General features: G+C 45.8%; 2 protein-coding genes and 6 non-coding genes across 12 annotated transcripts; 1 reads left to right on the top strand and 7 right to left on the bottom strand.

Moving 5' to 3' along the window:
* Positions 1-24,938: 24,938 nt before the first annotated feature.
* On the bottom strand, positions 24,939-25,011 carry trnar-ccg (transfer RNA arginine (anticodon CCG)). Its single transcript has one exon. It is a non-coding gene; the product is annotated as a tRNA-Arg (tRNA).
* Positions 25,012-26,447: 1,436 nt separating this feature from the next.
* trnaq-cug (transfer RNA glutamine (anticodon CUG)) lies at positions 26,448-26,520 on the bottom strand. Its single transcript has one exon. It is a non-coding gene; the product is annotated as a tRNA-Arg (tRNA).
* A 4,566-nt stretch (positions 26,521-31,086) lies between these two features.
* On the bottom strand, positions 31,087-31,159 carry trnar-ccg (transfer RNA arginine (anticodon CCG)). The gene has a single exon. It is a non-coding gene; the product is annotated as a tRNA-Arg (tRNA).
* Positions 31,160-32,038: 879 nt separating this feature from the next.
* Positions 32,039-32,111, bottom strand: trnar-ccg (transfer RNA arginine (anticodon CCG)). The gene has a single exon. It is a non-coding gene; the product is annotated as a tRNA-Arg (tRNA).
* Positions 32,112-33,320: 1,209 nt separating this feature from the next.
* On the bottom strand, positions 33,321-33,393 carry trnar-ccg (transfer RNA arginine (anticodon CCG)). The gene has a single exon. It is a non-coding gene; the product is annotated as a tRNA-Arg (tRNA).
* A 1,212-nt stretch (positions 33,394-34,605) lies between these two features.
* trnar-ccg (transfer RNA arginine (anticodon CCG)) lies at positions 34,606-34,678 on the bottom strand. The gene has a single exon. It is a non-coding gene; the product is annotated as a tRNA-Arg (tRNA).
* A 61,553-nt stretch (positions 34,679-96,231) lies between these two features.
* Positions 96,232-190,227, top strand: mrps18a (mitochondrial ribosomal protein S18A). Of its 5 annotated transcripts, none has more exons than XR_015754767.1 (7): positions 96,232-96,423; positions 105,002-105,033; positions 111,785-111,892; positions 126,753-126,876; positions 144,181-144,253; positions 181,346-183,073; positions 189,962-190,184. XR_015754767.1 is itself a non-coding variant. In XM_087984086.1 (7 exons), the coding sequence occupies exons 1-6, from the start codon at positions 96,258-96,260 to the stop codon at positions 187,483-187,485; spliced, it is 582 nt and encodes a 193-aa protein (XP_087840212.1). In that variant the 5' UTR covers positions 96,232-96,257; the 3' UTR covers positions 187,486-187,492; positions 189,962-190,184. The 5 variants fall into 5 exon arrangements, 4 of the variants coding, with proteins under 4 accessions (XP_087840212.1, XP_087840218.1, XP_087840231.1 ...); XM_087984086.1 differs by lacking the exon at positions 181,346-183,073 and adding an exon at positions 187,407-187,492; XM_087984092.1 differs by lacking the exon at positions 181,346-183,073 and adding an exon at positions 163,789-163,901.
* rsph9 (radial spoke head component 9) lies at positions 190,187-268,057 on the bottom strand. The gene is made up of 5 exons (XM_043687257.2): positions 267,677-268,057; positions 242,331-242,484; positions 240,823-240,952; positions 236,145-236,291; positions 190,187-190,501 (listed from the first exon to the last, which is right to left on the bottom strand). Exons 1-5 carry the CDS (start codon positions 267,901-267,903, stop codon positions 190,341-190,343), a joined length of 819 nt encoding a protein of 272 aa, XP_043543192.2. The 5' UTR covers positions 267,904-268,057; the 3' UTR covers positions 190,187-190,340.
* Positions 268,058-288,358: the final 20,301 nt, after the last annotated feature.

Below are 288,358 nucleotides of genomic sequence, written 5' to 3'. Positions count from 1 at the left end.
TGAAGAGTAACATGAAGACTCATTCTCCTACCCTATTACTGGACATTTACCCCTGACTAATGCACCTAACCTACACATTCCTGAACACTATGGGCAATTTAGCATTTCCAATTCGCCTAACCTGCACATCTTTGGATTGTGGGACAAAACCAGAGCACTCAGAGGAAACCAACGCAGAGGCAGGGAGAATGTGCAAACTCCACACAGACAGCCGTCTGAGGTTGGTATCGAACCCTGGTCCCTGGCGCTGTGAGGCAGCAGTGTTATCTCCTGACTCAGGGGCTGAGAGAGCTAACCACTGAATGACCAGCAAGGGGCACTAACACTCAGGGTGGCGATATAGATTGTGAAGGTGGGGAGTGGGGATTCAGGAGTTAGAGAATGAAGGGGGAATAGGAATTGTGAGGGTGGAGGAGGCATGGATTGTGAGGGTGGGGGGATGGGGATTGTGAGGGTGGGGGGGATGGGAATTGTGACGGGGAGAGGGGTGGGAATTGTGAGGGTGGAGGAGGCGGGGCTTGTGAGGTTGGAGGGGGCGGGGATTGTGAGGGTGAAGGGGGTGGGGATTGTGAGGGTGGGGGGATGGGGATTGTGAGGGTGGAGGAGGCAGGGATTATGAGGGTGGAGGGGGTGGGGATTGTGAGGGTGGGGGGGTGGGGATTGTGAGGGTGGAGGGGGCAGGGATAGTGAGGGTTGAGGGGGCGGGGATTGTGAGGGTGGGGGCGTTGGGATTGTGAGGGTGGAGGGGGGTGGGGATTATGAGGGTGGGGGGTGGGGATTGTGAGGGTTGAGGGGGCAGGGATTGTGAGGGTGGGGGCGTTGGGATTGTGAGGGTGGAGGGGGTGGGGATTATGAGGGTGGGGGGTGGGGATTGTGAGGGTTGAGGGGGCGGGGATTGTGAGGGTGGGGGGTGGGGTTGTGAGGCTTTAGGGGGTGGGGATTGTGAGGGTGAAGGGTGTGGGGATTGTGGGGGTGGGGGGATGGGGATTGTGAGGGTGGAGGGGGTGGGGATTGTGAGGGTGGAGGGTGTAGGGATTGTGAGGGTGGGGGGGTGGGGATTGTGAGGGTTGAGGGGCGGGGATAATGAGGGTTGAGGGGGCGGGGATTGTGAGGGTGGGGGGGTGGGTATTGTGAGGGTGGTGGGGGTGGGCATTATGAGGGTGGAGGGGGCGGGGATTGTGAGGGTGGCGGAGGCGGGGATTGTGAGGGTGGAGGAGGCGGGGATTTTGAGGGTGGAGGGGGTGGGGATTGTGAGGGTGGTGGAGGAGATGGGGATTATGAGGGTAGAGGCGGCGGGGATTATGAGGGTGGAGGGTGTGGGGATTGTGAGGGTGGAAGGGGTGGGGATTATGAGGGTTGAGGAGGTGGGGATTGTGAGGGTGGTGGAGGAAGTGGGGATTATGAGGGTGGAGGGGGTGGGGACTGTGAGGGTGGAGGGGGGAGATTATGAGGGTGGAGCGGGTGGGGATTATGAGGGTGAGGAGTTAAGTTTCAGGATTTGGGAGAGTGAAGTGTAGCAGGGAAATGGGCTGTCAGGGTGGGTGGGTGGCCAATGATGTGAGGATGGGCAGGAGCTGTCTAAAAATTTTAAAAAGACAAAAGAGGCGATGGAGATAACGCTCAGATGAATGATGCAGAGACACAGTTTGTGATTCAGTGCCGAGTAATCCAAGTGCATGCTGAAATCTATCGGTGCCGAATTTCAGATAAGCAGAATGACCAGCATTGAGGTCACCTCCAGTACAGATCGACATCTGACCAGATGCTACACCCAGGAGCTCTCGTTTGGGATGGGTTTTATTCTGGTCCGTACAGAGGTTGGACATCTTACAGGAGAGAGGTGTGCCCCATCACAAGGTAGACGGGACATGGACATCATGGGAATGAAATGGGCTTTCGCATCTCATGCTTCCTCAAGGCAAAAGCAGCATCTGTTTCAGATTGCCCTTCACAGAGCTTCATTCCTGGGTCTATGTGTGAACCCTTCAGTGCAGTTCTGAGGGGTACTGCACTGTCCGAGCTGCTGTCTCTCCGCACTGTCAGTAAATTGAAGCCAGGTGCCTGTAAGAGTTGGCACAGCGCAATTTCAAACTTGAGCAGGACAGTTTTCCCCAGTGTCATTCCTGGCTTGGTGAAGGGAGACTGGATAGGGTTAGGATTTATATTCACCAAAGTTTAGAACAATGAGGGGGTACACCTCATAGAACCCTCTCAAGATTCGAACAGGACTAGACAGGGTAGGTGCAGGAAGGATGTTCCCGATGACTGGGGGAGTCCAGAACCAGGGGTCACATGCTCAGGATAGTGGGTAAACCATTTAGGATTAAAACGGATGGAAATTTCCTCACCCACAGAACAGTGAGCCTGAAAAATTCGCTAACAAAGTAACCCAAAAGATTGTTGGATTTCAAGAAGGGGTTGGAGCTAGCACTCGGAGCTAAAGGGATCAAAGGATATTGGGTGGGAAAGCAGGAACATGCTTTTCAGTTGGAAGAGCATAATGAATCAAAGTGCCGAATGGCCTACTCCTGCTCCTATTTTCGATCTGCCCTAACCAGGCTAGGCCTTAAATTCGGTGTCTAAACCTTTTGCTGCCTCACTGTCCTTTAAATCATTCATGAAGAACTTCCCCTTTCATCGAGATTTTGGTCACCTGCCTTAATATCTCCTTCCAGGCCTCAATGTCAAACGTTGTTTGATAATTGCACCCTCCAACAAAATCTTGAGGTATTTTGACATGACTCAAGCTTTAACTATGATTCGGAGGTGCCAGTGTCGGACTGGGGCGTACAAAGTTAAAAAATCACACAACACCAGGTTATAGTCCAACAGGTTTATTTGGAAGCACTAGCTTTCGGAGCTCTGCTCCTTCATCAGGTGGTTGTGGAGTATAGCATCGTAGGACACAGAATTTATAGCAAAATTATATTTGAAAAAGACCTGGATTGTTTGTTAAATCTCTCATCCTTTAGAATGACCATGTTGGTTTCAGTTCTTTCGTATGTAAATTCCAGAACTTTCTTAAAGTTACATTCTCAAGTGAACTTTAACAGCCCATGTCAGCCCAGAGAATGCATCAAAGGTGTGAGGTGTCCTGTGTGAGGCTGTCTGTGCCCCAGTGTTTGGACTGATTCTAATCTAAAAAAGGGATTTACAGAATCTTACATGGATTCATGCAGTTTTTGAGCAAAATAGAATGTAATTCTACACGTATTAATTTACCCCACAAACTTATATATGTGTGTGTGTGCATGTGGGGGGGGGTGTGTGCGGGGGGGAAATGAGTGTCTGTGAGAGACTATGTGTGTGAGTGTAAAGGGCTATAAGTCTGTGAGAGGGTGTGTGTGTATGTGTAGGAATGTCTGTGTGTCTATCAATCTGAGTGTGTGTGTGTGTGTCTGTCTGTGTGTGTGTGCCTGTGTGTGTGTTTGTCTGTCTGTCTGTGTTTCTGTGTGTGTGTGTAAGTGTGTTTCTGTGTGTGTGTGTGTCTGTGTGTTTGGCTGTCTGTTTTAATTAGTCAGTGTTGTTGAGGTTCAGATCAACAATGAACTCAGCGAAAGGTGGAACAGGATCGAGGGGCTGAAGGGCCTTCTCCTTGCTGTGTGTCGCTAAGTGAGCATAACATAGAACATAGAACGTTACAGCGCAGTACAGGCCATTTGGCCCTCGATGTTGCGCTGACCTGTGGAACCAATCTGAAGCCTATCCATGCTACACTATTCCATTCTTGTCCATATGTTTATCCAATGACCATTTAAAGGCCTTAAAGTTGGCGAGTCCACTACAGTTGCTGGCAGGGCATTCCACCGCCCCCTAACAGGAAGGGATAGCAGGTCAGTGAAGCTGATAGTCGGATAACGCCTTGCTCCCTGTGGAGGGAAGTCTCACTGATTCACAACAACATATTTTGGCAGTTTATTTGCAAAGACGTCAGTGTTAGGGACAGCTCCGATGGTAAGTGCCCAGCTATGTCAACCACTGAGCAGGGACAGTCCCTGGAGATGCCTGTGTCAATCTCAGAAAGGGTGGTGCTGGGTGCTAGAGACTAAAAGGAAGTTCGGCCTTGCTGTGACAGGAAGTGAACATCTATGGATGTTTCCAGAAAACAGGATAGGACTCAGCTGTGAATCCCGTCCTGTGAGTAGCTCCTAATGCTCATGTGCGGACCACAGATAACATGGTGGTAGTGTCCCTACCCCAGATGAGGACACCAGGTTCAAGGCCCACCTGCTCTGAAGGTGTGTAATAGCATCTCAGAACAGGTTGATTAAAAAAATAGGCTACTTTTTTTTTTAAAATCTGTAAGGAAGGGACCTTCTTGTGGCACAGTGGTAGTGTACATATCCCTGGACTGAGAGGCCCAGGTACAATCCATCTTGCTCCAGGCGTGTGTAATAACTTCTTGGAACAGGCCGTGCAGATAAAATAGGTTAAATTAAAACTCAAAATGTAACACTGTGGCAGTTTATGGGGAAGCGGGAATAACATGGGCGAGGGGGTGACGTGTGAGGGAGAGAAAGTTGTGGGACTGGAATCATAAAATTGTGGATACATCAAACAAATGGAAGCTTTAGTTCTGTGCTAACTACCTTTGGAACGTCATGGTTTGGAGATGTCGGTGTTGGACTGGGGTGTACAAAGTTCAAAATCACACAACACCAGGTTATAGTCCAACAGGTTTAATTGGAAGCACTAGTTTTCGGAGCACCGCTCCTTCATAACCACCTGATGAAGGAGCAATGTTCCAAAAGCTAGTGCTTCCAATGAAACCTGTTGGACTATAACCTGGTGTTATGTGATTTTTACCTTTGGAGCAGTAATCATGCTCAGTCCCACACGTTTACTTTTTTGTCAACAAGTCTGTGAGTTTCTCATCTACAAGTACCTCCCCTTAGACATTATTTAATACAATCAGCTCTCACGGTATGTTCAGGTGGATTATTCCCGGTGAGCAAGAAAGAAGATCTTCTCTTCAGATGCCCTCCAGGTCTTTTACCGAAATTAAAAAAATAGATCTACCCATCAACTCACCAGAGGGAATCGTTTTTCTCCCCTGTGCAATCTTCAAACAATAAATCGAGTTTTTTTTTTGTTCATTCACAGCGTGTGGGCGTTGCTGGCCGGGCCAGCATTTACTGCCCATCTCTTGAGGAATCAATTTGTACCGAATGTGACAGATTCTGTGGCGTGAGTAGAGTTTCCAACTCTGCTCACACGTGGAGCAAAACTCTCGACTGCACCCGTCCTCTAGGTTGCTGAGGGGAAGGCAGTGTTTTGGACCAGTCTTTCACAGCATGTTTTCAGTCCTCCTGGCCTGCGGGCTATTCTCCCCTGGGTCCCACAGACCGGACAATGACAGCTTTTGTCATCAAATCTGCCGCCGTTCTCACCCAGCCTGCAGACACAAATGTGTGTTGACTGAGGGGTTAAATCAATGCTGGAGGTGAGAGAATTAAAGGCTCTGCCATGCAGACAGGACAATAGGATCGGGGTTGGATTACCCCGCAGAAAGGAAGCCCCTGTATCATAACCGCGGCGCTCTGAAGTGCCTGGAGGTAGCGAGAACAGATTTTGGATTTTTTTTGCTTCCATCTGGATGCTGCCCTTTTCTCCCACCACCTCTGACAGGCTCATTAGGATTCCACAGGCTGCCTTCATTTGGCAGCTTGGCCCTGGAAGTCACAGGTTTCATTGCTGTCACTGCTGTGCTCATGTAGACTGGGTTAAAAATCAACTGGGTAAAAACAAGGACTGCAGATGCTGGAAACCAGAGTCTAGATTAGAGCGGTGCTGGAAAAGCACAGCAGGCCAGGCAGCATCCGAGGAGCAGGTTATAGCCCAACAGGTTTATTTGGAATCACCAGCTTTCAGAGCGCTGCTCCTTCATCATCACCTGATGAAAAAGCTAATGCTTCCAAATAAACCTGTTGGACTATAACCTGGTGCTGTGTGATTTTTTTTAACTTTGTCCACTCCAGTCCAACAGTCCAACACTCCAAATCCCGTAGATTGGGTCCCATTCCCCGGCACCAGCAGGCACCGCCCCGTGGCTGAACAGTTCAACTTCTCCTTCCCCCCCAAATGCCGGGACAAACCAAGGAATTGTGAGCGGACACCCATCAGCTGAGAGAAACCTGGAAATGCGTCCACGGGGTGGAGGAGGTCGGGGAGGCTGCGTGCGGTCATCCGACCACCTCTGACAAACAAGTTGTTGTCCCTTATCGGGGTCGAGAGTGTGGTGCCCGAAACACACAGCAGGTCAGGCAGCATCCGAGGAGCAGGAAGATCGATGTTTTGGGCATAAGCCCTTCATCAGGAATGGGGCTTGTGGCCCAAGGAGGCTGAGAGATAAATGGAAGGGGGATGGGGCTGGGGGAATGCGATAAGTCGATGAAGGTGAGGGAAAAGGTGATAGGTTGGAGGGGAGGGTGGAGCAGGTAGGTGGGAAGGAAGATGGACAGATAGGACAGTTCATGAGGGCAGTGCCGAGTTGAAAGGTTGGAACTGGGATAAGGTGGAGGGAGTGGTGATGGAGAAAACTGTTGAAATCGACGTTGATCTGTGTGGTTGGAGGGTGGGGGCGTGGGGATTGGAGGGTGGGGGCGTTTTTCCTCCAGGCGTCGGGTGGTAACGGTTTGGGGGGTGGAGGAGGCCCAGGACCTGAATGTCCTTGACGGAGTGGGAGGGGAAGTTGACGTGTTCAGCCACGGGGCGGTGGGGTTGGTGGGTGCGGGTGTCCCAGAGATGTTCTCTGAAACGATCCGCAAGTTGGCGTCCTGTCTCCCCAGCGTAGAGGAGATCACATCGGGTGCAATGGATACAGTGGTGGAGGCACAGGTACATTTCTGTCAGATGTGGAAAGATCCTTTGGGACCTTGGACGGAGGAGGGGGGGGGAGGTGTGGGTGCAGGTTTTACCCTTCCTGCAGTGGCAGGGGAAGGTGCCGGGGATGGGGCCATATCGATGGTGTAATTTCCTTCCCTACACAGCATTTTGACTGGTCTGTCACTAACTCCTTTGCACACTGACGCACCGGTGTAGAGGCCATGTTCATGGGCAATTAGTTTCCATTTATAATCTTTCTTCTAGTTCACTGTCATTACTGTCTTTGTCACCCTTGTGTTCGACAAGAGGTCTGCCAAAATTCACTTCCACTTCCCACGGTCCTCAGTGACCACCTCCAGCTCAGACACACCCCACATGCATTCCAACTCAAGTTTCATCCTTCATGTTCTGAATCTACCCAGGATGACAGGTATCTCACTGTGATGTGCAACATTCCCCAAAAACCTGTTCCCACCGCATCCTGAGATCATACTTTGCCAGATGTACATCTCTCACGCTGTCTCCATCAACAACGCCTCATGCTGGCTCAGAGCTGCACTGCAACCCCTCCCCCCCCACTTCCATTTCATCCTCCATTGGCCATTCTATCATGAAGCTTTCTCATTTCCTTCTGGATACACAGGTCTGAAGAAGGGTCACTGGGCTCGAAATGTCGACTCTGTTTCTGCTGAGTTTCTCCAGGCATTTCATTGTGTGTTTAATAAGGCCCTTCCTAGTCAAAGTGATTGACCATTTTCCAGCCCAGGATGCTGGAAATGGACTGCTCCCTCACTGATTGGAATTCTGGGATTGAGAGTCTAAAGATGACCGTGCAATTGTTGGAAAAACCCATCTTGTAGACTAATTTGATTCAGGGAAAGACCATTGCCTGGTCTTTCCTACATGTGACTCCAGGCCACAGCTATGTTGCTGACCCTTAACTGCCCTCTGGGCAATTAGGGATAGGCAATAAATGCTGGCCTAGCCAACGAGGCCCACATCTGTGAATATAAAACAGCTCTTGACTAGCAATCAAGAGGACATTTTCTCCATCTTGAATATGTTCATGTGTTCTAAGGACATGTTTGTAACCAGTATAATTTGTTTTTGCACTCACTTTAAGGTTTCTCTCCTGAGACGTTTGCAATTTTTCCTGGCAGAGATTGACCTGTAATTTAGTTTCAGGGCAGTTCTACTAATGGCGATCTTAGTAATGCCAGTTTGAGAAACTGAAATTCATTTCTTAAAAAGAATCTGTGAGCAAAAATGTGAAAAACTTGGAATCATTGCCAACTGTGTCGCGGTTAGTGATGGAGCATGAGAGGGCATAGACATGAGACAGCGATCTGTAGAACATTACATTTTGGAGGGAAGACCCAAGAAACTGATTACAAGCCAAACGTCCAGGAGCAGAGTGAGGTAGACTCTTGATGCTGACTGGATAGGTTTAGGATCACAGCATACCGCGCCCAGCCTCCATAACTAGAGGAGCAGAGTAAATGAAATAAAGTTATAATGGGCCTTTAAAAACATGGGTTAAGCCTTAATAGAGTGTAGTAAGCAATTTGGATACCTTCATTCAGAATGGATGTGAAGGCTGTGGAGAGAGAGTACACAAGCACAGGAATGGTTCCGGGTTTGGGAGGATTCAGCAGTCCCAACAGTGGCAAACATGGATCGCTATCCCCTTAGTATCGCTGGGTCTCCTCCACACTGGGGAAATGAAGTATAGGCTGAGTGACCGCTTTGCAGAACATCTCCATTCTGCCCACAACAGCTTCCAGCTGCCTGCCACTTCAACACACCAGCCTGTTCCCGGGCTAACATCTCTGTCTCAGGCTTGCTGCAGTGTTCCAGTGAAGCTCAGAGCAAGCAGGAAGAGCAGCATCTCATTTTCCACTGCGGCCCTCCGGACTCAATATCGAGTTCAATAACTTTCAGGCTTGAGCTCTCCCGTGTCCTTATTCTAACCCTCACGCACCATGGTCTGCCAATGCACACAACCCATTGTTAGTCACTAACACTCTCCATTAACACTTCCACTTCCAGTTCATTATCCATCCCTTTGTCTGTCCAACTGTTCTTCACTCTTTGGACTCTATCCCCACCTATCATTTACTCCTTACCCCCTCCCCTGACCCTATCTTCTGCATATAAACTGACATTTTCCTACCTACCATCAGTTCAGAGGAAGGGTCACTTGACCCAAAACATTAACTCTGCTTTCTCTCCACAGCTGCTGTCAGACCTGCCGAGCTTCTCCGTCAATTTCGGTTTTGCCACAGACAGGATCTGGCTGTGTCTCGGGGCTGCTCCCTTAACGCTCGCGTACTCGCTGTAATGTGCAGCTCCTTAACACAGATACATCAATAGCAGTCGAGATCTGTATGGGGTGTGGAGGGTCAGCTTGGTGGGGGTCACACTGAGACATCAATCACATGCTAACAGCATGTGTGTGTGCACACAGCCCGTTCATTCAACAACACCACAGTGATGGAAAGCAAGTATGGGCCAGAGCTCAGTCCAGTCAAGTGAGACTGGCCACTGTCAGTCAGGTGTACCTGTATCATCAGTCAGGGGTACAATGTCTCATCAGGGGTCTTTGTTCTAGTTAGTTATTTGTTTGGCATGCTCGCTCTTAGGGGGTCTGTCCCAATACGCTCTGGAATGGAGAGGAGTTAATCCTTACGGCCTTCAGAATCAGTTAGGGGAGCCAGTAAAGACAGGGCTCAGGGCTCCTGTCAAATTTGGTCAGAGGTCTGGGCTGGATACAGTCCTGGGGTCAGACTGTCAACGTTTAAAGAGGGTTTGAATACATTTCAGGAGGAGACGGACAGATCTTTCATCAGTAACGGGTTGCAAGTGTAACGGAGAGTGGGCGGGAAGGTGGCGTTGAGGCCGAGATGAGATCAGCCATAATGGTATTAAATGGCGGCGCTAGGGCTGAATGGCCTATTCCCTGCTCGGAGACATAGTTCTTTTGTCCCGAGATGGTGGGTGGGATGTGGTTTTGTCTTGGTCTGTCGGGGCAGTGGGTGGGATGTGGTTTTGCAGTGGTCTGTCAGGGCAGTGGGTGGGATGTGGTTTTGCAGTGGTCTGTTGGGACAGTGGGTGGGATGTGGTTTTGCAGTGGTCTGTCAGGGCAGTGGGTGGGATGTGGTTTTGCAGTGGTCTGTTGGGGCAGTGGGTGGGATGTGGTTTTGCAGTGGTCTGTCGTGGCAGTGGGTGGGATGTGGTTTTGCAGTGGTCTGTCGGGGCAATGGGTGGGATGTGGTTTTGGAGTGGTCTGTCAGTGCAGTGGGTGGGATGTGGTTTTGTAGTGGTCTGTTGTGGGTGGGGTGTGGTTTTGTAGTGGTCTGTCGGGGCAATGGGTGGGATGTGGTTTTGCAGTGGTCTGTCGGGGCAATGGGTGGGATGTGGTTTTGCAGTGGTCTGTCAGGGCAGTGGGTGGGATGCGGTTTTGCAGTGGTCTGCTGTGGCAGTGGGTGGGATGTGGTTTTGCAGTGGTCTGTCGGGGCAATGGGTGGGATGTGGTTTTGCAGTGGTCTGTCAGGGCAGTGGGTGGGATGTGGTTTTGCAGTGGTCTGTCAGGGCAGTGGGTGGGATGTGGTTTTGCAGTGGTCTGTTGGGGCAGTGGGTGGGATGTGGTTTTGCAGTGGTCTGTCAGGGCAGTGGGTGGGATGTGGTTTTGCAGTGGTCTGTCGGGGCAGTGGGTGGGATGTGGTTTTGGAGTGGTCTGTCAGTGCAGTGGGTGGGATGTGGTTTTGTAGTGGTCTGTCGTGGCTGTGGGTGGGATGTGGTTTTGCAGTGGTCTGTCGGTGCAGTGGGTGGGATGTGGTTTTGTAGTGGTCTGTTGTGGGTGGGGTGTGGTTTTGTAGTGGTCTGTCAGGGCAGTGGGTGGGATGTGGTTTTGCAGTGGTCTGTCGTGGCAGTGGGTGGGATGTGGTTTTGCAGTGGTCTGTCGGGGCAATGGGTGGGATGTGGTTTTGTCTTGGTCTGTCGGGGCAGTGGGTAGGATGTGGTTTGCAGTGGTCTGTCGGGGCTGTGGGTGGGATGTGGTTTTGCAGTGGTCTGTCGGTGCAGTGGGTGGGATGTGGTTTTGTAGTGGTCTGTTGTGGGTGGGGTGTGGTTTTGTAGTGGTCTGTCAGGGCAGTGGGTGGGATGTGGTTTTGTAGTGGTCTGTCGGGGCAGTGGGTGGGATGTGGTTTTGCAGTGGTCTGTCGGTGCAGTGGGTGGGATGTGGTTTTGTAGTGGTCTGTCGGGGCAGTGGGTGGGATGTGGTTTTGTAGTGGTCTGTCAGGGCAGTGGGTGGGATGTGGTTTTGTAGTGGTCTGTCGGGGCAGTGGGTGGGATGTGGTTTTGCAGTGGTCTGTCGTGGCAGTGGGTGGGATGTGGTTTTGCAGTGGTCTGTCGGTGCAGTGGGTGGGATGTGGTTTTGTCGTGGTCTGTCGGGGCAGTGGGTGGGATGTGGTTTTGCAGTGGTCTGTCGGGGCAGTGGGTGGGATGTGGTTTTGCAGTGGTCTGTCGGAGCAGTGAGTGGGATGTGGTTTTGCAGTGGTCTGTCAGGGCAGTGGGTGGGATGTGGTTTTGTAGTGGTCTGTCGTGGCTGTGGGTGGGATGTGGTTTTGCAGTGGTCTGTCGGTGCAGTGGGTGGGATGTGGTTTTGTAGTGGTCTGTTGTGGGTGGGGTGTGGTTTTGTAGTGGTCTGTCAGGGCAGTGGGTGGGATGTGGTTTTGCAGTGGTCTGTCGTGGCAGTGGGTGGGATGTGGTTTTGCAGTGGTCTGTCAGGGCAATGGGTGGGATGTGGTTTTGTCTTGGTCTGTCGGGGCAGTGGGTGGGATGTGGTTTTGCAGTGGTCTGTCAGGGCAATGGGTGGGATGTGGTTTTGTCTTGGTCTGTCGGGGCAGTGGGTAGGATGTGGTTTTGCAGTGGTCTGTCGGGGCTGTGGGTGGGATGTGGTTTTGCAGTGGTCTGTCGGGGCAATGGGTGGGATGTGGTTTTGTAGTGGTCTGTCGGGGCAGTGGGTGGGATGTGGTTTTGCAGTGGTCTGTCGTGGCTGTGGGTGGGATGTGGTTTTGCAGTGGTCTGTCGTGGCTGTGGGTGGGATGTGGTTTTGCAGTGGTCTGTCGGTGCAGTGGGTGGGATGTGGTTTTGTAGTGGTCTGTTGTGGGTGGGGTGTGGTTTTGTAGTGGTCTGTCAGGGCAGTGGGTGGGATGTGGTTTTGTAGTGGTCTGTCGGGGCAGTGGGTGGGATGTGGTTTTGCAGTGGTCTGTCGGTGCAGTGGGTGGGATGTGGTTTTGTAGTGGTCTGTCGGGGCAGTGGGTGGGATGTGGTTTTGTAGTGGTCTGTCAGGGCAGTGGGTGGGATGTGGTTTTGTAGTGGTCTGTCGGGGCAGTGGGTGGGATGTGGTTTTGCAGTGGTCTGTCGTGGCAGTGGGTGGGATGTGGTTTTGCAGTGGTCTGTCGGTGCAGTGGGTGGGATGTGGTTTTGTCGTGGTCTGTCGGGGCAGTGGGTGGGATGTGGTTTTGCAGTGGTCTGTCGGGGCAGTGGGTGGGATGTGGTTTTGCAGTGGTCTGTCGGAGCAGTGAGTGGGATGTGGTTTTGCAGTGGTCTGTCAGGGCAGTGGGTGGGATGTGGTTTTGCAGTGGTCTGTCGTGGCAGTGGGTAGGATATGGTTTTGCAGTGGTCTGTCGGGGCAGTGGGTAGGATGTGGTTTTGCAGTGGTCTGTCGGAGCAGTGGGTGGGATGCGGTTTTGCAGTGGTCTGTCAGGGCAGTGGGTGGGATGTGGTTTTGCAGTGGTCTGTCAGGGCAGTGGGTGGGATGTGGTTTTGCAGTGGTCTGTTGTGGGTGGGGTGTGGTTTTGTAGTGATCTGTTGTGGGTGGGGTGTGGTTTTGTAGTGGTCTGTTGTGGGTGGGGTGTGGTTTTGTAGTGGTCTGTTGTGGGTGGGGTGTGGTTTTGTAGTGGTCTGTCGGGGCAATGGGTGGGATGTGGTTTTGCAGTGGTCTGTCAGAGCAGTGGGTGGGATGTGGTTTTGCAGTGGTCTGTCGTGGCTGTGGGTGGGATGTGGTTTTGCAGTGGTCTGTCGGGGCAGTGGGTGGGATGTGGTTTTGCAGTGGTCTGTCGTGGCTGTGGGTGGGATGTGGTTTTGCAGTGGTCTGTCGGTGCAGTGGGTGGGATGTGGTTTTGCAGTGGTCTGTCGGGGCAGTGAGTGGGATGTGGTTTTGCAGTGGTCTGTTGTGGCAGTGGGTGGGATGTGGTTTTGCAGTGGTCTGTCGGGGCAATGGGTGGGATGTGGTTTTGCAGTGGTCTGTCGGAGCAGTGGGTGGTATGTGGTTTTGCAGTGGTCTGTTGTGGCAGTGGGTGGGATGTGGTTTTGCAGTGGTCTGTCGGGGCAATGGGTGGGATGTGGTTTTGCAGTGGTCTGTCGGGGCAATGGGTGGGATGTGGTTTTGCAGTGGTCTGTCAGAGCAGTGGGTGGGATGTGGTTTTGCAGTGGTCTGTCGGGGCAGTGGGTGGGCTGTGGTTTTGCAGTGGTCTGTTGGGGCAGTGGGTGGGATGTGGTTTTGCAGTGGTCTGTCGGGGCAGTGGGTGGGATGTGGTTTTGCAGTGGTCTGTCGGGGTAGTGGGTGGGATGTGGTTTTGCAGTGGTCTGTCGGGGCAGTGGGTGGGATGTGGTTTTGCAGTGGTCTGTCGGAGCAGTGGGTGGGATGTGGTTTTGCAGTGGTCTGTCGGGGCAATGGGTGGGATGTGGTTTTGCAGTGGTCTGTCAGGGCAGTGGGTGGGATGTGGTTTTGCAGTGGTCTGTCAGGGCAGTGGGTGGGATGTGGTTTTGACGTGGTCTGTCGGGGCAGTGGGTGGGATGTGGTTTTACAGTGGTCTGTCAGGGCAGTGGGTGGGATGTGGTTTTGTCTTGGTCTGTCGGGGCAGTGGGTGGGATGTGGTTTTGCAGTGGTCTGTTGTGGCAGTGGGTGGGATGTGGTTTTGCAGTGGTCTGTTGTGGCAGTGGGTGGGATGTGGTTTTGCAGTGGTCTGTTGTGGCAGTGGGTGGGATGTGGGTTTGCAGTGGTCTGTCAGGGCAGTGGGTGGGATGTGGTTTTGTCTTGGTCTGTCGGGGCAGTGGGTGGGATGTGGTTTTGTCTTGGTCTGTCGGGGCAGTGGGTGGGATGTGGTTTTGACGTGGTCTGTCGGGGCAGTGGGTGGGATGTGGTTTTGCAGTGGTCTGCCGGGGCAGTGGGTGGGATGTGGTTTTGTCTTGGTCTGTCGGGGCAGTGGGTGGGATGTGGTTTTGTCTTGGTCTGTCGGGGCAGTGGGTGGGATGTGGTTTTGACGTGGTCTGTCGGGGTAGTGGGTGGGATGTGGTTTTGACGTGGTCTGTCGGGGCAGTGGGTGGGATGTGGTTTTGCAGTGGTCTGTCGGGGCAGTGGGTGGGATGTGGTTTTGCAGTGGTCTGTCGGGGCAGTGGGTGGGATGTGGTTTTGCAGTGGTCTGTTGGGACAGTGGGTGGGATGTGGTTTTGCAGTGGTCTGTCAGGGCAGTGGGTGGGATGTGGTTTTGCAGTGGTCTGTCGGGGCAGTGGGTGGGATGTGGTTTTGCAGTGGTCTGTCGGGCAGTGGGTAGGATGTGGTTTTGCAGTGGTCTGTTGGGACAGTGGGTGGGATGTGGTTTTGCAGTGGTCTGTCGGAGCAGTGGGAAGACAACTACCAGGAAAGAAAGGGGTTGGAGGAGTCAGGGCCGGGGGGGAAAGCAGAGGTTTGGATGAGGATGTTAAGAGGGTCATATCGAGGTGGTTATATGGAGCAGCATCAGAGGACGTGGTGAGGTGGGGGGGAGGAATGGCTGGTTGTTAGCAGTGACTACAAGCATTGCCTCCACTGAGGGAATAGGACAGGCATCATCAAGATGTAATGTCAGGTCTCAGGGCCAGGAAGAGGAGTTGGAACTGAAATTCAACATGGCAGGACTCTACATGTGGAGTATACATCTTTGGTGTAATCCAGACAGAGTGTGCTGCACTGCTCTGATGTCAACGTTTTTTTATAGAATCCCATTCGGCCCACTAAGTCCACACTAACCCACTGAACAGCATCCCACCCAGATCCATCTCCTACCCTATCCCTGTAACCCTGCATGGCTAACCTACACATCCCTGCACATTGTGAGCAATTTCCCACAGCCAATCCACTCTCACCTGCACGTCCTTGGGTTGTGAGAGGAAACCAGAGCACCCGGCGGGGAATACAGACACGGGGAGAATGGGAAAGCTCCACACAGACCAGTTACCAGGATCGAACCTGGATTCCTGGCGCTGTGAGGCGGCAGAGCTAACGACTAAGTCCCTGTGCCACCCAGTGCCCTGTTGGAGCAGGCAACGAGGTGAGAGCTGCTGAGGAACAGGAGAAATCTTCAGACGAAGAAGAGGTGGGCAAGCACATTCGGGAGCAGAACCTGTCACTGTCCGTGAGTGAGCCCGGCGACAGGACCTCAGTGACACTGGCTGTGACAGGTGGGAGTTGGACACCCTCCGGAATCGTGAACTACCCGTTGGTCAGGATGCCGAAATCTGGTTTGTGTTATCGGGGGGCAAAACCCTAGCCTTTGCTGCTTTATTTGTGCTCACCTTGAAATTAAGGCTCGTACTTTCCCTCTCTAAGGTATACCCCCTCCTGGGTAACGAGAGGCCATTGGGTGCACAGTCACTGTGTACCACAGTTTGCAGGATAGCGAAACGTTTCAGAGAACATCTCTGGGACACACACACCAATCAACCCCACCGCCCCGTGACCGAGCGTTTCAACTCTCCCTCCCACCCCGTCAAGGATATGCAAGTCCTGGGCCTCCTCCACTGCCAAATCCAGGTCACCCAACGACTGGAGGAAGAATACCTCATCTTCTGCCTTGGGACCCTCCAACAACATGTGATTAATGTGTATTTCACCAGTTTCCTCATCTCCCTTCCCACCACCTTATCCCAGATCCAATCTTCCAGCTCGGCACCACCCTCTTGAAGTGTCCTACCTGTCCATCTTCCTTCCCATCTCTCCCCTCCACCCTCCCGTCCGACCTATCACCATCACCCGCCCACCTTCATCCACCAATCGCATTCCCAGCTACCTTCCCCCAGCCCCATCCCCCTACCATTTAACTCTCAGTCCCCTTGGGCTATCCCTTCATTCCTGATGCAGAGCTTATGCTCGAAACGTTCCTGCTCCTCGGATGCTGCCTGACCTGCTGTGCTTTTCCAGCGCCACACGTCTTGACTCTGACTCTCCAGCATCTGCAGTCCCCACTCTCTCTCAGAAAGTGTTCAGGCTGGATGCGTCCTTGGGTGGGTCGACCAGGTGGCGTGGTGGATGATGTGGGGGCATTGGGGATATCTGCCCAGTTGTACTGGAAACAGGATGTGGTGAGATAGGGGTGGAATCAGAGATGCCATGGGGCAGGATAGGTCACTTGTACGGAGACATGATGAGAAAGCTTGCTGAGCCTCCCAGCGAAAGAAAATCCTCCAAAACACTCAGACTGAGCCAAAAACATATTAAGATTTTGCACGGAGTGTCTGGACTTTGGAATGAATACACAGAGTAACACAGCCTAGACAATGAACATGAGTCTAGTGATGGAGAGGGATAAGTGTGCACTACAGGGCAAGAGTTATAGCTGGGGGCAGGGAAATTATGATGCGGTGAGGCATGACTTAGGATGTGTGGCTTGGAAAAGTAAGCTTCAAGGCAAGGGTGTAATTGATATGTGGAGCTTGTTCAAGGAGCAACTATTGAGTGTCCTTGATAAGTATGTGCCCGTCAGGCAGGGAGGAAAGGGTCGTGTGAGGGAGCCGTGGTTTAATAAGGAATTGGAATCCCTTGTAAAATGGAAGAGGGCGGCCTATGTAAAGATGAGGCGTGAAGGTTCAATTGGGGCGATTGAGAGTTATAAGGTAGCCAGGAAGGACCTGAAGAGAGAGCTAGGAGCAGCAAGGAGGGGACATGAAAGGTCCTTAGTTGGTAGGATTAGGGAAAACCCTAAGGCTTTCTATAGGTATGTCAGGAATAAAAGAATGACTAGGGTAGGAATCGGTCCAGTCAAGGATAGTAGTGGGAAGTTGCGTGTGGAGGCTGAAGAGATTGGGGAGACACTGAATGAATACTTTTCGTCAGTATTCAATCAGGAAGAGGACATTGTTGTCAATGTGAATACTGAGTCACAATTAAGTAGAATGGATGGCTTTGAGGTATGTAGAGAAGAGGTGTTGGAAATTCTAGAAAGGGTGAAAATAGATAAGTCCCCTGGGCCTGATGGCATTTATCCTAGGATTCTCTGGGAAGCAAGGGAGGAGATTGCAGAGCCATTGGCCTTGATTTTTATGTCCTCGTTGTCTACAGGAGTAGTGCCAGAAGACTGGAGGATAGCAAATGTGGTTCCCTTGTTCAAGAAGAGGAGTAGGGATAACCCTAGTAACTATAGGCCGGTGAGTCTCACTTCTGTTGTGGGCAAAATCTTAGAGAGAATTGTAAGGGATAGGATTTATGAACATCTGGATAGGAATAATGTGATCATGGATAGTCAGCATGGTTTTCTGAAGGGCAGGTCGTGCCTCACAAACCTTATTGAATTCTTTGAGAAGGTGACTAAGGAGATGGACGAGGGGAAAGCAGTAGATGTGGTATATATGGATTTTAGTAAGGCGTTTGATAAGGTTCCCCATGGTAGACTACTGCAAAAAATACGGAGGTATGGCATTGAGGGTGAGTTGGAGGTTTGGATTAGGAGTTGGCTGGCTGGAAGAAGACAGAGGGTAGTAGTTGATGGCAAAGGTTCATCTTGGAGTGCCGTCACTAGCGGTGTTCCGCAAGGATCTGTTTTGGGACCATTGCTGTTTGTCATTTTTATAAATGACCTGGAGGAGGGGTTAGAAGGTTGGGTGAGCAAGTTTGCGGATGATACGAAAGTCGGAGGAGTTGTAGACAGTGAGGAAGGACGTGGCAGGTTACAGCCGGATATAGATAAGCTGCAGAGCTGGGCAGAAAGGTGGCAAATGGAGTTCAATGTGGGTAAGTGTGAGGTGATCCACTTTGGTAAGAGTAACAAAAAGATGGGGTACTGGGCTAATGGACGGATACTTGGTAGTGTGGATGAGCAGAGGGATCTTGGTGTCCATGTACACAGATCTTTGAAAGTTGCCACCCAGGTAAATAGTGCGGTGAAGAAGGCATATGGCGTACTGGCTTTTATTGGTAGAGGAATTGAGTTCCGGAGTCCTGAGGTCATGATGCAGTTGTATAAGACTCTGGTGCGGCTGCATCTGGAGTATTGTGTGCAGTTTTGGTCGCCATACTATAGGAAGGATGTGGAGGCACGGGAACGGGTGCAGAGGAGGTTTACCAGGATGTTGCCTGGTATGGTAGAAAGATCGTATGAGGAAAGGCTGAGGCACTTGGGGTTGTTTTCATTGGAGAAAAGAAGGTTTAGGGGTGACTTGATAGAGGTGTACAAGATGATTAGGGGTTTAGATAGGGTCGACAGTGAGAATCTTTTTCCACGTATGGAGTCAGCTATTACAAGGGGGCATAGCTTTAAATTAAGGGGGGGTAGGTATAGGACAGATGTTAGGGGTAGGTTCTTTACTCAGCGAGTTGTGAGTTCATGGAATGCCCTGCCAGTAGCAGTGGTGGACTCTCCCTCATTATGGGCATTTAGCGGGCATTGGATAGGCATATGGAGGATAGTGGGCGAGTGTAGGTTAGGTGGGCTTGGATCAGCGCAACATCGAGGGCCGAAGGGCCTCTACTGCGCTGTATTCTTCTATGTTCTATGTTCTATGAGTCAATACCCCTCTCACTGCCCCAGGTTACAGAAAATCACAGTGAATGCTGCATAGTCCTGGTGAACAAAGCCAGTTTTGAGCAGGTTGAAGACAACCCACCATCAGATACCCCCCATTCTAGGCACTGGCTTATAGATAAGACAGGGAGGCTCGGGAACGTGTCTAAAGAGAGAGCTCAAAGAAGACAGCTTTGCATAATATGTGGGGGGTTGGTGCTGGGTTTTTCTACACAGGGTGGACTGGTCAAACATCGCAAACACAAACCGAGGGTATCATCCAGACTGACCACCTGAAACAGACCCAAGCCCATAGGTCACAGGGGTTTGGGACATTGTGACGATATGTATGTAACACATATTACAGAGAGAGTGAAGTGTTCCTCAGTGGTGGAGCAGTACCCGATATTGTGTGCCAATTCATTATCCAGAGCCAAGGCTAGAATTAGTCACATTGGAACAGGGTCATAGGATCCCCAAAGTGTGGGAGTAGGCCATTCAGCCCATCGAGTCTGCACCAACCCTCCAAACAGCATCCTACACAGACCTAACTCCGTATCCAATTCCTACATTTCCCCATGCACCTAACCATGCAGACACGGGGAGAATGTGCAAACCCCACACTGACAGTCGCTCAAGGCTGGAATTGAACCCGGATCCCTGGTGCTTTGAGGAGGCAGTGATAACCACTGAGCCACCGTTTCACCATTATATCTTAGATTGTTAGAGAGAACCATTACAGACATAACCAGCCAAACTGCATTGTAACCTATCCTAGGTTCAATAAACATAATTCAATACAAGGAGATTGTGAATAGGCAGAATTATTTTCAGTTTCTGGATCAGTGGTGCTGGAAGAGCACAGCAATTCAGGCTACTCTCTCCCCACCCCCACCCTCCTCTAGCTTATCTCTCCACGCTTTAGGCTCTCTGCCTTTATTCCTGATGAAGGGCTTTTGCCCGAAACGTCGATTTTGCTGCTTGTCGGATGCTGCCTGAACTGCTGTGCTCTTCCAGCACCACTGATCCAGAATCTGGTTTCCAGCATCTGCAGTCATTGTTTTTACCTCGCAGAATTATTTTCAGTGTCCATATTACAGGAGGAATGTGATAACACTGGAGAAGGTGCAGAGGAGGTTTACCAGCATGTTGTCTGGGCTGGAGAGTTTCAGTTCTGAAGAGAGACCGGACAGACTGGGGTTAGAGCAGAGTAGATTGACAAAGGGTATGATTGAGGTGTACAAAATGATGAAGGGTTAGGATTAGGGTTAGGTTAGGGTTAGATTTAGGGTTAGGGTTAAGCAGGAATTAACTGTTCCCCTTGGTATCGTGATTAATTGAGAGTGTTTTTTTTCATTCCTTCAAGGGACGTGGGTGTCAGTGGCTGGGCCCAGCATTTATTGCCCATCCCTAGTTGCCCTTGAGAAGGTGATGCTGAGCTGCCTTCTTGAGCAGCTGCATAGATTCATGGCAAGGGGCAGGAGGTTTGGAGGGGAATGTGATGTTAACTATTTTCACCCGGGGGATGTGTGAATCTGGCAGAAACCTTCAGAGGTTTGAAGGTGGACTTAGATGTGCAATTGTGATGCCAAGCGTTGGAAAGTGGGAATAGAGTGGTCCTGTTGTTGTCTTTGATTGTCACAGACTCGATTGGCCGAGAGATGTTTCTCTGTGCCCTCGCATTGTGTGACTCTTAAAACCCAATGCAAAGACCACAGTCCTTGCATTTTGGCCAAACTGTGACATCCATCCACACTCGCGATTGTTCCCTGAACTAAACCACTCAGTCATCTCAAAACTGCTATGCCCGAGGCTTAAGAAGAATGCCCACTGCCACCATATTTCAGCACATGGTATGGAGCTGCCAGTGTTGGACTGGAGTGGATAAAATTCAAACTCACACAACACCAGGTTATAGTCCAACAGGTTTATTTGAAAGCACTAACTTTCGGAGCACTGCTCCTTTGTCAGTGGGGCAGGATCATAGGACACTTGTAAAAGATCAAAGTATCACAAAACTGGTTTGTCCAATACATCGCATCAGTGTATGACACTTTAATCTTTTGCTATAAATTCTGTGTCCTATGATCCTGCCCCAGTAGTTACCTGACGAAGGACGGGCGCTCTGAAAGCTGGTGCTTCCAAATAAACCTGTTGGACTATAACCTGGTATTGTGTGAGTTTTAACTTTGTTCACTACATTTCAGGGCAACCAGAGATGGGCATAAAAAAGGGCAAGGTTTATTGAAGAATGGCTCCATCCCCATTCCTACCCCCCTCCGAACCTGCCCCCATCCTGAGGGCAAATCAATTAAAGGGACACAAAGTAATTAACTCTCCCTTTCTCGCCCTGACACGAACGTGGAGACTGGAGAAAAAGAGGTTTAACCTGACACTGTGACATTGAGGAAACTGTTCCTGTTGAAAAGGTCAACTCAGCAAGTTTCCAAATTACAAGGGAAGGAAACAATCAATGAGCCAGTTTGTTCTTATCTCACTTCAAGAACCAGATTCCTTCACTGACCAACAATGTTATCGGAAAGATAAAAAAAAGGATGACACAAAGTCTGGGGAGGAGGATGGACAGGAGCAGATTGAGTAGTGTTCTGACCAGGAGAGGTCATCATGGGAGTGAGAGGGGAGCAACATCTTTAACCTTTGTTCATAGCTTAGATTCCTGATACCTGGGATCATCTTCAGCCTGTATCCTCTCAAGGGGCAGGTTACAGGCCAGTATTGACACTTGGGCACCATTTTGGGAGTAGTTGCCATGGCGCCATATTGTCCAGGTGCCATCTTGGAAGCCATTTGTTTCCAGGCCACTGTGGGGGACATTGCAGCAGGAAAGGGAGAAGACAGGCAGTGTGGCGTTAAAATCTATCACAATGCAACACAATATCAAGCAGCAGATGCAATTTGCAAGCTGTAGTCCTGGGTATAGCCCAAGTGATGTGTAACAGCTGCTTCCAGCTAAAATAAATTTTTTTGAAAAACACAGCTAATTAAACTTTGCCAATTGCTGATCTCCTGTGGGGTCACGAGACATTTATGAGGATGATTATCAATCACGATGTGATTTTATTTTCTCTCCACTCGGACTTCCATCCAATCAGCAGTTCCACACACGTGGAAGCTCGGCAGTGTATTGTGGTGGGCTATTCACCAGCTGCGGCATCACAGATCTCACGTTGATGCCAGCGTGTGTGCTCTTCCTGTGTTAGGAGAAGGTCACGGGGTACTCATTCGGTGCGGAGCTCTGTCATGTTTGACTTCTCTGAACATAATGTTGCTAAAGCAAGGAACCCCATCAGAGTCAAGCATCCCCCCCATTCTCGGGGTCCTCCACCCATCCCTTCCTCTCACGACCGCAAACCCTCTGGTGATTGATGCATGGAAACAGACACTTCGGTCCAACTCGTCCATGCCGACCAAATATCCTAAATTAATCCAGTCCCATTTGCCAGCACTTGGCCCATATCACTCTAAACCCATCCAGATGCCTTTTAAATGCTGTAAATGTACCAGCCTCCACCACATCCTCTGGCAGCTCGTTCCATACACACACCACCCTCTGCGTGAAAAAGTTGCCCCTCAGGTCCCTTTTAAATCTTACCCCACTCACCTTAAACCTACGCCGTCTAGTTTTGGACTCCCCTATTCACCCTATACATGCCTCCTCATAATATTATAAATCTCTATAAGGTCACCCATCAGTCTCCAACGCTCCAGGGAAAAACAGCCCAAGCCTATCAGCCTCTCCCTGTAGCTCAAACCCTCTAAACTCAGCAACATCCTTTTCTGCATCCTTTCACATTTCACTGCATCCTTCCGATAGCAGGGAGACCAGAACTGAAGGAATGATGATATTATTCCAAGTCAGAATGATGCACGACCTCGAGGGTTAATGCTCCTAAGGACATCCAGCCTTTCTCCCTCTTGGTGATAGAAATGGTGGATTTGATAGGTGCTCTTGAAGGACAGTTCTTGTCATACGTCTTTGTACAGCGTATTGTACACACTGTTGATACTTTACAACATTGATAAAGGGAGGGAATTTTTACAGTTTATTTATGGGGATGTGGGTGTCACTGGATGGTAAGCATTTATTGCTTATCCCATGTTGCCCCTTGAGAAAGTGGTGGTGTTCCCAATATCTGCTGCCCTTGATCTTCTAGATGGAAGTGGTCATGGTTTAGAAGGTGCTGTCTAAGGATCTTTGGTGAATTTCTGCAGTGCATCTTTTAGATAGTACATACTGCTGCTACTGAGCATCATTGGTGGAGGGAGATGATGCTTGTGGGTGTGGTGTTAATCAAGCGGGCTGCTTTGTCCTGGATGGTGTTGAGCTTCTTGAGTGTTGTTGGAGCTGCACCATCCAGGGAAAGTGGGGAGTATTCCCTCACACTCCTGCCTTGTGCTTTATAGATAGTGGATAGACTTTGGGGAGTCAAGAGGTGAGTTACTCACCACAGTATTCCTAGCCTCTGATCTGCTCTTGTAGCCATTGTGTTTATACGGTGAGTCCAGCTGAGAGTCTGGTCAATTAGGTGAAAGTGAGGACTGCAGATGCTGGAGATCAGAGTCGAGAGTGTGGTGCTGGAAAACCACAGCAGGTCAGACAGCATCCGAGGAGCAGGAAAATCAGGAAGATGACGGGCTTTTGTCCGAAACGTTGATTTGTCTGGTCAATTATGTCATCGTCCATGGGGCGCTAATTGTTCAGGTTAGACTTGTGTTGCCTTTTATGTCCGGGACATACCTGAGCAACAGTGATGGTGATGTCTGGGTCATTGTCTGGACAGTATGATTCCGTGAGTGACTGTGTCAGGCTGTTGCTTGGTTAGTCAGTGAGACAGTTCTCCCAATGTTGGCACTAATCCCTCCAGATGTTAGTGAGAAGGACTTTGCAGCGTCGACAGGGGCTGGTTCTGACATTGTCTTTTCAGGTGCCGAGGTGATCCCTCTGGTTTCATTTCTTTGTGGAGACTTGGTGGCGATTGAACCAGCTGAGTAACTTGCTGGGCCAATTCAGACAGCGCTGTAGGTCACCCAGGCAGCTGTGGGTCTGGAGCCACATGTAGGCCAGACCAGCTGGGCACAGTAGATTTCCTTCCCTTAGTGGCATTTAGTCAACCATGCAGTTTTCTTGACAATCAACAACGATTTCGCAGTCATCAGTCGATTCTTAATTCCAGATTTTTTTAAAAGCTGAACAAATTCAGCATCTGCCCTGTCGGGATTGGAACCCAGGTCCCACTCACTGAGTTTCTGGATAAGCAGTCAGCAGATTATGCTATGGTCTCTCATCTGAGAAGAAGATAGCAATCCGTAGACACTAGATTCCCAACAGTAACCTACAACACCCCAAGGTGGAACCTGAACCCACAAACTCTTGGGGGGGGGGAAGGAAAGCCAGTGTCTTACCCATTACACCACTGGGTTCACACGTTGAGCTGAATACAGGGAATCATGAAATATGGTTATTTTGTAAAGAAAAGCTTCATTTCAATTAGAGCAGCAATGGGGAGATTGAAGCTTCAGACTTATCACAGCTGTAATACAACCCAAGCAATTCTAAAGTAATAGATTGAATGTAACGGTCACTGGATGAGGGGTGAGGACAATACAATCATAAAACTTTACAGGACAGAGGGAGGCCATTTGAACCATCCTGTCTGTTTGACTCCTGAATGACCTACTCAGCGAGTCGGAATCTCCTCGCCTTATCTCTGCATCCCCAAATATCCATCCCTTTCAAATATATATATCCAGGTCTCTTTGAAACCTCCAATAGAATCTGCCTCTACCAGGCAGCACAGTCCAAAGGGCGGAAGTGAGGACTGCAGGTGCTGGAGATTAGAGTCAAGATTAGAGCGGTGCTGGAAAAGTACAGCAGGTCAGGCAGCATCCGAGGAGCTGGAGAATCGACGTTTCGGGAAAAAGCCCTTCATCAGGTTGATTTGTCTGGTCAATTATGTCATCTTCCATGGGGAGCTAATTGCTCGGGTTAGATTTGTCTTGCCTTGATGTCCAGGACATACAATTCAGATGGCAGCTGTGGGTCAGGAGTCACAAGTAGGCCAGACCAGCTGGGGATGGTAGATTTCCTTCCCTTAATGGCATTTACTGAATCAAGCTGGTCTTTCGACAAACAACGATTTCGCAGTCATCAGTCGATTCTTTTTTAAAAGCTGAAATTGAACTCCACCATCTGCCTGGCAGATTATGCCACTAACGCCTCCTAAAGAGGACAGCGCAGTCAGTAGATGCTCAACAACCAATGTTAACCTACAGTACCCCAGGTGGGACTTGAACCCACAATCCCTGGCTCCGGAGGCCAATGCCTTATCCATTAGGCCACTGGGGCTGTGCTGGAGCATGAGTACAGCGAGACAAGAAATTTGATATTTTGTCCAAAGAAAGCTTCATTTCAATTAAAGCAACAATGGAGAGATTTTTAAATCATTGCATTGCAAACATTTTGAAGTTTCAACCTATCACAGCCGTAATACAACCCAAGCAATTCTAAAGTAATAGATTGAAAGTAATGGTCACTGGATGAGGGGTGAGGACAATACAATCATAGACCTTTACAGGACAGAGGGAGGCCATTTGAACCATCCTATCTGTTCTGACTCCTGAATGACCTACCCAGCGAGTCGGAATCTCCTCGCCTTATCTCTGCATCCCCAAATATCCATCCCTTTCAAATATATATATCCAGGTCTCTTTGAAACCTCCAATAGAATCTGCCTCTACCAGGCAGCACAGTCCAAAGGGCGGAAGTGAGGACTGCAGGTGCTGGAGATTAGAGTCAAGATTAGAGTGGTGCTGGAAAAGCACAGCAGGTCAGGCAGCATCTGAGGAGCAGGAAAATCGACGTTTCGGGCAGAAGCCCTTCATCAGGTTGATTTGTCTGGTCAATTATATCATCTTCCGTGGGGCGCTAATTGTTCGGGTTAGATTTGTCTTGGCTTTTATGTCCAGGACATACCTGAGCAACAGTGATGGTGATGTCTGGGTCACTGTCTGGACAGTAGGATTCCGTGAGTGACTGTGTCAGGCTGTTGCTTGGTTAGTCAGTGAGACAGCTCTCCCAATGTTGGCACTAATCCCTCCAGATGTTAGTGAGGAGGACTTTGCAGGGTCGACAGGGGCTGGTTCTGACATTGTCTTTTCAGGTGCCGAGGTGATCCCTCTGGTTTCATTTCTTTGTGGAGACTTGGTGGCGATTGAACCAGCTGAGTAACTTGCTGGACCAATTCAGACAGCGCTGTAGGTCACCCAGGCAGCTGTGGGTCTGGAGTCACATGTAGGTCAGACCAAATGGGGATGGTAGATTTCCATCCCTTAGTAGCATATAGTGAGCTGAAAATGTGTTGCTGGAAAAGCGCAGCAGGTCAGGCAGCATCCAGGGAACAGGAGAATCGACGTTTCGGGCATAAGCCCTTCTTCAGGATTTCATGCCCGAAACATCGATTCTCCTGTTCCCTGGATGCTGCCTGACCTGCTGCGCTCTTCCAGCAACACATTTTCAGCTCCGATCTCCAGCATCTGCAGACCTCACTTTCTCCTGGCATATAGTGAACCAGGCAGATTTTTCAACAATCAACAACGATTTCACAGTCATCAATCGATTCTTATTTCCAGATTTTTTAAAAACTGAATTCAAATTCCACCATGTGCCCCCCAGGTCCAATTTGTAGAATCACCAGTTAAACAGCCCACAGATCATGCTAGGGCTGCCCCATAGAGCAGGAGACAGCTAGGAACCAGTGCCCAAATCAGAACAGTAACCTACAGCACCCCAGGTGGGACTTGAACCCACAATCCCTGGCTCCGGAGGCCAATGCCTTATCCATTAGGCCACTGGGGCTGTGTTGGGGCATGAGTACAGTGAAACAAGAAATTTGATATTTTGTCCAAAGAAAGCTTCATTTCAATTAAAGCAGCAATGGAGAGACTTTTAAATCATTGCATTGCAAACATTTGAAGTTTCAGACCTATCACAGCTGTAATACAACCCAGGCAATTCTAAAGTAATAGATTGAAAGTAACGGTCACTGGATGAGGGGTGAGGACAATAGAATCATAAAACTTTACAGGACAGAGGGAGGCCATTTGAACCATCCTGTCTGTTCTGACTTCTGAATGACCTACTCAGCGAGTCCGAATCTCCTCGCCTTATCTCTGCTGCCCTCTAAATCCATCCCTTTCAAATATATATATCCAGGTCTCTTTGAAACCTCCAATAGAATCTGCCTCTACCAGGCAGCACAGTCCAAAGGGCGGAAGTGAGGACTGCAGGTGCTGGAGATTAGAGTCAAGATTAGAGTGGTGCTGGAAAAGCACAGCAGGTCAGGCAGCATCCGAGGAGCGTGAAAATTGACGTTTCGGGCAGAAGCCCTTCATCAGGTTGATTTGTCTGGTCAATTATGTCATCTTCCGTGGGCCCTAATTGTTCGGGTTAGATTTGTCTTGGCTTTTATATCCAGGACATACCTGGGCAACAGTGATGGTGATGTCTGGGTCATTGTCTGGACAGTATGATTCCGTGAGTGATTGTGTCAGGCTGTTGCTTGGTTAGTCAGTGAGAAGCTCTCCCAATGTTGGCATTAGCCCCTCCAGATGTTAGTGAGGAGGACTTTGCCGGGGCGACAGGGGCTGGCTCTGCTGTCGTCTTTTCAGGTGCCGAGGTGATCCCTCTGGTTTCATTTCTTTGTGGAGACTTGGTGGCGATTGAACCAGCTGAGTAACTTGCTGGGCCAATTCAAACAGCGCTGTAGGTCACCCAGGCAGCTGTGGGTCTGGAGCCACATGTAGGTCAGATCAACTGGGGATAGTAGATTTCCTTCCCTTGGTGGCATATAGTGAACCAGGCAGATTATTCAACAATCAACAACGATTTCGCAGTCATCAGTTGATCCTTATTTCCAGATTTTTTAAAAACTGAATTCAAATTCCACCATGTTCCCTGTCAGGATTGGAAGCCAGGTCCAATTCGTTGAGTTTCTGGATAAATAGGCAACAGATTATGCTATGGTCTCCCCTTAAAGAGGGAGACAGCCGTGCGCAGGTGCTCAATGCCGAACAGTAACCTACAGCGTTGCAAACATTTCAAAGTTTCAGACCTATCACGGCAATATTACAACCCAAGCGATTCTAAAGTAATAGATTGAAAATACGGGTCACTCGATGAGGGATGCAGACAATAGAATCATAGAACTTTACAGGACAGAACCACCATGGCCACAGAGGCCATTTGAACCGTCCTGTCTGTTTGACTCCTGAATGACCTACCCAGCGAGTCCGAATCTCCTCGCCCTATCTCTGCATCCCCAACTATCCATCCCTTTCAAATATATATCCAGCTCCCTTTTGAGACCTCCAATGGAATCTGTCTCTACTAGGCAGCACAGTCCAAAGGGCGGAAGTGTAGACTGCAGATGCTGGAGAATAGATGGTTTCTGTTCGCCGAGCTAGAAATTTTCGTTGCAAACGTTTCGTCCCCTGTCTAGGTGACATCCTCAGTGTTTGGGAGCCTCCTGTGAAGCGCTTCTGTAGTGTTTCCTTCGGCATTTATAGTGGCCTGTCCCTGCCGCTTCCGGTTTTCAGTTTCAGCTGTCCGCTGTAGTGGCCAGTATATTGGGTCCAGGTCGATGTGTTTGTTGATGGAGCTTGTGGATGAGTGCCATGCTTCTAGGAATTCCCTGGCTGTTCTTTGTTTGGCTTGCCCTATAATGGTAATGTTGTCCCAGTCGAATTCATGTTGCTCATCGTCTGCGTGTGTGGCTACTAAGGATAGCTGGTCGTCTCGTTTCGTGGCTAGATGATGTTCATGGATGCGGATCGTTAGCTGTCTTCCTGTTTGTCCTATATCGTGTTTTGTGCAGTCCTTGCATGGGATTTTGTACACTACATTAGTTTTGCTCATGCTGGGTATCAGGTCCTTCGTTCTGGTGAGTTGTTGTCTGAGCGTGGCTGTTGGTTTGTGTGCTGTTATAAGTCCTAGTGGTCGCAGTAGTCTGGCTGTCAGTTCTGAAATGCTCCTGACGTATGGTAGTGTGGCTAGTCCTTTGGGTTGCGGCATGTCCTCGTTCCATTGTCTTTCTCTTCGGCATCTGTTGATGAAATTGCGCGGGTATCCGTTTTTGGCGAATCCATTGCAGAGGTGTTCCTCTTCCTCTTTTTGCAGTTCTGGTGTGCTGCAGTGTGTTGTGGCCCTTTTGAATAGTGTCTTGATGCAACTTCTTTTGTGTGTGTTGGGGTGGTTGCTTTCATAGTTTAGGACTTGGTCTGTGTGTGTGGCTTTCCTGTATACCTTTGTGGTGAATTCTCCGTTTGGTGTTCTCTGTACCATCACGTCTAGGATTGGGAGTTGGTTGTCCTTTTCTTCCTCTCTCGTGAATCGGATTCCTGTGAGTATGGCGTTGATGATCCGGTGTGTTTTCTCTATTTCTGTGTTTTTAATGATTACAAAGGTGTCATCAACATATCTGACCCAGAGTTTGGGTTGAATTTGTGGTAAGACTGTTTGTTCTAACCTTTGCATTACTGCTTCTGCTATGAGTCCAGAGATCGGTGAGCCCATGGGTGTTCCGTTGATTTGTTCGTATATTTGGTTGTTGGATGTGAAGTGTGTTGTGAGGCACAAGTCCAGTAGTTTAAGTATGCCGTCTTTGTTGATAGGTTCCACGTCCTGTTGTCTGTTCTGTATGTCCAGCAGGTTGGCTATTGTTTCTCTGGCTAGGGTTTTGTCGATAGAGGTGAACAGTGCCGTTACGTCGAATGAGACCATAGTTTCTTCCTTGTCTATGTGTATATTTCTGATGATGTCCAAGAATTCCTGTGTTGATTGTATAGAGTGTCTGGATCCGCTGATCAGGTGTTTCAGTTTCTGCTGTAGTTCTTTAGCCAGTTTGTGTGATGGTGTCCCTGATAGTGATACTATGGGTCTGAGTGGGATGTCTGGTTTGTGCACTTTAGGTAGTCCATAGAATCTGGACTACATCAGGAGCATTTCAGAACTGACAGCCAGAGTACTGCGACCACTAGGACTTATAACAGCACACAAACCAACAGCCACCCTCAGACAACAACTCACCAAAACGAAGGACCTGATACCCAGCATGAGCAAAACTAATGTAGTGTACAAAATCCCATGCAAGGACTGCACAAAACACGATATAGGACAAACAGGAAGACAGCTAACGATCCGCATCTATGAACATCAACTAGCCACGAAACGAGACGACCAGCTATCCTTAGTAGCCACACACGCAGACGATGAGCAACATGAATTCGACTGGGACAACACTACCATTATAGGGCAAGCCAAACAAAGAACAGCCAGGGAATTCCTAGAAGCATGGCACTCATCCACAAGCTCCATCAACAAACACATCGACCTGGACCCAATATACCGGCCACTACAGCGGACAGCTGAAACTGACAACCGGAAGCGGCAGGGACAGGCCACTATAAATGCCGGAGGAAACACCACAGAAGCGCTTCACAGGAGGTTCCCAAGCACTGAGGATGTCACCTAGACAGGGGACGAAACGTTTGCAACAAAAATTTCCAGCTCGGCGAACAGAACCACAACAACGATCACCCGAGCTACAAATCTTTTCCCAAACTTTGAAGCTGGAGATTAGAGTTAAGATTAGAGTGGTGCTAGAAAGCACAGCAGGTCAGGCAGCATCCGAGGAGCAGGAAAATCAATGTTTAGGGAAAAAGCCCTTCATCAGGTCGACTTTTCTGATCAATTATGTCATCTTCCATGGGGTGCTAATTGTTCAGGTTAGATTTGTCTTGCCCTTTATGTCCAGGACATACCTGGGCAACAGTGATGGTGGTGTCTGGGTCATTGTCTGGACAGTATGATTCCGTGAGTGACTGTGTCAGGCTGTTGCTTGGTTAGTCAGTGAGACAGCTCTCCCAATGTTGGCACTAATCCCTCCAGATGTTAGTGAGGAGGACTTTGTAGGGGCGACAGGGGCTGTTTCTGACATTGTTTTTTCAGGTGCCGAGGTGATCCCTCTGGTTTCATTTCTTTGTGGAGACTTGGTGGCGATTGAAACAGCTGAGTAACCAGCTGAACCAATTCAGACAGCGCTGTAGGTCACCCAGGCAGCTGTGGGTCTGGAGTCACATGTAGGCTAGAACAGCTGGGGATAGTAGATTTCCTTCCCTTCATGGCATATAGTGAATCAGGCTAAATCTTTCAACAATTAACAACGATTTCGCAGTCATCAGCTGATTCTTATTTCCGGATTTATTAAAACCTGAATTCAAATTCCACCATGTGCCCTCTCACAATTGGCACCCAGGTCCAATTTGTAGAATCACCAGTTAAACAGTCCACAGATCATGCTAGGGCTGCCCCATAGAGCAGGAGACAACCATGAACCAGTGCCCAAATCAGAGCAGTAACCAACAGCACCCCAGGTGGGACTTGAACCCACAATCCCTGGCTCCGGAGGCCAATGCCTTATCCATTAGGCCACTGGGGCTGTGCTGGGGTATGAGTACACCGAAACAAGAAATTTGATATTTTGTCCAAAGAAAGCTTCATTTCAATTAAAGCAGCAATGGAGAGACTTTTAAATCATTGCATTGCAAACATTTTGAAGTTTCAACCTATCACAGCCGTAATACAACCCAAGCAATTCTAAAGTAATAGATTGAAAGTAACGGTCACTGGATGAGGGGTGAGGACAATACAATCATAAAACTTTACAGGACAGAGGGAGGCCATTTGAACCATCCTGTCTGTTCTGACTCCTGAATGACCTACTCAGCGAGTCGGAATCTCCTCGCCTTATCTCTGCATCCCTCTAAATCCATCCCTTTCAAATATATATATCCAGCTCTCTTTGAAACCTCCAATAGAATCTGCCTCTACCAGGCAGCACAGTCCAAAGGGCGGAAGTGAGGACTGCAGGTGCTGGAGATTAGAGTCAAGATTAGAGTGGTGCTGGAAAAGCACAGCAGGTCAGGCAGCATCCGAGGAGTTGGAGAATCGACGTTTCGGGAAAAAGCCCTTCATCAGGTCGACCTGTCTGGTCAATTATGTCATCTTCCACGGGGAGCTAATTGTTCGGGTTAGGTTTGTCTTGCCTTTATGTCCAGGACATACAATTCAGATGGCAGCTGTGGGTCAGGAGTCACAAGTAGGCCAGACCAGCTGGGGATGGTAGATTTCCTTCCCTTAATGGCATTTACTGAATCAAGCTGGTCTTTCGACAAACAACGATTTCGCAGTCATCAGTCAATTCTTTTTAAAAAGCTGAAATCGAACTCCACCATCTGCCTGGCAGATTATGCCACTAACTCCTCCTAAAGAGGACAGCGCAGTCAGTAGATGCTCAACAACCAATGTTAACCTACAGTACCCCAGGAGGGGCTTGAACCCACAATCCCTGGCTCCGGAGGCCAATGCCTTATCCATTAGGCCACTGGGACTGTGCTGGAGCAAGAGTACAGCGAGACAAGAAATTTGATATTTTGTCCAAAGAAAGCTTCATTTCAATTAAGGCAACAATGGAGAGACTTTTAAATCATTGCATTGCAAACATTTTGAAGTTTCAACCTATCACAGCCGTAATACAACCCAAGCAATTCTAAAGTAATAGATTGAAAGTAATGGTCACTGGATGAGGGGTGAGGACAATACAATCATAGACCTTTACAGGACAGAGGGAGGCCATTTGAACCATCCTGTCTGTTCTGACTCCTGAATGACCTACCCAGCGAGTCGGAATCTCCTCGCCTTATCTCTGCAGCCCTCTAAATCCATCCCTTTCAAATATATATATCCAGCTCTCTTTGAAACCTCCAACAGAATCTGCCTCTACCAGGCAGCACAGTCCAAAGGGCGGAAGTGAGGACTGCAGGTGCTGGAGATTAGAGTCAAGATTAGAGTGATGCTGGAAAAGCACAGCAGGTCAGGCAGCATCCGAGGAGCAGGAAAATCGACGTTTCGGGCAGAAGCCCTTCATCAGGTCGACTTTTCTGATCAATTATGTCATCTTCCATGGGGCGCTAATTGTTCAGGTTAGATTTGTCTTGCCCTTTATGTCCAGGACATACCTGGGCAACAGTGATGGTGATGTCTGGGTCATTGTCTGGACAGTATGATTCCGTGAGTGACTGTGCCAGGCTGTTGCTTGGTTAGTCAGTGAGACAGCTCTCCCAATGTTGGCACTAATCCCTCCAGATGTTAGTGAGGAGGACTTTGCAGGGTCGACAGGGGCTGGCTCTGCTGTTGTGATCCCTCTGGTTTCATTTCTTTGTGGAGACTTGGTGGCGATTGAACCAGCTGAGTAACCAGCTGAACCAATTCAGACAGTGCTGTCACCCAGGCAGCTGTGGGTCTGGAGTCACATGTAGGCTAGAACAGCTGGGGATAGTAGATTTCCTTCCCTTCGTGGCATATAGTGAATCAGGCTAAATCTTTCAACAATTAACAATGATTTCGCAGTCATCAGTTGATTCTTATTTCCGGATTTATTAAAAACTGAATTCAAATTCCACCATGTGCCCTCTCACAAGTGCCACCCAGGTCCAATTTGTAGAATCACCAGTTAAACAGTCCACAGATCATGCTAGGGCTGCCCCATAGAGCAGGAGACAGCCATGAACCAGAGCCCAAATCAGAACAGTAACCAACAGCACCCCAGGTGGGACTTGAACCCACAATCCCTGGCTCCGGAGGCCAATGCCTTATCCATTAGGCCACTGGGGCTGTTTCATATAGAGCATGCAGGGAAACAGGAAAAGTGGTTATTTTGTCCAAGAAAGCTTCATTTCAATTACAGCAGCAATGGAGAGATTTTTAAATCATTGCAAACATTTTGAAGTTTCAGACCTATCACAGCCGTATTACAACCCAAGCAATTCTAAAGTAATAGATTGAAAGTAATGGTCACTGGATGAGGGGTGAGAACAATACAATCATAAAACTTTACAGGACAGAGGGAGGCCATTTGAACCATCCTATCTGTTCTGACTCCTGAAAGACCTACCCAGCGAGTCGGAATCTCCTTGCCTTATCTCTGCATCCCTCTAAATCCATCCCTTTCAAATATATATATCCAGCTCTCTTTGAAACCTCCAATAGAATCTGCCTCTACCAGGCAGCACAGTCCAAAGGGCGGAAGTGAGGACTGCAGGTGTTGGAGATTAGAGTCAAGATTAGAGTGATGCTGGAAAAGCACAGCAGGTCAGGCAGCATCCGAGGAGCAGGAAAATCGACGTTTCGGGAAGGAGACCTTTGTCAGGTCGATTTGTCTGGTCATTTATGTCATCTTCCATGGGACGCTAATTGTTTGGGTTAGATTTGTCTTGGCTTTTATGTCCAGGACATACCTGGGCAACAGTGATGGTAGTGTCTGGGTCATTGTCTGGACAGTATGATTCCGTGAGTGACTGTGTCAGGCTGTTGCTTGGTTAGTCAGTGAGACAGCTCTCCCAATGTTGGCACTAATCCCTCCAGATGTTAGTGAGGAGGACTTTGCAGGGTCGACAGGGGCTGGCTCTGCCGTCGTCTTTTCAGGTGCCGAGGTGATCCCTCTGGTTTCATTTCTTTGTGGAGACTTGGTGGCGATTGAAACAGCTGAGTAACTTGCTGGGCCAATTCAGATAGTGCTGTAGGTCACCCAGGCAGCTGTGGGTCTGGAGCCACATGTAGGTCAGACCAACTGGGGATAGTAGATTTCCTTCCCTTCGTGGCATATAGTGAACCAGGCAGATTTTTCGACAATCAACAACGATTTCACAGTCATCAGTCGATCCTTATTTCCAGATTTTTTTCAAAAATGAACTCAAACCCTCTGCTATGCAGATTCGGTCCCAGATCCCATTCACATAGTTTCTGGCACCAGGTCACAACTATTGCCTCCCCTTAAATAAGGAGACAGCAAGCAGTTGGCACTCAATTCCCAACAGTAACCAACAGCACCCCAGGTGGGACTTGAACCCACAATCCCTGGCTCCGGAGGCCAGTGCCTTATCCATTAGGCCACTGGGGCTGTGCCATGTGCATTGTACAGGGAAACAAGAAAAGTGGCTATTTTGTCCAAGAAAGCTTCATTTCAATTAAAGCAGCAAAGGAGAGATTTTAAAATTACTGCTTTGCAAACATTTGAAGTTTCAGACCTATCACAGCCGTATTACAACCCAAGCAATTCTAAAGTAATAGATTGAAAGTAATGGATGAGGGGTGAGGACAATAGGATCATAGACCTTTACAGGACAGAAGGAGGCCATTTGAACCATCCTGTCTGTTCTGACTCCTGAATGACCTACCCAGTGAGTCCGAATCTCCTCACCCTATCTCTTCAGCCGTCTAAAGCCATATCCAGGTCTCTTTGAAACCTCCAATAGAATCTGCCTCTACCAGGCAGCACAGTCCAAAGGGCGGAAGTGAGGACTGCAGATGCTGGAGATTAGAGTCAAGATTAGAGCGGTTCTGGAAAAGCACAGCAGGTCAGGCAGCATCCGAGGAGCAGGAAAATCGACGTTTCAGCCAGGAGTCTTTCATCAGTACATTCCAGATGCGAACAACTCTCTTAGTAAAAAAGTTTCCCCTCATCTCACTCCTAGCTCTCTTGCTGACTATCCCCATGTTGTGACCCGTAATTACTGTCATACCAACGCATGGAAATAGAATGTACTTATTAACCCAGCCAAAACTTTTCATAAGTTTGAACACCTCAGTTAGATCACCTGCTGTAAGGCGAATAAACCCAATTTCTCTCATCTTTCCCTGAATCTAAAATCCCTCGTTCTTGTTATCATTCTAGTAAATCTCTTTGTGCACTCGCTCCAGGGCTGTTAAATCCTTCCTAAAGTAAGATGCCTTGAACTGAACACAATTCACCAAACATGGCCTGACTAAAGATTTGTAGTTTGGGTGATGAAATTAGACTCAGGTTCACGGCACTGTGGAAATCTGATGTCCTCTTGTTCAGACCTGCATCAGTGTGTACTACTCTTGCCTCTGAGTCTGTAGGCTATGGGTTTGAATCCCTCTTGAGGTTAACCCTGCATTGTATTACTGAGGTGGTGTAAACAGTGGGACCTAGAACTAAAATGGCCTTTTTCACATGGTGCCTTAAAAAGGACATGTTCAGCTAAGGGGTGACCTCATAGAGGTTTATTAAATCATGGGGGAACATGAATCGGGCGCATAGCCGAGGTCTTTCCCCCAGGGTAGGGGAATCCAAATCTAGAGGGCATAGGTTTAAGGTGAGAGGGGCAAGAGTTAAAATGGACTTCAGGGGCAGCGTTTTCATGCAGAGGGTGGTGCGTGTATGGAATGAGCTGCCAGAGGAAATGGTGGAGGCTGGTACAATGTCACCATTTAAAAGGCGTCTGGATGAGCATACGAATAGAAAGGGTTTAGAAGGATATGGGCCAAGTGCTGAAAAATGAGACTAGATTAATTTAGGATATCTGGTCAGCATGGATGAATTGGACCAAAGGATTTGTTTCTGCTCATAAATCCCTGTGAGTCTGTGCTCTCTCGAGTGAATGCAAAAGATTTCAAGACACTAATCTGACAAAGAGTGAAGGGGATGTTTTCCTCAATATTCTGGGGCCACGTATTTCTGCAACAACCAGCATTGCTAAATTAGACAATGGTCGAAATGGACAAGGGTGGTCCTTGTAGGGTCTTGCTGTGCGGAAGTTGCCTCTGCTGCTGTTCCTCTATTGCAGTAGCTAGCAGATTTCAGCAAATCTTGTGTTAAGTGCACTGGGATGGTCTGAGGTCAGGAAGGCTGCTATGGAAATGCACGTCTTTCCATTGAGAGTGCTGAGTGTTGCTAGCACTGATTACTGGCCTCACTGCCAGTATTTGGCAATGACTGAGTTTAATAGTAACAGTGCTTATCCATATAGCCACTGTTTCATATAAAGCCTGACATTTACAGAGTCTTAACTTTAATCAAGTGTCAGACTCCTGCGTGGAGACTAAGATGGACCAATTTAAAGCAGTGCAATGTGGGCTCTGAACGCCTTTTACATACTTGACCAGAACTTGGCTGGAGCAGAGATCCTACTGCACAGAAAGTCAATGGAGAAACTGTTAGTGTTGATTGACGTGATTGTCTCCACTTACTTCAATTGATTGAGTGAGTCAGAGAAAGTTTCCAGTGTTTCCTCATGCCTCGTATTATCCCTGATACTTCTTAATTCTTCTTTCCCAATGGTCTTCAATTGGTGCTCTCTTTTTTTGTTTAATTAATTCACAGGACATGGGCGTCTCTGGCTAATGACCAGCATTTACTGCCTGTCCCTAGTTGCCCCTTGAGAAGGTGGTGGTGAGCTGCTGCAGTCCACCTGCTATAGGGAGGGAGTTCTAGGACTGTGACCCTGTTACACTGAAGGAACATCAACTCGGCCACTCTGACAAACAGCAATGATTTTGAACAGCCCTATTAGACTTCCCGTCCGGTGCAGTGGGTGATGATGCAGTACGTGATTATGGTTAGGATGGGGAATGGGGCGGTCAAAGGGCTGTCCCTTTCTGCTCCTGAAGGACTACTGTGGGGGAGGGGAGGTGCAGGACAAGGGGTGAAGAGAGTCAAGAGAAGATGGTGGGCTGGAGTAGTCTGCAAGATGGATGGTAGGGACAAGAGTCATCAACTTGCCTTTCCGTCCACCTTGTAGCAATGGGGTGACGCACATTAATCTGATCTCATTCCCCAACTGTCTGCCTAGTGCTGAACATGGGTCATAGAGTCATACAGCACAGAAACAGACCCTTCAGACTAACCAGACGATGCCGAACATATTCCCAAACTAAACTTGGCCCCATATCCCACCAAAATATTTCCCATTTATGTAGTTATCCAAACACCTTTTACTCTCTCCCTCCATCCTCAGCCACACTCCATGCATTTATTCATCAGATGAGGGCATCGCTGGCTAGGCCAGTACTTATTGCCTATTCCAGACAGCAATTGAGAGTCAACCACATTCCTTCCCTGGTGGGTTTTTCCAACAATTGACAATGGATTCATGTAATTATTAGACCCTTAATTCCAGATTTTGTTTTGGTTGAATTAAAATTCCACAACTGGCCATAGTGGGATTTGAACCTAGGCCCTGAGAACATGACCTTTGTGCCCTAGACTAACAGGGCAGCAACCACACCACTAGGCTATCACCACCTTTGCAAAGGCAGTCGGCAAGGCTAGGGGAGAGAGAAAAATAAAACAAGTCAACTTGAATTGTAAAAGTTTCATTAAGTGTCAAGTAACCCCAAGTGCCATGTAATGTATCAATGCTAAGATCCCAGCAATCTACATCCCAACACCACATGGATAGAGAGTCGTGAGGCCACTTAAGTAACCCGGTCACATTCAATGTAAAGCATAGCTATTACACAAGCAAGGCTTTGCACTTTCAGTGAGGTCTCGCCTCTCTTTTGATTATTTTCCAATTTTAAACTCTCAATATTTAGGACGCACCGTAACCTCTCAGCTCGTAAAACAATCTGGGATAAAGGTTGTTCTGACAGCACGCTTAAACGCAAATGAGAAACAGCGGCCCTCATGCAGCACAGCTGTGGGCATGCACACTATTACAAAACAGCCAGCGACAGTGACTGCTCTGTGAAGTCTAACTGCCTCATGATACAATCCCCTCACCTCCCCCAACCCCACCGCACCCCCACCAACCACCCCCTCACTCCACCACCGCCTCCCCCCCCCCGCAACCTCCATGGCCCTGACATTTCCTGAACGTAAATGTTGAGTGATTTTCATCTCTGTAAACATTTCTCCCTCAGCCGGTTTGACAATCTGGCTGATAACTGAACAGTTCCAGGCTCCTTCATGGAACAGTCCCTCCATTGCCATGACCTCAGCCCCAGCGCTCACAGCCTTTCAGAGCAGAGGGAGCTCCGGACTTCCACCTTCCTCAGAGAATGTGCTGCTCACTGGTCATACGCCTTGTGTCGTTGGCCAGTCACATATTGGACTGCAAATCTAACACAGATTGATTTAACAGCATAGACTGCACCTTGCAGTTTGAGGTAACTGTGTAGGAAACCTGTCGACGACGCATTTAGAATCCCCACAGTGTGGGAGCAGGCCATTCAGCCCAGCGAGTCCACACCGCCACTTCTAAGTGCATCCCACCCACACTGACCCACCCCTGTAACCCTGCATTTCCCTAATCCTAGCCAGCAAATCTCTGGAGACTACGGACAATTCAGCATGGCCATTCAAACTAACCTGTATAACTTCAGATGAGGATGGCCTAGTGGTATCATCGGTGGCCTGTTAATTCTAAGAACTTGGTAATATGCTGGAGACCCGGGTTCAAATCCTACCATGGCAGATGGTAGAATTTAAATTCAATAAAAATCTGGAATTAAGAGTCTAATTGTCAATCATTGGTAAAACCCATCTGATTCATTTGTGCCATTTAGGGAAAGAAACTGCCATCCTTACGTGGTCTGGCCTACATGTGACTCCAGACCACATAGCAATGTGGTTGACTCTTAACTGCCCTGCAGGGTGGATAATAAATACTGGTGTTGCCAGTGATGTCCTCATCCCATAAATGGATAAAAAAAAAATCTTTGAACCACAGGAGGAAACCCACACTGAGGCAGGGAAAAAGTGTAAACTGCATACAGACAGCCATCCTGAGGCTGGAATTGAATCTGGGTCCCCTGGTGCTGTGAGGAATTGGCCACCCCTAACCTGTGCTGGACTGTAGGTTCTTCATGTGGTTTCATCCTTGGCCTTGCCTCACTGGTGTATCTGGCTCCGAAAGCAATAGCAAAGATATTTTCTTTCTTCACTCCTGTATGCCTTAAGTCTAATCATAAGGTAATTATTCTCCCACTCTTGAAGAAACATCATCCCCTCGACCGAAACCTTCCAGCATTCTGAACATCCCAATCAGGATCACTCCTCAGTCACCTCTATTCAGGGGAATGACACCCAATTTAAGATTGTCCCAGTTATTGAAACCTATAAGTCGTGTTATTCTTCTGATGCATACACCACACCCCCCATAAGGTCAGTCAGTATAACTAGTATCCATAATTAAATCGTCACGTAAGAGAGAGTCAGACCAAAGGTCTGTCCAATCTGAGAAAGTTTTCCACATCCTATTCCAGCTTCCTTGTCAGAAACAATATAATTTATCAGAGGTTTGTGATCAAAACACAAAACCAGAAAGAACTGCGATTTCTGGAAATCAGATACAAAATCAGAAATTGCTGGAAAAGTTCAGCAGGTCTGGCAGCAGCAGCAGAGAGAAGTCAGAGTTATTGTTTCAGGATCAATGACCTATTGTCAGGACAGAGGTTTGTGATTCTTTTTTCGTGCTCCAGTGTTTAAGTGACCCTGGAAATCAAACCCGTTTCATTCTCACCTGGCCCCTTTTCTGAATCTTGACATAGTCTTTCTCTACACCATTTACCCAACATACCTCTAACCCTAACGCTAACCCTAAACCTAATCCTAACCGAACATACCCTAAACCTAACCCTAACCATAACCATAACCGAACCCTACCCAACATACCGCAAACCCTAACCCTAACCATAACAATAACCCTAACCATAACTAATATACCCCAACACTAACCCTAACCCTAACCTGAACCCAACTTAACCCTAACCCTAACCAAGACCCTAAACCTTACCAACATACTACTAACTTTACCCTAACCATAATCCTACCCAATGTACACCTAAACATTACCCTAACCCTAACACAACATACCTTTAACCCAAACCTTAACCCTAAACTTAGCCCTAACCCTAACACTAACCCTAGCTCAACATACCCCTAACCCTAACCCTATCCAATATACCCCAGACCAATCCCTAACCCTAACCGTAACCATAACCTTAACCCTAACCAACATACCCCATACCCTAATCCTAACCCTAAACTTAATGCAACACATTCATAACCCTAAGCCTAGCCCTAACCCTATTACATTTACACAACATACCCCTAACCCTAACCCTAACCTTAAACCTAACCATAACCATAGCCCTAACCCTAACCACCATACCCAAAACCCTAACCAAAACCCTACTCCAAACTGTAAATCCTAACCCTACCCAATATATCCCAGAACCTAACCCTAACCCTAACAGTAGACCCCTAACTCTAACATTAACCCAACATACTCCTAACCCTAACCCTAGCAGTAGACCCCTAACTCTAACATTTACCCAACATACTCCTAACCCTAACCCTAACAGTAGATCCCAACCCTAACCCTAACCATAACCATAACCCTACCCAACATAACCCAACTCGAACCCTAACTCTAGCCCTAACCTACCAAACACACACCTAACACTAAGCCTAAATCTAACACAAACCCTAACCCTAACCCTCACCCAACATACAACTTCTCTAACCCTAACACTAACCCTAGCCCTAGCCAATGTACCCCTAACTCTAACTCTGACCCTAAACCTCATCGTATCCATCATACTCCTAACCCTCACACTAACCCAACATAACCATAACGCTTACCCTAACTCTAACCCTAATACTAACCATAACCCTAACCCAACATAATGCTCACCCTAACCCTAACCCAACATAGCTCTGATCCTATCCCTAACTGTAACCCTAATCCTTGTCCTACTTTTAATCCTAACCCTAATGGAACTCTAATCCTGAACTCTAACCTTAATATTAACCCAAAGTCTAATCCTAACCCTAACACTAACCCAAACTCTAGCCCTAATCCTATCCCTAAACCCTAACCTAACATTAACCCTACACCTAACAGTAACACTAAACCTTAACTCAAATAGTAACTCCAGTCCTAACACATTCTCCCCGTGTCTGCGTGGGTTTGCTCCGGTTTCCTTCCACAGTCACAAAGATGTGCAGGTTAGGTGAATTGGCCATGCTAAATTGCCCGTAGTGTTAGGTGAAGGGGTAAATGTAGGGGAATGGGTCTGGGTGGGTTGCTCTTTGGAGGATTGGTGTGGACTTGTTGGGCCGAAAGACCTGTTTCCACATTGTAAGTAATCTAAATCCTAAGCATAAACCAGAAACTTTAACCCTAATCATAAACCAGAAACACTAACCCTAACTCTAACCCAAATCCTCAGTCCAGTTGAGCTAGTCTTGCCCAGTCATTTCTTGTATCTATGTCATTGGAAGGAAGTGAAGCAAATAATTGGTGAACCCTGAAGGCTGAAGTAACTCACAGTCATTATCATATTGCTAGCACCATCGCTGGTCTTTTAGGTTCCTGTACATGACCACATGCTCTTAGAACAGACTGTGTTCCAACAGATTATGCACCCAACCTTATCGGTTTCACCATCTTTTGGGAATTTGTTCTAAAATGTTTCCACACTATTTAAAAAGCCAAATTTGCTTTTATCATGGCTTCGTGACCAACACTTGTCCCAAAGTTCTCTATAGCCAATCGAAGTCCCAGTTGTAAAGCAAATTTGGTAACAGTCATTTTGAGAAGAGTCAAACTGATGTAGCAAACTCCCATAATCAGCAATGTGATCAACCAATAATCTTTGTGTTTGCTTGAGCTCCCTACACTGGGTTCTACAGAGTTCTGGAGCTGTTTTTGCCTCTGATTAATACATCCAAGACTGAAAGTGGTCATTGCACTGCTGTCCAAGTATTCCAAAAACCGCAGAGTGATTCATTTGTGGCAGAGGGAGTGAATGGTGTAAAGAGTGTGGCAACTTGAGCTCAGGTCTCTTGTGGACAGGAGGTCATAAGGGAACAGCTACTCCTGCTACTTTTCCTGGTCATCTCCCAAGCAGTTTGGGTTTCTGGAGCTCAGCTGAAGACTACCTATTCCAACCCACTTGCAGTGGGCCATGACATTCTGATGTGATAAGAATCTGAAAAAAAAAGGAGCAGTTGGCCATTTGGCCCCTTTGAGCCTGTTCCGCCATTCAATCAGATCATGGCTGATCATTTTGTGGACACACCTCCACTTACCCGCCCGCTCACCATAACCCTTCATTCCTTTACTGTTCAAAAATCTATCTGTCTTTGCCTTAAATGTGGTAGTCTCAAGTGCTTCACTGGGCAGGGAATTCCACAGATTCACAACCCTCTGGGTGAAGAGGTTCCTCCTCAGCTCAGTCCTAAATCTGTTCCCCCTTATTCTGAGGCTACACCCCCTTGGTCTAGTTTCATCAGCCAGTGAAAACAACCGCCCCGCTTCTATCTTCACAATTCCCTTCAGAATTTTATATGTTTCTACAAGATCCCCACTTATCCTTCTAAATTCTAATGACTATAGTCCCAGTCTACTCAACCTGTCTTCCTCACAAGCCAATCCTCTCAATTCCGGGATCAACCTAGTGAACCTTCTCTGCACCCCCTCCTGTGGCAGTACATCCTTTCGCAAGTAAGGAGACCAAAACTGTACACAGTTCTCCAGGTGTGGCCTCACCAGCACCCTATACAGCAGCAGCATAACCTTCTTGCTTTTAAACTCAATCCCTCCAGCAATGAAACACAATGTTCCATTTGCCTTCTTAATTACCTGCTGCATCTGCAAACCAACTTTTTGTGATTCATGCACAAGGACACCAGGTCCCTCTGCACAGCAGCTTCTGCAAGTTTTAAATAATAGTCTATTTTGATGTTATTCTAACCAAAATGGATGGCTTCACACTTACCAACATTGTACACTGTCTGCCAGCCCGCTGCCTGCTCACTTAACCTGTCTCTATCCCTCTGCAGGCTTTCAGTGCCCTCTGCACACTTTGCTCTAACACTTATCTTAGTGTCGTCTGTAAACTTTGACACGGTACACTTAGTCCCCAACTCCAAATCATCGATGTAAATTGTAAACAGCACTGATCCCGGAGGCACACCACTAACCACTGATCACCAACCAGGAAAATATCCATTTATCCCTACACTTCACTTTCTGTTAGCTCACCAATTCTCAATCTGTGCTAATACATTACTGTTATCTTACCCAGCAGCTTTTTGCATGGCACTTTGTTGAATGCGTTCATGGAAATCCAGATGCACCACATCCAACGGTTCCCCATTGTCTACCGTCCTCACAGAATTCTGGTAAACTAGCTCAAACATGGCCTGCCTTTCATAGACCCAGGCTGCATCGTGATGTGATTCTTTCTAACCTCACACCCACAGCCATCCTCACCACCACTTTCCTGACCATACTCTGCCTATTATTAACAACCAAAGGAAGATACTGTTCAGTTAGATCATCTGGATGTTAGGACAAGCAGCCTGAGTAACTGACATCACACAGGCACTTCCGCAGCATTACTCTGTTGTGTGGCTAATTAGATTACTTACAGTGTGGAAACAGGCCCTCCGGCCCAACAAGTCCACACCGACCCTCCGAAGTGAAACCCACCCCCCCCATATTTACCCCTGACGAATCCACTTAACACTATGGTATAATTTAGCATGGCCAATTCACCTGACCTGCACATCTTTGGACTGTGGGAGGTAACCCACACAGACACGGGGAGAAGGTGCAAACGCCACACAGACGGTTGCCCGAGGTGGGAATTGAACCCTGGTCTCTGGCGCTGTGAGACAGCAGTGCTAGCTGGAAATATAATTTCCTCACCAGTACATAGTAGCAGTAAAATGGTTTACTGAACCTACTATTCAAATTATTGACATAATTTGCCTTTCTAGGGTAAGCTGAAGAAGGGCTTATGCCCGAATCGTCAATTCTCCTGTTCCCTGGATGCTGCCTGACCTGCTGCGCTTTTCCAGCAACACATTTTCAGCTCTGATCTCCAGCATCTGCAGACCTTACTTTCTCCTCCTAAGCTGAGGTAGGACAGACACTGTTCAAAACTAGTGGCCTTGGGTACATTTCAGAGTTTGTGTGACTCACTATGAACAATGATCTGATTACTGTCCTGTAGAATAGTAGTGATTTGCTTCAAACTATCAAGGTGAGCAAATGAGTAGGGCCCTATTTACAAAATTACTGATGAGGCTAATTTAATAGTGTACGGAGATTTATGAATGCAATCAGATTTACTCACTGATGGAGATAGACCTTTTGGTGGAGAGAAGGAGAGAACCGATGGATTCCTCAACGAGTGCATTGAGGAATGGGACCAATCTCAAAGTTGAATTTGAATGGGGCTGGAACAGTAAATGTATCTGTGTTATCTGCTTCAACCAGTCTTTGTGGTTCCTCATCTCCTTTCATGAGGTTATGGTATAGGTTTCATACCTGTTCAGAATTGCATTTGAGAAAGTGGTGATAAGCCACATTATTGACCCACTGAATTTCTTGCTTGTCCATTTCAGAGGACAGTTACAAGTCAAACACATTGTTGTGAATGTGGTGCCACTGCAGAGTTTGCCTCCCTAAAGGGCCATGAGTGAACCAAATCAGTTTTTACAACTGATGATCATTTTAAGTTCCTCACCTGCTTTATGGTAAAGATACTTCTTTTGAATTTCCTACTGGATTTTTTTGGTGAACGTCTGACATTGATGGCTCAGGTTATAGAGTCATAGAGGTGCATAGTATGGAAACAAATTCTTCAGTTAAACTCGTCCATGCTGACCAGATATGCGAAATTAATCTAGTCCCATTTGCCAGCAGTTGGCCCATTTTCCTAAATATGACTACAGAAACACAACAAATTAATGGTTCTCTGAAATGGCTTAGCAGGTCACTCAAGAAGGCAGTTCACTGTTAACTTAAGGTCATAGAGTTATAGACATGTGCACCACGGAAACAGACCCTTCAGTCCAACTCGGCCATGCTGACCAGATAGCCTAAATTAATTTAAGGTCAACCCTCAGCCTCCAATACTCCAGGGAAGACAGCCCCAGCCTATTCACCCTCTCCCTATCGCTCAAACCCTCCAACCCTGGCAACATCCTTGTGAATCATTTCTGAAAACCCCATTTCAAGTTTAACAATATCCTTCCTATAGCAGGGAGACCAGAACTGAATGCAATATTCCAAAAGTGGCCTAACCAATATCCTGTACAGCCGCAAGATGACATCCCAGCTCCATAACTCAATGCACTAACTGATATTCACTGCTTCCTTATCCACTCCATCAAAACATTTTAAAGCCCTTAGGTCAATACTTCTGCAATCGTTTCTCAAGAGAAAAGAGACCCAGGCGTAAAAATCATTCCTGAGATGTGTATCCATTCATGGGTGACCTTTGGAAATTGTCTCTGAACCCTCTCCAGTCTCTCTATATCCTTCTCATAATATGGCACTGAGACTGTGTACTAAGTGTGGTGTAAGGTTTGAGACAGATTTAGCATAATCTTTGTTTTCCATTCAATCCCTTGAGACCTAAAGTCTTGTATTTGATTTGATTTTATGACCTTGCCGTGACCTCACATTTATATCGTGTCGCCACATCGTTTTTATACCTAGATTCGCACCTACAGGTGAGTGACCTCCCTATTTCTCCAAACAGAATCTACTACTTCACCTTTGCCAATGGTGACTTACATTTGACAAGATGACGTACTGTGAGTTAATGGCCTCTTGTAATTTGTTGCAGTCACTTTTTCAGTATTGGCCGACCAGAACCATTTGGTTTAATCTGAGAACTCAGATGTTGTGCATTGGCTCCCAAAGTCTTTAATGAGACTTACCAGCAGCAGTATTTCCGAAAGTGATAGTAAAGGCGAGCAGAGAAGCAACACAGTAAGATGGTGAGAGAGTGAGTGTGTTAACGAGGCAGGGGGATGGTGAGAGAGTGAGTGTGTTAACGAGGCAGGGGGATGGTGAGAGAGTGAGTGTGTTAACGAGGCAGGGGAATGGTGAGTGAATGTGTTAATGAGGCAGCGGGGATGGAGAGACAGTGAGTGTGTTAACGAGGCTGGGGGTTGGTGAGAGAGTGAGTGTGTTAACGAGGCAGGGGGATGGAGAGAGAGTGAGTGTGTTAACGAGGCAGGGGAATGGTGAGTGAATGTGTTAATGAGGCAGGGGGATGGTGAGTGAATGTGTTAATGAGGCAGGGGGATGGAGAGACAGTGAGTGTGTTAACGAGGCAGGGGGATGGTGAGAGAGTGAGTGTGTTAACGAGGCAGGGGAATGGTGAGTGAATGTGTTAATGAGGCAGGGGGATGGTGAGTGAATGTGTTAATGAGGCAGGGGGATGGAGAGACAGTGAGTGTGTTAACGAGGCAGGGGGATGGTGAGAGAGTGAGTGTGTTAACGAGGCAGGGGAATGGTGAGTGAATGTGTTAATGAGGCAGGGGGATGGAGAGACAGTGAGTGTGATAATGAGACGGGGGATGGAGAGACAGTGAGTGTGTTAACGATGCAGGGGAATGGTGAGACAGTGAGTGTGTTAACAATGCAGGGGGATGGAGAGACAGTGAGTGTGTTAACGATGCAGGGGAATGGTGAGACAGTGAGTGTGTTAACGATGCAGGGGGATGGTGAGACAGTGAGTGTGTTAATGACGCAGGGGAATGGTGAGACAGTGAGTGTGTTAACGATGCAGGGGGATGGAGAGACAGTGAGTGTGTTAACGAGGCAGGGGATGGAGAGACAGTGAGTGTGTTAACGAGGCAAGGGGATGGTGAGACAGTGAGTGTGTTAACGAGGCAAGGGGATGGTGAGAGAGTGAGTGTGTTAACGAGGCAGGGGGATGGAGAGACAGTGAGTGTGATAACAAGGCAGGGGGATGGTGAGAGAGTGAGTGTGTTAACGATGCAAGGGAATGGTGAAACAGGGAGTGTGTTAACGAGGCACGGGATGGAGAGACAGTGAGTGTGTTAACAAGGCAGGAGGATGGTGAAACAGTGAGTAAGTTAATGAGGCAGTGGGATGGAGAGACATTGAGTGTGTTAACGAGGCAGTGGGATGGAGAGACAGTGAGTGTGTTAACGAGGCAGGGGAATGGTGAAACAGTGAGTAACTTAACGAGGCAGGGGATGGAGAGACAGTGAGTGTGATAATGAGGCAGGGGGATGGTGAGACAGTGAGTGTGTTAATGATGCAGGGGAATGGTGAGACAGTGAGTGTGTTAACGAGGCAGGGGGATGGAGAGATAGTGAGTGTGATAATGAGGCAGTGGGATGGAGAGACAGTGAGTGTGATAACAAGGCAGGGGGATGGTGAGAGAGTGAGTGTGTTAACGAGGCAGGGGGATGGAGAGACAGTGAGTATGTTAACGATGCAGGGGGATGGTGAAACAGTGAGTGTGTTAATGAGGCAGGGGGATGGAGAGACAGTGAGTGTGTTAACGAGGCAAGGGGATGGTGAGAGAGTGAGTGTGTTAACGAGGCAAGGGGATGGTGAGAGAGTGAGTGTGTTAACGAGGCAGGGGGATGGAGAGACAGTGAGTGTGATAACAAGGCAGGGGGATGGTGAGAGAGTGAGTGTGTTAACGATGCAAGGGGATGGAGAGATAGTGAGTGTGTTAATGAGGCAGGGGGATGGAGAGACAGTGAGTGTGTTAACGAGGCAAGGGGATGGTGAGAGAGTGGGTGTGTTAACGATGCAGGGAAATGGTAAGAGAGTGAGTGTGTTAACGAGGCAGGGGGATGGTGAGACAGTGAGTGTGTTAACGAGGCATTGGGATGATGAGAGAGTGAGTGTGTTAACGAGGCAAGAGGATGGTGAGAGAGTGAGTGTGTTAATGATGCAGGGGAATGATGAGAGAGTGAGTGTGTTAACGAGGCAGGGGGATGGTGAGACAGTCAGTGTGTTAATGAGGCAGGGGCATGGTGAAAGAGTGAGTGTGTTAACGAGGCAGGGGAATGGAGAGAGAGTGAGTGTGTTAACGATGCAGGGGAATGATGAGAGAGTGAGTGTGTTAACGAGGCAGGGGAATGGTGAGAGAGTGAGTGTGTTAACGAGGCAGGGGAATGATGAGAGAGTGTGTTAACGAGGCAGGGGGATGGTGAGAGAGTGAGTGTGTTAATGATGCAGGGGAATGGTGAGAGAGTGAGTGTATTAACGAGGCAAGGGGATGGTGAGGCAGTGAGTGTGTTAACGAGGCTGGGCATGGTGAAAGAGTGAGTGCGTTAACGAGGCAGGGGAATGGTGAGGCAGTGAGTGTGTTAACGAGGGAAGAAATGGTGAGAGAGTGAGTGTGTTAATGAGGTAGGGGAATGGTGAGACAGTGAGTGTGTTAATGAGGCAAGGGAATGGTGAGTGAGTGAGTGAGTGTGTTAACGAAGCAGGAGGGTGGTGAGACAATGAGTGTCTTAACAAGGCAGGAGATGGTGAGACTAGGATAGCAACAGACAGTAGTTGAACACAAATGACAAAGCATTGGACAGGGAAATAACGTGACAATGCAAGACACACTGATACACAGTATAGGATCAGTGTGAGAATGCAGACACCAGACAGATGTGAAGCTAATGTCGAAGAACCTGGACTGATACTGAAAAGTGAGGAAGTGTAACTAAAAGGGGACAGTTGGTGCTTCCAATTAAACCTGTTGGACTATAACCTGGTGTTGTGTGATTTTTAACTTTGTACACCCCAGTCCAACACCGACATCTCCAAATCATAAATGGGGAAAAGGTTGAGTTGAGGACAGATAGAATCTATAACAATATATTTCAACCTAATCCTCTGACTCAGAGCCCAATTAGAGCATTATAATTACACGCAAAATGTTATTTAGGTATATTTCTTGCAAAAGCCTTTGCCTGTAATCCAGGTCGTGGGATCGTTTTGCAGACTTATTTTTAAAAATAATCTCTAACTGGTTAATTAACAGCCCATCCCCCACAAAGCTCCATTCTCGCTGGGATGTTAGATGTTTCTGGGTCTGTCGACACACAACACAGGATTTCGCAAAAGATTCACTTGACGACAGCACCACCTACAGACCTGACAGATTTGCACTCTTTCTCACCCTGTCCTGAACCTTGGCCATTTTCCCCACTCCCGGGGCAAAAGGGACTTTGCAGAGCGCTGCTGCTATACTGTGCTCACTCTAAACTAGCAGCCGTGTTGCAAACAGGAACCTCTGGGGATTGAATGAGGTGTGAACCATAGCATCACCTCAGTGCAGAAAGAGGCCATTCAGCTCATCAAGTCTGCACCGACCCTCCGAACAGCATCCCACCCACACATACCCCCGCCGTTTCTCCTGGCCAATCCACCCATCTTTGGAAACCAGAGCACCCAGAGGAAAGCCATGCAGGAGTATGGGGAAACTCCACACAGACAGTCACCCAAGGGTGGAACCGAACCTGGGCCCCTAGAGTTGTGAGGCAGCAGTGCTAACCACTAAGCCACTGTTCCACAGCTGAGCCTGGTCTCCTGCGGATCCACCCCGACTAGAATGAGGGTTTGAGCTCTGTGCCGTTGGCACTAAACTGATCCACACCAATCATCCAGTCACCTGTCCTCCACACCCTGTGACCCACTATCCCTGTCCGCAGGGTCTGAGATGCTGTGACAACTCAGTGCACCACAAGATGTCCATGTTGGTACTTCAACAACACCCAAACGTGAATGTTTGGGTTATTTTATTTCATGGGATCTTCCTGTGTGCGAGCTGGCTGTCGTCCCTCCTATATTTTGACTGTGATGACACTTCAGAAAGCACTGACTGTGTTTCTCTCCACGCATTTGCTGCTACGTTTCTCCAACGCTTTCTGTTTTCATTCCAAAAAGTGCTGTGGAGCACTCCGGGTATATCCCCTGGTGGTGAAAGCCGCTACAGAAATGCAAGGACTTCCTTTGCAAGTGGTTGTTGGATGGTTATAATGAGCAGGAGATTAGAGATGGAAATGTGTTGCTGGAAAAGCGCAGCAGGTCAGGCAGCATCTAGGGAACAGGAGAATCGACGTTTCGGGCATTAGCCCTTCTTCAGGAATCGCCTGAGCAGGAGATTAGCCAACTTTAACTTATCTGATTTGATTTGATTTCATTTCATTCATTGTCATGTGTACCTAAATACAGTGAAAAGCTTTGTTTACAGGCAGTATAGGCAGATCAGAATAAGCAAGGACATACAGACCATAGCTTGGGCAGAGTAAGGCATACTGCCCAGGATGTGAGCAAGGCAAGATCAGCACTAGCAAGCTCAGCATTATTTGAAGTTCAACAGATCTGTCCATCAGTCTAATAACGGCAGGGACGAAGCTGTCCCTGAACCTGTTAGTGCCTGTATTCAGGCTTCTGTATCTTCTGCCTGATGGAAGAGGTTGTAGGAGAGCATCACCGGGTTGGGAGGGGTCTTTGATGATGTTGGCAGCCTTTCCGCAGCAATGAGCCATGCAAATGGATTCCATGGATGGAAGGTTGCGTCCCATGATGGTCTGGGCTGTTCACACCACCTTCTGTGGTTTCCAATGGTCCTGGGCAGACCAGTTGCCGTACTAGGCCGTTATGTATCAGAACTTAACCTGGACCTGGAGTGTTCAGAGACATTGAGGCACTGCACTTACCCTGCCCACGGTCCCAAATAATTGCCCACATTATGCCCCCACCCCCTCCCCTAACAGCACCATTGCCTGGCTCAGATTACAGATGGGTTCTAGGCTTTCCCTAGTGTGGCTATGTTCTGTGGAATTGGGTCGGCAGTTGAAGAGAAAGGGTTAAATAATAAGGTGCATGTTCCTTCTGAAACACCTCAGTGTGTTCCGTAATGATTTCAAAACGCCTCCTGGTTGCCAGATGTGACATTATTTATTGCTGCAATAAATTAATTTCTATCTTATTAGGAACCACCTCCTAGCTAATGACAAGCTTGTCAGGTATACAGGAAAGCTGTTGAAACAGCGTAGAGGTGGGAACCACACACTGGGCAGCACGCTGTTGGGGGTCTGCCGCGGTTCCCGGCAAGATTTTGATTCTATTCTCCCCTCCAGTTTCCTCGACTGATTTGTGTCTCCGGCGCTAGCGCACATGCCTCTGAGTCAGAAGGTCAAACGTTCAAGACAGACCAGTACTGGTTCAAGACATACTAGTGCAGTACTGAGGGAGAGCCACACTGTCACAGACATCATCCTTCCAATGAGAATTTAAATCCAAGTTCCCATTCGTGCCATTGGATAAAAGATGATGCAGCACTATCTTGAACAGCAAGGGAGTTCTCCTCAGTGAGCTGACCAATATTTACCTCACAATTAATACACACAAAATAAATTGGCACATTATCATGCAGTTTTTGGTGGGGGTTTAAATAACTCCACAGAGGCCGGTATGTCACCAAGTCTCTCTTTATTTACACGTGAACGGTCCTTGACCTTAGTACTGCCTCATTCAGAGTCAGTCACACTGACACTCATCCTTTTTATACCTCAGTCGAAAAGGGTAGTGCTGGAAAAGCACAGCAGGTCAGGCAGCATCCGAGGAGCAGGAGAGTCGACGCTTTGGGCACAAGCGCTTCATCAGGCCAGCACTCCCTGATTGCACTGTAAGAAACTATAGAGTCATAGAGGTGTACAGCAGGGAAACAGACCATTCGGTCCATCCCGTCCATGCCGACCAGATATCCCAACCCAATCTAGTCCCACCTGCCAGCACCCGGCCCATATCCCTCCAAACCCTTCCTATTCATAGACACATCCAAATGCCTCTTAAATGTTGCAATTGTACCAGCCTCCACCACTTCCTCTGGCAGCTCATTCCATACACTTACCATCCTCTGTGTGAAAAAGTTGCCCCTTAGGTCTCTTTTATATCTTTCCCCTCTCACCCTAAACCTATGCCCTCTAGTTCTAGACACCCCGACGCCAGGGAAAAGACTTTGTCTATTTACCCCATCCATGCCCCTCATAATTTTATAGACCTCTATAAGGTCACCCCTCAGCCTCCGACGCTCCAGGGAAGACACCACCGGCCTGTTCAGCCTCTCCCTATAGCTCAGAGAATTGTGAACACAGCCCAGACCATCACAGAAGCTAACTTTCCACCCATTGACTCCACTTACAATTCCCACAGCCTCGGGAAAGGTAACTAACATCATCAAAAGCCCCTCCCAACCTGGTTACCATCTCTTCCAGTCTCCTCTGCCAGGCAGAAGGTACAAAAGCTGAGACACACGTACCAACACGTTCAAGAACAGCTTCTTACCCGTTGTTGTTAGACTTCAGTCTGGGCCTCTCTAATTTTATATTTAATATTGAACTTGCTTTCTGTGCGCCTTCTTTGCACCCGTGACTTTGTATTCCTCGTTTTGTTCATGCACCCAATGATCTTTGTTATGATCTACCTGTACAAAATGTTTGACTGTACCTAGGTACATGTGACAATAATAAATCAAACCAAATCAACAGATCAACAGGGAACTCATCTTCTATGAGATCCAGCCGGCTGACCCCTCGTTCCAATCGTTACAGGGGTTTGATGTGCAGAAGTTAATTGCTGCATTTATCTGACGCACTAATGTATAGTTAATTACGTTCCTAGTACAGTGGTTCAGTGGTTAGCACTGCTGCCTCACAGCACCAAGGACCCTCGTTCGATTCCAACCTTGGGTGACTGTCTGTGTGGAGTTTGCACGTTCTCCCCGTGTCTGCGTGGGTTTCCTCCGGGTGCTCCGGTTTCCTCCCACAGTCCAAAGATGTGCAGGTCAGGTGAATTGGCCATGCTAAATTGCCCATAGTGTTAGGTGCGTTAGTCAGAGCGAAGTGGGTCTGGGTGGGTTACTGTTCGGAGGGTCGGTGTGGACTTGTTGGGCTGAAGGGCCTGTTTCCACACTGTGGGGAATCTAATCTAATCTACTTCTTCAATTGTAAACCAGCTTGGGGCATCCTGGGGTTGTGAACGGCGCTATGTAAATGCAAGTTGTGTATTTTTTTTTCCCTTTCCCCCTCACCTTTGTGATTTCTCCATTCAGGTCCAGTCTCCATGTTGTTTGGGATTCTGTGTACCCAGCATGAGCCAGGAAAAGAAGGTATTGAGGGGAGCAAAGGAAGACTGGCACTATCTCAGGACCCAATCCAACCAGAGAAAAGAATTCAGACTTGAGCAAAAATTGTTTCTAAGGGCTGAAACAGGTTCAGAGTTAATACGGTTGGCAAGTGCGAGTGAAAACTTTTTTTTGATATAACAAGTGTTTTGGATTTGTCATGCACTGTCCAACATGTGTTCTATTTTTATTCAGTCAGTGAGTATCTTATTCATCTCACAGTTAGGCCGAGGTCTGTTTCCTTCTAAATCCAAACAGTTTACTTACAGAATGTGAACACATTACAGAAGTTTTAACATGCCTGCTCACAGAGCCCACAGCCTTTCTGGAACTTTCTGTGTGGAGTCACCCTCTTAACTCTCCCCAGCTACACCCACAGGCCTAAGCAACCAAGCAGTCATATGAGAATCAGTGAACAGGCCTAACTAATCAAGCACAGAATAATTAAATGATTGAATGCTCCAGGAGGGCAGTGAGTAACTTTCGAAAAGGAATTGCATTAATACTTGAAAGGGAAAAGGACATTTCAGTGATACCTGTGAAGAGGAAATGATGCGAACTTTGTAGTCATGAGATCCCACTTGCTCACTCACATTGAAGGGTTCTTATTTGAAAGTTCTCAGGTCTGACATTTCTTGTCTCTCTCTCTCTCCCTCTCTTTCTCTCACTAGGACATGAGTAGGAAGGGTTCAGAGGGATATGGGCCAAATGCTGGCAAATGGGACTAAATTAATTTAGCATATCTGGTCGGCATGGACAAGTTGGATTGACGGATCTGTTTCCGTGCTGTACATCTCCATAAGTTATTCCAGATTGCAACAGAATTTATAGTCCTGGCTATTTTTGCCTGTATATCAGCCCTCTTTTTTGGAAAATAAATGACTCATTTCGGAATTAAAATGTGTTCTGACAAATGGCCATGATAACAGGACTGAGCGACCCTTGGCCAACAGGGCGAATCTAAGCTCTGTTGTCTCACTACGTCAGGAATGGTGATAGACAATCAAGTGACTAACAGGAGGAGGAGGCTTCACAACCCGGGGGGAGGGAGACCAGCACATCAGTGAAAAACACAAAATGAAAGCATTTCCAACTATCTTGATGAGCAGGCGATCCATCTCAATCTCCTCCGGTTGTTCCCCGCGTCACAGGTGCCCATCTTCAGTCAATTCGATTCACTCCGCATGACACCAAGAAACAGCCCAGTTGACTGGCAGTAACGCCCACTATCACTAACACTCCCTCCCCGGGAACATTGGTAGTGTGCTGCCATCTTGAACCGCTGCACTCTGTTTGGCGTGGAGCCACTTAGAGTGCTATTGGGCATGGGTTTGAGGATCTTGGCCCAACGAGCGTTAAGGAACGGCGGTGTAATGCCGAGTCAGGAAAGTGGGAAACTTGGTAGGAAACGTGCCAGTGGTGGCGTTTCTAAATCTGTCACCCTTGTCCTTCCAGCTGGGAGAGTGCACCGGTTCGGAAGCCATTGTCAAAGGAGCCTTGTAGAGTCGGTGTTGTGCACATTGTAAGCAATCTTGATTTCTCAACAAGGACGAGGATAGTGCAGGAAAGGATGTGCGACGGTCAATGCTCTGTCTGCTTCTCCGTAACAAAGCATCCCTTGAGCGTAACGCAATGAATCACCAGGACTCAGGGCGTTAAAATTATTGCTGGGTGCTTTCAAACGTCCTTTCACTAGGAAAATATGGGGAAGAGAAAGGCTGGGAGCCAGGCAGAGCAACAGGAGGATTCAGGAGACTGAATGAGCACCTTGTTCTGTAGCCTGGCTACCATCGGCTCAGTTAGCACAAACCTGACAGGGGGGTTGTTAGAATCTCTTGTTCGAGCTGCAGAGTGGTTGTTTCTCAGTGGGGGCCTTGTCTCTGTCCACCCTCCATAAATTGCGGCTAATCTGTCTAAGGGGGCCGCCGCGTAAACAGTCATTGCCCTCGACAGAGTACAATTTGACGGGGGGCCGCTGTGAATAACTAGGTGCGGACAGCGCTGACAGTGAGTAAGTAAACATGTTCGGATATCATTGCCACCCCACACTGTGTTTCTGTCACCAGAGCTAGCAGGCAGGCTGTGAGACAGAGCAGGCCCCTGGGGTTATGTTGAAAGGGAGAGGAGGAGGTGGGCATCAGCAGGGAGGCAATGTTGGGGGGGGGTGGGGGGTGGGAACAGCTCAGGGGCTGCGCAGTGTTAAACATAACACCAAGCGAGATCCCCTCGCTCCTACGGTCCCAGAGGGGCGCTTTCTGTCTTTTCCCCATTCCCAGTATTTTCATCACCAATAACTGAAAGCATTCAGGGAAAACAAAAGAAAATCACTCTTTTTATAAAGACTTCGGTGATTTCTCTCCTGTGGTCGTTGCTTGCAGCATGAGGTTAATTTTCAATTCCTGGAGACTCCTTGCAGATCCTTGAAGAAAGTGAGGACTGCCGATGCTGGAGATCAGAGTCAAGAGTGTGGTGCTGGAAAAGCTCAGCAGGTCAGGCAGCTTCTGAGGAGCAGGAAAGTCAACGTTTCAGGCATAAGCCCTTCATCAGGAATGAGGGGATGGCCCAAGGGGGCTGAGAGATAAATGGGAGGGGGATGGGGCTGGGGGGGGGGGGGAAGATAGCTGAGAATGCAATTGGTGGATGAAGGTGGGGGTGATGGTGATAGGTCGAAGAGGAGGGTGGAGCAGATAGGTGGGAAGGAAGATGGACAGGGAGGACAGGCCAAGAGGGCGGTGCTGAGATGGAGGATTGGATCTGGGATAAGGTGGTGGGAGGGGAGATGAGAAAACTGTTGAAATCAACATTGATCCTGTGTAGTGCCAAATTCTAGCCACCTGATGCTTGGAGGAAGAACACCTCATCTTCCACCTTGGGACCCTCCAACCACACAGGATCAATGTTGATTTCACCAGTTTCCTCATTTCCCCTCCCTCCACCGTATCCCAGATCCAACCCTCCAACTCGGCACCGCCCTCATGAACTGTCCGACTTGTCATCTTCCTTCCCTCCGACCTATCACCATCGCCCCCCCGCCCCACCTTCATTTACCTATCGCAATTCCCAAATCCTTGAATCCGCCTGATGAGGGGGCATCAGTTATTCCTGGTGTTGGTGCCAATGTGGTCACTGGTTGCTGATGAGGCCTAGTTAGGGAGATTGGGGTAAGCTGCCTGGGCCTTGTTTTCAGTTCAGAACCACGGATTTCTGACCCACCCCATTGTAAGATGTTTGGGGAGGGTGTTCATGGTGGCAGGTAGGGTTGCTTCTAGCTTCTGTTAGCCCTGCTTCAGGAAGATACTAATTCCTCTAGTGCCTGAAACAACAAGAGCTCATGATCTTATAGACAGACAGGTTGAGAGACACGTTTTTTTCACATGAGGTGCAACAGAAATAGGGAACACGTTTCCCAAAGGCTGATCAATTGGAACCTCCCAGACTGAGATCAGATGGTTTTTGATGGGTGAAGGATGTAAAACCATGATGAAAACTCATAAACCTGAGTAGGGCATGAAGTCCCTATTAACCTTCCAGATCATAACTGATCAGCAAAGCCATTTTCCTGCACAATCCACAATAGATATTATCATCTATTGATCTCGGCCTTAAGCATATGTAACCTCTCAGCTTTTTGAGGGGAGAGAATTCAAAAGATTAAGCAGCCTCTAAGTGAAGAAATTCCTTATTATCTCTGTCCTGAATAGCCTGTCCCTTATTCTCTGGTTCTCAAACACCCAGCTGAGGTAACATCCGTCCTGCGGTTGCTCAACCTATCACTTTAAGAATTTTGTGCATTTAAATGAGATTAACGTTCATTCTCCAAAACTCCACAGAACCTCAACCTTCCATGTTTGGTCTCTCCTCTTAGTCAAATCCTGCAATCCCTCGGAGCAGTCTGGTGAGCCTCAATTGTACTCCCTCAAAGGCAAGTGTTTTTAAAATGCGTTCATTCAAGATGGCGGTGATTGGCCAAGCTAGCATTTATTGCTTATCTCCAACTCACTTGGAAAAGATGATGCTGAGCCGCATTCCTAATGCACTGCTGTCTTTGGAGTGTAGCCGTTAAAAAAGGAGGTGGATTAGTAGTACAGGGAGAGTGTGTTGAAGGTGGTAGGTGTGATGCCAATCAAGCGGGCTGCTTTGTCCTGGATGGTGTCAAGCTTCTTGAGTGTTGTTGGAGCTGCACCGTCCAGGGCAAGTGGGGAGTTTCCCATCACACTCCTGACTTGTGCCTTTTATATGGTGGACAGGCTTTGGGAGTCAGCAGGTGAGTTGATCCCTGTGGTATTCCTGATTTTTTGAGCTACCCTTGTAGCCGCAATATTTATATGATAAGCCCAATCTAGTTTTTGTTTAATGGTAACATCCATGAATGTGTTTGTGAGAGATTCAACAATGGTAATACCAATGAATATAACATGGTGATGGTTCGAGCACAAGCCTGGATGTTGTCCAACGTTTTCTGCATTCCCACCCCCCTCTGGAATTCAGCTCTTTTGTCCAGGCTTAAACCAAAACGGGAATGAGATTGCACAACACCAGGTTATAGTCCTACAGTTTTAATTGGAAGCACTAGCTTTCGGAGCGCCGCTTCTTTGCAACCACCTGATGAAGGAGCGACGCTCCGAAAGTTAGTGCCTCCAATTAAACCTGTTGGACTATAACCTGGTGTTGTGTGATTTTTAACTTTGTACACCCTAGTCCAACACCGGCATCTCCAAATCATGGAATGAGATCAGGAACCCAGAGCATCACTGAGCAGGTTATAGCTGAGGAGGTGTAGCTTGATAGCACTTTTGATGGCATCTTCCATCACTTCACTGGTGATCGAGAGTAGATTGATGGTGCAGGAATTGTCTGGGTTGGATTTGTCCCGCTTTTTGTGTACAGGACATACCTGGGCAATTTTCCACCTTGTCAGGTAAATGCCAGTGTACTGGAACAGCTTGGTTAGGGGAGTGGCAAGTTCTGGTGCACTAAGTCTTCAGTACTATTACTGGATAGTTGTCAGGGCTCATAGCCTTTGCAGCACCCAGTGTCTCCAACTGTTTCTTGATGTTATGTGGAGTGAATCAAATTCAGTTCCACACTGGTTTCTGTGATGCTGAGGAAGCTGAGATGGATCATCCACTTGGTATTTCTAGTCAATAATTGTTTCAAATGCTTTAATTTTGCAAAGCTGAGCTCCCCTATATTGTGGATAGGGATTTTACTTTTAGAATAGATCCCCTACAGTGTGGAAACAGGCCCTTTGGCCCAACAAGTCCACACTGGCCCTCCAAAGAGCAACCCACCCAGAGCCATTCCCCTATATTTACCCCTTCACCTAACACTATGGGCAATTTAGCATGGCCAATTCATGTAACCCGCACATTTTTGGACTGTGGGAGGAAACCGGAGCACCCGGAGGAAACCCACGCAGACACGGGGAGAATGTGCAAACTCCACACAGACAGTTGCCTAAGGCGGGAATTGAACCTGGGTCTCTGGCGCTGTGAGGCAGCAGTGTTAACCACTGTGCCACCGTGTCGCCCACCTCCAGTGAGCTGTTTAATTATCCATGGATAATGGATTTGGCAGGACTGCAGAGCTTAGACCTGATCCATTGTTCATGAAATTGCTTAGCTCTGTCTTGTCTCTCACTTGCTGCTTGTGCTGTTTGGTATGTAAGTAGTCCTGTTTGGTGGCTTCACCAGTTTGACACCTCACCTTCAGGTATGCCTATGCTGCTCCTCCTGCATGGCCTCCTGCACTTTTCAAACAACTCGGATCGATCCCCGTCTTTAACGTTAACAATAGGCTAGGGATTTTTCATTCATCTGCAGGTCGAGAGCATCTTTGGCTAAACCAGCATTTATTGCCCGTCCCTAGTTGCCCTTGAGAAGGTGGTGATATGCTGCCTTCTTGAACCGCTGTAGTCCAGGTGCTATAAGTAGAGCCATTAGGGAGGGAATTCTAGGATTTTGACCCAGTGACAGTGAAGAAATGGTAATAGATTTCCAAGTCAGGGTGAGTGCCTCGGAGGGGAACTTGAAGATGGTGGTGGTACCATCTATCTATTGTCCTTGCCCTACCAGGTGGCCATGGGTTTGAAAGGTGCTGTCTGAGGATCTTTGGTGAATTTCTGCAGTACATCTTGTATATAGTACCCACTGCTGCTACTGAGTGTTGGTGGTGGAGGGAGTGGATGCTTGTGGATGTGGTGCCAATCAAGCGGGCTGCTTTGTCCTGGATGGTATCAAGCTTCTTGAGTGTTGTTGGGGCTGCCCCCATCCAGGGCAAGTGAGGAGTATTCCATCACACGCCCTGGCTTGTGCCTTGTAGATGATGGACAGGCTTTGGGGAGTCAGATTCCTGACCTCTGACCTGTTCTTATAGTCACAGCGTGTGTGGCTAGTGCAGTTCAGCTTCTGTTGATAGTCTCCCCCAGGATGTTGATAGTGGGGGGATTTATGCAGAGATACTGGATTAGTTAGAACCATATTCTCTGTAGTTTAGACGAATGATGGGGAATCTCATGGAAATGTATAAAATTCTAAATGGACCAACTACGGTAAACACAGGAAGATGTTCCTGATGACCAGGGAGTGCAGAAGCAGGAGTCACTGTTTAAGGACATGGAGTAGACCATTTCGGACTGAGATAAGGGGAAATCTCTTCACTCAGAGAATGGTGATTCTGTGGAATTCTCCGTTACAGAAAGTGGTTGAGGCCAAAGTGGAAGGGCCGAATGGCCTACTCCTGCTCCTAGTTTTGACATTTCTGTGACAGTAATGTAATTGAATTTCAAGGGGCAATTTATTCCTACTTCTTGTCCATTAATTAATTCTCAATTCAGGACTGTATGTTATCCCTTGTCCCATGTGCTGTAGTTTTGTTTACCTTCTAAAACGTCACACCACTGTATTCCCCATATCTATTCTGTTGGAAATATCGTCAGGAACCTCGAATAGGCTGCTCAAACACGATAGCCCCTTCAGAAATCCATGTGAACTGTCCAGTCAGATATCATTTCTCAAGTGTTTAGTAATCACATCAGGAAAGTTGATTCTGGCACCTTCACTGTTGCCAATGTCAAGTCCATCATTACCAATTTTCACCCTGCCTCCTGTCTTAAATAGTGTGATTAAATTTGCAACTTTCCAGGCTAAAGGCAGCATTCTAGAATCAATGGAATTTTGAAAGATGACCACCATTAGCTCTGACGCCATTTCTTCGACTCTGGGAAGTAGATTCTTGGGCCTGAGGATTTCTCAACTTTAAGCCCATTCATTTCTCCAATACTACTTCTGTATGACAACTAATTTCTTTCACATCTTCCTTCTCACCTGAGATCTATACAATTTCTGGGAGATTTCGTCAATTTGCCTTTGCGAAGACGGACACAAGTAATCACTTTGTTTTGTTACCATTTCCTCATTCTCCATGATAAATCCCCTCCCTTGTGTCGATAATGGACACAGATCTGCACTCCAAGATGGTGGCAGAGTAGGATGCTTCAGCAGGAGCTCATCTGCTCCGTCCGTTTCTTTTTCTTTTCTTTCTATCTGCGTTGTTCTTTTTTCCCTCTCTCTTTTCAGCGACGTCCTGAACTCCTGACTTCAGCACTTCCTGACCTGGTTGAGACATCCTCTCAGCTTGGAGTGGTGAGCTCCAGGTGTGGTGGTCCCTTGGCCCAGCCTGGGTGGCCTCTTGGCCTGACCTGGCATCCTCTCGGCCTGGCATGGTGGTCTCTTGGTGGCTCGGTGTGACCTCAGCATGGGACTTTCAGTCTCAAGGTCATAGTAGAGCAGTTTCCCGGCCTATGAAGCCTTGAGGTGAAGCCCAATGCAGCCTGGAGTCAAGGCTAGGAGGGGACTGGAGATTAGGTACCAGCTTGGACTGGGTTAGAAGAACAATTGTCGTCAACTTTTTATTTCAGATTAGATTCCCCTACAATATGGAAACAGGCCCTTCAGGCCAACAAGTCCACACTGACCCTCCAAAGAGTAACCCACCCAGACCCATTCCCCATATTTACCCCTGACTAATGCACATAACACTATGGGCAATTTACCATGGCCAATTCAACTAACCTGCATATCTTTGGATTGTGGAGCACCCAGAGGAAACCCATGCAGACACGGGGAGAATGTGCAAACTCCACACAGACAGTCACCTGAGGCAGGAATTGAACCTGCGTCCCCGGTGCTGTGAGGCAGCAGTGCTAACCACTGAGCCACATGCCACCCCCAAATTTTCTAATTTACTCCTACCATCTGTAATGTTGGACTTTTTATTTCTTTATGTTGTTAATTTTTTTTCCTCAGAACTTGCGCTAATGAATCTGTACCTAGGTACCTTTGTACTGAAGATGGGGCCATAAGTAGCAACTTGTAAACACTTCACTGCATTCATGTGAGTACATGTGACAATAGAGCTAATTCAATTCAATTCAATCTGCCTTTAATGATCTTTTCCTTTTGACCTCCCTGGATCAGATCAGTCATGCTCTGATTGAAAGGCAGAACAGGCCTCAAAGGGCTGAATGGCCTCTTCTCATTCTGTTCTTTGCAATTGCTGCCTACTTTCATTTTAATTAATATTAAAATATTTGAATGGTTATAACTCTGAATAAGGAACTGATTCATGTTTTTTTTAAACCAATGACAACTGTTGGACCAATTGAGATATTTTAAGCCTCAAGTGAGTAAGATTAAAGTGTGTGAGAATTTGCTTCGGATAAACTCAATAAACCTTCCGGAAAGTACAGCTGCAAGTTGCTCCTGGATGTGATTGGAGCACAAAGCACAATATAACAGCGGTGGGTTCCGCAGTTAATCTTCTCCGTTGTCAAGAATTTAGGGAGATTCCCACCTGAAACAGCTCCCCATTAACTTGGCAAATTGAGTCTGTTTCCCTTTAGACATTCCTGGCATGCTCTCTCTTTCTCTTCTTCACTGCCTCCCACCTTACATTCATCAGATAAAACGCTGAAAATAGCCACCTGTGCCCAATGCAAATCCTTTAACATATCACTGAGCCAAATGCCGGGCTGCATTATTGCTGAACCTTAGAGTGCAGAAAGAAACCATTTGGCCACCAGTCCTGTCCCAGCTCTTTAATCATGGTGTCTGTTCATTCTCACTCTGTTTACTCTTTCCCATTGCAAATTTTAATGTCTCTTCCTTTCTTGAAGAATCTGTGCTTCTGTCGTCTGAAGATTATACAGCTTCCATCTCTGATTCTAAAAGACCACACAACCTAAGTGCAGAAGCAGGACATTCGGCCCATCGAGTCAGTTCCGTCACTCAATGGGATCATCTTTTGATCCTCAACTCTGCTTCCCGACTTTAATAACTCAGGAAGCCTGACTGGAAAGGAACATAATTTATCATTGAACACCAAAATAGAGCCATTACTCATGGCATACAGTCGGCTACGTCCCAGCTCAGGGCAGACCCATTCCGCAGACCCATCCCTGAGTCTGCTTTCTAAGGGGCTCAGGTGCTGAGTTCAGGCTGACTAGGCCAAGGGAACCACACTCAACAGAGAGATTAACTAGTGATTCCCCATGGACCTTGCAGGGGTTATCACACGACCTTTTCCCCATAACCCTCGAGTCCTTTACTGTTTAAAAGTCTGCCTATCACAGCCTGAAATATATTTAATGGAACAGCCTTAAAGGCCCTCCGCAGTAAAGAATTCTCCAGGTTCACACCCTTCTGTGAGAAGACATTCCTCCTCATCTGTGTCTTAAATAAATGACCACTTAAATTTGCTGGTCTAGACAGAATGGGTACTGCAGATGCTGGGGATTAGAGTCAAGATTAGAGCAGTGCTGGAAAAACACGCAGGTCAGGCAGCATCCAAGGAGCAGAAAAATCGACGTTTTGGGCAAAAGCACTTCGTCAGGAATGAAAATGAGGCTGGGAGCCTCGGGGGTGGAGAGATAAATGGGAGTGGGAGGGGGGGTAGGGCTGGGGAGAAGGTAGCTGAGAGTCCGATAGGTGGATGGAGGTGGGAGTAAAGGTGATAGGTCAGAGGAAAGGGGGTGCAGATAGGTGGGAAGGAAGATTGACAGGTGGGACAGGTCATGAGGGCAGTGCTGAGCTAGAAGGTTGGAACTGGGGTAAGGTGGAGGTGGAGGGGAAATGAGGAAACTGGTGATGCCCTGGGAGTGAAGGGTCCCAAGGTGGTAGATGAAACGTTCTTCCTCCAGGCGTCAGGTGGTGGAGGAAGTGGCAATGGAGGAGGCCCAGGACCTGCATGTCCTCGGCAGAGTGGGAGGGGGAGTTGAAATTTGGGCCACGGGACAGTAGGGCTGGTTGGTGCAATTGTCCCGCCAAAAGGGGAAGCAGCCTTTCCACAATTACCCTGTCAAATTGGCAAAGAAGTTTGACAGGGTGTCGGGAGTTCCTGGAAGGATTGATGAGCTGTCAGTGAAAGCCAGTGGGTGAATAAGAAGGGTTGATGATGGGGTGTATTCATTGTGGAGTTGGAAATTCCTCTAAACAAGACTGGTACGGTCAGCTTGCCAACTTTATAGCTCAGTTTTGGGACTTGGTAGTGTTCTGCCATAGTGGCTGGAGGTGACAGCACTGGGTCATACAGATGGTTTGTTCCAGTTTTATCAGAAGCAGGACTGGTGAGGCTAACATCTTCGATTTAGGGAGGGAATTCCAGGAATTTGACCCAGCAATACCGAAAGAATGACAAAATATTTCCCAGACAGGATAGTGAGTGATTTGGAGGGGAATTTGCCGGTGATGATGTTCTGATGTATCTGCTGCCCTGGTCCTTCTAGTTGCGTGTTTGGAAGTTGCTGTCTAAGGTTCTTTGGCAATTTTCTGCACCTTGCGGATAGTGCATGACGCCACTTTCTGCCAAAGACTCCCTTCCCTCCACACGACTGCTTGAGCTCCCCTGCTCAGTGCCCTCCCTCACCGCTGCCACCTGCTGCTGGAAGTCCTGTTACACCAGATTAGACTCGATTGCAGAGATATCTGACTCAGAGGTAGGAATGCCCCCCCCCCCACCAACTGAGCTACACTCGAGTAAAGAATGTCTCTTTTTCTGCCCACGTGTCAAAATGAGAATAGTTTCTGATCCTGTGAAGCATCTGGGAGTAATTGTCTGACATTTAAAAGCATGGTATAACTCCAAGCTGCTGTTGTCGGTACTCATCAGAAGAGAATTATGATCGGAAATATCATATAAAGCCATAAAAAAAGGTTTGTTGCTTGTTTTTATCCTCAAGTAGATCGAGGCACTCTTGACAAAACAGCTGAAATAGTCAAGTGGTCCAAAAGCACACCCATGACCACACAAAAGGCTCTTGACAATAACCATGCACCATCTCCACCTCTTTATGGTCAAGCCACCAACATCTTTGCAGCAGACGCCTACATACAGACTTATTTGTCATTAAGTTAAACAAGAATCGCAGATGTACAATAAAAATCAGTCACTAAAATAAGTGTTTCCCTGTTAACTATCAGATAGTCAGGTTCCAAAATTGGGCTGGAAAATAAGGTTCTTTATTCTGACTAAATGCATTCCACTCAGCTGCCTTGGACTTAACCCCTCATACGTTAACTGAGGAGTTGCTGTTTCAGGCCTTAGTAAGCTTGAATGAAAGTGGGATAACTACTTAGCTGCCCCTAGCCCCGCCCCTCACCAAATGCTCCAAGGGGTGGGCTGGGTTTTTAACCAAAGTCTGGGTCAAATGGCTACTTCAAATGTAAGCTGGAAATATGTGTGGTTTCACATCGGGGTGATGGCTAGTTTGTTGGTGCAGCAATGATAGAATTCCTTACTTTTGGATTAACTGATTCCAGACTTTGTTTCACCACCTTACATGAGTTCCAAGGAGACACATGTTCCACTGCCCATATGCTATCCCAAGCTAAGTCTTATTTTATAGAACATAGAACATAGACCAATACAGCACAGAACAGGCCCTTCGGCCCATGATGTTGTGCCGAACATTTGTCCTAGCTTAAGCACCCATCCATGTACCTATCCAATTGCCGCTTAAAGGTCACCAAAGATTCTGACTCTACCACTCCCACAGGCAGAGCATTCCATGCCCCCACCACTCTCTGGGTAAAGAACCCACCCCTGACATCTCCCCTATACCTTCCACCCTTCACCTTAAATTTATGTCCCCTTGTAACACTCTGTTGCACCCGGGGAAAAAGTTTCTGACTGTCTACTCTATCTATTCCTCTGATCATCTTATAAACCTTTATCAAGTCACCCCTCATCCTTCGCCGTTCCAACGAGAAAAGGTCTAGCACTCTCAACCTATCCTCGTACGACCTATTCTCCATTCCAGGCAACATCCTGGTAAATCTTCTCTGCACCCTCTCCAAAGCTTCCACATCTTTCCTAAAGTGAGGCGACCAGAACTGCACACAGTACTCCAAATGTGGCCTAACCAAAGTCCTGTACAGTTGCAACATCACTTCACGACTCTTGAATTCAATCCCTCTGCTAATGAACGCTAATACACCATAGGCCTTCTTACAAGCTCTATCCACCTGAGTGGCAACTTTCAAAGTGCTATGAACATAGACCCAAGATCCCTCTGTTCCTCCACCTCACTAAGAACTCTACCGTTAACCCTGTATTCCGCATTCTTATTTGTCTTTCCAAAATGGACAACCTCACACTTGGCAGGGTTGAACTCCATCTGCCACTCCTCAGCCCAGCTCTGCATCATATCTAAGTCTCTTTGCAGCTGACAACAGCCCTCCTCACTATCCACAACTCCACCAATCTTCGTATCATCTGCAAATTTACTGACCCACCCTTCGACTCCCTCATCCAAATCATTAATAAAAATTACAAACAGCAGAGGACCCAGAACTGATCCCTGTGGAACTCCACTTGTAACTGGGCTCCAGGCTGAATATTTGCCATCGACCACCACTCTCTGACTTCGACCGGTTAGCCAGTTTTCTGTCCAATTGGCCAAATTTCCCTCTATCCCATGCCTCCTGACTTTCCGCATAAGCCTACCATGGGGAACCTTATCAAATGCCTTACTAAAATCCATGTATACTACATCCACTGCTCTACCCTCATCCACATGCTTGGTTACCTCCTCAAAGAATTCAATAAGATTTCTAATGCAAGACCTACCCTTCACAAATCCGTGCTGGCTGCTCGTAATCAAACAGTGTCTTTCCAGATACTCATAAATCCTATCCCTCAGTACCCTTTCCATTACCTTGCCTACCACCAAAGTAAGACTAACTGGCCTGTAATTCCCGGGGTTATCCCTATTCCCTTTTTTGAAAAGGGGCACAACATTCGCCACTCTCCAGTCCCCTGGTACCACCCCTGTTGACAGTGAAGACGAAAAGATCATTGCCAACGGTACTGCAATTTCCTCTCTTGCTTCCCACATTATCCTAGGATATATCCCGTCAGGCCCGGGGGACTTGTCTATCCTCAAGTTGTTCAAAATGCCCAACACATCTTCCTTCCTAACAAGTATCTCCTCTAGCTTACCAGTCCGTTTCACACTCTCCTCTTCAACAATACGGTCCCTCTCGTTTGTAAATACTGAAGAAAAGTACTCATTCAAGACCTCTCCTATCTCTTCCGACTCAATACACAGGCTCCCACTACTGTCCTTGATCGGACCTACCCTCGTTCTCGTCATTCTCATGTTTCTCACATACGCATAAAATGCCTTGGGGTTATCCTTGATCCTATCCGCCAAAGATTTTTCATGCCCTCTCTTAGCTCTCCTAATCCCTTTCTTCAGGTCCCTACTGGCTATCCTGTATCCCTCCACTGCTCTGTCTGAACCCTGTTTCCTCAACCTGATGTAAGCCTCCTTCTTCCTCTTTACAAGACATTCAACCTCCCTCGTCAACCAAGGTTCCCTCACACGACCATTTCTTTCCTGTCTGACAGGTACATACATATCAAGGACACGTCATATCTGTTCCTTGACAAAGTTCCACATTTCCACGACATCCTTCCCTGACAGCCTATGCTCCCAACTTATGCTCCTCAGATCCTGTCTTACAGCATCGTAATTACCCTTCCTCCAATTGTAAAACCTACCCTGTTGCACGCACCTATCTCTCTCCATAACCAAGGTGAAAGTCACAGAATTGTGGTCACCATCACCAAAATGTTCACCCACTAACAAGCCCATCACTTGTCCCGGTTTATTACCGAGTACCAAATCCAATATGGCCTCCCCTCTAGTCGGACAATCTACATACTGAGTACCTACATATTCCTGGAGGTACCATCACATCACGCTCCCATCTCCAACAGTCCACTCTCAATACCCCTGCCATCGGTTACTGGCGATACCCATTAATATCACATTACTCCATCCCCCACCAAATGGGCAGCGAACAATACAATTTGTTCCTGGGTTCGATCCTTCTTAATTGTCAATCAAACAAGATAGCTTTTTCTCCCACCTCTGATCAAAGCCAATGACACAGAGACACATTCTTGTAAAATGTGTCTACGTATTTTTTGCAGAGTCACTTGGAGCCTAGAAATGTAGAAAATAGGAGCAGGTATAGGCCATTCAGCCCTTCGAGCCTGCTCCACCATTCAATTGGATCATGGCTGATCATCAGCTCCATACCCTGTTCCCACTTTCTCCCCAAACAGTTTGATCTCTTTAACCTTAAGAGCACTATCAGACTCCTTCTTAAAAACATTCAATGTTTCAGCCTCAATCATTTTCTATGGTGGCGAACTCCACCAGCTTCCCACTCTCTGGGTGAAGACATTTCTTCTCCTCTCAATCCTAAGTGGCCGACCTCCAATCTTTAAACTATGACCCTTAGTTCTGGACTCCCCCGATCATCAGGAACGTCCTTCCTGCATTTACCCTGTCTAGTCCTGTTAGAATGTTATAGGTTTCTAGGAGATCACCCCTCATTCTTCTAAGCTCCATTGAATATAGTTCTGATGCAAGTTTGCAAAATGGATTCCGGCAGTTTTGCAACTCCCAATGAAATTAATTGAGCCCTCATTGTTCCCATTCAAAGGTCACGTTACATTCCACTTCCACAAATCCCTGTAAGCCATGCTCCAGGCCACAATCCTTTGCTCTCTATCTCCATCCTTCTGCACCATTTGCACTCTGCCAAACTGGAAGAGAGCTAGCCCTTGGAAGAAGTGCGATCCCAGCGAGGCTATGCACTGAAGAAGGATTGCAATGGATGTTTTATTTCTTTTTTTTTGCTTTAATGCTAAAAAAAAAGACTGTAACATTTAACTTTTAACTTTGTTCCTCGTTTCTTTCTACCTTGTTCTTACGTTTTTGTACCTGGGTACTTGTACCTAAGATGGCGTCGTGTGTGGCAACACTGAAAACTGTTTCGCGGTACTTCTGTACCTTTTGTACTTAAGTCCTCATGACAATAAAGTCTAAATCTAAATCAGCTGCCACCCTCTGCTCCAAAATAGCAAACTAACCAGCTATCCTCGGCTTGGTCTCTCCGAAACCCTGTGTTTTGAGGTTTCTCTCTCCATGGCTTCATCAGCCTCCACCTCGCCTATTAACACATCTGGTCCTCCCAGGTGTTGTGTCTCTGACCATTTGTGGATGTCCTGGTAAAAATGCATCTCTCCATCACCGACAATGAAAGTTTGCACAGTAGCAGTGGGGAGTATTTTCTACTATTCGTTCGTGGGATGAGGGCGCTGCTGGCTAGGTCAGTGTTTACTTCCCATCCCAGGGGACTGTGAAGAGTCAGCCACATAGCTGTGGATCTGGAGTCACGTGTAGGCCCACCAGGATGTCAGATTTCCTTCCCTGAAGGACGTTAGTGAACCAGATGGGTTCTTTTTTGCCTCTGACAATGGGTTCATGGTCGTCATTAGACTCTTAATTCCAGATTTTTATTGAATTCAAATTTATTCAGGGTGGCACAGTGGCTCAGTGGTTAGCACTGCTGCCTCACAGCGCCAGGGACCAGGTTCGATTCCAGCCTCAGGCGACTGTCTGTGTGGAGTTTGCACATTCTCCCCGTGTCTGCGTGGGTTTCCTCTGGGTGCTTCGGTTTCCTCACACAGTCCAAAGATGTGCAGTTTAGGTGAATTAGCCATGCTAAATTGCCTGTAGTGTTAGGTGGAAATATAGGAGAGGGGATTGGGTCTGGGTGGGTTACTCTTTGGAGGGTCGGTGTGGACTTGTTGGGCCGAAGGGCCTGTTTCCATACTGTCAGGAATCTAATCTAAATTCCACCATCTGCCGTGGCGGGATTCGAACCCGGAATATTAACTTGAGTCACAGTTCAGAGATAATACCATGAGGCCATTGCCTCCCCCACTGTGGAGCTCTGTCCTAAAATTTTGCTTCCTTCAGGCAATTTGTATGTTTCATCTGAGTACAGAAAGCAAAAGCAGCATCCACAATAGGGTGGATTGTTTGGAAATGTCGGAAAATAAACGCCACAAGAGTCCATTCAGTTCCTCAAGCCCCTTCCAACATTCCGTTCATTATTCTACCAGACAAGCGAGTTTCATTCCTGCATCGAGAGTGTGGTGCTGGAAAAGCACAGCAGGTCAGGCAGCATCCGAGGAGCAGGAGAGTCAACATTTCAGGCAGGGGAACGGCTTATGTCCGAAACGTCGATTCTCCTGCTCCTCGGATGCTGCCTGACCGGATGTGTTTTTCCAGCACCACACTCTCAACTCTGATGAGAAAGTGAGGTCTGCAGATGCTGGAGATTAGAGCTGGAAATGTGTTGCTGGAAAAGCGCAGCAGGTCAGGCAGCATCCAGGGAACAGGAGAATCGACGTTTCGGGCATAAGCCCTTCTTCAGATCTCAAGCATCTGCAGTCCTCATTCTCTCTGAGTTTCACTCCAACCCAAAGACCGTCCCAATTTGGAATTACATCACCATCCCTGTGTCTCTGGGTTAAAAACATCACATTCTTTAGGGACGGGCAATAAATGCGGAACCCCCAGCAATGCCCACATAGAGTCATAGAGATGTACAGCACGGAAACAGACCCTTCAGTCCAACCCGCCCATGCCAACCAGATATCCCAACCCAATCTAGTCCCACCTGCCAGCACCCAGCCCATATCCCTCCAAACCCTTCCTATTCATATACCCATCCAGATGCCTTTTAAATGTTGCAATTGTACCAGCCTCCATCACTTCCTTTTCATTTCTGGGCCCCCTTATCCAGAAGGATCTGACCAATCTCAGTTTTGAACGTTCTAATTGACCCACTTTCATGGTTCATTCCGAGATTTCCAATGCACTGTGGATGAAGAAATCAGGAGGAGCAGACTCAACCGGCTCAGTATTTGTATTCCCGATAAACAAAACCTTGTTTAGTTTTATTCACACAGATTGGGATTATTAGTATCTTTTCACCAGTTGGCAAATGGTGTCCAATGCTTAGATTAGATTAGATTACTTACAGTGTGGAAACAGGCCCTTTGGCCCAACAAGTCCACACCGACCTGCCGAAGCGCAACCCACCCAGACCCATTCCCCTACATTTATCCCTGCACCTAACACTACGGGCAATTTAGCATGGCCAATTCACCTGACCTGCACATTTTTGGACTGTGGGAAGAAACCGGAGGACCCGGAGGAAACCCACGCAGACACAAGGAGAATGTGCAAACTCCACACAGTCAGTTGCCTGAGGCGGGAATTGAACCCGGGTCTCTGGCGCTGTGAGGCAGCAGTGCTAACCAGTGTGCCACCGTGCCGCCCACAAAGCGCAACCCACCCATACCCCTACGTTTACCCCTTACCTAACACTACGGGCAATTTAGCATGGCCAATTCACCTGACCTGCACATCTTTGGACTGTGGGAGGAAACCGACCTTTTCTTATTTTAAAGGTAAATGTAAGATGTTGCATTCCAGATGCAATTCAGTTGGTTCAACTACCAGATTTAAGGCAAAACACACTTTATTCAACCACTATAGTCAAAATGCAACAAAAGAAAGAAGGAGTTTGAATAACTTAACTCTATCGGAAAACTTAACAGAATAATAGATACAGTAACTTTTACTCATTAACTGTTCCAATATAGTAACATCCCAGAAACACACAAAAGGCAAATTCAGGATATAAATTGTTTCACATTTAACTCTTGGAGCTGTCAGAGAATTCCCAGGCTTTGGCTGTAACGGAGAGAGAGAAAGAGTTGCTCCCACTTCTTCAAGACCCCAAGAGCAACTGCTGAAAGCTAAAACTAGAAATCCCTTGTACTGTGGGAGCTCGACCCCACCCATTCAGGCTGCTTCTATTGTTTCAACTTTTCTTTTAAAAAACCCAAAGCCTCACAAGCTTTCCATGTAGACAGCTCACTACCTCCCCCTGACCTCCCCCTCACTGAGCCCTCAGCAAAGGCCTCACCTTTATCCCCCTCGATCCACACATCAATGAATTTAATACACGCCGTGACGTCGAACACTTCTTTCGCCACCTCCGCCTCCGAGCTTACTTTTACAATCAAGACTTCTGCCCACCTTCCGAGGACCCCTTTGCCCGCCTCCAGCACACTGCATCCACCTGGACAACCCGTGCTGGCCTATTACCCGCCCTCGACCTCTTCATTTCCAACTGCCGCTGGGACATTAACCGCCTCAACTTGTTCACCCCCCACCCCCACTCCAAGCTCTCACCCTCACAACGTGCACCTCTTCACTCCCTCTGCTCCAATCCCAACCTCACCATCAAACCAGCGGACTGAAGCCAGGCACCAACTCAAAGACACGTCCTTCCACTGCCCCCTCGACCGTGACCGCACCCCCATCACCAAACCATCATCTCCCAGACCATACAGAACCTCATCACCTCAGGAGATTTCCCACCCACACCTTCCAACCTCATAGTCCGGGAATCCCGCACCATCCGATTCTACCTCCTTCCCAAGATCCACAAGCCTGACCACTCTGGCCGACCCATTGTCTCAGCATGCTCCTGCCCCCCTGAACTCATCTCTACCTACCTCGACACTGTCCTATCTCCCCTAGTCCAGGAACTCCCCACATATGGTTGAGACACCACCCATGCCCTCCACCTCCTCCAAGACTTCCGTTTCCCCGGCCCCCAATGCCTCTTCTTCACCATGGATATCCAAACCCTTTACACCTCCATCTGCCATGACCAGGGCCTCCAAGCCCTCCATTTCTTCATCTCCCAACGTCCCCAACAGTACCCTTCCACCGACACTCTTATTCATTTGGCTGAACTGGTCCTCACCCTTAACAATTTCTCCTTCGAATCCTCCCACTTCCTCCAGACCAAAGGGGTAGCCATGGGCACCTGTATGGGCCCCAGCTATGCCTGTGTCTTTGTTGGCTATGTAGAACAGTCCATCTTCCGTAGTTACACCAGCACCACTCCCCACCTCTTCCTCCGCTACATTGATGACTGCATTGGCGCCACCTCGTGCTCCCATGAGGAAATTGAGCAATTCGTCAACTTCACCAACACATTCCACCCCAACCTTAAATTTACCTGGACCATCTCTGACACCTCCCTCCCCTTCCTGGACCTCTCCATCTCCATTAATGACGATTGACTTGACACTGACATTTTTTTACAAACCCACCGACTCCCACAGCTACCCTGGATTACACCTCTTCCCACCCTACCTCCTGCAAAAATGCCATCCCGTATTCCCAATTCCTCCGCCTCCGCCGTATCTGCTCCCAGGAGGACCAGTTCTACCACAGAACACACCAGATGGCCTCCGTCTTTAGAGACCGCAATTTCCCTCCCCACGTGGTTAAAGATGCCCTCCAATGCATCTCGTCCACATCCCGCACCTCCGCCCTCTGACCCCACCCCTCCAACCGTAACAAGGACAGAACGCCCCTGGTGCTCACCTTCCACCCTACCAACCTTCGCATAAACCAAATCATCCACCGACATTTCCGCCACCTCCAAACAGACCCCACCACCAGGGATATATTTCCCTCCCCACCCCTCCGTGACTACCTGGTCAGGTCCACGCCCCCCTACAACCCACCCTCACTTCCTGGCACCTTCCCCTGCCACTGCAGGAATTGCAAAACCTGCGCCCACACGTCCTCCCTCACCTCCATCCAAGGCCCCAAAGGAGCCTTCCACATCCATCAAAGTTTTACCTGCACATCCACCAATATCATTTATTGTATCCGTTGCTCCCGATGCGGTCTCCTCTACATTGGGGAGACTGGACGCCTCCTAGCAGAGCGCTTTAGGGAACATCTCTGGGACATCCGCACCAATCTACCACACCGTCCTGTGGCCCAACATTTCAACTGCCCCTCCCACTTTGCCAAGGACATGCAGGTCCTGGGCCTCCTTCACCGCCGCTCCCTCACCAGCCGACACCTGGAGGAAGAACGCCTCATCTTCCGCCTCGGAACACTTCAACTCCAGGGCATCAATGTGGACTTCAACAGTTTCTTCATTTCTCCTTCACCTCACCCCAGCTCCAGCCTTCCAGCTCAGCACTGCCCTCATGACCTGTCTTACCTGCCTAGCTTCCTTTCCACCTGTCCACTCTGACCTATCACCTTCATCTCCACCCCCATTCACCCATTGTACTCTTTGCTACCTTCCCCCACCCTCCTCTCTGACCTATCACCTCCATCCCCACCCCCACTCACCTATTGTACTCTATGCTACTTTCTCCCCAACCCACCCCCCTCTCATTTATCTTTCCACCCTGCAGGCTGTCTGCCTCTATTCCTGATGAAGGGCTTTTGCCCGAAACATCGATTTTCCTGCTCCTCGGATGCTGCCTGACCTGCTGTGCTTTTCCAGCACCGCTCTAATCTAGACTCTGGTTTCCAGCATCTGCAGTCCTTGTTTTTACCTAGTTCACTACCTCTGTCTTAAAGCCTCTCTTTAAAAAAAAGGATAAAATAACCTCTTAAAGCCACAGCATCGTCACACTATCGAAATGCAAATTGTTGTTGTACATTGTGTATGGTATTAATACATTATTCCAAAGTTAACCATACATGCCCACCCACTCCTCTTGCTGCAGCTCTGAAGACATGGATTCCTGTTGGGGTATGTTCCCCCAGCCACAATATTGTCACAACAGCTTACCCATTTAAGCCACTAGTCGTACACAAAGTTGCATGCCACTCAGCTGATCCGCTGTGTGAGGCATCGCTGATAGGCATGACCTTATGTAATAGATCGGCACGAAGACACACCACCCTTTTCATGTCAGTAAGCGGATGACGGTCAGTGGCCAGCAATCAGGTTTTACCAACCACATCCCCCCAAAATCTTGGGTGCTTTTCCAAGATATTATTCGTCCATGGAATGTGGATGTGACTGGTTAAGCCAACATTTCATTCCCATTCCTGGAGAAAGTCAACTACCTTCCTGAACCCCTTGGGGGAGGTAATTGATTCCTCAGTGCTGTTTCTTTCAGGGTAGCAGAGGATGTTGACATCAGTTGCCTGAACATAGGGGACTGAACTTGGGATCTTCTCTGAGTTTTTATGCACCGTGTCATTCAGTAACTACAATCCAACCTTCTACGCTGAGTGAGCCCAGAGACTGAGGACTATTTTTAGTGCCAGTGTTTAGCAATAACAAATTGCAATCTGCTGACTCTATTGCCAACCAGAAAGTTTCTGCTTATCAGACACATGTTGTCCAACACATCAATGTTGGCTAACAAGTAAACTGACCGCAGGGCTGAGCAGTATAGGGTCATTATTTCTTTAGCTTCTTCTTTTCAATTATGTTTGTGACTTTGGTATGAGTCTCGGGGTTACCAGACACATGGTTTTTTTGTGCTTACACTGTACATGAAAGGTACATTATAATAAGATAGAACCTTGGTTACAGTATACTATGATTACTGTGAATGGCCTTTTTACAACAGAAGGGTGTAGAGGCACTGGAGAAAGTGCAAAGGAAGAAAGATTTATAAGGATGATAACAGAGCCGGAGGTTATAACTGTTGAAGAATTCAGAACTGGCTGTGACGTTTTTATTTCGGAAAGAGGAGGCTGATGTTGCGCCAAGAGGAGTCTTTGACTTTATGAAAGGGTTTGACAGGTTTGACATAGAGGAGATGTTTCCACTTGTGGAGAGTTCAAAATAGGGGCCATAACTCATAAATCCAATGCAAAATTCAGGAGAATGGTTAGAATGTGAAATCTAGTACCGCAGGGAGAGCTTGAGGCAAAGAGCACTGAAGTATTTAAGGGCTAAGTGCGAGATGGAGGAAGGAATTGAAGGTTATGCTGATGGAGTTTAAATATAAAGGGGGAGACTCATGTACAACATAAATTCTGCATTGGATGTAGTGTGGTAAATGTTTCTGTGCTGCAAACTCTGCACAATTTTACATGAAAGATCACATTTATTTTTAATCTGTTGATTTAAGTTGGTTACACCTATATTTACTTCCCATAACGAGACAAGAATTGTGTTGAAGAGTAGAGTCTGACAGGAATGCATTCCTGCCTATCTATCAGACTATGGGGACATGTCATAGGATGGCTGAAGTTAAACTAAAAAGGGTACAGAAACAAATTTACAAGGTTGTTTCTGGGACTGGAGGGTTTGAGATAAAAGGAGAGTCTGGGACATTTTTGCCTGTAGCATCGGAGGCTGAGGGGTGACCTTACAGAGGTTTATAAAATCGTGAGGGACATAGATAAGGCGAGTAGCCATGGTCTTTTTCCCAAGGATAGGCGACTTCAAATCTAGAGGCCATAGGTTTAATGTGAGAAGGGAAAGACTTAAAAGGGACCTGAGGGGCAACCTTTTCACACAGAGGGTGGTGTGTGTAAGGGATGAGCTGCCAGAGGAAATGACAGATGCAAGTACAATTACAACATTTAAAAGTTATTTGGATGGGTACATGGACAGGAAAGGTTTAGAGAGATACAGGCCAAACACAGGCAAATGGGGCTAGTCCTGTTGAGGGATACCTGTCGGCATTGACATGTTGGGCTGAAGGGTCTGTTTCCATGCTGTATGACTCTATGTTAGCCATCCTGTGCTGTTCCTGGTATGATTGACAGCGACAAAGGGCTCACACACATTTTGAGTCCGTCCCTTCCGCATTCAAACTTCTTGTTGTCTGCGGGGTACGCTATGTAACATTCAATTCATACAGCCCGGACGTCAGCGTCCGAACGTCAGGCAGGCGAGTCTGAGATGTGAAGTTTACGGCCGCACAACTGCAGAGTGGTGAGGTTACTCTCTAAGCCTGGCCTTGAGTTCTGACGGTGAGTGGGTCTGATTATAGAAGCTGACTCTCGCCTTGAACATGAAGGGAGCGTGTGAACCGTCACACCTTCCATAGGTCAGCACGTTGGCTGGCTGCCTATCTTTAAACTTAGAGACGCTGGAAGCTGAAGAACATTCAGACACTGAAAGCAAATGAGGAGACCATTTGGCCCACTGTGTCTGTGCTGTTTCTCTCAATAAGTTATCCAATTTGTTCCACTTTTCAGGAATTTGTTTGCCTACGTTTATATCGAATTTGCCTTCAAGAGCTGTTGGATATGTTTTTGCACCTTACTATCTGGCAGTGCTATCCATCACTGAACAATTCAATGCATACAGAAAAAAAAAATATTCCCCACCCTCCTCTTTATTATCTACAGCCGAAAGAGGCTCTCCCAATTCACTCAATCAAAGGTCCTTACTTTTTTTGAAAGGAGCCTTTGAATTACCTCCTGCAGCTTTTCTCTTCAAAGGCTAACAACCCTGCTGGTCCAGTCTCTCCACAAAACTGAAGTCCCTTATCCCTAGTCGACATACCTGTGTATAAGTAAGCGGTGCCTCATCCAGAATGTGGCCTAGGTTGGAGCATCTTTTGCCTTGAAGAGAGACTGGATAAGCTCGGGTTTTTTTCTTCAGAGCACGGGAGGCTAATGTGGGGAAGGGGGGACCTGATTGCGTTGTATAAGATTATGAGGGGCTTGGACAGGGTGAATAGAAAGCAATTCTTCCCCTTCGTTACTGGGTCAATAACAAGGTGGGCATAATTTTAAGGTGACAGGCAGAAGGTTGGGAGGGGATTTGAGGAAAATGCTTTTACCCAGAGAGTGGTGGGAATCTGGAATGTGCTGCCTGGGTGGGTAGAAGACACAAGGCACCTCACAAATTTTGAAAGGTACATGGATGAGCACTTGAAATGTCATAACATTCAACGTCCTGGGCCAAGTGCTGGAGAGTGGGATTGGTGTGGGTATGTCTGTGCAGACTCAATAGGCCAAAGGACCTTTCCTAGGCCCTGTGATTCTGTGCTGTACAGGGATGTGTAGGTCGGGTGCATTAGTCAGGGGAAATGTGGAGTAATAGGGTACGGGAATGGGTCGTGTGGACCTGTTGGGCCAAGTGGCCTGTTTCTAGAGGTTCTATGATTCTATGAGTTGTTGTCCGTGTCAAAATGGAGAAAGGAAAATCCAGCAATGGCTTCTCATCAGGACTAGTGACTCTGTCTAAAAAATACAACTATAAATATAGGGTGATTAAAATGGAGAAAGAATGTGCATTTCTCTGGTCCCTTTCACAAGCCTGGGCATGTCCTGCAACCAGGTCCCGCTCACAATACTGAAATGTGACAGCGGCCATATTGATTTTTCAGACGTTAGGCTGAGGGAGAAACATTGGCTGGGAACCAGGAAAGAATCCCCTTGCCCTTCATTCACAATGGGATCCTTAGCGGGCACCTGACTGAGCCGAGGTGGGCCTTGGCATGGAAATTCATCCATGGAACCTCCCGCTCTGCTGCACTCTCCCAGTGCTGCACCTGGGCATCGCGGTGGGGGTCTGTGCTCAAATCCCCGCACCCACCCAAAACCAAGACACAACTTGCCCCAGTGGCTGGTAAAACGAAACTCTCCCCGATGCAGAGAATCTCTCGAGGATGTAGAACGGTGACTTGATTGAGATTCCAGGGGGCAGCAGCCACCCTTTGCCCTCCAACTGGTGTCTGTTCTATTGCCACTATCGCTTATATATGACTCAAAGGGAAAAGTAATGGGACATTTCTAGTGGAGAAGCAGGCACCGGGAGATGTGTGGGACAGACCCGGAGAAGCATCTGGTCCTTTCCTTGCTGACAGTTTTGTTTGCTGGGGAAGTAATCTGAGCAGGAATGAACGCTGGTGGAGAAGGAAAACAAGAGGGAGAAAAGAAAACAAGATGGCAGAAATTAAATCAGCAATCTGTAAACACGGCACAGTTTTAAACAAAAAAAAGCCTTAAAATTTTAATTGGAGCAGTGATTGGTGAATCTCAATTAACCTTATGGCCCATCGGCAGAAACGTGATACTTTATCACATTGACCTCCCTCTTTGGAGGAAGGACCTCTCCGACTGTTCTCCTCAAGATTTTGCGCATTGCATTTGGCTGGAGGGGCTTCGTGGGGGGAGTGCAAGGAGGTCAGAGAAGAATGAAGGCTCCATGGAGTGATAAGGAGTTGGAAGGTAATGTTTGAACTCATGTGTTAATGTGTTAAAATGGTGGACAACATAATGGCATGTAAACACAGAACCCAGATTATTGCTGTTTCTGACTCTATAACTGTTGCACAAACAAACCATTGCTCTCTCTAATAAAGAGGTCAGGTGCCACTCGGTGTGCTGCAAATTCAATTTAAAAACATAACGCAAGAGCAAAAACAAAGGGAATGACGGAACTTATTATTCCTGTAAGCACACATGTCCTGCCACCTTGATATATTCCTCACCCCACCACCTCCCCCATCACAGCCACTCTGCAATTTGTTAAGTTGTCCAAGGGGGGTCTGGTTCTTACCAAGAGAAGTGATATGAAGTACTTTCACAGGAATAAATGCTTCGAGCCTGTGTCTTAAGCCAACTTTGATTGCTGGATAATCCTACACTTTTTGTTTCGATCCGTCATTCTGAAAAAGAAGGAAGCCATTGTAGCTTAGGATGATCTTAAACATTGGGTTTAATCCAGCTAAACACTGCAGTGTCACGGGAGCCAGGGCTTTCTGTAATAAAGAACAAAGCTGGTGGCCTAAGTAGCCTTTTGCAGTTAAAATCACTTTCAGTGTCAAGAGAACCAGTGATAGGTAGCTTTATTTTTGACTGCAAACTTTTATTTTTGTTAATGCAACATCTGTTAATGCTATCATTCATTTCCTCAGGGTCTCTAATCTGAATGGCTGTTTATCAGGCATGAACCGGACGATGTGCGTCGATGTGTGATATGGTCGTGACGGGGGTTACCTTTCTCATTCCCCAACCCAACGTTCACGTCCACCTTTCTCCTGGAGAAACAGGAACCCTCAGTCAGTCCCCCTCCTCAAAGCCGCTGAGGGTAGTTTGAATTTGCTGTCACCATTTCTCTCCGTGATTATTCCAATGGAAACAGAGGAGGTGTCTTTCTCAAATTAACAACCGCATCGTTTGTTAACCCACTGCAATGGATGGTGTTGAAATGTGCGTGAAGGAATGCTCTCAGAAATAAACTCTGTCTGTCACTGAGGGTCAGCCTGCTTTCATGGGCCAAGATTGAAGGTTTCGAATTAGCTCCCTGAATCTCCACCTCCCCACCAACCCCCACAGGCACACACACACACACACATGAAGATATTCTATTACGTAGCACCTTTCAGAGCCACAGCACAGATAAAACACTTTAGAGTTTGAAGTGTGATCCTCTGTTGTAATGTGGGAAGCATTACAGGCAATTTGTGCACTGGGACAGTCATGAGACAGTGAACTGCTACGGTTACAATCCTGTTAATGTTGAGGTTGCATTAGCTCCAACAAATCCGACACCGTCAGTCTTTAGGTGGAGAAACAGCTTGGCATGAGGTCCCAATGGAGACAGACATGACATACCTGAAAGTTATACAACACAATACAATATAGTGCAGCACAGGAACAGGCCCTTCAGCCCAGAGAGCCTGCGCCAATTCTAAATCTAATTTAGACCTGCTACATATTGCCCAAGCGTGGTGTCGATCTGTCTGTTCGCTTCCCGTTCATGTGTCAAAAAGATATGCCTTAAACGTTGCTAACGCGCCTGCTTCCACCACCTCCACTGGCAGTGTATTCCAGGCCCCTCCCCCCACCCCGGCCTCTGGGTGAAATATTTTCCTCTCACGTCTCCCTAAATGTTCCTCCTCTCACCCTGAACCTGTGCCCTCTTGTAATTGACCTTTCGACCCTGGGAAAAAGCCTCTGACTGTCCACCCTATCTGTGCCTCTCATAATTTTGTAGACCTCTATCAATCGCCCCTTCACCTCCACCTTTCCAATGAAAACAATCTGCATTTATCCAACTCTCCTCATGACTTAAAACCCTCCAGACCAGGCAACATCCTGGTAAACCTTCTCTGCACCCTCTCCAAAGAATCCACGTCCTTCTGGTAGTGTGGCGACCAGAACTGCACGCAATATCCTAAATGTTCAATTGTCCTAATTTTCCAAATTCCAAAATATTCACTTAAGTTTTATACAGCTGTGACATAACTTGCCAACTTTTATATTCGATGCCCACACCAATGAAGGCAAGTGTGCCTTCTTGACCACCTTATCCACCTGTGTTGACACTTTCTGAGATCTCTGAACCTATATGCCCAGTTGTAACAATGCCCAGCCAGTTAATGTTAGTTGTACATGTTATGCTGTTAAACAATATCTTATTATGTCTAGCAAGTGTATCATTTTGTTCAGACTTTCTAGTGGCTAATTCTCTCCCACTCATAATTAAACAGCGTCTTAGAGTCAACAAAGGAAGGAGGGTTAGTGGCAGTGATCAAAGTAGTTCGCACCTAGAATTCAATGTTACGAGACGATCAGTGATAGGTACCACTGTTAAAAAAGATAAAGGTAACGCTGGAGTGAATCCATTCAATCCAAGGAAAACAAAAGAAAAGTGAGTTTGCACCTGAAGAACCCTACAGCTTTAGAAAGATACAAACCATCTGTCAGTAACCTAAACATGAAAACTACAAACAGCAGGTACTGAGATCGGGCAAAAGCAGCACTTCAGAGGAAACCTTCCCCTCGACAGCCGGCAAGAGAGGGAGGGAAAATAATGGGCTAGTGTTATGGACTAAGCCAGACCACTCAAAACGTTCTGAAGCAGGCAGCCCCAGACCAAAACATCGCAATTTATTTTGTTAAGTGTACAGTGAAAATTACCCGGATTAAGTTGGCTAGGTTGACGATTAGATTTTAAAACAGACAAAAGTTTATTCACAAAATTACACAATGAAACACAAAGGACAGAATAAGGAACCCCTACAGAACTCAACCTGTCCAACCGAGACTTAATTACGCTGTTCCGAATCTCCACAACAGTCCCAATAGGCAAACACCCTTTAAAAACAGGTTGGAGTTGAAGGGCAGAGAAGAGAGAGGGTTTCCACACAGCTCCCTGCTGAACTTCCCAGTTCAAGACTGAACTAAAACTTCTCAGCCCAGCAAAAGAACTGACCACTCCCCTTTCATTATACAGGTCATTTCGAAAACATGACCACTTTGGCCTGAAGTCTCATCTGTTTGAGAAGAGCAAAAATGCCTCTCAAAATCCTTTTCATCTCTGTTCCAAACCAGACTGATCAGAGCCCGGCCTGGTTTATTAACCCTCTGAAAAAAGTCAAGGACAGAGTCTCCTTGAGCCAAGGAACAGCTTTTGGAAAAGAAAGGGACTAGCTTTGTGACACTAAGAAAAGAGTAAAAGCTAGGCGGAAGCAGAGGAGAATGTTCCCTGGGATCAGTGTGGAAGAAAGGTCAAGATTCTTATGGGAAAATGTTACAATAAGGTGCAAAGAAACAGGCTGGGCATGAAAGAAGTGAAATAAAGTGCACAAAACTTCAAAGAAACCATCATTGGTATCATGAGTAACTGCAAGAGGGATGGCTACTGTAGACATCATGAGAAACTTACATCTAGGCAGGAAACCATTATTTTAATTGTTAGAAGGACCAGGATAATCCCAGTAATCAGCACAGAGATACAATATTGGCATTTAATGACATTTAAATCTTGACAGAAGCAATATAATACAGTTTTGCAAATTAACTTTGTTTAAAAGCTTGAAGACAAAGTAAATACTGCAACGTTGCGAGAATAGCCTTTATTGTCAAGTGCACTGGAGCGAATGCAGTGAAAAGTTTGTAATGTCGCCTCTCGATGCCATCTTAAGTACAGGGTACCTAGGTACAGGTACTATAAGGGTTATTACAGAATTGAAATAAAAAACAAGGCTGGCATGGGAATGCCGAGCTTAAGTAGCCCAGGATGAGACTAAATAGTGTCTGTAAAGTACTCAAGTTATAGTCCTTTTCACTGAGTCTGTGCCCACTGGGTGTCAGAACACGAGGCCTCGCTGCGTCCACGCGCTGGCCTCTGTCCCAAACTCGTCCCCCCATCTTGGCCCCCGCTCGCTCTGCTCCCTGCTTCAGTCTCTGGCCTGCAACTCAGCTCTCAGCTTAGCCCCCGCTCACTCTGCTCCCACTCCAGACTCCAGCCTGCAACTCAGCTCCCAACTCAACCCCCGCTGACTCTGTTCCCAGTCCGGTCTCCGGCCCAGACCTCAGCTCCCAGCTCTGATCCCATGCATTCTGCTCCCGGTGCCAGGCTCCGGCCCACAGTTCAGCTCCCAGCTCAGCCCCCACTCACTCTCCTCCCACTCCTGGCTCCGGTCCACAACTCAGCTCCCAGCTCAGACCATGCTCACTCTGCTCTCCACCCCAGGCTCTGGCCTGCGGCTCAGCTCCCAGCTCAGCCCCCGCTCTGGGCTCTGGCCTGCAGCTCAGCTCCCAGCTCAGCCCCCGCTCCGGGCTCTGGCCTGCAACTCAGCTCATAGCACAGCCCCTGCTTGCTCTGCTCGCACTCCGGGCTCCCGTCCATGACTCAGCTCCCAGCTTGGCCTGCACTCGCTCTGCTTTCCCTCCGGGCTCTGGCTGTGACTTGCTTCCAGGACCCAGTCCATGATCACACTGCCTCCATTCTGGCTTGTGACTCATCTCCCGAGCCCAGCTGATCTCGGACTCTGATCTTCATTCCCTCCAGGTAAGGTACTTTAAGAATTTAAAAGTTGCTGTGATAGAGTTTAATAGTTTTTAAGAAATTTTAAGGTAACAGAATTGATTTAATGTAAGAATACAAGCTTAAACATAGCATTGAGATGATGCAGATATAAAATAGCTTAACAGGAAGAAGAACAATGAATACATTGAGAAAAAAATGGATCCAGAAATTGTCCATAATTAAAGGCATATTGTCTGTGATGGGCCAAACAAAATGCAGGACATCTTGCAGAAGACACTTCTTAAGATACAGAATTGCTTCAAAACTAAACACTAAATTGTTTAATTGACTGGGAAAGCTATAGCTTGAGTTCGTTAGATGGGTCGGTGTTTGTCCAATGTGTGCAGGAGGGTTTCCTGACACAATATGTAGACAGGCCAACAAGAGGTGAGGCCATACTGGATTTGGTTCTGGGTAACGAACCAGGCCAGGTGTTAGAATTGGAGGTAGGTGAGAAATTTGGGGACAGTGACCACAATTCGGTGACTTTTACTCTAGTGATGGAGACGGATAGGTGTGCACTGCAGCGCAAGAGTTATAGCTGGGGGCAGGGAAATTATGATGCGGTGAGGCACGACTTAGGATGCGTGGCTTGGAAAAGTAGGCTTCAAGGGAAGGGCGCAATTGATATGTGGAGCTTGTTCAAAGAGCAACTATTGAGTGTCCTTGATAAGTACGTACCTGTCAGGCAGGGAGGAAAGGGTCGTATGAGGGAGCCGTGGTTTAATAATGAATTGGAATGCCTTGTTAAAGGGAAGCGGGCGGCCTATGTAAAGATGAGGCGTGAAGGTTCAATTGGGGCGATTGAGAGTTATAAGGTAGCCAGGAAGGATCTGAAGAGAGAGCTAAGAGCAGCAAGGAGGGGACATGAAAAGTCCTTAGTTGGTAGGATTAGGGAAAACCCTAAGGCTTTCTATAGGTATGTCAGGAATAAAAGAATGACTAGGGTAGGAATAGGTCCAGTCAAGGATAGTAGCAGGAAGTTGCGTGTGGAGGCTGAAGAGATTGGGGAGACACTGAATGAATACTTTTCGTCAGTATTCACTCAGGAACAGGACATTGTTGCCGATGTGAATACTGAGTCACAATTAAGTAGAATGGATGGCTTTGAGGTATGTAGGGAAGAGGTGTTGGAAATTCTGGAAAGGGTGAAAATAGATAAGTCCCCTGGGCTTGATGGCATTTATCGTAGGATTCTCTGGGAAGCAAGGGAGGAGATTGCAGAGCCATTGGCCTTGATTTTTATGTCCTCATTGTCTACAGGAATAGTGCCAGAAGACTGGAGGATAGCAAATGTGGTTCCCTTGTTCAAGAAGGGGAGTAGGGATAACCCTAGTAACTATAGGCCGGTGAGTCTCACTTCTGTTGTGGGCAAAGTCTTAGAGAGAATTGTAAGGGATAGGATTTATGAACATCTGGATAGGAATAATGTGATCAAGGATAGTCAGCATGATTTTGTGAAGGGCAGGTCGTGCCTCACAAACCTTATTGAATTCTTTGAGAAGGTGACTAAGGAGGTAGACGAGGGTAAAGCGGTAGATGTGGTGTATATGGATTTTCGTAAGGAGTTTGATAAGGTTCCCCATGGTAGGCTACTTCAAAAAATACGGAGGTATGGCATTGAGGGTGAGTTGGAGGTTTGGATTAGGAATTGGCTGGCTGGAAGAAGACAGAGGGTAGTAGTTGATGGTAAAGGTTCATCTTGGAGTGCAGTTACTAGCGGTGTTCCGCAAGGATCTGTTTTAGGACCATTGCTGTTTATCATTTTTATAAATGACCTGGAGGAGGGGCTAGAAGGTTGGGTGAGCAAGTTGGCGGATGATACGAAAGTTGGTGGAGTTGTTGACAGTGAGGAAGGATGTGTCAGGTTACAGTGGGATATAGATAAGCTGCAGAGCTGGGCAGAAAGGTGGCAATTGGAGTTCAATGTAGGTAAGTGTGAGGTGATTCATTTTGGTAAGAGTAACAAGAAGATGTGGTACTGGGCTAATGGTCGGATACTTGGTAGTGTGGATGAGCAGAGGGATCTTGGTGTCCATGTACACAGATCTCTGAAAGTAGCCACCCAGGTAAATAGTGCGGTAATGAAGGCATATGGCGTACTGGCTTTTATTGGTAGAGGATTTGAGTTCCGGAGTCCTGAGGTCATGTTGCAGTTGTATAAGACTCTGGTGCGGCCGCATCTGGAGTATTGTGTGCAGTTTTGGTCGCCATACTAGGAAGGATGTGGAGGCACTGGAACGGGTGCAGAGGAGGTTTACCAGGATGTTGCCTGGTATGGTAGGAAGATCGTATGAGGAAAGGCTGAGGCACTTGGGGCTGTTTTCATTGGAGAAAAGAAGGTTTAGGGGTGACTTGATAGAGGTGTACAAGATGATTAGGGGTTTAGATAGGGTTGACCATGAGAACCTTTTTCCACGTATGGAGTCAGCTATTACGAGGGGGCATAGCTTTAAATGAAGGGGTGGTAGGTATAGGACAGATGTTAGGGGTAGATTCTTTACTCAGTGAGTCGTGAGTTCATGGAATGCCCTGCCAGTAGCAGTGGTGGACTCTCCCTCTTTATGGGCATTTAAACGGGCATTGGATAGGCATATGGAGGATAATGGGTTAGTATAGGTTAGGTGGGCTTGGATCGGTGCAACATCGAGGGCCAAAGGGCCTGTACTGCGCTGTATTCTTCTATGTTCTATGTTCTATGTTCTATGTTCTATGTTCTATGTTCTATGTTCTATGTTCTATGTTCTATGTTCTAAGTATGAAACTGAACAAGCTAATACATTATTGTACTCAGGAAATTCTACAGCAGGATGATTGAATAAATCACCAAAAAAGGCAAAGAAGACCCAGATATTATTGACACCATTTTAAAAGATCTTGGGAATAACTATAAACTGAAGACAAACAATATGCTTAAACAAACAAAATTTAATTGATGTGTTCAGCTTCTCGGTGAATCGCTAGATCCTGTCAACAAACCCTAAAGATTTGGAGAAAACAGTAGCAATGACATTTGAAATCACAACTTACAAACGATAAAATTACTGTTGGAATTTTTGATGAGTCTTTGTCATGTCTTACTGTTCTTACTGTTTCTTAGATACTGAGAAGAGATTGATAGCCTTACCTCATGAGAGCAATAGAACTTCAGGCGACTCACTGTGTGGAGTTTGCACATTCTCCCCGTGTCTGTGTGGGTTTCCTCCGGGTGCTCCGGTTTCCTCCCACAGTCCAAAGATGTGCAGGTCAGGTGAATTGGCCATGCTAAATTGCCCGTAGTGTTAGGTAAGGGGTAAATGTAGGGGTATGGGTGGGTTACGCATCGGTGTGGACTTGTTGGGCCGAAGGGCCTGTTTCCACACTGTAATCTAATCTAATCTAATCTAATCTAAACCTATTAACTTAATATCAGACAGACACTGTAAAGAAGCATGGGACAAGTCAATACAGAGAATAAGCCAAACAACATATACCTGGAAAACTCAGCAGGTTTGGCAGCTTCTGTAAGGAGAAATGAGAGTTAACATTTCAGGTTGAGGGACCCTTCACAGCAGACCGGACCCAAAATGTTAACTCTGATTTCTCTTCACAGATGCCACCAGACCTGCTGAACCCGGGTTCAATTCCCGACTCAGGCGACTGACTGTGTGGAGTTTGCACATTCTCCCCGTGTCTGCGTGGTTTTCCTCCGGGTGCTCCGGTTTCCTCCCACAGTCCAAAGATGTGCAGGTCAGGTGAATTGGCCATGCTAAATTGTCCGTAGTGTTAGGTAAAAAGGGGTACATGTAGGGGTATGGGTGGGTTGCGCTTCGGTGGGTCGGTTTGGACTTGTTGGGCCGAAGGGCCTGTTTCCACACTGTAAGTAATCTAATCTAAGCTTTTCCAGCAATTTCTGTGTTTGTTACTGATTTCCAGCATCCGCAGTTCTTCTGGGTTTCAACAGACACCAGGAATCAGTGCCAGTGCTGTAGAACAGCAAAACAGCAGACAAGGCACAGCCATGGCAGAGGAATGCTACATTTATAAATCAGTATAGATCACCACCAGAAGATCTGTAGAAGTAGCGCACATTTTCAGAACAACAATAAGTCAAATGCTTCATCAAACAAAGAGTACAACCTCTTTCATTAGAAAAGATACTTGAAACATTCCGGGGGATACCAATGATTCAGATTTGACCGAACCTCTTTATGCCAATGGACAACCTGTTCATTTTAAGCTTGATACAGGAATGGGTGTCAATATCCTGTAGACTACGGTTGAAAAAAACTGAAGCTACAGCCGACAAAGATGAAAGTACATTGTTCACCTGAGAACATAGAACATTACAGCACAGTACAGGCCCTTTGGCCCTCAATGTTGTGCTAACCTGTGAAACCAATCTAAAGCCCATCTAACTTACAATTTTCCATTTTCATCCATATGCCTATCCAATGACCATTTCAATGCCCTTAAACTTGGCGAGTCTTCCAGTTTTGCTAGCAGGGCGTTCCATGCCCCTACTACTCTCTGAGTAAAGAACCTACCTCTGATAGCTGTCCTATACCTATCACCCCCCAATTTAAAGCTATGTTCCCTTGTGCTAGCCATCACCATCTGAGGAAAAGGGCTCTCCTTGTCCACCCATCTAGCCTTCTGATCATCTTATATGTCTCAATTAAGTCACCTCTCAACCTCCTTCTCTCTAACAAAAACAGCCTCAGCCTTTCCTCATAAGACCTTTCCTCCCTACCAGGCAACATCCTCGTAAAACTCCTCTGAATCCTTTCCAAAGTATCCACATCCTTCCTATAATGCGATGACCAGAACTACACAATACTCCAAGTGCGGCCGCACCAGAGTTTTGTACAGCTGCAGCATGACCTTGTGGCTCCGAAACTCAATCCCTCTATCGATAAAAGCTAACACACCGTATGCCTTCTTAACAACTCTTATCAACCTGGGTGGCAACTTTCAAGGATCTGTGTACCTGGACACCGAGATCTCTCTGCTCATCTGTACTACCAAGAATCTTACCATTTGCCCAGTACTCTTCGTCCCTGTTGCTCCTTCAACACCCTTCGACAACATCTCAAGATTAAAAAGATGTCACAAGCAATGCAAAAGGCATATAAGAGTTGAAAAGGCATCTCTGGTTTGAAGTCAATGCACCTCACCTTTGAACCTGCACATTTGTTTTAACTTCAACATCCTTGTTGATGCAGAATTCCAACGAATTTCCCCACGAACAAGTGGTTCAGAAACAAACTGATGTCAACCAAGGAAAAGCCAGCAGTAAATTCGATTAGACTCAAAGTGGAACCCAAAGAGATGAATAAATTGATTGAGATTACTTGTGTAGGCAAAAGAAGGATGTTACAGGTTTTACGGGACAGATGGAAATGTTTACCATTGCTGTCACCATCAAAGGACATTTTAATCCATTGTCTCTCAAAGTGAATTATCAATGCCAGTGAGAGTACAGTGACATACCTGAGACTTTGAAAGCATCTATTTCACCAGCAAGCTTCCCACAGAGGGCGAATAATGACATTCAGCCCCTTATCAACTCGTTGAAGTAATGGGCTTGCTTCCTTCAACTCAGATGTAACAACGGATTTAGAGTAAAGATTTGCCTGAGTAAAATGGAGATGAGCTCCATACACATCCATGGAAGCCAGCCCCATACCCACAGAGTCGGAACATGGTCAAAGACATTGCCAAGCCTGAATGCCCAGGGTTCTGCACAGATGCAAGTGTTTGTTGGTAACAATGGAGCCAATCTTCCGTGATGGACATTCACGAGATTAAAGATCCACCATATGATCTTATCGGGCAGCTACCTGAGTTAGTCGGGAAGAGTGCTCTTGTGAAAGAAGTTAAGGAGGTTAAGGGTCCTCCAGATAAAGTATTGGACTTACCCATCAGGACTCACCTCAACTGTGAACTGGAGCATTCAATTAGATTCTCTCCTTATGTCCCTGAGCAACAAGTTAATGGCTTTGCTAGTATCTTGAATTGCCCTTGAACTGAACTGAGCAGCTTGTTTTCCTTCCCTCAAGAGCAATAGTGAATGAGATGGTTTTTTAACAACAATTGTTGATATTTTCACAATCACCATTACACAAACCAGCTTTCAATTTAAATTCTACAAGCTGACATACATTAGGAATGGAATAAACGTCCATCGAGTATTAACCTAGGCCCTGAAAATACCTTTACACTCATATCTACCCTTGCCAGGGGCATGTATGGTATTGAGCTGCCCATCTATCTAAAGGTCAATAAATATCTACATCATCATCGGATTTAGCTCACGCAGGTAGAGGACAATGCCTGTTTGGCATGATCCCCTGGCAATGGGTGTGGACTTCCTCTTTAATGGACCCTGCAACAATTATAATATGACCTGCCCCTGATTCCCCTGTTTCTCAAAACCCACCCTCTGTACTGGGTCTGTCAGCCTGGCGCCTGGAAAGATCTCAAACCACTCGCAAAGTTGTGAACTAGTCCAACTCCTGAAGGCCCGAGAGGAAGTGAGTGTACCAGGATAGCAACTTTCTGAAGTGGTACATCCTGCCCTCGAGGGGCAAAGGTCTTATCCCTAGTCTATTAAGAAATGGCAGTGGAATAACTGTTTTGCTTTCTCGAAGATTGAGACACCCATGAGTGTATGAGCGGGGGATGAAATGTGGCCCTTAAAATCCATATTGAAATCCCTCTATTGCCTAGCTTAGTCATCTCCTCAAATCCCTCATTCCTCCAAGGTATCTATGCTCCTCTAATTCTGACCCTGCGTTCTCCCAATTACTGGCTGCTGTCTCATGTCACTTGAGATTCTCAGAGTTCCAGTTTAAAAACTCCTCCCTACACCTCCACATCTCTCTTTTTCGCTTTCCTCTTCAAGACATTCCACAAATACTAGCTCTTTGACCAAACTTTTCATCATCTAACCTATTGTGGCTCGGTGTTGTATGTCAATTTACAATGCTCCTATAAAGCATCTTGAGATCTTTCATTATGTTAAAGGCATTATCTAAATTGTTGCTGTTCCCTCATGATCATAATACCTCAATTCTGGTACCATTTTAGTATCTTTCTTTTGTACCTTCTGCAATGACTATATTTTCTTTTCTTTCCAGAACTATTCAGTGTTCAAAATATGCTTTGAAAGTATTCCTTACAAGTTTTACATAACTTTTCTACATTTTAAAAACATTTCTTGTCATGATTTTAAGCGCCGGTTTGCCTAATTGGTCTTATGGTCTTATTAGTCTGCACCGCTACTTTTCGTAAGTTGCCCCTCAACTAAAATTCAACAAACAGATTATCTGCATATTATCACAATACTGTTTGTGAGATCTTGCTATGTGGCAATTGGCGACTACCTTTCCAAAGGTAACAACAATTCGCAACGACTTTGTTGGCTGAAGGACACTTTGGGACACTGAGAATATGAGAAAGATACAAGTTTTCTTCATGGGACTCCAGTGCTTTCCTTAGCCTTTGACTCATAGCGATCTTTGAAGTGATGTTGCAAGCTCATTCACCTGACAAAGGACAGGCAACATCATATCATTGTCAGGCCCATCCAATTCTTGAGAATTAGGCTCACACTGTCAGTAACTCGCGATGAAGACCGTTGCCTGTTATTCTTTGAAAACAATGTCATATTTATTATTAACTGTGAAGGCAAGGTCAGTACATATACCTCCTAGTTAATGTTCATTGTTGAAATTGAACACACTGCTCAGAACAGTGTGGCATGTCCACAAGGACTCTTACTCTTTATAGGTGCACCATAGAAAGCATCCTACCTGGATGCATCACAACATAGAATGGCAACTATTTTTCCCAAGACCCCAAGAAACTACAAAGAGTTGTGAACACAGCCCAGTCCATCACGTAAATCAACCTTCCTTCCATTAACTCCATCTATACTTCCTGCTGCTTCAGGAAAGCAACCAACATCATCAAAGATCCCTCCCACTCCGATTATACTCTCTTCCACTTTCTTCCATTGGGCAGAAGATAAAGAATTTTCTATACATGTACAAACAGATTCAAGTACAGCTTTTTCCCTGCTGTTACTGCTGAATGGGCCTGACAAATTTTAAATGTAATGTTGATCTCACTGTCTGTGCACTTCTCGTCAGCCATAACATTACATTCCTTGCTCTGGCATGGATTGAGGATTGGCTGTCTGACAGAAGGCAGAGAGTTGGGATAAAAGGTTCTTTTTCAGAATGGCAGCTGGTGACAAGCGGTGTCCCGCAGGGTTCAGTGTTGGGGCCGCAGCTGTTCACTTTATATGTTAGTGATCTGGATGAAGAAACTGGGAGCATTCTGGCGAAGTCCGCCGATGATACGAAGTTAGCTGGACAGGCAGGTAGTTCTGAGAAGCTGGTGAGGCTACAGAAAGTTTGGCACAACATCGTGGGCCGAAGGGCCTGTTCTGTGCTGTATTGTTCTTTGTTCTAAAGATTTAGGAGAATGGTCCAGGAAATGGCTGATGAAATTCAATGTGAGCAAATGTGAGGTCTTGCACTTTGGAAAAAAGAACACAGGCATGGACTATTTTATAAATGGTGAGAAATAGCCAAAGTACAAAGGGATCTGGGAGTGCTAGTGCAGGATTCTCTAAAGGTTAACTTGCAGGTTGAGTCCGTGGTTACGAAAACAAATGTAATGCTGTCATTTATCTCAAGAGGGTTGGAATGTAAAAGCAGTGATGTGCTACTGAGACTTTATAAGGCTCTGGTTAGGCCCCATTTAGAATACTGTGTCCAGTTTTGGGCCCCACACCTCAGGAAGGACATACTGGCATTGGAGCGTGTCCAGCAGAGATTCACACGGATGACCCCTGGAACAGTCGGACAAACATACGATGAACAGCTGAGGATCCTGGGATTGTACTCATTAGAGTTTAGAAGGTTGAGGGGAGATCTAATAGAAACTTACAAGATAATACAAGATGGCTTAGAAAGGGTGGATGCTGGGAAGTTGTTTCCATTAAGCAGGGAGACTAGGACCCGTGGGTACATCCTTAGAATTAGAGGGGGTCAATTTAGAACGGAACTGAGGAGAGATTTCTTCAGCCAGAGAGTGGTGGGCCTGTGGAATTCAATGCACGGAACGCAGTGGAGGCCGGGACATTAAATGTCTTCAAGGCAGAGATTGATAAATTCTTGATCCCGCAAGGACTTAAGGGCTACGGGGAGAGTGCGGGTAAGTGGAGCTGAAATGAGCCAAATGACCTGACTTCTACTCCTTTTTCTATGGTCTTCTTATGGTTTTATGCTCTATTACCCTAATGCCCATTCTATGGTATGACCTGCCTGTACTGTACACAAAACAAAATGTTTCGCTGTATCTAGGTGCATGTGACAATAATAAATCAAATCAAATCAAATCAAATCAGATCAAATCAATAGTGAGGTTGACAATAAAGTATCTGCACTCCCCAAACTTTGGCCTTTTTGGTATCCTCAGTTTTGGATTCTTCATATTTAGCGTGAAGAGCGTGCTGAATGAACCATAACCCAAATCACACAAGTTTACAGAACAGAAGGAGGCCATTCGGTCTATTCTGTTTCAGCTCTTCAAAAGAACATTGTTGCCTTGTATTATCCATCATTGCCCTGTCTGGTCGCCCAGTTATAGGAAGGATATTATGAAGATGGAAAGGGTTCAGATGAAATTTACCAGGATGTTGCCGGGTATGGAAGGTTTGAGTTATAAAGAAAGGCTGGATGGACTGGGACTTTCACTGGAGTGTAGGAGGTTATAGAAGTTTATAAAATAATGAGGGCATGGATACAGTTAATAATAGTCATCTTTTCCCTAGGAAGGGGTATTTCAAGACTAGGGGCACATTTTTAAGAGTTTTCAAAATAGGGCAACTTTTTTACATAGCGGGTGGTTCGTGAACCTCATGAAGAAGTGGTGGATGCGGGTATAATTACAATGTTTCAAAGACATTTGGATAAGTCCATGAATAGGAAAGCTTTGGAGGGATATGGGCCAGGAGCAGGCAGGTGGGACTAGTTTAGTTTGGCATGGACTCGTTGGACCGAAGGGTCAGTTTCCATGCCGTATAACTCTTTCATTCTACCAAAATCTTGCTGTTTCCTCATACCCTTGTACACTATTTCTATCTAAATCGATTGGCATTTAGAAGAATGTGAGGTGATCTAATTGAAGCCTATAAGACCCTGAGGTGACTTGATAGAGTAAACGCTCAGAGGATGTTTCCTTTTATAGATGTTACTAGAAGTGGTTGACGCAGTTTAAGATCTCTCTTTTAATACAGATTTGAGAGGAATTTTAATTCTCTAACACCATTGTTGCAGGTGGAATTCTCTTCCCCAGTCAGCAGTGGAGGTTGGGTCATTGAATTTATTTATGCTGAGTTCTGCAGACTTTTGCTAGACTAGGGAGTCAAGGATGCAGACAGGAAAATGCAATGGGACCAGAATCATTTTGGTTGAGATTTCTTTTTGGTGGAGCAGTTTTGAAGGACCAAATGATCTACTCCTGCTCCTAAGCTCTTAGCTCTGAAATTCCCTCCCTAAAGCTCCCCTTCTATCTTGCCTCCTTAAAACCAATCTCTTTGATCAAACTTTCAGCCATCTGTTCAAATACTTACTAAAGTACGACACATTACCTTTTAATTGATAACACTCCTGTGGAGCATCTTGAAATGTTTTATTGTAGTAAAGATGGTGAATAAATAAAAGTTGATCTTACATATAAGCAACATCCAGGTATGCATTTGGTGTAAATTATTGTGCTGATAGGTTTATAGCCTGTATAAATTGTTGCATAAAATGTTTTCTGATTTTAGCAGAACTTGAAATATTTGCATTGCAAACCTACACAATTGATACAATTGGAATTCCTCAGCATCTTCACATAATCCAGTTTTTTAAAGACCGTACACAAAATGCTAATTCCTTTATTTCTTTTCAGGGGACTCCTGTCCTTTATTTCTTTTCAGGGGACTCCTGCTTTGACGCACTTCCCAACTGAATTGAATTTATTGTCACGTGTACCGAGGCACAGGGATAAGCTTTGTCTTGCGAGCAGTACAGGCAGATCACAGAGTTAAGTAGCATAGATAAGTAAATAATAGGTAAACAGCGGCAAAACAAAAACACAGGTACAGGCGAATGCTATGCGTTTGTGAGTCCATTCAGTATTCTAACAACAATAGGGTAGAAACTGTTTTGAAACCGGCTGGTGCATGTGTTCAGGCTTCTGTACCTTCTTCCTGATGTTAGAGGTTGTAGATAAACATTGCCAGGGTGGGATGGATCTTTGAGAATGCTGGCGGCCTTTCTTTGACAGCGGGTCTGGTAGATGAATTCTGTAGATGGGAGGTTGGCCTTTGTGATTGTCAGGGCCGAGTTCACCACTCTCTGTAACTGTCTCCGATCTTGAATGGTACAGTTACCATACCAGGTAGTGATACGTCCAAACAGAATGCCCTCGATGGTGCACATATAAAAGTTGGTAAGGGTATTCACAGTCATGCCAAATTTCCTCACCTGCCTGAGGAAGAGACGTTGTTGGGCCTTTGTTACCAGTGTGTCCACATGAACAGTCCACGAAAGCTTGTTGTGGATGGCCACTTGACACTCTCCACTCGCGGTTAATGTGTAGGGGGGCATGAATAACATTCCACTGAAAGTCAATAATGAGTTCCTTGGTATTGCCTGCATTGAGAGCTAGGTTGTTCTCAGTGCACCAATTTTATAGGACTTCCACCTCTCGTCTGTAGTCTGTTTTGTCGCCATCTGAGATTCGACCGACTATGGTGGTGTCATCAGCGAACTTATAAATGGCATTAGTCTGGTATTTGGTGACACAGTCATGGGTATACAGTGAGTACAGAAGGGGGCTGAGTACACACCCAGGGGGGCTCCGATGTTGAGTGTTAGTGAGGATGAAATATTGTTCCCAATCTTCACCGATTGTGGCCTGATGGTCAGAAAACTGAGAATCCAGTTGCAGAGAGTGCAGCTTAGTCTGAGATCACTAAGTTTAGTAATCAGTCTCGAGGGGATAATAGTGTTGAAGGCAGAACTGTAGTCAATGAGTAGTATTCTCAGTCTCGAGGGGATAATAGTGTTGAAGGCTGAACTGTAGTCAATGAGTAGGATTCTTATGTAGCTGTTCTTGGTGGCAAGGTGTTCTAGGGAGGAGTGAAGGGCAAGTGATATGGCATCTGGCATGGATCTGTTGGTCTGATAGGCAAATTGGAGTGGGTCAAGAGTAGTGGGGAGGCTGGAGTTGATTAATGCCATGAACAGCCTTTCAAAGCACGTCATGACCACCAAAGTTAGGGCCACTGGGCAGTAGTCATTGAGACATGCTGCATGAGCCTTCACAGGCACAGGGCCAAAAAAAATGGTTCTGAGCAGATTGAATGCATTAAGAAGGAGGAAATAAATAAAAGTTGAAAATTCTTTTTCCACACAATGTTGGATTTAATGACCAGTGAATAAACAGATTACAAAGTAATTTGGGACTCTTGTGGTTTGGCATGTTTCATTATTTCAGCAACGGAAAGCAAGGTTTATTGCAACTAATTTTGAAGTTAAGAAATGTGACCTTTTGAGAGAGGTGATTATTGAAAGTTTGTACAACTCTGTGGCTGCACAGCTGCAGGAGATGACAAGAGGAGCTGGGATTGATTGACAGCTCGAACCGGAACCGGAAGTGCCCCGCGGTTCACTCCCCCCGCCCCGGGGTTGGAAGATGGCGGCGGCGCCGGGATTGATGTCGGTTTGCCGGACCCTTCACGCTTCATCTTTCTGGCTGTGCGGACGGCGCCTATTACCGGACTTGGTGGGTGGAAGGCGGCTGGAGCTCAGGCCGGCTCCGGCGGGGCTGGTGGCCGTGCAGGCCCGAGGCCTGAGGGAAAGTGAGTCACTCACACGCCCCCCCCTCCCACTCCCCCTCCCCCTCCCACCCCCATCTCCCCCCATCCCCCCGCATCACCCTCCCACCCCCCCCCATCCCCCCTCCCCACCACCCCATCCCCCCTCCCCACCCCCCACCCCCCCATCACCCACCCATCACCCACCCCCCCATCACCCATCTCCCCTCCCCATCACCCCCATCCCCATCCCCACACACACATCTCCCCATCACCCATCCCCCCATCACCCATCCCCCCCCATCACCCATCCCCCCCATCACCCATCCCCCCATCACCCATCCCCCCATCACCCATCCCCCCATCACCCATCCCCCCCATCACCCATCCCCCCATCACCCATCCCCCCATCACCCATCCCCCCATCACCCATCCCCCCCATCACCCATCCCCCCCATCACCCATCCCCCCCATCACCCATCCCCCCCATCACCCATCCCCCCCATCACCCATCCCCCCCATCACCCATCCCCCCCATCACCCATCCCCCCCATCACCCATCCCCCCCATCACCCATCCCCCCCATCACCCATCCCCCCATCACCCATCCCCCCCATCACCCATCCCCCCCATCACCCATCCCCCCCATCCCCCCCATCACCCATCCCCCCCATCACCCATCCCCCCCATCACCCATCCCCCCATCACCCATCTCCCCCCATCACCCATCCCCCCATCACCCATCCCCCCATCACCCATCCCCCCATCACCCATCCCCCCATCACCCATCCCCCCATCACCCATCCCCCCATCACCCATCCCCCCATCACCCATCCCCCCATCACCCATCCCCCCATCACCCATCCCCCCATCACCCATCCCCCCATCACCCATCCCCCCATCACCCATCCCCCCATCACCCATCCCCCCATCACCCATCCCCCCATCACCCATCCCCCCATCACCCATCCCCCCATCACCCATCCCCCCATCACCCATCCCCCCATCACCCATCCCCCCATCACCCATCCCCCCATCACCCATCCCCCCATCACCCATCCCCCCATCACCCATCCCCCCATCACCCATCCCCCCATCACCCATCCCCCCATCACCCATCCCCCCATCACCCATCCCCCCATCACCCATCCCCCCATCACCCATCCCCCCATCACCCATCCCCCCATCACCCATCCCCCCATCACCCATCCCCCCATCACCCATCCCCCCATCACCCATCCCCCCATCACCCATCCCCCCATCACCCATCCCCCCATCACCCATCCCCCCATCACCCATCCCCCCATCACCCATCCCCCCATCACCCATCCCCCCATCACCCATCCCCCCATCACCCATCCCCCCATCACCCATCCCCCCATCACCCATCCCCCCATCACCCATCCCCCCATCACCCATCCCCCCATCACCCATCCCCCCATCACCCATCCCCCCATCACCCATCCCCCCATCACCCATCCCCCCATCACCCATCCCCCCATCACCCATCCCCCCATCACCCATCCCCCCATCACCCATCCCCCCATCACCCATCCCCCCATCACCCATCCCCCCATCACCCATCCCCCCCATCACCCATCCCCCCATCACCCATCCCCCCATCACCCATCCCCCCATCACCCATCCCCCCATCACCCATCCCCCCATCACCCATCCCCCCATCACCCATCCCCCCATCACCCATCCCCCCATCACCCATCCCCCCATCACCCATCCCCCCATCACCCATCCCCCCATCACCCATCCCCCCATCACCCATCCCCCCATCACCCATCCCCCCATCACCCATCCCCCCATCACCCATCCCCCCATCACCCATCCCCCCATCACCCATCCCCCCATCACCCATCCCCCCCACCCCCATCCCCCCCACCCCCATCCCCCCCACCCCCCCCCCACCCCCACCCCACCCCCACCCCCACCCCCATCCCCCCATCACCCCCATCCCCCCATCCCCCCATCACCCCCATCCCCCCATCACCCCCATCCCCCCATCACCCCCATCCCCCCATCCCCCCATCCCCCCATCACCCCCATCCCCCCATCACCCCCATCCCCCCATCACCCCCATCCCCCCATCACCCCCATCCCCCCATCACCCCCATCCCCCCATCACCCCCATCCCCCCATCCCCCCATCCCCCCACCCCCCCATCACCCCCACCCCCCCATCACCCCCACCCCCCCATCACCCCCACCCCCCCATCACCCCCACCCCCCCATCACCCCCACCCCCCCATCACCCCCACCCCCCCATCACCCCCACCCCCCCATCACCCCCACCCCCCCATCACCCCCACCCCCCCATCACCCCCACCCCCCCATCACTGGAAACATTTTCTCAACATCCACTGTCCAGGCCATTCCGCCCCTTTGGTTGACACAGAAATGTACAGCATGTAAACAGACCCATCGATCTAACTCGTTCATGCTGACCAGAATCCTAAATAAATCTACTCCCATTTGCCAGCGTTTGTCCCATATCCCTCTAAACCCTTTCTATTCATATATCCATCCCTTTAAATGTAGTGAGCGTTTTAAATGCTGTAATTGTACCAACCTCCACTACTTCCTTTGGCAGCTCGTTCCATACACACATCACCCTCTGTGTGAAAAAATTACCCCAAAAATCCCTTTGAAAACTTTCCCCTCTTACCTTTAACCTATGCTCTCTGGTTTTGGACTCCCCCATTCCAGGGAAAAGACCTGAGCTACTCACCCTATCCATACTCCTCTTGATTTCATAAACCTCTAAGGGTATACCTCTGGTCTCCCACGCTCCAGTGAAAATTGCCTTAGCCTATTTAGCTTCTCCCCATAGTTCAAACCCTCTCGTGCTGGCAACATCCTTGTAAATCTTTTTGCACCTTCTCAAGTTTCATAACATCCTTCCTTTGGCAGAGAGACCAGAATTGCACGCAGTATTCCAAAAGTGACCCCACCAATAGCCTGAACCATCGCAGCATTGCATCCCAACTCCTATACTCCGTGTTCTGCTTTTGAATTGCTTTTTGAAGGGTCGTGTTTGTTGTGATGTAGGAAATGCAGCAGCCATTTAGGGTTCAGCTGCCTCCCACAAGAAGCAACATGGTAAACCTAATGTTTCCTCTAAGCCTTGGGGCGATGCACTACCCTGATGGTCTCTGTGCTGATTGGTAAGCCGATGTCGGTCGTAGCAGTGAATTCAGGTTTTGGATGAAGCTGTAGCTCAGGCTGGCCTAGGAGGTCTGCGCCTGGATTGAAAAAGCGAATAAATGTTTTAACTGATCGTTCACTGTATCTGTGGAATGGAGGAGGTTTGCCAGATTGACACCTGGAAGGAGCGGATTGTCTTCTGAGAATAGACTGGCTTGTTTCCAAAGGAATTTAGCTATGGGAGAGTTGTCTTGTTGGAAATATCGAAGATACTGAATGATCTAGACAAGGTGGATGTGGGAAGGATTTTCATCCTTGTACTTAAGTCCAGAGCTAGAAAACATTGTTTTAAAATGTTTTAAAATGTCCTTGAGGACTGAGAAGAGAATGTTTCCTCTCAGAGTTAGAAGACTTTAGAATGTTCTGTACCTGTATGTGACCATACAAATTCGGAGCAGAAGGTGGCCATTCACTAAGATTATGGCTATTTTATTTGTAACCTCAAATCCACATTTTCACCTGTCCTTATAACCTTTCACCCCCTAAAAAAGAATCTACTGACCTATTGAAAATATTCAAGGCCTCTGCTTCCACCACCTTTCCAGGAAGAATCATAAAGATCTACTGCACAGAACATAGCCCTTTGGCCCATCAGCCTGCACCGGTCAGAAACAACCACCTAAATATTCTATTTCCAATTTCCAGCACTTGGTCCATAGTCTTAGACCATAGGTCCATAAAATATAGGAGCAGAATTAAGCTATTGGGTCTGTTGAGCCACCTCCACCATTTGAACATGGCTAATATATTTCTCAACTCCATTCTCCTGCCTTCTCCCATAATCCTTACCAATTAAGAGCCTATCTATTTCTGTCTTAAAGACATTTAATGACTTGACCTCAACAACCTTCTATGGCAACGAGTTCCACAGATTCACCACCTCCCACCTGTCAAAATTCATGCTCAGCTCAGTTCTGAAGGGTTGTCTCTCACTCTGTCCAGACCTCTCAGTATTTTGTTAGTTCCAATGAGGTCTTGTATGCCTTGGTATTGCAAATGCACATCTAAATACCTCTTAAATGTTGTGAGGGTTTTCTGCCTGTACCACCCATATATGCAGAGAGTTCTAGCTTCTCACCAGCCTCTGGGTGAAAAGATTTTCCCCTCATCCCCTGTAATCCTCCTGTCCTTTACCTTAAATCTATGCCCCCCCCACATCCGATCATTAATCCCTCCATCAAGAGAAATGTTTGTTCCTGTCTATCCTATCTATGCCTATCTCAATTTTATACATCTCAGTCATGTCCCTTCTCAATCTCATCTGCTGTATAAACAACAACCCCAGTCTGTCCACTCTTTCTTCATAACTGAAACTCTCCAGCCTGGGCAGCATCCTGGTAAATCTCCTCTGCACCATCTCTAGTTCTATCACATCTCTCCTATTATGTGGATTCCAGTACTGCACACTGGCCTTACTGGTAATTTGTATAGTTTCAGCTAACCTTTCTGCTCTTAAACTATGTGGATTCCAGTACTGCACACTGGCCTTACTGGTAATTTGTATAGTTTCAGCTAACCTTTCTGCTCTTAAACTTCATACCTCAACTAATAAAGGCAAGCATACTATATGCAGCCTTAACGTTATCAGGTCAGGTAGATAAAGTGGTTAAGAACTGGTGTACATGCACATCAAGATTCCTCTCATCCTTGGTGCTTAGGATTGTACTGTTTAGTATGTATTCCCTTACCCTTGTTTGACTTGCCCAAATGCATCACCTCATTTATCTGGATTAAATTCCATTTGCCAGTGATCAGCCCATCCATACCAACTTTTGTAATCTAAGGCTGTCCTCCTCAGCCATCTAGACTCATTGAGTCTGCTCTGCCATTCAGTGAGATCATCCTCAATTCAAGCTTTGCTCATGAGACAACCAACCTACTGTAGTAAACTGCTGGCTGGCTGCCAACATACTTATATCCTTCCTTAAACGATGCAGGTGACTAATATTATGCACTATTCTCCAGAGGCAGGCTCACTCTGTATAAATGAAGTGAAACCTCCCTGGTTTTGAATCCAATTCCCTTCTGATAAACTATAGCATTCTATTAGCTTTCCGCATTACTTTTTGTACCTGAACACTAACCTTGTGATTCCTGTATGAAAACAGATCCTTCTGTATTTTAGTTCTGCAATCTCTCACCACTTAGGAAATTTGTTTTTTTTATTTTACCTGCCAAATGGGGTATTTTTGCACTTCCCACATTATATTCAATTTGTCACATTTTTGCTCATTTCATTCACTTAACCGATTTGTATCTTTTCATCTCATGTTCTGTTCATATCTTAGTCAGCAAATTTGACAACCATAACTTCTGTCCGTTCATGTAGGTATTTCCTAATCGAACTGTTCATAGATATTACATACCTATGACGCAGTTGCGATTTGATTGCAGGCCTCGTGTCATAAGTAGGGACACTACCACTGCGCCACCATAGCGTTCCCCGTCCCTTCAACTAGATCATTTATAGAGTCATGGAGACATACAGCCCGGAAACAGACCGCCCAAGCCGACCATGTTTCCCAAGCTAAACTAGTCCCACTTGACTGCTTTTGGCCCATATCCCTCTAAGCCTTTCCTAGTCGTGTACCTGTCTAAATGTCTTTTCACTGTTGTAACTTATATAAATTATAAACATTTGAGGTCCCAGCACTGATCCTTGAGGCACACTGCTTATTACACCATGAAAAGACCCATTGATGCCTACTCTCTGCTTCCTGTTAACTAGCCAATCTTCTTTCCATGCCAATAGCCTATCCCCCTCCCCCACACCATGAACTTTGATTTTTAATTTTTTTATATGACACTTTATCAAACACTTTTTGTAAATCTAATTACTGCACATCAACTGGTTACACTTCACCCACAGCATGATATGTCCCAAGGGACTCCCAATACATTACTTAGTTATGATTTCCCTTTCACCACACCATGTTGACTCTACCTTGAAGCTATCCAAAAACCCTACTAAAGCTACTCTACTAATAGATTCTGACATGCCCACCATAACAGATGTTAAGCTAACTGTCCTGTAGTCTCCTGCCTTTTGTTATCTTTTTTGGATGAGGCGATTACACTTGCCATTTTCCATTCTAATTGGATTGCTCCTGCATCAAAGGTTCAACAATGTTTTAATCATCTCAGTAGCTACTTTTAGCCATAGAAAGTCCATCAGGATCTAGGCCTTTGTCAGCCTGCAGCTCAGTACTACTTCCCGAGTGATTCTGATGTCCCTGAGTGCTTTCTCTCTTCCATTTCACAATGTATTGCTGCTTCCAGGATGTTATTTGTGTCCTGTAGACTGATGCAAGATATGAGTTCAGTCATCTGTCATTTCCTTATTTTCATTATTTATTCTCCAGTCACTCTTACTAATACTCTTGCCAAAGCTCACTGTATTAGCTCCTCTAAATATTTAGAGAAGCTCTTACTGTCTATCTTTGTTTCTGGCTAACTTTCTCTCATCTTTTAGTTTGATGCAGTCTTTAACGTGCAACTAGTAGAGTTGAAAAGGGAGAGTCAGTTGATATGGTATATTTGGACTTTCAGACAGTGTTTGAGAAAGTCCTGCATAAGAGATTATTGTGCAAGATTAAAGCGCATAGATTGGGGGAAGTGTATTGAGAAGGATAGAAAACTGGTTGGCAGAGAGGAAACAGAGTAGGAATTAATGGGTCCTTTTCAAATTGGCAGACACCACTAGTGGGGTGCCACAGGGATTGGTGCTGGGACCCCAGCTATTTACAATATATATTACTGATTTGGATGAGGGAACAAAATGTAACATCTCAAAGTTTGCATTTGACATCAATTTGGGTGGCAGGGTGAACTGTGATGAGGATGCAGAGATCCTTCAGCTTGATCTGGACAGGTTGGGTGAGTGGACAAATCATTGGCAGATGCAGTATAATTTGGATAAATGTGAGGTAATTCCCTTTGGAAGCAAAAACAAGAAGGCAGTTTACAACCAGAATGGCTGTAAATAGGGAGAGGGGAATGTGCAGTGGGACCTGGGTGTCCTTGTGCACCAGTTGGTGAAGGTAAGCATGCAGGTGCAGCAGGTGGGAAAGAAGGCAAATGGGATGTTGGCCTTCATTGCAAGAGGTTTCGAGTACAGGAGAAGGGACGCGTTGTTGTAATTATACATGGCCTTGGTGAGGCCACATGTAGAATATTGTGTGCAGTTTTGGTCTCCTTTTCTGAGGAAGGATCCTCTTACTCGCGAGGGAGTGCAGCGAAGGTTAACCAGACTGATTCCAGGGATGGCGGATCTGACATATGAAGAGAGATTGACTAGGTAGGGTTGTTTTCACTGGAGTTCAGATGAGTGAGATGGTGGGGGGGGATCTCAGAGACTCAAAATTCTAACAGGACTAGACAGGGTAGATGCAGGGAGGATGTTCCTGATAGTGGGTGTGTCCAGAACCAGGAATCACAGTCTGAGGATTCGGGGTAGACCAATTTAGGACTGAGATGAGACATTTCTTCACCCAAAGAGTGGAGAGTCTGTGGAATTCATTACCACAGGAAGTAGCTCATGCCAAAACATTGAATGTATTCAAGAGGCGGCTAGATATAGCACTTGGGGCGAATGTGAGCAAAGGTTATTGGGAGAAGGTAGGTTTAGGCTGTTGAGTTGGATGATCAGCCATGATGGTGGTGAATGGCGGAGCAGGCTTAAACAATAGCCTCCTCCTCCTATCTTCCATGTTTCTATGTCTAGTTAACCAGAGAAGCCAGTGGAAGTGGGGTCATTGAATACTTTTAAAGCTGACGTAGATTGATTCCCCCTTGCATAATAAGGTTATCGGGTAGATGGGAATGTGGAATTTGAAACACAGAAATTCAGTCATGATTATTGAATGGTGGAGTATGCTGAAGCAGCCGAATTCCTCCTCCTACTTCGTATGTTCATAGGAAATGGTTGCACAATTAAAAGAAAAGCATGAATGAGAGAGGAACAGAAAGAAGTGCGATCAGGTTGGGTGACACGGGGTGGGAAGAGGCTCTCAGTTGGGCCACATGACCTGTTTCTTTTCTGCTTTCGGCAGGGTTAAGAGTAGTCCAACCATCAGAAATGAGAGACAGGTATGGCTTAACACAAAACTTGAATGGCAGAAAGGAACGGATAAGAAGATCAAGTTGATAAGTTTAAGGGAATGTGTCATTGTGACAAAAGATGCTTTGAAAGTTTTTCTTAATGTTTCAGTTGACATTTCATCTGGAGAGCTTGTGTGTTTAATTTCACTTCATCTTAAAATATAAGACCGTGGTGAAGAGATGGACTTTTGCCTTGGAAATGTGCATCTGATTTACTTTGCCGTTAACAGTTCCTTAATAAGCCTGAAGATTATGATATCACACAGTAGATATTGGTTTTCAAATAATGAATTCTCTTTCCTTTGCAGTTATAAGGGTGCAGGATGGACAGTCCACAACGGTGAGTACAGCTGCCTGAGTGCCTCATCCAGTCTAAAAATGTTGTATCTGCACTGTGCAATGAGTGGACAACCAATCACCATTGACTAGAGTAGCCACTAATCTGTCTGAGTGCAATGTTCAAATTTGTGGAATGAGTTCAGGACATCTTTTTTTCAGTTGAGAGACTTGTTCCATACATGCAGCCTCTGCGTGAAAATGTTGCCCCTTATTAATAGTCCCGAGATAATATCTTTGCTATCTTTCCCTTTTCACCTTAAACTTATGCCCTCGAATTTTGAATTCCCCTACCTTGGGAAAAGACCTTGGCTATTCACCCTATCCATGTTCCTTCATGACTTTCTATTGAACAGCACTTGCTTAATAACCCTAAGTGTGCAAATAATTACATGGACAACCAATTTAGGATTGTTGTACTTGCAGTGTACTGGAAACCACATAGATTAATATGTAGGACTCTAATTTGTAGACAAAAAGAATATGTGCACATATAGGTGATTGCCATGAGAAATAAATCAATCAAATCTGTCTGGTTTATAAATTAAACAAAACTTGACATTTAACTGTCAGCGCTGAAAATGTGTTGCTGGAAAAGCTCAGCAGGTCAGGCAGCATCCAAGGAACAGGAGAATCGATGTTTCGGGCATAAGCCCTTCTTCAGGAATGAGGAAAATGTGTCCAGCAGGCTAAGATAAAAGGTGGGGAGGGGCATTGGAAATGTGATAGGTGGAGGGAGGTCAAGGTGAGGGTGATAGGCCGGAGTGGGGTGGGGGCAGAGAGGTCAGGAAGATGATTGCAGGTTAGGAAGGCGGTGCTGAGTTCGAGGGATTTGACTGAGACAAGGTGGGGGGAGGGGAAATGAGGAAACTGGAGAATTCTGAGTTCATCCCTTGTGGTTGGAGGGTTCCCAGACAGAAGATGAGGCGCTCTTCCTCCAACCGTCGTGTTGCCATGGTCTGGCGATGGAGGAGTCCAAGGACCTGCATGTCCTTGGTGGAGTGGGAGGGGGAGTTAAAGTGTTGGGCTACGGGGTGGTTGGGTTGGTTGGTCCGGGTGTCCCAGAGGTGTTCTCTGAAATGTTCCGCAAGTAGGCGGCCTGTCTCCCCAATATAGAGGAGGCCACATCGGGTGCAGCGGATGCAATAGATGATGTGTGTGGAGGTGCAGGTGAATTTGTGGCGGATATGGAAGTCCCTTGGGGCCTTGGAGGGAAGTAAGGGGGGAAGTGTGGGCGCAAGTTGTGCATTTCTTGCAGTTGCAGGGGAAGGTGCCGGGAGTGGAGGTTGGGTTGGTGGGGGGGTGTGGACCTGACGAGGGAGTCACGGAGGGAGTGGTCTTTTTGGAACGCCGAAAGGGGAGGGGAGGGGAGGGAAATATATCCCTGGTGGTGGGGTCCGTTTGGAGGTGGCGGAAGTGACGGCGGATGATACGTTGTACATGGAGGTTGGTGGGGTGGTAGGTGAGGACCAGTGGGGTTGCCACAGATTCACCTGTACCTCCACACATATCATCTATTGCATCCTTTGCACCCGATGTGGCCTCCTCTATATTGGGGAGACAGGCCGCCGACTTGCGGAGCGTTTCAGAGAACACCTCTGGGACACCCGGACCAACCAACCCAACCACCCTGTAGCTCAACATTTCAATTCCCCCTCCCACTCCACCAAGGATATGCAGGTCTTTGGACTCCTCCATCGTCAGACCACAGTGAAACGACGGTTGGAGGAAGAACGCCTCATCTTCCGGCTAGGAACCCTCCAACCACAAGGGATGAACTCGGATTTCACCAGTTTCCTCATTTCCCCTCCCCCCACCTTGTCTCAGTCAAATCCCTCGAACTCAGCACTGCCTTCCTAACCTGCAATCTTCTTCCCGACCTCTCCGCCCCCACCCCAGTCTGACCTATCACCCTCACCTTGACCTCTTTCCATCTATCACATTTCCGACGCCTCTCCCCCAAGTCCCTCCTCCCTATCTTTTGGACCAACTTTCCTCATTCCTGAAGAAGGGCTAATGCCCGAAACGTCGATTCTCCTGTTCCCTAGATGCTGCCTGACCTGCGCTTTTCCAGCAACACATTTCCACCAGTGGGGTTCTGTCCTGGTGACGGTTGGAGGGGCGGGGCTCAAGGGCAGAGGAGCGGGAAGTGGAAGAGATGCGGTGGAGGGCATCGTCGACTACGTCTGGCGGGAAATTGCGGTCCTTGAAGAAGGAGGCCATCTGGGTTGTACGGTTTTGGAACTGGTCCTCCTGGGAGCAGATGCGGCGGAGACAAAGGAATTGGGAATATTGGATGGCGTTTTTACAGGGGGCAGGGTGGGAGGAGGTGTAGTCTAGGTAGCTGTGGGAGATGAATTTGAGGTCGGGGTGGAAGGTGTTGGTAAAGTGGATGAACTGTTCAACCTCCTCGTGGGAGCACCCCTCCACCTATCGCATTTCCAAAGCCCCTCCCCCAAGTCCCTCCTCCTACCTTTTATCTTAGCCTGCTGGACACACTTTCCTCATTCCTGAAGAAGGGCTTATGCCCGAAATGCGATTCTCCTGTTCCTTGGATGCTGCCTGACCTCCCGCGCTTTTCCAGCAACACATTTTCAGCTCTGATCTCCAGCATCTGCAGCCCTCACTTTCTCTCAAAGATTTAACTGTCAGTCACCGTTTACTAGTGGATTATCTTTTACTGATGAGAGACCAGTTGCTGACCATTCAGCACATCCTCTGTGATTGAAATAAATGTTGTCCTCCCTTTGGTGATTTCTGTGAATTGTCCTAATGAGTGCAAATTGAAAAGCTTCAACAAAATTTGTCTCCTTTGAGCATTATGGGGAGGCGAAGTTCTCGTGGTATTATCTCTAGACTGTTAATCCAGAAATCCTGGTAATGGTCTGGGGACCCTGGTGCGAATCCTGCTGTGGCAGATGGTGGAATTTGAATTCAATAGATGTCTTGAATTAAGAGTCTAATGATGGCCATTGTTGGAAAAACCCATCTGGTTTACCAGTCTCTGTTGGGCAAGGAAACATAGAACATAGAACATAGAACAATACAGCACAGAACAGGCCCTTCGGCCCACGATGTTGTGCCGAACTTCTAACCTAGATTAAGTACCCATCCATGTACCTATCCAAATGCCGCTTAAAGGTCGCCAATGATTCCGACTCCACCACTCCCACGGGCAGCGCATTCCATGCCCCCACCACTCTCTGGGTAAAGAACTCACCCCTGACATCTCCCCTATACCTTCCACCCTTCACCTTAAATTTATGTCCCCTTGTAACACTCTGTTGTACCTGGGGAAAAAGTTTCTGACTGTCTACTCTATCTATTCCTCTGATCATCTTATAAACCTCTATCAAGTCACCCCTCATCCTTCGCCGTTCCAACGAGAAAAGGCCGAGAACTCTCAACCTATCCTCGTACGACTTCCTCTCCATTCCAGGCAACATCCTGGTAAATCTTCTCTGCACCCTCTCCAAAGCTTCCACATCTTTCCTATAGTGAGGCGACCAGAACTGCACACAGTACTCCAACTGTGGCCTAACCAAAGTCCTGTACAGCTGCAACATCACTTCACGACTCTTGAATTCAATCCCTCTGCTAATGAACGATAATACTCCATAGGCCTTCTTACAAACTCTATCCACCTGAGTGGCAACCTTCAAAGATCTATGTACATAGACCCCAAGATCCCTCTGTTCCTCCACCTGACTAAGAACCCTACCATTAACCCTGTATTCCGCATTCTTATTTGTTCTTCCAAAATGGACAACCTCACACTTGGCAGGGTTGAACTCCATCTGCCACTCCTCAGCCCAGCTCTGCATCATATCTAAGTCCCTCTGCAGCCGACAACAGCCCTCCTCACTGTCCACAACTCCACCTATCTTCGTATCATCTGCAAATTTACTGACCCACCCTTCGACTCCCTCATCTGAGTCATTAATAAAAATTACAAACAGCAGAGGACCCAGAACTGATCCCTGCGGAACTCCACTTGTAACTGGGCTCCAGGCTGAGTATTTACCATCGACCACCACTCTCTGCCTTCGACCGGTTAGCCAGTTTTCTATCCAATTGGCCAAATTTCCCTCTATCCCATGCTTCCTGACTTTCTGCATAAGCCTACCATGGGGAACCTTATCAAATGCCTTACTGAAATCCATGTACACTACATCCACTGCTCTTCCCTCATCCACATGCTTGGTCACCTCCTCGAAGAATTCAATAAGACTTGTAAGGCAAGACCATCTTTCCCTGGTCTGCCCTAGTGACTGCAGACCCACAGCCATGTTGACCCTTAAATTGTCCTCAGGCAAGGAATGGTTAAATATCCTGGCCTCTCCAGTGATGCCCACTTCATATGAAGGAATAAAAAAATCAAGTTCGACAAACTGCTGTTTGTATCCCTATTTTGCTGATTCTCTTAGCGTTGAAGCATTCTTCTGTCTCAGTCCTGAATATACTTGGGGGTAAAGAATTCCTGAGGTTCATTGCCCAATTTCTTTTCAACTCAGCTGTAAATGGCCCTTAGTCTAAGATTATGACCTCTACTTCTGGAGTCTCCAGCTAGTGGAAGCACCGTCTTAGCATCTGGCCTATAAAACCCTCATGGAATTTTAGATGTTTCAGTGAGACCATGTATTGTTCTCCTGAACTCCAGAGAGTGTAGGGCCATTCTACTATTATCTCTTCTCATGGTACAATCCAGTCATTGCAGGAATGGATCTAAAATACCCAAGCATGGTCTATGTAAAGTTTAGACAGAATGTGATTAAGAAGTGGTTTCAATGTTCGATATGGATCAAATTAAGAGAAAGTGGAAAGGATGGAGGAAGAGAGATTGAAGACCAACCCTGAGAGGAGAATTGTCAGCCAACTGATCTCGTTTTTCTTGCATCTGAGTTAGGAGTGTGAGACAGCTGCACTCCGCAAGTTCAGGCTATTCCTGTGTTAGTGTCTTTCCTTCTTCAAAGACCCAGCAAAGACATAAAATTACAGCGCGGCAGGCCATTTTGCTTTGCTGGAGTCTGGCATTTGAGAGCAGTGGTTGAGGTGATGTGAATTCCAAGAATAATCAGCTGTTTGAGGTGATGTTCAGGATAATACAGGACACCGCTTATCAGTAGCTGGATCAGCATGTGGAGAGTGAAACCCTTAATAAGTAAATTCATTGAAGTGGCGAGAAGACACAGCTGGAAGATTTAACGTGTTGTAGGTTTATGTCGACTGGACAGGACAGAAACAAGTCAGTCAGCCTTCTCTCTAGTCGCCTCTTTAAATCCATCTTTGTTCCCATGCTAAAAGGTGGAAGGTGCTGTTAAGATTGGGAGAACAGGGCAGAAGATTTGATGGACAGGGAAAGGATCTGTCGAATCACCAAAGGTTTTTATGTGAGTGACTCAAAGGAATTGAGGCAAACCCAAAGGCACAAGAAAGTGAGCTTTCTTTGCTTTGATGTTTTACAAGGGAAACTGGAGATTGTGAGGAATGCAACAAGTTGCAAAGATGAAAGAATTGAAATGTTGCGGAAATGCTGCAGCAAGTGATGGAGAAGCTGCCAATGTGGCAGGAAGTCTGAGGTTTCTTGTATCACCAAAGGTTGTGAATCTTCAAGTTATGATTCCAGCTTACTTGCAGTGTTGATGGAGTAAAGAAATGTGAAAAACAAAGTGGTATTTGTTAATTAATTCTGACTTGATTCACATTTTACTCCATAGTGTCTCTAGCATTAGGCCATAAGTGTTCATCAAAATGCTTGTGTTCCTCACAATAGACTGGAATAAAGAAATTCCCAGCAGCCCCACCGTAGAAACACATGATATTACAGCGCAAAAGAAAGCCACTAGGGCTGTCATGTCTGTACTAAATCTTTGAAGAATAGTTTGTTTGCATTTCTTTTCTCCTTCCCCTGTCCGTTTGTTTTTTGTTTTCCAGTTTTGTAAGCTTATCGGGAATTTGCTTCAGCCACAGTTTCTGATGCAAATCTTTGTGTTAAAAAGGAAACTTCTTGCCTTTGAATTTGTTTTTTTTTTCGTAGCAAGTGGGGTAGTCCATTCCTTGATACAACATGGACCCACCTACCACCTCGATTCGATAACTGTTAATTCCTGTGTCAATCAAAATTATGATCTGAAATTGATGCCGTTGAGCTGCAGCTTCATTGACTGTTTCCGATTTACTTTCAGTAAAATCTCTAATCGCTTAGTGTACCCCTGAATCTCAGAATTTTCTCAATGCTAATGATCAGGGTTTTAGTTTTTCTAGTGTCTCCTCTTAAATAAAGCGTTTCATCCCAGTGATCTTGCTGTGTATTTGTCTGAGGCATGCTGTCTGAGGCCTTCACATCATTTCCAATGTTAGAGCTTCTAAAGCTGGACTTGTCATTGGAACAACTTCTCAGTGACCCCAACATAGCCTCTGTTGACCGACTGCATCTTGGCTCATCTCCTCTTCCTGCCTGTTACTTTGTGGAAATGACTCTGTAATTATGGCATTGTTCGTAACTGCGTTTGTACTGACAGAACGAGTCTGGAGAAGCAGCTTTAACTCTCAAACTTTACGTTCAGAAGAACTGTTGTAATGTCACAACAAGGACTTCAGGAATGTGGGGCCAGATTGTTCTTGGTCAGTGTTGTTCTGCTTCCTTTAGTGATTGAGCAAAGTTTTGTTTTATTGGTGGAAGTCTTTGAACTGGCATTTATACTGACTGCTGCATTCACCTTCCTCATAGTCACAAACTTTGATTCTGCTTTCAGATTGAGGGAAGGAAAATTGAGGATTCTCTAGTGGCTTCTGAACCTCCAAACCCTTCAGGGCAGTGCCCAATCTGTAGGTGGAACCTAAAGCATAAATATAATTATACAGTAAGTACACTGCATTATCTTTTTGTTTAATCAGGTATTTTAATAAATATTTTATTTTTACAACCAGCCAGAAATGAGTTAAAGGATGAAGCTTTCTGTCTTTGGAGTGTTTGAGATAAAGAACACAGAGATCTTTAAGTGAAAGTTCGAAAGTACATGAGGGTTAGGGAGAGGAAAGAATAGACTAGCAGAGGTGTTTAATTAACTTTTCATGGGAGGCGTTTGTGTTGAGTCTCAACAATGTCTTAAACGTGTTGGGCTAAATGGCCTGTTACTATTTAATCAAATGTACAATGCAGTAGTATGATCCAATGTAAATTGAGTTTAGGCAATGCCAAACTATGGAGCAGAAGCAGAACGTCTGCACATAGCGTCTCATTCTTGCTGGAAATGGGTGACGTGTTACCCTGAAGTAAATGCTGTTTCGAAGTTGGGTCTGAGGACCCGTATGGTCACCATTTCCTTCCTGCAAATTTAACTCTTCACACCTCCTGCCAGTTTTGCATCCAGAGGCATGCACGTGATCCATCCCAAACTCATTATGTGAATGAACACAGAACTTTGGGTGTGTGGGAGTTACGTGGCACATGGGAAACCTTTTCCATGCAGAAAGTGTTTGGGATCTGGATGACACTGTCTGAGAATGTGGCAGAGGCATGTCTAACTGTGGCTTTCAAAAGGAAATTGGATACACGTCTGCAGAGAGAGAAGTTGCTACTGGGGAAGGGCAGGTGCTGCGATTGGCTGAATTGCTCTTGGACAGAGCTAGCCCAGACAGGCTGGGCTGAATGGCCCCATGCTGTACTGTAATTATTCTGATTCTGTGATGCACGCAAATCTTTAATTGCTGATACTTCAAGCCATTCAGCCCATCGAGTCTGCACCAACCCTCTGAAGATCACCTACCTAGACCCCTACCTTGCCCCTGTAACCCTGCATTTCCCATGGCTAAACTACCTAGCCTACATTGCTGGACACTCCAGGGCAATTCAGCATGGCCAACTGACCTAACCTGCACATCTTTGGACTGTGGGTGGGAACTAGAGTATCCAGTGGAAACCTGCGCAGACACTGGGAGAATGTGCAAACTCTACAGAGAGAGTCACCCCAGGCTGGGATCAAACCCGGGTCTCTGGTGCCATGACGCAAAAGTGCTAACCACTGAGCCACCGTGCTACCTGCAAAAAACAACAATGTGTTTACCTGGTATCCTGGCCAACAATCCTCTCAACTAATCACAATAGAAAAAAATAAATCAAGTTAATTACTCTGTCAACTTGCATTTGCTTTATGGAAGCTTGATTGTTGCATCTGGCCTCACAATTGTTCTGGCAGTACTGCCATTTATTTACAATATGGTAACCATTATAAATGCAAGTCTATTGTTTTAAGAATAACCTTCAGCTGCCCTAAGCTCTGGTTTCGTTTTCGAAACAGTTCCCCTCTCCACTTCTCCTGTCTTCTCCTGCAGATGCTTGTTATTAAGGTAGGTGATCGAGCTTTTGATCACCTACCTTAATAACTGTTTATATGATTTAGTGTCCCGTTTCTCCCTGTAAAGCCTCCTGTAGTTTGATTTAATGACTGTTCTTTGATATCTGTTGATGCTATCCATTGGTCGTGCAAAATCTCACGAAATGGTGCAGGTGGGAAATTGAGGCGATTAGTAACTTGTGTATCCTACTGTACAGAAAGTAAGGTTTATTAAGCATATCATGTCTCTGATGTTGAATAGCGACTGCAAACAACACTGGGCTTTGTTGCCAGTGAGTGGTGTAGTTTAGTAATGGATCAACGAGGAGTGGAATTGTGACTGGGCTTGGTGAATGCATTCCACCCAGATACGTGCTGTCCTGCACTGCGCTGTCTTACAACAGGGAGCTTTTAATGCATTCCTTTTAGCAAGCACCTGGGTGTGTGTTGCAAAGGTACATTGAGTACTTGTGGAGCAGAATAGTATAATTTGTTTCTCAAGTCCAGCTCAATGAGTTATTAGCGACTGGCTTTTTTCCGTTCAGTGGTTCTGCAGCTTTCACTTAGCCTGTGGAGTATGAGATGTGAACACACAAGCTTGGTTATCCACTGCAGTGCAAGGGGGTGTTGTGCTGTTGGAGATACCATCTTTCAATGGGATGATGTTCCACTGGGACTCTGTCTGGCCTATTGAAAGTTTGCCTTCCATTATTTGAAGCAGATTGTTTGTTTTATTTTTGGAAGGGGATGTCTCCAGGTGTCCTGAGCTGTATATATCTCTTGACCAAATCCTTGAAACGGTTTTGTCATGTTATTACCCACTTTGCTTTTTTTTGGGGATTGTGGTCAAATTTGTCACCACCTCTTTTATAAATATTTTTTGATTTTAAAAAAAGGAATTTAAGTTTTTTACAAAATTACAAAACCAGTGCAAAATAGTGTAACAACTTTGTAATATAATAACAATAAAAAGAAACAAACTGCTACTCTACTCCACAAACTACCGAAACACAAATAAGAGCAAAAAAAACTACTAAAACTACAATTCAATAAATAACCAAGGTAAAAGAAGAAAATAAATAAACAAGTTATAACAAGGCAACTTAAATTATATTCAATTAAATTACTACACTCAGAACAATCTCACCGAAACTCCCCACTACTGGGAACAATAGGAAGCACACCCGTGTTTGTTCAGGATTCGTAATAAGTAATTAGTAAGAGTGCCAACATCCATTTTACACTTGGGGCACATTGGGGACACTATTGTCTTAAATTTCGCCAGCCATTCCGGTGAAAAGTGAGTACCTTCAATTGACTAGCCTGCGTGCTGTTGCAAATCGAGATCTTCCTAACATTTCCCAGATATCCTCCCACATCTCTGACAGGATTTCTACCCCCAATTCTTGAGTGCAGGTTCTGCATAGCCGCTCAATGTCCTTTGAAACATTACTCCCTAATATGTGATAGAGGGTGCTAACCGAGAGGCCGTCCATAGACTGGAGCACTCTCCTCTCCGTATCCGACTTATAGGGGCTAACCATCAATGTTTTTTTTGTATGGAGTCTCTAACCTGGAAGTAACGAAAGAGATCTCTCTTGGGTAGCTCAAATTTCTGCTCGAAGGACATCATGACCTCCCCGTCAAATTAATCTCCCAAACAGGAGATTTTCTGGACTCCCAGAGCTTAAAGCCAGAGTCCATTGACCTCGATGGAATCCCAATATTCACACTATGGGAGTGAAAGGGGAAGTTTTTTGTAAATTGCCCTCGCCCTGCCATGTCATCCTCCATGCTTTAACTGTGCTTGGGACGATTGGGTTTCTGCAGTGGTCCATAACAATTCTCATCTTGTCCATAAACAACAAATTAATGAGGGGGCATTTTGTCTGGGAGGCCCAGATTGATCGCAGGTCCTGACAGTCCCATTCAGCCACACAGGATAGTGAAGAGCTCAATTGGTATTTTTTAAAGTATGGAAAATCTAGGCACCCCCCCACCTTCAAAAGCTGCAATTTATCCAACTTAATAAGAGGCCGCCTATGATGCCAGAGAAAAGATCCAAGCCTGCTTAGTGCTTGCTTTGGCAGCATCAGAGGGAGCATTCGCACGGGAAGAATATTCATTTTAACCAGAGCTACTCTGCCCAACCAAGCTATCGGAAGATCCTCCCAGTGCCGAAGGTACGGCATTATCTTCTCTAACAACTGCACATCGTTGGCTTTATGTGGTTGATCGAAGACCGGGGTGATGAAAATGCCTAAATACAACAAACCTCCCTGTGACCACCGGAAAGGGAAATGGGTTCCGTCCCCAAACTTCAATATATTAGTATGCCCCCCCCCCCAACGGGCCTGGCCTCCGATTTCATGAAATTAATTTTATACCCTGAAAACAAACCAAATCGATTAATCACTTGTATTAAGCGGGACACAAATGTCATTGGATCACTTAAAAAGAGAAGAACACCTGCATGACCCTACCTCTGAGGCTGTTGTATTGGGATCTGTGCGGATGATTTCCTCCACCGGCTCGATTGCCAATGTAAATAATATCGACGAGAGAAGACACCCTTGACAGCAGTCTCTGCCAACACTAAAACTATCTGACTTTCTACCGTTAGTGAGAACCACTGCTTTCGGATTGCCATACACACGCCAAAAACCCCTCCAAGACCAAACCGTTCCATGACATCAGAGGTATGGCCGCTCCACCGATCAAATGCTTTCTCTACATCCAGGGAGACTACCAAACCTGGGATCGATCTTTGCTGGCATATTTGGACCATTTTTAATACTCTTCTAATATTGTTGGTAGACCTATGACCCTTGATAAAACCTGCCTGGTCCTCCAGCCTTGATGCCAGCATTTTTGACTGGATTTTAAAATCCACGTTCAGTAATGATATGGGCCTGTACAAAGTGCAATCTCCTGGGGCTTTTCCTTTCTTAAGAATAAGAAAAATATTTGCTTCTCTCAAAGAGGATGGGAGGCAGTCCTGACTGACTGAATAATTGTACATATTTTAGAGTGGCCCGGCCAGCTTGCCTGTAAACTCCTCATAAAACTCACTTTGAAATCCGTCTGGGCCGGGTGCTTTACCACACTGGAGCAGCCTCACTGCCTCCTGTATTTTGTGAATTGTCAGGGCAGTATTCAGAAAGGACGCCTGCTCTGAGGTTACACCAGGAATGTTCAGGGCCTTAAAAAAGGATGCCATCTTCATCATTCTGTCTCGCAGCCCTTCAACCGGTACAGCACAAAGTAAAACTTTCTAAATGGTGCGTTGATCTTTTTAACATTAAGTAAAAGCACCAGCACACTCTCTAATGGATGTAATAGATTGGGGAGCATTTTTCTTTCTGGCCAAGTACGCTAGATAGCTACCTGGTTTATCACCGTACTCAAATAACCTCTGTTTCGCAAAAGAGATTTCCCTCCTTGCTGTCTGGGTGAGTGCAGCATTCAAAGTAGCCCAAAGGGCTATAATCTGCTGAAATTTAATTACAGACGGTCTGTCAAAGTATGCTAACTCAGCTGCCTTTAGGCGAGCCTCGAGAAGACGTTGCTGTTCTCCCCTCTGTCGCTTCCAGGTCACTGAGTAAGAAATAATCAAACCCCTTGCTTAAGTCTTGGCAGTCTCCCACAGCACCAATGGATTACTGACTGTACCTAAATTAATATCCCAAAAGGTTTTAAACTCTGTGAAAAATACTCTATAAACCTGCTGCCTTTCAGGAGGAAAGGATCCATGTGCCAGTGTCGGGACCCTGTCCTGCTACCACCTGCTTGACTTTCATGTACACAGTCATGTGATCAGAAATGGCTATGTTCCCTATTCTGCAAAACAGCACCGAGTCCTACAAGGTTGATGGGACAAAAAGCATGTCACTTCTAGTATAGCACTTACGTGGTTTAGTAAAAAAGGTAAAATCTCTACCTTCGGGGTGAAGACATCTCCACACATCCACCAACCCTAACTCCCTGTTCAGGTCCACCAGTGCCTGGATTGCGGGGACATACCCGCAAGACCCTGACACTTCCTGTCCACCTCGGGGTCAATAATACGATTAAAGTGTCCCCCCATAAATGTATGACGCGCCCCAAGGGTCATCAATCTAGAAAGCACATCAGTTAAGAATTTAAAGGGATGTGCCGGGAGTGGGGGGGGGTGCAATCCCAGAATCCCATACTCCACGCCATGTATTAAAGCTTTAAGTATTATGAATTGCCCTGCAATCATCCTTAATTTGGCCTAGCATTTGAAATGGGAGGTTCTTCCGGATGAGAATAGCCACTCCTACTTTTCGAATTAAAGGATGAGAAAAACACTTGGCCAAGTCCTCCCTGTTGCACCTTTAGATGCTCCTTATTGGTTAAAGTGTTTCTTGCAACAAGACTACATCGACCCTCTTCTTTTCTAAGGCTTGACAGTATCTTTTTTTACTGTTAATTGGTGAGTGACTCCCATTAACATTCCAGGTGCACCACTTAAACGAATGGCTAGCATGATCGTCCAAAACAGTCCGTGACACACCACCCTGGGAGGAAGAACTCCACTCATCGTGCCGAGTGAAAACAACACAGTTCGTATGGGTTTAAAAATGCAACTTCCGAAACTACCAAATTAAAACTCCTAACAGCTACTTCTACAACATACCAACATATAACATAACCGAAAGGAGACTTCCCCCTTGTCCACAGGGGCGCTTATACCACCCATTAACCCCACCATGACTCCTCCTAGCTGAAACCATGCCCCTGTCCCAGACAACACAAAGTAAGAAAAAAAACCAACATCTTATAACAAGAAAGTTAAAAGTGGGCACTCAACCGTCCCCTCCATACTGTAACCCTAGGCACTCCTGGTAGAACAAACAACCCTCTTCCCCGCTTCCTCCCACTGCCACCCCCCCCACCCCACACTCCATCCTACACCAGAAAAGAACGAAAGGAAATAATAAGAGAAAATCCTGGAAAACAAAGGATAATGGGAAGAGAGAGAGAGGTGAGGGAAAAAAGGGAAATAATTATGACCCTGACACACATTAAATAAATGCCACCCCCCAACAACCAGGTAAACCAGGCAAATTACAGAGAAAAAACAAAATAAATATAATTGTCCATATTATTCAGGCCAGTCAGTCTATTTTAAACATCCAAGAAGTCCTTTGCCGTTTCCGGTGAATCAAAATTGAACACTGACCCTCCGTGGCTGAAATGCAATATTGCTGGATATCTGGAATACTGGATATTCAAGTTCCTCCGCCGCCTTTTTACCTCATCAAATGCCTTCCTCTTACGAATCACAACTGGAGAGAAGTCCTGGAAAAGCATAATTCGTGATCCTTTACATATAAGAGCCTGTAGATCCTTCCCCAGTGCTGTAGAGGCTTCCAGCGTTATTTGTTTATCTATACAATGCTGAAGTTACACTGGGACCGGGTGGGGCGCTGGTCTGATCCGGGCCTGCGCACTGCGACCCGGTGGGCCCCCTCGACCCACACCCAGTCTGCCTAGACCTCCAGCTTCAGAAACTGTGGGAGCCGTTGCTTCAAGAAGCTGACGAGCTGGCCGCCTTGCTCCTGTTCAGGAAGCCCCGCCAACCAAAGTTCTTCCGACGACCTCGATTTTCGAGGTCATCGACTTGCTCCTCCAAGGCCTGCACTCGCCATTCCAGGGCCTGAACCCGACTTGCTGAGGATTAGGCCGCGGTCTCGGATGCTGTGGCCTGTTGCTCCGCCTCCCGGACACGCTGCCTGAGGCACTGCATCTCCTGGTCATGCCTCTGCAGCGTGACTGAGATCGATTCAAGCCTGGCCTGGGTCTCCCTCGTCGACGAATCGATTTTCTCTCTGAATTTAACAAACTTTTTGCATGAGAGTTCTTGGATCATCCTGAGAATATCAAAAGTACAATAGAAAGGCAATTTTTTCTTGTCAAGGAATAGCTTGAAGCCCCATATCCTCACCATCACAAAGTTCCGCATGTAGCGCTGCTCTGTCGTATTGCTTTCCTCTGTGCCTATTTTAGTCTGTCTGCTGCCTTATCCTCATCCATACTGTTGTCACCTCACAGCCAGTCTGTCATTGACAGTATGTCATGGAGTGAATTATTCTTTAAAGTCCAGCCGTTGTTTTCATGTACGGCATTTCTGATAACAGATTCCACAAAAGCTTTGAGATGACCATGCGCCCTTTTCTTTTATCTCATGTGGAGAATATTTTCTGAGGGTGCAGTGCTCTTCCTGGCCGACTATGGCCAGGAGGAGGACTGCACCCTCAGAAAATGAGGTACCAATTTATCTAGGCACCGGGAAGGGGTGAGAGAATGCACCCTACAATGAGGTACCAATTTATCTAGGCACCAGGAAGGGGTGAGAGAATGCACCCTGCAATGAGGTACCAATTTATCTAGGCACCGGGAAGGGGTGAGAGAATGCTGAGTTGAGTGATCACCAATTGTGCTGTGGATGTCTTTGGTTTTAATGTCCTACGTAGCTTAGGAAGTGGGTAGTGTGGCAGTGGGGGTACTAACATCAAGAGCAAGGGCTCGGCAGCTGCTACAAATCCCTTGTGCCTGCCTTGTTCCTCTAACAGATGGTTCGAGTTCTTAAAGGACAAAACTAGAGGAAAACTATCTCGAACTTGGAGCTGCGATCAGGAATTTTTAAAGTAGCTAACTGAAGACTAAAACAGGATCGATTATGATATGCTGTTTTGTTTATGTAATGAGTTACTTCATGCCAGCATTTCAAAACCTTTTCCTTTCAGGGCTAATATTGTTTGAACTTCACGCACAATGATACTGGTGCTAGTTTTCTCCCATTACCACCAGGTCAAGTTCTGACTGAAAACAGGGCGAAGTTGGCCAGTCTTCACAGCTGACAGCCAACTTAGCCTGCTTTGTAAGAGAAACAAGTCCAGCTCACATATCTCAGTGGCGTCGTAAATTTGATCATGTTGTCAGGATTAGGCAGCTAAAGAACAGGAGTTGAGCCCCTTCAGCTGATTTTGGTATTCAATTAGATCATGGCTGATCTATAGCTGAATCCCATCTCCATGTCCTGATTGAATAATCCTAAATACCTTTGTTCCCTTATAGAAAATTCAATCAATTGAGTCCTGGCTTTAGCTTTTTTTTTGCTGGGGGTGGCTGGGGGTTTGGAGTTGGGTTTGCAGGTGGGCAAGTCTTTTCAGATATTTCCTACCTTGTGTGTGCTGAAGTGATTCATGACATTAGCCCTGAAAGGCACAGCTGTAATGTTAAAGATTTTCCTCCTTGTGCTAGTATCCTTCCACCAAAGGAAATGGTTTCTCTCCATCTACTCCATCAACTCTTTCAATCCTCTTAAACAGCTTAATTAGATCACCTCTTAACCTGCTGTGGTCAAGGGATTAGGGGCCTAATCTTAACAGTGTAAACACAAGGAGCAGATCTGATATATTGGTGTAAACGGAGAGCCCAACTTACCTATGGGAGCGGCTTGACAGTGGGATGCTCAAATGGTATGGTCCTGAAACAGGATCCACTTTAATCATGAGGTTAAAACACCTTGAGTAAGCCAATTGTTATTTTATTTACAGACTTTAGACCCTGCTCCTACCCTGCTCCCACCCCCCCTCCCCCAACTCAACTCCCTTCACCTATTTGAACTATCATTTTTCTTTAAGAGGAGCTTAACTGGTTAAACAATATTTACCTCAAATTCTGGAATTTGGCCGCCTTTAGAAATCCCTTGTCCAGCTGAGGTTGGCAAGTACTCAAGAATGCGGCAGTGTTGAATGCAAAGTAAATTTGTTTCACTGCGGCCAACAATGGGAGTTGTTTCCTTGCTCAAATATTGGGTGCTGGACTTCCCTTGGCTTTTAAATTAAATTAGCATTTTACTCGCTGAGGCCTAAATATGTCTAATTAAATAAAAAAAGCTTGCAAAGCCGTACACCTAGCTTATAGATGTCTGCATGTAACATGAAGTGTCAGGAATGTACTTTATCCTCCATCACTGCTGAAACTGCTGTGTCACTGAGCTGGGGGCAGTGATGGCCTGTGACCGGAAGCAGAGTTCAGAAAGCTTTGGATAACAAAGGTCCTCATTTAGGAGTATTTAAAGCAAGAATGTTAGCTGGATTTCAAAAAAAAATTAGGAATGGAAATGCTTTGCTTATCAAGAATGTCGTGAGCCAGGCTTTCTGGAGAGGGAACAGTGATTAGTAACAGTGAAGGAATGATTGAAAAGAAACCTGGATGGTTGCTGCCAAAGAAACCCCTGTTTGTCGGAAATTGGCTGATATTGCAAGCCATCTTGTCAAATTAATAACTGGTACTTTTGGATGAGAAATGGAAGTGGCCAGTGTTCTCCCTTATGCTGGACAATACTTGCAATTAGTCCATGGTCCAAATTTTAAATAGGACCGAGAAGGAGTAGGCTGTTTTTAGTGATGATGTGGAGGTGCTGGTATTGGACATTTCTGGATAATGTCCAAAGTCACACGACACCATGTTATCAACCAACTGGTGTATTTGAAATCATAAGCTTTCAGAGACTCTTCACCTGACGATGGAGCAGTGCTCAGAAAGCTTGTGGTTTAAAATAAACCTGTTGGACTGGTGTCGTGTGACTTCCGACTTTGTTTTTAGTGAAGCCCATTCTTTGCTCCAACATTTTCCATACTCTGATGCATGTCAGTGATAGTATGTTTGATCCAGTGGGCAGCATGGTGGCTCAGTGGTTAGCACTGCTGCCTTACTGCACCAAGGACCTGGGCTTGATTCCAGCCTCGGGTGACTGGCTGTCTGTGTGGAGTTTATACATTCTCCCCATGTCTATGTGGGTTTCCTCCCACAATCCAAAGATGCGCAGGTTAGGTGGATTGGCCATGCTAAATTGTCCATAGTGTCCAGGGGTGTGCAGGCCAGGTGGATTAACCATGGGGAATGTAGGGAAACAGTGAGGGGGTTGAGGGGTGCTGGTGTGAGGTGGGGTGGTTGCAGGGCTCTGGGTGGGATGCTCTTTGGAGGGTTGGTGTTGTCTTGGCTGAATGGCCTGCTTTCACATTGTAGGGATTCTATGATTCTCTTTTACCTTGTCCATGCCTCACAAGTGCTGGTTATTAATGTTAGTTTTACTGTTCCTTCTGATGCATAGATTGAGAACTACTAACTCAATCCACTTGGCTCTGCTGGGGGCATCTCCGACTCTGTTTAATGATCCAGCACGCTGAAGGGTGAACCAACAACCTTGACCTTGACACTGTACCAGATTGTGTACCAATGTTAGAGGTGGATCCTATGGCATTATCAGAAGAGCAGGGAGTTCCTTCTTTAGCCAGAAACATCAAATAAAGAATAGATTGAATTTGTTTTTCCCTGAACACATGGAACAAAGCCAGTTACCTTGGATGCTTCTCCTTAAAGCAGAGAAAATCCATCTTCTTCTGATGTTCGGCTCAGCAAAATCAGTCTTGGTGAGGATGACACACAGAATCTGCAGAGGGTTATAGACACGGTTTGAGAGTGGGCAAAAAACTTGACAGATGGAATATAATGTTGGAAATGTGAGTTTACGCACTTTGGCAGGAGGAATAGAGGTACTGACTGTTATTTAAATGGAGAAAGGTTACAGAAAGCTGAAGTCTTCGTGCATGAATCACAAAAAGCGAGCATCCAAGTTCAGCGTAAAATAGGGAAGGCAAATGGCATGTTGATCTTTATTTCAAAGGGGATAGAGTATAAAAACAGGGACCTTTCACACAACTATACCATGCACTAATTAGCTTACAATGGAATACTGTTTTGAACCCCTTATCTATGTAAAGATATGCTGGCTTTGGAGATAGTCCAGAGAAGGTTCACTGGGCTGATGCCAACTATGAAGGGATTGCCTTATGCTGAGAGGTTGATGAGGCACGTGCTCATTGGAGTTTAGAATGAGAAATTACCTTATTAAAACCTACAAGGTTCTTGGTGGAATTGACAGGGTAGGTTGTTTCCCCTTGTGCAAGAGTTAGGATTAGAGGGCACCATCTCAGAATAAGGGGCTCCACATTTAAGACAGAGGTGTCCCAAGATATTTTTTAAATACATTAAAGGGATGAGGTTAGGCAGGGAACGAGTAGGGCCCATTAAGGACCAAGAGGGCAATTTCTGTGTGAAGCTGCTGGCTATTGCAAGGGTGTTGAGTTAATACTTCCCTTTGATGTACATGCTGGAAAAGGAGAGCATTGTTATGAAATTCAGGAAAAGGGACTATGAGGAACTTGGACAGTTTGACATAGAAAATGGCGAGATATTGGAGGCTCTGTTGAGCTTGAAAATAGACAAATCCCCTGGCCTGGATGAATTGCATCCCAGCCTGCTGTGGGAGGCGAGGAAGGAAATTGTAGGGTCTCTGACACACCATTTTAATCCCTGTCTGGCCACTGGGGAAGTGCCAGAGGACTGGAGGTCAGTTAAGTTGGATCCACTTTTTAAGAAGGGTGTCTAGAGGTGAACTAGAAAATTACAGACTCGCGTCAGTGGTAGGGAAGCTATTGGAGAAAATTCTGAAGAAGCAAATTAATACCTACTTGGAAAGGCATGGGGTAATTTGGGATAGTCAACATGGCTTTGTTAAAGGGAAGTTATTCCTAACAAATGTGTTAGAAGTTTTTGAAAACGTGATCCATTACGTGGATGAGGGACGCTCAGTTGATGTAGTTTATATGGATTTTAGCAAAGCTTTTTACAAGGTCCCACATAGGAGATGAGTTGCAAAGGTTAAATCACATGGAGTTCAGGGAAACTTGGCAAGATGGGCAAGGAACTAGCTTGGTAATAAGACACAAAAAAGGGTAGTGGTAGGAGGCTGTTTAAGTGACTGGAGTCCAGTATCCAGTGATGTGCCACAAGTACTGGGACCCTTATTGTTTGTTATTATAATAAATGATCTCGATGAAAGTGTAAGGGGTAAATGTTAAGCAAATTTGCAGATGACACCAAATTGTACAGTGGCTAACAGCAAAGAAGTTGGTTGTAGGTTACTGGAAAATATAGATGGGTTGGTTATTGGGCAGACAAGTGGCAGATGGTGTTTAACCTTGATAAGAGTGAGCAGATGCACTTTGGAAGAAGTAGTGAGATGAGGTAGTATTCAATGAATGGCAGGAAACTGGGTAGCTTAGAGGAACAGAGGGATCTTGAGGTAAGTATTCACAGATCCCCGAAGTCAGCAGAGCATGTGAATAGGATAGTTAAGAGGACATATGGGACACTTGCTTTCATTAGTTGTGACACTTGAGTATAAGAGCAAGGAGGTAATGTTGGTCAGGCTATAGCTGGGATACTGTGTGCAGTTCTGGTCACCTCACTACAGGAAGAATGTGACCGCACTTGACTGGGTACAGAGGGGTTCACCAGGATGTTGCCACAGATAGAGAAATGGGGCAAGAAGGAGAGACTAGATGGGCTTAGATTGTTGTCTGTTGAACAGAGAAGACTGAGGGGGGACAAGATTGAGGGGCATGGACAGGGTGAATAGAGAGCAGCTGTTCCCCTTGGTTGAGGGGTCAAGCTTGAGAGGGTATTGTTTTAGGGTAAGGGGTGGGAAATTAGGGGTGGGTAAGAGGAGGGTTGGCAAAATAAACCTTTTCATGCAATAGATGATGGGAATCCGAACTGCACTGCCTGGGAAGATAGTAGAGGCTGGAAACCTTACAACCTTTTAAAAAAAATATTCAGGTGAGTATTTCAAATACCATAACATTCAAAGATATGAGACAGGTGCAGGAGATTGGAATTAGCGCACCTGTAGTGGTAGTTGCTGTCAGTGTGGACTCGATGGGCCTTTTCTGCACTATATCAATCTATGGGAGGAATTTTCTTCTCTCAAAGTAGTGGATTTGTGGAATTCTTTACCACAGAGGGCTATTGAACCTGGGTCATTAAATAATTCAGGGCAAAATAGACAGAGTTTTAATCAGTAACGGATCAAGGATTATAGGGAAAAAGCAGGAAAGTGGAGTTGAAGATTATTAGATCTTATTGAATAGCATAGCTTCTGCTCGTACACCTTATGGTCTAAATTGAGGGAATTAAACATCCTCGGGGCAGACTGTGCCTTTTAGATCGACACAGACTCCTCATTTGGAGAGAACTACAAATTAATCGGAATACTAAACCAAGGAAATAGAATGTGTGAGGAGTGATGTGCGTGTGTGAAGATTTGCCTGCACTTGGATGACCCTGTACATTGCCAATTGAAGGGAAGTTGAGAGAGGGAGGGAAGAAATTAGAATTTAACTATGTGCCAACAATTTATTGATAAACCTTAAAGGCTTTCCATGCAAGTTCTTTGGTTAAAGGATTTGTCAAGAGTTCATGATCTTTTCAGTTCCAGTTGTCCCAGAATGCACAACATTTTTTTAGTGGAACTGAATGTTAAATGTCATGGAGTGAGACAACCTTTGATTCAGTTTAGCTCCACACTGTACCAGATCTAGCCTGCAGCAAGGAGGAAGGTGCACAGCAGGGGGAGGGGGTGGGAGGAGATTTCTTAACAAAGCAAAGGAAGTCCAAAATAGGCTTCTCTGGGCATTTGGCTGTGGGCTGTGTTTTTGAGAAAATCTTCAATATGCTTCAAATCGACTAGCGAGGAGTGATTTCATAGGTTAGGAGAAAGTGAGGACTGAAGATGCTGACCTTCATCATTATGAATGCAGAAGACCTTCATCAGGAATATGATGAAGGACTTATGCTTGAAACGTTGACTCTCCTGCTCCTCAGATGCTGCCTGATCGGCTGAGCTTTTCCAGCACTACACTCTCGACTCTCATTTAATAGGCTTCCTAGTAAAACATTGTCCCTATCTTCTTCCAGTCATGTGCTTAAGTTTGTTGAGGTGATAAGTCTATTGTTTAACTGCATGAGCCATATGTTGGTTTGAAGTTTAAGTTAAATACTTAACCTTCCCCCACTTTGTGATGACGGGTTAGAGGTCATTTCTTATTTTATTCTTTCTTGCAAAGTAGGTGTCACAGACAAGACCAGCATTTTTTTGTCCATCCAAGTTGCCATTGAAGTGAGTTGCTTGCTCATCTGTTTCACAGTCAAACATTTTCCTATCCGTCTGGAGTCACACGTAGGCCAGGCCAAATGAAGATGATAGATTACTTTAACCTAAACGACGTGAGAGAATCAGATGGGTTTTTACTGTGGTCGAGAGTTTCATGGTCACCAGTGATGCAATAACTATATTCTACCTTTATTAGTTGAATTCAGATTTGCAAAGCTACTGTGTTGCGCTTTGAACTTATATCCCTACTGCATGAGCCTGATCATCTGGGTTACCAGCCCATTGGCCTTACCTCTACCCCATCCTTTCTTACATTGTTCTCTTATTTCTGATTAGGATGTGCTACTGCTCAGTCAGTTTATCCGGTCAGATGGAGGGATGCTGCCACGTCGGATCACAGGCCTCTGCTTTGAAGAGCATAAGAAGATTGAAATTTGTGTAAAGATGGCTCACCGAGCAGGTAAATTATTTTTTTTGTGTGGCACTGGTGATTTCGATATTGAGTTCCCTCACTTTCTCGTTAGTAATTGTAACTAGTGAACAAACCTGAAGTTCCTCACAACTTCTGTTGATTCTTGTACATTATATCCTGTGGATAAAAGCCTTTAATTAACTTTCCTGTCCTGTTTTAAGATATTTTTATTTTCATCAGTTGGTATGTATCGCAATATCAAACGCTGTCTTCCAGTCAAGGTGGCACACTGCTAGCTTACCTTCAAGCCCATGCCACTAATGTTAGTTCTCTGTAGGATCTTAAGAAATAGGAACAGAAAAAGGACATTTTGTTGATCACACCTGCTCCTGCCATTTACTGAGATCAAAGTAGTTCTTACTATATAAACTGCGACTATATTCAATCACCCAGCCTCCTCTGCATGGGAAGAGAATTCCAAACATTAACCACCCTTGAGAGATGAAATTTGTCTTCATTCCGTTTTGAAACTGTGCCCCCGAGTTCTAGATTCACCCTCCAGAGGATGCTTCCTGTCAGCATCCACCTCTCAAGACCCCTCACGGTGTTATATTCTTCAATAATATCACCTCTCAACCTTGTAATCTTCAAAAAATTTAGTCTGAATTATATGGTGGAGATCTGAAACTCACCAGGCCTTGCAGCATCTGTAGAGAGAGAAACTGAAATAACGTTTTTCACCTAATAGCTTTTCTGGTCGAGTTTCCATCTGTTTTCCTATCATTTTCTCAGACTACTCCCTTTCTGGAAAGAAAAGATGCAAACACGGGTTGAAGATAAGATGCATTGTTGGAGTGAGAAGCCATTTTTGGCAGTGAGGAATGATCTTCCCCAGACGTCAGGCTTATACTTTGCCTCAAGCACCGGCAATAAGCCGTTTGGGAACTTGCCTTTATTGGTCAGTGCATTGAGTATAGGAGATGGGAAGTCATGTTGCAGCTGTACAGGACATTGGTTAGGCCACATGTGGAATACTGTGTTCAGGTTCTGGTCTCCCTGTTATGGGAAGTTTGTTGTGAAACTTGAAAGGTTCAGAAAAGATTTATAAGGATGTTGCTAGGCTTTGCGGGTTTGAACTATGGGGAGAGGCTAAATAGGCTAGGGCAATTTTCCCTGAGGTGTCAGAGGCTGAAGGGTAACCTTACAGAAGTTTATAAGATTATGAGGGACGTGGATAGGGTGAATGGCCAAGGTCTTTTGTTTCTGCAGGGTAGGGGAGTCCAAACCTAGACGTGCATAGGTTTCAGATGAGGGAATGATTTAAAAGGGACCTGAGGGGCAACGTTTTTACTCAGAGGCTGCTGCATGTGTGGATTGAGCTGCCAAAAGAAGTGGTGGAGGCTGGTACAGTTACAACATTTAAAAGGGATCTGGGTGGGTTTTTGAATAGGAAGGGATTAGAGAGATGTGGGCCAAATGCTGGCAAATGGGACCAGATTAATTTAAGATATCTGATCAGTATGGACGATTTGGACCGAAGAGTCTGTTTCAGTGCTGCACGTGACTATGATTCTATAAATAGACTGCATCTGATCACTGGTCATGGCTGTGAAATGGCGGTAATGTGATAGGAGTTTAACAGGAACCGGGAGATTATAATAATATGCAGTTAAAAAAATTAAGCATGGGAAACTTGTTTTGGCCAGATTGGTGATCCCCCTCACCCTGATTATATACTTATTCCACATATTGTAATACATTGTGTGCTGGTCTGTAACAGTGGAACTGGGAGTGGATATAAAACCTTTGCATACAATAGGACTATGGTCAAATCAAAAGCTTGACAGGTATCCCCAACTGATAGTGGCCATAATGAATTGTGGTATTACAGAATAGAATATCAGTGACGTCTTGTGTCAACACCAAGACTGAAGTATGTTTATGACATCAATTGCGAACTTGTGGTTTGAGAGCAGTGTAATATTCATGTTAAATAATGTGAAGAAAGTCAGTAATTGAAACTTATTGAACTCACAGAAAACAGTAGATCTTTAGTTATCCAGACTGTGGCTAGTGGAAGATCGTTCTATTTTTGCTGTCACTGATCAGTGAACAGAATGTCAGTGGGAAGAACTTAAATGTAGTCATTGGAAGTATTCATCAGGAAAACGTGCAAGGGATGTGGGTGTTCAATAATTAGCATTGACGGTTGATGTAACTTGATGGGATTTTCTAGACATGTTAATAAGACATACCGTGCATATTCTTGAATTGAAAGTGGGTGTTGCGAGGGCAACAAGGAAAGAGGAGAAATGGGCAGCGACAGGAGCAAATAATGGAGCGGTAAGGGTAAGGCAGAAAGAGTGGGTACATTACTTTTGGTTCCAGTGTGGCACAGGCCGGAACCGAAAGTAATGTACCCACTCTTGCTGCCTTTCCCTTACCACAAGAGAGAGGTCATAAAACATTATAGCGCAATACAAGCCCTTTGGCCCTCGATGTTGCGCCGACCTGTGCAACCAATCTGAAGCCCATCTATGCTATTCCATTTGCATCCATATGTCTACCCAGTGACCATTTGGTATCATGACTGATGCCAGTCATGGGATCAATGGCTCTGGCTTTCTGTTTGTGGGTGGCAGATGATCCACCGTGTTGCCCTTGTGTCAGCTACAAGATAAAACTTTGTGTGCCAATAATATGTTGTAATCCTATTTGAAAGAAAGTGAAAGAAAAATAATATTTCCAGTCCATTCATTAGCCCTTTTGTTGCTTTCCTGAGCAAAATGCCTCGTATTAACCTCATTTCACTGTTGTAATAAATTGCAGGAAAGGAAACATTCAGTCAATTGTGGAATTTGATCGTAGGTCCTAGAGAAGAAAGATCTGTAGTCTGCTATCCAAAAGCCTGTGCAAGTGGTTTTAGTCAATGTTGAAATTCCCCTGGCATTGTTTGTAAAAAGCTGTAACTCACCATTTACAGTGTCCAGGTTAGCATTACACCCTTGACTAGGACTTCCAAAAAGAATATTCAGTATATATGTCATTGTTGTGGAATTTTGCTATGTACTAATATTAGCCACTGAAGCACAAAAGCATTTGTGCAGATCTAAGCATCATGTTGCATTTGGTGCAACATTTAGTTTCACCTTCTATTTGAAATATCACCATGAAAAATTATTCAGTTCCAATTGCTCCCTCTCCCAAAATGTGCTCCCTCCAATACCTTTTTGGGAATTTATTTCCACATGAAGGTTCATGATCTAGCTGTGCTGAATAACATTAATTTCCTCTGCTTAATATCACAACAAAGAAGTGCTCAGTTCTGTACTTGGTCTCTTTCACTCCTATACTGATACCATTGCCATTGAAGATTACCTGTTAACTAGTGACCATCCATGTTATGTCAAGGTCACACTGTGAGCAACGTGTGGCACCACTTGGCTGGGCACGTCGCTGGCAAATGGAGCTCTTTCACAGCCCTACTGAACAAACAAAAGGCTTTTCCTTGATCTGATATGGTGATGCACAAAGACCTGTGGAACATAATGTGCAATTCACAAAATTGTTCAGTGCCTAGTTGCAGTACACAAGGTAATTTCCTGTTTCTTTTCCATTGGCACAAGGCACGTCGCATTCTTAACAATCTGAAGAAGAGGACCTGTGGCTATAGTTACTTGAGTAAACAGTGTTGCTTGCCACTGCTCATGATAATGAGTGTTTAGGGCCAAAGCGCTCCCAGAAATATCTTTTGACTTCAAAACAAAGCAGATATGCATGTGTTTGCTGGTCCTATTTTATTTATTTTAATATTGTTATTGCTTTGCTACATGACTTCCTAGCATGCTGTTAAGTTTAAGTGGTCATTGTAGTCATGACCGACCGCACGTTCACCCAGCAGTTTTATTTCCAAGTGATCTTTTCAGCCTTGGGCAGCCTACTCCATATTCCTCTGACTGGAGTTTGTGGAGGGCTGACTTCATACTCTAACGACTTGGGTGTGAGCAGACCCTATTGTAAGGGCAAGTTCTGTATATATGAGAGGTTTTATGGGAACTATCTATAAGGAATCTGGATTAGTGTCCCAACCTCTGAGCCAGAAGGTTCCAGCAGCCCCAGACATGTATTATAAAACGTCTGAGCAGGTTGATTAATAACATATACAAGGACATTTGATTGGAAATAACGGGTTACAGAAATTAATTTGCTTTGTAGAGTGATCCCAATGTCTCCAGGTGCTACAAACAAAGAGAAAAACTGCTGTAAACCATGCTGTAAACTGCTGCATGAAATACATGGTGACTGTGTACTAAATCAGTGAAGATTGACAAAGGAATTCTGACGGGGTGTCTACACCTAAAATATTACCAGACCTTTCCCTTTAAGAGATAGACATTTTGATTTTTTTGTTCCAACAATTTCTAACTTTGTTTCCTGCATTCTATTACTTTCCTGTTGTCCAACATTTGAAACCATGCAGGAACCTATGTTAGGCCAGTTTTGTGCTTTTCCCCCTTTCTGCAGAGCTAAAGTTGAGCTCATTCACTCAATGTGAGAGTGTGTTGAAAGTTTCTCAGATGAAAGGTTTAGTATCAAGGAGGATAGCTGTAGTAGCAGTGCTGACAAAGGCATTGGTGAGAATTAATTAATCTATCTAACTACTCAGGCGGGTATTAAAGATCCCATGGCATTACTTCAAAGAAGAGCAGGGAATTTGACGTAAAGTGTTCTCATTAATGTTTATTCCTCAGTAAGCATCACTGGCAACAAATTATCTGGTCATTATGTGATTGCTGTTTATGGGAGTTTGCTATCTGGAGTTGACTGCCATGTTTCCTACATTACTACATCATTAGATTTAATCAGTGCTCTAGAAATGCAAGTTATTTCTTTGTTTGTAAATATCTATCAGTCATAATGGAGGAATCCTTAAAATTGGTCAACCCCAGCTTTCAGTAAAATAAGATTTTGATATTGCTGAAGCAGAGGAAGTGTGCGCAGGAGTTCTGTTGAGCTTGTCTAGTTAAAATCCTTAACAGCCGTAAAATATAGCTTTGACAATATTTACGCCAAAATGTAAGAATTCATCTTTGCAACACTGCAGGTTTGTATTCATTCCAAAGAAAACTTGAGAAATGAGCACTAAAAGTAGGAAGTTCTGGAGAAACCCAGTAACACCTGGCAGCATCTGTGCAGAAACAGAGTTAACTTTGCCTCTTGTTCAAAAGAAAATCCATATTGAACTTGAAATCTTTATCAGCTGGTCCGACTGAGTTTCAACGGCATTTTCTGTTTTGTTGTCAGATTTCTAGCATCCACGATATTTCCCTCTGTGGTCTACAGTAGTTTGGGCTCTGATCTGTGTATCTATTCGAGACTTACGGGCGGCACGGTGCACAGTGGTTAGCACTGCTGCCTCACAGCGCCAGAGACCCAGGTTCAATTCCCGCCTTGGGCAACTGTCTGTGTGGAATTTGCACATTCTCCCTGTGTCTCTGTGGGTTTCCTCCGGGTGCTCCAGCTTCCTCCCACAGTTCAAAGATGTGCAGGTTAGGTGAATTGGCCATGCTAAATTGCTCATAGTGTTAGGTGAAGGGGTAAATGTAGGGGAATGGGTCAGGGTGGGTTGCTCTTCGGAGGGTCAGTGTGGACTTGTTGGGCCAAAGGGCCTGTTTCCACACTATATAATCTAATCTAAAGGAAGATGTAAGACATCTTTTTGTATGTAATGGTGAGGAAGCTAAGGGAAACTTGTTTTTGTCAGTTGAAAGATGGTGAGGGAAAAAGATACTCTGATTAGAGTAGGATAGGAAAAGTGAAATATGACGAAGTGTACAGAAACTAAGTTTCAACAATCAATTGAGATCTTGGTGACAGGAGTGATTGCAAGGCTCAGGAGATGATCAGGACTTTGGAATAGGTGAGATTGAGTAACTGTATGATGGGACGTGTAAATGGATGAGTGGATGTACATGGCTTAATTCAGTCACTTTAAACTTGTATAAATCAGGATCACACCCAGTGAATTATGAAGCTTCAGAGATTAATTTTGAAAATCTCCAGATTTCAGAACAGGGGTTATCATAATTACCAACAGTATAATACTGCACCTTTACAAAGGCAGGTGAGATCATAAACCAGGAATCAGAGAAGCGTTAACATTCTCTTAAATCTTTTCTGCCCCCTAATCAATTTAATATCCTTCCTACAGAAGGGCGATTAGAACTGTACACAGTACTGTAGAATTGGCCTCACCACTGTCCTCTACAGCCGCAAAATAACGTCCCAATCCCTATATTCAGTGCTGTGACTAATGAAGGCTGGCGTGCTGAACACCTTCCGAACCATCCTGTCTCTGTGCAACATTACTTTCAAGGAACAATGTACCTGAACCTTTGGCTCTCTTTGCTTAACAATATTTCCCAAGGCCCTACCATTAACTGTGTAAGTCCTGCCCTGATTTGTCTTAGAAAATGCAACACTTTGCTTTTATCTAAATTAAATTCCATCTGCCACTATCCAGTGTCCCAGCTGATCAAGATCTCGTTGCCCTCTTAGATAACCACCTTCACTATCCACTATATCACCATGCTTTTTATATTCTCTTCCAAATCATTTACATAATTGATGAACAACAGGGGGCCCATCAGCAATTCCTGTGGAACACCAGTGGTCGCAGGTCTGCAGTCTGAAAAACAACCCTGTACAACCACCCTCTGTTTCCTACTGTCAAGCCAATTTTGTATCCAGTTGGCGAGCTCTTCCTGGATCCCATGTGATCTAACTTTACAAACCTGCCTAACCTGTTGAAGGCCTGACTAAACTGCTATACTGCTCCAATCTCATTTATCTTCTTGGTCGCGTCCTCAAAAAAAAAACTCAATCAAGTTTGTGAGACATGATTTCCCACACAAGAAGCTATGCTAACTATCCCTAATCAGTCCTTACCATTCCAAATGCATGTAAATCCTGTCTCTCAGAATCCCCTCCAACAACTTACCCACCACTGACATCGGACTCACCAGCCTGTCATTGTATTGGGCAAAGTACAGGTATTTCTGGTATAATGAGATGGTTCCATTCCTGTGCAATCTCGTGCTATAGAGAATTGTGCTGCAGAAGATCACTGTGGAATATCGCTATACCTATGCAGTAGAAAGTTCATGCTATCCAAACAGTGTCCACTGTTCTAGGAGAAAGTGAGGACTGCAGATGCTGGAGATCAGAGCTGAAAATGTGTTGCTGGAAAAGCGCAGCAGGTCAGGCAGCATCCAAGGAACAGGAGAATCGATGTTTCGGGCATGAGCCCTTCTTCAGGAGTGTCCACTGTTTGTCAATCGCGTTATAGCCAATTCGTGTTGACGAAACATTGGTTGTACCAGAAATGTCTGTAGTCAGAATGCGAAACTCGTTACAGGAAGTAGTTGTGATGAAATGCAAAATTTGAGAAAATCCTGAATGAGTATGAGAGGGCAATAATGAATAGGACACCTTGACACGGTTAGATGAATTGAATAGAATGAAAGGAAGGTTGAGTTCGGCATAATCACTAGCATGGATCTGTGAAGCTAATCAGCCTGTTTCTCTAGTCTAGCTTCTACATTCATATGCATGTGGTCATGTGTAACATTATATTATTGTCAGACTTGTTCGAAGCTGTGGGTAACTTTGTTTAACATCAGGATTTGGGGACTCTTGTCTGTATGATCATGGGTTGGTAGTCAGATTCCAGTGACATATTCAACAACAGTAACCGAGACCACTGAGTCACTGCAATCTCCCTTCACCTTTCACCTGGTGGGCTATACAGTCTTCCTTCAGTTGGTCTGACATTGGGGACTTTTGATACATTACAGATATAAAAAGTCTTGTATATAGCAGATATTTCATGTAACTCAGTCAGACGCCCCGTCACACTTGATTATCATCTTTTTTGTTTTAGAAGAAAGTACCTTCTAACCCACTGAGCAATGCTTTGGGGAAGCCCATATACACATAATATTACAATATTATCTCTCCACAACCCAATCCTGTCTAACATACAACAGAAATTAAAAGTGTCATTGCTCTGAAAAGCACTTCTATTTTGAGATAATTAAAAAAAAGTTATCCCATGAAGAGAATGAAGTAAAGTTTGAGCATGTGATGTAGTGGTTATTGTACTCAACCAGTAACAGAGATCATGAATTTAAACCTTGACTGATTTTTGATAAACAAAGGGGTGAAGGGTTATGGGGAGGTACGTAGGAATATGGAGCCATTAAGTTGATGCGTGACCTAATCCTGCTCCTTGTTTGTGCGTTCATCATTAAATCCTGTTATGGCAAGTTGGAAATCTAATCATTTCCAGGGTGGCACCAGAAAACTGAACATGAAGGTTTTAAACTGGTTCATTAATGCCTCAATTGGAAGAGAATCAGCCACTTATTAACTGGACGAAAGTGAGCACTCCAGATGCTGGAGATTAGAGTCAAGAGAGTGGAGCTGGAAAGGCACAGCAGGTCAGGCAGCATCTGAGGAGCAGGAAAATCAACGTTTCAGGCAAAAGCCCTTCAGGAATGAGGCTTGCAGCGTTGGGGGTGGAGAGGTAAATGAGTTTGCTCAACGGTTAATTCACCTCTTCATCTCCACTGAACTGGCATATCCAGCTACTCACTGCAAAGACCATTATTCCGAATCAAGAAGGAGCCACCTATGTTTAAAGTGTAACCAGGGATAGGTGAAGCTTGAAGCATGTCAGAATTGCTCACATTCCAAATAAAGACCAATGGGCGTTTTAGCAATGTTAATCGAGAAAGAGTGACAGTGGGGAAAAAAAAACTGCGTATAGAATACCTTAAAAAGTGAACGTGTCTCTGCACATTGTTTAAACAACAAGTACACTGAGTTACTTTTCAATGGGCTCGTCCTGACCTATTCTACAGGGTATCATGACAATGACTTGGCATCCAGTGCTGTGTGAAATCATGCCAGCATGTTTATCACTTCCCACCATGCCCATATCATTTGGCATCCATATTCGTTTGTAGTCCTTTTTTGCCTCTTTTTATAATTGGATATCAATGCACGATTTGTAACGCAGACCCTTTCACCACACAGAACAGAGCTCATGTTGTGAAGTTGTACTTTTTACACTTGGGAGAGACACCATGCTACATAAATTTCAGATGTTCTCGCTGCATGTCACTTAAACCCATCGCTGAGTGTCTTGGAAGTCATGAATTCATTGAGCGAGCAGTATCGTTTTGAGGCAATGATGGAAAATTTAAAATATTTAACAGGAAGTTTGTGGAATTATAAATGTAAGACTCTTCGTTCCCTGACCATCTGTCCTGTCAAGCGCACTCAGAATCTCTACAATGCACTCACTCTTCTAACCTCCAGAGAACATTGGCTACTACTCTATTTCTCCCTTGTCCTAGGAATTATGCTTTCATTGCACCCTTTCTGAGGCAAGTGTTCTTCCTTGTTTACAGAGACCAAAACTGTGCACAGTACTCCAAATGTGGACTTGCTAAAGCATCAGAATGTTGTGGCGAGATTTCTTTAAAACTCTTGCAGTATTGGAAAGCATATTATTTGCCTTCATAATTGTTTGCTGCAACTACATTCAACTTTGTGTTTTTTGCATTGGATGCATTACACCTGACCTCCTTATGTATTATTGTTATATATTGTAAATAGCTGATGCTGTTATACTTGATGCACTCCTACAGTAACACCTGCCAAACTGAAAATGACTGATACGTTCACACTGTGATGCATATCCTTTAACACAGCATCTATTCCTGTTTATATGTTACCCCCAACCTCATCTCCTTATCTTGTGTATTAACACTTTGTATGGCACATTACCTTTGGAAACTCCAGATCTTGCAAAGCCTTTTGAAAATGATATATATAAGCTGTACCCATTGGTTCCCTCACCTACCCTGTAGGTTATATCTTTTAAAAAGAGCTATTATATTTTTCAAACATGATTTTTCTTTAATTAAATTGTGTCTGGTTATATTATGATTTTCTAAATGTCATGTAACCACTTAGAAGTATAATGTTCCTTACATTTCTGTCTGACAAGTACCAGGTTAACTGGCTTGTAGTTCTGTTTACTGTCCCCTTTTCTTAAACAGTGTTACACTCGTTAACTTGCAATCTGCTGGACTGTTCTGAATTATGGAATTTTGGCAGATCATAGCTAAAACAACCACTCTATCTCTATATCTTTCTTATCAATCTCCAGGGCATAGGCCATCAGGTGTAGTCAACTTTTGTCAGCTTTTAGTCGTTCAGTTTGCCACTGCTTTGTAATATTAAATACATTTGCTTCCCCAGTCTCATTTATGACATTTGGTTCCCCACTATTCCTGCTATCTTGTCCATATTGTGAAAACAAGGACAGAATATTTATTTACTGTCTCTGCTATTCATTCATTCCTAGCGGCGAATTTGTGTGCAAGTTTCTAATGTGTAATGTGGAACTCCAGTTCATAGTTTTCATGAGTCAGAGGTCAGGGTTCTACCACTGACCCTTAGTTGACAACATGTAGTGGTTAAGTGATGCCAATCTTGCATTTTAAAAGAAAAAATTTTTACATGCAGTCCCAGGCTAGTGAATGGATTCAGTTTTGAAGGATATTTGGGAATTGGTTTGTGTGCAAGTCAGAACACGATGCATGCCAATTTAAAGCAGCTGTTAATAAGTACAGTAAATATTCCTTTGTCAGATATTTAAAATTACTTATATGGGATCATGTCCATAGCATTCGTAAGTCATGTTCGTAATTGGGGTTCCCTGATTTTAGAATATTAGTTTAATGTACTTTTAGTCATTTGGGGTATGGAACGTGAGTACTGCTGCATTTGTCAAAGCTTGTCAACTTGCACTAATCAGGACAATTTTTAAGAAATTCCACATTAAATGGAAAATAACTATCATCAAGCCAAAAAAAAACTCAGCCTATTAAATAAATCAGTAATGTGCTGTATGAATTTCAGTGCTGTTCTGATGTTACATTTGAGGACTGTCTGTCTCAAAGAAAACAATACCCTGTGTTTTGAAAAATCAGACCTTGCGTCTCATGTTAGATGTGATTCCATGAATTGCATTGCTCAGTATGCATGACTGGGTGAAGGATTACACTTGGTATTTCTTGCTAAGACTAAATTTTGGTGGGCGGAATTTCCCAAGTTTTGAGATCTGAGGACATGCACCAAAAGGTGATGGAGATCTAAACTTAATGGCTGACTGGTAAAGCTGTTTGTGGATTACACAAAGCCCAGAGAGGAAACATGGAATGTCACACCCAAAGGTGCCAAATAAACTTCAAACAGCAGCCGTTTAAAAAGGATGATGCAATTCAAAACACCTTGGACTTTAATCTCATTTTGCTACTGAAATAATGAGGGACTGACTGCCTCTTTCAGCAGCAGGTCGCCTCGTGACGTTTGTCTTAAACTGCGGATCTGTTTGTGTTTTACCCTTCCAGGTGGTTAAAAGCCAAATGCTAACCCTAGTCTTTCGGTCCTAGTCGCCCTGTCTGCTGGACTAGGGCAATGAAGGTCATAGATTGAGGTAGCTAGTTAGGTCACTGTTGGCAAGAAATCAGGATAAAATTCCGTCAGCTAACCTGATGAGCCAAGGATCTCAAAATTAACTGCTTCTGTACTAATGGCAGCATTACCGGAATTGTCCAGCTTAACAGCCTTAACATTCCAGTATGCATTCTTCATGATGTGGAGGTGCTGGTATTGGACTAGGGTGGACAAAGTTAAAAATCACACGACACCAGGCTACCTGAAGGAGCAGTGCTCCGAAAGCTTGTACTTCCAAATAACCTGGTGTTGAGAGTTCTAACTTTGTCCATTCTTCATGGAATCCACAGACTAATTCGCATTTCTCTTCAACTTTTTTTCTTTTTTCCAGAATTCATATTTCCCATCTATGTGTGCGTTGTGTTTTGTTACCTTTTCTCACACTTGCCAGCCAATAAGCACCCAGACCTGGTTAATTGGCTCTTTTTAAACCATAAATGTATTCAACTTAGGAAAGGCATGTATGAAGGAGGAATCCTTTGTAAAATAACCTTGTTGCCACCAACCACAAGAGGTGTCGGAAAAAGAAGTGGAGCTGTTCATCCCTCCTCGCCTGAGGGTAAAAGTGTTTGGGGGTTTTCCCATATGGAGTTGGGAATCCTCAGCTGGTGCCTGATTGTAACAGAATGTGCCATGCCCTTCTGTAAAGCAAGGATGTATTCATGCCAAAGAGAGACAAAAGATCATGAGTCTCCAGCTGTACAGGAATAGTGGTGGAACCCAGAGTACAGCCTTAGCTCTAGTTCTACACATCCCATACCCTTATTCATCTCGGATCTCGGATATGAAAACGAGTGTGTTTCTTTCTTGTTTGGAAAGAGGGTTTTTTGTAGAAATTTACTGTACAGTTGGATGTTTTATGGTTAGGTTGTTCTTTGCTACATGCTTGCCAACTCCACTGTTTCACTTGTAATCTGAAGATTTTGGTTTCTTGAAGTGGAAAGAGAAACAAGTTTAAAATTTTAAGTTGAACTCCGGTGAAGAGACTTTCTGATTCCGCAGCTCCAGATTCACCCTTCAGGATCTATCCGCATTGTATGTTTGAGAACCATTAGCGGAGGGGGGTTGTCAGAGGTCGGAGATATAGAAAGTTTAATTAAACTCCTGACCTCTGCCCATATTCTATCAATGCAGAGAACGACAGAAAACCCCCAACCTGCATCCGGTTTAAGCTGGTGCAATCCACTTGGAAAAGAACCTGCTGAGCCAATTCTCTAGCTAAATATATGTGCACAATGGATTGAAAAAGCAGGTGAAACAGGCCCTCTAGAGGAAGCTCTCATGATTGTGATTAGGCTTTGCACTACAGGTATCGTGGTCAAGAAAATCCCTGACAGTTGTAATGCATTGTACATCTTTATGCTGTCTGTTCAGAAGTAAAGCAAAAGGGCTTCCAAGTTTTGTAAATATGTTGTGGCTAAATTTAAAAGAAAGTATAGGGAAAGAAGGATATGTGTTTGTATGGTGTCTTTTCCATTCACAGAATGTTCCAAATCTTTTTGCAGCCAATGAAGTAGTTTTAAAAAGTGGCCACTATTACAATATTAAGAAATATAGCAGCTGATGTGCTCCTAATAACATGTTGCAAATGACAGGCAAACACTTTGTTGTTTGAATGATAAACGTTGTACATCAGGGAAACATTCCTTACTCTCTCTCAAATTAGTGCCATGGTTTTTTCTAATTTACTTAAGGTTTAAGCATCTGGTTAGGATCTTGGTATCTTTTATTTTATCCTTTGGACCTCGCCGCTAGGTCAGACTTTATTGCTCATCCCTAAATGCCCTCTAGAAGGCAACGGTGAGCTATCTCCTTGAATCACTACAGTCTATGGGGTATATGTATACAGGCACAGCTGCTAGGGAGAGAGTTTCAGAATTTTGACCAGCGATATATTTCCAGGTCAGGATGGCCTTGAAGGGAACTTGCAGATGGTGATGTACTTATGTATCGGTTGCTCTTCTCTTTGGCAGGAATTGAGAGTTGGAAGGTGTTGTTGATGGAGCCTTAGTGAGTCGCACCATTGCATCGTGTAGATGGTACGCACTGCTGCTACTATGCGTCAGCTGTTGATAGAGTACCAGTCAAGCAGGCTGCTTTGTCCTGGCCGCTGTCAACTTCTTGAGTATTATTGACCTACCTCAGTAATCCATTAACATGTTGTTTTGCATTATCTGCTCAATTTATGGAATGGGATTTAAAACTGTTAAATTTTTGGAATTTTCTATCCCACAGGGTTAGAATTTGAGATTGTAGCTTTTAGGATGCTAAGGAAATTTGTTAAATTCTTTCATGGGATGTGGGCATAGCTGGCTGTCCCAGCATTTATTTCTCATCCCTCCAATCTTCAGTAAGCATCCTCAAGGCTGCCTTTGAGATACACAACAACGCAGGATTGCCAACCAGAAACTGATAGCCAAGTTCCATACCCGTAACGATAGCCTCAACTGTGACCTTGGGTTCATGTTGTGCTGCGTGTGACCCCACCATACTGTTCTGTATCTGTAAACTCTTCCTTACTGTCCTGTTTTGACACCATCACCTTGGTAACTTATGATCTCTCTGTCCTAATTAGTTTGTATAGTTTTGGTTGACTTGTTACTTTGGTTAGACCCTCAGCATACAACTCCTAACCCTATCATGTTGACTTGCCTCCAACACCATTTTATTTTTATTTTTGTAATTATCTCTCTGCCTCCATTAATGAGATCATTGGTCATCCCTTCACTTGTTATTCAGCCTGTAGACACTCCATTCACACCATGTGTATGGTCTTTGGATCTCACTGCCTATAAATTCTGTGCCTGTGTTCTTTTCTACACTCCACCTGATGAAGGAGCAGCTTTCCAAAAGCTTGTGATTTCAAATAAACCTGTTGGACTATAACCTGGTGTAGTGTGACTTCAGATCTTGCCCACTCCAGTCCAACACCAACACCTCCACAACATAGGAAGATGGTCATGAAAGATGTCAGTCATCTTAGCTCCAGGACATCTGTGCAGGAGTCCCTCAGGGTAGTATCCTAGGCCCAATCATCATCAGCTGCTTCATCAATGATCTTCCCTCCATCGTAAGGTCAGAAGTGGGGCGTTCGCCAATGATTGCACAATGTTCAGCACCATTCGCGACGACTCAGATACTGAAGCAGTCCATGTTCAAGCGCAACAAGATCTGGACAATACCCAGGCTTGGGCTGACAAGTGGCAAGTGACACTCGTGCCACACAAATCCCAGGCATTGACCATCTCCGTTAAGAAACAATCTAATCACCGCCCTTTGACATTCAATGGTCTTACCATCGTCAAATCCTCCACTTTCAATATTCTGGGGATTATCATTGAGAAATTCAACTGGACTTGCCACATAAACACAGTAGCAACGAGAACACGTCAGAGGCTAGGAAAGTGTAGCTCCCCCCGACAAGCCTGTCCACCCTCTACAATGAACAAGTCAGGAGTGTGATGGAATACTCCTCACTTGCCTGGATGGTGCAGCTCCAACAACACTCAAGCTTGACACCATCCAGGACAAAGCAGCCGACTTGATTGGCAGCACGTCCACAAACATCCACTACCGGCAGTTGATGGCAACAGTGTGTACTATCTACAAGCAATTCACCACCAAAGATCCTTGGATAGCCCTAGAAAGACAAGGGCAGCAGATACATGAGAACTCTATCCTCTGCAAGTTTTCCTCCAAGCCACTCACTATCCTGACTTGGAAATATATCATCGTTCTTCATGCTGGCTCAAAATCCTGGAATTCCCTCCTTACAGCTTGTGGACTGTAGTGGGTCAAGAAGCCAGCTCACTAACACCTCAAGGGCAATTAGGGCTGGGCAATAAAGTGCTGGTCAGCCAGCAATTCACTGTAGGCGGCATGGTGACTCAGTGGTTAGTACTGCAGCCCCTCAGTGCCAGGGACCCAGGTTCAATTCCAGCCTCGGGCGACTGTCTGTGTGGAGTTTGCACGTTCTCCCCGTATCTGCGTGGGTTTCCTCCGGGTGCTCCGGTTTCCTCCCACAGTCCAAATATGGCAGGTCAGGTGAATTAGCCATTCTAAATTGCCCGTAGTGTTAGGTGCATTAGTCAAAGGGAAATGGGCCTGGGTGGGTTACTCTTCGGAGGGTCAGTGTGGACTTGTTGGGCCGAAGGGTCTGTTTCCACATTGTAGGGAATCTAATCTAATCACTCCTAGGACATCAGCATGAAAGAACAGTGATCAATGCTGGTGGTATTACGAGACATTTCAGATCCAGAGTGAAACCTGGCATGAGGGATACCTTATGTTTGTTTTGGTTTTGTTAATGTCATGGTCAGTTATGGCAGCATAGTCATATGAAGCTGCAGGGTAACTTTAATGTCAGAAAATCTGCTTATAGTAAAAAGGATTTTAAGAAAAATCTGTCTAGATGTAGCAAAAGAAACATTTTTAAACAGTCAACAAGACGAAGTTTCAACCTAATCCCTAGCACCATCACTTTGTAACCATTTAAATCAAGAGAAGCTACTTCTGAATCAAATCTTTAAATTTGGCGTTGCTGATTCTCACCAGTTTCTGTCTTATAAACTATGGAGTTGTCTTACATGGCTACTTATAAAACAGAGTTTAGGCTTTCTCAGCTTCTAATATACCCTTATTAATTCTTGTTTTTCTGACTTATGGCTATAATGAGTATAGCTGTAATGTAACTTTCTTCATTTCTTTACTTTGTACCTAAGGATTGTACCCAGGTACTGTATACCTGAGATGGAGCTGGGATGTGGCGACTTGTCATCTTTTCACTGTACTCATTTGAGTATGTGTGACAATAAGTCTAATTCACTTAGTCATTCACCTGCAGACTTCTAACCAAATATACGTGGTCTGGAAATTGCACAAATTGGACTTTTCTCCTGAGGTAACCTATCTTTTGAACTGTTCCGAGAAACAACTCCCATCTAAGAGAGAGATTTCCTTTTGATTGGTGTCAGATCTCCTCCGAACTGCCCTAAGAACAATCAGTCTTTGGGTTTGCTAAAACAAAAAAAAGTCAATCCTTGCTCAACTGAAAACAAGCTCATGGCCTTTACTGTTCCACCTGTCATAAACCACCACAGTATCAGTTATCTTTTCATTCATACTCCACAGGCTCCCTACATTTTGACATTGACTAGGTCACACCTTCAGAAGAACTGTCTGACCCCATTTATTTTAAGAACTTTTCAAAGAAGCAAACAATAGCCATTCTTTTAAAATCCAAATTTAAAAACTTTATTTATATTTATTTTTGTATATAAATATGTCTTTCATCATGCTGCACACAAATCAAACTCCTTACTCTCCGTATCTTATAATTTGAATGTTTATGTGTGTGTGTGTGCAAGAGAGACTTTATTAAGTTTTCAGTGTTCTCAGTTTGTGATTTGCTTTAACAACACAGGTATACACACAACACTAGATCTAACTCCACAGCACTGGTAATGAATTCTAGAGGGAAACAGGGAGGAGCATTGAGTGACTAGAGACAAGATTAAAACCACAATCACCCAGAGCTTTTATTAAAGTGAGCTTAAATACTAATTGCCATTGATGTTAAAACAATTACTTTTTCTAAAGGGAGATGCTGGTTGGAATGTTTGTATGCTGGTGGGTGGTTTTACAGCTGTATGTTAGGCTTTGTATGTGTTGGCACTTTAGTAACATATGAACATTGAACTGTTTCAGTCTATAAACGATAGCTGCTGCTATAGTTACCAGTGTGTTACTAATTTGTTTCAGGCTTGTTGCCAGACCACAAACCTGTCCTGCCAGAAGGACACATCCCAAAAAAACAGAAACTCCACTTAAACAGGTAAGTGCTTCTTTTTGAGATGAGATGGGAAGGGAAGGATTGCTAGAGTATTTAGAAAAAGCACACCAAAGACAACACCATCAAAGCACATGGAACTCTATTATCCATGGGGGTGGGGGTGCAGACCGAAAGAAATCATATTCCATTCCAAACCTTGACATAATATGGCTTTGTCTCTCTAACGAGTTGCCGAAAAAGACTGATGCACTTTTATTTTGGTTGTATCGATTTAGCATTTAAACTGTAGACCCAGGATACTGGGCAGTGAATGGTAATCTCAAGGGTTTAGCCATTAGTTTATAGAACCAGGGACACGCTATTCAATAACTGGTTGCCTGAAGGATATAACCATTTGTAAAGCCAAGAGGTGTCACTGATCACAAAGTGGGGGTCAGACAGTCAACCACCTGTTTAGCACTTTAGAAGAAACCAAATTGGTTTGTAAGCTTGTGGTTGGTGCATGGCATTAAATAATATTTCAGGCACACTGGTACATGAACATTTCAGGGTGAAAGTGTTGCTTGGGGCAAAAGGTGCTAGCATAGACTCGTACAGCACAGAAACAGACCCTTTGGTCAAATTAGTCTAGACTTTCGCATCTGACCTAATCCCACTTGCCAGCATAGAGTCATTGAAACAGACCCTTCGGTCCAATCCGACCATGCTGTCCAGATATCCCAACCCAATCTAGTCCCATCTGCCAGCACCCGGCCCATATCCCTCCAAACCATTCCTATTCATATACCCATCCAAATGCCTCTGAAATGTTGCAATTGTACCAGCCTCCATCACTTCCTCTGGCAGCTCATTCCATACATGTACCACCCTCTGTGTGAAAAAGTTGCCCTGTAAGGTCTCTCTTATATCTTTGCCCCCTCACCCTAAACCTATACCCTCTAGTTCTGGGCTCCCAAACCCCAAGGAAAAGACTTTGTCTATTTATCCTATCCATGCCCCTCATTATTTTGTAAACCTCTATAAGGTCACCCCTCAACCTTCGCTCCAGGGAAATCAACCTCTGCCTATACCTCAAATCCTCCAACCCTGGCAACATCCTTGTAAATCTTTTCTGAACCCTTTCACGTTTCACAACATCTTTGGCCCATATCCCTCAAACCCCTTCCTATATATACCCATCCAGTTGCTTTTTAAATGTTGTCAGTGTACCAGCCTCCACCACTTCCTCTCGCAGCTCGTCCATACATGCACCACCCTCTGTGTGAAAACGTTACCTCTCAGGCCCTTTTTAAATCTTTCCCCTCTCACCTTAAACCTATGCCCTCTAGTTTTGAACTCACCTACCCTAGGAAAAGACCATAGCTATTCACCCTATCTACGCCCCTCGTGATGTTACAAACCTCTTGGTCATCCCTCAGCCTCCGATGCTCCAATAAAAACCATCCCAGCCTATTCAGCGTCTCCCTATAATTCAAGATCAGTCCCAGAATCATCCTTGGAAATCTTTTTTGCACTCCCTCAAGTTTAACAGCATCCTTCCTCTTGAAGGATAACCAGTATTCTAAACGTGGCCTTACCAATGTCGTGTCGAGTTGCAACATGACGTCCCAATATTCTGACCAGTGAAGGCAAGCATGTCAAATGCCTTTTTCCCCACTCTCTACCTGCAATTCCACTTTCAAGGAGCTATGCACCGGCATCCATAGGTCTCTTTGTTCGGCAACACTTCCTCAGACCCTACCATTAACTGTAAGGCCTGATTTGCCTGACCACAATGCAACACCTTGCATTTATCTAAATTAAACTCTGTCTGTCACTCCTCAGCTCATTGGCCCATCTGATCAAGATCCTGTTATACTTTGAGATAATCTTCTTCATTGTCCACTACACCACTTATTTTGGTGATGTCTGCGAATGAACTGACTGTACCTGCTGTGTTCATATCTGAATCATTTATATAAATGATGAAAAGCAGTGGACCCAGCACCAACCCTTGTGGCACTCCACTGGTCACAGGCCTTCAGTCTGAAAAGCAGACCTCAACCATCACCCTCTGTCTCCGACCTTCACGTTGCTGGGATGCTTGTCACTGAACTGAAACAGTCAATTGAAAGTGAAAAGGATGTACTCCACCTTCATGCCCACCTCTTTTTTTTATCCCCCTCCACCCCAATTATATTTTCTAGAGTTGAAATGTTAGACTTCTTCTAAAGAGTATTGATGTGATTAAAATGTGGAATTGCTACAATGTTAAGCCATTAAAGGAAATAGAATTGGTCCCTTTAAGGGAAGCTACAAAAGTACACAATAAAGAAAGGAATATGCAAGCAAGGGTGAAGATCATGTGGCACCTAAACACTAGTGTAGATCAGCCGAACTGAGTGGTCCGTGTGTGTGCTGCAAATCCTACGTCATTGTCAGCATTCAATGCGATTAAAGTGATGAACAGTTAATACAGCAGTTTGCACATAACTTGCTCCTGTCCTGTGTGCTTGTCTCCTAAGGCAATTTTCCATGTTTTTGTTGTTGAATTTTTGAATTGAACGACAAATGTATTTTGGCCACAGAAAGAAGACACTGTTTAAAACACAGCAGGAGAAATGATCCCCAGGTGCTTTGGGTAGCCGCCCGAGCTAAATGGCAAAGGGTAATCCTGGAGGCTACCAGCCCTCCTGGACGTTAAAATGTTTTGTTTTTGCCAGTAACACCCTCCCTTCCCATATAATATTAATAGCTACATGATAGCATACTGTATTCATGCGTCTCTGGGCTCACAGATGTATTTCATAACATGCTTTTCATAATCTGCTGGAGGTAGCTCTTGGGTGGTACGTATCTATCCAGTTGGAACATTGCTGGTTATATTGTGCTAGAGTAGGTCCACAAGCCAATGAAACAGCCTCACCCTGTAACTTCTCACATTGTGCACACATGATCAAAGAACTGGAAAGGGGGCTGTCATTTTTTGAAGCGGGCTGTATATTGTGTGTATTTTTTTCTTAACGATATGCTGTGGGTACTCACTTTTCTTGGTAACGGCCTTGCCTTTTCAGCTGCTTTAACTAGAATGTTTACCAGCCTGGTTGTTGTGACATTAAAACTTAAGTTACATGAGACATTTTTTTTTCTGCTGTGGCTATGCCTTGCTTTCATTTCTCAAGAGGTATAGATTAAACCCTTCTTTGGCTTTTCATGTCTGTACTCAACTCTAAGTTGACCTGCAGACATGACGCTTAGTAGATGAGGGTCATTATCCACTCGATCTACTGTTCCTACGCCATGAGGAAACATGAGCAGGGTGGTGGCAGCTGTAAGTATGTTGTGAATTTGGTTATTTTTATTAAGTATGATAGAATTGGAAGCATTCAGTACGGAATGAGACCATTTGACTGTCAGGTTCATGTCAACCCTTTATCAGAACTATGACCTATTTCCTTGTAACCATTAATACATTTCTTCTAGTTTTCCAAATTCTCTCAACTGATTGGCTCTGCTTCAACAGCCATTCACATTAAAAGTATGCCATATTGACCATTGTTCTGTGTGGAAATAGGGAAGCGATGTGTGTATGTTAGGGGATGAATCATTCTCCCCTCCAACCCTGATCTGGGTAATGTTGGGCAGTGCCTATTAGCGGATGAGAAAGAAGCAGTTCAATATATTAGGTGGAAGCCCAGAGTCCACCCCACTCTCTTTCAACGGCTGATGGGTTTCTTGCACGTTGCTGCCTCTAAGTCAGATTTCTGATGTACTTGCAGTTTTCTCCTTTGTCTCCCCTGAAGGTGGAATAGACTGAAGTGCCTCTGCAGCATCTGTTAGCTTTACTTGATTCATTTGCAGGATGAGTGTCACCGGTAATGCTACTTAGAACATAGAACAATACAGCGCAGAACAGGCCCTTCGGCCCTCGATGTTGCGCCGACCTGTGAACTATTCTCAGCTCGTCCCCTACACTATCCCAAAATCATCCATGTGCTTATCTAAGAATTGTTTAAATCTCCCTAATGTGGCTGATTTGACTACGTTAGCAGGTAGGGCATTCCACATTCTTACCACTCTCTGCGTAAAGAACCTGCCTCTGACATCTGTCTTAAATCTATCACCCCTCAATTTGTAGTTATGCCCCCTCGTACACGCTGATGTCATCATCCTAGGAAAAAGTCTTTCACTGTCTACCCTATCTAATCCTCTGATCATCATGTATGTCTCTATCAAATCCCCCCTTAGCCGCTGCCTTTCCAATGAGAACAGACCCAAGTCTTGCAGCCTTTCCTCATAAGATCTTCCATCCAGACCAGGCAACATCCTGGTAAATCTCCTCTGCACCTTTTCCAATGCTTCCATATCCTTTCTGTAGTGGGGCGACCAGAACTGTACACAGTTGTCCATAATTGTTCTTGAAAAGGTGTCGATGAGCATCTTCAAGTGCTGTTGCATTCCCTGTGAAGTTTATTATACTTTGTTGCACTTTGAGTAACTTGCTTGGCTATTCCAGAGAAGTGTCAAGGGCCAGTTGGAGCCACATGATTATATGGCACTACTGCTGTTCCAAATGGAATAGATTTCCAACCTCCTACTGGTATGTTATATGTAACCATCAACAGCAGATTTTCATTCAACCTCAATCTGTAAGCATTGCTGAATCCTTTCCCTATCAGCTATCTGGGAATTACCATTGCCAAGAAACTGAAGTGGATAAGCCACATTGCAGCTACAAGAGTGTGTCAGAGGCTCAGATTCCGGGACAAGTAACTTAGCACCTGTCTTCCCAGTTCTTGTCCACAATTTACAAGGCATAAATCAGGAGTGTGATGGAATATTCTCCACTTGCCTGGATGGATGCAGCTCCAGCAGCTCTCATGAAGCTCAATAGCATCGAGTGAAAGCAGCTGCTTAATTGGTGCCACATGCAGCACCTTCAAGATTCATCCTTTCACCACCCACACACACTGACATCAAGTTGTATCACCTACAAGGTGCCTTGCAGCAACTTGACAAGGCTCCTTACCTAGTATCTTCCAAATCCGTGACTTGTGCCACCTAGAAGGTGAAGAGCAGCAGTTGCATGGAAACACATTCTCCTCCAAGCCATTTGCATCCCGACTTTAAATATACCAGCGTTCCTTGATAATTCCTTCCAGTCCTAATTATTATTACTTGGTCCTATTCTCTATTGTCGTCTTGTTTAGTACTAGCCATATTCACGTTAAGAGAGGAATTGGAGGTTTGAGGTGGAACAATAGTTTGAAAGGGCAGCAAAATTGATTGTGGGTTTTTGAGGCTCGAGGAGGGAGAACACTTTGCAAACAATCTGTCGTATAGGGCAAAACATGAGGTAGGCTAATCAGCAATTTAGTGGGATTGAAATCGAGATGAGAATGAGTTCAGAAAGCTTATAGAGAGATGGGAGAAAGGCCAGGGCGAGGTAATTATCTTCTGACTTTGATGGAATTAGCTGTAACGCAATATTCACTCCCTGTTCCCATGTTTTAGAATCGACAATATCATCTTGAAAATAGTGTTTCCCCATTGGTTAAGAATTGACGTGGAACTTGTCCTCTTAAGTCAATCAACGTTAAAACCGTAGTGACTGGGTTATACATGAGGTTTGCAATCCAGTGGAACCCCAGTGATAGTTTAACACACCAATGCAGATGAAAGGTTGCATATCTACTAAGTGTCACCTTGAGAGTTAAAGCTTATATTCAGCTTCTTGGCCTCCACAAGACTGATATGCTTTAAAATAAAATGTTTTTTTTTTGATAATGATCAGATTCTTTGCCTTAACTTGCAATGTTGCCTGCAGCCATAGTTCTAACCTAATCAGATTTACTTAGTAGCTGGGTTCTCTCCTGTTATGTATGTACATTTTTGAGTGAGTTTATGTCTCGAGGAGTTTGCCAGTAGCAATCAACCACAGCATGCAGTTTAACTGTTGAAATCTATTTAATTACGCTAAAACACACAAATCTTAAATTGTACATTTGCTTTAAATGAGCCACAAAGCAGACATGAGGGAGTGATGTTTAAGTGTAAAACTATAGTAGTGATATGTTGGAAGGGAAAAGTTTCCTCCCTGTGGGAACAATCCCAAGCATCATTAACCATCAAACCCTTGTAGATTATTTCCTTAGTTGAATCTGACTTGGTCTATGTCCAGAAATCCTACAAGTTGATCCTATAGTGCTATTTAAAAATAACTTGAGAATTCTACTCAATATTCTTTCCTCAACACCACAGACTAATTCTCCATCTAATTTTTTTTAAGGGATCTTGGAATCATCAAACATTTACAGCATGTAAATAGGTCCTTCAGCCGACTGTGTGCTGGTTCTCGAGCACCTGCTGACTCTAATCCCATGTTCCAGCACTTTGGCATAAACATCGAAACTCAGAGCAGGAACAGTCCATTCGAGCCTTTGAGTTTGCTCTGCCAATCAATGTGATCATGGCTGATCATCCCATCTCAACTCAGTTCCCATCTCAACTCAGTCACCCCATACCCTTTGATCCCTTTAGCCCCAGGAACTACATCTCACTTATTCTTGAAAACATTCAATGTTTTGGCCCCCAGTATACTCTGTGGTAGAGAATTCCATAGACTCACCACTCTCGGAAAGAAGTTCTCCCCATCTCAATCCAGATACCCAGGGAGTGCACAACTAGGGATCACAGTCAAAGGATATGGGGATTGAGATGAGGAGGACTCCCTGGTCATTTGGAACATCCTTGCTACATTTATCCTGTTGTGTTCTATGAACGGATCCAGTCTCTCTTTATATATAAGTCCTGCCAGGCCAGTGTAGTAAGTCTTTGTTGTATCCCCTCCATAGCCAGCGCATCCTTTCTCGGATAAGGAGACCAAAACTGCATATAGTGCTCCAGATGTGGTCTCGTCAATGCCTATACAATTGGAGTAAGACATGGATAAGCTGCACAGCTGGGCTGAGAGGTGGCAAATGGAGTTTAATGCGGACAAGTGTGAGATCGGAGTAACTGGAATGCAAAGTACTGGGCGAATGGTAAGATTCTTGGTAGTGTAGATGAGCAGAGAGATCTCGGTGTCCAGGTACACAGATCCTTGAAAGTTGCCACCCAGGTTGACAGGGTTGTTAAGAAGACAGTGTTTTAGCTTTTATTAATAGAGGGATCGAGTTCCGGAACCATGAGGTTATGCTACAGCTGTACAAAAGTCTTGCAGTTGGAGTATTGTGTACAGTTCTGGTCTCCACATTATAAGAAGGATGTGGAAGCTTTGGAAAGGGTGCAGAGGAGATTTACTAGGATGTTGCCTGGAATGGAGGGAAGGTCTTACGAGGAAAGGCTGAGGGACTTAAGACTGTTTTCGTTAGAGAGAAGAAGGTTGAGAGGCGATTTAATAGAGACATATAAGATAATCAGAGATTTAGATAGAGTGGACAGGGAGAGCCTTTTCCAAAGTATGGTGACGGCGAGCACGGAGGGGGCATAGCTTTAAATTGAGGGGTGATAGATATAGGACAGATGTCAGAGGTAGTTTCTTTACTCGGAGAGTAGTAAGGGTATGGAATGCTTTGCCTGCAAAGGTAGTAGATTCGCCAACTTTAAGTACATTTAAGTTGTCATTGGACAAGCATATGGACGTACATGGAATAGTGTAGGTTAGATGGGCTTCAGAATGGTATGACAGGTCGACTCAACATCGAGGGCTGAAGGGCCTGTACTGCGCTGTAATGTTCTATGTATGACATTCCTACACCTGTACTCGAATCCTCTCACTATGAAGGCCAGCATCCCGCTTGCCGCCTTCACTTCCTGCTGCATCTGCATACATGCTTTTAGTGACAGGTGTACCAAGACACCCAGGTCTCATTGCACCTCTTCTTTTCCCAATCTAAAGAATAGTCTGCCCTCCTGTTTTTGCTACCAAAGTAGGTAACCTCCCATTTACCTACATCATTGGCTGTGCACTCTCAAAACTTGTCCAAATCACAGAGGTATATTGGTATCCTATGTTCAGCTCACCATCCTACTTGGTGCAAACCTGGAGATATTGCATTTCATTCCTTCATCTAAATCGTTAATACAGTAATCTACCTATCAGTGCCTGCAGCAGTTGGTGGTCCTGCTTCTCCCACTGTTTCAGGCAGTGTGTTTTGGATAGACCCCCACCCTCTGTGTGCAAAAAGCTTTTCCTCAAATCCCCTCAACATTCAGTTCCTTCACTTAAATCCATGCCTCCAGTCTATTGACTCCTGTACTTAGGAAAAACGTTTCTTCCCATCAACTATGCACCTGATTTTTTTTTAAACTCCTCAATCAGGTCCCCCTCACCTTTCTCTGTTCCAAGGAAATCATCTCCAGCCTATCTACTGTCTCTTCATAGCTGAATTGCTCCAGTCCAGGCAACATCCTGGTGAATCTTCTCTGCACCACCTTGGTGAAATCCTATCCGTTTTCTGGTGTGGTGACCAGATCTACATATAGCTGTGGCCTAACTCTCATTATTGAAAGCTCCATTATGAACTCTGTGCTTTTCTATTCTGTGCCTTTACTAGTAAGGTCAGTTGTGCCAAATGTTGCCGCCTTCAGGCTATTTGTCTATTCAACTACTTTCAAAGATCTACAGAGATGCACACAAAGGTCCCTTTGATTCTCTGATTGCCTTTAGGCTCCTACAATTCAACGCATACTCTCTTGCCTTGTTAGTCCTTCCAAGTGCATCACCTCTCACTTTTTTAGGATTAAATTCCATTTGCCACTGGTCAGCCCATCTGACCAGCCTGTTTATCTCTTCTGAAAATCTAAGGTTGTCCTTCTTTGAATTTGCCACACCATCAATTTTCTGTGAACTTACTGGTCATACTTTGTATCTATGTGTAGATCATTAATGTGCATTACACAGTAAGGGACCCAGGACTGATGCTTGTAGAATCCATTGAACAAAGACTTTCCGTCATGAGAAAAACAGTCTTTGACCATCACATTATTTTATTTCCCCGATGAGCCAGTTTTGGATCCAAACTGCCTTCGATGCTACGGGCAGTCGGTTCCTTAACCAGCTGCCATGTCAGACTTCGTGAAAAGCCTTACTGAAATCCATGTAGACTATATCAACTGTGCGACCCTAATCTAAACATCTCATCAGCTCAAAGTTCAGCTAGATTTCTTAGACATGATCTCCCCTTGACAAAGCCATGTTAGCTATCCATTCCCCTCTGAGTGGATATTTGTTTTGTCTGACCTGAAGCTTCCTGGTTTATACCTACCATTCCCCTTGAATGATGGTACATCATTAGCTGTCCTTCAGACCTCAGGCACCACTTCAATGGCCAGAAAAGATTTAAAAATTAGTATTAGAGCTCCTGCGATCTCCTCCCTTGCCTTTCACAACAGCCTGGGATAAATCTCATCTGGTCTGGTGACTTATCTACTTTTAAGCCAGCTCAAACTGCTAATACCTCCACCCTGTCAATGCTTATTTGTTCAAGTATATCAGTCCTACTCCCTGATTTGTTCACCTACATTGTACTTCTCTACACTGAGTACAGATGCAAAATACTCATTGAAAATCTCTTCCATGTTTCGGGCTTCACACACACATTGTCTCTTTGGTCTCTAATGGGTTCGATGACTCCTCTGATTATCAACTCTCTTATTATACTTATAAAACTCCTTTGGATTTTACTTTATTTTTCCTGCTAGTGTTTTCTCAAGCCTCCTCTTTGCTGTCCTAATTTACTTCATAAGTAAACCCCTGTGCTTTCTATGCTCCTGTGTCTGCTCCATAGGCTTTCCATTTTTTCTCTTTTCAATTCTGTGCATCCTCGATGTCCAGCGTTCCCTGGACTGGTTAGTCCTGCCCTTCATCTTTATGGTAATACAATGACCCAACACTTGGTTTCCTTTTTGAAGGACGCACGCTGCTCTCATGTAGAATTTCCTATAAGTAGCTACATCAAGTTAACTTTGGCCAGGTCCTGTCATACCATTTTAAAATCGGCCTTTCAACATTGCAGACCTTTACTTCCAATTCAGTTTAGTTCTTTTCCATAATAATCTTTGGTCACTGTCACCAAAATGCTCCACATTTCTACCACTAGCCCAGCTTCATTATGTGCAATTTGGTCCATCAACTCCTTGGAGGGCCAAAAGGCCTGTTCCTGTGCTGTAATTTTCTTTGATCTATTCTGCCTTCCAGATTGATTTGGTTTTCCTTGTAAATTTGACTGTGTATCACTGCTGACTGTACTCCACTGTGTAATCCACTCCCCTGCCAAATTAAGTTAATTACTCTCTCAATAACAGCACAAGCAGAAACCTCTGCAAGAATCAGAAAAAGAAAATACTGGAAAAGCACAGCAGGTCTGGCAGTATCTGCAGAGAAAAAGCAGAGTTAATATTTCAGGTCCTGTGACCCTTCTTTAGACTTGGACCCTGCAACGAGGTTGTTTCTAATCTGACAGATCCCACCCAGACTCAGTGATCCAGGAGTCAGAAGACCTCCAAGTTGCATCAGCTCTTCAGCCAAGTATTCTTCTGCTTTATCCACCCATTGCTATACTCAGTAGCATATGGGATTGGGCATTATCTTATATTGCAGTCTTCTGCTTTTCATTCTGCTACCTTGCTCCTTAAATGAAGGATCTCATCTCTTTTCGATGCTACGTTATTAGAATGTGTCTAATCAATGCTGTCTGACTGATTTCCCCCCCCCCTCCCCTCCTCTCTTCCAATTTCCTGCAGCAAATCAGTGATATCCACTCACAGGAGGCAACACACCATCTTGCTGGGGTGTAGAATAACTGCACCGTTTGTTCAGTTAAGTTTACCCCCAATGTACCTGGTTGTGAAGAGCTTTGGAATGTAATGTGGCATAGTACAAATGCAGGTCATTAATTTTGGTTATGTAACTTTTGAAGTTCATAAACAGCAAAGACCACAATGGGTATTATGAGCTCTACTGAACTCTCATTTGCCTCCTGTTCAAATATACTGTATTCCGTGGTTTTCCTGTATGCCCACCGTGTGTAAAATCACGGTTCATTGTTCAAGCCTCTGATTCGAAGTTATTTTTTTCCAAGTCGTAAAATTGAAATTCCTTAACTCCTTCCTACAGTTTGTAGTCTTTAAAATTGAGTCCCCCACCCTTCTCAATTTCTTGCTTACTATTGTCCTGCCCGTAAGTCTTTGCCGAGCATTCCTGATTTGAAAAGAACATAAACAATTTTTCATAAACATCAGTTCTTTCAAAAAGGGCCAATTTCCTGTTTATTATTTTTTGAGCTAAATTGTAAACCATTGTGTTTGCATGGAAATAGCCAACAATGTATTCTATTATATCCCTTAATATCAGTTTAATATTGGTATTTCATTTTATTGAGTGTTTGCATCTTCCTTTCAAAAGCCTTGAGGATAAATCCTCATGTTCTTTCGTAGTGAAAATTATTTACAGGACCATCAGTAATTTGGATTCACAAGGAGTCATTTTTCTCTCTCCCTTGCTTTTCTTTTGAAGTAAAATTATATTTGTGTTGTTTTTGTCCTTTTGGACCACATGTTACAGTTTTGTGCGCAGCATAACAGCTTGCTGATGCAATCAGCTGCCTGTCGGTGTTTACATTTTGGAAGCACAGTGCTCTTTGTTTGTCTCTGTGCAGTATCCTTGCTTTGCAAATCAAAGCTAAACTGGGGCAGAAACTGTGGACGAATGCACTTGAAAAGAGACTTTAATGGAAATAGGTGGAATGGATTTACAAATGTCGGAAAATCAATCAAATTGGTAACCATTGCGCCCATCAAGCACTCCACATTGGGTGTTGTATTGCTCCCAATTTCAGAAGGGTTTCTTTGTGATTCCAATGTAACAGTCCTGTCTCCCACTGTGCCCCATTTAGAATGCTGTGATTGGGTCCTTGCTTGCTTTCATTATCTCTCAATGTTTATCTTGTACAATGCAGCAAGGTGCATCTGATTAACTATTTTACATACTACAAGAAATGCAGAGGTGGCTGTGTAGAGGTAATGTCACTGAAATAGTAATCTCAAGTGCCACACTCATGCTCTGAGGTATGGGGTCAAATCCAACTTTGATAGCTGGTAGAATGTGAATTCAGTGAATAACTGTGGGATTAAAAACTACTCATCAGTGATCGTGACCCTCAAACATAGTGATTATCATAAAAATCCACCTGGCTTTTTAATGCCTTTTGGGGAGGCAAATGTGTTGTCCTCAGCTGCTCTGGTCTGCATGTGACTGCAGGCTCTCAGCACTATTGATTCATCATTATTCACTGAAATGACCCAGCAAGTCAACTTGGTTCAGGGCACTTTGAGAGGTGCAACATATGCTGACCTTGCTAATGCTACCCATGTCATGTGAAAGTGTGTTACAAAGGAATATTATAAATAACACTGAATGACCAGTTACTGGTTTTATATGTGAAAGATATGTTGATCGACAGCAAAAGAACTCTCCTTGTTGTTATAATCAGAGGTAGATAATTAGGGCATGGACTTGATTTTTCACCTGAAGGACAGCACTTTCAGCATTCTTCCAGTGGAATTTCTCTGGAATTTCAACCTTGCATCATGCCCTCAGGTGCCAGAGTAAAACTTGAACCCACTATTTTGTGGCACAAGCACAAATGCCACTACTTTTCAAACCTGACTTGTACGGACAGGACCAAGCTGAGGCACTGTTGCAGGGTGGCCAAATCAGCAGTTGTCTTATCCGATGGCTTGTGGTGACTTTCCCAATGGGTATGACCAGTAAGCTTTAGGTTTGAGCTATAGGGAAAGGCTGAATAGGTTGGGACTGTTTACCCTGGAGTGTCAGGGGCTGAAGCATGACCTTTTTAGAAGTTTATAAAATCAGGATAGGGTAAATAGACAAAGTATTTTCCCCAAGGTAGGGAAGTCCAAAACAAGAGGGCATAGGTTTAAGTTGAGAGGGGAAAGATTTAAAAGGGACCTAAGGGGCACATTTTCATGCAGAGGGTGGTGCATGTATGGAATGAGCTGCCAGAGGAAGTGGTGGAGGCATCTGAATGGGTCTATGAATATGAAGGGTTTAAAAGGAGATGGGCCAAATGCTGGCATGGGACGAGATTAATTTAGGATATCTGGTCAGCATGGACAAGCTGGACTGGAGAGTCTGTTTCTGTGCTGTACAACTGTATGGCTAAGAAAACTGAAAATTAATAGTTGTGCTGCTATCAGAAAGGAAAGACCTGTTTTGGTGTTTCATGATAGTGTCAATATTTTAGCATGATAATGCTGTAACATGAGTATGTTTGTATGAGACAGTGATTCTATCCTGCCTCTTTCTGTCGTGCAGCTGCAATGCGATGAATGTGAGAGGGAAGCATGTTTCCAAGTTTACTCTTTGGTGTAGTCTACAGTTTTATTTTTAATTCTGCAACTGATTTGTATTCAGTTATCTGGTTAGCTACTATCGCATTGAGAAAGAAAATGACAGATGTCTAAGGAACAGTCTTGTCATGTCTTGTGGTATATGGTTTGTGTCAGCTCAGTGATTCCAATGTGCTTGTTGACACAGAGAGCTGCTTTCATTTGCAGACTCTGACCATGTCCAATTAATTGCAACATTAGTGCAGATTAGGTCTGGTCTGTACAAAGTGCTGCCATCATGTTGAATGACATTGTTGTGTACTTGTCTTTCCTTTGCTAACTTAAGTGTTTTTAATCTTATCGCAATATCTCGGACCTTGGCAGGCATACCTTTTCATGTGTAGATTTTCTTGGCACTGCAAAACTCCTGTAGCAGAGGCCAAAAGAACATTGGTGACTTGTTCTGTGTAAGATGTTCAGTCGCAAAATGTTGCACTGAAGTGGGAATTGTTACACTGTGCGGTATGCCTTTTACTTTGATCAAGTGTTTTCCATGGTTCCTGTCTTACGCATTGGTAATCCAGGTGAGGGATGATGACCCTGGGAATTAGAAAACCTCCCCTCTGTGTACCCAGTGATAAGAGTTAAGTATTAGTAGGTCAGATGCAATAGGGTGGGTTGAATATAGGCAAGGTTATAGACACACGCAGATTAAAGCCCAGCAACATAAACTCAACCTGAACTCGTAAAAACACCATCTGCTGTAGCAGCATGTCACTTTCACACCTGAATCTTAGTCATCATCATGGTGTCTCTGAAGGAGAGGAACTCACTGCTTAGATATAGGCATCTTACGCTGTGGGATTGCACCCTACTTATTTCAGTTGGTTATGTAACCTGGGTACAGGATGTAGAGGAGGCATTTCTCATTCTGATTAGATCAATTTCCAAGTTCAGAGACGAGATGGATTCCCTGGAAGTTCCTAGCAAGGTGGTGTGCTGTGGAGATTTATAACTTGCTTACGTATAAGGTAACATCCACCTGGCAGCAGACCATTGGGTGAGGTATAAAAATCTGCCTAATGGGATCATATTAAAAACATAAGGCTGCTAATTAATTGCCCGGACTTCAGAAATCTAAAATCTTCTGTGATCTGATACTCAGTTATTATAGTCTGCACATGGTTTTCTGGTTGTCAGTGGTCCCCAGCTGCTGTTACATCATTGGCCAATCCATCTTGGCTTGTATTATTACCATTGCTCTAGGAACTATCGATCAGTTCCACAGATTGCAATAATTGCCCAGCTGGCTCCAAAGATCAGGTTTACAGGGCTGTCATTTTGTGGTTTTCTGCTTTGGAAATTGGCTGAAAGGTTAAATCGCTTCTGCTGTTTTCTGTTTTGATGGTAATGGCCACTTGTAAGTAATAAGTGGTGAAAATTTCAGCAAAGGCACCTCTTTTTCCCCCCAAGCCCAATTTCTGCAGTGCTCTTCAATTTATTCCACATGCTTTGAATTTCTGAATGTCCAAGTTCCTCACCTATTAGTCATCGTTCCTTTCCGAGAATGTCCTGTGGCTAATGTTGGAGCTGCAGAAAGCTCCACCCAAATTGATGTCATACTAGCTTTGATGGGAATAAGCCAGAAGGTCTTTAGATCTCATGGTGTACAGACCTACATTTACCAACCTCCTCATAGTCTTTGCAGCAATGTCTAACAAGCAATGTCTATAACAAAATGTAGTTTATTGCATGATAGCAATCAGGTATAACGAGCAAGTGTAACTTATACCTGATTGCTGTCATGCAATAAACTACATTTTGTTACAGACAAGAAATCCTCCTTATTAAGACTCTCAAATGGTTATTCTCATTTCACACTATAAACCATCTAGACCTTTAGACCCAGACAACAGAAAGAGGAATGGTGGCAATATCCTTCTATCCACAGATACCACATTCTGCCACTTCCTTATCCTGAAGGTGTTTTTATTCCTCGTTGAAGTGTAATTCCTCAGATATCCACTGCTGTGTGTGGACTTTGACTATAAATGTCAAAATATTATTGTGCCATCTCTGCTGATGCATAACTCATCCAAAGAGCGCGCCCAGCATTTCTAGCTGCAGATGCTTGGTTGTATTCCCTGTCTCACGCCTTTGATGTGAAGGCCAGTTATAATACTTAATTATTATGTTAACAAATTAGCAAAAGCTGTAGATCAAACCTGGACTTATTACTCACTGGATTAACTTGTTGGTTTATTGAGAAAGCTCCTAGACCCTCATGTCTTCAGTGATTCTCTCCAGTTATTTTCCCCACGTTTCCAGTTCTTACAAAAAACCTTACAGCAATGGATGCTGCTGAATGGGACTGGCTTCACCCAGTTCCAGTCTCATTCTGACTATAGTTTTGGATTCTCACACCAATGCCCTCAGCCTCAGGAGCCTCAGAAATCTCCTCTTGTCAATCTCATTTTGCTCATCTCCTTTCTGCCCTTCAGAGACCACATCCAGAAACATCATTTCAGGTATTACACATATGCTGACAATATGCAGCACATCTTCACCATTACTTTCTTCAAATCATATGTATTGGAGGGCTTATTCTGCTCACTGGACATTATCGAGTGAACAGAAATTTTCCTCCGTTAAAAATTGGAAAGATCAAAGATCCTAGTCTTTAGCCCTGCCAAACTCTTATTTCTTACCCACTGATTCTTTCCTCATGGCTAGTTGGATGCTGAATCAAACAATTCACAACAATGGTTGGTGGATGGATCCTTGCATCTACCTCAGGCCACCTGCTTAAAGCTCAGGACACAACTATTCTAATGTTCTTCAGGTGGCTTCTTGCCTTTCCACCCTCGGTCCACTTTGGCTCCTCCAACATCCTTATTCCAGTGTGCTAACTGGGTACAAGCCCTGTTCACCTGTCAAGGCCTTTGCTTATTGAGCTGCATTGGTTCAAGTATCGCATTTCATCCTTCTGTTTGAATTTGTCCTTGGCCTCGTCCAGACACACACACTCTAGCCTGCTCCAGCTCTTACGCCTCTATGCATCACCAACTGTAGACCCTTCTGCATTCCTGGTTTGATATCCTTGGTTTCTCCATTGGCGATCATGCCTTTATCCATCTAGCCACTGAGCTCTGGTATTCCCTTCGTAAGCTTCTCTGCCTGGCTTACCCCTCCCCTGCTTGATCCTGACATCCTTAAAATCTTTAGGCAAATAGTATATCTAAAATTTCAGAACATCTCTATGTGCCATTTTGTGATGTTTTGTTCAGTGTTGCTTTAGTGAAGCTTCTGGTGTTATTTTCACAGTTAAAATTGCTACATCAATGATAATTAACTCTGAGCTGTAGTGTAGATTAGATTATTAGATTACTTTACAGTGTGGAAACAGGCCCTTCGGCCCAACAAGTCCACACCGACCCGCTGAAGCGCAAGCCACCCACACCCCTACATTTACCCCTTACCTAACACTACGGACAATTTAGCCTGGCCAGTTCACCTGACCTGCACATCTTTGGACTGTGGGAGGAAACCGGAGCACCCGGAGGAAACCCACGCAGACACGGGGAGAATGTTCAAACTCCGCAGTCAGTCGCCTGAGGCAGGAATTGAACCCGGCTCTCTGGCGCTGTGAGGCAGCAGTGCTAACCACTGTGCCACCGTGCCGCCCTGCTCTGCTGCTTCAAGCCATGGACATGACTGTACAAATCTTGACTGCGAAGGTGTTCACTGTGTTGGGTGCCTTGATGCTGTACCTAATTTAGTCCCAAATTTAGGAAATGTTTACACGTCTTCCACTAAGGAACATTGTGTTACTGTGAAGCCTGAAACCTGAATTGACCAACAGCAATGAACACCACAACCATCAAAGACGGATGAGCTGAATCAACACAGACTGAAGCATTCAATCTGTCTCAATGATTTAGCTTTACAAGTTTAATAAGTAGTGGTGGAATAAACAAATTTATTTTAATAGGTTTCATTGTTACCACCTAACATCTGTCTGAAATGGTAGCTTTCTGACAAATGCCTCAAGTGACCTCTTTACAGTGTTGCAGTCCTGTCCCCCAGTACCACACACCTTTTCCCACAACGTGCCCTCCCTGTGTGGTACATCACCAGCAATGGATTCTCTCCTTGCTACTGCACTAGTACAAGAATCTGTCCTTGGTTCCCTCCTATTTCACTTTAAATGCTGCCCTCAGATGTAATATAGAAACTTGCTATTTTGTATATGTGTGCTCAAAATGCCAGCTCCACCTTGCCATGACCGTGCTGCTCCATTATAGGGCTGCTTACTGGATGAGCAAAAACTCCCTGTAATTAGGGAAAACTTAAACCATTGTTTTCTGTCCATTGAATGGAGGGTTTGAATTCGAAAGAGACTGGATAGGCTAGGACTCTTTTAACTGGAGTGCAGGAGGTTGAGGCATGACCTTAGAGGTTTATAAAATCATGCGGGGTATAGATAAGGTGAATGGCTTGAAATGCCCCACCCTGCCTTTTCCCCAGGGTGGGGCATTTCAAGATAAGGGAGCATGTTTTTAAAGTAAGAGGAGAAAGATTTAAGAAAGGAGGGGAAATTCCTTTATGCACAGAGTGGTTTTTGTGTGGAATGATGTTCCAGAGGAAGTGAGATGGATGTGGGAGACAGTTAAGTTTAAAAGATGTGTGTTTTTTAAAGGATGTGACATAAGTATGTGAGTAAGAAATGTTTGGAGAGATATGGACCAAGCGCAGGCAGATGGGAAGTTCAGTTTGGAATTATGGTTGTGAGATCGAAGGGTCTGTTTCCATGCTGTATGACTCTGTAAGATACTAACGTCATCTTGCCTCTGTCAACAGGCAACTTCGTGTCATCTGACTATGATGATAATCTGAACATTTACGCCATGGAACAGTTCACCTTTTTCACCTCCATAACATGGTCTGACTTTGCTTTTACTAACCAAAATCTTCACACACGTCTTTGTTCCTGCTAGATTTGACTATTCTAACATTTTGCTGACTGCCTTGAAGGTATCCCAAGATGTGTTGCCCATATCCCAATTTACACCAGATTTGATTTCCCAATATCTGGATTAGTGGGCTGGAAGAGCATAGCAGTTCAGGAAGCATCAGGAAGGGCTTTTGCTCGAAACGTCGATTTCGAAGCTCCTTGGATGCTGCCTGAACTGCTGTGCTCTTCTAGCACCACTAATCCAGAATCTGGTTTCCAGCATCTGCAGTCATTGTTTTTACCTCGTTGATTTCCCAATATCTCTGCACTCACTGCATTGGGTCTTGAACAAGCATCATCCTGGTTTTAAAATTATTATTCTTGTCTTCAAACCCTTCATAGTTTCACTCCTCAGTAACTTGTTAATTTCCAGATCCATAACCCTCTGAGATCTCTGCACTTACCGAATTCTGGTCTCTTGAGCATTGCTGATATTATTTCATCATTTGTGGTGTGTTTTCAGTTACCAAGATACCAAACTCTAAAATTCCCTCCTGTATTTCCCACCATCCTCCCTTAAAGGTCTACCTCTCTGACCAGGGTTTTGGTTATCTGGACTAATATCTCCTTTTTACAGCATATTGTTTTATTACTCGCCCTTAATTGCCCACGAACTGAGTGGCTTGGTAAACCACTTCAGAGGACAGTTAAGAGTCATTAATCACATTGCTGTGGGTCTGGAAGCCAGGTAACATGAGGTAAGGGTGACAGATTAGTGTTCCAGGTGAACTTTTGTCACTTAGGTGATGGTTTCATGGTTATCATTAGACTTCCAATTCAAGGTTCGTTTTTGTTGAATTCGGATTCCAGCAGATCCTGTCGTGAGACTTGAACCCAGAACCTCACAGCTTTATCTGTCAATCCAGCGATAATGCCATTAAACCATCACCTGCACATTATATTGCTCAATTTCCCATATTAATTTATTTGCATTATGCAACCGCTTGAGACATTTTGTTAGGTTAGAAATCGGAATGTTTGCTGCAGATTGCACCATGTTTGTGACTCTTCAGCCACTGAAGTACTCTGTGTCGAAAAGACCCAAACAGCATTTAGACTTGAGTTAAAAAGTGGCAAGTAACATTTGCACCACACAACTCCCAGCAAACGACCATCTCATTGGTCATGGTGTTACAGTGGCTCAGTAGTTAGCACTGGTGCCTCACAGCGCCAGAAACCAGTGTTTGATTCAACCCTTGGGTGACTGTGTTTTTTCTCTATTCACTCACAGGATGGGGGTGTCGCTGGCTGGGCAGCATTTATTGCCCATCCCTAATTGTCCAGTGGGCATTTAATAATCAACCACATTGCTGTGGGTCTGGAGTCACATGTAGGGCAGACCAGGTAAGGAAGGCAGTTTCCTTCCCAACAAGCTATTAGTGAACCAGATGGGTTTTTCCGACAATTGATTCATGGTCATCATTAGGTTCTTAATTCCAGATATTTATTGAATTCAAATTTCACAGTCTGCTGTGGTGGGATTTGAGCCAAAACGCTCTCTTTCTCTCTGGATCATCAGTTCAGCGATAACACCACTAGGCTATTGCCTCCCCTGTGTGGAGTTTGCACATTCTCCCCGTGTTGATGTGGGTTTCCTCTGGGTGCTCTGGTTTCCTCCCACAGAACAAAGACGTGCAGGTTAGGTGGATTGGTCACGCGAACTTGCCCATAGTGTCCAGGGATGTGTAGGTTGGGCGGATTAGCCATGGGAAATGCGGGGCTACAGGGATAGCGTGGGTCTGGGTGGGATGTTCTTCAGATGGTCATTGTGGACTCAATGGGGCTGAATGGCCTGCTTTTCACACTGTAGGGTTTCTTTGATACCCAACATGAGAGAACCAGGAACTGAATTATACCAGCCACATAAAAGATATGGCTGCAGGATCAGGTCAGGGATGGGAATTCTGTGTTGAGTAATTCACCTACTCTCCACCACCTATGTGGCCCAAATTGGGAGTGTGATGGAATATCCTGTACTTGCCTGGATGTGTGTAACTCCAACAACACTCAAGAAACTCAATTTCATCCAGGACAAAGCATCCTGCTTAGATTGGCACCACATTCACCACCTTCAGTATTCACTCCCTCTATCACAGAGTGTCATGCATTGTGCACTATTGACAAGATGTACTGTGGTAACTCACCAAGACAGTCATCCAAATTCACAACCTCTACCATCCAGAAGGACAAAAGCAATAGACACATGAGAACACCACCACCTACAAGTTCCCTTTCAAGCTATTCACCATCCTGTTATTCTGTCAGTGTTGCTGAATCAAAATCTTAGAACTCCCTCCCTAATGGCATTGTGGGCTTCTTACACCTCGAGGATTGCAGCAGGTCAGAAAGGCAGCTCAGCACCACCACCTCAACAGCAGCTGGGGGTGGACAATTAGATGATGGCTTAATCACTGATGTCCACATCCTGTGAACAAGTTTAAAAAAAAAGGGCTAAGGCTGCCATGTAAATTGTTTCACCATCATGTGTGGAGCAGTTCAGCATGCAATCCAAGAATGAAACCCTCGAAGGTAAGGTTGAGGCTATGTGATAGCATTCTGGTTGTGTTGAGAGGACTAACTAGTCTGTGTCCAATCCAGTAACATGAATGACAACCTGGGGTTCCAGATTACAGATGGCAAGCTAAAGCCATATAACCTAGCTGGAGCAGGTCTAAAGCTGGGACTGATAACAGTCAACATACCAAAGATATTATGCAGTATGTCGCAGCACACTGAACCATTGATCATGCAACAAAGCATAGGGGTGTCCAGTGATGCATTTACAGGCTTAGAATGTCGTCCAGCAGGCTGTTGTCTCAGAGTAAAGTACAACTAATTCAGCATCTGTGAAGCAAAGTTCCAGCTGCCCTCGAGGACATTCTGAAAGACAAAATAGAAGAGCAGGAAAGAATCAAGCAAATGATAACTCCTACAGTATGGATTAGCAGCGTAGTAGCACAGAAACGACCTGACAATCCGCAAATGTGCCTTGACGGAAAGGATCTAGATAGAGTGCTGAAGTGACTGCCCAACCCTAGGTTGTTACAGGAAAGTGAAGCTGGATGGAAGTAGCAGATTTCTAACCTTGTTCTGCATTCCCTTCTGGATAAACTAATCGCTGCTGTGCCATTTATCACATCTGCGGCTCTGGAGGAACATCAGTGCCAATAACATGAGATATTTAGTGATCTACTTGGAGTACGCACTGGTAGTGGATGATGGGCTCATTTATAGATGCAGAGAACATTACTGATGGCACTCACAATCTTGTCTGACTGGTTGAAAAATTACTTCAGATGAACCTGAAGTGGATAAAGAAAATACTGCAATTAAAGAAGCATTAAGTCAAGTACATGGGCCGAGTACAGAAAACCAAAAGGCTTCCCCTGGATCCAGATGTAAAAGCAGTCAGCAAAATTGTTGGCTTTGTCAACTACTGAGCCTCTGCATCATCAGAGTTTGAACTATTACACTAACTTCCATCCAAGGATGTGCTGTGGCAATGGATCACAGAGTGAGAAATTGCATTCACTTAAATCTGGCAACGAGTGATGGCCATGCCATTGTTGAAATGCGACAACGAAATTGATAAAATTACCCTACAGTGCATTGCCAGTAAGCCAGGACTTGGCACAACTGCTTGTATTTGCATTTAGGACATAGGCATAAACTGAATGACATTTCATTCAGATTGAGAAAGAATGAGTGAGTGGGTGGTGTAAGCTAATATTGAAGATGCAGCGATGAATTAACAGCATATTATAGCAATCTTTGCGAAGGAATTTGTGTCATTATCCCAAAGCAGTTGCAAGGAAAAATGTTGAAGCACATCCATGCAGACCATTGAAGAATTGAATCAAGTTTGAAGAATGCAAGAGATGTGCTGTACTGCTCAAACATGAAGAATTAAATAAAGAATCACCACAGCCAGAGCAGGGCTTGTAATGAGGAGCAAACTAACCAAGATAGAGAGCTGCTGCTGAAACACTACAAAGCAGACTAGACCATGGATGGTGTTAAGAGTAGACTGTGCAGGAAGAGATCATTGGGAGACCCCTATTCTGAGTACTAGAAGGGGAGCCATTCACTTTGAGGATTACTGCCATGATTTCTGAATGCCTGAAAGTGCATTTCATCCATTCTGCGTTCCCAACATTGTTATGGGCAACAATAGGCCTCGATTCCTGAAGGAGTAACAGGTATCATGGCAGCAACATGTGACAGGGATGACACTCCCCTGTATCAGATGATCAGCCAATAACAGCATGCTCATTTGCCATTAAGAGACTAGCATGTCTTAACTTCAGATAGTCAGCATGGCTTCGTCAAGGGCAGGTCGTGTGTGACAAACCTCATTGAGTTTTTTGAGAAGGTGACCAAGCATTGACGTGGTATACATGGACTTCAGTAAAGCCTTTGATAAGGTTCCACATGGTAGGCTGTTGGAGAAAATGCAGAGGCATGGAATTGAGGGTGATTTAGCAGTTTGGATTAGAAACTGGCTTTCTGAAAGAAGGCAGCGAGTGGTGGTTGATGGAAAATATTCAGCCTGGAGTGCGATTACTAGTCGTGTGCCACAAGGATCTGTTTTGGGACCACTGCTGTTTGTCATTTTCATACATGACTTAGACACAGGTATAGGTGGATGGATTAGTAAGTTTGCAGATGACATTAAAGTCGGCGGAGTAGTGGACAGTGTGGAAGAATGTTGCAGGGAGACTTGGACAAACTGCAGAATTGGGCTGAGGTGGCAAATGGAGTTCAATGCAGCTAAATGTGAGGTGATGCACTTTGGGAAGAATAACAGGAAGGCAGAGTACTGGGACAATGGAAAGATTCTTGGTAGTGTGGATGTGCAGAGGGATCTTGGAGTTCATGTACATAGATACCTGAACGTTGCCACCCAGGTGGATAGTGCTGTTTAGAAGGCATACGGTGTGTTAGGTTTCATTCGTAGAGGGATTGAGTTCCAGAGCCGCAAAATCATGCTGCAACTGTACAAAACGCTGGTGCGGCCACACTTGGAATATTGTGTATGGGTCTGGTCCCCATATTTCGGGAAGGATGTGGAAACATTGGAAAAGGTGCAGAGGAGATTTACCAGGATGTTGCCTGGTCTGGAGGGAAGGTCTTATGAGGAAAGGCTGAGAGACTTAGCCACCTTCTTTCCAATGAGAATAGACCTAAGAGGGGATTTGATAGAGACATACAAGATGCCCAGAGGATTAGATAGGGGAGACAGTGAAAGTCTTTTTCCTAGGATGATGATGTCAGCTTATACAAGGGGGCATAACTTCAAATTGAGTGGTGATAGATTTAAGACAGATGTCAGAGGCAGGTTCTTTACTCAGAGAGTGGTAAGGGTGTGGAATGCCCAACTTGCCAAAGTAGTCAACTCAGCCACATTAGGGAGATTTAAACAATCCTTGGATCAGCACATGGATGATGATGGGATAGTATAGGGGGACGAGCTGAGAATAGTTCATGCATGAGAACTGTAGGGTAACTCAAAACGTACGTGATATTGCATGTACTTGTTTTACATTAAAAAGGGGATGTTTGAATTCAAATGCAATCATCTACAATGCCCTTCCTGGTCTACTGTAGATATGTGACCTGTACTATGATACACACACACTGCAGCAGACATCTTACTGACACTGAAGAATCCATTCATTTCGACTAGACTGCTGTCTGTCATAGAGTCATACAGCACAGAAACCGACCCTGTGGTCTAACCGGTCCATGCTGAACATAACCCCAAACTAAACTAGTCCCACCTGCCTTTTCTTGGCCCATATCCCTCCAAACCTTTCCCATTTGTGTATCCATCCAAATGTCTTTTAAACGTTGTAATTGTACCTACCTGCATCCAACACTTCCTCAGGAAGTTCATTCCACACACGAATTGCCCTCTGTGTGTAAAAAAAAAACTTGTGACATTTTTAAATCTTTCTCCTATTACCTTAAAAATGTGCCCCGAGTCTTGAACTTGTCCATTTTCAGGAAGAGACAACTACCATCGAGTCCATCTGTATCTCTCATTGTTTTATAAACCTTTATCAGGTCACCTCAACCTTGTCTGCTCACTCGTCAGGCATCCTTTTGCAATCTCCTCCAATCTGTTCCAATAGACTGCAAGCAGTCTACTCCAATCAACTTTTGAAAGGTCTGGTCTCTATGCTCAAGCCTAAATATAAGTTCTTAACTTGCTGGTTACAGAAGAGATGGTTTTACTTCTTAAAACCTAACCTTAGGACCAGCATTTATATGGCTGGCTGTCAGGTTTTGATGTACCTTTGAAGCACTTTGCTTGCAACGTTTAGAATGCATACAAATGCAGTTTATTGTTGATTAGAAGAATGATTGGATCGTGGAACGTGATGGCTACTGAGTTGTTGAGATCAGGGAAATGTTTTTCCGAAGGTGGCAACTGTCGAAAGATGAGCTGTGCGTTTGACAGGAGAGTTATTGAGTTATCTTCCTGGGAGGTAGGGAACAGAACTGCCGAACCTCGAACTGAACCAATGATGGAGTGGAATCTATTTGTCTGCAAGGCCTTTTTCTCCATGAAGATGTAACATGAAGCAGATGACATACTGGCCATACTAACCTGTATCACAAGAAGCCACTGGAGGAAGGTTAAATAATTCTCTTATTTCCCCTGCCTTACACAGACACAGAAGAAAAATGTTACCCAGCTTCTCTTGCGTGGCGATTGCAGAGCTTTGCTGATCTATATAGTTTGGAGAATAACCAATACCATTTCATGGTGCAGTGGTAGTGTCCTTTCCCTGGATTGGAAGGTTTGGGTTCAAGTCGCACCTGTTCCAAAGGTGTGTAATAACATCTCTGATTAGCCTAATTTTCTATTTAACCTTAATTTTAAGGAAAAACCAAATATCTGTCTGGAAATCACAAAGGCGAAGGTAACCCACAACACGGTTGCACTTATAGAATTATAGAATCCCTACAGTGTGGAAACAGGCCATTCGGCCCATTGAGTCACACCAACCCTCTGAAGAGCATCCCATCTGCCTAACCCTATTCCTATAACCCTTCATATTCCCATAACTAACCCACCTTGCCGAAATATCCCTGGATATGATGGGCAGTTTAGCATGGCCAATCCACCTAACCTACACATCTTTGGACTGTGGGAGGAAACCGGAGCACCTGGAGGAAGGCCATGCAGACATGGAGAGAATGAGCAAACTCCATACAGTTGCCCGATGCTGGAATAGGACCCAGGTCCCTGGCGCTGTGAGGTAGCAGTGCTAACCACTGAGTCCATCATGCTGCCATCTTTTGACTCTCTGGATATGCCCAAATACCTTACAGCTAGGGAGGCAGGTTTAAAGTGTGTTCACTATTGCAATATAAGGAATTATGGCAGTCAGCTTGCATATTGCAAGGTGCCACAAACATCAGTGAGTTAATCTGTTTTGGTAATCTTGGCTGGGGGATGAATATTAGCCAGGACACCAAGGAGAATGTCCTGGCTCTTCAAAGTAGTCCTAAAAAGACTTCTTACAACCACATCAGAGGGCATACAGGGCCTTGCTTTAGAATGTCATCTGAAAGAATGTATCTCCAATGGGACTCCATAGCCTTGTGACTTGTACCATTGAGTCACAGCTGACAACTAAAATGAGTTTTGTTTGCTTCAATGTTAACCTGTTAGTTATTGATGGAATGATGATCTTGAATGGCCTTCCTCTGTGTTGCAAATTTCTGTGACCTTCTATTCTATGATTTTCTCTGATGTGGAAATTAATTTGATAATTGCACACCCATTGTGCAAGTTTATTGGAAGTTTTCCAGTGTTTTGTTGCAGTCTTTTGCCTTTATGAATGACCTCATTTGTGGACTTCGAGAAATATGAAGCTGCCAGTACGGACATCTGAACAAATGGACTCAGCAGAATAGATGTGTGTATTCCGGATCCTTCACACATTGTTGTAAAATTCTGCTCTACACCCGCAGGCTATCAAGGTGGTCTACAGTTAATCGGTGTCCAGGCCTTTGTCAGTGGTGGTATGTGGCCACCTCATGTCTTAAATGAGTAGCTGCCTGCCCCTTCTGGTTTGGCAAATCTTTCTCCCTGCATTTAACCTACCCAGGCTCTTCATGTAGTGAGCTGTAAAACAAGGTCATCCTTTCCTCACTGTAGCACAAGATGCTGCTCTGTGACACAGTTTGGTGTTGCAGAAGCCAAATATACAATTCATTGCCTCTGGGTGCAGTACCACCCAGTTTGTTTATGTGCAAAATCCAGAGCACTGCGTAGATACTGCTCCCCTATTGTGTGTGAGAAATAGACATGCCAGTCATATTTCACTTGATGTAGGCAGAGAGGATTAAAATGATTTAGAATATGCTTGGGGTAAGATATGTCTCGTATATTTTTGACCTTCAATTGCTTGTAAAATGAATCCGTACATATCCTTTAGTGCATTGAAAGTCATTGCAGTATTTTACTAGATGCACTCAGTCAATATATCAGGACAATTCAATACAGATTGTTCTGATCTACAGAAGGGAGAGTATGGCATATCACCTGACATTATTTGATAACGTGGAACATACTGTGTAGCTTTTCTCTCATGGGGCACTTTGAACTTATTATCTTCTTTGGCTTGGCTTGAGGTTTTCTTTGGATTAAATCCATTAGGCTCTGATTCTGCAATACTCAATCCATCATGTGTCCGGAGAAGGTTTTATCTGAGTCACTGTGCAACAGACCTGCCAGGAATGGCCAGGTGAATGCTCTTCTAGAACAGGAGAAAAGGGGAGGAACTTCACTCAGACTCGTTTTGACACTGGGGGCTGGTATGGAACCCAGCCACAAACATAGGGAGAAAGGAATACCAGGCTGTATAAATCAGGTTACTTAAAGTAGGATAGCAGGATGTTGTAAAGGAGCACAAATCACAGCATCAAATGGAAAAATATGGCATAGAAGGCAAACATATTCAGCCTGTGGTCAGTGGCTTTTTGCAAGGAAATCTAATTAGACTCAATTCATTACTGTTGCTCTGTGGTCCAATTAGTGTTTTCTAAAATATTTAACCAAATCCCTTTTGAAAGTTCATACTGAGTCTGTTTCTGCCACCCTTTCAGTCAATGCATCCCATTTCATCACTGAGTCACTGGAGTCAAAACATTAACTCTGTTCCACTATCCACAGATGCTGCCAGACCTCCTGAGAGACTCCAGCAATTTCTGGATCTCTTTGTTTCAGATCTCAAGCATCTGCAGTTCTTTAGTTTATTCCATTTCATTGCCATTCGCTTTGCGAAAATCTATTGCCCTGTGCCACGTAGGTCTGTTCTGTAAATCATTGTTCCTTGGTTACTGAGCCTTTTATCACAGGAAACAGTTTGTCCTCATTTAATCCATCAATATCTGCTAAGGTTTTGAAGAATTAAATAAATCCCACCTTAATCTTCTCTGCTTTAAGGGAACAGGTCAGTTTCTCTTGGCAACATGAAGTATTTAATTCATGTTGTCACTTTAATAAATCTTCCCTCCAGATATACTCTTTTGAGTGTTGTGTTCAGAAATTGTCTTTGATATTCCAGCTGGGACCTACTCAATGTTTATAAGGACCTGCCACAATCTCCTGTTTCTGGACCCTCCTGTTTTTGTACTGTTTAGTTCTGTTCTTAAAGCCTGGGATCCCATTTAATAACAGCCTTCTCAGCTTTACTTACTACCTGCAGACACCTGGGTACCCTACCCTCTGTAGAATTGAGCCCCTCAGTTTTTATTGCCATCTCTTGTCAGTTTACACCCTGGGCATGAAACATAATCTCTTTGGCTGCATCCGCCAGATCTGCCATTGTTCTTACTGTTTACCATGTTTCCAAATTTTGTCACTGGCATTTGAAGTAATGCAATATTGTTGCAAAATATAGTGATGGTACAACCAACTCCAGGTCGAGTCACCCACTGTGGGCCAGTTGGTTGAATGGCATGTTCTTTTTCTGTGAAATTCTTTGGACCGAACTTGGGATCAAGTCTGAAGCCAGCAGATGTGAGCCACAAAAACCCGTTGCCCAAGTAGTGAATTCAAGCAGTGCAGAAAACTCTGCAGTAGGGGAATCACACTGTTAATTCAATAGGAAGTATGCTTTTGTGATCAGGAGAGACAGAATGAGCACTCTCTTTTCCCAGCAATGGTATAAACCATAGTGGGGGGAAGCCTGATGAGAAAGTTTGCTCCATCCTGCTATGCTGCAATACAGATGGTTAGTTGACACTTCAAAGAAAGAATTTCTTTTATGTGGCATGTTACCAGCTCATCTCAAATAGCATTATTTTAAACAAACCACACTGATTGTCATGTAAATCTGCAAGCATGGAATTACTGCAGCAATCACCTATGTATGACTAGACTATGATGCTATAGTCAAGGGAAATATGATGGTCTGGGCATCTGTTAATCGACTGAATTATCAGCCAGACTGTGTGAGCAAGTTATATCATGGTTCAATCCTAAAATCCTCTGATTCACAGGTGACAGTTACCGTGTGGGTCTGATCTTTGGCTCATGTTTGAGGAATGTAGAGAGATAGGAATGTATATAGATTCTTCAGACTTCGAGACTTCTATCTACTGTTTATCTGTACACCAATTTTGTGGACCTGCTTTTACCCCATAATCCATTAATTTGCTTCCCTAACAAAAAGCTAGTTATGTCTTAAAGTTTTCAATGCACGCAGCATCCACAGACTTTGGAGGACAGAGTTGCGTGTGACAAATAGGTTTCGTGTGCAAAACGTTGTACTAGTTGAACTCCCCAATGGCCTAACTCTAATTTTCAGATTGTGACCTCTTGTAATGTATCCTCCACTTAAGGAAATAAGGCATGGAGAGAGAGTGTATGAAGGTGGCGTTCAGGTACAAGCTGAACACCATCTAAGTGAATAAGGCTCAAAAGGACCAATCATCCTGCAAATACCTGGAATTAGATTGCCCCTTTGGATTATGAGTCCAATTATATTTCCGCTACATCATCACCTCCCATTTAGATGTAGAAGTGTCTGCTTTAATTAAGTCATTGACATGTATGATGAAATGCAAAGACCCTAGTCAGTTGATTGGAAGAGTTGAATAACAGTTCATTGAATCATGCAGTACAGAGGTGGCCTTTTGGCCCATCAAGTCTGTACTGAGAAAAAGACACTATTACTTACATTAGTCCCACTTTCCTGCACCAGGCCCATAAGGATAGACAAGTAATGCTGTAGCTTTATAGAACTTTAGTTAGGCCATACTTGGAATATTGTGTACAGTTCTGGTCACCACACTACCAGAAGGATGTGGATGCTTTGGGGAAGGTACAGAAGAGGTTGACCAGGATGTTGCCCGGTATGGGAGATTTTAGCTGGATAGACTGGGGTTTGTTTTCAGTGGCATGCAGGAGGTAGAGATAGAAGCTCAAAAGACTGAATAACATGGATGGAATGGAAAGTATGAGGTTTTTCCCAGGGCGGAGGGGTCAATTACTAGGGGACACGGGTTCAAGTTGTGAAGGGGGGGGGGGGCGGAGTTTAAAAGATATGTGCAAGGCATGTGGTGGTGAGTGCCTGGAATGCAGTGCCAGAGGAGATGGTGGAAGCAAAGACTATATTCAAGAGGCACCTGGACGAATACAAGAAAAGGAAGGGAATAGATAGATAAGGATCCTGTAAGTGTGGAAGTGCAAAATATGTCAGTGTTGGCTTGGAAGACTGAAGGGCCTGTTCCTGTGCTGTACTGTTTTGGTTTTTGCTGAGTGTGATGGTGGCTTGATCCTCAGTTTTGGGGGAAGGTGCGGGTGAAGGGGGGACAGAGAGGTAGAAGTCAGAGTGATTTTTTTTCAGGCACCAATGTTTTCATGCACTTGAACTGTGCTTGCATATTCTGGAAATGAGCCTGTGGTCAAGCCCAGGCTGATGTGAATGACGGTGGCAGATGTTTGTAAAGCTGCATGTCACTGATCTGTTGTGAGGAAATGGGCAAGTAGTTGAGGTAATGAAGTTCTTTTGTGTGTGACTTTAGTCCTGTTGGGGGTCTCTAATATGTGGTGGTTAATTCATTACGAGAGGTTTGGGTAATCTTAGGATGTGAAGTTCATTCGACACTGCTGCTTAGGGAAGAACCTTGGGGAAATGGGGAGCAGGTTGATTTGCTTCCTGTAACCCCTCCCCAGTTAAAAAATCCTTTACCCCTTGTGAAGTTTCTGGTGGTGTCTCATTGCAGTACCTTTCAAACATACCACTGCAGTCTGTATTCTAAATTGCTCAATACTGCTGGTATAAGAATTGTAGAAACGAGTAAAATTTATACTATGAGACTAGATCAAAGGATCGTGACTACAGGAAATGGCAAGTTAAGCAGTTTTATCAGGAGCATTTTGGGCGGCACGGTGGCACAGTGGTTAGCACTGCTGCCTGACAGCACCAGAGACCCGGGTTCAATTCCCGCCTTGGGCAACTGTCTGTGTGGAGTTTGCACATTCTCCCCGTGTCTGTGTGGGTTTCCTCCAGGTACTCCAGTTTCCTCCCACAGTCCAAAGATGTGCAGGTTAGGTGAATTGGCCAGGCTAAATTGCCCGTAGTGTTAGGTGAAGGGGTAAATGTAGGGGAATGGGTCTGGGTGGGTTGCTCTTCAGAGGGTCGGTTTGGACTTGTTGGGCTGAAGGGCCTGTTTTCACACTGTAAGTAATCTAATCTAAAAAAAATTTCATACAGAATGATCAACCCTGTGGAGATAGCGGTAATTCAATGGCATTATCATTGCTGAATTCCAACCCCACCCCACCCCTCCCAATATCAATATCCCACAGGGTTACCACTATCTGGAATCTGAACTGGACTAGCTTAATGAATGCTGCAGCTACAAGAACAGGTCAAAGTCTCAAAATTCTGCAGCAAGTAACTCCCCTCCTGACTCTTAAGTCCATAAGACAGAGGAACAGAAGTAGGCCGTTCAGCCCATCAATTCTGCTCCAGCAGTTCCTGGCTTAGTGTCTGAAGTACGTTGGAGCTGATGTTTAAATATGGCACTAATAGCATGACCGTTGGCAAGTTCTGACATTGATTACCTGAGGCAAATGCAGAGACCAGTAATGCAATGATAAACAGGAAATAGTGTGAGAGAAGTCACCTATGGCTGGTGACAGACTGGATACTGTGAAATACACTTGGAAAACCCTGCCAAAAAGTGGGAATGTTCAGCCCATTGTTCCCATCTCCACCCTCTTCACTCCATATAGGCTAAAGCTGACCACAACTGCTGGCTTTTCAGAAATCTGCAAGCTTCCTAACTTTTACACATAGGATACATTGCTTTACATCGACTCCTACAGCATAGGGCTTTCTGTCTGCCATATCGTCACATTAGCTGTGTTTAGGGTTCCTCCTCCGTGAAACTCTAACGCTGTTCATTCAGAAGCACTATTGCCTTGGCCATGCTGGGGCGCAGTCAGGAACTGGAGATACATGCACTGGCTCAGAGGAGCCCATCTGGAAGATGGATTTCAGGATTGTCTCTCATCCCTGCCTGAAGTATTCACACAACTGTGTGTTTTCGTCAGCAGTTTTGAGAAATATGTCAGCAGCCACGAATGGTGTGAGGCAGCTCATTGATGTGCTTTCTTAGTACCCCTTTCAGCATGTTCTTGCTGGAACGTGCTTACTTTTGTAAAGCAGTCAACCTTCCGTTTTGCTGTTTGACGTCAGCCTAGTACCCTTGTGCATGTTACAGCCCAAAACCAATCCGAGCCCTTGCTGATCTTTACAACTGGAGTGCTTTGGAGCCTCACAGCCTTGTGATTAGAAGTTGAATTGCTGATCCAACCTTTTTGCAGAATTAGAAGCAAAACCAAATGCCGTGAATGCGCGTGTTAGTAACTTCTGGCCGTGCCCATCCCTTTCCAACAGGGACAGTCTTTGGAGCATTGAATTTAGGATGCAGTCACATGTGGAAGATTAGTAGCATTGGAAAGTTGCATTTGCCAATCTTAGTCGGGTCATATCTTTTGTGCAAGATGTGTATTAAGCTTTATAGAATAGAATCCCTACAGTGTGGAAACAGGCCATTTGGCCCAAGTCCACCGACCCTCTGAAGGGTAACCCACCAGACCCATTCCCTTACCCTATTTCTCTCCATGTCCCCTAACTAATGCACCTAAGCTAAACATCCCTGAATGCTATGGCCAATTCACCTGACCTGAATATCTTTGGACTGTGGGAGGAAACCGGAGCACCCAGAGGAAACCCCTGGGGACACGGGGAGAATGTGCAAACTCCATGCAGACAGTCGCCCGAGGTGGGAATTGAACCCAGGTCCGTGGGGCTGTGAGGCAGCAGTGCTAACCACTCATGGTGCCATCCCGGTTATGTTTGTACAATCGTAGGCTGTTGGTGTCGTTGACCTAGGCCAGTTGTTTATTGCCCATCCCTAATTGCCCCTGAGAAGCTGGCTGTTGGTTGCTGCGTTGGATCAGTCCAGTCCGAGATGGCCAGGCACAGCCAGAGTGGTGTGAGGAAGGGAGTTCCAGGATTTTGACCCTGCAGCAGTGAAGGACCCAATGATATCGTTCCAAAGTGTGGGGCTTGGGCCGGAACTAGCAGGTGGTGGTACTTAGACAGTCTGCTTTCCTTGTCCTTTTTGGGTAGTCAAAGTCAGGAGGTTGACTGTAGCAGAAGGATTGGCTCTATGATGTTAAAGATTCCAAGTGAATGCAAGTTATGGCTAAGCCAAAAGGCAGAGAGTTCAAACCCCTCACCATGACTTGCCATGATCTGGACTGGCACTTTGGTGCAATAATCAGGGAGCATTGAATTCCCAATTACTGTGTCAGATGAGAAGCTAAAGTGAGGCTTTCTCTGCCTGTTTGTAATATAGAAGTGGACATGATCAACTTTCTTACTGACTAACATCCTGATGTGCCAAAGTCTCTGATTTTAACTAGACCCAATGTTTAAAGCTACCAGCTAATGTGGAGCTAAGGTTCAACCTGTCATCTGTATTCAACTAACTGGCCTGCCATGGTCAGTGGGAACAGGATAATAGATCATCTTGCACCTAGGCTATGGAGTACAGGCATCCACCAGGGTTTCTGTTGCTGGTTCCCACTGATGCATCCTCACTGAATTAGGTATATCTGGGTATTGGATGGGAGACGTTTGGAGAGCAAGTTCGGACTCCACTGTGACACAACCTTGACAGCTGCTGATCTGTTGGCACTGCATTATAACTGGGCTCTTGGGTAAGAGCCAGAGGATGATCAGTGAGTGGGCCTGGGCCCTGTCAGAGCTAACTGCCTTTGGGAGACCATCAGAGCAAGAACTCCTTGAATCATCATCAGACCCAAGACCTCTGCTTCTTTACAGGACAAGGACAGTGGGTATTTGAAAACACTGCTGTCTCCATGATCTAGTTCCGACTTGTACCAAGAATGTCACTGTTGTTAACTAAGACCTCCTAGAACTCCTTTCCTAACCAGAGACTGTGGGAACACTTATCATCACATGGACTGCAGGGGCTGGAGAAGCTCGCTCACCATCATCATCTTAAGGGCAACTAGGGAGATGGACAATAAGTGCTGCTCTCATCAATGATCTTCGAGCCATCTGAGAATGACCCTTTCTAAAGGGAAATCTCTAATTTTCTGTTCCAAGTGAATTGGGAGAGATGTGATGGGCTGAGGCAGGAACTAAGTGTCTCGCCCAGCCAGTATTTAAGAGCAGCTAAGTTCAGGGAAGTGGAAAGGTTGCTGTTTCCTGAAGTGAATGATTTGAAAAAGTGTTTTCCAGTACATTTAACACGGCGACTAAACATACTATCAGCTCAGTTTGGGAAAATATCAGTGAGTTCTTAAAACATGGCAAGAAAAGAAAAATGCAAAACTGTTTATTGTTCTGTGGAATCTCTCTTCCTCAGAGATTAACTTCAGTGCAGTCTCAAGCTGCTTTCTGTGGTTTCCGGGTCTTGGAAAGGGGAAAGGGTCATTTAGTGACCTGGAGCAATGGGACTGCCAGTTCTCACTGGAGCACCATAGGAAGGCCGCTGTATGAGGCAAAGCGAAGGGCAGATTCTCCTGTCAGCTTGGTAACAGATTTGTTTCCTTAGTGAGAACAGCTCACTACTTTCAGGTCAAACACAGTTAGCTTGCCTAGGGTAGAAAAGTGAATGCTGCGAACGTTGCACGACAGGTTTGAGGGTTTTAGTCATGACCTGCTGATCTGGGAGGGAGATTGATAGTGATAAATGGATTGCTTCCCCATTTCAAGCCTGCAGCATCACCGTTGAGAGCACATGAAGTAAAACAGTCAGTTATGGGAAGGGAAATCCTGTTCTGTCCCCAGGAGTTCTGAACAAGTGTCATTATCAGGTTCAACATTAATTCCATTTCTCACTCCACAGGTGCTCTGAGACCTGAGTTTCTCCAGTGTTCTCAATGTTGGTTTTGGATTTCCAATATCCAAAGTATTTTGCTTTTATACTTAATCAAGACATGTAAGATAATCAGAGGGTTTGTTAGGGTGGACAGTGAGAGCCTTTTTCCTCGGATGATGAAGGCTAACACGAGGGGACATAGCTTTAGATTGAGGGGTGATAGATTCAGGACAGATACCAGAGGTAGTTTCTTTACTCAGAGTAGTAGAGGCATGGAACGGCCTGCCAGCAACAGTAGTAAACTCGCTGACGTTAACGGCATTGGACCTACATATGGATAATAATGGAACAGTGCAAGTTAGATGGACTGTTTTCACAGGTCGGCGCAACATTGAGGGCCGAAGGGCTTGTACTGTGCTCTAACGTTCTACATCTTGCGTCCTATGTCTTATGACCTATGACCTACATCCTACGTATCAATGATGCACCTTGTCAGTAGTGTGGCTTGATTATCACAGCATTCCTCCTGTTACAGTCTTAACACTAACCTGATTGGAACTTTGGAGGAGGTAACAAAGTGGGTTGATGAGTGCATTGTTTTTGTGGATGGATTTTCCCACAAGCCAGGCTGAGCGTAAGAATAAATCCAAGCCAAAGTTGGAATCAAATTAGCTTGTGACCACAAACCAAAGGTAAATGGTCAGTGGGTGTTTCTGTGACTGACAACCTGAGGGAAAATAGCCTAAGTATGAGGTTCCTTACTTTCTGTGACATTTGGTCAACGAGTTGGTCTTGAATATATTGGATATGAATTAGAAGTTCCCAGACAGCACAAAAAAAGAGTGACCATGGTTGATAGTGAAGAATAAAGCTCTGATTGCAGGAAAATGTCCGTGGATTAGTTGGGTGAGTCTAGTGGGTGGTGGGGATGTAGTCAGTAGGTATCGAAAATTGTGGAGGAGCAGAGAGACCTTGGAGTGCATTTTAATAGAAAGTGGCTGGACATGTAGCTAGGAGATCAGAGGATCTATGGACATTTGCTGTTATTATTAGAGTGGTGCTGGAAAAGCACAGCAGGTCAGGCAGCATCTGAGGAGCAGGAAAATCGACGTTTCGGGCAAAAGCCCTTCATTCGAAATGATTCCTGATGAAGGGCTTCTGCCCGAAACGTTGATTTTCCTGCTCCTCGGATGCTGCCTGACCTACTGTGCTTTTCCAGCTCCACTCGAACCTTGACTCTGATCTCCAGCATCTGCAGTCCTCACTTTTGCCTATCTGCTGTTATTACCCAAGAGCTGGAAAATTGGAAGAAGAAAGGTAATAATGTTGGAACGGTATAAAACTGGTCACATCTGGAGTAATTTGTGCAGTACTGGGTCAGTGTGTGCTAAAGGGAAGATGTGAATGTGCCAGACAAGGTACAGAGGAGATTTACTACAATGTCGCCTTGCCTAAAGGATTTCAATTGTAAAGAAAGTTTGGATAGGACAGGGTGGTTTTCTTTGGAATTAAAAAGGGATGACCAAAAAACCTAATTGAATTGGATTTACTTATGAGGGGTCCAGATAGAGTGGCAAAGGAGGCTGTCTTCCTATTGTTTGAGGGATCTACATCAGTGGCATGGGGTAAGAATGAAGACACTTAGACAAGTTTGTAGAGGAATTCCCTTCAGTCTCAGGGTGGTGAGGATCTAGAATTCAGCCTGAAAGATGGAAACCTTGTAACCTTGGATATACAACTGAAGTGATAGTAGGCTGGGTGGCTACTTAGCTGCTGGTGTAGACACGATGGATTAAGTCACTTGCTTTCTATAAGGCCAGAAGGCTTTGGAGCAGATAGGCCATTCAGTGAAATCATGACCAAACTGCTAATTCTCACTGCAAGGTTTTCCTGCCTTTTCCCCATAACCCTTGTTTCTCTCTAATTAAAACAAATCTGTGAGCCTTGATTAACTTAATGATCCAGCTTTGACAAGCCTGTGGGGTGAGGGATTTCACAGAATCTCTACCCTCTGAGAGAGAAAAAAAATCCTCCTCCTCTGTGTCCTCACTGAGTGACCTCTTACATTGAGATTCTACCCACTGGTCGTAGACTCTCTCTCAAGGGGAGACGTCTCCATGTTGACTGTGTTGAGCCCTCAAAGAATCTTGTACGTTACAATAAGATCACCTCTCATTCTTCTAATTTCCAGTCTGTACAGGCCCAACTTCTCCTCGTTTAACCCCCCCCCCCCCCCCCCCAACAATACTCAAACTAGTGAATCTTTTCTGGACTGCCTGCAGTGCTAGGATATCCTTCCTTAGATAAGGGGACCTCAACTGTTCACAGTATTCCAGCTGTGGTCTTACCAGTGGCTTGTATTGTTTTAGCAAAACTTTCCCATTTTTGTACTCCAGTCCTCTTCCTGGAAGTACCCATGATCAAAACCCTGGAGCATGATCGACCTGTCAGCATTCAATCCCAAGACCAAAAGGACGTCCTCATTATCGAAGGGAACACCAGTGCAGAGGACTGCTGGACACACCACAGCTCATCAAATACCATCAGAAGCAGCTAAAGATGAGGAAACAATTCAGAAAACGCTCAATGTTGAGCAGCTTCAGGAGCTAAGCAGACTCATGAACAATGTCTCCACCAAGATCTCCCCAAAGAGATCATTTTAATTGAGCAGAGGAAATCTGGAAAGTGCTGAAGACAACCATCATCTCAAGCTGTGAAAAAACCCAGGAAACCCCTGGTCTGACCTAACCTGTCCATCTTCCTTTCCACTCTACCCTTTGCACTGACCAATCTTATTCACCTCCTACCTGTATCCACCCGTCGCCATCCCACCTACTTTTCCCCTAGCACCACCCCCACCCCTCTATTTATCTCTCAGCCCCCTTCCCCCACCCACAATCTTGATGAAGGGTCTTGCCCGAAATGTCGACTCTCCTGCCCTTCTGATGCGACTCAAACTCGTTGTGCTTTTTCCAGCCCCACATTTTATCAACTCAACAAGAATGACCACCTCATCCAAGACCTCATCAACAGGTAGAGGAAGGCTCTCCATACCTGGCAAAACGATATTACCAGCGAGCCAGAGGAGAGAGAGAGAGAGATTAGATGAGAAACCAATGGTGGACTGAGAAAGCTAAAGAGCTGCATTTCCTTGATGACAGATATGAAACTCCGGTGTCTTCAGTGCCACCAAGGCAACTTTCGGACCCAACTCTCTCCCCCACCCTGGCCTTAAACCCTGTGAGGAGTAAGGATGGTACTCTTTACAGAGACATCAGCTCTGATGGAGAGACCATCAGCTTTGATGGAGAGAATACATCAAAGAACTCCTTAAATGATGAAACAGTCATCAGCACGGATGATCCCACATTGTCTGGCAGAAACTGAAGTCATCCTTCGACATGTGGAAGGAAAGATTCCTGGGGTAGAGGAGATTCCAGCGAGGAGTTTCACATTGTAGCAGCAGAGGTTACTGTCATCTTCATCTTCATACTCTTCTGTACGGCTCTGAAATTTTGAATACATGTCAATGGTGCCTCAAGACCCTTGAGAAGGAACATCAGATTCTCCATCTGCTGGGCAGACAGGCGAGTCCTTGAAGCAGCTATCAGCATCGCATCCAGGCCATGATTGTGACCAGCCACGTGCTCAGGATGCCCAAGTTCCCACTACCAAAGCAAATCATCATCATCAACTCAAGACAGGCACTCGAATGAAAGAAGGACAAAGGAAAGATTTTGAAGACACCCTGAGGTTTCCCACAAGAAATACAACTTAGATGTCAATGTGTGGGAGCCCCTCATTCAGAAGAAACTGATTGGAGGAAGCTCTGAATTCTTTGCGAACACTCATCAGGAGGAGGAAGAGGAAAAGGAATTGGAGCAAAGAACGGCAACTACCTCATGACCAAGGACCACTTTTACCTCCTGGAAACACCTGCTAAATGTGGTCAGAGATGTGGCTCTAAGATCAGGCTCATCAGCCACACAAGGGCCCACCGAACCATGGTCAGTGACACAGAATTTCCTGAGTGGACAATCATAATCATTAGGAGAAAGTGAGGACTGCAGATGCTGGAGATCAGAGTCGAGAGTGTGTGGTGCTGGGAAAGGACAGCCGGTCAGGTAAGCCCTTCCTGCCTGAAACATCAAACTCTCCTGCTTCTTGGATGTTGCATGACCTGCAGTGCTTTTCCAGCACCTATCATAATCATTAGCAAATGATTACCATCAATTCTACTCACCTTAAAATAAAGGCCAGTTTTCACACTGCAAATTCTAGGATTTCTTCCTACGATACAATTATGCCACCTCAGAAAGTTATGTGTACCTTGACAACTACTTCAGTTACACTGTTCCCTCCAATTCAAATTTGATTCCTCAATACTTGCCGTTAGTTGTTATTTTCATGTCCACATCCCAAGTCTTCACAGAAACAATTTCATTAACTGACTTTCTCCTAAAAGCCAGAGCTAGTTCTTTCACAAACAAACAGAAATTGCAGGAAAAGCTCAGCAGGTCTGGTAGCATCTATGGAGAGAAATGTTTCGGGCTGAGTGACCCACCATCACCTGCAAGTTTCCCTCCAAGCCACTCACCATTCTGACTTGGAAATGTATCGCCGTTCCTTCAGACTCACTGAGTCAGAACCATGTGAGTTTTTTCCTATTGGCCTTTTATATGTGCCTCCAACAAATGGAGTGCAGCAGTTCATGAAGGCAGCTCGTTACCACCTTCTCAGCTCAGGGTGGGCAAGAAATGCTGGTCCAGCCAGCCACACCCACATTTGTGAGTGAATTTAAAATAAAATCAGTTTAAAAGAGTTAATATTGCACCATTTTACAAACTTCTCCTCCAAGTTAGTACTATTTACTTTGTGATGCTTCCGAATACGCATGGTTTTGTCCTTGGTAGAGCTGAGAAGATTGGAAGATTGGTGCAGGTGGATTTGTTTTTTGGGGATCGATTAACAAGAAGCTACTGATTCAAGGCAATTGTCAAAATTTGAGGAGAAACTGATGTAGGAACACAGGCACGTAGGCCATTCGGCCCCTCGAGCTTGTTCTCCTGTTCAGTAGGATCATGGCTGATCTGTGCCCTAGCTCCATATCCCTGCCTTTGTGCCATATCTCTTAATACCTTTACTTCAATTTTAATCTGAGTTGAATTTTTTTGTGTTAACAACAGATCCAGCATCAACTGCCATTTGTGGAAAGAGTTCCAAACCTCTAACCTGTTTGTGTGCAGGAGTGCTTCCTAACATCTCTCCTGAATGGTCTGGTCCTAACCTTTAGATTATGGCCCCTAGTTTGAGAGTGCACAACGAGTGGAAAAGTTTATTTTTATTTACACTGTCTTTTCTTGTTAATATCTTGGACTTTAATCAGAATATCCCTTGGCCTTCTAAATTATAGAGGAAAACAAAAAGGCCGAATCTGCATAATCTCTTGTCATGATTTAACCCAGGTATCTGTTTTGTAAACCTATGTTGTTCCCTCTCCAAGACCTTGCTAAGATGTGGTGCCCAGATGTGCCCACAGTCCTCCCACAGAGGGTCTAACAGGGATTTTGTATAACTTCAGCATCTTTGTGCTCCTGTCATCTAGATGTAAAGGCCAGCATTCCATTAGCTTTCTTCATTATTTTTTGCACCTGCTTACAGCATTTTAAAGATCTTTGCACTTGAACCCCCAAGTCTCTTTGGGAATGCATTGTACTTAACTCCATACCGTCTAGAAAGTACCCTAATCTATCGTTCTTTGTTCTAAAATTTGACAACCTCTCACTTGCTTACACTGAAGTCTATCTGCCACAGTTTTGCTCAGTCACCTATTCCATCAATATCCCTTTGTAATTTTCTGATGTCATCTACATACTTTGCAATGTGCCCTAACTTCATTTCTGCCTTGCAAGTTGCTGCAGTGACGTATTTTGAAACAGTGAGTCATTGTGATCTGGAGTGCACTGCCTGAAAGGGTAGGGAAAGCAGATGAAATAATGATTTTCAGAAGGGATTTGGATAACTGCATGAAAAGATGAAATTTGCGGACCCTCCGGAAAAAGGCAAAAGTTTAAGGCGATTTGGACAGCACCTTAAAAGAGCTGCCACTAAAAAGCTGAGCTGAATGAGCTTTTAATCTGTATCATTCTGTGATTCTAATATTAGTTCGGCAGGAATGAGAGGAATTTGTACAGATTTGGAATGCATCGTGAATGTGAGGAAACAGTCTGTTTAAACAGCTTTTCTTCTGTTCTCACCAGGATTTTAATGAAGTGTAAATGATGGTATGTGGAAGATTCACATGGTCTGTTTAAATGGAAAGTACCTTGCTGGTCCGATTATAGGCTTCCAGATTTGCGCCATACTTTGAGAGATCAAATTGAATCCTGCAACACAAGGAAATACCTGTTGCAGTGATGCCATCCAAGTCTGCTATTAATGCTTCTTTCTCATACACATGCTCACGTCGTCTGCAATCAGCCATTCAAACCGCTTCATTAAGTTTGGTGTTGAACAAAAGGTGTCCTTAAGGATGTACTTAAAAGGTGTCTGGTGTATGACATCCATAATTTCACAGTGCTGTACAATCTTTCCTTGGTATAGAGTCAGCTCCAGTTGATCATATTTTGTGATGAAAGAATCACAAGAAGAATTTGCAACTTTAATTGGCACGGACCCATAAAATCCCACTACACTGGCCAATCCAACAGGGCCAGGTATGCTGATGGAGACATGATTTTGAAGATTTGATGAGGTTGACTGGAGTTTGTTTTGAGAATTTGGGACCATATACACCTTGAGCCATCTGAACATTTGCTCTGCTAAATCTAGTAACCTTTATCCTGGTGGCAGACTTCTAAACCACAAAACACCAAGTCTAGGAATCTGCCTCCGGGATAAGAAAAGAGGATTTATTTAGGTGAGACACCAAGACCCAGATTATGGAACCCAGACAAAGACCAGAACACTACATAAGCACCTAGAAGTGCTGATTTGACAAGTCTGACCACTGTTGCATATTCTGTGAAATCTTATGCAGGCACATCTGTCAGTAAATACTTGCTTTTGCATAGGGATTAAAAGACTGCTTACATACTGTAATATTTTAAGCATGATGACTTGTTATGTGGGCAACAATTGCATGGCAAGATTCCACAAACAGCAATTAGGTGAATGACCACACAAATGGTTGGTGCTGGATGTTGGGAAAGGTAGAAAGCTGGATAAGACAATAACTCCGTGCATTTTTATACCGCCTTCACACGTTAGGAAATGGCTTGTGGAGATGAGCACGTTTCTGGACCAGTCAAAGGTAGGCTTTAAGAAATGTCTACAAGGAGATACAGGGAGATTTGGGGTGAAAATTCCACAGGCTAGGGAGACTCTTTGTTAAACAGTCTGTAACATCACTTGAACTTTGTGGGTCTTCAATCCAGCTGTTTGCCTGAAGTGGGCCTTGAACATAGCAGTCCTGCCTGAGACAAGAGGCTGTATCAGCTGAGGATAGAAACATACTCAGACTGATTTACTCGAGCAGACAATAGTTGATTGCAGGAGGAACGTGTCTTAACCTGTAAAAGCATCATTAAAATCTTAGACATGGACTTTTTTTGTATTTTGTAGAAATTGCAGTAGTTACAATTGGCTCGAGTGATATATTTTTCCTCTCCACTTTGTGCTATTAGACGAATGTTGACTAAGTGTATTAAAAGTGTTTTATTGCAGACTGGGAGAATTAACCAGCTGCTCCCATGTTACTTTTAGCATTAAAAAAAAATCTTTTATAAGCTTCAGTAATGAACTCCTAAAGGTTATCCACTTTTTACAAAGGGAAGAGAAGTTACTTTCACAGGATCTATTAATGGCTGATTTCACTGTGAGTCGGAAGGTAGTTTGAAAAAAACAGTCATGAATGACTATAATTTAACTGCAACTTGTTGATTTATCAGCCATTCTAACATATATCACCTCTTACTCAATAAAACTCATGTTGCCTCAACTGGTCATCTGGTCGGGAGTGTTCAGGCTTTACTTACATCTGCAGCAGCAAATGAGACAGTAAATTTGAATTTGTTTCCTCTGCTCAGAAAGGAGGATGCAGATTAGGGTTCTGACCCTTTTCACTCGCTGTTGATTTTGGCAGTAAAGTGAATATGTTGACATTCGAAGGTTTCGGGGTAAATTATTTCTGAATGAGATGAATAATTTCTTCACCCAGAGAGTGGTAAGCCAGGGAAATTCACTGCTACGGAAAGCGGTCAAAGTCAAAAATTTCAAGAAGAACTTTGATATCGCAGTTGAGACTTCAGGGATCAAAGGATATGGGAGAGGAAACCAGCAACAGGCTATAGAGTTAGGTGATCAGACATGATCGTAATAAATAGTGGAGCAGACTCCAGGGCCAAACAGCCTATTGCTGCTCCTGCTTAGATTTTCTTTTTCTCACTTCTGGCCTAGGAACATCATTGATGAAGCAGCTGAGGATGGGTTGGGCCTGGGGCACTACTATTTTCAATGTTTCTGTGACATCATGTGAAGACAAGGTTAGACTGTGTTTTCTCTATCCCCATTTGGCCATATATTATCTGGCTTTTCACAACTTTGCCACTATCTCCTTGTCCTTGTAGGGACCAGTAGGGACAGAGTTTGCAAATCCCAGAATCTCAGATCTGTTACAGTGAAGAAGATCACTTGACACATTGTACCTCCATCAATTCTATTACCTAGTGCCCTCTTGAATGCCTCACTTGAACCTGCCTCCATCACATTTTCTGCCTGTGTTGCTTGCAAGACAAAGCTCCTGGGTGGCAAGGTGGCACAGTGGCTAGCAATGCTGCCTCACAGCGCCAGAGACCCGGGTTCAATTCCCGCCTCAGGCGACTGACTGTGTGGAGTTTGCACATTCTCCGTGTCTGCGTGGGTTTCCTCCGGGTGCTCTGGTTTCCTCCCACAGTCCAAAAATGTGCAGGTCAGGTTAATTGGTCATGCTAAATTTCCCGTAGTGTTAGGGGAAGGGGTAAATGTAGGGGAATGGGTCTGGGTGGGTTGTGCTTCGGTGGGTCAGTGTGAACTTGTTGGGCCGAAGGGCCTGTTTCCACTCTGTAAGTAATCTTTTCACTGTGCCTTGGTACACATGACAATAAGATCAATTCAATTCAGTGCTTTCCATACCCTAGGCTACTCGCTGGGTAAAAGCGTTTTTTTTTTCTCCCATCATCCTTGCTTTGTTTGCACTTCACTTTAAATCTATGCCATCTTGTTCTCTCTCCTCTTTGGTGGGACCAGCTTCTCCCCTCAGCTGCCTTTTCTCCAAAGAGACCACAGTTTCTTCAGTCTGTCCTCGAAACTGAAGTTTTTTCATTCCTGGAACCATTCTTATAAATCACTTCAGCACTCTCTCTACAGTGCATTCTTATTCTGTTATAATGTGGTGCCCACAACTGTCCACTGTACTCCAGCTGATGTCTAACATGTGTCTTCTACAAGTTCAACATCACTTCCTTGCTCTTGTATCTACACTCCATTAATAAAGCTGAGGGTACTGTATACTTTATTTACTGCTCTCTCCACTTGTTCTGCCACCTTCAGTGACCTGTGCACATATACACCCAGGTACCTCTGCTCCTGTGCCCCCTTTAGAATTATACCCCCTATTTTATATTGCCTTTCACTGTTCTACTGACCAAAATGCATCACGCCATATTTCTCTGCATTGAACCTTATTTGTCACCTCTCGGCCCACTCCACCAACTTGTCAATGTCTGTTTGGAGTTCTACAATGACCTGCTCACAGTTTACAATTCATCCAAGTTTAGTGCCATAGGCAAACTTTAAAATTGTCCCCTGCACACAAAGATCCAGATTTTTAATATATATCCGGAAAGCAATGGTCCCAATACTGAGGAGCTCCACTGCAAATGTTCCTCCAGCCTGCACAATATCCATTGATCTGCCTCTATTCCGTATCACTGATCCAATTTTGTTTCCATATTGCTACTGTCCCTGTAACTTTCCTTTTTAAGTGTTGTGTGATAGTGTATCAAAAGCCTTTTGGAAACCTATGAATGCTACATCAACAGCATTACCTTCATCGAGCCTTTCTGTTACCAGTTCAAAAAACTCCCGTAAGGTAGATCAACATCATTTCCCCTTTCGGAAGAGTCAAGAGTTAATTTCTAATTAACCCACCATGTGAATGCTAGTGTAATCCCGAATAATTTGTTGAGGTTTCCCCACCACTGAAGTTAAACTCACTGGTCTACTAGCCTTGGATACACTTCGGTTCAACATTAGTTTGTCACCTGTATATTTTTACCATGCTTTTGTAGTCTGTCTAATCTCTCCTGAGAGGAGCTAATTCACCAGAGTGCGCACCGATCCTGGTCTCTCTACAACTCAGCAGCTACTCACTGTCTAATCTTTTTTGTTAGACATGGGGCAACACAGTGGCTCAGTGGTTAGCACTGCTGCCTCAGCGCCAGGGACCTGGGTTCGATTCCAGCCTCGGGTGACTATCTCTGTGGCGTTTGCACATTCTCCCCGTGACTGCGTGGGTTTTCTCCGGGTGCTCCAGTTTCCTCCCACGGTCCAAAGATGTACAGGTTAGGTAAATTGGCCAAGCTAAATTGCCCAGTGTTCAGGGATGTGTAGGTTAGGCGCATGAGGCAGGGATAAATGTAGAGTAATAGGAAATGGGTTTGGGTGGGATACTTTTTGGAGGGTTGGTATGGACTTGTTGGGCTGAAGGGCCTGTTTCCATACTGTAGGGATTCTATTCTATACATTCTATTTTCTAATCAATCTGTTCAGAGATGATATTACACATATCTGGCTAAGAGGAAGGGACATTACCACTGTGCCACAGGAGCCCCAGACCATTGTGTAATTGGGGTATCTTGGTTTCTGATTTACCAGTCATTGTTAAACACTAACAGTGCTTCATGTCTAAATCCTCACCACCTAGACCTCTGCAATTATAATTGGTAAAATTTATCATTTTTTGTTTCACACAGATACCTCACTCGATGGTCAGTTGGTTCGGTGAAGCCCATCTTGAAGAAAGGCCTCAAGTGGTGTAAAGTCCGCATGCCTGTGGGAGACCCAATACTGAAGAATAATGTTGTCTATGGGAAAAAGCCTAATTATATTAAACACTGATAGGGACTCTGGTGTGATCTGACTGACTGAATTTCCACAATGCATCTTTTTTTTTAAATAAACAAGTTATTTGCAGCATATAGAGTTTTCAAATAAGATTTATTAAAATATAGAAAGATGTCATTTGTTGACCGTAGTCTTTTATATAATTAATTGTGTAATTTGAAGTAAATCAATTAAAATCAGAGAAGTTAATAGGTATTGGCTCGTTGAGCTTTCTGATTGATGGGAGTATCATATCATGAATGGAAAGTCTATATTCCTCTCGCCTAGGCCCATGTAGATGGAACCGTACTGAGAAGTCTCAGGCACATGGAAGAAGATGAAGCCGAGCCACAAAAGATTTTGAAGAATGACCAGCTTGCTGCCCCTCTCGTACTGCAGACTCCAGAACACTGCAAACCCAAGCACAACAACATTGGTTAGCTTCCTGTCCACTCAGAGCGAAGCTTTCAAACTTTTTGCACAGGTGACAGTGCCCTGTCCTGAACCAAGCTATCATAACTCAAACAAAAACAGCACCATCATCAGAATAGAGCAACAATCAAAAATACAGCAATTCGGTCATGGCGTGCAACCACTGTATCCGGTGGGGCTATGTAAATGCACAATCTTCAGATAATATTGCACTGTGTAACAGGTTTCACTCATGCATTTCTCCTCCTGTAATAAAATACTTTAAGCTGCTTTACTGAAAGGGATTCAGACATGGGAAGATGCAAAGCATTTTGTTCAGACGTGTTTGAAAGGTTTACATACCTATGTGAAGATGCATGAATGTGGTAGATCAGGTTAATTATAGGTACATACCAAATGGGAATATGATGTAATGATTATGAAGACCTGGATCAAAAAGGGCAAGACCCAGTACACCATGGGCCAGCACGGTGCCTCAGTGGTTAGCACTGCTGCCTCACAGTGCCAGGGACCCGAGTTCAATTCCAGCCTTGGGCAAGTGTCTTTGTGGAGTTTGCACATTCTCCCCATGTCTGCGTGGGTTTCCTCCCACAGTCGAAAGATTAGCCATGGGAAATGCAGGGTCACAAGGAATGCTGTTTGGACAGTCGATGTGGACTTAATGGCTGAACGGCCTGCTTCCATGCTGTACAGATTTTATTTTATTTTTAATGTAAATATGCCTAATGCAAGATGTTCAGAAAATGCAGGGAAAGAAAGAGCAGATGACAGGTGGCTGTGGTGATAAAGAAGAATATTAGTGCTAGAGAGAGACCAAGGGCTGAATCCACTTGGTTATAGTTAAGAAACAATGGATATTTTCCTGTAGGCAAATGTGTTTGGAATGATCTTCCCTGGAGAGCGCTGGCTCATTGAATATATTCTGAGTTAGACAAATGCTTGATCTGCCAGCGAGTCAAGAATTGTGAGGCTGTCAGAAAAATGGTGTTAAAGCGACATATAGATCAACCAGGATCATATTGCATGGTTTAATAGGCATCAGGATCCAAATGGCCTACTCTTACTCCTATTTTTCTGATCTTATGAAGAGGTATTGCTTCAGCTAGTTCTGGGAAATGATGTGGGTCTATTATATGGAATATTTTGATCATTGTATCATAAGGTGGAAGTTTGTTATGGAACTAGACCAGGAGGAATCTAAATTTAAAGATTCTTAATTGAAGGAGGAGCAAAGGGTGAGTGTAGAGATTTAAAAAGAAAGAGCAGAAAGTCATTTTTATAAACGACCTGGATGAGGGCGTAGAAGGATGGGTTAGTAAATTTGCAGACGTCACTAAGGTCGGTGGAGTAGTGACGAAAGATGTTGTAGGTTACAGAGAGACATAGATAAGGTGCAGAGCTGGGCTGAGAGGTGGCAAATGGAGTTTAATGCGGACAAGTGTGAGGTGATTCACTTTGAATGGAGTAACCGGAATGCAAAGTACTGGGCTAATGGTAAGATTCTCGGTAGTGTAGATGAGCAGAGAGATCTCTGTATCCATGTACACAGAACCTTGAAAGTTGCCACCCAGATTGACAGGGTTGTTAAGAAGGCATACAGTGTTTTAGCTTTTATTAATAGAGGGATTGAGTTCCGGAACCATGAGGTTATGCTGCAGCTGTACAAAGCTCTGGTGCGGCTGCACTTGGAGTATTGTGTACAGTTCTGGTCACCGCATTATAAGAAGGATGTGGAAGCTTTGGAAAGGGTGCAGAGGAGATTTACTAGGATGTTGCCTGGTATGGAGGGAAGGTCTTACGAGGAAAGGCTGAGGGACTTGAGGCTGCTTTTGTTGGAGAGAAGAAGGTTGAAAAGTGACTTAATAGAGACATATAAGATAATCAGCAGGTTAGATAGGGTGGATAGGGAGAGCCTTTTTCCAAGTATGGTGATGGTGAGTACGAGGGGGCATAGCTTTAAATTGAGGGGTGATGGATGTAGGACAGATGTCAGAGGTAGTTTCTTTACTCGGAGAGTAGTAAGGGTATGGAATGCTTTGCCAACTTTAAGTACATTTAAGTCATCATTGGACAAGCGTATGGATGTACATGGAATAGTGTAGGTTAGATGGGCTTCAGATTGGTATGACAGGTCGGCGCAACATCAAGGGCCAAAGGGCCTGTACTGTGCTGTAATGTTCTATGTTCTAAGTCAGAATGAGGACTTAAATAGAATGGGAACCAAGAGTTGCTGCAGAGATTTAAAAAAACACAAGCAGAGAGTCAGAGCAGAGATTTAATAAGAGCAGGAACACAGTCAGAGAATGTTTGAGGATGGAGTGCCAAGCAAGTAGGCAGATATGCCCTAAATGATGTCAAGCTTCTTGAGTGTTGTTGGAGTTGCACCCATCTCGGCAAATGTGAACTTACCCTCTCCTGCTAAGGTCTAGTCAGGGACTCAAACCTTAGGCTTGAGACAGGATTTTTCTGGAACATGCTGATATATCACTTTAGTTTTCTTCATGCTGATTTTAAGACAGGAGCCATAAACACTAGAGATCAAGCCCATTGTATATTATCCAACACCAGAGTGGCAGCATATTCACAATAACTGGCGAACAGGAAATGATGAAGTATGTCTTTGGAGTCTTGCTATTTGCCTGGAGTTGAATCAGATTGATCAGCTTCCTGTCCATAGGAGATCTGATTTCAAATTCAGGATCACTATCACGGAAAGCATCGGCAAAGACAGTAGAGTAAAACATGCTGAAGAGTTTGATATTCACATGCAGTCATTTTTAATTTCATTAATAACTAGGAATGGATCTGAAGACTCCCCATTATCTAGGACACGTGGGCATCCTGTTACCAAACTGATTGTCAAACCATTGGAATTAATTTCTTCATTATCTTCCAAAATCCATCAAAGCTGTTTATCTCAAAGACCTTAGTCAGATCAACATCGTATACAGGATCTGTCCTTGGTAATGCAGCTGAGATTAAATATAGGCCATGCAGAAAAAGCGATCATAAATAAATAACAGAAACAAAGGCAGAGTATCCAAAGAAACTGACAGTTACTATAATGGGGTTTCAAGAGTTTTTTTAAAACATGTATATAAATGGTAAAGCGATAGCAAAAGGTAAAATGGGACTGATTAAGGATCCAAAGGGGATTTAGGCTTGGAAGCATGTGCCATAGCTAAGAATCAAGTGAATTCATTTGATCATTCTATACAGAAGAACAAAGAGCCACCTAATTCATTTTGAAAAAGAATATAAGTGAAGCCTAAAAATTGCCAAAAAGGACCTATTAGGCTGGCTCTCCTTAAAGTCACCAGGAGTAGCTGGGTGCACCTCAGGATATGAAGGACAGTAAAAGTAGACATGGTAGAGGTTCTGGCCAATAATTAGCTTAGATATACAGAGGGTGATGGAAAGGACTGGACAATGGCTAATGTTACACTCTTGTTCAGAATAGTGTACAAGGTTAAGCCAGCAAATTGCAGCTGAGTTTGTTTGACCTTGCTGATGGGAAAAGCTTTAAGAAATTATAATTTGAGACAACATTATCAGTCATTAGCATAAATGTGACTTAATGAAGGTTAAGTGGTATGGACAGATTGTGAATGAAAAATCGTGTGTTTAGCTAACTGACTTGACAAAGTAACAGAAAAACTTGAGGGTCATGTCATGGATGTTCTGGTTATCGACTTGCAAAGGCATTTGACAGAGCACCACACAGCAAGCTTGCAACAAAGAAAATGTGGAATATAAGGATAGAGGGGGGACGGTAGATATGAAGTTGGCTGAATAACTGGAAAAAAAGGAGTGGTAAACAGTAATTTCTTGGATGGCAGGAAGTTATATAGTGGGGGTCCCCCAGGGTTGGTGCGAGGATCACAGCTTTTCTTGATCTATTTGAATTACCTTGACTTTGGTTTCAAAATGATGATGTAAGACTTGGAAATATTGTCAATTTCAAAGGGACACAGGCAGTGGAATGGGCAGATATGATAGCTTAAATTTAACACAGAAGTATGACCTTATTCATTTTGGTAGAAAAAAAGAGCAAAGATGATAATAAATACCTAACATTTAATTAATAATACATATAGCATAAGAGGTACAATTCTGAAGGTGATACAGAAACACAGGTACCTTGGAGTATACTTTGGAGTGGCAGGGAAAGTTAAATAAAAAGAGCCATTGAAGATTCTGAGATGTACACACATAGCATACAGTCCAAAAGCAAGCATATTTTGATGTACCACTACAGCACTGTCTTAGGCAGTGGTGAAGGATATTTGGCCCAGCAGTGAAAGATAGTGCCTGAAGAGTGGCGACTTCGATGTTGGGTGGGTCCAGGTTAGATGCAGCCGAGGCAGTCGATGAGGGATGGGGGCACAGGCGTTGATGATGAGGAGCTGGATCAGGACTCATGGACTCTTTAAGCTATATCTTTTTTTTCTTATTCTTAAAACTATTCAAAATGGTGCTGGATTGTGGTGACAATGGAAAAGCTTTTCACTGTATTTTACTATTTTTCTTCCTGTAAAACACATGTGACTTCAACTTTGGACTAACACTGGAGATAGCTGCAGGAAGAAGCTTAAATGTACTCAGATGTAAGTAACCTCTTCAGGGTTTTATTGCAACACTTCAGGTCTGGGACTAACACTAACACTTCACTCAAAGGTAATCGAGTTCATTGTATATCCTTTCCTTCTCAAGAGTACTTCTCAGGATTGCTCCACTCAAAGTCAAAAGTGAAACAAAAAAAATCAGCTGTGGGTGTTTCCCTTCAACTTAAAAATAACTCCAACAAACCTTCAGACCTGTTTACCATGCTGGGTCACAAAACAATCCAAATAAACAAAAGTCAATTGATACAGTATAAAACCCATTCACTGTAAAGCCAGGCTTTAAGAACCTTTCAAAGGAATTAATTATTAACTTCAGACAAATAGAAAACCCACTGGTTACTGGCTCAAGAATCAGAAAGTCTAACTCACAACAAATAATCTCATAGTTTACATCACAATTGTTTGAGAGATTGATGGCGACAAATTAAATCAGGGATTGGATAAGCACCTAAGGAGAATGGTTTTGCAATGCTACAGGAAAATGGCAGGAGAGTGAGTTGCTTTGCAGACGTCAACAGGAACATGATGGTCATTTCGCCTCCTGCTCTGCTGTAACCATTTCATGATTCTACAAAGAATGATGTTAGGAGTAATCTTAACATTGGTGTCACACCTGAAGTGGAGAGATATAAGAGGGTGGATCACAAAGATTTTTAAGAACAAAATGGTTGAGAAGTTCAGATATAATGGATAATGGGTAAGTGGTGGTCAGTACGTGATACAGGTATCCCCCGCTTTACGCCAGTTCGCTTTTATGAAAGACCTGCAATAGTTCCTGTTTTCGCAAATCCAAACAGGATTTTCGCTTTTGCGAAAAATGGAAAACATTTTCCCATATAAATCATGCATCTTCGCTTTACTCCATTTTCGACATACGAAAGGTTTTCTGGGACACTCGACGTTTGGATAGCGGGAGGTACCTGTCTATGATTTATTGCATACTTAAGTCACTTCTTAAATGGTCATCAGATTTCAGGTTAGGCAAAAGAGGACATTGGGCCGCTGGAAAATGACACTGGAGAGATAGTAGTGGGGAACAAAGAAATAGCTGAGGAACTGAATGAATAATTGTGTCAGTCTTCACGGTGAAAGACATGAATAATATCCCCAAAATTCAAGAGAGTGAAGGGGCAGAGCTGATTATGGTGGCCATCACCAAGGAGAAGGCGGTATAAAAACTGAATGGCCTGAAGGTGGATTAATCACCTGGACCAAATGGACTACACCTCAGAGTTCTAAGGAAGATAGCTGAAGAGATAGCAGAGACACTCATTGTGATCCTTCAGGAACTGCTAGAATCAGGGAGGGTCCCAGAGGACTAAAAATTTGCTAACCTGACACCTTTGTTTAAAAAGGGAGTAAGGCAAAAGACAGAAAATTATAGACCAATTAGCCTAACCTCAGTCTGGGTAAGAATCCTGGAATCCATTGTGAAGGATGACATTTCTGAATACTTGCAAGTATATGGTAAAATAGGGCAAAGTCAGCATGGTTTCAGCAAGGGGAGCTCATGCCTGACAAATCTGCTATAATTCTTTGAGAAATTAGGTCCCCTTTTGGAATATTGTGTGCAATTCTGATTTCCCTCCTATCGGAAGGATGTTGTGAAACTTGAAAGGGTTCAGTAAAGATTTACAAGGATGTTGTTAAGGTTGGAGAATTTGAGCTATAGGGAGAGGTTGCATTGGCTGGGGCTATTTTCCCTGGAGCGTCAGAGGCTGAGGAGTGACCTTATAGAGGTTTATAAAATTGTGAGGGGCATGGATAGAATAAATAAACAAGGTCTTTTCTCTGGGCTGGGAGGAGTCCAGAACTCGAGGGCATAGGTTTAGGGTGAGAGGGGAAAAATTTAAAAGGGATCTAAGGGGCATTGTTTTCACACAGAAGATGGTGTGTGGATGGAATGAGCTGCCAGAGGAAGTGGTGGAGGCTGGTACAATTACAACATGTAAAAGGCATTTGGATGGGTATATGAATAGGAAGGGTTTAGAGGGATATGGGCCAAGTGCTGACAAATGGGATAGATTAGGTGAGGATATCTGGTCGGCATGGACAAGTTGGACTGAAAGGTCTGTTTCCGTGCTGTACATCTCTATGACCCTAAGTCAGAAGCAGGTTAGACCAAGGAGAGCCAATGGATGTTATCTACCCGGACTTCACAAAGGCCTTTGACAAGGTGCCACACAGGAGGCTACTGAATAAGATAAGTGACAGAGACAAGTAAGAGCGTGGATAGAAGTGTGGCTGTCTGGCAGAAAGGAGAGAGTGGGGATGAAAGGGTCCTTCTCAGGGTGACAGCCAGTGACAAGTGGTGTTCCGTAAGGCTCAGTGTTGGGACCACAACTTTTCACTTCATACATTAATGATCTAAATGAAGGAACTGAGGGCTTTCTGGCTAAATTTGCAGATGATACAAAGATAGGTAGAAGGACAGGTAGCATTGAGGAGGCAGGGAGGTTGCAGAAGGATTTGGACAGGTTAGGAGAGAGTAGGCAAAGAAGTTGTAGTTGGAGTACAATTTGAGAAAGTGTGAGGTCATGCACTTTGATAGGAAGAAGAGAGAGAAAGGGACTATTTTCTAAACAGGGAAAAAATTCACAAGTCTAGAATGTGAAGAGACTTGGGAATTCTAGTCCAGGATTCTCTCAAAGTAAACCTGCAGGTTGTGTCAGTAGTTAGGAAGGCAAGTGCAATGATGGCATTTACTTTGATAGGACTTCATATTTGAGGCTCTATAAGGCTCTGGTCAGAACACATTTGGGGTATTGTGCACAGTTTTGGACCCTATATCTCAGGAATGACGTAGACAAGAATGCCCCATGAATGAAAAGCTTACCATATGAGGAATGTTTGAGGACTCTGGGTTTATACTCAATGGAGTTCAGAAGGATTGGGGAGGGTTGGGAATCTAATTGAAATTTCCACAATAGTGAATGGCCTGGACAGTATAGATGTTGGGAAGTTGTTTCCATTGATAGGAGAGACTAGGACCTGAGGGCACAGCCTTAGAGTAAAGGGAAGACTTTTTAGAACGGAGATAAGGAGAAACGTCTTCAGTCAGCGAGATGAGAATCTATGGAATTCACTGCCATAGAAGGCTGTGGAGGCCAGGTCATACAGTCATAGAGTCATAGAGATATAAAGCATGGAAACAGACCCTTCGGTCCAACCTGTCCACGTCGACCAGATATCCCAACCCAATCTAGTCCCACCTGCCAGCACCCGGCCCATATCCCTCTAAACCCTTCCTATTCATATATCCATCCAAATGCCTCTTAAATGTTGCAATTGTACCAGCCTCCATCACTTCCTCTGGTAGCTCATTCCATACACGTACCACCCTCTGCATGAAAAAGTTGCCCCTTAGGTCTCTTTTATATCTTTCCCCTCTCACCCTAAACCTATGCCTCGAGTTCTGGACTCCCCGATCCCAGGGAAAAGACTTTGTCTATTTATCCTATCCATGCCCCTCATAATTTTGTAAACCTCTATGAGGTCACCCCTCAGCCTCCGACGCTCCAGGGAAAACAGCCCCAGCCTGTTCAGCCTCTCCCTATAGCTCAAATCCTCCAACCCTAGCAACATGCTTGTAAATCTTTTCTGAACCCTTTCAAGTTTCACAACATCTTTCCGATAGGAGGGAGACCAGAATTGCACGCAATATTCCAACATTAGCCTAACCAATGTCCTGTACAGCCGCAACATGACCTCCCAATTCCTGTACTCTATACTCTGACCAATAAAGGAAAGCATACCAAACGCCTTCTTCACTATCCTATCTACCTGTGACTCCACTTTCAAGGATCTATGAACGTGCACTCCAAGGTCTCTTTGTTCAGCAGCACTCCCTAGGACCTTACCATTAAGTGTAAGTTCTGCTAAGATTTGCTTTCCCAAAATGCAACACCTCACATTTATCTGAATTAAAATCCATCTGCCACTTCTCAGCCCATTGGCGCATACTGTTGTAATCTGAGGTAACCTTCTTCTCTGTCCACTACACCTCCAATTTTGGTGTCATCTGCAAACTTACAACTGTACCTCTTATGTTTGCATCCAAATCATTTAAGTAAATGACAAAAAATAGAGGACCCAGCACCGATCCTTGTGGCACTCCACTGGTCACAGGCCTCCAGTCTGAAAAACAATCCTCCACCACCACCCTCTGTCTTCTACCTTTGAGCCAGTTCTGTATCCAAATGGCTAGTTCTCCCTTTATTGCATTAGATCTAACCTTGCTAATCAGTCTCCCATGGGGAACCTTGTCGAACGCCTTACTGAAGTCCATACGAATCACATCTGCTGCTCTGCCCTCATCAATCTTCTTTGTTACTTCTTCAAAAAATTCAATCAAGTTTGTGAGACATGATTTCCCACCCACAAAGCCATGTTGACTATCACTAATCAGTCCTTGCCTTTCCAAATGCATGTACATCCTGTCCCTCAGGATTCCCACCAACAACTTGCCCAACACTGAGGTCAGGCTCACCGGTCTACAGTTCCCTGGCTTGTCCTTACAACCCTTCTTAAACAGTGGCACCACGTTTGCCAACCTCCAGTCTTCCAGCACCTCACCTGTGACTATCGATGATACAAATATCTCAGCAAGAGGCCCAGCAATCACTTCTCTAAGCTTCTTGGGTACACCTGATCAGGTCCTGGGGATTTATCCACCTTTAACCGTTTCAAGACATCTAGCACTTCCTCCTCTGTAATCTGGACATTTTTCAAGATGTCACCATCTATTTCCCTACAGTCTATATCTTCCATATCCTTTTCCACAGTAAATACTGATGCAAAATATTCATTTAGTATCTCCCCCATTTTCTGTGGCTCTACACAAAGGCCGCCTTGCTGATCTTTGAGGAGCCCTATTCTCTCCCTAGTTACCCTTTTGTCCTTAATATATTTGTAAAAACCCTTTGGATTCTCCTTAAATCTATATGGCAACACTATATCATGTCCCCTTTTTGCCCTCCTGATTTCCCTCTTAAGTATACTCCTACTTCCTTTATACTCTTCTAAGGATTCACTTGATCTATCCTGTCTATACCTGACATATGCTTCCTTCTTTTTCTTAACCAAACCCTCAATTTCTTTAGTCATCCAACATTCCCTATACCTACCAGCCTTCCCTTTCACCCTGACAGGAATATACTTTCTCTGGATTCTCGTTATCTCATTTCTGAAAGCTTCCCATTTTCCAGCCATCCCTTTACCTACGAACATCTGCCTCCAATCAGCTTTCAAAAGTTCTTGCCTAATACTGTCAAAATTTAGAACTTCAACTTTTAGATCTGGTCTATCCTTTTCCATCACTATTTTAAATCTAATAGAATTATGGTTGCTGGCCCCAAAGTGCTCCCCTACTGACACCTCAGTCACCTGCCCAGCCTTATTTCCGAAGAGTAGGTCAAGTTTTGCACCTACTCTAGTAGGTACATCCACATACCCAAATCAGAAAATTGTCTTGTATGCACTTAACAAATTCCTCTCCATCTAAACCTTTAACACTATGGCAGTCCCAGTCGATGTTTGGAAAGTTAAAATCCCCTATCATAACTACCCTATTATTCTTACAGATAGCTGAGATCTCCTTACAAGTTTGTTTCTCAATTTCCCTCTGACTATTAGGGGGTCTATAATACAATCCCAATAAGGTGATCATCCCTTTCTTATTTCTCAGTTCCACCTAAATAACTTCCCTGGATGTATGTCCGGGAATATCCTCCCTCAGCACAGCTGTAATGCTATCCCTTATCAAAAATGCCACTCCCCCTCCTCTCTTGCCTCCTTTTCTATCCTTCCTGTAGCATTTGTATCCTGGAACATTAAGCTGCCAGTCCTGCCCATCCCTGAGCCATGTTTCTGTAATTGCTATGATATGCAGGTAAGGTGAATTGGCCATGCTAAAATGCCCGTAGTGTTAGGTGTATTAGGCAGAGGGAAATGGGTCTCAGTTACTCTTCAGAAGGTCGTGTGGACTGGTTGGGCCGAAGGGCCTGTTTCCACACTGTAGGGAATCTAATCTAATCCCAGTCCCATGTTCCTAACCATGCTCTGAGTTCATCTGCCTTCCCTGTTAGGTCCCTTGCATTGAAGTAAATGCAGTTTAATTTATTAGTCCTACCTTGTCCCTGCTTGCCCTGACTGTTTGATTCACTTCTGTTCTCAACTGTACCAGTCTCAGATTGATCTCTTTCCTCACTAACTCTCTGGGTCCCACCCCCCCCCCGCCCACCTTACTAGCTTAAATCCTCTGAAGCAGTTCTAGCAAATTTCCCTGCCAGTATATTAGTCCCCCTTCAATTTAGGTGCAATCCGTCCTTCTTGTACAGGTCACTTCTACCCCAAAAGAGATTCCAATGATCCAAAAATGTGAATACTTCTCCCATACTTCAGCTCCTCAGCCATGCATTCATCTACTCTGTCCTCCTATTCCTGTCCTCACTAGCTCGTAGCACTGGGAGTAATCCAGATATTGCTACCCTTGAGGACCTCCTTTTTAAATGTCTGCCTAACTCTCTGTAATCTCCCTTCAGAATCTCAACCTTTTCCCTTCCTATATCGTTGGTTCCAATGTGGACAATGATCTCTTGCTGGCCCCTCTCCCCTGTGAGAACATTCTGCACCCTCTCTGAGACATCCTTGATCCTGGCACCAGGGAAACAACACACCATTCTGCTTTTTCTCTGCTGGCCACAGAAATGTCTGTCTATATCTCTGACTACAGAATACCCCAACACAACTGATCTCTTGGAAGCCGACATAACCCTTGTTGCATTAGAGCCAGTCTCAATACCAGAAACTTAGCTGTTTGTGCTACGTTCCCCTGAGAATCCATCACCCCCTATGTGACTGTATCTGAGACTTGCCCCCCTTCCTATAACTGCCATCCATCACATACTGTAGCTGTTGCAAATTCCTCATTGCTTCTATCTGTCTCACCAATCGATCCACTCGATCTGATAAGATTCGCATCCAATGTTATTTATGGCAGGTATAATCCGCAGTAACCCTTAAACTCTCTTTAAACTCCCACATCTTACAAGTACATATCACTGCAAAGGCCATTTTGCTCCTTCACAATCTATAGACTGAGAAAATAACATCATCTTATTCCTCTATAAAACACTGCACCAGATTAAATTAATAGCTATGGCTTATATTTTAAGTTTAATCAAGAGACTTATCTCCAAAAAGATATAATCAAGAAAGAACCCACTGTATTCACTAATACAGCCTTTCTCTTGGACAGACTTAAAACAACAATTAACTTATCTGACTCTGTGCTGTGAACTTCGCCCAAACTAGTTCCTCCAAGATCAGTTGTGAAATTCATTGTTTGTTAATTTTCCCAGATGCACTCCGATGTCCAGCAATACACAAATTCAAACAGCAAAGGCAGTAACTGTGCAGGTTCTCTCTCTCTCTCCTGTACTGTCCTCACCATGTGCTTCCTTTGTTTGCTCTTCTCCCTTTTAAACTGCTGTTGTTTTGACTTTTTTTTTCCAAAGTTCCAAAACAATGCAACAGCATATAAAACAGTAATTGCTGCTCCTGGAATTCGAGGAAATCACCTCCAACACCTAAAATACCTCAAAAAAAGGAACAGCTCTTACAGCTAGAAATTCTTCCCGTCCTCCACCTTGGAATATCCAGAATCATTGAGTATACTTAAAACAGAGATAGGTAGGCTCATGAGTATCAAGGGAATTAAGGGTTACAGGCAGAAAGTGGGAAAATGGAGTTGAGAAACTTATCCGCCATGATTGAACTGTGGAGCAGGCTTCATGGGCTGAATGGCGTACTTTTTGCTCCTATGTCTTATGGTCTAAAAGAAAGTTGCTATTATTTCAACAGCCCCCCCTCTTTCTGGGATATCATACTTTGGCTATTAAAATCTTATTGAAGGAAAATTTGTATAAAGTATATCCAGGAGCACTTCACATACAATGAATTACACTGACGTTTTTGTTTAAACTGGAGTTCAAGGCAGCTCACCACCACCTTCTCAAGGTCAATCAGAGATGGGCATTATACACTGGCCAGCCAGTGACACCCACATCCCACAGTGAATAACAAAACATGGGACATGAAGTTTGGAGTGACTGACAAAACTCAGAAACACATTAAGCAGTGAGAAGACTTCAGAAAAATTTCAACAGAATGGTGGAATGGGCAGGCACACAGTAGATGAAGAGAAACGTGTGTAATTCATTTTGACAGAAAGGAGGAGGAGACGTCAAGTAAACTAAATGCTACAATTTTAGAGGGCATGCTGGAAAAGAGAAATACAGAGAGCACTGTTCTTTCTAACTAGTGTTTACTGGACATAACCAGTACTTTTGCACTGCACCACCTCTTTAAGACTGACATGCAGCTGTGCATGTGGACACAGAGTCATAGAGTCAGACGGCACCGAAACAGACCCTTTGGCCAACCAGACAATGCTGACCATAATCCCAAACTAAACTAGTCCCATCTACCTGCTACTGGCCCATATTGCTCCAAACCTTTCCTATTCACGGAGTCAGCCAAATGTCTTTTAAACTTTGTAACTGTGCCCACAACCACCATTTCCTCAGGAGGTTCATTTCACATGCAAACCACTCTCTGTATAAAACATTTATCTTTTTTAAACCTCTCTTCTCTCAACTTAGAAATGTGCCCATAGTCTTGAAATCTCCCATCCGAGGAAAAAGACACTGACCATTAAGTCTGTCTATACCTCTCATGATTTTATAAACCTCTATAAGGTCAACTCTCAACCTCTTACGTTCCAGCGAAAAATGTCCCAGCCTCTCCCTCCATTCTTTATAACTCAAACCTTACATACCTGGCAACATGCTGGTAAATGTCTTCTGAACCTTTGCCAGTTTAATAATATCTTTCCTATAACGGGGTGAGCAGAACTGGACTCAGTACTCTGGAAGAAGCCTCACCAATGTTCTGTACAACCTCAATACAATGTCCCAACTCCTATACTCACAGAACGTCTTGAAGAAAGCTTTGGAAGGCTCAGTTTTTACATTTCCAATTTCACCTGGATAGCTGCAACAAACATTATTGGGAGTATATTCCCAAATCAATCCTTTGAAGGTAATCGGATGAGTTGAAAAGGCCGTTTAAACAGAATACAGGTTCCTTGATTTTATAAACATAGATTTAAAGTGCAAAAGAAATAAGTTATGCAACCTCATTATAGTTCACTGGCTAACAACCAGTTACTGTGGCCAATTCTGATCATCACACTTTCCAAACAATTCTTAAGAAGTTTAAGATGATGCAGAGGATATTAACTAGAACTCTCTGAAACATATGGATCCCAGCAGTTGGGAAAATTGCAAATGTAACGCCTTCAATCAAGAAAGAATGGAGAAAGCGGAAAACCACAGCCCAGTTAGCCTAACAGCTGTCAGAGGGAAAGTTCTAGAATCTTTTATTAAGGCAGTGATCTATGTGTTGCTGGAAAAGCGCTCTTCCAGCAACATATTTTTCAGCTCTGATCTCCAGCATCTGCAGTCCTCACTTTCTCCTTAAGGCAGTGATCGCAGGCTCTCTAAAAAACATTTTAAATACCCGGAGAGACTACAAAAATTGGTTTGTAGACCTTAATTGCAGAGAAGATAAAGAGGAAATTTGATTGAGATTTTCAAAACCTTGATGATGTTGTTTGAGTAAATAAGAAGAAGCTTTCCAGTGGCAGAAGGGTTTCTAACTGAAGGAAACAGATTTAAGTTGATGACAAAATAACTTTTGTATAAGCAGCAAGTTGTCATGATTTGGAATACCACGAGACCACAAGATATAGGAGCAGAGTTGGGGCGGCATGGTGGCTCAGTGGTTAGCACTGCTGCCTCAGGGACCTGGGTTCGATCCCAGCCTCGGGTGACTGTGTGGAGTTTGCGCATTCTCCTTGGGTCTGTGTAGGTTTCCTCCCACAGTCCAAAGATGTGCAGGCATTAGGTGAATTGGCCAGGCTAAATTGTTCGTAGTGTTCAGGGATGTGTAGATTAGGTTCATTAGTCAGAGGAAATTTAGAGCAATAGGGGAATGGATCTGGGTGGGATAGTCTTTGGAGGGTGGATGTGGACTTGCTGGGCCAAAAGGCCTGTTTTCACACTGTAGGGAGTCTATAATAATGAGTTAGGTCATATGACCCATCGATTCTGCTCAGCCAGACACTGAAATGCTGATGGAAGCAGAATCAATAGTAACTTTCAAAAATAAATTGGATGATTAATCGGACAAGTAAAATCTGCTTGGACATGGGGAGAATTGTGGCTCTACTTGGGCAGGTTTTCCTAGTCACTTTCCTCAGTGTGTTTCATTCTTGTTCAGAAGAAACCAAAATAATCGAAACTCCTGTACGAGGGACACAATTACTTAAGAATATCCATTAGGAAGAGGAAGAATAGAAAAGGAATGCCAATGATTTTGAGGCCAAGGACCAATTCCACTGCTCGGAAATATCTGGCAAATCTGGTTGGAGATGTGGCTCCTAGATCAGGCTCATCTGCCACACAAGGACACACAGAACCCATAACCAGTGACCCACGGAATTTCCTAGGTAGACAATTGTACTGGTTAGTGAGTGATTGCCAATGATGATGAACAGTCATTACTGACATAGGATACCACAAGTATCAATGAGGCAAGTGTCTATTCAATGTGTTTCTTTGCCAGTGCTTTAGGAATTGGTAACATTGTTTGTGAGCTTTCAAAACAGCTTTGATTTTGAAACGATCCCAGCGGTTGGGAAAATTGCAAATGTAACACCTTCAATCAAGAAGGAATGGAGAAAGCAGAAAACCACAGGCCAGTTAGTCTAATGTCTGTCAGAGGGAAAGTTCTAGAATATTTTATTAGGGCAGTGATAGCAGGCTAACCAAAAACATAAAATTATGAGAGGCATGTATAGGGTGAATAGGCACAGCAAACAAATAGCAAAGCAAATTGAGTGTTGATGTTTTTATTCAAGGGGAAGTATGGAAGTATTGCTACAGCTTTATCAAGCCTTAATGAGGGCCCTCCTATTTAAAGCGGGAAGGGAGAGATCTTTTTTGTCTCAATGTAGGTCAATAGCGGTTTCTTCCCCAGAGAGCAGGAGGGAATGAGACATTAAATATTCTTAAGGCAGAGTTAGATAGAATTTTGACCACAAACACTTTTGCTCCATCATAAGGTTGGAAATGAAGATATTTACTGATGATTGCACAATACTCAGTATCATTTTTGATTTCTCAGATGCAATTCATCTCCAAATACAGCAATACCTGGACAATATCCAGAATTGGACTGACAAGTAGCTATTAGCATTCATACTACACAAGTGACCATCTCCACCAATACAGAATCTAACTATCACCTCTTGATGTTCAACGGTATTCCCATTGCTGACTACCACACTGTCAACATTCTCGACATTTCCGCTGACCAGATAATTGACTATCCATATAAATATTGTGACAAAATTTCTTGTGGTGCAGTGGTAGAGTTCCCACCTCAGAACCAGAAGGCCCAGGTTTAATTTAACTTGCCTCAGATGGCTGCTGTATTATGTCTGAACAAGATGATTAAAGTAAGAATATGGTGACTATAAGTACAATAGGAAGGATGTGATTAAACTGGAAAGAGTGCAGAAGAAATTCACAAGGATGTTGCCAGGCTCAATGGTCTGAGTTCTAGGGAAAGATTGGACAAGCGAGGACTTTTTTTCTTTAAAGCATAGGAGACTGAGGGGGGATCTTATATAAGTATATCAGATCATGAGAGGTGAATGCACTCAGTCTTTTTACCCGGGTTGGGGAATCAGGGACTAGAGGGCATCAGTTTAAGGTTAGAGGTAAAAAAAAAGGGAACCTGAGAGGCAACCTTTTTATACAGAGGGTGGTATGCATATGGAATGAGCTGCCAGCAGAAGTGGTTGTTGTGGGTACATTAACAATATTTAAAAGGCATTTGGACAAGTACATGGATAGGAAAGGTTTGGAAGGATATTGGCTAAGTGCAGGGAATGGGGTTAGTGTGGATCGACAGTTTGGTCAGCATGGACCAGTTTGGGCCAAAGGGACTGTCTCCGTGCTGTAGGACTCTAAGTGCAGGTTAGATGCTAGGAATTGTGCAATGAGTAATTCACCTCCTGACTCTCCAAAGCTTACCTATAATCTATAAGGCACAAGTCAAAACTTGTGATGGGATACTCTGCACTTGCCTGGATGAGGGCAGCTCCAACATTACACAAATAGAACACTATCCAGGATAGAGCAGCCCATTTGATTGGCATCACCCCCTCATTCACTCCCCAATGACATTTATTGCAGCAGAGTGGACCATCTACAAGGTACACTGCAGAAATTCAACAAGGCTCCTTAGACAGCATCTTCGACCACAACCACTACTACCTTGAAGGACAAGGGCAGCAAATGCATGGGAACACAACTCCTGCAAGTTCCTCTCCAAGTGTTCACACTTGGCTTGGATACAGACTGAGTGAAAGTCCTGGAACTCCCTCCCTAACAGAACTATTGGACCACTTTCACCAAATGGACTGCAGTGGGAAAAGAAAGCAGCTCAACATCACCTTCTCAAGGACAATAATTGCTACCCCGTCCAGCAAAGCCTATATCCTCCAAACAGACGGGAATTGAGGGTTAGGGGGGCAGCCAGCAATGTGAAGACGAGGCTAGAATTTAATCAGTCATGAATTGCTGATTGCCAGAGCAGTCTTGAAGGGTTTGACCAGTTTCCCTTGCTCCTAATTTGCCTGTTCTTGGAACAATTGCAGACAGGGGAGAGTCTAGCTTTTTTTTGTCCTAATTAAGATCCATAATGCCCTAAGAGGTTTGGCTGCCCAGCAGAGAATTGGCATTCCTTGAGAGATGACCTGGGGTGCAATTGGAAAGCCAGCCAACCCACCTGAGAGGCTTCAACACTACCAGCTGCTTCTTAAGATGCTACTTGGTCAAAATGGCCAACATTTGCCATTTCTGCTGACAGCCTGATGATCTTTTACAACTCCTGTATCTTGCTAAAATTAGAATTGTTGTGTCCGCGCTTGATTTAAAAGATTTAAAAGCATGAAACCAAAACTGCACCTGTTGATTTATGTGGTAAAACACAAGCAATGCAAGCTCTTTATTGAATTGAAAAGTACTGAATCTCTGGAAAGGGAGATTTTCTGACCCGTGTTCTCACTCTAAAATTGATACCATCGTCAAATTGTGTGGGTTATAAAATATATAACAATTCTCACAAGTCAATAGCTTCTGCCACTGGCCTACAATTAAAAGTTTTATATTTCTCTGGGAAGGATGAGGTGCACCTGAGTACATTATGCACAGGCTATTTATTGTACTGCTGTAAAACAGAGCATTGATTGAACAGTGAGGCACCGGCAAGGGATTTATTTAATCAGCTCAAGGTCTCTATTCCAGTCGCAAACATAATGGATTATTGCCATTAGCAGATAGACATGTTGATAATAAGCTTTTTATATGGAAATTGTTCAACAAAATACTCCCTTCTTGGAGCAACTTGACATTTAGAGTTGAAATAAATGCACCAACACATTTTTATTGGTCAGGCCCGGTGAACCTTGAATTAAAATGACTAGCGACCTAACAAATTGAGAAGTTGCAGCTGACTTTTACGACGCGTTAAAGGTCAGAGCATCAGTCTCTCTGGTGAACCTACTAATATGGATCCTGAAAGATATATGTAAGTTGATGGGGAGGTGGTCAGGGGACAGATCTTTAAGTGAGCCACCATTTTAGAAAAGTTGGTTTAAAAGAAACAAACCTTATTAAGATGGTAAAAGGGCATGGAACACGAAGAGGCCACTTGGTCAAGGTACATGAGGTGACCTTGTTGAGTCTGCTAAAAAAGGAATGGCAATGTTCAAGTGATGGACATCTAATGTGATTGCAGTTTTCACACTGGGCCTGCAGCTGATAACCGAAGAAGATTTTGAATCGTATGAATCTACTATGATACCTTTCTGATCACAGAGTATGGGGCACTGGCACCAATACTGATACAGGTGCTGCTGCAACATATTATCCGACAAAATAACGGGGACTACATTTCAAAAGGTAACTCGCTGTCAATGGGACATCCTAACTTTGGCTTAGAAATGAAACGTTTTTCTCTGTTTTATCCCAACAGTTAAGGGAATGTTGTCACCATGGGGGGGAAAGGGTCTGAAAATCATGGACCCATACCCCCCACCTACATGGTAAATGCTGCAACCAAACTGTCAAGGTCCCTCAAAATGCACCAAAATAAATGGCACGTTTATCTGTTAAATAAAAGGAAAATGTTGGTCAGGGCAGCAGGAGAGTTTCTCTGCTTCCTGCCAGCAATGTTCGCAGGGAAATAGAACTTTATTGTGATGGCACACTTAAATAAGATTTATGGAGTTTATGACCAAACAACAATAATTGATGGCTGGATAGTACTGGCATGGCCTTTAGGTTGACAACTGAACAGTGCATACACATGTGCAGTGTCTACATATGCAGTCCTTGTACTTTAGAACTGCCTGCAGCTGAATGAGTAATATGGAAAAATGTTTAATTGGCTTAATGTTTCAGTTTGCCTTCACATACCAAGGATAGATTAATGAGTTCAATGAAACCTGCCTGTTCTCATTCAGTAAATATTGTGCTTATTAACAGAAGGTGAGAGATGGGGAATGAAAGACGCTCTACATGAGTCAACTGTTTGCAACATCAGGAAGGTCTAGATCGGGTATGGCACACTTGATATTAAGTGCCTTCTAATCAAACCCAGCCACGAGTACTATTTCTATTGCACCAGCTATGCCTGCCTCTTCATCAGGTATGTGGAACAGTCCATCTTCCGCAGCATTCCCCACCTTTTCATCCGCTACATCAATGACTGTATCAGCACCACCTCATGCTCTCATGACGAGGTTGAACAGTTCATCAGCTTCACAAACCTCACCCTGACCTCAATTTCACCTGGACCACCTCAGACACCACCACCTCCCCCCCCCCCACCACCACTTCATGGACCTCTCCATCTCCACTTCCAGCGACCGAATCAACACAGACATCCACTACTAACCCACCGATTCCCACAGCTACCTAGACTACACCTCCCACCCTGACTCCTGTAAAAATGATATTCTTTATTCTCAATTCCTCCGCCTTATCTGCTCCCAGGAGGACCATTTCTACCACAGAACAGATGGCCTCCTTTGTCAAAGACCGCAATTTCCCCACCCACGTGGTTGACAATGCCCTCCAACGCATCTCCTCCACTTCCCACACCTCCACCCTCGCACCCCACCCCTCCAACCACAACAAGGACACAACCCCCCTGGTCCTCACCTTCCACCCCACCAACCTCTGGATGCACATCATCCTTCGCCACTTCCGCCACCGACAAAACAGACCCCACCACTAGGGATATATTTCCCTCCCCACCCCTATCTACGTTTCAGAGCGACCATTCCCTCTGCCACTCCTTTGTCAGGTCTATGACCCCCACCAACCCACCCTCCCCTCCCATCACCTTTCCCTGCCATCGAAGGAAGTCCAAAACCTGTGCCTGCACCTCCCCTTACACCTCCATCCGAAGCCCCAAAGGATCCTTCCACATCTGACAGAAATTTACCTGTACCTCCACACACGTCATCTACTGCATCCGTTGCACCCGATATGGTCTCCTCTACATTGGGGAGACAGGATGCCAAATTGCCAGAGAACATCTCTGGGATACCCACACCAACCAAATCCCCACCCTATAGCTGAACATTTTAACTATCCCACCCCCCACCCCTCTCCCCGACTCCGGCAAGAGCATGCAGGTCCTGGGCCTCCTCTATTGCCACACCCTCACCACCTGACGCCTGGAGGAAGAATGCCTCATCTCCATCTTGGGGCACTTCAACCACACAGGATCAATGTGGATTTCACCAGTTTCCCCATTTCCCTTCCCCCACCCCCCACCTTATCTCAGTCCCAACCGCCCATCTCAGCAACGCCCTCTTGATCTGTCCTACCTGTCCATCTTCCTTCCCACCTATCCACTTCACCCTCCTCTCTGACCCATCACTTTCACTCCACTTTTATCTACCTATTACTTTCCCAGCTACCTTCCCCCAGCTCCACCCTCTTCAATTTATCTCTCAGCCTCCTTGGCCCACAAGCCCCATTCCTGATGATGGGCTTATGCCCGAAACAGCGACTCTTCTGCTCCTTGGATGCTGCCTGACCGGCTGTGCTTTACTAGCGGCACACTCTTTGACTCTGATCTCCGGCACCTGCAGTCCTCACTTTCTCCTGCCATCTCTATTGTGCCAATTTTCAATTTTGACTCTTTCTACACCCTAACAACAAGAAGCTAATTTAGGCAATTAAAAATTGTTTTGCATTATGATCCTATGCCAAATCAGACCGACATATATCAACACAATTTATAACCAGAAACCGGCCATTCAATCCACCTCTGCCAGCAACAAATAAACCTCCTCCCTTTCTCCCTCCTACTTACTGCACTTTCCCTTCATGGCAGCTATGGTATTTGCCCCAACTACTCTTTTGTAGCAGCATGTCGACATCCTTGTTATTCTTTCAGTATGGGGCTGGCTAAATTCAACTCATGCAGTACCCTTGCAACAAAAATAACAGAAATAACAGCAGGGCCAATGATCCTGCTGCAACATTCCCAAAGTTGATCTTGGGTTTCAACTTCACTTTCCTGCCTACTCCTAAATCCCATGATTTTCTGAGAGACTATCTTGATCTAACTACCTTGGCCTTGAGTAAATCCAACAATGGGGAATCCACAACCTCGGAGGTACAGAATCCCAAATTTTCACAACACTTTGAGTGAAATAATTTCACCTCATCTCAGTCATAAAGTGATCGGCCTCTTATCCTGAGACTGTTTTTCTGATTAGATGTCCTACCTAGCGAAAACAACTTCTCTTGTTGAGCCTGTCCCCTTCAGGATCTTGTATTTCAATAAGATCAATTCTCATTCTTTGAGACTCCAATGAGGAGGTCCGGCCTCTTCAACCTTGCCTCACTTAAGAATCATTCCCACCGAATCTTCCTGATGTGCATCCAATGCTGATATATTGCTCCTTGACTCAGGATACCAACCTGGATACAGTATTCCAGGTGGTATCTCAATGTCGTGTTCAGTTGTAGCTAGACTCCTTTACTCCTTTCACTCTCTAATAAAGGTCAACACTATCTACATTTGCAATACGTTGCAAAATCACAGACATAAGCTGGAACCTGCTTGAAGTTTCCCCTTTCAAACCCAGGAGTAAAGAGGCTGCATGCTGGTTCCCATTTTTCTCTCTGGTTGCAGGATGTTAGTAATGACCTATTAAAACAATCATATCAAATATTTATCGTTTTAGGAACTGAAACATTAGCATGTTCATATATTAAAAAAAACCCTGGAGAGAAGGAATGAAGTGACTGGGCTAAATCAATAGTTCCTTTAAAGAACTGGTATAGGCAGATGGACTGAACTGCTTCCCTCTATATTGTCTGTTCTGTGAATTGTCACTGGCATTTAAACAGTTAACACTTCTACTCAACTAGTTGAAAATATCTTATATTAAGTGTTTTTAAGATACTGGTAACTAATATTACTCTGCATCATTTCAAATGTGAAGTATGCTGTAATGGATCCCAATTTTAGGAGCCCCTTCAAGGAATTCCTTTCTCTTGGCTAAGCTATCTCCCCAATGGCCTGCCATGAACTTGCTGCTTTCATTGATGAATGGATCCAGTTGCTCTGCATACTGAAATTAGTCCCATTTTCAGAAATTCTGTAATCTTACACTGATATTTTCCCTGGCAAGTCATCATGCTGCCTTGTTGTCCGAAAATAATCAAGTCATTTAGATTAGAGAATTCTGCCATTCAAAACAAGTGATATCAATATGAAAACTATCCCACATTCCTCAAGAAAGGATTCCAGGCACCACTAGTATACTTCTCACTCCAGTCAGTTACAGCCTCTTAAATCAAGTCCAAGAAAATTATTGTCTTCCAGTAACTGACAAGATAGCACTGTGCAGTTTTTGATAACAAGGCTAATTAGTGTTGGTAAAAGTCCATGTTTATTCAGCTATCCAGAGAGGCCACTTCTACATGCAACAGATTCCAGAGTTTGCTTGCATTTCTCCCTTTGCCATTTTATTCCACATGCAAGTCAATCTTTGTGTAGTCATAACGTCATAGAGATGTACAGCACGGAAACAGACTCTTCGGACCAACCCGTCCACGCTGACCAGATATCCTCACCTAATCTAGTCCCACCCGCCAGCACACGGCCCATATCCCTCTAAACCCTTCCTATTCCTATACCCATCCAACCCATCCAGATGCCTTTTAAATGTTGCAATTGTATCAGCCTCCACCACAACCTCTGACAGGTCATTCCATACATGTGGAGAAAGTGAGGTCTGCAGATGCTGGAGATCAGAGCTGAAAATGTGTTGCTGGAAAAGCGCAGCAGGTCAGGCAGCATCCAGGGAACAGGAGAATCGACGTTTCGGGCATAAGCCCTTCCATACATGTACCAACCTCTGTGTGAAAAGGTTGCCCCCTAGATCTCTTTTATATCTTTCCCCTCTCACCCTAAACCTATGCACTTAGTTCTGGACTCCCCCATCCCAAGGAAAATACCTTGTCTATTTATCCTATCCATGCCCCTCATGATTTGATAAACCTCTATAAGATCACCCCTCAGCCTTCGGCGCTCCAGGGAAAACAGCCCTAGCCTATTCAACCTCTCCCTATGGCTCAAATCTTCCAACCCTGGCAACATCCTTGTAATTCTTTTCTGAACCCTTTCAAGTTTCACAACGTCTGAGATGAATTTACCTTTTAATAGTTTAATCTATGTGCTGCTGGCCTACCTACTGCATAATTTATCATCATTACAAAACAGAAGACTCTTGAAAATGACAATGGATTTGAATCACTTCAGCATGAAAGGTTTATTTTATTACCTTGCTCCTCTGCCTTCCTGTTTCAATAAAGGAAGGGTAGTTAGTGCATTTCTTCCCATCCAATTACAGAGCAAAAGTTCATTTGCATTGGGAAGCTCAGTGTTGAAGAGCCATCAACTATCAGAGCTGAATTACTTTGATCTTGTGTCTCCCACAGAGCTAGTGAGGAGAGCATGCCAATTCCCCAGCAACACCATTGGCACCCTAAGATGACATGGAAAACCACAGACCCAGCAGTGCCACATCATTCAAGTGTACCCCTAGGCGCACTCACATTAATAGGGGCCCAGTGGAAAGGATGGTGCTGGGTGAGGAGCACACTACTGGACAACAAAAGCTGGCAAGAGGGGCAAAGACAGTCATGGAGCATTCCCCTCAAACCATGGGGGATTGACACAACTCTGGTCAGCGAGAATGCAGGGGCCCAGCCTCAGACTTCACAAGCAAGGAGGCTATATGCTGATCAGCAATATGAACATCAGTGTGAGATAATGCATTGTCATGGACAGAAAATGAAGCAGCTTAGTTGATGTGGAGTGTTTTGACTGGGTTCTCCTCCATCGAGAGGGAGAGGCTAATTTCTTGGAGGTATGTGGCAGCATTTGGAGTGGATGCTGAAACAGTATACTGATATGCATGGAATGCATGCAATTCTCTGTAATTCACTGACCGGTTCGAGGTACTGATCGTACAAAATTGTCTGCAGTAAATGCCAGCAGCTCTCGGCTGGTCCTCTCCATTGTGCCATTCAAAGGCTAAGGCAATCACCAGTGAGGATGTGGCAGGCAACCCTAGTACAGCCCCACAATCATTAGCAGCCTTCTAAGCCCTCTGACTGAGGTTTTACCTATGCAGCAGACCCTGTGATGGTGTCTGTCCTTGTTTTTGTGACCACAGGAAGTACCTCTGATGGCACCTCCATGACAAGTACAACTGCCACAAGCATTTCAGCTAAAACAGTGCAAGTGGCTGCCTTAATCTCACCAGAAACATTGTTCAGAAGAGTTAGACGCAGTGGCTACGCTGTTGACCAGAACAGCGTGTGATTCACTTGTACGATATTCATCAGTGTTTGTTAAAAAGAGCTCCCATTCTTTCATGTGAAAACTGGCAAAATGGGAAGTGGTGAGGATAAGAAATGGAGGACGTTAGACTGCTTACAGAGATGTACATTCTTCACTGGCAGTAAGAGTGGAACTGTTGAAGATTGTGTGTTTTCACGTTGTTCGAGCAACACTCAGTTGAAACTTACATGGATCGAAATATTCTGCTATTCGAAGCATCCTGATGGCAGGTTGGAATCCTGACATAGCTCCTGTCACGTCCCTGCACAGAATAGCACTATCCTCTTTATCTTTCTCCTCATCCTCAGATGAACTGTAGTGATTGAAGGCATCTCCCTTTTCAAGGTCCACACCTCTCTGGAGTGCAGCAGACCACCATCATATGTTGGACCCTGGCAGTAGAGTCCTGTAGGACACCATCCAGGAACCAAAGCAGCATTTTCAGATGTCCAAAGGCCTATGTGGTGGGGATCCCCATGAGCAAATGGCTTCAGCTGTAGTGCCTTTGTCTCATATCTCATATAAAGGACAAGAGCCAGCCAAGTAAAACTTGCTGTGGTCGCAGATAAGCTGAAAGTAAAAGAATTCTGCTGTTGTCAAATTTACTATTAAAGCACCTCAGTACCATAATGGCTACAAGGTTGGGGTGGGGGGTGGGGTCATGGTGGGAGCGGGATTGAGATAGAGAGTGGGGTTGTGGTGGGGAATGGGGTTATGGTGGGGAGCAGGGTTGAGGTGGGGAGCAGGGTTGAGGTGGGGAGCGGGGTTGAGGTGGGGAGCGGGGTTGTGGTGGGGAGTGGGATTGAGGTGGAGAGTGGGGTTGTGGTGGGGAGTGGGTTGCAGTGGGAGTGGGGTTGTGGTGGTGACTGGGGTTATGATGGGGAGCGGGGTTGAGGTGGGGAGTGGGGTTGTGGTGGGGATTGGGTTGTAGTGCGAGAGTGGGGTTGTGGTGAGGAGTGGAGCTGAGGTGTGAGTGAGGTTATGGTGGGGAGTGGGGTTGTGGCGGGGAGTGGGGTTATGGCAGAGAGTGGGGTTATGGCAGGGTGTGGGGTTATGGCGGGGAGTGGGGTTATGGCGGGGAGTGGGGTTATGGCGGGGAGTGGGGTTATGGCGGGGAGTGGGGTTGTGGCGGGGAGTGGGGTTGTGGCGGGGAGTGGGGTTGTGGCGGGGAGTGGGGTTGTGGCGGGGAGTGGGGTTGTGGCGGGGAGTGGGGTTGTGGCGGGGAGTGGGGTTATGATGGGGTTATGGTGGAGAGTGGGGTTGTGGTGGGGAGTGGGATTGTGGCAGGGAGTGGGGTTGTGGTGGGGAGTGGGTGTGTGGCAGAGAGTGGGGTTGTGGTGAGGAGTGGAGTGGTGGTGGGGAATGGGGTGATGGTGGGAAATGGGGTGATGGTGGGAAATGGGGTGATGTTGGGGAATGGGGTGATGGTGTGAGCAGGGTTGTCGTGGGGAGTGGGATTGTGGTGGGGAGTGGGGTTATGGTGGGGAGTGGGTGTGTGGCATACAGTGGGGTTGTGGTGAGGAGTGGGGTTCTGGTGGAGAATGGGGTAATGGTGGGAAGTGGGGTTGTGGTAGAAGTAGAGCTGTGGTGGGGAGGGGGTTCTGATGGGGACTGGGGTTGTGGTGAGGAGTGGGTTGCAGTGGGAGTGGGATAATGGTGGAGAGTGGGGCTGCAGTGGGGAGCAGGTTGTGATGGGGAGCGGGGTTGCAGTGGGACTGTGGTTGTGTTGGGGAGTGGGTTGCAGTGGGATTGGGGTTACGGTGAGGATGGCATTGCGCTACGGTTGGGTTGTGGTGTGGAGTGGGATTGTGATGGGGAGAGGGGATGTGGTGGGTTGCAGTGGGAATGGGGTTGCAATGGGGAGTGGAGCTGTTGGAGTGTGGTTGTGGTGGGAAGTGTGGTTGTGGCGGGGAGTGGGGTTGTGGCGGGGAGTGGGGTTATGGCGGGGAGTGGGGTTATGGCGGGGAGTGGGGTTATGGCGGGGAGTGGGGTTGTGGCGGGGAGTGGGGTTGTGGCGGGGAGTGGGGTTGTGGCGTGGAGTGGGGTTATGATGGGGTTATGGTGGAGAGTGGGGTTGTGGTGGGGAGTGGGATTGTGGCAGGGAGTGGGGTTGTGGTGGGGAGTGGGTGTGTGGCAGAGAGTGGGGTTGTGGTGAGGAGTGGAGTGGTGGTGGGGAATGGGGTGATGGTGGGAAATGGGGTGATGTTGGGGAATGGGGTGATGGTGTGAGCAGGGTTGTCGTGGGGAGTGGGATTGTGGTGGGGAGTGGGGTTATGGTGGGGAGTGGGTGTGTGGCATACAGTGGGGTTGTGGTGAGGAGTGGGGTTCTGGTGGAGAATGGGGTAATGGTGGGAAGTGGGGTTGTGGTAGAAGTAGAGCTGTGGTGGGGAGGGGGTTCTGATGGGGACTGGGGTTGTGGTGAGGAGTGGGTTGCAGTGGGAGTGGGATAATGGTGAAGAGTGGGGCTGCAGTGGGGAGCAGGTTATGATGGGGAGCGGGGTTGCAGTGGGACTGTGGTTGTGTTGGGGAGTGGGTTGCAGTGGGATTGGGGTTACGGTGAGGATGGTATTGCGCTACGGTTGGGTTGTGGTGTGGAGTGGGATTGTGATGGGGAGAGGGGATGTGGTGGGTTGCAGTGTGAATGGGGTTGCAATGGGGAATGGAGCTGTTGGAGTGGGGTTGTGGTGGGAAGTGGGGTTGTGGCGGGGTGTGGGGTTGTGGCGGGGAATGGGGTTGTGGCGGGGAGTGGGGTTGTGGCGGGGAGTGGGGTTATGATGGGGTTATGGTGGAGAGTGGGGTTGTGGTGGAGAGTGGGGTTGTGGTGGGGAGTAGGGTTGTGGTGGGGATTAGGGTTGTGGTGGGAAGTGGGGTTGTGGTGGAGAGTGGGGTTGTGGTGGGGATTACGGTTACAGGGGGAATGGGGCTGTGGTGGGGATAGCGTTGCAGTGGGAATGGGGTTGTGGTTGCAGTGGGATTGGGGTTGCGGTGGGGAGTGGGGCTGCAGTGGGGAGTGGGGTTGTGGTGGGGATGAGGATTTCGGTGGGGATGGGGTAGCGGTTGGAGTGGGTTTCCGGTGGGAGTGGGGTTGCAGTGGGAATGAGGTTACGGTAGGGAGTGGGTTGCAGTTGGAGTTAGGTTGCAGTGGGGAGTGGGGTTGCAGTGGGAGTGGGGTAGCGGTGGGAGTGGGAGTGCGGTGGGAATGAGGTTGCGGTGGAAATGGTATTGTGCTGGGGTTGGGTTGTGGTGGGGAGTGGGGTTGCAGTGGGAATGGGGTTACAGTTGTTAATTTGGTACTGGTGCGAGTGGGGTTGTGGTGTGGAGTGGGGTTGTGATGAGGTGTGGGGTTATGATGGGGAGTGGGGTTGCAGTGGGGATTAGGGTTGCAATAGGGAATGGAGCTGCAGTGGGAAGTGGGATTGTGGTGAGGATTTTGGTGGGAATGGGGTAGCGGTTGGAGTGGGTTTCCAGTGGGAGTGGGGTTGCAGTGGGAATGGAGTTGCAGTGGGAGTGGGGGTGTAGTTGGGATTGGGGTTGTCGTGGGAATGCGTTTGTGGGTGGAATGAGGTAGCGGTGCCAGTGGGGTTGCAGTGGGAAGGGGGTGGGAATAAGAGATGTGGTGGGAGTGCAGTTGTGGGGATTAGGGTTGCGGTGGGAATGGGGTAGTGATGGGAGTGGGATTGCAGTGGGGAGTGGTTTTCTGGTGTGAGTGGGGTTATGGTGCGGAGTGGAGTTGTCGTGGGGAGTGGGGTTATGGTGAGGTGTCGGGTTGTGGTGGGAGTGGGGTTGCAGTGGAGTTGCAGTGGGGTGTAGGGTTGCAGTGGGGTGTAGGGGTGCAGTGGGGTGTAGAGTTGCAGTGGGGAGTGGGGTTGCGGTGGGGAGTAGGGTTGCCGTGGGGAGTGGAGTTGTGGGAGTGGGGTTGTGGTTGGAGTGGGATTGCAGTGGGAATAGGGTTGCGGTGGGGAATGGGGTTACAGTGGAGAGTGGGGTTGCTATTGGGAGTAGGGTTGTGGGGAGTGGGATTGCGATGGGGAGTATGGTTGTGGTGGGGAGTGGTGGGTGTGTTGGAAATGGGTTTGTGGTGGGGGAGTGGGGTTCTGGTGTGAGCGGGGTTGTCATGGGGAGTGGAATTGTGGTGGGGAGTGGGGTTATTGTGGGGAGTGGGGGTGTGGCGGAGAGTGGGGTTGTGGTGAGGAGTGGGGTTCTGAAGGAGAATGGGGTGATGGTAGGAAGTGGGGTTGTAGTGAGGCGTGAGGGTATGGTGGGGAGTGTAGTTGTGGTGGAAGTAGAGCTGTGGTGGGGAAGGGGTTCTGATGGGGACTGGGGTTGTGGTGGGGAGTGGGTTGCAGTGAGACTACGATTATGGTGAGGAGTGGGGCTGCGGTGGGGAGCGGGTTGTGCTGTGGAGCGGGGTTGCGGTGGGAGTGGGGTTGCGGTGGGAATGGGGTTACTTTGGGGATGGTATTGTGCTGGGGTTGGGTTGTGGTGTGGAGTGGAATTGTGATGGGGAGAGGGGTTGTGGTGGGAAGTGGGATTCCAGTGGGATTGGGGTTGCAGTGGGGAGTGGAGTTATGGAGAGTGGGGTTGTGGTGGCGGGTAGGGTTGTGGTGGGGAGTAGGGTAGTGGTGGAGAGTGGGGTTGTCATGGATAGTGGAGTTGTCATGGAGAGTGTGGTTGTGGTGGAGAGTGTGATTGTGGTGGGGAGTAAGGTTGTGGTGGGGAGTGGGGTTGTGGTGGAGAGTGGGGTTGTGGTGGAGAGTGGGGTTGTGGTGGAGAGTGGGGTTGTGGTGGAGAGTGGGGTTGTGGTGGAGAGTGGGGTTGTGGTGGAGAGTGGGGTTGTGGTGGGGAGTAGGGTTGTGGTGGGGAGTAGGGTTGTGGTGGGGAGTAGGGTTGTGGTGGGGAGTGGGGTTGTGGTAGCGAGTGGGGTAGTGGTGGAGAGTGGGGTTGTCGTGGAGAGTGGTGTTGTGGTGGGGAGTAGGATTGTGGTGGAGAGCGGGGTTGTCGTGGAGAGTTGGGTTGTCGTGGGGATGCGTTGCAGTGGGAATGGAGTTGTGGTTGGAGTGGGACTGCAGTGGGAATGGGGTTGCGATGGGGAATGGGGCTGCAGTGGAGAGTGAGGTTGCTATTGGGAGTAGGGTCGTGGGGAATGGGCTTGCGATGGGGAGTACGGTTGGGGTGGGGAGTCGGGTTGCCGTTGGAAGTGGGGTTGCGGTGGGGGATTGGGTTCTGGTGTGAGCAGAGTTGTGGTTTGGAGTGGGGTTGACATGGGGAGTGGGATTGTGGTGTGGAATGGGGGTGTGGCGGAGAGTGGGGTTGTGGTGAGGAGTGGGGTTATGGTGGGGAATGGAGTGATGGTGGGAAGTGGGGTGCAAGTAGGCGTGAGGGTATGGTGGGGTGTGTAGTTGTGGTGGAAGTGGAGCTGTGGTGGGAAGGGTGTTTTGATGGGGACTGGGGTTGTGGTGAGGAGTGGGTTGCAGTGGGAGTGGGATTGTGGTGGGGAGTGGGGCTACAGTGGGGAGTGGGTAGTGATGGGAGTGTGGTTGCATTAGGGAGTGGGTTGCAGTGGGAGTGGGCTGCAGTAGGAGTGGGGTTACGGTGGGAATGGGGTTACGGTGGGGATGGTATGTGCTGGTGTTGGGTTGTGGTGTGGAGTGCGATTGTGATGGGGAGAGGGGTTGTTGTGGTGGGGAGTGGGGTTGCAGTGGGAATGGGGTTGAAATGGGGAGTGGTGTTGTGGGAGTGGGGTTGTGGTGGGAAGTGGGGTTGTGGTGGGGATTAGGGTTGTGGTGGAGAGTGGGGTTGCTGTTGGGAGTGTGATTGTTGTTGGGAGTGAAATTGCTGTTGGGAGTGGGATTGCTGTTGGGAGTGGGGTTGTGGTGGGGAGTGGGGTTGCTGTTGGGTGTGGGGCTGCAGTGGGGAGTGGGATTGCTGTTGTGAGTGGGGTTGTGGCTGGGGGTGGATTGCTGTTGGGAGTGGGGTTGTGGTGGGGCGTGGGGCTGCAATGTGGTGTGGGGTTGCTGTTGGGAGTGGGATTGCTGTTGTGAGTGGGGGGTAGGATTGATGTTGGGAGTGGGGTTGCTGTTGTGAGTGGGGCTGCGGTGGGGAGTGGGTTTGCGGTGGGGAATGGAGTTGTGGTTGGGAGTGTGGTTGCGGTGGGGGAGTGAGGTTATGGTGGGGAGTGGGGTTGCTGTTGGGAGTGGGATTGCTGTTGGGAGTGGGTTTGCTGTTGGGAATGGAGTTGCGATGGGGAGTAGGATTGTGGTGGGGAGTGGCGTTGTTGGGAGTGGGACTGCGGTGGAGAGTGGAGTGCTGTTGGGAGTGGGTTGTGGTGGGGAGTGGAGTTGTGGTTGGGAGTGGGGTTGCTGTTTTGAGTGGGTTTGCTTTTGGGAGTAGGGTTGTGGTGGCGGGTGGAGTTGTTTGTGTTGGAGATGTGGTGGTGGTGCAAGTGGGGTTATGTTGGGAGTAGGGTTGAGGGGTAGAAACAATCAGGTTGAATTCCTGCTTCAATACCCATTAACCAGAAGTCACTGGACAATGACCATGAGTGAATGTCCTGTGTGACAGGCCAACAGTTAGTAATCTCTTCCATTAGATAGACTTGCATCAACACTGACTGCCTTAAAGGATCTGAACAGCGAGGTAGCATTTCCCCAGCATGGAACTAGAATCTACAAAGGCCAAAGATTAATCTTCAGGTCACTCTTATCCAGGAGAAAAATCATAGAAGTATAAAGAACATGGTGTGTTTCTGTCTCAATTTTAGTTATAAAAATATAGGGACTCTGGGATGTTTGATTGTCAAGAACCTTCGATCAAAGTGTTCATGGCTCAAGTGATTTTCCAATTGTTTTGGGAACACAGTGGGCAACAAGGATGCTGAGGGGTGTTTACCCTTCATGGAGTAAATCTTGAATTATGGAGGGGTTTTCCATTTAAGAACAAGATGACAAGGTGTTCCTTATCAGAAAGGTCATCAGTCTTTGGAATTCTTTCCTACAGAGAACAGTGAAGGCTGAATCGCAGAATATACTCAAGGCTGAATTACACAGATTTTTGATCTACAATGGAGTCAAGAAGTACAGTTGGAGCAGGAAAGTGAATTTCAGGCCTCAGTCAGATCAGCCATGAAGGGATTAAATATCAGAATAAATTCAAGGAGCTGAATATCCTACTCCTCCTCCTATTTCTTATGATTTTGTGGGAATGGATTTTTTTGGTGAACAATGGTGGAAGAGTGGAAACCAGTCAATGTGAGCAATTAAAACTGCTAGGAACAGGACCTAACTATCTTTGAAGGAGTACAGTGGGGAAAAAAATAATTCACCGTAAACATCAGGAGAGACAGAACCCACTGTCAAAACTTGTAGCATTAACTTGGATGAGGAAAGCAAATGTACCAAAGCAAAGTTTATGGATCATACAAAAACAGGTGCAATGTCAAGTGGTAAGAATGATACAAAAGATATTGACAAGTTAAGCGAGTGGGCAACAAAAATAGCAGATGGAATATAACGTGAGAAAATGTGAGGTTATGCATGTTGGCAGGAAGAGTAGTGGAGCTGAATATTAGAGAAAGACTACAGAAAGTTACAGCACCTTGAGATTTGGAAATCCTCATGCATAAATCCCAAAAAGCTAGCATACAAGTTCAGTGAGTAATAGGGAAGACAAAATGAATGTTACTTCAAAGGGCTAGAGTATAAAAGTGGGGAGCTTTTGCTAAAACTCGATGACAGCTGGGTAAGTGTCAACAGTTTTGTACCCATTATCTAAAGACAGATATGCTGGCATTGAAAAAACTTCAGAGAAAGTTCACTCAGCTCTGGGGGATTGGAAACACCAGTGGTACAAACCCTGGTGAACTGGCAATAAGGGGATTGATTGCCTTATGTGGCATTATTGAGCAGATTGGGCCTGTACTCGTTGGAATTTTTTAAAAATGAAAAGCGACTTCATGCTTGGTTCTTCAAGAACTTTACAGGATAGATGTGGGTTCCTTCAACTTATAGGAGAATCGAGGATTAGAGGGCATAATCTCAGAAGAAGATAACAATCAGGAGGAATTTCTTCTCTCACAGGTTTGTGAATTGGTGGAATTCTTTGCCATAGAAGGCTGATGGGTCATTGAGTACATTTAGGGCTGAGACAGGTTTTTAATCAGTAAAGGAACCAAGGGTTTTGGGGGAAAGGCAGGAAGATGGAGCTGAGAATGATGGAACAATAGCAGAGTTGCAGTCAATTGGCTGAATGGCCTACTTCTGCATCGACATCTCATGATAACCTGCCTTCCTCTTTCAGATGCTGACTGACCTGCTGTGCATTTCTAGCACTGTCTATAATTTGCTCTTATTTCAAAACAGAATTCCACCAAAGTTAACAGTAATGTTGTAAAATACTGGGCTCAGACACCTCACTATCTCTCCTTCCTGAAATGCATCAACTCTTATAATCGTAAAACCAATAATGTTGAAAAGATACCGAAACGGACAAAGCAAACCCAAAGCATTTTATTGCTGAAACATTACACTCTGGTCTTGCTGCAGATCATCAGTGGGATAGCAATGAAAGAAAAATCACTCCCTGAATGGTATTATTAACAGCGTTGACACGAAGAAAGGCAATTAAAGATAACAAAGTCTCAACCCAAGGCTGAGCTAATTAAGATTAAACATGGAAGGGTCACCACAGTCCAATTCACACATTACTATATAAATAAAAACAAAGAGGTAAAGAAAGTTCAGAGGGTCATAGTTAAAGGATAAAGAAAAGTTCAAAGGCAGATATTATTGCTCAAAGTGCTCCCAGCTGTTCAGACTTCTGATTTGAGGGTTACACACATAATTCCCAGCCTTCACCAGCACCTTGCTATCCTTCTCAAGATGAGAGTTAATTCCAATAAAACCTGGTAAAATCACATGCTGCCACAGCAGTGAGTGACACACAGCCTCTTTCATCCAATAGATCTTGACCACCTCTCCAAGGCAAAAGTAAGGTTCACAACCTCTAGAATTAACGTGGTGACTCGACAAACTGAGGATTATTCTCCAGGACACTGCTGTGAATGGTTCAGGTAAAAAGCTATCTGATTGTTAAAAAGAAACCACATTTGAACAATTTTATTTATTTCTCTTAAAAATATATCCAGAAATGAGAGGAAGGGAAGGTTTATTTGATTCATTGTTATTGTGAATTTAATCCATCCCCATTCTAATTTGCCAGAGGAAGGCGGTGAACAGAAGCAAAACCAACATGGAAAGGGTACAAATAGAACGGAAGATCTTATGGTGAATCCAACCAGAACTGCAACAGGCATCAGTGATGACTGGTGTGCCTCATTTATGTGTCTCTCTTGTCTGTGAGGGGTGAGACACTAGGGGTGCAGTGAATGGCGTACAAAGGTAGTTTTAGAATCATGTAGTCAACTGTATGCCCACAAAGGAATCTGTCAAACTTTTCAAGTAATAAACAGATTTTTTTTTATTTTGGAAAAACAGCCTGAAGTTGATTAATATCTTTATCCAATTCAAGAAACAACAAAAAAAAGCTGAATCTTAATTGAGTTACATCATGGATTTGGAAAAAGAATAAGAATATCTGTTTCGCCCTTATTTCCCCTCCTCTAATAGAATGCTAGTTATTGGCAGGATTTCCCCCTATCAGCAAGTCAGGCAACTAATGGGGCAAGCTGGCTCTGGAGAAAAATCACCTCAGCGAGTTCTTGACGAGAAGGTCCATAGGTGGCCTCCTCAACCCACCAACAATTAAAGCCCATCATTAGTCAATTCATGGCCTCCAATTGTCCCAATCAGATTCACAGATGGGGGAAAGGCGATAGCATCTGATACCCCTGCCCTTGTCTCAGATACCCCGATCTATCTCTGCTTTCGATCTCCACTCCATAAGAAAAAAAGTCTGAGTATTAAAGGTTCTCACCACTGCATCCCTGAGCAGCAAATCTGAACAAGCCAACTTCAGATCCCAGATACTGCCAGTTTCCAATTAGCTGCCAGTTTCTGACCACCTAATTCAGGCGGTTCCCCACTTGGACCCGTTTTCATTGAGATAAAAGGCAGTTGCCATCTAATGCACACACCCTCACACTTAACAAAAAGTGGGAAAAAAATTCTGATCTGTATTGCTGGAAGATCCTCAAGCACGAAGACATTGAGGGACTTTGTTTTTGCGCAGCTGTTATAGAATTAGGGAATGACACAGTGTGGAAGGGTGACTACATTTAGTCCCACTATTCTGCACTTCCCATGCAACTGTGCATTTTTTCCTCCGACTTAAATCAGTTTTCCAATTCCCTTTTGAAAGTTATTACTGAATCGGTTTCCACCACCCTTTAGGCAGAGAATTCCACGTCATGTCAACTTTTTGCATAACATAGATTCTCATCATCTCACCTTGTACAAAAAACAAGGGTAAAAGAAGACTCCTAAAATCTAAGCTGTACCTCAATCAGCTGTTTTCTTTGTAAAGAACAGAATGCCATACTGTCCATGTTAAAAATATCATGAAACCACAAAATGACAATATTGGGTAAGAAATGACTCCTTTTGCTCACAGCAATGGTAAGAAGGAAATACTTTGCACATAAAATGCCCCTGAGGACTTTTCTATTTTGACCTTTCTGAAACTGGACACGATCCAATATCCCAAACCTTTGAGGGCATTTTTAAGCACCGATTAAGATTTACACTTCATTAACAATGGAATCAGATAAACTGAGAGTAAACATTGGAAAAACTACGTCAAACAATCCTCAAGGGGAGGGCTCTGGTGGGAGGTGCCAAAGTCAGGAATGACAAAGAAGGAAGGGAGTCACTTCACTACCTTACAGACTGATTACAAACCGGATTCGACAGAGGCCTGGCAGTAAGCTACAATGGAGAGTTTGCAGGTGACCCAGGGATAAAAAAAAAACAAATAAGCAGACAAGAGGAAAATGCAATCTAATGCAACTATGAGTGAATCCTAAACTTGGGAAAAACACCAGAAAAGGTTTACAGTTACAAGGGTGTGGATGAACTGATACTTAATTCTACTACACTGACCCTTCTTCAATCTAGCCACATCCCTTTACCCAAACTATTTGCTTCTATTTCCCACCTAACTTAGTGTCCTAGCTTCTCCATTTCCTCGTATATCAGATCTGATATTTTTGTAATATAACTTGCGTGTCTTTTAAAAATCAGTAAGCTTCATTCACAATATTTCCTTTTTTATCCAATCACATATTTCTTCAGAAATCTCCATTAGTCAAACCATCTTTCATTTAACAAAGATACACCATCAGTACTGTTTAATTTTCTGATCACCTTAGCATTTTTATGACTATGAACCAGTGCACAAAAGGAACGTGAAGATTAATTTTATCAATATCAGAACAAACAGAAATGGAAATTCTGCATCAGTGTTAAAACAGGTGTACAGGCAAAAAACATAGTTCTGAGCTGATAACCTGAACCACATATACACACAATGTGTCATGCCTGCTGTGGTGTCCTAGATATAGTCTTAAAGGCAAAATTCTGGAGATATTTGCTGGTAGATTCTCTGGGATGTGGTTGTTGCTGGTACGACCATGAGAAATAGGAATAGAAGTAGGCCATTTGACCCCTTGAGTCTGCACTGCTATCTACTTGGATCATGGCTGATCCAACATTCCTCGCATCCACTTTCCTGTCTTTTTCCCATAACCCTTGGTTGCCCTATCAATCTCAGCCTAAATATACACAAAGACTCTGCCCTACAGCTCTCTGTGGCAAGGAGTTTCAAAGACTTCCAATCCCCTTAGAGAAGAAATTCCTCCTTATCTCAGTCTTAAATTGGTACCCTTTTATTCTGAGACTATACCCTCTAGTCCTAGGTTCTACCATGAGGGGAAATATCCTCTCAGCATTTTCCCTGTCAACCCCGTTAAGAATGATTTACATTTCAATGAGATCACCTCTCATTCTTTTATACTCCAGTGAGTAGAGTCCCAACCTGTTTAGCCTTTTTATGAAATTTCTCTGCCCAGTTTGCCAACTGATTAATATCGATCTGAGACTATTTTCCTACTATCAACACCACCAATTTTCATGTCATCTGCAAACTTCCTAATTATATCTTCGACATGTATGTCCAAAGCGTTAATACACATAACAAACAGCAAGGGTCGCTACTGAAAAGGAATGATTAGGAAACAATGGGAACCACATCAGAACCAGCAAAGGGTTGGTCATCCTGGGAAACAGCAGAATTTGCTTTATTCTGAGGCTATTAAATAATTGATGAAATGTGAGACAACTGATGACTGAACTTTCAACTCCAGTTAAAGAACTTGAGTCAGGATTTTTAGGATGGCATCATTTCCCTTCCTGCTACCTGATGTTGATGAACACGGAGACCACCACCTACATTCCCTCTAAATTTGTCTTGCTACCTATACACCTGAGGTCTGTGTGTAGCAGCAGCTTCTGAAATCTTCAGTCAGTGCATTGCGTGATTGCAGTATGCAGGAGTTCTGAGCGGCTGTGGAACCACGTGGCTTGGAGGGAACATTACCCACCAAATCCTCCCCTTTCTGCCTGAGGCTTGGTCTGCCTTCTGGACTTCTCCCTTTCTGAAGGCTGAAACCTGGAAAAGCTCTTTAAGTGGTCATTATTTGGTCACGGAAAGGCCTCAGCTATAGCAAGGGTTCCACCTGCCACAGGCCTCACCTATTCCTCTTGTAAAAATACAGGATGCAGGCTCTTGTGGCTTGGTGGGAACATCCCTACCTCTGCACTAGGAAACCCGAGTTCACATCCCATGTGTGTCATAGAATCTTTGAACAGGTTGACTGAAGTTGGGAGATAGGTGAGAGGCCTTTGAGAAGATCATTTGAAGAATTTCACGAACTCCATCCTGCCTGAAAACCTAGCCGTGGGGAAACATATAATTCTGCCCATGGACCTTTTTAGGAAAGAAGATTCTGATGTGATACAGTTAAAGTTTCAAAGTTATAATAGAATCTACAAAGGAAACAAGCAGGGAAAGACTCAAATACCAGGGGCAAACTAAGAATGAGGCATTTGGAGTAAGAATGGAAGCGAGGTAAAATCTTTTCACCCATAGATTAATAGAATTATGGAAAACATATCAGAGAATATCACTGAAACTAAGAAAGGATTTTACAGTTTAATTGCAGTTTAGAAATGATTGTAGATATAATTCATGACAATTTTAATTAGTTTGTAAGAAATTCCTGTCTGTGAATGTAACACAAATATTAACCATTTTATTAAGTAGGCTTATTTCTCTGATGAAGAAGGATGTAATTTCAAGTTTTAGTTTTTTGGTTTAACAGACAGCATTCTTGCCTCTGAAACAGCAGGGCATGGGTTCAAGCTTTAATCAGGGCTTGAGCATATAATCTAAGTTGACACTATGCAGAAGGACTGAGGAAACTGCAATGTCAGAGAAGCTGTCTCTGGAGGAAACATTTAACCTTACTGGCCTGGTCCCCAGCTTCAGAAGGGTCAAGAAGATCCAATGGCAGAGTTTGAAGAATAGGGAGTTCCCTAGAGTTTTTGGCCAATATTCTTCTCTCATTCCAACAGCAACAAAAACAAGCAAGCCAGCTGGGCCTCTTATTGCTGACCACAGCAGAACCCTCAAAGAATTTTAAAGCTTGTAAACTTTAAGTAGTGTTATCATTCATCATTATTAGGAATGCCCCAGTTCGTGCAACTTCAACTGTACATCTTCTGACTAAATATTAAACTTATTCAAATTCAAGTCTGTTTGTGAGCCCTAGGAGAGGGAGGATATAAAAACTGATAGAAAGTTCAGTACCCTACTCTCCTGACACTTTCCTGTAAACCATTCCTTTGTGACCAAGCATCTCCCCCTTCCCCTCACCCACCCAATAAAGCTGAGATTAGAGCAATTAAAATTCAGTGATTAATGAATGTTTGCAATTTAAACTGACAACTCACTTCGGCTCTGTTAGTGAATTATGTTCAATCCTTGCCCCTGTCACTGACCAACCCTCGCACAGATCTTGCAAGATGGTTCGCCTTTAAAGGAGGATATTGTGAAAAAAATGAAATTGTGAAATAGCAATGGGGGGGGGGGGGGGGGGGGGGGGGGCGCCGTGGCTGTTAAAATATCTAAATCGTTACAATGAAACAGGATAAAAATAATGCAGTGCTTTCTGATGGGAAATGGAAGCTCATGACAACATGTAGTCCACAATTCTGCACTGCCTCATTGGTCTAGTCTCCCTTACTTTAACACAGTAAGTTGCAGTTAGCACCTTTAATGATGTGAACATTGAAGGGTGCTTCACAAGAAATTCTTGTTCAAATGAATATTAGTATCAAGTGCCAACTTCCTGTCTTTTCCCCATATCCTTGCAGATTATTTCTATCCAAATAATCATCGAATGCTGTCCTGAATGCCTAATTGAACCTGCCCCCACAACATTTCCAAGCAGTACATTCCACACTCTAATGACTTGCTGAATGAAAAGGTTTTTTTTCTCACATCAACCTTATTTTATTTGCACATTGCTTTAAGTCGACGCCCTCTTGTTCTTTTTTTTTCTGTGAGCAGGAACAGATCTATCTACTGTATCGAGCCCACTCATGATTTTGAAAACCTCTATCAGATTTCCTCTCAGCCTTCTTCTCTCCATCTTCTTCAATCTATACTCATAAATAAAGTTTCTCAACTCTTGTTTCTTGTAAACTGCTTCTGCACTCTCTCCAATGCAGTCACATCTTCCCGCTAATGTGGCATTCACAACTGTAAACAATACTCCAGCTGAGGTCTAACAAGTATCTTGTACAAGTTCAACATCATCTCCTTGCTAATGGACTCTATAACCTTATTCATAGAGCTGAGGATACTGTATGCCTTATTAACTGATCTTTCCACTTGTCCTGCCACCTTCAGTGATCTGTCCCTCACTCCTGCACCCATTTAGAATTGTACCCACTATTTTATGTAATCTCTCAATGTTCTTCCGACTAAAGTGCATCATCTCACACTTCTCTGCATTAAACCTCAGCTGCCACTTCATCAACTTGTCAGCAGCCTTTTAAAGTTCCATACTGTCTTCCTCACAGTTTACAATTCTTCCAAGTTTCATGTCACCTGCAAACTTTAAAACTGTCTCCTGCACACTAAGATCTAGATTATTAATGTATAACAGTAAAAACAAGGAGTTGGAGTGGTTGGTCCTGGTATCAACCCCTAGGGAATCTCTTGTGTCGCGGTAGTAGTGTCCCTACTCCTAGAACAGGATGCCTGGGTTTAAGTCACACCGGCTCTAGAGGTGTGTGGTAACATCTCTGAACAGTTTGATTATGAAAATAGATTTTAAAATAAACTTCCCCAAAGCCCAAAAGAAAATCCATTGACAGTCATTCTTTGTTTGAATAGGAGCACCAGGCAAATAATTTCAGGGAACAAAACTGCAGAACAATAAGGTGGGGAAATTAGACTAATGGGACAGCTCTGCACAGACATGATGAACCAAATAGCATTTTTTCTTAATGTGATACTAAGTCAGGTGGCATTGTGAGGCATTATATTCCGTTCAGAAAACTGTAAAGTGTTGGAAATTTCAGGCAGCCTTATCAACATCTGAACAGGAAGGTTAATGTTCCAAGTGGAGCCCTTGTTTAGAAGTGTTCCAACACTGAGTCCAGCTTGAGGCATGAAGCTGTCTGTCACCCTTTGGATGTTGACTTATCAACCAGACATTACCTGTTTTGTTTGCTGATTTGCTGCATTTCAAGTTTCCTTGCTATCTCTGGAGAAATGTTCTTCGGCACTGCCTGCCTTAGTCCAATATTTTTAAAAGCTGGTTTCCAATTAGCCTAAACAGCTTTCAACATTCATTAATTAACTTATGTCACTTATGCAAGAAAGATATGTGTAGTTCACACAATGTCCAGAAACAACAACGGTGTTGGAAAAAATATAACTGTATTTATTGGACCAGTAAGAGGTAATGGGGCAATCTGAAAGAATCATTCAAAATAATGGACTTAAGGTTGCTCAGATGTTCTGGACACATTACATGGTCTATTAGGTTACACAGTGAAAGATTATTTCCACCAGTCCACCTTACCATTAACAAGGGGATAAAAGCAGTACTATCAGAAGTAAAAGGAACATGTAAACATAGGGGATTAGAAGCAGGAGTAGGCCACTTGGCCTTTTGAGGCTGCTCAGTCATTCACTGAGTTAATCTAATTACTCCGCATTCCCACCTATCCCCAATGACTTCTCACCCACTTACTCATCAACACTCTATCCAGCTCTGCCTTAAAAATATTAAAAGACTCTGTTTCCTGAGAAAAAGTTCCAAAGACTCATGACACTGTTAAAGCAAAACATTTTCTCCTTGTGCTGTCTTAAAATAGTGAACACAAGGGGAAATTTATCAAGCACCCTCGAGATCTTATATGACTCAATCAAGTCACCTGTTATTGTCCTAAACTCCAGCAGATACAAGCCTCGCCAAGCTTAGTCACGACATCATAGTCATAGAATTATACCACATGGAAACAGACCCTTCGGTCCAACTCGACCATGTTGACCATAGTCCAACCTTTTCTAGTAAGCCAACTCATCCTTTTCAAGTGTCAGTTTAGCAAGCCTTCTTTGAACAGTTCCAACTTCATTTACATCTTCCTTTAAATGAGGTGACAATCACGGCACAGAGCACTCTAGATGTGTTGAAATTAGAAGGAATTTGATCTATTTATGAGAAGATAGAAGGTTTTGCGATACAGCTCGTTCTGCTATAATGTGACAGTTGCGTTCCTCCGCAACCTCGCTCTATAGAAAATTGAAAACTGCTACAGAAAATTGCGCTGTAGGTCATTATACCCCTTCAGCAGTAAGTTTGTGTAATCCAAACAGTGTCCACAACTCGTCAACTGTGTTATACCAGGATGTCTATTGAAGACAATCTATAGAAAAAGGGTCAATGTCATTCCCCACTCTGCTAGCTTAAGTGCCACCATCTTCTCTCTGAATACCTCACTCTCGTTCAATAAGGCCATAATAAATAGGAATAGGAGAAGGCCGCTTGGCCCCAAGAGCCTGCTCAGTCATTCGATATGGCTGATCATGTCCACTTTCCTGTGTTTCTCCTGTAACTTTGACTCCCCTACTGATCAAGAATTTATTTCAGCCTTAAATATACATAAGGACTCTGCCCCCACTCTGCTGCTATATTCTCCCATAAACAGGGCACATGCTCTACGACTCACCATTTCATGTAAAATCTTTCTTCATTCTCTATCACCCACTCCAACTCCGGGCACCACCAACCTTTGCATGCCCTCTATGCTGCCTACTCACTTGCTTGAGGCATCTTGCAACTGCCACCCACTTTCAATTCCCTTAATAATTTTTTCTCACTCCAGAAGGGAAACAGTCCACAATTGGGCAGGAAAATCAAAATATCAGTGGGCTGTCTGACATTTATTTCCCCACCTCTTATGTGGAGAGGATCCCAACTCCGACTGCCACGAGCAGATTATATCCAAGCTCCAGACTGGTATCAAAAGCTGCCCTTGATTTATTATGCCAGAACTCCTAACCAAAGTCAACTTCTCTTGACAGAGCCTGCTGGCAAACAATGACAAGCTTCCTAGTTTTGTGTCCGTGCTAGGTAGAATGGCAAGATGGAAGTGGTGTGAAACAAACAAATGGACATGGAAGAGGTGATCATGCTCGAGCCTGAAGGCTGTAATGTCCCCAAGTGGATGATGAGGTGCTGTTTGTCCACCTTGCACTGAATCTTACTGGAGCACTGCAGTAGACCTGAGACAGAAATTTTGGCATGGAAACCTGGTGGTTGTATTATTGTGGCAGGCAACTGGAAGCTCTGGATCATTTTTACAGACAGAACGCAAGTGTACCACAAAGTAGTCACCCTGTCTGCATTTTGTCTTCCTGAGATAGAAGAGCTCTCAGTGTGAGCAATGAATATGGTTAATCAGAATGAGTGAAGTGCAAGTAATTTGCTGTTTCACCTGGAAGGTGTGCATGGGGCCTTCATTAGTGAGGAGGGTGGAGATAAATGTGTTTCCATGCAAGTCTTTACACCCCTAATGTCCAGTCTTTGCGACTTTTTATTTTAATTTCTGACGCATGTGATTTGGTGCTGGTTTCATACAGAGAAAAAAAGAGCTTATGCAAACACGTGTATTACTGTTTAATACATGGAAACAATAATTACCATGATGATATGGTGATTTTTAGGTCATAAGACCATAACATATAGGAACAGAATTAGGCCCCATCAAGTCTACTCCACTATTCGATCACGGCTGATATGTTTCTCAACCCATTCTCCTGCCTTCTCCCTGTAACCTTTGAACATCTTACCAATAAAGAATCTATCTAGATCTGTTTTAAATATCCTCAATCTCTCGGTTTCCACAGCCCTCTGCAGCAATGAGTTCCACAGATTAACCATCCTCTGGCTGAAGAAATTCCTCCTCATCTCAGTTCTAAAGGGTCATCCCTTTATACTGAGGCAGTGCCCTTGGGTCTTAGACTCCCCTACTCGTGGAAACATCTTCTCCACACCCACTCTATCCAGGCCTCTCAGTATTCTGTAAGTTTCAATCAGATCATCCCCTCATCCTTCAAAACTTCATCGAGTACAGACCCAGAATTGTCAACTACTCCTCATATGACAAGCCCTTCATCCCCAGGATCATTCTTGTAAAGCTCCTTTGGATCCTCTCCACTTCCTTAGGTATGGGGCCCAAAACTGCTCAAAATATTCCAACTGCGGTCTGACCAGATCCTTATACAGGTCTCAGCAGTACTCTTGCTATACTTTGCTCTGGTATTCTAGCCCTCTTGAAATGAATGCTAACATTGTCTTTGCCTTCCTAACTGCCAAATGAACCTGCATGTTAACCTTAAGAGAATCCTGAACTTGGACTCCCAAGACTCTTTGTGCTTCAGACCTCTGAAGTCTTTCCCCGTTTAGGAGACAGTCTATGTCTTGATTCTTCCTACCAAGGCAAATAACCTCACATGTTCCCACACTGCATTCCATCTGTCTCTTCTTTGCCCACACTCCTATCCTGTCCAAGTCCTTCTGAAGCCTCCCTGCCCCCTTATCATTATCTGTGAAATAAATTGAATTTTCTTTCTTTATAAGACCATTAGACTTAGGAGCAAAAGTCGGCCTTTTAGCCCATCGAGCCTGCTCTGCCATCCAATGAGATCATGGCCGATCTGATAATCCTCAACTCCACCTTCCTGCCTTTTCCCCATAACCACTTAGTCCCTTACTGATTAAAAACTTGTATCAGCCTTGAATATACTTTAATGACACAACCGCAACAGCCCTTTGTGCTAAAAAATTCCACAGGTTCACTACCTTCTGAGGGTAGAAGAAATTTCTCCTCACCTTTGCCTTAAATATCTGACACTATTCTGAGGTCTTAACCCTTGGCTTAGACTTCCTACAAAAGAAACCAACCTTTCTGCATCTACCCTGTTAAGTCTCTAAGAATCTTGCATGTTTCAATAAGGTCACCACTCATTCTTATATGGGTCCAATCTGTTCAATCTTTCCTCATAGGCCAGTCCCTCCTTACCTATCAGTCTCGCAAACATTCTCTGTACTGCCTCCAATGCCAGTACATCTTTTCTTAGATAAAGGACCCAAAACTGTTCACAGTATTTTAGTTATGGTCTGACTAATGCCATATACAGCTTTAGCAAAGTCTCCCTATTTTAACATGCCATTCCTTTTTAAATAAGGCCAATATTTGAGTTGCCTTCCCTGTTATCTGCCAAATTTAGATGCTAGCTTTTTATGATTCATTGACGGAAACTTCCAAATCCCTCTATTCTGCAGTCTTTCTCAATTTGAATAATATTCAGCTCTTTTAATCTTCCTGTGAAAAAGCATAAATTCAGTTTCCTACATTATACTTCATCTGCCAGCTTTTTACCCGCTCACTTAACCTGTCTATATTTCTCTCCTAGATTCTTTGACAACCTCACCAATTGCCTTTCCATCTATTTCTATGTCATCTGCAAACTTGGTAATAGTACATTCACTTTTATCATTCAAGTCATTAATATACAGCATATACTGACCTCTGAGCCAGAAAGCCTGGATTCAAGTGTGATCTGCTCCAAACGTACATCCAACTGGGTATTTTGTGAATTTGTTGGTGGTTTTATTTATATTAAAGCAAAGAGCTTCTTCCCCGTGGAATGGTTAGCTTTTGGGCATGGAAATGTACAAACTGCCATTTGAGCTAACCTATTGATTTACAATAATATCTTTGTAAATCCCTGACAATCTTTTGCTGATTAATTCAACTCCTGGATTTCCGTCTATTAAACAGGTTAGGTAGATCTTTGTTTGATAAATCAGTTATGGGTCATGGGGACGGTCAGAAAAGTCGAATGAGGTCCACAGTCAAATCCGTTGTAATCTTATTGACCATGGAGAAAGGCTAGATGGGCCAAACAGTCTATTCCTGCTCCTATTTCTATGATCTTAGAAAATGGCTGATTTATATCTTAACTTCATTTATCTGCCTCAGCTTGCTTCTATTCTATTAATTTCACTTTTTAAAAGTCCAATTGATTCCCAGACTCAACAGTTTTTCTGTAAAGTTCTACATTTCCAATATCCTTTGTGTGAAGAAATGCTTTATAACTTTACACCTGAAATTCCTAGCTTAACTTTAAGGTTATGGCCCCTTGTTCAGGATTGCTCAACTGCAGGAATTAATTTATTTTTCTGACCCTATCGAATGGTTTAGTTATGTTAAGCACCTCAGTTGGATCACCCTCTTTATCAAGAGGGCACAAGACTAATCTGTATAACCTGTTTCCATAATTTAATTCTTTCAGCTCCATAGATTTGGAAGACGTTTCAGTGATGTACCTTTTAACTCGTCATCTTCAAGAGAATTGAGAAAGTCAATTGAATCCTCCAAATTGGCTTGCAACAGCTGTGACTTCTTCTTCAGAATGACAGGCTCAGTGAAGTGAAGATAGGATTGCAACTTCCCAGCCTCGGTAACCGACAAACCTGAGGGTAAATGCAAGGTGGACAATGCTATTAAACTGATAGCACCACTGTACTTGGATGAGCCCTTGAAGTGTAATGCCATTAAAGATTACAGGCGTAGCATGGCAAAGTAGTGGTGTAATTTTTGTGGTGCAGACATGGACCAAATAGCCTCCTCTGTAATATGTGATTCTATGATTCTAGGCACATTATCAAAAGCAGTTGAAGAAACTATTGCAAACAGAAACATGTAACCCAGAATGGAAATATTTGTAGATGCTGGAATCTTGTTTTGAAAACAAAAATACTGGAAATCACAGCGGGTCAGGCAGCATCTATGGAAAGAGAGCAAATTAATGTTTCGAATCTAGACGACTTCACCGAAGCTGGACTAGATAAGGAGGCTACCTAGTTGGGACTAAGGAAGAGTAGCATAGTAGGTAGGTACCTTAGAGTTATAATTTTGATGGACTGTTAAGGAAAGCAATAAACTTTTCTGAAATCTTTTCATGGAGGTGTGGAAAGACTTTAGTTGGGGGGGGGGGGGGGGGGGCAATGACTTTGCGGATTCCACCTCTAGTTTCCAGTGGTGCTAATGAGATTTACATTGATTTCTGAAGGCTGGCAGCAATGTTGTCTGTAACCTACGCAACCCTAAAACATTTTCCATTGGTATCAATAAGTAACTCGTGGGTCTCACAGAGCTGCCTGCCCACAGGAACTGACCCAAGAAGCGTGCCATCTAAGCAACTGCCCACCAGGGGCCAGTAACATACGTGTTGAACAGATTGTGTCAGAGGAGATAATTCCTAATAGGACAATCAGGTATGGGGCATGAATAGGTCTGGCTGAGTGGCCGTTTTCCTACTTTGCTTGGTCGTGGAAGAGTTGAAAGTCCAGGTAGAATCTCTCCAAGGGTCTAGGACATTACCTCATACAATACAATATTAAATATAAACTAACAAAATGGGTGGCACGGTGGCACAGTGGTTAGCACTGCTGCCTCACAGCGCCAGAGACCCAGGTTCAATTCCCGCCTCAGGCGACTGACTGTGTGGAGTTTGCACATTCTCTCCGTGTCTGCGTGGGTTTCCTCCGGGTGCTCCGGTTTCCTCCCACAGTCCAAAAATGTGCAGGTTAGATGAATTGACCATGCTAAATCGCCCGTAGTGTTAGGTGAATGGTTAAATGTATGGAAATGGGTCTGGGTGGGTTGCGCTTCAGGGGGTTGGTGTGGACTTGTTGGGCCAAACGGCCTGTTTCCACACTGTAAGTAATCTAATCATTGACAATAGCAACAATATAAACACTTCCTGCCTTTCTTTTGGCTATAGAGTCCTTGAATCTTTACATTTTGTACAGTAAAACAGCTCCCATAATTTTAATGCTTCTTCAACAGCACCTCCCAAACCTGTGAAACTACCACCTACAACAACCAAGGTAGCAGATACATAGAATATCCAGTATAACTCTCACACTGACAGCTACCCAAAAATATGTGGAAAATTGCCCAGGTACAAAAGCAGGACAAATCCAACCCAGCCAATTACCAATCATCAGTATACCCTCAATCATGAATACAGTGCTGGAAGATGTCATCAGCAGTTCTACCAAGCACAATTGCTCACCAACACTCAGTTCAGGTTCCGGCAGGGCACTCTGCTTCTAATCTCATTATAGCCTTGGTCCAAACATAGATTCGAGAGAAAGTGAGGGCTGCAGATGCTGGAGATCAGAGCTGAAAATGTGTTGCTGGAAAAACGCAGCAGGTCAGGCAGCATCCAAGGAACAGGAGAATCTTCAGGAATGAGGAAAGTGTTTCCAGCAGGCTAAGATAAAAGGTAAGGAGGAGGGACTTGGGGGAGAGGCTTTGGAAATGCGATAGGTGGAGGGAGGTCAAGGTGAGGGTGATAGGCCGGAGTGGGGTGGGGGGCGGAGAGGTCAGGAAGATGATTGCAGGTTAGGAAGGCAGTGCTGAGTTCAAAGGATTTGACTGAGACAAGGTGGGGGGAGGGGAAATGAGGAAACTGGAGAAATCTGAGTTCATCCCTTGTGGTTGGAGGGTTCCTAGGCAGAAGATGAGGCACTCTTCCTCCAACCGTCGTGTTGCTATGGTCTGGCAATGGAGGAGTCCAAGGACCTGCATGTCCTTGGTGGAGTGGGAGGGGGAGTTAAAGTGTTGGGCTACGGGGTGGTTGGGTTGGTTGGTCCGGGTGTCCCAGAGGTGTTCTCTGAAACGTTCCGCAAGTAGGCGACCTGTCTCCCCAATATATAGAAGGCCACATCGGGTGCAGCGGATGCAATAGATGATGTGTGTGGAGGTGTAGGTGAATTTGTGGCGGATATAGAAGTGTCCCTTGGGGCCTTGGAGGGAAGTAAGGGGGGGGAGGTGTGGGCGCAAGTTTTGCAATTCTTGCGGTTGCAGGGGAAAGTGCCAGGAGTGGAGGTTGGGTTGGTGGGGGGCGTGGACCTGACGAGGGAGTCACGGAGGGAGTGGTCTTTTCGGAACGCTGATAGGGGAGGGGAGGGAAATATATCCCTGGTGGTGGGGTCCGTTTGGAGGTGGTGGAAATGGTGGCGGATGATACGTTGTACATGGAGGTTGGTGGGGTGGTAGGTGAGGACCAGTGGGGTTCTGTCCTGGTGGTGGTTGGAGGGGCGGGGCTCAAGGGCGGAGGAGCGGGAAGTGGAAGAGATGCGGTGGAGGGCATCACCGACTACGTCTGGCGGGAAATTGCGGTCCTTGAAGAAGGAGGCCATCTGGGTTGTACGGTTTTGGAACTGGTCCTCCTGGGAGCAGATGCGGCGGAGACAAAGGAATTGGGAATATGGAATGGCGTTTTTACAGGGGGCAGGGTGGGAGGATTAAAGAGCTGAATTCCAGAAGTGAGGGGAGAATGACTGCCCTTGACATCAAGACCATGTTTGACCGAGTGTGGCATCATACAGTCACAGGGGTCTACAGCATAGGGAAAGACCCTTCAGCACCTTGTGTCTGCACCAGTCAAGAACAACTACCTAAGTAATCTAATCTAATCTAACTATTCTATCACATTTTCAATACTTGGCCCCTAACACTACATGCCTTCACATTACAAGTACACAGTCAAATACTTTGTAAATGTTATGAGGTTTTCTGCCTTTATACCTTACAGGCAGTGAGTTCCAGATTCCCACCACCCTCTAGGTGAATTTTTTTTCCTGACATCCCTTCTAAACCTCCTGTCGTTTACCTTAAATTTATATCCCCTGGTCACTGATACTTCCACCAAGGGTGAATGTTCCTTCCTGTCTAACTTTCTATGCCCTTCGAAATTTTATACATCTCAATTGTGACTCCCCCCAGTCTCCTCTGCTCCAAGGAAAACAATGCCATTTTAGATATTTTCTAACTAACCTGTTTCGAGACATAATTACACACCTCTGAAGCAGGTGGGATTTGAAGTTGGGACAACCCTGATCCATCAGATCTCCCTTAATAACTTTAAAAAAAGCAGGAATCAATGGGAATCGGTGAATGTTCCCAACTGGTTGGAGTCACATAGGAAGATGGCTGTGGTTGTTGGAAGTAAACCATCTCCGCTCCAAGACATTTCTGCAGGAGTTTCTCAAGGTAGTGTCCAAGGCCAAACCATCTTCAGCTGCTTCATCAATGGCCTTCCCTCCATCACAAGGTGAGAAGTGGGGATGTTCCCTATTGATTGCACAATTTTCAACACCATTCTCTGATACTGAAGCAGTCCATGTCCAAACACAGCAAGATCTCGACAATATTCAGGCTTGGACTGACAAGTAGCAAGTAACATTCATGACACAAAAATACCAGGCAGTGAAATCAAGAAAGAATCTAATCATTGTCCCTTGTCATCACTAAATCCCCCACTATTAACATCTGGGGGGTTACCACTGGGCAGGACTAGTCATAAAAGTACTGCGGCTACAAGAAGACGTCAGATGCAAGGAAGCTTGAAGCAAGTAACTCACGTCATGACTCTTCAAAGCCTGAACACAATCTACGTGGTACAAGTCAGGAGTGTGATGGGATGCCCCCCACTTGCCTGCATGAGTGCAGCTCCAACAACACTCAAGAGGTTTGATTGGTACCAAATCCACAAACATTGACTCTCTCCACCACAGACACTCAGTAGCAACAGTAAGCACCGTCTACAAGATGCATTGCAGAAATTCACTAATGCTACTTAGACAGCACCTTCCAAACCCATGACCACTTACACTGAGAAGGACAAGGACATGGGAACACCATCACCTGGAATTTCTCCTCCAAGTCACTCACCATTCTGACTTGGAAATATATCACTGTTTGTTCACTGTCACCGGATCAAAACCCTGGAATTCCCTCTCTAACACATTGTGGGTGTACCTATAGCACATGGACTGCAGTGGTTCAAGAAAGCAGTTCACCTTCTTAAGGACAAATAGGGATGAGCAATGAATACTGGCCAGCCAGCCACACCCACATCCCGTGACTGAATTAAAAAAAAAGTTTGACTTCATTCCACCAAGTGAAATTTAAACTTTAAAGACTAGTTACCTCCAAAACTCCTGTTTTTGTGGATTTGCTCAAGAGGTGTCTTGATAAAAGCACCCCTAGGAACTATTGCAGCTTCTCTGTTTATTTGTTCAATTGTAGATGTCAAGCGTTCTTCCTCTTTTACCTTTAGCTATAACAGAAATACATGTATATTTTAAAAAACCCTGATGATCATAAATTACAATTTTTGTTCATCAATCATGTCTGTCTTTGTTGACTTCTGCTGGTATCTTGTCTCTGAGACCATTGATTATTCTCATTTACTAACCTCCAAATGGCCACCTGACTATATCTCTGATTCCAGACCAGAGCCTGAGTCTGCTAATCATCTGCCACTGGATGTTAGGATTTCACAAGCTATTCAACCTATCTCCCCACAGCTCACCATCGCTTCCCTCTCCCATTTCACAGTTTGTAGCAGATACTTTGATCATCATGGTCCTGCAGTCTGGAATTCTCTTCCTAAACCCCTCTGCTTTGTGATTTCTTCCTTCTTCAGTGGTAATGCCACTGGATGCACAATCCAAAATCTCAGGCCCTATGTCCTGGGGATATGGATTTGAACACCGTCATGGCAACAGTGAAATTTGAATTAATTCTGGAAAAAAGGCCTGGCCTAGTGGTGGCTATGTAACCATTGGGAATTGATGTAAAAAAACTATCTGGATCACTCATGCCTTTTAGGGAAGGAATTCTGCTGTCCTTACCTGGTCTGACCATCATATGACTCCAGACTTGTAGCAATATTGTTGTCTCCTAACTGTCCTCTGGGCAATTAGGAAAGGCAATAAATTCTGGTCTAACCACATTCTACGAACAAATAGAAAAAGTCTGTTGAAAAATCTGCAGAATCCATCTATCTATTCTTTTGGTCATCCCCCGTCCCCTTTTTAAGCACCTAATGATATTTTGCTGTATCCGAGGTGTTACACCAGTAGAATTTCTTCTTTATTATTCTCCAACTTTCTTTCACATCTTTCCCTGAATACAAGTGTTCAATGGTTGGTGACTGCCATCAAGTACAACTTGTTTGTTAATTTGTTAATGGTTGAGTACAGAAACTGAGAGTTTGTGGTTTGTCTGATTGTGAAATGCATCAGCAACCTCCACATGAGCAGTTTCCATCAAAAGTGGGAATCCGATTCAAAAGCTGATGTTAGTTAATTTTCCTTCGTACATGGGCTTTGGGTGTTCTTGGAAAGGCTGACATTTCTTGTCCATCACTAAATTGCCCTTGATCTGATTGCTCTCCAATATGGCCTAGAGAGCTAGTCAACAGTCAACCTGAATCGAGAGTCACATGGAGGCCAGACCAGATGGGGATGATCAGATTTCCATTCCTAAAGGACATTTATGAACCAGATGAGTTTTTAATGCTTATCAACATTGATTGTATGGACACCATTAGACATGCCATTTTCTGATTCCAAATTTCACAGAATTCAAATTGCACAGTGTACCACAGGGAATTACTATATTGCTGGTTCAAGTCAAACTCATACACTAACCTCCAAACTGGCCATTTCTTCATCACTTTTCTTAACCGTTATGGTGTCGTACTCATGAGAAGGATCACCCATGAAACGACCTTTAACCCGCATGGATCTCTCTATCATCTCGTCTGATGCTGGGGGAAGTAATTTCCAATCCATGCAGTTTAAACTGTGTAAAAAAAGAAAATACCACTTTTTATTTCTTTAGCGGAGGTGAATATAACAAAACAGAATGTCACTCTAACCACTGTTGGACTTGTCGTTGTCACATGGAGCTTTATTTAAGACGTTATTAATCCTTCCTCACATTAGATTGTGAGAGACCTCTCATTATTTCAGAATTCTTACATTACCCAAAACTAGGAAATCTCCTAAAATACTGCAAGATTACTATCAACAATATTGTTTTTGATACTAACGTGTTTAATTTTGTCTGATCCATTAAGAACACTTCTCAGGAACTAGATATTCCCTTAGATCAACTGAAAGTCAATTGTGGAGGATTTTTAAAAAATCATTCTTCAGGCATGGCTATCTGAAGTATGAAAGGAATATTCTGGGCTGAAGGACTTGTAGTATTATTAGTGGATTTTCTAGATCTATTCAAAATCGTAAATTTGTGCAAATTATGCTGTATTAGGAACTTTAAATACTGTGGTATTGCTGGCAGTAAATGAAAGGCTATGATGTTACTAATGGTTAGTTTTTGGAAAGCACTGGCAAAGTGTAGGACACTGGAAAGTAAAGTGTGAGATAGACCAGACAGAAACCTGGGAGAATGTCTGGGTAGACAGCAGTTGTCCGAGGAAAGAATTGAGGATATAGGAGAAGGATGGTTGAAGTAGATTGCCAAGGAAGAAAGTGATCAATGGGAACAGTGAGTAGTTTGAGGAGGATGTCATTGGTTATGAGAATGAACTGTTAACCTGGAGCATCATTCCTGAGCGAATCCGAATTTTCCTTGGTGCTAGTTGAACAGCCCTCAAATAATTAACCTTTGCTGTAAAAGCGAGTAACTTTGAAAACAGAAACTAACTAAAAATAAATACTTGCAGAACAGAATGCCGTGGTACGCCATTCCCAGATATAGCGATCTCAATAGACAATTGACAATAGATAATAGACAATAGGTGCAGGAGTAGGCCATTCTGCCCTTCGAGCCAGCACCACCATTCATTATGATCATGGCTGATCATCCTCAATCAGTATCCTGTTCCTGCCTTATCCCCATAACCCCAGATTCCACTATCCTTAAGAGCTCTCTCCAATCTCTGCTTGCACATGCGCAGAATACAACATCGTGGTATGCCATTCCCGGATAGAGCGATCGCTCCTTGCGCATTAACAGAATACAACAGCGTGGTATGCCGTTCCCGGAAACAGCAATCTCTGCGTGCGCAGAACACAACGGTGTGGTATGCCATTCCCAGGCACAGCGATCTCTGTGTGTGCAGAACACAACGGCGTGGTACACCGATCCCAGAAACAGCAATCTCTGCATGCGCAGAACAAAAGGGCGTGGTACACCGTTCCAGAAACAGCGATATCTGCATGCGCAGAACAAAAGGGCGTGGTACACCGATCCCAGAATCAGCGATATCTGCATGCACAGAACACAAAGGCGTGGAACACCGTTCCCAGAATCAGCGATCTCTGCATGCACAGAACAAAAGGGCGTGGTACACCGTTCCCAGAAACAGCGATCTCTGCATGCGCAGAACAAAAGGGCGTGGTACACTGATCCCAGAAACAGCAATCTCTGCATGCGCAGAACAAAAGGGCGTGGTACACCGATCCCAGAAACAGCGATATCTGCATGCACAGAACAAAAGGGCGTGGTACACCGATCCCAGAAACAGCGATATCTGCATGCGCAGAACAAAAGGGCGTGGTACACCGATCCCAGAATCAGCGATATCTGCATGCACAGAACACAAAGGCGTGGTACACCGTTCCCAGAATCAGCGATCTCTGCATGCGCAGAACAAAAGGGCGTGGTACACCGATCCCAGAAACAGCGATCTCTGCATGCGCAGAACAAAAGGGCGTGGTACACAAATCCCAGAAACAGCGATATCTGCATGCGCAGAACAAAAGGGCGTGGTACACCGATCCCAGAAACAGCAATCTCTGCATGCGCAGAACAAAAGGGCGTGGTACACCGATCCCAGAAACAGCGATATCTGCATGCACAGAACAAAAGGGCGTGGTACACCGATCCCAGAATCAGCGATATCTGCATGCACAGAACACAAAGGCGTGGTACACCGTTCCCAGAATCAGCGATCTCTGCATGCGCAGAACAAAAGGGCGTGGTACACCGATCCCAGAAACAGCGATCTCTGCATGCGCAGAACAAAAGGGCGTGGTACACTGATCCCGGAAACAGCAATCTCTGCATGCGCAGAACACAATGGTGTGGTACACTGTTCCCAGAAACAGCGATCTCTGCATGCGCAGAACACAATGGTGTGGTACACCATTCCTGCATACAGCAATCTCTGCATGAGCAGAACACAACGGTGTGGTACACCTTTCTAGGAAACAGCAATCTCTGCATGCGCATGTGCAGAACACAACAGCGTAGTACACTGTTCCCGGAAACAGCGATCTCTGCATGCGCAGAACACAATGGCGTGGTACACTATTCCCGGAAACAGCGATTTCTGCATGCGCAGAACACAACAGCATGGTACACTGTTCCCAGAAACAGAAATCTCTGCATGCGCAGAACACAATGCCTTAGTACACCGTTCCTGCATACAGTGATCTCTGCATGCGCATGTGCAGAACACAATGGTGTGGTACACTGTTCCCGGAAATAGCGATCTCTGCTTGCACATGTGCAGAACACAATGCCATGGTACACCGATCCCGGAAACAGCAATCTCTGCATGCACAGAACACAGTGACGTGGTACACCGTTCCCGGAAACAACAATCACTGCATGCACAGAACACAACGGCATGGTACACCGTTTCGGCATACAGCAATCTCTGCTTGTGCATGCTCAGAACACAATGGCGTGATACACCGTTCCTAGAAACAGTGATCTCTGCATGCGCAGAACACTGGTGTGGTATGCCATTCCTGGATACAGCAATCTTTGTGTGCACAGAACACAATGGTGTGGTACACTGTTCCTGGAAACAGCAATCTCTGCATATGCAGAACACAACGGTGTGGTACTCCGTTCTTAGAAACAGCAATCTCTGCATGCGCAGAACACAATGACGTGGTACGCCATTCCCAGAAACAACAATCTCTGCATACGCAGAACACAACGGCATGGTACACCGTTCTTAGAAACAGCAATCTCTGCATGCGCAGAACACAATGGTGTGGTATGCCGTTCCTGGATACTGCAATCTCTATGTGCACAGAACACAATGGCGTGGTACACCATTGCCGGAAACAGCGATCTCTGCATGCGCAGAACATAATGGTGTGGTACACCTTTCCCGGATACAGCGATCTCTGCTTGCACATGTGCAGAACACAATGCCATGGTACACCGATCCCGGAAACAGCAATCTCTGCATGCGCAGAACACAACAGTGTGGTACACCGTTCCCGGAAACAGCAATCTCTGCATGCACAGAACACAGTGACGTGGTACACCGTTCCCGGAAACAACAATCACTGCATGCACAGAACACAACGGCATGGTACACCGTTTCGGCATACAGCAATCTCTGCTTGTGCATGCTCAGAACACAATGGCGTGATACACCGTTCCTAGAAACAGTGATCTCTGCATGCGCAGAACACTGGTGTGGTATGCCATTCCTGGATACAGCAATCTTTGTGTGCACAGAACACAATGGTGTGGTACACCGTTCCCGGAAACAGCAATCTCTGCATATGCAGAACACAACGGTGTGGTACTCCGTTCTTAGAAACAGCAATCTCTGCATGCGCAGAACACAATGACGTGGTACACCATTCCCAGAAACAACAATCTCTGCATACGCAGAACACAACGGCATGGTACACCGTTCTTAGAAACAGCAATCTCTGCATGCGCAGAACACAATGACGTGGTACACCATTCCCAGAAACAACAATCTCTGCATGTGCAGAACACAATGGCGTGGTTCACCGTGCCCGGATACAGCGATCTCTGCTTGCACATGCGCAAAACACAATGGTGTGGTATGCCGTTCCTGGATACAGCAATCTCTGCGTGCACAGAACACAAACTCGTGGCACATCGTTCCCAGAAACAGCAATCTCTGCATGCGCAGAACACAACGGTGCGGTATGCCATTCCCAGATACAGCGATCTCTGCATGCACAGAACACAATGGTGTGGTACACCGTTCCCAGAAACAGCGATCTCTGCATGTACAGAACACAATGGTGTGGTACACCGTTCCTGGAAACAGCAATCTCTGCATGCGCAGAACACAATGGCGTGGTACACCATTCCCAGAAACAGCGATCTCTCCATGTGCAGAACACAACACCATGGTACACCATTCCCAGAAATAGCGATCTCTGCATGCGCAGAACACAATGGCGTGGTACACCGTTCTTGGAAACAGCAATCTCTGCATGCACATGTGCAGAACACAACAGCGTGGTACACCGTTCCCGGAAACATCGATCTCTGCATGCGCAGAACACAATGGCGTGGTACACTGTTCCCGAAAACAGCGATCTCTGCGTGCGCAGAACACAACAGCATGGCACACCGTTCCCAGAAACAGCAATCTCTGCTTGCGCAGAACACAATGGCGTGGTACACTGTTCCTGGAAACAACGATCTCTGCATGTGCAGAACACAACAGCATGGTACACTGTTCACAGAAACAGCAATCTCTGCATGTGCAGAACACAATGGCGTGGTACACCATTCCCGAAAACAGCAATCTCTGCATGTGCAGAACACAATGGTGTGGTACACCGTTCCCGGAAACAGCAATCTCTGCATGTGCAGAACACAATGGCGTGGTACACCATTCCCGAAAACAGCAATCTCTGCATGTGCAGAACACAATGGTGTGGTACACCGTTCCCGGAAACAGCAATCTCTGCATGTGCAGAACACAACAGCATGGTACACCGTTCACAGAAACAGCGATCTCTGCATGCGCAGAACACAACAGCGTGGTACACCATTCCTGTATACAGTGATCTCTGCATGAGCATGCGCAGAACACAATGGTGTGGTATGCCGTTCCTGGATACAGCAATCTCTATGTGCACAGAACACAATGGCGTGGTACACCATTGCCGGAAACAGCGATCTCTGCATGCGCAGAACAAAATGGTGTGGTACACCTTTCCCGGATACAGCGATCTCTGCTTGCACATGTGCAGAACACAATGCCATGGTCCACCGATCCCGGAAACAGCAATCTCTGCATGTGCAGAACACAGTGACGTGGTACACTGTTCCTGGAAATAACAATCACTGTATGCACAGAACACAACGGCATGGTACACCGTTTCGGCATACAGCAATCTCTGCTTGTGCATGCACGGAACACAATGGCGTGGTACACCGTTCCCGGAAACAACAATCTCTGCATGCACAGAACACAACGGCATGGTACACCATTTCGGCATACAGCAATCTCTGCTTGTGCATGCTCAGAACACAATGGCGTGATACACCGTTCCTAGAAACAGTGATCTCTGCATGCGCAGAACACAATGGTGTGGTATGCCATTCCTGGATACAGCAATCTTTGTGTGTACAGAACACAATGGTGTGGTACACTGTTCCTGGAAACAGCAATCTCTGCATATGCAGAACACAACGGCATGGTACACCGTTCTTGGAAACAGCAATCTCTGAATGCGCAGAATACAATCGCGTGGTTCACCGTTCCTGGATACAGCAATCTCTGCGTGCACAGAACACAAACTCGTGGTACATCGTTCCCAGAAACAGCAACCTCTGCATGCGCAGAACACAACGGTGCGGTATGCCATTCCCAGATACAGCGATCTCTATGTGTGCATGCGCAGAACACAATAGCATGGTACACCGTTCGCAGAAATAGCGATCTCAGCTTGCGCAGAACACAACAGCATAGTACACTGTTCCCAGAAACAGCGATCTCTGCGTGCGCAGAACACGACGGCGTGGTACACCGTTCCCGGAAACAGCGATCTCTGATTGCGCAGAACACAATTGCGTGGTACACCATTCTTGGAAACAGCGAATCTCTGCATGTGCAGAACACAACGACGTGGTACACCGTTCCTGCATGCAGCGATCTCTGCATGCGCAGAACACAATGGCGTAGTACACCGTTCCTGCATACAACGATCTCTGCACGCACAGAACACAATGGCATGGTACACCGTTCCCAGAAACAGCGATCTCTGCCTGCGCAGAACACAACGGCGTGGTACATCATTCCTGCATGCAGCGATCTCTGCACGCGCAGAACACAATGGTGTAGTACACCGTTCCTGCATACAGCGATCTCTGCATGCGCAGAACACAATGGCGTGGTACACCGTTCCCGGAAACAGCGGTCTCTGCATGTGCAGAACACAATGGCGTGGTACACCATTCTTGGAAACAGCAATCTCTGCATGTGCAGAACACAACGGTGTGCTTCACCGTTCCTGCATGCAGCAATCTCTACATGCGCAGAACACAAAGGTGTGGTATGCTGTTTCCGGAAACAGCGATTGCTGCGTGTGCATGCGCAGAACACACGAAACTGTCTTTCTTGGGCATTTTTTGTAAACATCATCCAGATTATAAAAACTGCTATAACTGTTGTTCTGAGAGAGACGACGCGGTCAAGTCCTGCGGTTAGGGTAAGAATCACGCTGCCTCTCCCAAAAGCTTTTGATTTAATAAATTTGATTGACTTGCTTCTAAATTTGAGTTTTATTAATTTTACTACAACAAATTGGCGGTGTGCGCAGAGTCCTGTTTACTGTCCTGGGTAGGGTGGCCACCTCCCAGGATTTGGGGCAGGATATCAGACAAAAGCAGGTCAAATTACAGAAGCTGTTGATCTGGTAAGAGTGAATGAGAGAGTGTTTGTTGTGTGGTCTTCGAGTTGAGTCATACTCAGTGTGATTGTTCCTGTCTGAGATAAAGGCCTAGATTAAATAAGCGGGATACAGGGAAATGATCACTCCCTAAAACAGGCATCGCCGGACTCCGATAGGAACAATTCAGGGTGAGATGCAGCCGGTGGGAAAACACACAGCCATCGTGGCTGGTGGGTAAATGCGATTGACCAACAGAGGATCTGTGAGTATAAACCTCAGTGTTATGGGAGGACAGGGAGATCAATAGGGACCTCCGGGGTCTCTCATTAACCAGTATATGATAGACAGACATTCACTCATTAGACAGATGACAAAGATTGGATGGGAACCATCCCAGACCCTAGATCAACAGCAAAATTGGCTCACGGGCGAAAAGGAAGATAAGACCAAGAAAATAGGTGTCCTTTTGGCCCATCAATTGGCTAGCCTCATAGGTCAATTGTTGTGGTTCTGTTCGCCGAGCTGGAAATTTTTGTTGCAAACGTTTCGTCCCCTGTCTAGGTGACATGCTCAGTGCTTGGGAGCCTCCTGTGAAGCGCTTCTGTGGTGTTTCTTCCGGCATTTATAGTGGCCTGTCCCTGCCGCTTCCGGTTGTCAGTTTCAGCTGTCCGCTGTAGTGGCCGGTATATTGGGTCCAGGTCGATGTGTTGATGTTCATGGATGCGGATCGTTAGCTGTCTTCCTGTTTGCAAAACTAATGTAGTGTACAAAATCCCATGCAAGGACTGCACAAAACACTATATAGGACAAACAGGAAGACAGCTAACGATCCGCATCCATGAACATCAACTAGCCACGAAACGCCACGACCAGCTATCCTTAGTAGCCACACACGCAGAGGACAAGCAACATGAATTCGACTGGGACAACACTACCATTATAGGGCAAGCCAAACAAAGAACAGCCAGGGAATTCCTACAAGCATGGCACTCATCCACAAACTCCATCAACAAACACATCGACCTGGAACCAATATACCGGCCACTACAGCGGACAGCTGAAACTGACAACCGGAAGCGGCAGGGACAGGCCACTATAAATGCCGGAGGAAACACCACAGAAGCGCTTCACAGGAGGTTCCCAAGCACTGAGGATGTCACCTAGACAGGGGACGAAACGTTTGCAACAAAAATTTCCAGCTCGGCGAACAGAACCACAACAACGAGCACCCGAGCTACAAATCTTCACCCAAACTTTGAACTCATAGGTCAGACTTTGGAATCCACAAGGAAATGAACCGAGGAAAAACAAATACTTCAATCCCAACTAAGGGAACTGGAATAGAAAAATCAGTTCCTGGAGGATAGTCAGTGGGGTTCATTGCCACCTTATCATACCCAGAAGAGCCTGATCACATCACCTGAACCATCGGAACACCCTCCGAGGAAATTAACTTAGCCCCAGTAACTTGCAGTGGGGAAGGAACCAACGCATATGCAAAATTTAAGCCATTTACACCAGGTGAATTGCAACAGATCCTAGCTTCCCTGGGTCACTTACAGTCTCGCAGTAACAATGCGAAGTTGTGGGTTGAATTAGATACTATCTAGGTGGGCCACCAATACATTTAAGGGATATCCACCAACTGGTGCGGGCTGTTTACCCTCGGAACAATTGGCGTCTCGTATTTGACGGGTCTGACATAGCCGATGCCCCACAGCAACAAAGTCAAGATTATAGGAGAAGCAGACGGACCCAGGGTACGCCTATTAAAGCAGATATAAAGGACCAGCAGGAGCCCTTCGGCAGACTTAAGGCCGAAATCCAGCGTGTTCTGGGGAAACTGCCCATCGATGGGAAAAAATAACACCAAACAACAGAAGGGGGAGGGCACCTCTGAATATGGGGAATGACTCTTTCGGGTCTACCAAGTATTCTCAGGGATTCCCCAGACAGGTTGCTCTGACCGGGCACTTATTGAGGCTTTCAAGGACAGGCTGTCTCCCGCGCACGAGGCAGTCATAAAAATGGGGGTCATCATTCTCCAAGACTGTGACACCCTGGTAGAATGGATAACAGGCGTTAAGAAGGACACAGGAGGAAAACCTTCTGTGCGCATAAAGCAGGAAAACCTAGCCGTCGTCACAAAGACAAAATCCAGACCCATGTGTCACAACTGTGGCAAGATAGGCGACATTGTCCGGGATTGTAGGGGGAGGAAACAGAACGGAAGCCCACTTCTGTCTGTCACTACTGTGGCAATAGGGGCCACTCTGAAGACACTTGTTTGGAAACCAACAAACACCAAGAATACATTGGACTGACGTCTGGTGATAAGGAGAGAAGGACTTGTGTCTGCAATGGTAGGGGGCAAACAGTGTGAGATGCTAGTGGGCACAGGAGCCTCCATATCTATTACTGACCTACCCTTGCCCATAACTAACAAAATTATTTATGTGAAGGGGATTAATGGACAATGATCCCCTGCGTACTTGAGTGAGACCAGTCTAGTAGAAATCAATAACCTGTATATTCCGATGCGATTTTATGTGCGTAAAAATAATGAAGGAACTATTATGGGAAATGATTTAATGAATGAGTACACAGCCCTTATAAACTGTGGAAAGGGTGAATTAACCTGGCCCCATCCCGAAGGGAGAAAGGAAATATTGGAGACTTATGCAAGCCACTTGAGCACTGTCCAAGTCTCCTCCTCTATGGGACATGATTGGCAGTTAGAGGATAATGGCTTTGGTGCCATTTGCACCTCTGTCCTAGGGGTATGGGTGGAGACTAAATTAGATACAGGTTTGATTAAAATCGACCCCATAGTCGTGGCGGGTCTGGAACACATGCCACACCGCCAATACCCCATAAAACCTGAAGCCAGAAGGGCAGTTGTGGAAACTGTGAAAGGATTCGTGGAGAGGGAACTTCTCAGAGAGACTACCAACACTACTAATTCCCCCACATGGCCGGTCAGTAAACCTGACGGACAATACCATCTCACAATTGATTATACCGCCCTAAACAGGATCACTCCTAAATTACACCCTATAGTCGCCAGTCCATCCACAATCTTAAATAGACTCTCCCTGACCCACAAACTCTTTACTGTACTGGATATTGTGAATGGATTCTAGTCTATCCCCCTCCATTGTGACTCCCAAGATAAGTTTGCATTTACCATCAGGGATAAACAGTATACTTGGACCAGACTTCCCGAGGGATTCCAAAATAGTCCAGCCATCTTTCACCATGTAATGAGTGAGGTACTCAGGGAGATCAACCTGCCCCACGGCACTACGATACTCCAATATATCGATGACATCATCCTGGCTTCTGAATCCAAACCAAGACATTAGGATGCACTATGCTTAGTCCTGAAGCACTTGCAGGACAGAGGGTTAAAAGCCAGCCCAAAGAATGCTCCAATTGGGAAAACTAAAGTTCTTTACTTGGGACATTTAATTTCCCAAGGCACGAAAAAAATGCCTGCAGACAAGAAGACAGCTATATAACAGATGCCACGGCCTGAGACAGTCCGTGGTGTGAGAGAGGTCTTGGGCTTGTTTAATTACTGCAGGAATTTTATCCCTCAGTTTGCCTAAGTTGTCGAGCCCATACAGTGATTAGCAAAAAGGGGATAAACCTGCAACAGACCCAGTTGACTGGGGAACGGAGCAAGACGACTCCTATACAAAACTGAAAGTGGAGTTAATATCAGCACCGGGACTGGGATTACCAGATGCTAGTGAAGACTTCCACATTTACTGCAATGATGAGGGAGGTTTTTACTCGGCAGTAGTAACTCAGCTCCATGGTGATAAACAGTGACCTATAGGGGTTCTGGATCAGTGGTGCTGGAAGAGCACAGCAATTCAGGCAGCATCCGACGAGCAGCATCTCGTCGGATGCTGCCTGAATTGCTGTGCTCTTCCAGCACCACTGATCCAGAATCTGGTTTCCAGCATCTGCAGTCATTGTTTTTACCTCAGTGACCTATAGGGTACTACTCCACTGCTGAGTGTCCTGTAGTGAACGGCTTGCCCAGATGTATAGCTGCTTTAGACTGTGCTGCATGGGCTCTGAGAGTCAGTGAGCCTATTGTGATGACAGGGAATATAGTCTTGCATACCAAACACACCCTCATAGAAATGTTAAATAAGGGAAAATTACGTACAGTTTCTAACATGAGAACGGCAAAATGGGAGGCTGTTCTTTTGCCACCAACCAATCCATTACCACTGTGCAAAGATACCCAGGAAAACCCAGCAGAAGGGATGTTAGGTGATGGTGAAACACGAGTGTCGGAATATGGACAATGAAGTGGAGGAAAGGTAAAGTAAGAGGAAAGTGGAGGCACCAGATGGGACCCTGTTTGTGGATGGCTCGCAGATATATGTAGATGGGTTGCCACGAACAGGATGGGCAGTAGGGAACACGCAACTACAAGTTGTCCGAGCAGGTACAATAGAGGGAGGCCTGTCAGCCCAGGTGGCAGAGTTAGTGGCCCTCACCCAGGCCTTCACGCAGTACTCTGACAAACACTGAGGTCCTGCCTGCTATACTCATGCGACTCCATTCCACCACAAGCTGGTTGACTGGTTTGACCCCTTATGAGCTGAGTTGCTTAGGGCAAAGCAACTGGCCGAGTCCATCATCATGGGGGATTCCATAGTTGGCCTTCTCTGCGACAGAATACGTCACTATGTGCTCGAACTGAGCGTCCAGCTGAAGGAGATGCAGAAAACAGTCAGGGACAAACAGAAGGGGGCAGGATGAACAGAGGCATTTAGAGGATTGTCCACAAGTCAATCGGCAGATAGTAAGGTTATGATTAGAACTCAACCCGTTAAAGCTGGCTTTGCCCCTAGGTGGAATGGTCCCTATGAGGTTATCATTGCGGTGACCGTGTGCCTGTAATGACATGCGAGGGAAGGGAGTCTGGAAACATGGGACACAACTGAAGAAATATACAGACACTGTTTGATGATCCCCACCCTCTGCTTTCTTTTCAGACTGACTCCTCTCGAGGCCTGCTGACATTGTTTGTGTGTGTATGCGGTTGTTGTGAATGGACCAAGAGTGCGGGCTATTGCGCGTGGGCGGTTTAGCTTTTGGACCATTGTATAACTCCGTTCAGTAAGCTCTGGGATGTTTCTGTTTGTTTTGCTTTCGCCCTTTGCCTAGTAGCACCGAAGGAATTGTGCCGACCTAGGTACTGTTCACTGGAGTAGGTGTGGGTTACATGCAAATACTTACTTACACATGTCCTATATACACGTGCAGCAAAATAACACCTCTAAATGCTGGGTCTGTACTCGAATCCCTGCACACTCTTGTGGGGGGATCCCCTGAGACCTATTCCGTTTAATAAATCAGAAACGGTGAAATGGTGGTTGGACTGGGAAGGGGTGGGAGGGGGTAGGCTTGAAAGAGAATCTCACGGATCATTCATGCCAAGCCCTGACTGGACCAATTATGCTGCCAATGATAAGGTCACCTGGGAGACCATGGGTTATAACATGCAAAACTCTAAAGGTTTGTTCCAGCCTCATTACAACCTACGGAATACACCTCCCCCCGCCCCGGCTCTGTCCCTTGCAAACACTACAGGTGAAGGAACGCCCACGGGGACTATTTGTTTTTAAATGTAATCGCACGTCAGGGTGGAATGCTGGAACCAGCGAATGTTCCCATTCCCTCCAGTGGCCAATCGTTTCTTTCTGGAAGTATTCTGAGCCTTGAGGTTGTCAATGTAATTACAAGTAAAACCTGAGGACTTACAATGGTACTTATTTTGTCTGTGGTCTCAAGGCCAACCCTTGGCTCCCTCCAGACTGGTCCAGATCTTGCTACCTTGCCTATGTGGACATTTTTGTTCGCCATTACAGCTCTCTCCGCCTTCATCCCAACCTACACCTACTTCGATTCAAACGGTTCATCACTTAGACTTCTTTATGATCACCTTCCCCGTCTTGGGGACTGCTAAGCCTGCTAGGGAACTGATCAATATGGCCTCAACCTTGGACAGTCTGGCTAATGAGACTGCCGATGGCTTTGCCATCTCCAAGGTGTCAGCTGAGGTTTTTGCCACCTGTACTGTTGCATTGCAGAACCTTTGGCCCTTGACTATTTACTAGCAGCACAATGTGGGACTGTGCTGTTGCTGGCCCTGAGTGTTGCACATCCATTCCGGACACCTCGGACAATCTAGCTAACCTAGCGAATCACATCCGCCTGGATGCTGATAAGAACCAGCAGGAAGGGAAACAGTTTCATGATTATAATCCCCCGGAGTGGCTAGGATGGCAATAAGGCAGATCTTGGGGCTCATACCGTTTGCATGCCATCATCATATTCATTGTTATTGTCATCACTTGTTGTGTTGTTATGGCTGTCCTTAACTCACGTGGTAAAGTTTTGACAGCAAGAATTATGCCGGGTGCTAGCCTCCACGTTGAGTCGCCTTTCTGACCCCACTGATGATTAATGGATGTAGGTGGTCTGTTCATCATGCTGCTGCATGTCTCAGACCAGAAGGTGGGGTCTGAAAACAGAAACTAACTAAAGAAGAAATAACAAAAGACGAAGTACTTTCAGAACACAATGTCATGGTACGTTGTTCCCAGAAACAGCAATCTCTGTGTGCGCACACACAGAAAAAAACATCGTGGCACTTTGTTCCCGGAAACAGTGATCTCTGCGTGCTCATGCACAGAACACAACAGCGTGGTACACCATTCCCGGAAACAGTGATCTCTGCGTGCTCATGCACAGAACACAACAGCGTGGTACACCATTCCCGGAAACAGTGATCTCTGTGTGCACGCACAGAACACAACTTTGTGGTACGCCGTCCCCGGAAATAGCGATCTCTGTGTGCGCATGCACAGAACACAACGGTATGGTACGTTGTTCCCAGAAACTGTGATCTCTGCATCTGCATGCACAGAATACAACACTGGTACATTGTTCCCAGAAACAGTCCTGCATCTGCATGCACAGAACACAATGTGACACGTTGTTCCCAGAAACAGCGATCTCTGCGTGTGCATGCACACAACACAATGGCATGGTACGTTGTTCCCAGAGACAGTGATCTCTGTGTGCGCACACACAGAACACAATGTCGTGGTACATCGTTCCATGAAACAGTGATCTCTGCATGCTCATGCACAGAACAATGTTGAGGTACACCGGTCCCGGAAACAGCGATCTCTGTGTACGCATGCACAGAACAAAACGTCGTGACACACCCTTCCCGGAAACTGCGATCTCTGCATGCACATGCACAGAACACAACAGCGTGGTACGCCACTACCGGAAACAGCAATCTCTACGTGTGCACGCACAGAACACAATGTTGTGGTACATTGCTCTCAGAAACATCGATCTCTGCGTGCTCATGCACAGAATACAACAACTTGGTACGATGTTTCCTGAAACAGCGATCTCTGTGTGTGCATGCACAGAACACAACGGCGTGATACATTGTTCCCTGAAACAGCAATCTCTGTGTGCTCATGCACAGAACACAACAACGTGATAAGCCTTTCCCAGAAACAGAGACCTCTGCATGCTCATGCACAGAACATAATGCCGTGGTACGCTGTTCCCGGAAACAGTGATCTCTGCATGCGCAGAACACAATGTCGTGGTACGTTGTTCCCGTAAACAGTGATCTCTGTGTGCACATACACAGAATACAATGTCGTGGTACGTTGTTCCTGGAAACAGAGATTGCTGCGTGTGCCTGCACAGAACACAATGTCATGGTACGCCATTCCAGAAAACAGTGATCTCTGCATGTTCATGCACAGAACACAACGGCGTGGTACACCGTTCCTAGAAACAGTGACCTCTGTGTGCGCAGAACACAACCTCGAGGAATGTTGTTCCCAGAAACAGCGATTTCTGTGTGCGCATGCACAGAAGACAACGTCGTGGTACACCATTCCCGGAAACAGCGATCTCTGCGCGCACATGCACAGAACACAATGTCGTGGTACACCATTCCCGGAAACAGAGATCTCTTTGTGCGGATGCACACAACACAACGGCATGGTATGTTGTTCCCGGAAACAGTGATTTCTGCGTGTGCATGCATACAACACAATGGCGTGGTATGTTGTTCCCAGAAACAGTGATCGCTGCGTGTGCATGCACAGTACACAACGGCGCGGTACGTTGTTTTCAGAAACAGCGATCTCTGTGTGCGCATGCACAGAACACGTCAAAGTACGTTGTTCCCGGAAACAGCAATCTCTGCGTGTGCATGCACACAACACAATGGTGTGGTACATTGCTCCCGGAAACAGCGATCTCTGTGTGTGCATTCACAGAACACAACATCGTGGTACGTTGTTCCTGGAAACTGTGATGCCTGCGTGTGGATGCACAGAACACAACGGCGCGGGACATTGTTCCTGGAAACTGTGATGTCTGCGCGCTCATGCACAGAACACAATGGCGTGGTACGTTGTTCCCAGAAACAGTAATCTCTGTGTGTGGATACACAGAACACAATGGTGTGGGACGTTGTTCCCAGAAACAATGATGTCTGTGTGCGCATGCACAGAACACAAAGGCGCGGGACGTTGTTCCCAGAAACAGTAATCTCTGTGTGTGGATACACAGAACACAATGGTGTGGGACGTTGTTCCCGGAAACTGTGATGTCTGCATGCGCATGCACAGAACACAATGTTGTGGTACGCCGTTCCCAGAAAGAGCGATCTCTGCGTCCGCATGTACAGAACACAATGGTGTGATACATTGTTCCCGGAAACAGTGATCGCTGCATGTGCATGCACAGAACACAATGGCGTGGTACGTTGTTCCCAGAAACAGCAATCACTGCGTGTGCATGCACAGAACACAACGTCGTGGTACACCGTTCCCGGAAACAGAGATCTCTGCGTGTGCATGCACAGAACACAAAGTTGTCGTATGTTGTCCCCGGAAACAGCGATCTCTTCCAAACTGCTATAGATATTGAATGTGGGGAAGTAGATGGTGACATCTTGAAGAATATCCATATTACAGAGGAGGAAGTGCTGGATGTCTTGAAACGCATAAAGGTGGATTAATCCCCAGGACCTGATCAAATGTACTTTAGAACTCTGTGGGAAGCTAGGGACGTGATTGCTGGGCCCCCGTTGAGAAATTTGTATCACTGATAGTCACAGGGGAGATGCCAGAAGACTGCAGCTTGCCTAACGTGGTATCATTATTTAAGAAAGGTGGTAAGGACAAGCCAGGGAACTAGAGACCGGTGAGCCTGATGTCGGCGGTGGGCAAGTTGTTGGAGGGAATCCTGAGAGACAGGTTTACAAGTATTTGGAAAGGCAAGGACATATTAGGGATAGTCAACATGGCTTTGTGTGTGGGAAATCATGTCTCACAAACTTGATTGAGTTCTTTGAAAAAATAACAAAGAAGACTGATGAGGGCAGAGCGATGGACTTGATGTCTATGGACTTCAGTAAGGCATTCGACAAGGTTCCCCATGGGAGACTGGTGAGCAAGGTTAAATCTCATGGAATACAGGGAAAACTAGCCACTTGGATACAGAACTGATTCGAAGGTAGAAGACAGAGGGTGATGGTGGAGGGCTGTTTTTCAGACTGGAGGCCTGTGACCAGCGGAGTGTCACAAGAATCGGTGCTGGGTCTACTGCTTTTCGTCATTCATATAAAAAATTTGGATATGAAGTATAGTTAGTAAGCTTGCAGATGACACCAAAGTTGGAAGTGTAGCGGACAGCGAAGAAGATTACCTCAGAATACAAAGGGTTCTTGATCAGACGGGCCAATGGGCAGAAGGAGTTTAATTGAGATAAATGTGAGGTGCTCCATTTTGGGAAAGTAAATCTTAGCAGGACTTATACATTTAATGGTAAGGTCTTAGGGAGTGTTACTGAACAAAGAGACCTTGGAGTGCAAGTTCATAGCTCCTTGAAAGTAGAGACACAGGTAGATAGGATAGTGAAGAAGGCGTTTGGTATGCTTTTCTTTATTGGTTAGAGCATTGAGTATGGGAGGTCATGTTGCGGCTGTACAGGACATTGGTTAGGCCACTTTTGGAATACTGCGTGCAATTCTGGTCTCCTTCCTATCGGAAGGATGTTGTGAAACTTGAAAGGGTTCAGAAAAGATTTACAAGGATGTTGCCAGCGTTGAAGGACTTGAATTATGGGAAGAGGCTGAATAGGCTATGGCTGTTTTCTCTGGAGCATCGAAGGCTGAGGGGTGACCTCATAGAGGTTTATAAAATAATGAGGGGCATGGATAGGATAAATAGACAAAGTCTTTTCCCTGGGGTGGGGGAGTCCAGAACTAGGTGGCATATGTTTAGGGTGAGAGGGGAAAGATATTAAAGGGACCTAAGGGGCAACTTTTCACGCAGAGAGTGGGGCATGTATGGAAGAGCTGCCATAGGAAGTGGTGGAGGATGGTATAACTGCAACATTTAAAAGGCATCTGGATGGGAATATGAATAGGAAGGGTATGGAGGGATATGGGCCAAGTGCTGGCAAGTGGGACTCGATTCATTTAGGATATCTGGTCAGCATGGACGAGTGGGACTGAAGGGTCTATTTCCATGCTGTACATCTCTATGACTCTCTGCTGCAGCACTACGGTATATCTCTGCAAAACAACTTACTCCTTACCTCTCCTCCATTTCCCATTCCAAAAATCTGCCTCAGGATACACAACACTGCTGATTAGAAATTTCTTCCTCATTATTGTTTGAGAGATGTGCGTTCAACCCAGAATTATTGTAGGTCATGGCAAACTGCCAGAATCAGTGAGCCATATCGTCTATATTCTGTGGATGATATCATGGGGCCAGACAGGCTAAGCAATTTTTCCAGCATTTTGGGCTGACTAGTGCTATTAAAATAACCTCCATATAAAATAGTTCCAAATAGCTGTAATATAGGAAATATAATCAAATAAACATACTGATTATATTTGGCACCACAATCAAAACTGACATTTCTCACAGGACTTTGTCATCTTGGACAGCATCCATTATTTTGGCAATGTTTTCCCTAAAGCAGTGGGATAACAAAGTAACATCCTCGGCCCAACCATCCCCATGCTGCTTCAGTATAAGATCTAAATGGGGATGCAACTCAATAATTGGGAAATGTTCAGCATTATTTGCAACTCAGATACTGAAGCAGTCCATGACCATATGCAGCAAGATCTGGACAATATCCAAGAAAAGAGGCAAGTAACATTAGCACCATACACATTCCAATCAAATCCCAATCAAAATGCAGATTAAAGTCACCTATAATAGATCTACTGCCTTCGTTACATGCCCTCATTATCTCCTGGTTTAATCTCAGTCTAACTGTATAGCTACTGTTCGGAGGCCTATAGATTACTCCTCCCCGTGTCTTCTTTCCCTTTTTATTTCTTACCTCCAACCATGAGTTGAACATCTTCTGTTTCAAGATCATTTCTTGCTATCGTACTTATTCCAATCTGTATCAACAATGCTATCCCACCATCTTTTCTTTCCTGCCTGTGTTATAGACCAGGCCAGACCCCCTCAACACATTTCAAGAAGGGAGCCCACACCCTAACCTTTCTCGTTGTTTTGAGCAGATGTAAAATGGATATTCCATGAGTGAAGCAGCTGGTCAAAATCCCTTGGTTTTAAACAAAATAGAAATTACTTAGAGTACTAAATGAAACACAAACCAAAGAGAACAGAATACAGAATAACTTTAGCTATCAGAAAACTCAACAGACTATCCCAACCTAATGATGCTGTTCCAAATTCCTGCAACAATCCCCATAAACACCACTTGGCAAAAAAAGAAAAATCAACACAGGGTCTTACAGTAGAGAGAGCGAGAGATGGCAGAGAGATTCAGCATGGAACACCTTCTTCCATGGAGCTGTGTCTTTGAACAGCAGCCTCAAAAACTGATTGCTCGCTCTGAACAGCCAAACTGCCAAAACCAAACCAAACCATAGAAAAGCTGAGCTGGGAGAACAGGTCCCTCCTCTTTCACTGCACAAGTGTTTTTTAAAACTTCCTAAAAGCCTTATCTCATTGTTAACTTTCGCAATATCTGTAATCTTTATTAAATTTCGGCACCTCTGCATTAAGACCCCCTCTGAAAAAATCCAAGGACAATATAACCTTGTTAAAGGAGCAGCATAGTCACACCTGTCCTTTCAAAATGTTACATACACCTGAATATTTGGTTTCCAACTTTAATCTCTTGTATTCATGTGTGTGTAATGGCTATAAGATTATACTTGTTAACATGTAATGTGTGATTAATTCATCTATTTTGTTCTGAATAGTATATGCATTCAAGTCAAGACTGATCAATTTGCTTTTTTACCAATATTTCCCTTTTTGACCCTATTTACTATGTACCATTATCCAAATAGCTGCCCTTTAATGCTGTTATCTTCTCTTGCTTTGGAAGCCTACGTTTCTCCTCTTCCAAACCCCCACCCACTAATCTCTATAGATAAGGTTATTCGACTCACCAAGACACTGGTCACTGCATGGTTGAAGTGAAGCTCATCCAACTAAAACAGCTGCCTCCTACCCAGTGCTGGTACCAGTGCCCCATGAACTGAAAGCCATTTGACACATGACTTTATTCACCCTATGCCTCTGGCTCAGGTAGTAATCCAGTTCCAGTCATCCAGTTGGGAGTTCTGCTTTTCAATTTAGCTCCTAAACTATCAAAGTCTTTCAGCAAAACCTCTTTTCCAGTCTTAACAAGGTCATTGGCACCAATGTGGATGACAACTGCTAGATCCCTCCCCAAGTTCTTCTCCACCCCAAGGAGATGTCCCTAATCCTGGCACTGGGTAGGTAACACAGTCTTCAGGATATTCACTTTTAGTTGCATTTAGTGTTTGAAGTATTCAGGATTTAAGAGTTAGTAGGGAGAATATGCATTGAGTCTCTCACTGCAGGTGTTTTCTTTGCTCCAACCCAACTACCCAACCCCACCATAGCCCTCCGTACCCTACACTCCAACCCGCCTCCAACCTACAGCCCAAACCACCCCCCACCCCAACATCTCAGGCAGCCCTACATCTACATACGCAATCCAGTTGCCCCACGCATACACATACCCTTATACGCAAAACACCCATATCCTTCCACCCACCTATCCCTCCATACCCATACTCCACATCCCCATACCCTATAGTCACATAACCCTCACTCCCATACAGCCCCCATTGCTGAACACAACCACACCTATACCCCAATCCCCCTCACATCCATACACATCTGTACCTCATACCTCACACCCCCATGGTCCAAACACCCACACCACATAGAATGCATCTGTACATCCACATACCTCACTACATCCATACCCCAAATCCCCCTTCACATTCCAGTCACCCCACATCATACTTCATTCCCCAATGTCACATCCCCTATTACCCCTATCCCCACCCTTATATTCCCCCATCTACCCAAACTCCCCATATCCCATCTCCCCCCATATTCTCATCCCTCTGCCCCATCTCCATATCCTCACCCCCTCTCTCCCCACCCCCATATCCCATCACCCCCACCCTCATCTCTTCACCCACATATCCCCATCCCACATCTCCATACTCCCTGCCCTTCCATTCCCCAATCTCCCCCATGATCTCTCTACCCCCACCCCCCCATTCTCCCCTCCCCCCACCCCCCCATTCTCCCCTCCCCCCACTCCCCCATTCTCCCCTCCCCACCCCCATCATTCTCCCCTCCCCACCCCCACCCCCATTCTCCTCTCCCTCACACCCAACATTCTCCCCTCCCCCACCCCCATCATTCCCCTTCCCTACCCCACCCCCATCATTCTCCTTCCCCCACCCCCCCATCATTCCCCTCCCCCCACCCCCTCATCATTCCCCTCCCCCCACCCCCCCATCATTCCCCTCCCCCCACACCCCATCATTCCCCTCCCCCCACCCCCCCATCATTCCCCTCCCCCACCCCCCCATCATTTCCCTTTCCCAACCCCCCATCATTCCCCTTCCCCCATCCCCCACCATTCCCCTTTCCCAACCCCCCATCATCCCCCTCCTCCTCCCCCCATTCCCCTTTCCCAACCCCCCATCATCCCCCTCCCTCTCCCTCCCCCCTCTCTCCCTCTCCCCCTCCCTCCCTTCCCCCCTTCCCCCTCCTCCCCTCTCTCCCTCCTTCCCCCTCCCCCTCCCTCCCCCTCCTCCCCCCTTCCCCTCCCTCCCCCTCCTCCCCCCTCTCTCCCCCCCACCTCCCCCTCCCCTCCCCACCTCCCCCTCCCCTCCCCACCTCCCCCTCCCCCTCATCGTCCCTCCCTCCCATCGTCCCCGTCCTCCCCCTCCCTCCCCCTCATCGTCCCCCCCATCGTCCCCGTCCTCTCCCTCCCCCCCATCGTCCCTCCCCTCTCCCCCCCCAGCATCCCTCCCCTCCCCCCCCTCCCCCACCCCCCCATCATTTCCCTTTCCCAACCCCCCATCATTCCCCTTCCCCCATCCCCCACCATTCCCCTTTCCCAACCCCCCATCATCCCCCTCCTCCTCCCCCCATTCCCCTTTCCCAACCCCCCATCATCCCCCTCCCTCTCCCTCCCCCCTCTCTCCCTCTCCCTCCCCCCCCTCTTCCCCCTCCCTCCCTTCCCCCCTTCCCCCTCCTCCCCTCTCTCCCTCCTTCCCCCTCCCCCTCCCTCCTCCTCCTCCCCCCTTCCCCTCCCTCCCCCTCCTCCCCCCTCTCTCCCCCCCACCTCCCCCTCCCCTCCCCACCTCCCCCTCCCCCTCATCGTCCCTCCCTCCCATCGTCCCCGTCCTCCCCCTCCCCCTCCCTCCCCCTCATCGTCCCCCCCATCGTCCCCGTCCTCTCCCTCCCCCCCATCGTCCCTCCCCTCTCCCCCCCCAGCGTCCCTCCCCTCCCCCCCTCCCCCTCATCGTCCCCCCCTTCTCCCCCTCCCCCATCGCCCCCCCTCCCCCTCCCCCTATCGTCCGCCCCTCCCCCTCCCCCCATCGTCCCCCCCTCCCCCTCCCCCCAATCGTCCCCCCTCCCCCCATCGTCCCCCCTCCCCCTCCCCCCATCGCCCCCCCATCGTCCCCCCCTCCCCCTCCCCCCCATCGTCCCTCCCCCCCCTCCCCCCATCCCTCCCCATCGTCCCTCCCCCTCCCCCTCCCCCCCATCGTCCCCGCTCCCCCTCCCCCCCATCGTCCCCCCTCCCCCTCCCCCCCATCGCCCCCCCTCCCCCCCATCGTCCCCCCCTCCCCCTACCCCCCATCCCTCCCCATCGTCCCTCCCCCTCCCCCCCATCGCCCCCCTCCCCCCCATCGTCCCCCCCATCGTCCCTCCCCCCCCTCCCCCCCACCATCGTCCCGTCCCCTCCCCCCATCGTCCCTCCCCCTCCCCCCCCCCACCATCGTGCCTCCCCTCACCCTCCACCCCTCCCCCCATCCCTCCCCATCGTCCCTCCCCCTCCCCCTCCCCCCCATCGTCCCCCCTCCCCCCATCGTCCCTCCCCCCCTCCCCCCTCCCCCCATCGTCCCTCCCCCCCTCCCCCCCCTCCCCCCCATCCCCCCCCATCGTCCCCCCCTTCCCCCCCCCATCGTCCCACCCTTCCCCCCCCCATCGTCCCCCCCTTCCCCCCCCATCGTCCCTCCCCTCCCCCTCCCCCCATCGTCCCTCCCCCTCCCCCCCCCATCGTCCCTCCCCCTCCCCCCCCCACCATCGTCCCGTCCCCTCCCCCCCCCACCATCGTCCCGTCCCCTCCCCCCATCGTCCCTTCCCCTCCCCCCCCCACCATCGTCCCTCCCCTCCCCCTCCCCCCCATCGTCCCTCCCCTCCCCCTCCCCCCCATCGTCCCTCCCCTCCCCTCCCCTCCCCCTCCCCCCCATCGTCCCTCCCCTCCCCTCCCCTCCCCCTCCCCTCCCCCTCCCCTCCCCGCTCCCCCTCCCCCCCATCGTCCCCCCTCCCCCTCCCCCCCATCGCCCCCCCTCCCCCCCATCGTCCCCCCCTCCCCCTACCCCCCATCCCTCCCCATCGTCCCTCCCCCTCCCCCCCATCGCCCCCCTCCCCCCCATCGTCCCCCCCATCGTCCCTCCCCCCCCTCCCCCCCATCGTCCCTCCCCCCCTCCCCCCATCCCTCCCCATCGTCCCTCCCCCCCCCCCCATCGCCCCCCCTCCCCCCCATCGTCCCCCCTCCCCCCATCGTCCCTCCCCCCCTCCCCCCCATCCCTCCCCATCGTCCCCCCCCTCCCCCCCATCGTCCCCCCCTTCCCCCCCCATCGTCCCCCCCTTCCCCCCCCCCATCGTCCCACCCTTCCCCCCCCATCGTCCCCCCCTTCCCCCCCATCGTCCCTCCCCTCCCCCTCCCCCCATCGTCCCTCCCCTCCCCCTCCCCCCATCGTCCATCCCCTCCCCTTCCCCCCCATCGTCCCTCCCCTCCCCCTCCCCCCCATCGTCCCTCCCCTCCCCCTCCCCCCCATCGTCCCTCCCCTCCCCTCCCCTCCCCCTCCCCCCCATCGTCCCTCCCCTCCCCCTCCCCCCCATCGTCCCTCCCCTCCCCTCCCCCTCCCCCCCATCGTCCCTCCCCTCACCCTCCCCCCCAATCGTCCCCTCCCCCCCATCGTCCCCTCCCCCTCCCCCCCATCGTCCCTCCCCCTCATCGTCCCCTCCCCCTCCCCCCCATCGTCCCTCCCCCTCATCGTCCCTCCCCTCCCCCTCCCCCCCATCGTCCCCCCCATCCCCCTCCCCCCCATCGTCCCCCCCTCCCCCTCCCACCCATCGTCCCTCCCCCCCCTCCCCCCCATCCCTCCCCATCGTCCCTCCCCCCCATCGCCCCCCCTCGCCCCCATCGTCCCTCCCCCCCTCCCCCCATCCCTCCCCATCGTCCCTCCCCCTCCCCCCCATCATCCCCCCCTTCCCCCCCATCGTCCCCCCCTTCCCCCCCCCATCGTCCCCCCCTTCCCCCCCATCGTCCCCCCCTTCCCCCCCCATCGTCCATCCCCCCCCATCGTCCATCCCCCCCCTCCCCCCATCGTCCATCCCCTCCCCCTCCCCCCCATCGTCCCTCCCCTCCCCCTCCCCCCCATCGTCCCTCCCCTCACCCTCCCCCCCAATCGTCCCCTCCCCCCCATCGTCCCTCCCCCTCCCCCCCCCCCACCATCGTCCCGTCCCCTCCCCCCATCGTCCCTCCCCCTCCCCCCCCCCCACCATCGTGCCTCCCCTCACCCTCCACCCCTCCCCCCATCCCTCCCCATCGTCCCTCCCCCTCCCCCTCCCCCCCATCGTCCCCCCTCCCCCCATCGTCCCTCCCCCCCTCCCCCCTCCCCCCATCGTCCCTCCCCCCCTCCCCCCCCTCCCCCCCATCCCCCCCCATCGTCCCCCCCTTCCCCCCCCCCCATCGTCCCACCCTTCCCCCCCCCATCGTCCCCCCCTTCCCCCCCCATCGTCCCTCCCCTCCCCCTCCCCCCATCGTCCCTCCCCCTCCCCCCCCCATCGTCCCTCCCCCTCCCCCCCCCACCATCGTCCCGTCCCCTCCCCCCCCCACCATCGTCCCGTCCCCTCCCCCCATCGTCCCTTCCCCTCCCCCCCCCCACCATCGTCCCTCCCCTCCCCCTCCCCCCCATCGTCCCTCCCCTCCCCCTCCCCCCCATCGTCCCTCCCCCTCCCCCCCATCGTCCCTCCCCTCCCCTCCCCCTCCCCCCCATCGTCCCTCCCCTCCCCTCCCCTTCCCCTCCCCCTCCCCCCCATCGTCCCTCCCCTCACCCTCCCCCCCAATCGTCCCCTCCCCCCCATCGTCCCCTCCCCCTCCCCCCCATCGTCCCTCCCCCTCATCGTCCCTCCCCTCCCCCTCCCCCCCATCGTCCCCCCCTCCCCCTCCCCCCCATCGTCCCCCCCCTCCCCCTCCCACCCATCGTCCCTCCCCTCCCCCTCCCACCCATCGTCCCTCCCCCCCCTCCCCCCCATCCCTCCCCATCGTCCCTCCCCCCCATCGCCCCCCCTCCCCCCCATCGTCCCTCCCCCCCTCCCCCCATCCCTCCCCATCGTCCCTCCCCCTCCCCCCCATCATCCCCCCCTTCCCCCCCCATCGTCCCCCCCTTCCCCCCCCATCGTCCCTCCCCCCATCGTCCCCCCCTTCCCCCCCCCATCGTCCATCCCCCCCCCTTCCCCCCCCCATCGTCCATCCCCCCCCCTTCCCCCCCCATCGTCCATCCCCCCCCCATCGTCCATCCCCCCCTCCCCCCATCGTCCCTCCCCCCTCCCCTCCCCCTCCCCCTCCCCCCCATCGTCCCTCCCCTCACCCTCCCCCCCATCGTTCCCCCCCCAATCGTTCCCCCCCCAATCGTTCCCCCCCCATTCCCCTCTCCCCTCCCCCACCCCGGCCCGTTATACCTGTACAGGCTCTTCCTGCCCCTCAGCTCGTCCGTCTCCACTCCAGTCACGATGAAGTAGTCGGCGGTCAGGCCCAAGATCTTGCCCCAGAAGTAGACCCGGCTGAACTTGTAGTTCTTCTTGACGATCTCCAGGGAGACCTGCAGCGTGGCCCTCTGCTCGGGGCTCAGCACCAGCCCGATACTGGCCACCAGTGGCAGGTATTGGTGCAGGTACTCGGCCTGCATGGCGCCCGGGGCCCTGGGCAACTGTGTGGCTCCCCGCGGGTCCCCGGATGTGCCCCTGTGTGGCTCCCCGCGGGTCCCCGGATGTGCCCCTGTGTGGCTCCCCGCGGGTCCCCGTATGTGCCCCTGTGTGGCTCCCCGCGGGTCCCCGGATGTGCCCCTGTGTGGCTCCCCGCGGGTCCCCGTATGTGCCCCTGTGTGGCTCCCCGCGGGTCCCCGTATGTGCCCCTGTGTGGCTCCCCGCGGGTCCCCGGATGTGCCCCTGTGTGGCTCCCCGCGGGTCCCCGGATGTGCCCCTGTGTGGCTCCCCGCGGGTCCCCGTATGTGCCCCTGTGTGGCTCCCCGCGGGTCCCCGTCCGCGTGCCGGATCCCGGTTGCCAGGGGTAACCCGCCTCTCCTCAGCGTCGCTTCCAAGGTTACTGTTGCCGGGCGACGCAAGGGTGAGAGGTCAGTGCGGCAGCAACTCCCTCCCTCCCATTCCACCACATCTCTCTCTCGACCAGGTAGGTGGCTGCTCTGTAGCTAGATGCTGCTCTCTCTCTCTCTCTATATATATATATATATACTGTGTGCTGTAAATACCTCATGGTGATGGGGATCTCAATTTCCCCATTGGAAAATGTTAGCCAACTCTTGGATCCAGGCAACCTGCCTCAGGAGGCTACTACCTTTGGCATACCCCCAGCTCCACCCCCAGCTTAACTCTGTGTGGTTGTGTGTATTGGGGGCAGTGGCAGTGGTTGGAGCTAAGATGCTAGTTTTCCCCTCCTTGTTGAAAGAACCGCCACCAAACAAAGATTTTGACCTCCTCTGCCAGGCCCGATGGTGCGTTTTGCACCCCTCACATTGAAAGTATCATCAGGAGTAGACCATTCGGCCCTTCGAGACTGCTCTGCCACTCAATGCAACCGTGGCTGACCATCCAACCTCTTTCCCACATAAACTTCCATCATTTTAGCCCTAAGGACTTTACCTAACACCTTAGTGAAAACATTCAACTCTTTGGCCTCAACCTCTTTCTATTGCAGAAAATTCCACAGGCTCATCACTTTCTGAATGAGGGCATTTCTCCTCATCTTGGTCCTAAATGGCCTACCCAACATCCTTAGTCTGTGACCCGTAGTTCTAGACTGCCCAATCATTGGCAACATCCTTCCTGCATTTACCCTGTCTCATCTTGTTAGAATTTTATAGGTTTGTGTGAGATTCTGCCTCATTCTTCTAAACTTCAGTGAGTATAGAACTAACCAATCAAGTTTCCCATCATATATCTGTCCTGCCATCCCAGGAATCAGTCTAGTAAACACAGAAGCACACCTCTCAATGGGCACAATTCCCCCAACTATTTCAACAGTCGTCAAACAGAGCAATCAGACTGGCTCAGGCAGGCTTGCCTCTCGAATGATGTATCCAGAGCCAAAGACCAGTAGGGTCTCAAAGCTCTATGTACATAGGATTTAGGGCCAGGAGTGGCCCACTCATCTAGCTGAGCCTCCTGTGCCCATGACTGATCTGATCATGGCTCCAAAAATCTTTTCAACCCCCTATATCTTTAGATTTTTGGCTGTCTATCTAGCTCAGCCTCAAAAATACTTAATGACCCTGCCATCCCAGTGCTCCGGGGAACAGAATTTAACAGACAGATGACCCTCTGAAAGAAAAAAAAACTTCTCAATCCCCTCTTGAATGGGAGGCTCTTATTTTGAAACTGCCTGGTTCCAGTTTCTCCCATAAGAGGAACCATCAGCATCTAACCTGTCATTTCTCCTCAGAGACTTATATGTTTCAGTAAGATGACCTGCCATTCTTCTAAACTCCAGTGGGTATCCACCCAATCTGTCCTCAAAATAGAACTCCCTCATCCTCTGAACCAGTCAAGTGAATGTTCTCTGAACAGTTTCAAATGCTTTTCCAAGTAAGGAGACCAAAACTGTGCATGGTCCTCCCAAAGTGGCCTCACTAACATCCAGTACAACTGCAGCAAAGCTTTGTTAATTTTATATTTCCTTTGCCTTTCAGTCAAGACCAATATTCAATTTGCCTTCCTAATCATTTGCTGTACATGCATACTAAATTTTTGTGATTCATATACTAGAGCACCCAGATCCCTCTGCACCACTATGTTTGAAATCCTTCTCCATTTAAAAAGTATACTGCTTTTCTTCCCCCCCACTTATCCCTGTTATTTTTTACTCCTTCAGAAAACTGTAATACATTTGGCAAACATTGTTTCCTTGCCACAAATCATTGTTAATTCTGTCTTACATAATTAAGATTATCTAAGTGCCCTCCTGTAGACATTTTGATAATAGATTCTAGAATTTCCTCTTTAACTGACAGTAGGCTAGTTGGTTGGTAGTTTTCCTGCTTTCCGTCTCATTCGTTTTCCTGAAAATAGGAATTAGGTTCATTCTTTTCCAGTCTGATGGGAGCCTCCAGAATGTTTGCCTATCTCCTGCTTTGAAGATGCTTGCAAGTGTGAAATGAATGCTCACCTAGGAGATATTAGTCAATGCCACAGGAAAATGCAACATTATCAGTGGGTTAGTATGTGATCAATGGCAACAGCAGTCTGGCAACAAGGACAAACACCAAAGCAACAACCTGCAACTGACATCTGTTAACCAGGCATTAACCTTTCCCATTTAGCAACGGATTAGTTACCATTAGTTATCTACCATCTCATCTGGATGGAAGGATGCGGCAATGAGAATCTGTAGTTTATTGCCAATCCCCAGCTGCTGTATCGTCATCTCAAATGACACACGTTAGCCGTGGTTCTATTTGGCTGAATTGCCCAAATATCTGTGACTAAATTAATGGGTCGGGACTAATTGGTTTAAACAAATGATCATGATGTTGTAATGCTGTTGAATGTCGATCCTGTTAAAGAGAAAACGCAAAGGATGATCTGTGGTTAGCACTACTGCCTCATAGCGCCCAGGAGCCAGGTTCAATTCCACCCTTGGGTGACTCTCTGTGTGGAGTTTGCACGTTCTCTCTGTGCCTGCATGGGTTTCCTCCCAGACTCAAAGATGTGCAGGTTATATGGATTTGCCATAGCAAATTGTCCATAGTGCCCAGGGGTGTGCAGGCTAGGTGGTTTGGTCATGGTAAAATGTGGGATTACAGCGATAGGGTAGGGATCTGGGTGGGATGCTTTTCGGAAGGTTGGTGCAGACTTGATGAGCTGAATGGCCTCTTTCCACACTGTAGGGATTCTATGATTTGTAACTCCAGCTGAGACTGTCCTGGTTTCCAGCCCCAATCCAGAGACCCAAGCACAAACTCTAGACTGACTCTGCAATCTGGCGCTGAGGGGAGCTGTTGATGGATACTGTGTTCAGCCAAGGCCCTGTTAGTAGTTAGCTGTCCTGTGGATGTAAAAAATATTTTGTAGATAAGCAATGTCTCCTTAGTGTTTCAACCATTCCTGATCCCTCAACAAATACCCTGGGATGTAAGACAATGAAGCAAATTCTCCCAAGTTCATTGTAAGAAAGCTTGGGCTGCTACACAAGTCCAATTCATTTTCTTAATTCATTATTTGCAACTACCACCTCCGCAGTCAGTCTGTAATTTAATTCCTGAATCATCCTTCACCTCAGACTGTTCTAATCTTATTATAAACAAGTTGCAATGTCTGTGTTTGTGGAACCTGCATGTTGTTTTCTCTTTTTATTAAAAAAAAGTGTGCTTCCCCCATACTCCTGGCTTCCTAATTCCACATGTTGCTTTCTCAGTGTATCGGATGTCTGAACTCCGTAATCCGTGTCTTTGATCCCTTTATGGATGGTCAATGCACCAAATCAACACCTACCATCTTGATGCCCATCATTTACCCGCATCATGCCCCTGCCATCAAAAGGCCTCATTTACCTTCTTGCTTAAATTAATAACATCTCTTCTACAATTACCACTTCAAATAGAGAGCAGTCAGCGTCTCCTCCTCTTTACTCCTCTTTCTCTCTTCCTTTCATATCTATCCCTTGATCTGAGTGATTGTAAATGCCCTTCCCTCTGCCGGCTGTCAACAAGTTGACTACCAGTAGGTTCCTCTGGTATTTTGATTGTTATCACCTCTTGGGCCCACTTAATTTGTGTTCAAAAAGTCTCCAAAACAGAAAATATAACCCTTTCAACGCACACAATGGCATGCAAAAAAATAAAACAGTCTCAACTATCTTTTTGTTGCATCAAGTGAGTTTATATCTGTGATCAAACCGCAGACTTTCAGATGGTGAGGATTGCGTGTACATTTTAAGGTCTGATTCAGCCATTCAGTGGCTTAGCGGACAGGTTTCGTGTTTCACACAACAGTTGACTCCACGCAGTTCTATGCGCTGAAATACTGGGACTCCTGCTGTTTAACTAACGCGATTTGTGAGTTTATGACTTTTTTGGCACGTCCAACAGTAACATATCGAGATAACAGGTTTACAACGCTCCAAGAGATTCCTTCCTGTATTCATTAATTATTAAAGATGCAATTTTGACTTATGATAATTGTAATCATTTGTATCTCAAGATTCCAGATATAGCACTAAGGCAAGCATGTTTTCCCCAACCACCTTTATTTCTGAAGTTGCCTTCAAGAATCTTCGGTTCTGCTGCCATGCCACATGATTCAGGGTTTAGAAAAGACTTACAACAATGTTGCCAGGGTTGGAGGGTTTGAGCTGTACAGAGAGGCTGAATAGGCTGGAGCTATTTTCCCTGGAGCGTCAGAGGCTGAGGAGGGACGTTAGAGAGATTGAAAGAACCTTGAAGGGGGATGGATTGAGTGAATAGCCAAGATCTTTTCCCCAGTGTAAGGGAGTCCAAAGCTGGAGAGCATAGGTTTAAGGTGAGAAAGGAAAGATTTAAAAGGAACCTGGAGAGCATGGGTTTAAGGTGAGAGAGGAAAGATTTAAAAGGAACCTGAGGGTTAACTTTTTCACACAGAGGGTGGTGCGCGGATGGAATGAACTGCCAGATGAGATGGTGGAAGCTGGTAAAATTACAACATTTAAAAGGCATCTGGATGGGTATATGAATAGGAAGGGTTTGGTGGGGTATAGGCCAAATGCTAGTGAATGGGACCAGATCAGTTTAGGATATCCGGTCAGCATGGATGAATTGGACCGAAGGGTCCAATTATATGATTCTCTTACTATCAAGAACTTAAAGAGCCACATAGATGGTTCCAATTGCCTGTTTAGAGGCTTTGGAAATTTTATTCAAAACCTAAAGACTGTTAGACCACCTCAGAGATATTATGGATCAGTGCCAGGTAAAATTGTGCGTATAATTGCACCACATAGGACAGGATCTTCCCAGCTCCTGAACAATGTGGGCAATGGCAAGTCAATGGGAAAACTATGGCAAGATCAGCAGAAATTAGATTCTCAAAGTCAACACAAAGAAATCCGATTCTGTAGCCAAGTCATATAGTCATAGATTTGTTCAGCTCGGAAACAGACCCTTCGATCCAACTTGTCCATGCCGACTAGCTAGCCTAAATTAATCTAGTCCCATTTGCCAGCACTTGGCCTATATCCCACTAAACCATTCCTATTCACATACCCATCCCGATGCCTTTTAAATGTTGTCATTGTACCAGCCTCCACCACTTCTTCTGGCCACTCATTCCATATCGTACCACCCTCTGTGTGAAAAGGTTGCCCCTTAGGTCCCTTTTAAATTTTTCCCCTCTCACGCTAAATCCATGCCATCCCCCACCCCGGGGAAAAGACCTTATTCAGTGGTGTGCAACAAGAATCAATGCTGGGTCCAATGTTTTTCACCAATATGTAAATGATTTGGATGTAAACATCAGAAGCATCGTACGTTTGCGGATGACACCATAATTGGAGGTGTCATGGACAGTGAAGAAGGTTACCACAGAGTACAACAGGATCTTGATCAGATGGGCCAATGGGCTGAGGAGTGGCAGATGGAGTTTAATTTAGATAAATGTGGGGTGCTGCATTTTGGAAACGCAAATCAGGGCAGGACTTATACACTTAATGGGACAGTCCTGGGGAGTGTTGCTGAACAAAGAGACATTTGAATATAAATTTATAGTTTCTTGAAAGTAGAGTTACAAGTAGATATGATAGTGAAGAAGGTGTTTGGTATGCTTTCCTTTATTGGTCAGAGCATTGAGTACAGGAGTTGGGAGGTCATGTTGTAGCTGTACAGGACATTGGTTGGGCCACTTTTGGAATATGGTGCGCAATTCTGGTCTCCTTTCTGTCGGAAGGATATTGTGAAACTTGAAAGGATTAAGAAAAGACTTACAAGGATGTTGCCAGGGTTGGAGGGTTTGAGTTATAGGGAGAGGCTGAATAGGCTGGGGCTGTTTTCCCTGGAGCGTTGGAGGCTGAGGGGTGACCTTGTAGAGGTTTACAAAATCACAAGGGGCACGGATGAAGCCCGAGGCCAGCATCAATCTCCAACTGACATGGAGTTGGATCCTACTGCAGCATGTCCGGCCATAGGTGCCCTCATGAATTTTATTTATTCGTTCGTGTGATGTGTGTGTTATTGGCTTTTCCAGTCAACTTTTCCAGTGCAGTGACCCTTCTTCCCTAGTCAATCCCTAGTATCTTTGAGAAGGTGGTGATGAGCTGCCTTAATTCACTGCAGTCCATGTGCTTTAAGTAGACCCAGAATACAGTACCACTAGGGAGGGAGTTCCAGGACTTTGGCCAGGTGACAGTGAAAGAACAGCGATATATTTCCGAGTCAGGATGGTGAATGGCTTAGTGGTGGTGTTCCCATGTATCTGCTGCCTTGTCCTTCGAGATGGTAGTGATTATGGGTTTGGAAGGTGCTGTCTGAGGAGCCTTGGTGAATTTCTGCAGGGCATCTTCTTGATGGTACACACTGCTGCGACTGAGCATTAATTGTTCCAATACCATGCAGACTGTGCATGCTGCTTACTCCTTGATTACTTTGCTGCAGAAACTGGAGAAAAGCTGAATCTCCGGATGTTGAAGACTCACAACAATGTGCTGAGTAAGGACATGACAGAATAGTACTTTCAGCATCCCATAGTGCAGCAACATCTGCCAGAGCAACACAGGAAGGACTTCTTTATGAACCTTGTTAAATGGATCTGAGTTGTGCGAAACCATCTTTCACTGACTGCAAATGTTTTGATGTTGCTAAAGCCAGCATCCCCCGGAGAATCTTTCTCCGCAGTTTAATGGAAATTAAGGTTAAAATGGACAGATACCTTCACAACTTTCTATGCTGCCTCGTTCAATCATAGCAGAGTTCCGTGTTAATATAGGCACAATGGAAAAAGCAGCTATTATTCAGACATAGTTAGAACATCGTGAACTACTAAGAATGGCTAGTCCTGTAGCTTTATTCTTGATGCTATCGCTGAAACAACAGTCACTCACACAGCTGATGACAAATTGAAATATTTGTTGCACTGACGTGTCACCTCTTCCACCTATGTATCTTCATATGGTTTTCACAGAATCACAAAGTGGTACGGTGCAGAAAGAGGCCATTCAGTCCATTGAGTCTGTTCCAGCTCTTCAAATAAGCTTCATTACCTGATGCCAATCTCCTTCTTTTACCCCGTACCCTTGCACATTATTGTTATCCAAAAAAACCATCCAATGTCCACTTGAATGTCTCAATTGAACCTGCCTCTACCCACACATCCAGGAAGTACACTCCACATCCTGACCATTTGCTATGGGAAAAAGGACTTTTTTTTAACATTTCATTTGCTTCTATTGCAAATTATTTTAAATATCTGCCCTCTCATTCTTGTTCCTTTGACAAGTAGGAACAGGTTCTCGGTATCTACTCTACCCAGCTCGGTCATGGTTTTGGAAACCTCTATCAGATCTCTTGACCTTCATTTCTCCAAGGAGAACAGTCCCAACATCTCTTACCTAACCTCAAAACTGAAGATTCTCATCCCTGGAGTCATTCGTGTAGTCTGCTTCTGCATTGTCTCTAATGCTGTCACATGTTGCCTGAAGTGTGGTGCCCAGAACTGGGCACAATACTGCTGAGTGCTTGCTAAGAATTGCATTATACAAGTTCACCAGCACCTCCTCGCCATTGTGATCTATGCCTCAATTAATAAAGTCGAGGATATGGTATGCTTTATTTAATGCTGTCTCTACATGTCCTGTTATCTTCATTGTGCACCCGTTTTAGGATTATACCCCTATTTTATGTTGTCTTTCAATGTTCTTCTGACTAAAATGCATCATCTCACACTTGTCTAAATTGAACCTCATCTGTCACCTATCTGCCCACTCCACCAATTTGTCAATGTCCTTTGAAGTTCCACACTGTCCTGCTCACAGTTTACTGTTCTTCCAAGTTTCGTGTCACCTGCAAACTTTGAAACTGTTTCTTGCACTCTAAGATCTACAATATTATTATACATCAGGAAAGCAATAGTCCAAATACTGACCCTTGAGGAAGTCCATTCAAAATATATTCCAGCACAAAATATATCCTTTGACCATCTCTGTTTGCTTTAACTCGGCTAATTTTGTATCTGTGTTCCCACTTCCACTTTTATACCATGACCTTTAACTTTATTCACAAATACCTGGAAATTATTGTACCCCTCATAGAGTCAGAGAGGTGTACAGCATGGAAACAGACCCTTCGGTCCAACCTGTCCATGCCGACCAGATATCCCAACCCAATCTAGTCCCACTTGCCAGTACCCAACCCATCCCTCCAAACCCTTCCTATTCATATACCCATCCAAATGCCTCTTAAATGTTGCAATTGTACTAGCCTGCACCACTTCCTCTGGCAGCTCATTTTATACACGTTACCACCGTCTGCGTGAAAATGTTGCCCCTTAGGTCTCTTTTATATCTTTCCCCTCTCACCCAAAACCTATGCCCTCTAGTTCTGGACCCCCCAGCCCAGGGAAAAGACTTTGTCTATTTGTCCTATCCATGCCCCTCATGATTTTATAAACCTCTATAAGGTCACCTCTCAGGCTCCGATGCTCCAGGGAAAACAGCCCTAGCCTATTCAACCTCTCCCTATATCTCAAATCTCCCAACCCTGGCAACATCCTTGTAAATCTTTTCTGAACCCTTTCAAGTTTCACAACATCTTTCCGATAGGAAGGAGACCAGAATTGCACACAATATTCCAAAAGTGGCCTAACCAATGTCCTGTACAGCCATAATATGACCTCCCAACTCCTGTACTCAATACCCTGACCAATAAAGGAAAGCATACCAAACACCTTCTTCAAAATCCTTTCTACCTGCGACTCTATTTTCAAGGAACTGTGAACCTGCACTCCAAGGTCTCTTTGTTCAGCAACATTCCCTAGGACCTTACCATTAAGAGTATAAGTCCTGCTAAGATTTGCTTTCCCAAAAAGTAGCACCTCACATTTATCTAAATTAAATTCCATCTGTCACTTCTCAGCCCATTGGCCCATCTGATCAAGATCCTGTTGTAATCTGAAGTAACCCTCTTCGCTGTCCACTACACCTCCAATTTTGGTGTCATCTGCAAACTTACTGAGTTTACTTCTTATGCTCACATCAACATTTATCCTTAATGAGCCTTCCTGTTCTCTCTTCAAAATACTCCAAGTTAGTTTAACCCCATTTCCTCTTCAGAAATTCACACTGACTCTTCCTAATCACCCTATCATTTCCTACATGAATTTTAAATCAATCCTAAATACTTGTTTCTGGACTGAAGTTAGAATGATTGGTCCGTAATTGCTGAGCTTATCCTTATAATGTTTCTTGAACAAGGCTGTAAACTTTGCAATCCTTTAGTCTTCTGGCATCTACATTGAGTCTCGGGAAGACTGAAAGATTCTGATCAGTGCCCCTGCAATTTCAGCTTTCACTTCTTTCAGTACACTTGGATGAATTTTATTCGATCCTGGTGCCTTGGCAACACTTCCTCCTTATCAACTCTGAACTCTCCAGTTCTCCCTAGCCAGGGGACCATTTCCCTCTTTGATAAAAACAAATGCAAAATATTCATTTAACACTTTGGCCATGCTTCTTGCCAAATATGTAAATCCCTTTCTTTGGGTCTCTAAACAGTCCGACTCCTCCTTTTAAAATTGATGTGCCTTTACAGAAATTTGGGACACCTTTATCTTCGCTGCCAGTTCTCTTCTCATAATTCCACTTCTCTGATTCACATTTCCCTCCTCTCTGAGCCTTGTGATTTTCTCTCGGTTCTCAATTGTATTGTCTACCTGCCAGAAGCCCACTTTTTCTTCTTTATCTAAACTTCTACTTCCTTTGTCACCCAGGGAGCTCTGGATTTTATTGTTCTATCTTTCCCATTTGACTCTGTCTGAACCATCTCCTCTTCGAAGGTAGCCCATTGTTCATCTTCCTGCTGTCAATTCTGCCCAAGTTCAATCTTTCCTCAACGATGTTGGCTCTCTGTCAACTGGTTTTCCTTACTCCGGATAAACCATTGTCATTCTCCATTATTGTCCTAAACTTTACAGTACTATGGTCATTCTCTCTTCAACATACCCCGCTGAAACTTGATCCACTTGGCTTACTTCATTTCAAGAGCTAGTGCATCCTTTCTTGTTGCACTCACCACATTCTAATGTAGTAAACTGTCCTGAATGCAATCCAGGAAAACATGCCCATTGCTTCCCTTACACATCCCAGTCTCCTGTCCAACAGATTTGTTCCTCTACATCTTTCCCACTAGCTGTGGTCTATAGACTACACCTGGCAATGCAATTGTGGAGTCATAGAGCTGTACAGTATGGAAACAGACCCTTTGGTCCAACTCGAATATGCTGACTAGATTTTCCTAAATTAATCTAGTCCTAAATGCCAGCATTTGGCCCATAATCCCTCTAAACCCTTCCTATTTATATACCCATTCAGAAGCCTTTTAAATGTTGTAATTGCATCATCCACCATCACTTCCTCTGGCAGCTCATTAAAGACACGCACAATCTCTGTGTGAAAATGTTGCTTTTTAGGTCCCTTTTAAATCCTTACCCTCCCACCTTAAACCTATGCCCTCTAGTTTTGGACTCCTCCACCCTTGGCAAAAGACCTTGGCTAGTCACCGTATCCATGTCCCTCAGGATTTTATAAACCTCTGTAAGGTCACCGCTCAGCCTCTGATGCTCCAGCGAAAACAGCCCCAAGTGTATTCAGCCTCTCCCTATAGCTCAAACCTTCCAACCCTGGCAACATCCTTCTAAATCTTTTCTGAACCCTTTCGGGTTTCACAACATCCTCCCTATAGCAGCGAGACCAGAATTGAATGAAGTATTCCAAATGTATTCCAGGCCTGATCAATGTCCTGTACAGCTGCAACATGACCTCCCAACTCCTATACTTAATACACTGACCAATGGAGGGAAGCATACCAAACACCTTCGTCACTATCCTGTCGACCTGGGGCTCCAATTTCAAGGACTATGAACCTGCACTCCAAGGTCCGTTTATTCAGCAACACTCCCTAGGACCTTACCATTAAGTGTATACCTCCTGCCCTGATTTGCCTTTCCAAAATGCAGCACCCCACATTTATCTACATTAAACTCCATCTGCCACTCCTCGGCACATTGGCCCATCTGGTCAAGATCCCATTGTACTCTGAGGAAATCTTCCGCACTGTCCATTACACCTCCACTTTTGGTGTTATCTGCAAACTTACTAACCATACCTCCTGTGTTCATATCCAAATCATTTATATAAATGAGGAACCAGCACTGATCCTTGTGGCACACCACTGGTCAGAGGCCTGCAGTCTGAAACAGCGGAGAAGAAGATGTTCTTGAATTTATTGGTACGTGGTTTCAAAGTTTTGTACCTTCTGCTCGGTAGAAGAGAGTACAACAGGGATGGGATGAGTCTTTGATTATGTTGGCTGTTTTCCCGAGGCAGTGGGAAGTACAGATGAAGTCAACGGGAATAAGATTGGTTTGTGTGATGGACTGGGCTAAGTTTGCAACTCTGTGTAATTTGATTAGATTCGATTCCCTATAGTATGGAAAAAGACCCTTCGGCCCAACAAGTCCATACCGACCCTCCGAAGAGCAACCCACCCAGACCCATTCCCCTATCCCACATTTACCCCTGACACTATGGGCAATTTAGCATGGCCAATTCACCTAACCTGCACATCTTTGGATTGTGGATGGAAACCCTCACAGACACGGGGAGAATATGCAAACTCCACATAGATAGTCGCCTGAGGCTGGAATCGAACCCAGGTTCCTGGTGCAGCAAGGCAGCAATGCTAACCACTGAGCCACAGTATTTCTTATGGTCTTGGGCAGAGCAAGCTGTGATGCATCCAGCTGGACATCCACATACATATAAGCAGACTCACAACTCACGTAGACACAAATACCGAGTCACACAAACATGCAAGAGAGCTGAACAGATGCATACATACCCACAGAGTGGAACACACACACATTCTCTCACATACGCACACACACACACACCAACCTCCTAGATACATATATGCCCAAAGAGCTACACATAGACATACTCACAGAGCTGCAAACACAGACAAACACATACCCATAGATCTAGACACATACATGCCACCCAAAGGCATGCTTCTCTGGAATGTTTCTAAACTAACCTGATCTGAAATGCACAGCATGTAATAAAAGATTTCATTAACCAAAGGTTTAAATCTTTCTTAACTTAATGGAAAGACATGCACAGGGTCATCCACTGGTGAATTAAATGGCCCTATATAAATTCTAATAATCCTTGTGGTATTTCAAGATTTCTTGTGGCAGACATTTCTTTTTGTAATCTATGAGCTTTCCTCTCCCACCCCCCACAGCCTTCCGTATAGGCTTCTCCCTGTCTTTGTAACAAATCAACCGAATGAGCAGCATTTATTCAGTCTCTCATTTAGACACCATTTGCAAAGAGGGCTACTGCTGTTTGGAGTGGGAGATTTGATGGTGTGAAGACAGAGATTTCTTTTTTTAAAAATTCCATTAAACTCATAACCTTCGGCATATGTCTGCAGGGGTTAATGTTCAAACAAGTTCTAAACAGTCTGAACAATTAGTGAAGAGCAATACCTACAATCACTTAATTTAAAAATAAAATCATACTCAAAGAAATGGTGTCAGGATGGAAATTGCTGACGGTGATAATAGTTCATTACATTTATGCAGTCAGACAAGTGTAAGCTGTGTGGTAGCATGCGTGCCTCTGAATCTTACTCTAACGTGTGAGTACAGAATCTAGGTGCTTTCCCATGACATTTTAAATCTGTTGTCTTAGATGCATGCAAAAGTTCTCAGGGCACTCCTGGGAGAAAAGTAGGAAAATGTCCTGACCAATATTTTTCCCTCAGCTAAAATAAATACCATTTTGCAGATCCTCTATCACCTAGCTGTTTGTGGATCACCTGCGTGTATTTGGATTGCTGTATTTCTATCCCCATAATTGCAATGACTACAAAATCACATTATTGTCACGGTGCATTGGGGTTTTCATGCCTACACCAGTTCTATTACTGAGTGCCAATGTCCTTCTTTTACCCCATATACCCTCATGCCATTTCTATCCAAATAATCACCCAAAGCCCTCCAGAATGCCTCAGTTGAACTTGCCTCCACCATATTCTTAGGTACCTTCCCCTGCAACTGGAGAAGATGCAACACCTGCCAGCACACCACCACCCTCACCTCCATCCAGGGCCCCAAACAGTCCTTCCAGGTGAGACAGAGGTTCACCTGCCTCTCCTCCAACCTAGTTTACTGTATCAGGTGCTCCCAATGTGGTCTTCTCTGCATTGGGGAGATCGAACATAAACTTAGGGAATGGTTTGCTGAGCATCTCAGCCAGGCCTGCAGGCTCTGACCGGACCTCCCAGTCACCGCCCATTTCAATTCCCCTTCCCACTCCCTTTCTGACATCCTTGGCCTTCTCCACTGCCACAACGAACCAAACTGTAAGTTGGAAGAACAACACCTCATCTTCTGCCTGGGCAGCCTACAGCCCAGAGGACTCAACATTCAGTGCTCCAATTTTAAATAACCCCACTTCCCGTTCCCCGACTCCCTACCCAGCCCCTCCCCATCCCTTCCACTGCTCCCTGCCACCAACCAGATTCATTCCTCCCATTGGCCAACCAGGTCGTACCCTCTGCCTGTCTTCACTTATCCCCACTTCACCACCCTGCCCCCTGCCATCCCCTTTTATCTGCTTGCACCCACCTCCAGTCCTGAAGAAGGGTTACACCCAAAACGTCATCTTCTCCACCTCCTGATGCTGCCTGGCTTGCTGTGTTTTTCCAGCCTCCTGCCTGTCCACCACAATTCCAGGCAATGCATTCCAATCCTGACTACTCGCTGAGTGAATGAGATTTTCCTCATATCACCTTTGCTTCATTCGCCCATCTCTTTAAATCTCTGCCCTCTTGTTCTTTTACAAGCGGGAACAGCTTCTCGTAAGAAGCTCCTCCCTTGAACATCTGTCCAGCCAGTTCATGATTTGAAAATCTGTATCAAATCTCCTGTCAGACTTTATACGATACTTCAAAAATACTTCATTGGCTGTAAATGCATCGTGGTGTTCCTGCAGACATGAAGAGTGTTGTGTAAGTGAAGCCAGGACAACAATAGGACATACAGCAATTGACATTGTAAACACAGTGGACTAAAGGAGGGGAGAATCACCCTGCTCAGTAACCTGGGTGAAGTATGCACCTGCGACTGCTGAGATGGATTTATGGTTGACTCCGATGCAACTCCACAGTTGAATAGATTCCCTACGGTCACAATCAGTGTGGACAAGTGTGAAATGATATATTTTGTTAGATTAATATGGAAAGACTGATCATGGCATTAATTAACTCCGGCCTCCCCACTACTCTTGACCCACTCCAATTTGCCTATCGGACCAACAGATCCACATTAGATGTCATATCACTTGCCCTTCACTCCTCCCTAGAACATCTTGACAACCAAGAACAGCTACGTAAGAATGCTACTCATTGACTACAGTTCAGCTTTCAACACTATTATCCCCTCGAGACTGATTACTAAACTTAATGATCTTGGACTAAGCCCCACTCTCTGCAACTGTATTCTCAGTTTCCTGATCCACAGACCACAATCAATGAAGGTTGGGGACAACATTTCATCCTCACTAACACTCAACACTGGAGCCCCCAGGAGTGCGTACTCAGCCCCCTACTGTACTCACTGTATACCCATGACTGTCTCGCCAAATACCAGACCAACACCATTTACAAGTTCGCTGATGACACCACCATAGTCGGTTGAATCTCAGATGGCAACAATACAGACGGGAGGTGGGAGACCTGAAAAATGGTGCACTGAGAACAACCTAGCTCTCAATGCCAGTAAAACCAAGGAACTCATTATTAACTTTTGGCGGGATGTTACTCATGCCCCCCTACACATTAACAGCACAGAGGTGGAACGAGTGGAGAATGACAAGCTCATGGGAGTGGTCATCAACAGAAAGCTTTCTTAGACTCTTCATGTGGACAGACAGGTTACAAAGACCCTACAACGTCTCTTCTTCTCAAGCAGCTGAGGAAATCTGGCATGACGGCGAATACCCTTGCCAACTTTTATAGGTGTGCCTTCTGTCTGGATGTATCATTACCTGGTGTGAGCTGAAAATGTGTTGCTGGAAAAGCGCAGCAAGTCAGGCAGCATCCAAGGAACAGGAGAATCGACGTTTCGGGCATAAGCCCTTCTTCAGGAATGAGGAGAGTATGCCAAGCAGGCTAAGTTAAAAGGTAGGGAGGAGGGACTTGGGGGAGGGGCGTTGGAAATGCGATAGGTGGAAGGAGGTCAAGGTGAGGGTGATAGGCCGGAGTGGGGTGGGGGCGGAGAGGTCAGGAAGAAGATTGCAGGTTAGGAAGGCGGTGCTGAGTTCGAGGGATTTGACTGAGACAAGGTGGGGGGAGAGGAAATGAGGAAACTGGAGAAATCGGAGTTCATCCCTTGTGGTTGGAGGGTTCCTAGGCGGAAGATGAGGCGCTCTTCCTCCAACCGTCATGTTGCTATGGTCTGGCGATGGAGGAGTCCAAGGACCTGCATGTCCTTGGTGGAGTGGGAGGGGGAGTTAAAGTGTTGAGCCACGGGGTGGTTGGGTTGGTTGGTCCGGGTGGTAAAAACAATGACTGCAGATGCTGGAAACCAGATTCTGGATTAGTGGTGCTGGAAGAGCACAGCAATTCAGGCAGCATCCGAGGACAGGCAAAATCGACGTTTCGGGCAAAAGCCCTTCATCAGCTTTTATTCCTGATGAAGGGCTTTTGCCCGAAACGTCGATTTTGCCTGTCCTCGGATGCTGCCTGGTTGGTCCGGGTGTCCCAGAGGTGTTCTCTGAACCGTTGCGCAAGTAGGCGGCCTGTCTCCCCAATATAGAGGAGGCCACATCGGGTGCAGCAGATGCAATAGGTGATGTGTGTGGAGGTGCAGGTGAATTTGCGGCGGATATGGAAGTATCCCTTGGGGCCTTGGAGGGAAGTAAGGGGGGAGGTGTGGGCGCAAGTTTTGCATTTCTTGCGGTTGCAGGGGAAGGTGCCGGGAGTGGAGGTTGGGTTGGTGGGGGGTGTGGACCAGACGAGGGATTCACGGAGGGAGTGGTCTTAACATTCACCTGTACCTGTGTTTTTGTTTTTGTCGCTGTTTCCCTATGATTTACTATCTATGCTACTTAACTCTGTGATCTCTCTGTATTGCTCGCAAGACAAAGCTTTTCACTGTGCCTCGGTACGTGTGACAATAAATTCAATTCAGTTCAAGATATTGTAGTATTAATGACACCATTTTGAAAATTGTGAATGTACAGAAGAACCTCCAACACGCACCAATTCATAAAGGTGGCACGGCACATTGATAAGGTATTTTACTCAACTTTAGAAATGGAGGAATGGAAAATAAAATGGAGGAGATTGTTCTGGAACTTTATCAGTCCATGGTTCAGTCTAAGCTGGACTATTGAAGACAATTAGACATCACACTTCAGAGGAGATTTAGGCAGAACATTTCCAACTTAGAGGACTTGCAATTATGAGGCAAGCTTGGAAATGCTTGAAACATAACAACAATAGAAGAACAAAAAGGAACAGAATTTACCCTTGCTTTATTATATTCGTGGGAAGGTGAAACACAAACAGCCCAGGAAATATCCACAGGAGATGGCTTTCTGCTAAGAGAAGGGTAGTCAATTTTTTTATTATCTCTGTGGTCAGGAGAGACCACAGTGCAGGTTTTCAATGACAGCTCTCTCTTTGATGTGTTGGTGCCTCAAGTTCCTTTGACACTTCAAGTGTGAGATTTCTTGGAACTCAGTGTAATCCACACTGACTTTTCCACACTGCTCTTTTGTTTTGAAACACTATGTAATGCTTAAAAGTTCAATATGTCTGCAAATCATTTGGGGTTCTGATCAATTGCCATGACACCTAACATGAGGAAGATAGTTGTGATTTTTGGAGATCTTCGCAGCACCAAGATATCCCTGAAGGAGTACCTTAGGGAAGTGTCCTAGGCCCAACCATCTTCAATTGCTTCATTAATGACATTGGGTTCCATTATAAGGCCAGAGGTAAAGATAAGACCATAACTGTCATAAATAGGCCACATGTTTAGATGTTTCAATTCCCTACAGTGTGGAAACAGGCCATTTGGCCCAACAAGTCCACACCGATCCTCTGAAACGTAGTGCACCCAGACCCATTCCCCTATCCTTACATTCCCCCCTGACTAATGCACCTAACACAATGGGCAATTGAGCATGGCCAATTCACCTAACCTGCACATCTTTGGATTGTGGGAGAAAATGGAGCACCCGGAGAAAACCCACGCAGACACGGGGAGAATGTGCAAACTCCACGCAGACAGTCACCCGAAGCGGGAATCAAACCCGGGTTCCTGGTGCTGTGAGGCAACCACTGAGCCACCGTGCCACCCTGATGGCCCCTCCAGTCTGCTCAGTAATTCAATAGGATATGGGCTGATCCAGCATTCCTCATATCCACTTTCCTGCCCTTTCCCCATAACCCTGATTCCCCGACTGATCAAGAATCTATCTCTCAGCCTTAGCTGTACCCAAGGACTCTGTCTCCACAGCTCTCTGTGACGACGAGTTCCAAAACCTCACAGCCTTCTGAAGGAGAAATCCCTCCTCAACTCAGTCTTAAATCGGTGCCCGTTTGTCTAGAGACTGCCCTCTAGCCTTAGAACCTCCCAATAGGGGAGACTATCCTCTCAGCATTTACCCTGTCAAGCCCCTTAAGAATGCTTTATGTTTCGATGAGATCACATTTGGATTCTTCTAAACTCCACGAGTCCCAACCTGTTTAGGCTTTGCTCAGGAGTCTAAATGGAGAAACGCTTTGGAAATCTGAAGCACCAAGCAAACTTGGGAGTCCTCGTTCAGGATTCTCTTAAGGCTACCCTGCAAGTTCAGTCGGCAGTTAGGAAGGCAAATGGAATGTTAGCAATTGTTTCGAGAGGTCAAGGATACAAGTGCAGGGATGGACTGCTGAGGCTGTATAAGGCTCTGATCAGACCGCATTGGGATATTGTGAGCAGTTGGGACTCCACATCTAAGGAAGGATGTGTTGATGTTGGAAGGGTTCGAGAGGAAGTTTAGAAGAGTGATTCTGGTGTTGAAGGGCTTGTCATATGAGGAGCTCTTGGTCTGTACTCAATGGAATTTAGAAGGATGAAGAGGGATTCCCATTGAAACTTACAGAATACTAAGAGGTCAGAATAGAGTGGATGTAGAGAAGATGTTTCTACTGGTGTGAGAAACTAGGACCCGAGGACAGAATCTCAGAGAGAAGGCCCGACCTTTTAGAACTGAGATGTGGAGGAATTTCTTCAGTCAAAGGGTGGTGAGTCTGTGAAACTCATTACCACAGAGGCCAACTCATTGAGTGTCTTTAAGACAGAGATAGATAGGTCCTTGATTAATAAGGGAATCAAGGATTAGGGAGAGCAGACAGGCGAATGCAGTTGAAAAACATATTAGCCATGATCAAATGGTGGGGCAGATTTGATTGGCCAAATGGCCTAATTCTGCTTCTTCATATTATGTCTGAGAAGACAATCCCTCTGTACCAGGCATCATCGTCGTGATTTACTGGGGATATACCTTTATGCCAATGTGGAGCGTCGGAGGCTGAGGCGTGACTTTACAGAGGTTTATAAAATCATGAGGGGCATGGATAGGATAAATAGACAAGGTCTTTTCACTGTAATGGGGGAGCCAGAACTAGAGAGCATAGGTTTAGGGTGAGAGGGGAAAGATATAAAAGAGATGTAAGGGGCATCTTTTTCACACAGAGGCTGGTGTGTGTATGGAATGAGCTGCCAGAGGAAGTGGTGGAGGCTGGTACAAATTACAGCATTTAAAAGGCATCTGGATGGGTATATGAATAGGAAGGGTTTAGAGGGATAAGGCCAAGTACCGGCAAATGGGACTAGATCAGGTTAGGATATCTGGTCGGCATGGACGAGTTGGACCGAAGGGTCTGTTTCTGTGCTGTATGTCTCTATGACTCTATGACCATAGTGCTCATTGTCATCTTTTCAAGTTCAATTCAAGATGGCAATAGATCTTGGCTTAACCAGCGACATACCCATCCCATGACAGATTGAATAAACAAAAATAATTGCACAATATTTCGCACCATTTCCCCTTCCTCAGATACTGTAGCATGCCTGTGTCCGTATGCACCATCCAAAGTATTGGATCAACACCATCCAAGACAAAGCAACCCATGTAAGTGGCACCCCATCCACCATTTTCGATAATCTCTTCCTTCGCCACTGATGTGCAGCAGTGTGAACTATCCACAAGGTACACTGTTGCAACTCACTAAATCTCTTTAGATAGCACCTTCCAAACCCACGATCACTTCCATCTCGAAGGACAAGAGCAACAGGTACTTGGCAACACCACCAACTTCAAGTTTCACTCCAAGCCACTCAGCATCCTGAATTAGAAATATATCACCGTTCCTTCGGTGTCACTGAGTCAAAGTCCTGGAATTCCCCACCTAGTGGTATTGTGGTTCTACCTACAGCATACAAATTGCAGCAATTCAAGAAGGCAGCTCAGCACCACCTTCTCAAGGGCGACTAGGGACAGGTAATAAATGCTGGCCCAGCCAGCGAGACCTACATCCTGAGAAAGAATGCAAGAAAGGGTGAGTAAAAGACAATTGTTTCCGCAGGATGAATGGTCAGTAACCAAAGGGGCACACATTTAGGAGGATTAGGCTGGGATCCTCCAATTAGAAGATCAGTTTTGCTGAAGTATAAACGGTAATTGAGAGTGGTAACCTTGTTGAAGTTCAGATGCAGCAGACTCTGTGTGGAATAGCCCCTGAAGGTTGATGTTCTGATTGTCAAATGCCTGACATCTGAAGCCCTCTGAAAAGTCCCCAGCTACAGGTGTTGTGTGATTTTTCAGAGCCT

Source organism: Chiloscyllium plagiosum, unplaced genomic scaffold (genome assembly GCF_037043375.1).
Source record: "Chiloscyllium plagiosum isolate Xiang-an unplaced genomic scaffold, Cpla_swu_hap1 HiC_scaffold_3, whole genome shotgun sequence".
NCBI classification, from domain to species: Eukaryota; Metazoa; Chordata; class Chondrichthyes; order Orectolobiformes; family Hemiscylliidae; genus Chiloscyllium; species Chiloscyllium plagiosum.
The sequence above is the reverse complement of the archived record's forward strand: the minus strand, read 5'-3'. Positions and strand labels throughout refer to the sequence as shown.

Coding starts and splice junctions, on each gene's coding strand:
- mrps18a (XM_043687258.2), top strand. CDS start 96,258: ATGGCGGCGGCGCCGGGATTGATGTCGGTTTGCCGGACCCTTCACGCT. Junction 96,424..105,001: donor GGCCCGAGGCCTGAGGGAAA/GTGAGTCACTCA, acceptor TTTCCTTTGCAG/TTATAAGGGTGCAGGATGGA. Junction 144,254..189,961: donor CAGAAACTCCACTTAAACAG/GTAAGTGCTTCT, acceptor TGTTTCACACAG/ATACCTCACTCGATGGTCAG.
- rsph9 (XM_043687257.2), bottom strand. CDS start 267,903: ATGCAGGCCGAGTACCTGCACCAATACCTGCCACTGGTGGCCAGTATC. Junction 240,953..242,330: donor AAGAAATGGCCAGTTTGGAG/GTTAGTGTATGA, acceptor TTTCTGTTATAG/CTAAAGGTAAAAGAGGAAGA. Junction 236,292..240,822: donor CAAAAACAGGAGTTTTGGAG/GTAACTAGTCTT, acceptor ATTTACCCTCAG/GTTTGTCGGTTACCGAGGCT.